Below are 279094 nucleotides of genomic sequence, written 5' to 3' on the forward strand. Positions count from 1 at the left end.
TTGCTTCCCAGTGTAACTGAAGCAATGCTGAAGGTGTCCGAAAAAGGAACGCTACAAGACTTAGAACAAAAAATGCTTGCATCTCAGAAGTGCATGGACATGGATCCGGAGGAGGATGAACGTCTTAGTCTTAGTGTCAGCCCCAGTTATTTATGGGTGTTGTTCGTTTTCACGGGAGGCACATCCTCCATGGCTCTTGCCATCTACATCTTTCGTGCTTATAATTCCATGTGACCATGTCAATGCCTGAACACAAGTGATGATGGCCTGTAATGAAACGCTGGGGGAATCAAAGGAGGCGGTTCTCAAGAAAAGTGAGTGATATTGATGAAACTACTCCTACAAATTCTCCCAATGCAACTGGCCTGCAATCCGGTTAAGTCTAGTCATTGTACATAGAGGCCATTGCCAATAAATTAAGCACAGCGGCAGTTAAGATTAGCAATTTAATACACCTTAATTATCAATTGGACTTGCTGCGCAATGTAATTTCATGATTGGAACAGTTCATTTTTGAAGTCCTAAAATCTTAATACAGGGTTTCTTTTATTACCAAATTATAATGTGTGTATATATGTAGCACAGACACTCCATCAGGCCGAATTGTTGGATTGTCGGACACGTGGACACGCCTCGGACACGGCTTGGACACGGGTCAACGGTCAACACACGTTTTGGACACGGTCAAGACACAGAAGGGACCCATTTGAAAATTTAAAATTAAAACTGGGGTCAAAACATAATTATTGAAACATTTGTGGACACATTTCAAATATTTTTAAAAATGGGCTAAAAATGTAAATTGAAAAAGTGGGCTAAACCTATGTAGGGTCATATTCAAAATGACACAAATGCCCTAAAAAGAGCGGGATTGCCCAAAATCAAAACGACGTCGTACCTTAAAGTTTATGTCGTCTCTTACGTTGAATGAGACAAGATAGCTCGGTAAGTGAAGAGATTCCAAGTAGATTTTGCGGAAAATTTTCCCAACATGCTTTCGTTATTCAAGGACGCTGTCTGATGCTTTCCTTGCCATTTAAACCAGGACGCCCTTCAATATGAAAAAACAGAAGCAAACTAGAGAGAACATAAGCAGAAATCAATCAAATACGGAGTTCCCTACGATTCCTAAAGCCTCCACATATTTGAATTTGTCCCTTGCTCCTCCTTCAAACCAAGAAACAACACGTGAAAATGTTGTGTTTCCACACTCCAATTTTCACACCAGTTCTACCTCTATGCAAGCTACAAAAATGCACAATGAAATCCCATCAACTATGAACATGCTTACGCCATATGTGACAGGATCTGCCCCGAATTTCCCGAAACCTGAGAAGAATTTTGTGGAAATTCCGACATCACCCCGATGTCGGACCCAGTCACTAAAACTAAAGCCTCATTTCCCAAAAAGAATAAGGGCACGGGACTTTCTGCCGAAATTTCGACAGAATCTCCCTTGTAAATTGAACATTCCCCAAATTTTCAACTTGCAATAAAACACAATTTAAAAAGCCAACTGCCAGCACACACAATGTAATAGCACACAGTTTACAGACAAGGCCTCCATCCTTCAAATAAATCAAGGCAGAACAACTAACAGTACTCTTAAGTCAATTAATATACTAACAATGCAATTAAGGAACTCAAATAATATTACGAGTGCCACTGCAGTCAACATGAAATAACTTCCCAAGTTTTCAATCTGCAAAGGCACAATAATACTTCCCACAAATTTCTAGCATGCATCAACTACCATCTATGAATTATCACCAATAGTCCCAGAGGCCTCGGCCCATAATACCATATAATCAAACCTAAAAACAACATTTATAACGTTTAGTCAGCGATTGCACCTAGGCACTGCCCTAAGCTACCTACGTACCCTTACTGAGGGATCAAGCCACACGTAGTTCTTTCTACTAAAACCCACTTCCAACCACATACAATACCTTTATTCATCTCTATGTTAATCACATAATGTCTATCCTCACGCCGAAAAATCCTACGCCACGTGGGACTTAAAAATCACATAATCTCCCTATACGTTGGAACATCCAACGCCACGTATGGGGTCTGTCTCGACGCCAGAAAATCCTACGCCATGTGAGACCTAACAATCATAAAATCTCCCCATACGCCGAAACATCCAAGGCCACATATGGGATCTGTCAGCATGCCGAAAAATCTTAGGACACGTGTGACCTAACAATCATATCATTTCCCCATACGCCGGAACATCCAACGTCACGTATGGGGTCTGTCTCAAAGCAGGAAAATCATACGTCATGTGAGACCTAACAATCATAAAATCTTCCTATACGCCGGAACATCCAACGCCACGTATGGGGTCTGTTAGCATGCCGAAAAATCCTACGCCACGTGTGACATAACTATCATATTATCTCCCTATACGCCGGAACATCCAACGCCAGGTATGGGGTATGTCCTCACGCCGAAAAATCCTACGGCACGTGGGACCCAACAATCACAAAATCTCCCCATACGCCGGAATATCCAACGCCACGTATGAGGTCTGTCAGCACGCTAAAAAATCCTACCTCACGTGTGACCTAACAATTATATCATCTCCCCATACGTCGGAACATCCAACGCCACGTATGGGGTCTGTCTCAAAGCCGGAAAATCCTACGCCACGTGAGACCTAACAATCATAAAATCTCTCCATACGCCGGAACATCCAACGCCACGTATGGGGTCTGTCAGCACACCGAAAAATCCTACGCCACGTATGACCTAACAATCATAGGATGGTACTTACACAGTGAAATTAAACATCTTTATATCTTTATAATATATATATATAAATTTTCAATATTGCATAAACCTCAACCACAATATAGCATCCCATAATCCCCCAATTTAAAACAATAAATTAATGTCATAATTCCACATAATCAACATAACTCAACAACGCTCAAGACCTGTCACTAGGGTCATTATAATCCTCCTAGGAAGGTAAAACTACCATGGAAGACTCACGGTCAACCAAGGGTCAAACTACCCAAAATTGGTCAAACGGGCCCACGGGGCCCACTCCCTCCAAATTCCGATCCGAAAGTTCCTCTAGGTTCCACAAGTTTTAGGATACACATCTCGCAAGTTTGATCTCGATCAAACAGTCGGATCACTTGCGATCGCACAATCAGACAGTTATTGTAAACATAAACTTTAAGTTATTAAATCGGAACATCCGGGACTCCGATTTATGATCCGTGAATTCCTACACGATTCTAGAAATGCCTAGATTAACATATTATAAATTCAAGACTATCCAACGGTTCAAACCTATCAAACCTGGATAACGCACGATAGGCGAAATCCGTTCGAGACTCAAACGGTATCCAAATTGAAATCCAAGCACACCTACGCACTCGTGAGACCAGGAGATCACTTTAGGACATAATGCCGATCCATTACCTGGCCCACGCGCCTCCGCACGTGCCGGCAGGGCGTGGGTGCCTTGAGTAATTTTCGGCGGTCGGAAAAACTTCAAACCGCCGGCGAAGCTTCCTACCCAAGGTGTAAAACCCCATTTGGAGTCACTTTTGTTCTTGGACATAACCCGAAAAATGATCGAAAGTGGCCGAAATTGGAGGCCGAAACTAGCCAAAACTTATATCGCTTAATTGACAACCAAAATGCAGAAATTGATCCTAAATAACCCAACCAGCAGCTAGATCACATTGAGAGGATGGAAAAGCATACCTGGATCGCATAATTTGGTTACCGGAAACGTCCAAAGGGGCTTTCGAAAAATCTGTCAAAAATAGCTCGGATTTCTGCAGTTTCCGGCCAGCACCGGCGGTTCCAGCGGCTGTGGTTGGTCGGAAAAGGAAGAGGAGGTGGCAGCAGTTCAAACGGGTCCGGCCTCGTGGCCGGTGGTGGTCTGTGGTGGCGACGGTGGCTCTTGGAAGCCACGGCTGGGAAGAAAAAACGGAAGGGGAGGGGGCTGCGCACGGGGGGAAAAAGAGAGAGAGAGAGAGAGAATCATATTTTTATCAAACTCTTTTCTCCAAAATTACAGTTATGACACTAAGGGTATTTTGATTGTATCTCTCTCGTTACAACTCCGATTCGAGCCCACCACGTGTCTATGAACTCATCTCGCCGTGCTCTACGCAACGGTACAGTCGAAATTCCCAAATTTCTTCTCGGTCAAAAAGTCAACTTTGAACCTAATAAAATATTTTATGGGCAAAATGGTCTTTTATCATGTTTAATTAATAATTAAACATTTATTTAGGACCGGGTCGTTACAATATGGGAACTTGGTGATGGCAAGGAGGTTTGACAAGACTGCAGTGGACGAGACCAATTTTTTCGTGCTCACTGTGCTGCTTTGATAGCAAATGTAGGATTGCATCTGCTAGCGAGGAACCAAAAGTGTGCCTTATTGACTGCTCTAGTGGCAACCTTGAAGGCTGAAGTTGCTGAATTGCATAGGCAACTTAGGCAATCAAATCGACATATAGAAGCACTAGAAAAGAAAAACTGAGACTATGCTGAACTGGTAGAGGTCTTACAAACTCATGTATCAAGAAGAAACAAATAAGGATTTTAGATGAAGAGAAAAAGTCTCCCTTTTGAAAGTCTGTATTAATAAATTCTAGTTTTATGTTTTTGGGGATGGATTTGATATTATGAACATGGAACATGTGGGATTATGACATTAAAGTATTGAGTAATGGGTGAATTAGTTTTTTAAAATATATCACTTGTAAGTATATTCGAATTTATTATTATTTTAATTGATGTGTCCTAATTTTTTGAGATTTTCCGTGTTTTCGTATCACGTTTCCATATCCTCGTGTCCGTGTCCGTGTCCTGACAGGACCCGCCCCGGAATTTCCCCAAAACCGGGGCGAATCCCGTCTTTGTTCCGACATCACCCCGATGCCGGGCCCACTTACTAGAAACCGAGACTCTCTACCAGAATTTTGGCAGAGTCTCCCCTATGAATTGAACCCAACAAAATTCAACCTGCATAAAAATACAGAATAATCCCAACCAGCAGTATGCTTTACAGCGAATAAACAGGTTACAACAAAATGGCCTCCGGCCTCACAATTCAAACCCTAACAGGGGCGATAACAGAGCATGTCTAAGAACTTCAATTTCAACAAAACAGAGTACAAAGGAAATAATAGGAAGAAAGAGTCCTACGATGACTCAAGGCTCGGAAGCTCACGATCCGGCTCTGCTGCGGAGCTCAGTCGACTACTGGCTGGGGGGCGCAAAACAGAAAATTGTGAGTGGACAAACATAAATTCAGTTCAGTGTAAACCAACGTAATATAACCCCACCGTTTAGAAAACCATGCAAGAAATCCCATGCATCTCAAAACCGTCATACTCAAGTATATATATATATGTATATATCAAAACAAATCAATACCAGATGCCAAGTCCAAAATCCATAAAGAACGCTTTACAAAACCACCATCCAAAAACTTATAAATCCCACAACCAAACTCTTGAAAGCGTACCCATTGGCACGGCCGGCAAGGAAGTATCCACACCGAGAAATAAGAATGAATGAATAGATATAAATATATAATATAAGAGATATATATATATATATAGTATAAATATAACCATCACCTAGTTGTACCGGGGAAACAATCCAACCGGGGGATTGTTTGACTAGTCACCCTGGCAGAGTCCTCGTGATGAGTCCTCAATCCACCATGTGACTAGGGAACGAGCTGTCCAACTGGGGGACCAACTCTCAGCCAGAACGTACCGTTGATAACCTCAAAACCCGTACGTCTGTTAACAGTCCTACGCGCGCAGACTACCCAATTAAGGGTCTACAGCAACATCCCGTCAAGGATGCCCCGGGTCCCGACAATTCCAAGTATCCCAAGTCTCCGTATCCAAGTTCCACATCAGGGGAGGTACATAGGGTAGTGCTTACCGCACACCAAACTGACATTCTATACTCACCACTTTCCACAATCTCATCTCAACAACCCAAGTACCTCACACATAACCAAATATATATAGAAATCCCCAAAATCCATATATTCATACTCAAGATACTCAAATACGTCAAAACCCAAAATATATTTTCAATGCCTCATAAAAATATCACTTTCAACAATTTCATAAATAATATATCCAAAATACCATTTAAAACGTCATGCATAATATTTCCCAAAATTCATAGAAAATATACTTTCAATCCCAACTATGCCAAAGCCACAATATTTTACCAAAGCGCTATAAAAACATCAAGTTCAACTCATGAATATAATGTATTCAATAAATCATTAAAAACATTATGCATAAATCTTTCATCAATAAAACCATGCATAAGATTTGAAAACAAAGTCCACTCACAAGTAGTCCCACGCTGCTTGACCCTGAGAGGGTCCCGCCTGCTGCGTATGCGTGGTCGGAGTACCTAATTCAGAATACGTATACGTGATTAATACGAAACGTTTGGAACGAGTACTTTAAATTAAATATCCTAATTTCCCAGGTCTCTAGTAAGTGTACTAGGAACGAGACGTTCTAAGGTCCGACTACTCAATTTGGACAATGGAACAACTTTGGGAGACACTCGGTCAACTGACGGTCAAACTTCTCAATTTGGGTCAACCGGGCCTACGGGACCCACGACCTCCGTTTTACAATCCGAAAGTTCCTAAAGGTTTCACAAGGTCTAAGATACCCATCTCGCAAGTTTGGTCCGAAACGGACGGTTAGATCGCTTACGATCGCACAATCGGACGGTTATTATAAAATGCAAACTTTAAGTTATTGAATCGGAACATCCGGGGTTCCGATTCACAATTCGCGAATTCCTATACGATCCTAGGAATACCTAGAACAACATATTTTAATTCGGAAAGGATCTAACGGTCAGAACCTATCGAACCCGGATAACGCACAATATGCGATAATCTATTCGATAGTCAAACGATGTCCGAATTGAGATCCGCGAATTCCTATGCGCTCGTGACGACCTAAGGATCTCATCGGGTTAAATTGCAGCTTCACCAGCCTCGTCCACGCGCCGCCACACGCGCCGGCAGCGCATGGGTGTGCAGAGTAATTCCGGTGACGGAAAAAACTCCACACCTGAGCTCACCCTTCCTACCCTAGCTTCTACTCGAGGTCAGGATCACTTCACTCAACTACGAGAAGCTCCAATTCGGCCGGCAACTGGCCGGAATTTCATTTTGAAATTCGGCCAAAAACCTAGATTTCCTAATCGGTTTTCTAGACTCGAAATCGATCAAAACCTATGCAACCATCAGCTAGAACTCGAAAAATGGATGAGAAACCACACCTCAATCACCAGGTTTGGGCGGCGGAGGCGGCGGCGCGACGGCAGAACAGCTCCGGTTTAAAACCGTCGAGCTCGCGACTGGAATCCGTAGTTTTCGACGGGGAAAACGGCCCGGCCTTGATCGGGACGACGGGACGAGTCGATCGGGACCGGTCTCGGGTCCTGCCGTGGCCGGAGCTGAGATAACCGAGGAGAGAGAGAGTTGACGTCGGGGAGAGAGAGAGACTGAGGAGAGAGAGAGAGAGAGAGAGAGAGAGAGAGAGAGAGAGAGAGAGAGAGATAGAGAAAAGTCAGATATTTTAACCCAAACTTTGAAATATTTACGATTTTGCCACTGTCGATGTTTTGCCCGTAACTTCTTCGTTACAACTCTGATTTAAGCCTACCGCGTGTCTACGAATTCGTCTCAGTACCACCTACCCAAAAATACCAATCACTGCCCCAAACACTTTCCGGGCAAGAAAATGACCAATTTACCCCTACCCTAAGGGTAAATTCGTAAATTCACTTAAATAATTTAAAATAGGAATTAAATTTGGAGTCGGGGTGTTACATGTCCCGTGTAACATATTATATATACACACTATTAGTATTGATTTTGTGATTGGCATTCCCTAGATACCAAATAGACTAGTATAGATGGTAAATTAGTTGTGATAGAAGAGAAATGGTGGTTGTCTAAATTCCAAGATATGATTTGAAGGCACATATGTCAACCAATGATCTCTTAAGTGAATTCTTCATTCAATCATGCATCATGATTGTGTTTCAAGAATTATTTCAAACTCATAATTTGATTAACATTATTATTAAGAAAACTTTTTTATTTAAAGAAAGATTGATTTAACTTATAATATGCTTTCCAATTTTGAATATTAAAAGTCTTCTTTGATTGGAAATCAATTAATCTGATTTGAAATTAATCTGTTTGATTAGGAGTTAATTGATCTTGTTTCCAGTTTTGAAAACCATTATAAAAGGAAAGCTTGGTTTCATTCTTTAGTACAACTTTCGACTACTAGAGTTTTCCTGAGTTTTCATATAAACAAAAGAAAGTTTTTGTGTTTTGATTTTCATAAGGATAAATCATCAAGAGTAAGATTATCTTGGTGATTTGTCTTCGCATTCATTTGCATAAGTTACAAGGTTCTCATACCTCCGGTGAGCTTGGATCGATCACATCAAGAATCAGATTCAACATATGGAGAGAATGAGAAATCCCGTGAGAAGTTGAGTTACGAAGAAGTTGGTACATTGTCTAGAGTGTCTAGGACAAGTTTGTATACTTCTTGTAATCATCGTTCTATAGTAGATTTGCCTTGGACTATCAGGTCTTGTGAATTTTCCCCACACAGGTGGAGTTTTACCACGTAAAATACTTTGTGTACTTTTTGCACTGTAGAGGCTTGATATCGTATCAATACCTCTGGTGTGTTTTTTTTATTACTATATTACTCTTGACTACTTAAAATACAGACTTAACTCTTTTATAGTGTTTTAAGCTATCCTATAGGTATTTTCACACGTCAGAAGATTTAACTAAAACAATTCAAGATGCATTTATATGTTATCTTACAATATTATTCTTTTTTCCCAAAAGATAACATAAACAAATGGCATATCAAATTATTAGACCCAAGGGGAAAAACAGGCACAGAAAAGAATACAACAATCAGACTCAGGCATGAGTCCATGACTACTCCTATACCGGACAAAAATCTTCTCCATGACTACTCATTCCTAGTACCCAAAAAAAACTGTTAACTCATATCAACTTCTATTTAATCATATTTAAGAAAATACATTAAGAAATTAGGAATATGGCAAAACATTTCTTCAAAGCATAATGTCAAGATTTCTCTACTTGCAAGAACTGATGACTTGGAACAATTCAAAGACCAACACGTACGTATAGACTCCTATTTTCTAAACTTTCACTTTAGACCATTATTTTGTAATGTAATCTTTTCTTCTTCATAAAGTTTCAATCCAAATAACATGAACTTGAATGCAATTGTGCCAAGGCAACGCTACTTGTTCAAACGTGAAAAAGAATAACTTCCAAAATGAACATGTCTAAGTAGGAATTATATTTTATCTACTTGACTGCTTAAATATATGTATAGATCTTACTAGGAAATTGATCACGTGGTCATTCCGGATTCCATCCTACTATGTATAATTGATGTTTACTTGCTTGGAAGTTAAGTAACCGGTTTATTGTTAATTCGCAATAATTATAACTTAAAATAGGTCCTAAGTTCGAATCCCCTCTCTCTATTGATTAAACAAAATGCTAATTCACGGTGTTACTCAAAATATGAATATTGGATAACCACCACTTGAAAGATACATTTTTTTGTTTTATTTACTTTTCGGGTTTTCAATTCAAATGGTCCTATAACTTGTGCACGAGTTGTATTTTGGTCCATTAACTAAATTATTTGTTCAAATGGTCTATTTACTCTTTATTATTCCGCAAATTGGTCTCACCGTTACATTCTGCCAATGTTGACGTCAAATTTAAGGGTAAAACCATCCAATTAAATAAAAGATTTTCAACCGTTTTACCCCCCGAACTATGACCCTAATTGAACTTAACCCCTCAAACTAAAAAGTCAGCCAATTTAATACTTGAATTCATTAAAACATGCATTTTACCCCCTACCGTTAAATTTTTTGAATTTCATCCATATTTCTGTCCAAAAAGTCACGTGACTTACTATTTGATTTTTTTGTATTATTATTAAAAACTAAAATATTTAGAAAATAGGGGGAGAAAAAAAAGGGAACCCAGCCACCCCCACGCACTATCCCCATCTCCCCTTGCTACCATCCCCACCCAACCCCAGCCGCCACCCCCTCTATTCCCTTCTTCCTCCCCAAAACTCCATTTCAGGATATAGTTTTTAATTAATTTAAAAAATAAAGAAATTTTGTATTTATTTTTTTAACCCTATTTTTTTCATTTTCTTTAGCTGTCAAAAGTCCTATTTAATCCCAAAAATATCATTTGTTGCCCACATTATTAAATTTTGACATAAAACTAGACGGTAGGATCAGTTCACCGAATAATAAAGAGTTGAGGGACCATTTGAATGAATAATTTAATTAAAGGACAAAATAAACTCGTGTACAAATTAAAGCACCATTTGAGTACTTTTCTTATTCTTTGTCTTATTCATACATGACCAGGAAAGTGAACCATAATTGCTGAACACCTACATTATGCAGAGACTAGGACCCAACAAAAGACAGGAAATACAATTCCTTGCATTGACTAGGACCCAAGAAAACGAGGGGAGTCATTTGAATACTGCTTTTAAGAATATGAGACCAATTCTATTTCTTATAAACAGGAAAACAAACACAGCCATTGGTTGCCATATTTGCACAGAATGGACAAGTTTTCAGCTTTTCTGTCCTTCTTGGCCTTCGTTTTACTACTTAAACAAATTTTGATAGTTGATGGAATTAGTGACACAACAAAGGATGATGGTTTCATGGGTATACTAGGTGCCATTGTGGATAACAGTTCTCGAATTGGCAAAGAAGAGAGCGTTGCGATGCAGATTGCGGTGGAGGATTTCTTTAACAAAAACAATCAGCGTTTGGATTTGAAGATCAGAAACTCTCAAGGGGACCCCCTGCAGGCGGCTCTTGCAGGTACATTATTGTTTTCTCCTCCCTGTTAAGCTGTGTTTTGGGCAGAAATTTGTGTATATAATATGACAACTGTCTCACAAAACATGTTTCAATGATGAAACCTTCATGTTTCTTTCTGAAACAAAAGCAGACATCTAGAACCATAACTTAAATAACAAGATCATGTAAGGACATCCATTTTTCTTGGTTGAAAATATAAAACTGAAGAGGATCACACAACATAGATTTTTTTTACACACTGTATTGTTCTATGACAAAGACAAGTCTTGGGGCATGCCAAAGTTGACAATCATCAAATTCTTTTGATCAGTTTATAAATTTAAAAAATTACAATTTTAAATAAAATATTATGGTTTGTAAATGGTATTGCATCCTAATTCAGTTTCACCACTTCTTGCACTGGCCGGGAGGACCTGTGCAACTCTCCCTGCTGCTGCATTAGCCAGAGCTTTGACAGGTGAAGCTGCTAATCCATCTAATTTATCTAAGAGAGCTTACTGTTTCTTGGTTTTCAAATTCCCCACTATCCAAATGCCATTGCACTGCTTCTGTGACACAACAAGTCTTCTGATGTACTACTATTTATTTCAGACTCAGGATATCCCGTACAACGAAAACGCATAAATTCAATTTTGACACATTTTTGTATGACATATTTGGAACTTAATGGTATCTTCTTAGTTTAACCATTCTGCTGCTAACAATCTTTACCAAGTAGCAAGAAATACTGATACTCCCCAGAGTACTATTGCTATTACCAATTCCTGGAAGTTGTGTGTGCAAAAGCAAGAAATATAAAATTTAAATGCCATTACATTGATCAAATTGCAGCCAGAAGTCTTATCAATACGGATCAAGTGCAAGCAATTCTTGGTCCACAAACATGGGAAGAGGTGTCGTTAGTCGCTGAGATTGGAAGTAAGAGTCACATTCCTATTATGTCTTTAGCTGATGCAACTCCAGTGTGGGCAACAGAACTGTGCACCTTTCTAGTTCAAGCTTCACCAAACAAGTTAAAGCAAATGGAAGCAATAGCAGCTATGGTTCAAAGGTGGGAGTGGCATCAAGTCACCATAATCTATGAAGACAAAGACTTTTCAGCCCCAGCAGTGCTAAGCCATCTATCTGATGCTCTCCAAGAAGTAGGTGCAGAAATTAGCCATTATTTAGCCATCCTGCCGTTTGCTTCTTCATCATTGTCAGAGGAACTTCAGAGGCTTAAGAGCAGCCAATTTAGAGTGTTTGTCGTCCACTTGTCATTGCCGGTTGCAGTTGAGCTATTTGAGAAGGCAAAAATAATGAACATGATGGAAAAGGATTACGTATGGATCATTATAGATCCTTTTGCAAGCCTTGTCCATTCCTTCAATGCCTCTACCATATCCTCAATGCAAGGAATTGTTGGAGTAAAGAGCTACCTCCCTGAAAATGAGTCCCATTTTCAGGATTTTCGCTATAAATTTCGCCAGCGGTTTAGCTCAGAGCATCCTGAGGAGGTCAACCATGAACCAAGCATTTTTGCAGCAGAGGCTTATGATTTAACATGGACAGTGGCCCTTGCAATAAGCAAGAAGAAGCAGGGAAGGCAGCAAATTATATCAAACATTTTGCAAAGTGATGTTGATGGCTTAAGCGGGAAGATTAATTTTACTCGTCAAACAATAGCTCCAGCACATACATTTCAGATCATCAATGTGATTGGAGAGAGCTACAGAGAACTTGGTTTCTGGTCAGATGGACGAGGTTTCTCAGAGACAATTGGTGAAAGTGATACATTGAAATCTTCCATGAACGCTTTGGGGCAAGTTTTTTGGCCAGGGGGGATTCAGGGTACGCCGAAAGGATGGAGTCCACCAACAAGTGCCAATCCACTTAAAATTGGTGTTCCAACCACAGCAACATTCAAACAATATGTAGAAGTGGAACAAGTTCACTTGGGAAATAACATCTCTTTCTCTTATAAAGGACTTGCAATTGATGTCTTTAAAGCCACTCTAGAAGAATTGCCATTTGATTTGCTATACAATTTTTTTCCCTTCAATGGCACATTTGATGCTTTAGTGGAGCAAATTCATTTAAAGGTAAGAGGTTGATTGCAGGATTATATACATTGTCCAACAACTGGTACTAATCACAACTTGTTTTTCCAATTTTCAATGGATTGATGCAGAACTTTGACGCTGCAGTTGGTAGTATATCGATACTAGCCAACCGATATCAGCATGCAGAATTCACAGCACCTTACACTGAATCCGGACTGGTAATGATAGTACCCGTTCGTTCCAGAACACGAGAGAAAGCATGGTTATTCGTAAAGCCTTTCACAAACGCCATGTGGATTTTAATAGGAGCCACAAGTATCTACAATGGCTTTGTTATATGGTTGATAGAGAGAAACCACTGCCCTGAACTCAAAGGCTCCATCTCAAATCAAGTAGGAACCTTGATTTGGTTAGCCTTCAGCACTCTTTTCTCCTTGAATGGTAAGAACAAAACTCATTTCCTTCATTCATACAATTCCTCCACAAGCTTTAACTTTGAAACTCATCTCAAAACATCAACTAATTATCTATCTTTCACTGATTGAACAAAGGGAACAAGTTGAAAAGCAATCTGTCACGGATCACAATGGTCGTGTGGCTGTTCATGGCTCTAGTTATCACGCAGACTTACACCGCTAACCTCGCCAGCTTGCTGACTCTGCCGCAGCTTGAACCGACTGTGGTTGATGTTTTTGCATTGCAAAACAGCAATGCAATGGTTGGTTGTGCCGGAGCATCATATACTTCGAAATATCTGGAGGAAGTTTTGCACTTCCGCCACAACAACATCAAGAACTTCTCCAGGGCTGATGAGTACGCTCCAGCCCTCAGAAGAAGAGAAGTTGCAGCCCTCTTTCTTGACCTTCCTTTGGCCAAAGTGTTCCTTGCAGAAAACTGCAAAAGCTTCACCATGACTGGACCTACATACAAAGTTGGGGGATTTGGATTTGTAAATTTTCTATCTAATTCTAAAGAAGATTTTCTCATTTGAGCAACTACACATTTCTGCAACAAAATGCATGGTGGGATTTATTCATTTAATCAAGTTTCTTGCTTGTTCTGCAGGCATTTGCAAGGGGATCTCAGTTGCTTCCTAGTGTAACTCAAGCAATGCTGAAGGTCTCCGAAAACGGAACGGTTCGAGACCTAGAAAAAAACATGCTTGCTTCTCAGAAGTGCATGGACATGGACCTAGAGGATGACCGTCTTAGTCTTAGTCTCAACCCCAGTTACTTCTGGGTGTTGTTCCTTTTCACGGGAGGCACATCCTCCATGGCTCTTGCCATCTACATCTTTCGTGCTTATAATTCCATGTCCATGTCTGAACACAATGTTAGCTGGAAGTTGATGATGGCTGTAATGAAACACTGGGGGAATCAAAGGGGGCGGTTCTCAAGAAAAGTGAGTGATATTGCTCAAACTACTCCTACAAATTCTCCAAATGCAACTGAGTACTGATCTTCAATCTGGTCAAATGTAGTCATTGTACATAAAGGCCATTGCCATGAAATTAATTAAGCACAGCGGGAGTTACGCGCTAATCGATTAGTAATTTAATTCGCATTGATTATCCATTGGACTTACTTCAATTTTAATTCCTTGTTCAGCTAAATACAAGTTATACAATGATGTAAGACATGAACTTCTGCATCCAAATTTAGGACACAAGCACAACAAAAGGTTGATTAGTTTCGAGTCATTTTATACGATTATTAATTCAATAAATCAAATTACAATCTAGTCTTACGACCTTAACTTAAAATAATGTTACTCGGAACAATACAAATATCACTCCATTGTCACCCACCCTTAAATACAGAATTTACTGAAAGAGTAGGTGTATGCTGGCAGATTTGGCAAACAATTCAAGATGCATTTTGAATGTTAAATAAATTTTTACATTTCCTTTCCAAAAGAATCAAATAACATAAAACAAATGGCATATCGCATTATTAGTCCAGAGGGGAAAGAAAAAGCACAGAAAAAAGATACATCAATCAGACTCACACATGGCCACTCCTACCCCAGACAAATTCTTCTCCAATGTATTTGATCCCTCCCTCCCCACCAAGGGAAAAAAAAAATCCCCACCAAAAATTTAATATTTAAAAAAAAAATTCTGAAAAACAATAATCTGAAAAATAAGAAAAGTAGAAAACCAAGCCAAGTGGCCAACCTCCTAACAAAAAGAATTGATTACTGAAAATGAAATAAAAAATGTTTTCAGCACCCTATCCAAGTAGTCCACGTGTCCATGTTAATGCCTCTAATCTCACACAACCTTGTCAGGGGTCCCACACAAGCCATACCAAGTGGAAACACATCACGTGAATGTAAGGCCAAAGTTAGCATTATATGCCACTATGCATGTTTTTTATATATAATCTCATCTCAATTCAGAATTTGCTGCTCATTGTGATCCGTACACACCATGATATCTGGGTTTGGTTGCTGCTGTTGCTGATGCTGCTGCTGCTGTGCGTTTTGGTTTCCCATCTTCTTTAGGCTTTGGTGGTGATAAACCTGCCTTAACCTCTCTATTTCATTCTTTAGTGCCTCTTGATGAGCTGAAAAAAAAAAAAAAAAACAAATCATGTTACTGCTTCGGCACATAGTTGCATTGTAATTCTGTCTTATTTATTAATAAAAACTATCGCTTATTCACCGAAAAAAAATAAAAATCTTGGGATTTGAGAAGAAATCATGTCGTAACTTCAGTTCTGTTCCACATCCAAATGATAAGCATGAGAATATAAGATTAGCTAGCAAAATAAATAAATAAATAATAAAGGACTGAATAATACTGTAGAAAACACAAATATGCCACTTTTTGTTTGAATTTGTCTGCGGGATTAAAAGGTCTAAATCAATGCTTTTCCAATTGCGGAAGGTAGACAGTGACAGGGAAGAAAGCACTTTCCCAAAAGTCCCATGAATTCTTGAATATGTTCTCGAGTGGGAAAAAGCTACACCACAAGATGAAGATCAAGGGTCTGGATGAAACTGATTAACCTAATCATGGTTTCTATATGCAATTAAATTACATAAACACATGGTTTATTAAAGTTAATTATATCAAATTAAAGAAGTAGCTCTCTCTCTCTCTCTCTCTCTCTCTCTCTCTCTCTCTCTTACTTACCGTCTTTGAAAAGCTTATCTTGAGCCAAAGCAGCAATCCTTTGCTTCAAAGCACTATTATCCACATTCAGAATCAACCTCTGGTGGTCTAGAAATGCCACCCTTGGAGACAGTGCTGATACCTCCGACTGCAATTTCGCATTCATTAAAACGCAATTTATCAATGAAATTATCCGCCAAAGCAAAGCAAATTGATCTTGCACGTACCTGTAATGTTGTAACGCTGCGTTCAAGCTCTGAAATGTATTGCAACTTTCTGACCCTAGACCGTTGAGCCGATTGCCGGTTCGCCAAAATTCTGCTATATAAATATATAGCTATGGTTATAAGTTAATGGAATTAACAACCCGAATTTCCAATCGCATTTCACGTAACAGATCTGGTTTTTAATTACCAAATTTGAAGTCATTGTGAAAATGGGTTATTGTCCAATTCATGCATGCAAAACCGTGTGCAGAAAACTTATTGAAATGCTATAAATATATATATACATATATATTTTATATTGTTGTGAAATTACCTTTTGACCCTCTTGGGATCAGCTGGGGAGGTTGGCGGTGGCGGATGAGATTGAGCATGAGGGTCTGCCTCGCATGAGCTTTCGTCCTCTCCCGGCTCGCTTTTCGGGTGCTGCTGATGCTGCTGCTCCTGATGAGCCATCAATAGCTTGTTGCTATTGTTGTTGTTATTATTCTCGTCGTTATTGCTGTTCTGGTCGGACGGCGTGGACGGGTTCGAAGACGACACGGTAGGAGGGACGGTGACGGACATGTCGTCGGAGAACATGGACATGAGCTGCTCGTCGTCCAGCCTGTCGAAGCAGAGGTTGTTGGTGGATCCATGATGCATCATGGCGGTGCTCGGGTTCCTGCATTCTTCTTCCAATGTCAACGGGGACTCCATGAAGGCTATGGAATCGCTCGCGGACCTCCGGTGGACCCCACGCCTGGCGGAGGAGAAATCGAGGAACTCGTCGATCCAGTTACATTGCGGTTGCGAAGGTGGCTGGACCGCGGCAGAAGTAGTGGTGGTGGGGATGAAATTGGCCGTGGTGGGTAGCCTTTGGTGAGGGAAGGATGCCCAATTTTGTGCCATGCTTGGTATTTTAGGTGGTAATTGAGCCATTTTCTCAAAGTGTACCCCCCTCCCAAATATAGGGCACCCCCCAAAATGTGTTTTATGTGGTAATGTGTGTGTTTGTGTTAACTTTTGAGAGAGAGAGAGAGAGAGAGAGAGAGAGAGAGAGAGAGAGAGAGATTAAATAAAAAAGGGCAACACCAACCAACCCAACAAACAACTTACAACTGCAAAATTGATCCTTTGGGCAAATCTTGGGCTCCTAGAAAACACACACACACACACACTAAAACACTAATGAGAGAGAGAGAGAGAGAGAGAGAGATGTTGAAGGGAACTGAACAAGAGTACATGGGCAGCAGCAGAAGCAAAATTAGAGGCAGATGGAGCAGAAGCAACATGCACAATAATCATCATAATGACTGGCAATTCTCTCTCTCTTAAACTTATGTTATCTCTCTCTCTCTTCGCTGTGTGTGTCTCTATGGATTTTTTGGGACATTTTTTTAAGGCCCAGAGGTTTTGGAGAGAGGGGGGGTGGGTCACATGGGGGTGGGGATTGGGGACAGCTAGCAACAGCTGGTAGGGGTAAGGAAGGGGTTGAAGGAGCATTGAGGTGGGTCTACAACTTGGGTTTCACTGGAAAGTCATCACCTCTAGCATTCTGCTTAGTTTAATAACTCGGGGAATCAGCCCTCCACGTGCCGATGTGACCCCTCTTCCTGCCCTCCTTCACCTCAATCTCATTATAATTTTATTACAATATATACATATATATATATATATGTATATCCTAATTTAATGACTTATGAATAGGATATACATCACTTCCCTGCTATATTACACATATGTACAAGTTTCTTGTGTCACATTATTGAGGTTTTGATCCTTGGATACAATAATGATGCGAAAATCTATGGCCCATATTTGTTACCTATCTCATAGCATTGATTGATCGAGATCTTGGTATTTACTATATTTCGCCATCTTGTTGAGATCGTAACACCATCATGTGATATAATTATAATTCTGTTAGACATGTGACCAGTCAATTCATTAATGTTATAACATATGTAACACTTATTAATAGTGTACCTTGAAATATATATAAACTCATTTCTCACGAATATTAAAACTACAACACGTGAATTAGTAACAAACGTTTCCCAGTCTTGTTGCTCTAATGAAAAGAATGGAACATGATCAATAATGATCAAGGAGCAATATATGTTGGCTTGCTCATCTCTACATTCAATTGGTATATTATTTATATATCATGTAAATACAAGTATTTCTTGGTGTGGTAGACTCACATAGGAGAAAGTCCCCTACTTGGGTATGTATATAAAAATATATTGGATAGTGGTGTATAGTGGGAGGATGTGGGAATTTAGAGAGGATGAGCTGTGAAAGGAAAGGGAGAGAGCTTGTAAGAATCATGTCCTCCTCCCCCCATGTGAATTGCTAGTAAGAGCCCACCAATGCTTGCTTTGTCCCCAAATCAACCTCACATGGGAGGGTTTGAGAGTTCCTTTTTGCCTCTCTCTCTCTCTCTGTGCGACAGGTTTCTTGGTATCTTCCATTATCTAATGTTGGCAGATTTGTGTTGTTTTTTAATCAAAGTACTTAGGAGACACTAATAATGATTAGGGGAAAAGTTAGAACGCATGTTAAGTATAAGACCTTGATCCAAAAGTTTGTCACACTAATGTGGACCCCATCTATACACACATGCATTAAGAATCAACCACTTGATAATGTTAATGTACATATTAAATTAAACACAATATCCTAATTTGTTCCTCTATTGGTCAATCCATAAAAAGTCAAATGTATCATTGGCTTGTAGGGTTTACATTACATCCACCCATCGCATACAGAAAGGATGCTTATTCCATGATTTAACGTATAATTATTATATCCAACGAATAAATGTTGATTAGTGGTTTGCATGTGCATTGCTCTTACTATATTCACACAACTAAAATAATATAATTTCCTAAATAAAAACTCTCTCTGTGTCTTTTTTCTTTTTTTTTAAATTTAGTTTTGTGATCCCAAAAATGTTGAAGTACCGTACAGGAAAGGGGAGAGGGGAAGGACTGTGCAAAATATGAATACAAAGGCATTATTGCACGTGGGAGGAGCAAAGAGGTCCCTGCCTGTCTTCCTTTCTTTTATTTTTTATTTTCTTTACATTTGAGAACAGCTGATATATCGTGATGATTGACCCCAAAAAAAAAAGATATCCAAAAGAACACATAATTGATAAAGAAATAAAGAAAGAAAGGGGAGTTTATTCCCACGAGAATAATATCACGGGATAGATAGAACTGTTTTGTTATCTTTAACTAATCATGTTTTATCGCGCGTAATAAGAATTCCACGTGACAGAGCGTGTTTGAATAAAAATAGTAAAATAGTGCTAGCTTAACATGCAAGTCCTTCTTACATAGCCAATGACCACTATTGTCATTGGAGTTTTGGTTCGTAAGATTAAGCATTTCATTTTATTTTACTTTTTCAGTAATTTATTTATATTTAGAGTTTATTTTCCAAATATTTATATTTAGATTCACTTATTCATTTATAGGTTATTTAGATTCACTTTAAGTCATAAAAGTAGGTCTTTTTAATCTTTCTCAGAAGAAAAGGGTCTTTTTAACTGTAAAATTGACCGGAAGTAAATAGCTTTTTTCTCAAACCCAGACCCAACCCAAATGTGGATTTGGGTTTAACTCATAACCCAAATGGTGAGCTCCAGACGGAAGAGAGAGAAGGGCCCAGGCCAAACATTTGGGTCTTTTGTCCATTGGAGAAAATAAAAAATAAAAAAAACAATTTATGGATCTTCTACACCACCACCTTTCGACCCAAATGGGATAGAAGGGAAGGGCCAATCAATTTAGGTCCTTTATCATCAAGAATCTAATTAAGCACTTGATAAGTGTTATTTTTAGTACGAAGTCTAAATTTTAGGAAAAGGGGGTTTCTCATACAAATACTATTACAACGCTATGGAATTCAGACATGAGACCATTAGTTGGGCTAGACCCCGTTGGCTTGATCAAGTTTGTCATAAGACTAAAAAAACGAAAAATAAAAATCCGTAGTGTTTGGATGAGGTAATCACCAAGGTTTTTAAAAGTTGTGGATTTTAAGAAGCATCAAAGTCCTAGGATTTGCAAGTTTTCATATTGAATTTTTTTTTTCTTCAATCAAATCAACTATGGAATTTCTATGGAATTCGAATTTTTCTTTCTAGAAATATCAATTTATAAACATGAGTGGAGATAATGGCAATGCAAGTAACGTTGGTGGTGGCAACAGTGGTAACGATGGAGGTGACGGTGGGGGTGAAAGTGTTGATGTTTGGCTCACTTAAAGATGTGGAGGAGTGAAGGAAACAAACAGTCAAAAGAGCTACAATAGTTTGACTGGGCTCTGCCACTTAAGCAGAAACTATAGGCGCTCAAGCAGCAGAGCGGTACTTCTTGGCCAGACCTAAGCACTTGAGCGCTCGCTCGAGCAGACACAGGCGCTAGAGCGGCGTGAGTGGGACAAGCGAATCCAACACATATCCCTAGCAAATCTGGAGAGATTTTCTCCTAGTTTTGAAGTCCTTTAAGTTTCCTATTCCTTCTATAATTGTACTATAGCCCTATGATATATAAATAATCACTTTAGCACTAGGTTATTGTAACATGAGAAAGCTAAGGCATCAAATTTGGTTTAAGCAAAGGGTGAGAGAAAAAAGAGCTAGGGTTTGCAAGATATCAAAGGGGGTGCTTCATTGTAACTAAAAGGGTACTTTCATACTAGTGAATTTCTCGGGAATCACCAAGGGGACGTAGGCACAACGCTGAACTTCTATAAATTTGTGTGCTCTGTGTGTGCTTACTTTTGTGGTTTCATGTGTGCTTTATCTTTGTATGGCTTGTGTGTGATAGTTATATAGTCCATCAACGACAAGGTCTTAAGACTGTTTTCGCACAATAGAAAGCAATTACAACAATAGTAGCAGTAGCAGTGGCAGTGATAAACCAAGTTTTTAGTATAGCTGGTGCTAATAAGGGGATTCAGCTACAGCCCATACACCCCACCATATGGAAGTCCCGCTCGTCCCCGTGGTAGCGGCGTCAACAACGGTAGTTCTAATGGTTATGGTGGCTTCTTTATCAAGGTTTCACTGTTTTGTGATTTCAAAATTATGCAAGTTTAGACGGCATTTTAAGGCGGAATTTCAATCTAAAATCTCAACCCAATCAATTGCCACGTTCTATTTTCCACATCTATTCACATCTCCTAAACTTGATAGAAGCCCCAATCGTATTAAAGGCTTTAATACAAAAGTTGAGACAATTAAGTATGTTATTGGTTACACTCATACTCATGTTATATTATACTATGTACAAAGTATGGTTTATGTGTTTGTTTACAGTCTTTGTATAGGCGCTTTAGTGTTTCCATCTGTCTACATTGTCCCGTCCGTCTCCACCCTAATCCTCTTTCTCCCCATTCTGGATATCTCCATCTTTAGCACTTGCCCCTTCCCGTGTGAAATGTGATCTCAGACCAATCCAACACTGGTAATAATCACGGTCGATGAAGGGAGACTCAAGAGCCCATGGGCATATTCTGGGGATCAAACAAGATTCAAACATGAAAGCCAAAGTATCACTAATTCTAGATGGTCCTGCTTCATTTCCACGTGCAATGGTAGCCTGTCAATCCAACATATATTATGGTGTTAAACAAGGACTGATCATTGAACACTTAAGGGTGTTGTCCAACTAAACAAGTGTGAAGCCAGTCCATTAGCTTAGAAAGGAACAGAAAAATAAAAAACCAGTCAACCATATCAGTTAAGTGAACATTTAGCCTTTCGTTTCATAATACTTCGAAGCATTAACCTACTGTAGAAGAAAGGTGGGAACACTTCATGAGAACACAACCAGTTATGAAATGTAATCAACCAAAATATATTGTAATTTTTGTCTCTGCATCAATCAAAAGAATATAACTATGAACCATCCATAATTTCTCATCCATGGTGGAACTGACATCTCCACTTTATGATTCAAACAATGGAGTGAGGACAGTATAACAGACTAAGCTAAGTGCTCAAAATTGAAACATGAAAAATAAATAGCATCTTTTATGTATTATTGTGTCGCATAAAAAAGGCATACCTCATATGTTTTGGTATCAGGACCATGGGGAGTCATGCAGCTATGGAGGCTTGCACCGCCTGGAAGAAACCCATCAGCTTTCGCCTGCAAAACAATAATACGTATTAACTTTTTTGTGCTGAGTCTAACATACAGATGACCCTCAAACCCTAATTCAGTTCGAAAGAAGTTCAGTAGAGCTCCTTCAAACACTTACAGTGAAATGAGCAAATTTTATATTTAAGATACTTAGTAGTCAACATTTTCATGGTATTACCTCATATCCTCCGTAAATAAGGCCCATAAATTCGCTCATACAATTACGATGGTAGTATGGAGGTCGGAATGTATGTTCGGCAACCAACCATCGCGGAGGGAAAATAACAAAATCAAGTAATGCAACACCAGGTTTATCAGTTGGTGCTGTCAAAACTGCATCATAATTGCACAAGATCAGCCACGATAACTAACAGATTTTTATTAACAATTCAAATTATTATCTTTCAAAGAAAATGTTTGGGAAAAATTAAAAACAAAAAGGAAGTGCCACATTATATATTACCTGTATTGATTGATGGATCACCATGATCAAATAAAACAGTGTTGAAAGGGCAGAATGTAGTCAGATCATACTGCAAGCAAATAACGAATTTTTTTACAAATCAGGTCCCCTGAGTCAAAAGATGATAATTAACAAAACAGAAAGAAAACGGAGCAACAACACTAAACACATGAGCAAAAAGGAAACAGTAACAATATCACCCACCTTATATGGAGCATAATTGCCATGCCAAGCAACTACATTGAAGGGAGAGAATTCTTGCTTTGCAGTAAAAAGTTCCCCACCAAATTTCTGTATAATAACGTAGCCTGGACGGTAACTATCTTCGAACCATGCTGTGGGAACAAGAAAATCCCTTGGAGCAGCAAGACCATTAGCTCCTACATGTATTCAAAATTACACTCTCACTGCCTACAGGTAATGAAAACACTCAATATAGTAGCCACGATCACATGGTTTGAGTTTTATAAACAGTTATTCTACACTTCATACATTTACTGCTGACAACTGGAACAAAAGGAGATGAAGACATAGGGTGTACCTACCTATTGGTCCAAGATCAGGGAGTTGAAAATGGGTGCCGAAAACCTCGGCCACATAGCCACGTGAAGGGCCATCAGGCAGATCAACTGCAAAACGAAATCCTTGAGGTAATACAGCAATTTCACCAGGAGAAATTTGCAATTTTCCACATTCGGTAGTGATCCAGAGCCCTGCACAACCAGAATAGAGCATAACAAAGAAAGTCTTTGATCATTACACAGCCCAAATTTAGTCTCAGAAAAATGACCATTAACTAAGACCATCAAATCAGTTTTCAAATAGAATTAACACATATTAAACTTCAAAAAAGGAAGAGAAAAAAAAAGAAGCAAATCCAACAGAAAAAATAATACATGAACAATAAAATGCACAGAACCACATCAAAGTCTAAGCACCCCAATAGTGAAAGAAATTAATTATGAATTGCAGTTTAACAATTATCATTAACCAATCACTTACTTCCAGTTTGTGGAACTATCAAGAAGTCACCATCAGCATTGCAAAATGCACAATTATCCATTGATTTGTTGGCAGTGTACCTACACATAATCAAACAAAACAAAAACAAAAAGCCTCAGTCTTCCCATCAATGATCAAAAAATGAATATAAAAAATTCCACCTTTACAAGCTTATACACATGTTCTCTACTTGGGTAGCAAAGCAAAGAGTACCAATTACATGTGAATAGCAAAACCATGGCGGAGGAACGAGCTCCCAGCACCACACACAGTGTAAAGCCCTTCAACGAAGTCTGTGGGGGTCTCGGGTATATCAACCGGCTTCCACCGGAGCTGGGTCGGCGTGGTGGAGCTGTTCGAGTCGGTGAACTCGGAGACGAGCTTCCTGTGGCTCGACTCGAGCGGCTTGAAGGGCTCGTGGGTCACTGAAGGCTTGACGCGATAAAGCCATGTCCGGTGGTTGAGCTTGCGAGGGGAAGTGAAGGAGGTGCCGGAGATTTGCTCGGCGTAGAGGCCGTACGGGCAGAGGAGAGGGCTGCTCTGGCCGTGGGGGAGAGTTCCGGGGAGAGCTTCGGAGGAGAAGTGGTTGTGGAAGCCCGACTGGTACTGGAGGTCGGAGAAGGAGGACGAGGATGAATCTGGGCCGTTGGTTTTGATGACCGGTTGCTGATGATCATCCATTGTGGAGTTTGATTTTCAGCTGGCGTTGAGATTTCTTGCAATTATATAAGAAAAGAGAAATCTCTGGATTGGGGAAAGAGGAGAAAGCTGGTGATGACGTGACATGCTCATCATCAGTTGGAGAGTCGTATTGGGAAGTGGGAAAGGATTTTTTGGAGAGCTACATTCATGGATCATTGCCAATGTTAGGACAAAATAAAAATAGTTTGTTAGAAGCTGTGGTCCCTGAACTTTGCACCTGCTTGAGTTTAGTCCCTCAGGACTTTCAAAATGGCTTCCACAGTCCCTCAACTCCACATCCGTATGTAACAGAAGTGCTTGACTAACTCCTGTTACTTTTTTCAATCAAAATGAGGGGCACATTAGTACTTTTAAGTGTCTAGTCATTTTCTTAAATGAATTTAAATTTAAAAATTAAACCATTTTTAAAAAAGAGAAAAGAAAGTAAACTCAACCTCCGACCTAAAGGACATGGTTGCGTAGTTAAGCTGAAGAAGATGGTGGAGTTGTGATTCTTGACCCGTCCGTCGCCAATGTGGACCATCTGCTCGTGCTCTTCTCCATGAACCAGCCCAAGCTCGAGCCGTTTGTGCTCACTAAGTTCTTTAAACAAGTCCAAGCTAGTTGACAAGGAGGTTTGAATCCTATTCTTCTTTATTTTATGTTATGACAATTAGTTTAGCTTCTTAATTTGCTCTAATTTAATCATCTCTATTGTTTAATTGGCTGAGCCTATTTGAGGCAAGATTCATAGTTTCATATGTATGCTATACACATGTTTGGTCAAAGCTGTTTAGTAAGTAAGTAGCCTCTACTGTGAATACCATAGCTATTAAAATGCCAAAATGAAATGGAGATCTCCCCACCATGGTGTATAGATTTGAGTTTTCAAAAGTGTTAAAAATGGAGATTTCCAGAACAGATATTTAGAGCATAGGGCTGCTATTTATCTTATTTATTTACTTTATTATGGATGATATCATAGTCATGAATTTATAATGCTTGAATATGGTTTTGTATGATGGTGCTTGTGGAAACAAATATTTAGGCAATCAATCATGAGGCGCTACGTGGACGATGGGAATATTCCTTAGGTCAACAATTGTGCTCCATTTAATTGGTCAATCGTTTAAACTTAAGATAGGAATAATACCATAAATTAGGGATTTGATCTTCATTAAATTTCTAATTAATCCAATCTCTCCATTTAAGGGAGAGAATAATTCCCTTCTATGTGGGAATTATTCTCTGAAAAACCCCAGAAGGCAAAAGCACTATAAATACATGAGGTAATTCTGAAATCCTACACAAATTTCTCTCTCTCTCTCTCTGCCCACTCTCTCTTTCACATACGACTCCAGCCACACACTTGGCTCCAGTCACCTGGTTCTCTCGTATCGTAGAGTAAACTCTGACTTTCTCTGTTATTTTCTTATCTTCCTAAAGATCACCTAACTGACCTAGGCATTGAAGGGCCTTTAGCCAACACCCCCTAGGTTTGGTCTATTTACTCCAACCTTTTTCGTAAGAATAGAGGAAGAAGAGAGAGAAGGAAGCTCGAATGGTAAAGAATCTTTTGCGAATATTCTCCCATGAGAATTTTGTTCAAACAGTGCTATAGGTGATATTTTGTGCAAGCTCTAGTTATGAAGCTCTAACATATTTCTCTTTGTAATATATTCTTATATGGTGTGGTGAAATCACCTGTCCAAATTTAACACTCAACAGAATTGGAATGCGAATTGGGATGATTTAAGTGCAATTTAGGGTGGGTTGATGGCTGGAGGTTTCTTCCTAAAAACTTAAAATGATCAATTTGCCCCTTATTTTGAGGGAGAAAAGTAACAGAATTAGTCAAGGACTTTTGTTACAAATGAAAGTGGAGTTGAGGGATTGTGGAAGCTATTTTGAAAGCTGAGGGACTAAAGCTCAAGTAGTTACAAAGTTCAGGGACCATAGCTCTTAAAAAACCAAATAAAAATTAAAGGAAATAACAAAATTAGATTTTCTTTTTCTTTTATGAAACAGGAGTGGAGGGGCAACTTCTAAATTAGGTTATTTTCAAACCAAAAATATTTATAAAAAAATTATTAATCAACTAAGAGATTGTTGGTTAGGTTCTTCTTGGATTTGTTTTGCATGTTTGGGCTTGTTGAATTTGTTCTCTTTTTGAACTTGGTAGTTTGGTTGTTTTGTCGAAAATTTGATTGTGTGGTTGAAATCAACTTCATTATAAGATTTTTACTTGGAATTAGTAATAATTTTGAAGCAATTCTATCCAAAAAGTTAGGAGCATTTTGTTGCTTCTTTTCAAAGATTATATTACTCAGCTATTTTTTTCTTTTTATGTTTTAAAAATAAATTACATCGAAAATTCTAGATAGATCTTTTATCCATGCATATCACAAGCTCCCTTACTCTTAAATGATCAAGTTTAGGTTTTTATTGAAATTCATGTTGAAAAAGTATTTTTTGAATAGTAAATATCAATGATTTTACTATTAATTTTTTTAATTATTATTTTGACTACGTTTGGTGGATAAAACTGAATTATACTACTTTTATTAAAATAAACAAGAATCATGATCAGTATTTGGTGTGCTGTAATTGAACAATAGTTACATATTGTGTCTTACAAGTATTATGTCTTACAAGTTACATCTAAAAGAGGTGAGACTCATAACAACTTTAATCAAATCCAAGTGAATTAACAAATGAGGCATTTATATAATTTTCTGTTAAAAAAGAGTACCAATATATTTGTTATAAATTATTTAATTATATTTATAAATAAAAAATAAATTAAACTCATTCAAACTAGGTTTGTAAAAAAAACCGAACTCTGTAAAAATTAAACAAAGGCAAAAATTAAGCGCCATCATATTCGGTTTGACTAAAATCAATATTCCGAATCTGAAAAACCCAAAACCCTGTCCTCAGAAAAATACTTGGGAGTTTGGCTCTCTCAATCTGCAGCTGCCCTGCCATGGCCGAACCTTACTCACCAGAAGCGGAACACGACACTCCAATCAAACCAAGCAAACAAAACAACCGCAAAAGAAAGCTCACAGACGACGAAGAAGCTCATACCGCAATACCTCCACACATTCTAAAGCTTCTCAAAAGAATCGTTTTGTCCTTGAGCAAGCCCTCCTACCTCCTCGGCGTCGGCTCCGCGAGGCCGAGAGCCGAGCATCGAACCAGACTCAACAAGCTCTTGCGCAAGCTCGTAAAACAGCACAACTGGGTCGAAGCCAGCGGGGTCCTGAGCGTGTTGTTGAAAAGTGGGCGCAAGGACAGGTCGCCAGTGAACAACAGGTTCAAGTATTGGGTAATGAGTTTAAGCCTTCTGGGTCTCAATTGGAGTTGAAATTGAACAATTTGATTGTTTTGAGGATAACCCTTTAACAATGTGATCTTTATTGTTGTTTTTGCTAATGGGTTTTAGGTTTTGATGGAGATGCTTGAGCATTTGGGAAGTGAATATTCCAAGGAATATAGGGTTAAGGATGTTTATGAAGTTTGGGAGAGCAGGAATGGCGTTGGGTCAGTTCAGTCCTTTGAGGTATGGTTTATTTTCACTATGCTCTACCTGTCTTATACACTTAATTTCTGTATATGTTTATATGATTATCCATATCCTATTTTGCTTTTGAGCAGTACACATATGCGGTTCAAGTGGAGCGCATTTTGTTGTGGCTTACACAAGGGAAACTTCATGATGCCCATCAGGATGCCCTGGGGTATGTATGATGCTTATATTTGCTCTACTTGGTAGCTTTCTGGATATGGTAGCAACTGATGTGCTATTTAATGCCTTGTACTATTGGCTGCTGTTTTGCTTGCCCATGACATATAAGTGTAACATCTTTGGAGAAATCTAGTTTTTTGCTAGTGTGTTTTTATTCTTTTGGGGGTTATCTTATCTGGGATACCATCCATCCATTTGACTTATGCTGCTCCTCTTTCCTTTGGCTAATGTGTCTGTGGGTGTCCAAATTTTAGAAATTTATCCATTGAGTTCTTTCCTTTATGAAAGAATTCCTGATCAGCTAACCGTGGCTACTTTGGTAACGCCCACTAAAAATAAATCACGTCTCTAGTTTTTTTTTTATAATCATAAATGTAGAAACTGTTAGATAAATAGGGAGCACTGGCTGTGTACATGTATAATTTGTTTCATGTCCCCACTATGTCATGTTCTGTTTCTAGAATTTTTCTGTCTCGGTGTCCATGTTCTGTCTCTTTGCATTTCACGTGTCTGCATTTCAGATAGTTTGCATGTCCTTGATATTTTCTATAGGGTAAAACTTCTCTGCCATTTTTGTTTGCCTGAGGTGAGGATAGACCCTAACTAATGAAGGACAGAATTCACTTGTTGGTTAGTGGAAATGTGTTTCAATCTTCTGTTTTAATGTCAAAATTACCCCTTTTCCTTTTTAGCCATCTCATTTAGACTGCAAATATGGCGTCTTTAAGGAGATATCATTTGCAAGACATCGTCTAAATCATTTATGCTTGCTTTTTTTCCCAGTGTCATGCAATTAAAAGAGTTTGGAAAGGACCCACTGTTAATGATGATTGTGGCATTGACATTCCAGCAGTTGTGGTATTCCACTCTCCCAAAAGAGATGCAGTGGACAGAGTCTGACCAGTTTTACAGCGCTAGGCAATCAGATGAACTACTTCCGTACTCAGAGGGGCATTATGCAGTTGACACTCACAAGGCTGGTACTGCCTTTCAATGTGGTTCAGACACATCTATCATGAAGGATAAAGTATTATCTAATGATGCTGACAGTGGCTTACATAGAGAACTCTCTGTGACGGTTGATGAGATGGAGATAGAAAACTCTCAACCGAACTTTGAGACCCAAAATTTCTATGCTGACTCTGCTGAAAATACAGAAAATGAAGCTTCTTTATGTAATGATGGTGGCCAAATGCAGTATGCTCCCATTTTCTCAGCCCTTGGTGAGTCCTGAATTTCTTGCATATTGTCATTGAAGTAATATTCTTTTATATGTTAGGCTTTTAATTATTGTATTTCTTTCTTTGTGTAAGGAAGGACACCCTTTGTTCCCTAGATCATCCATGTTCAGGATGATGAGTTTTTTAAAACAGCACTAGCCATTTTGGGGGGAACCAATAACTGTTATAATGTCATTTCAGATAATTTAAGTTTTACTTTTGCATGGTCCAATAAAGTGTATTCAATCTGTAGTGTGCTAGTCTTGACTACAACTAACGGATAAGATACCGGTTGTAGTAACTTCTCTTTGAAAATCTGTAATTTCAACAGAAAGATAACCAGAATGCATTGAGGGGACAACCAACCCAAGTCTATTGTGTGTGTATGACAGTGTCTGTAGTCTCTCCATATTTTCCTAGGTTTTTATTAGCTTCCTAAGTCTGTCGTTATTATTTTATGGACATATATAATTATACTGGATTTATCATCCATTTTTTCAGAGGGCTTGGAGTCACTGTTACTGCCCATACGATTGCCAGACGCTACAGATAATCATGAGGACTTCATGTATTTGTTTAATGACTATTATAACGTTGCAGTGAAGTACTTACGGCTTGCTCTTCACTCCACCCCTCCGGTATTGGTGGCCTTGCATCCTTTGATACAGGTGAACATTTGTTTTAGTGAAGAAAGAACATTATCTTAATCTTAGTATGATATTGTATAAATGTAGTTGCCAACTTTATGGTTACCCTGTTAGAATTTATCTAGTAAGGAGGCTTGATGCAGGGCAGCGGCTATAAGCTGCTGTCCAGCGACCCAAACATACCCAAAATACGGAGAATAGAAGGATAAAGCAGTAGAATCGAAGTTGGAACGAAGATAATTGAGTTCTAGGGTAAAATCCCAACAGAAACTCTATAGACTAACGTCTGAAATTATATTCATCAACAAAACTAAATACAAGAGTCTCTTAATAGCCTATTTATACTAGAATATAGAAAACCTAATTGACACAGGAAAGTAAAAACTTAAACAGGAAATTAAACCAAATCCTAGTAAGAATAGGAAAACAAAAGAAGTAACTAATAATTTAAAGTAAATAGAACCCTAGCCCAATTGACTGACGGGCCTAAGTAATCTTAGAGAGCTTCGTAGATGCTCCTGCATCAAGGCTTCTCTTAGAAAATATATCAAAAACAAGAGGAATTAAAAGAGCATTCACCACTACACCACCTGATATAGTTATAGCTTATGGTACCCCACCAGAACTCAAGTACTCTCTTCTTAGGCCTTTTCTTTTTGTGGCAGCTGTTGCTGATTGGAGGTCAAGTTAAAGAGGCCCTAAATGAGCTTGACTACTGTTGTAACTCAAACACAGCTCTGCATATTCGGTACTGATTCCTTTGCCAGATTTGTTCTTATGTCTGATTGTGAGAGTGAACTCAAAAGAGAAGTTAGAAAACACAATACATGAATGAAAATTAATAATAGTCTGCTTAGGAAAGAGAATGTTACTAGATCGATCCAAAAAATTATGGGGTAAAAGGTAAATGGTAGTTTCTTCATGCTTTTAAGGGAATGAAATTTTATAGGATGATCATTCCTGCTTTGTGTTTTGGGGGGAATGTGCATTCTATTCCAAGGTTCATTCCAATAAACCGAATACTTGCTTAACTTTTGTAGTTATGCTTGTGAGATAGAAATTTTGCTACTCTAGTTAATTAATGCTTACCTATCAAGTGGTAATAAAGCTGTAATGCATACGTATTCGGCAGATTAAGGGCTAGTCTTCTGGAGCAATTTGATCGTTACAACAGCGCTCTGCTTTCTACTTGTTTTGAGGATATCTTAAAGAATGATCCAACCTGTTGTGATTCATTGGCAAAGCTTGTTCTCCTGCATCAAAGTGGTACACGATTTTTCGCAATTTGATCCTATACATAATCTATGAGAGTAAATCCATCATTCTTGCAAACAGACAGATAGTTAACACTACATACTGAGAATTTCGCCTTCACGTGGTTACAATAGATATTTCTCGTTCATGTGATTACTAAAGATATGAGGAGTGATCTTATAAATTCTTTGGCTCTCTTTAATCTCAGTTAATGGAGCATTGACCAATTTCTATCTTCTAAACCTTCTGAAAGAGCCTGTTTGGCAATGCCTTGTTTAAGTTTACAAACCCCTAGTCTCTATGTGTTCGGAAATTTTGTTATCTTACTTTAAGAAATTCTATGACCCTATAGCCTTTGATTCTCTGCTTTCTACTTGTGAAATATATATATATATATATATATAATATATAAGTTTTTATTGTGGTTTCAATTGATAAAATCCTTTTGAGAACCAAATTCTAGGAAATGAAACCAAGTTTTCTATTCTGATGTGTATGACCAGAATTCCCAACGTACCAACTTCTCCATTATTGATATAATGAATGTTTCCTTGGTTGTCAGATTAAGTTTTGGTTTCTAATCATTCTTATGAGGTTTTTGTTCTTTCCAAGTTTTCAAGGTTGTAAAATCTCAGATGGAAGTGCAAAATTGGTATTTTGGTCACGGGCAGTAAACTTGGTTCTATTTCCTAAATTCCTGGGAATCTTTTGTCTCTCTATCTCTTTGGTTTTTGGGCTATGTGATTTTAATAACTTGGGCATTACACATCCCCTTCCTTTGAATATAGTCCTTTTGTTTTGTTTTGTTTTTATTTTTATTTTTAAAGTTACTAATCTCTAACTTCGTGATTAATTTCATTTTGAAACTTGCACAAACTACAATTTATGAGGAGAAACTATTAATGAAAATATTAGATTTTCAGAAATAAAATAGATGTAAAAGCAGTTATAGTTTGGAAATTCTTTTAGCTAACAAGAATTTAAACTGCAAGTTTTAATTTTTCAAGCTATAAATTCTCACTTGTTGCTCTCTTCTGATGTTTTGCAGAAGAATATAGTTCTGAGTCCCTACTGGAAATGATAGCTTTGCATTTAGATGCCACCTATGCAGACTACAACACATGGAGAGAGTTTGCTTTATGTTTCTTAAAGCTTTCTCAGTATGAAGAGGACCGAATGTCTGTGTGTCTGAATGGAAATGAAAAAGGACATAAAGACCGCTACTCCGTTTGTTTCAACAAGACCCCCAAAATGTTTATAGAGGGGAAATCTGGGGAGAGTTGGAGACTTCGCTGCAGATGGTGGTGTACACGTCATTTCAGCCATAACATACTGGCCTCGGAGATTGCAGCAGGTATCTATTTTTAATTCAATCGAGAAGCTGTCCCAGTTTCTCTACTTGTGCCATGATTTCATTTCCAAACTTGTTTGAGTTAGTAGTTTTTTTCCCCTAAATAGAAGGGTGATTTTGAAGGTTGTGGATTGGAACCTTAAACCTTACACTCTGCCCTTACTCTTCACTGGGGTGGTGGCTAGGTGATTGGATCTTGTTAATGTGCCATTTAAGGATTTAGTGTTAAATTAGAGTATACATAAGCAAAATCTGGACTTGGTTAATGTATAATTCAGACCCTGATGGACTCGTGCTTGACTTTATCTCTAGGAGCTGCATCCATCTAAATAGTCTTCTAGTTTTATTGAGTGTGTACAATTATCTCACCTAGAAGAATACAACCTTTAGCAAGAATTCTTTATTTATTTATTTATTATTATGTTAACTTCTTTGTGCAAAGGATTCTAATTATTAAAATTCCATTGAGAATACGTAGACGATGAATATCTTCAGATTTGAATGGCAGAGTTTTTATTTATATTTTTCTATTGCATTGGTTTAGCCAGAATAGCTGAAAAATATAAATCTTCTTTTTACACTTATTTTTTAAACAGGTGATTTGCAGCTCTTAGCTTACAAAGCAGCATGTGTGGTGCATATATATGGGCCAGAGTGTGATTACTTTGTGGATGCTTATGCCTGCTTAGGGAAAGAAAATGAGAGGGACTTGCTCATGTTTTTGCAGACACACGTTCAAAATTCGGTTCGAATCTATTCAAACTTTAACCAAAGAACTACATGAGTTTGTCCAATCAAATTTTGATCATATTGTTAAACCATTTTTTCTTTGTTTCCCTGCATTTCAAGCAATCAAAATTGGGTTCCGAAACATAATGTTCTAATATCTTCTGTAGGACTAGGACGATATATTTTTTTAGCTTAATATCATAAAACGTCCCTAAGGTTTACGAAACTATCAGATTGCATCCTTAATGTTTTTTTGTGTCACTTGTAGTCCTCAAGGTTATTATGTGCGATCACAAATGATCCTTGCCGTTAGGTTCCATAAAAAACTCCGTTAGTTTGTTGACATGACATATATATATATATATATATATATCACAAAACATCCATAAGGTTCACACACCTATCACAAATGGTCTCTACGAAATTTTTTAATTTTTTAATTTTTTAATTTAAAATTTTGGCTTTCTTTTTTAAATTATTTATAAATGAAAAAACCATTTATAGAAGGATTTTAATCTTGAGGACTATTTATGAACCCTAAACTCTTAGTTTTTAAATTTTATGAATTTTAAATTATTTATTTAAAACACCATTAGTTTGTTGATGTGGCGTATATATAGAGTCCACATCTACAATAATATAGTGTCACATGTATTCAAAATATAATATATATCTTTAAATAATTTAAAATTCATAAATTAAAAAAATTAAAAAACCAAAAATTTATGAATTTTAAATTAAAAAATTAAAAAAAATTGTTAGGGACCATTTGTGATAGGTGCGTGAACCTCAGGGATGTTTTGTGATATATATATATATGCCACGTCAGCAAACTAAAAGAGTTTTTTACGGAACCTAACGACATGGACCGTTTGTGATCACGCATACTAACCTTGAGGACCACGAATGACACAAAAAAAACATTAAGGATGCAATCTGATAGTCTCGTAAACCTTAGGGATGTTTTGTGATAATAAACCTATTTTTTTTCTTGCTTTATATTCTTGAAAACATTTTGTGCATACAAATAGTAAATCAAGAGGGGTGGTTGAGATGAGACAACTCCTATGAATATAGAGGGTACGTTGTTTCTCGGTGATGATAGGGAATGTACAATGCGTAATCCAATATTTGTAAAATCATATGATTCAGACTGGATAGGAGCTAGTGAATCTCATACTCGTTCATTCTCTCCAATGTGGTGATGATAGTTGTGGGTAAGAAGGCAGACTTGGGTCACAAGCTAGAAAGCACTTGAGTTTGGAGATGATGGTCCTGCAGCCTCCTGACCTAATGGACAAAACATCAATATCTGATGCAGTGTTAATGTGCCATACATGCATGGATGCACTTTTTTATTATTTGTTATTTCATTTTTTGCTTGGAAAATTAATTAATGTAGTGGTTTTGAGACGACTTTGAATTCCTAAAACTCATCTACACTATTCCTTTTTAATTTTTTAAAATAGAAGCGATAGTTTAAATTATTCTAAATTAATTTAATCTAATGAGAGAGGGATTTAAACTTGAGTGCAAGGGGCACAGATTCATTGCCCTCACCAACTGGCCATCCTACGCTATTCTTAAAGGAGGGGCTCATGGCGATTAGACATTCTTAATGTAACATTAAAATGAACATTAATTGTGGTGATGGACTTGTGGTTGGTTTTATTTCATCTCATCAACAAGCTCCATCCATCCATCCATCTAAATCTAATTGAAGTTATGAAGGCATTGGTCATCTTGGTTTACCTACATTTCAAGCAATCAAAACCAAGTTGATGCTGAAAATGCATGTGCAATATTATATCTCCTGTTGGACCGGGATGAGATTTCTTTTTGTGCTTTATATTCATGGGAAAATGTGTGCATATGGAATCTCCTAGTTTTGCCAGAAAAGCTTATAAATTACAATTTGCATGCAATATTTCTCACTTTGGTCTTCCTCACAATCAGTAGACATCGTCCAAATGGAGCTAAGTCTATGATGCTAAGTTGACAGTTAGACTCCTTATTATACAGGGAAAACTTGTTGCATAGGCTCCAAATGGCTTCGTTTACAATATCTATACAAATGGAGAGAGAGAGAGAGAGAGAGAGAGAGAGAGAGAGAGAGAGAGAGAGAGAGAGAGAGAGAGAGAGATTCTTCTAAGGATGTATTTAGCAGTGTTTTTTACAATGTTAAAAGTATTTGTAGATAACCAAAAACCTTTTACAGTGCTCGATTGAAATAAACCAAATTGTCCTTCAGACTCTTCACAAATAAAAGTTCTTCAAAACTCCACTTCATAGTTAAAAAACCCAAGCGCCATTATGAAGAAGGAAAAAAAAAAAACTCTGACTCAACCGTTAGTGCACTATGTATTAAAATAGATAACAGAAAAAGCGTTTCCTACTAGCTCTCACATACTATAAGCTTAATTATATATGTAGTAAGATTGTGAACTTTTGTTGTATTTTAATCAGTTTATGAATGTGAACCACATATTTAGCTAACACGTAATTTAATTAGTTGTCCAAATATACACACTGAACACAATTAACTTAGACTGTATGATAAAAGAACATTTCTGCTCTTCCTAATTAACATAACATAATCGAGTGAGAAATTTTTTTTTTTTCACAAGAATATTGACAAATACATATATAAATAAAGGGTGGTGATTTTCCCACTTCCCTTTTATCCACCTACACTCCCTTTTATTTTTTTAATATTTTTTATTATAAGATAAAAGGGAGTGTAAGTGAACAAAAGAGGAGTGAGAATATACAATTTTTAAAAAATAGAGTGTAAGTAGATAAAAAGGAAGTGGGAAAATCAGTATTCTAAATAAATAATTTTGACTGTGCAGGCCCAGCAGTAAAAAAAAATAATTGACTGGGCCTCAAAAATTTGAGAGCCCACATAACACAATCTGATAATTCTCTCTCACAATATCATCTGATATCTCTTTATCGCCACCAACAGAAGAAAGCTCATAAAGTCGCCGTCTTTCCCTTTTTTCACACGCTCCCTCACAAATCCTCCTTCATTCCATGTCTCCAAGTCCGAGTCGCTCTTCCAATTGATATAAATCGGCGACCCATTTCGGATCCGACCCGGCAATCAGACCGAACCCGCGAGTCGAATTTGGAGCGGAGAGGGAGGAGGCATGGCCTACAGAGCAGATGACGACTACGACTACCTGTTCAAGGTGGTGCTCATAGGCGACTCTGGTGTTGGAAAATCCAACCTTTTGTCCAGGTTCACGCGCAACGAGTTCAGCCTCGAGTCTAAGTCTACCATCGGCGTCGAGTTCGCCACTCGGAGCATACACGTTGATGAGAAGATCGTCAAGGCCCAGATTTGGGACACCGCCGGCCAAGAAAGGTATAAACTTGCAGCCTTTTTCCCATTTCAATGATTTCAGTCAATTTTTCTGTTTATTGGTTTTCGTATAGGATTTGGGTAAATTGGTTTTGCCCGTTTGGGTGCTGAGAAAATGTGGGGAAAGGGAAGGAAATGTTTATAGTTCCTGGTCGTTTAATGAATCGAGATCTATTGATAGAATTGGGTTTTTTAATTGTTGGGATGCTGAGGAAAATCTGATATTGATGTAAGAACACTGCTTTACTTTTTGGCTTGAGTAATATAACTTGCCATATTAAGAAAATGTGCATTATGGGGTTATGGCAATACATTGGTTATTGGAAGCCAACCATCTGTTTGACTTTATTTGCTTAGTAGTTGGATGCAATTTCTCTTTCTGGAGGTATATATAATCTCAAAGCATTAGGCTTGAACATAGTACTCTTTAGTTCTGCTTGGTTCATAGCAGACGGATCAACTGTTGAACCCTGTAAGTAGGTTATTGGGTGCGCCTAATTTGTCTCGTATGCGCACCAAGTGTGATCCAACAAGAGATTCTGTTGTCCCTCTATGTTCTGAACAGTTTTTTTTTTTTTTTTTGAAATAGTATCGGTACTGAGTATGTATCGGTTTCCTTCTATGAAGGAGATACAATCTTACTATGTGTTTCAGAACCTATTTGGTAGCAGACTAGCAGTACCTGAGAGATAATTAGTTGCCGAGGAATAAAAATATTTTGTTTATTTCATGTTGGTCTTGGTTGTGATGATGATTGTTTGAATTTGAAGTTTGAATAATTACTCATTTTCTTCCTGTTAAAGGTACCGTGCAATTACAAGTGCATACTACCGAGGAGCTGTTGGTGCTTTGCTTGTCTATGACGTCACCCGGCATGTTACGTTTGAGAATGTTGAAAGATGGTTAAAGGAGCTACGGGATCATACAGACTCCAATATCGTGATAATGCTCGTGGGTAACAAGGCTGACCTGCGTCACCTGCGTGCTGTTTCTGTTGAGGATGCTAAGGCCTTCGCTGAGAGAGAAAACACCTTCTTTATGGAGACATCAGCACTTGAGTCTATGAACGTTGAAAATGCATTCACTGAGGTCCTAACACAAATATACCATGTAGTTAGCCGGAAAGCACTTGAGGTTGGGGATGATCCTGCAGCACTACCTAAGGGACAAACCATAAATGTTGGAAACAAGGATGATGTTTCAGCTGTTAAGAAAGCTGGTTGCTGTTCTGCCTAATCACCAGGGCGACAGGTCAAAGCTCAAATATGTCGTCTTCTGATTTTGCTGCCCCCAAAGTATCGGGATTTCTTCCTGGCTACTCATGGAATTTCTCATGAACTTTTTACTGTATGGTCATGTCTTCCAGTGCTTGAGTTTTTCTGGGGTTGGCTTATAGTTTTGGATTCAAAAGAAATCTCACAGCTTCCATCTTATGTCAATTTCTTGATTATTTACCCCTGCTCTTCCCTCTCGTAAAATTTCTTTGTTTCCATATCTTTTGTTGTACTTGGTTGCTCTAGTTTAGGAAGAATTTTCTGGATAATTTTGTTTTTGTATCTGATTGATGATTAGTTAAATCTTAAATGTATGATGAATTAACTTCTTCCCTTTTATGGCTCGAATAAATTGCTGGTCGTGTACGGGAGAAAATTTGAAGGGCATATTTCACAAGAACGACAGATATAACTCCCAAAAACAAATCGTTTGCACCATTTCTATCTCCCAAAACCAACCAATGAAAAAGAGAAGAAATTCATAAATAAATAAAAAATATGATCCTTCACTCGTATATCAGACTCACGTTACTTGATGAAAAGAGGTTACTCTGAAAGTCACTTCTTGGCTTTTTGTTTCTGTTTCTATCTACTGCAACAAAGTACCGTGCAGTTTAATGTAGATTCTCAGATTTACAGGTTATAAGCTATCTACTACAAGTCATAGTCTGATTGATGGCGGGCTAAGATTGTCTAATTTACGAAAGAAACTTAATCATCCCCGGGTGCATATCCCTTATCTCCCTATAGCGGTCATCATGACCCCCTCTGTCCCTAGAGGGAGTGCTATCAGGAGGGGTTATGATGAGTGCTATAGAGAGTACACCCCCGTGTAAAATCCTGAACCTGCAGTTAATAGGCACCCAAAACCATGTCAAAAGAATCAGACTAGGCAAAACGATCCAAAATAATATGGACCTGAAAAAGAACCTACCAATTATGTAGCAGGGCAAGTATAGCCAAAAAGCACCCACCGCAACAGGAGTGTAAACTTTAATCAATTAATCATAATTCAGCGTTCCATCAATTTGAATCGACAAAGATGAACTATAAAAATAAATAATTAAAAAAAATTGACACAAATGAACAAGAATGTGGCATAATTACCGAGAGTTATACAGCACATGAAGACTGAATTATAAAAAAAAAATTGAAAAAAGTCTGTACAAGTTTGATAGATACAGGACCAATGTTTTTGAAAAGCCAACAAATAATTGAGCTGGGATGGTGTTACTGTTGGTCAGTATATTTATATAATATATATATATATGCTGAGTGCATATACAAAAATACATAACAAAAGAAAATTAGTAGAAGAACAAAGGAAGGAAGCCCTTTGTCATTCAACTGTCACCCCATTTCTATACATTCTTCTTCCCGGTGGTCGTCAATGCTTCAGATTTGCAGATGGGGCACACATTCTTCACAAGCAACCACTTCTTTAAACAATCCACATGATACTCATGTCCACAATGAAGAGTTCCTATCTTCTCGCGTTTCTTATAATTATCCTGTAAAATCCAAAATGCAACAATGGTGAATAGAGCAATATATTTAAATATTCAGTTGCACATGAATGTCAAGAAGAAAAAATATTTTGTGAATTACTGAGAGTTTTATCATACCTGACATATAATGCAAGAATCAGCTTCCTTATCTGAGCATCCAGCTTCTTCCAGATTAAAATTTGTAGAAGATGATAAATAAGTCCTTGTCTTTAGTTGTTTTTTAATTCTCTCCTCAGACAATCCAGTGCTTACATGGCCAATTTGCTCCCCCAATGCAAGAAGCTCCTGCAATTGAAAGTGGAGATATCAGGTTGAAACTTTGCAGAGGCAGCATAAACATGAGAATAACAGAATAACAAGTGGGTAAGAATAACAAAGAGGAACATAAAAATATTCAAGAATCTATCTAAGCACCTCTTCATCTTTTTCTTCTCTACCTGATTGAGTTATCTATCTATATGAACAAGTAGGTAGGTAAGAACCAAACTTCGTTAATTTACCTCATATGACATGTCCTCTATGTCCAAGCGCATGTCTCTGTGCTGGTCAAGAAAGCTGCTATAAAAGTTTGGAACATCTACTATGACCCCCTCCTACAAAAAAGCACCAAAACAGGTCAGCCAAAATATTCTTCCACTACACAAAATAGGCAAACGAGAGAGAGAGAGAGAGAGAGAGAGAGAGAGAGATTACATCAGCCTGAAGAACTCTCAAGTGGGGAAGGTTCTGGTGTCTTAGAGCTGTCTCAGGAGTAACTCCTTGGTGAGGCCTGTATATCCTGAAGCCATTTGGTGGAACAAGTCCTGGTTGCCGACGACCAATCTCCAAACCATTCTGAGAAGGATTCATTGTGCTGCGCGAGGAACTTGTGGGTAATCTGTATGAAGCTGTCGTGGCTCCCTGGGGAGGAAAATTAAGATTGTGGCCTCTTAATCCTTGCATGGGCGGTGCTACTACGTGCTGACTATGATGCCGGTGGTTGAGCGGAGGAGGATGCCGGAGAATGGTGGAACTTCTGTTGCTAGATGAATCATGATATCTTTGCATACCCATGTTCGCACTGTCCATGGAACCTACAGTGACATTGCCCCCTGTAAGAGAGAGAGAGAGAGAGAGAGAGAGAGAGAGAGAGAGATCCCAATCAAAAACACATTTGGGTTTCTTAATTAGGCTCCATAAGTTGTAACAGAAATATTTTCCATGGGAAATAGACATGACATTGAGAGCAAGTTCTCAAAAGGAAATATGCACATGAGCTTCATTCAAAGCAGGCCTACATTACTTTAAGAGATGGCAACTGCTTCTAGAGATCAACCTTTATTCAACCTTTCTAACATGAATGACCTAAATTGATGCAAATAGGAATCCAATTACGGGGGAAGAAAATACAAAGCAAGTACTGACCATGCATAAAAGGAATATTAGGAGCTTGATTCCAGGCTGAAGCACCTCCATCTCCATTGTTGATAGTTAAATGTTGATCCAACCAAAGAGTTCCAGCTGGCTGAAAGCGCTGACCCACATAATTTCCTTGATTCAGATGGTTATGGTCATGTGTCATGGCAGAATCAAGCCCAGTCGTAGCTGACCTATTCCTCATACTACTCTGAGGTCCTGCTTCCATAATTGGTAGATTGCCAGTTCCCACATATTGAGGCAGGGCAAAGGTTACTGCATCCATTACAGCAACCCCATCAGGATTCCTTATATTCGAAGGAGGCACTGAAGAACTAGAGGTTGCTGAGGCATTAAAATATTGGAAATTCCCTGGTAGGCCTTCAGGATTTTTCCTCTTGCATGGACCTCTGACATCATCCATGATGCGACTATTCCTGCCATACTCTTCTGCAGAAACTCCAATGACTCCATAATGGCTAGAAGATGGCAGCGGATCAGAAGCCCCATGATTTAGAGGAACAGGTAACACCCCAGAACTCGATGAGGGGGTCATGTACGAATAATAATAGTTGGAAGGAGTTGTGACGCCCAAATCAAGATTATGATGATGCTGAACACCACTGTACTGGGCCATCCCGTAGAACGCAGCATTATCATAGCGCTCAGGTAAATGTTGGGCATCGAAACTGGTCCCTGAAGCTGTTATCATTGTGTGAATATTAGGTTGATGGATATTGGTGGCGCCCCCGAAATGGATGGAGGGTGGGGGACAGAGATAACCTTCCCCTTGTTGATTCATTTCCAAATCAATCATCTGACTAGGGCATAGCATGTTTCTTTGCCCCATTGATTTCACAAGTGATACCTATTCACCAACCAAGGTTTTTATAAAAATCAGTCACATGAGTAGCAAGGAGATTATAGACCAAAGTCAACAACTAACATTTAGAGAGAGAGAGAGAGAGAGAGAGAGAGAGATAATATATTCGGGAAAAAAAATAGGGTTATATAGTCTTCCAGATTAGGAAGCTCAAGTCGTGTAACTAAGCACAACCAATGTGACTGTTAGTCACAAATGTAGCACAATAAAAAAGCACCTAACAGATTCCGTAAAATTTCATTAACTTCCCAATTAATTTTCCAAAATCAAGGTCAATTACTGAGGATATGGGTGACTGACATTTGATACTCAACAGGTAGAAAGCAGCATAGAAAGTCAAACAAAAGACTATTTCATGCAACTGTAACGACATGATCGCATTGACCACAAAATCCTTCAGGGATGGAAAGAAGCATAAAGGAAACCCTTGCACAGCAAACACTATCTTGAAAAAGAAAACAGATCCATCCATCCACCCCCTCAAGATGAATGTAAACAGTTTAGGTTGCCTTGGACACAAAACTGGAAAATCCAATTGTCCAGTATCTTTCAAAGGTGATAAGAATCAGGAATCACCAGTGAAAAATGATTAAAATAAGCATCCTTCACATAATAATTTCTGCTTCTCTTGGTTTACAACTCTCTACCACAAGTAACCTTTAAAGGTACCAACTATATCCCATATTAAAAGTAGAATGAATGACAGGTTCATTGATTAAAAACTCTTACTACAAAAATATGTAGTTACAGATATTACAGTGATAAATAAATATAGAAGCACCACTTGAAAGAATTTGATTCCAAGGGTCGAGGAACTTTAGGAGAAAATCCTCACTCTTCCAAATGTATACCAACATATATTGCCTTCATAAATCATCTCTCTTAAACCATACAAAGAAGTCCTGTCCATGACTTTGTCCAAACAAATCCTGCATGTACCTCCACTCTTTTTGCAGACTAAATCAAAACATTCCCCATTAATGATTACCCCGTCTCCAAAGAACCCCATTCCACCAAAGCACATTAAGAGCATGTTTAACACTGATTTTGGAAGGCAAAAACCGCTTTCAGATAACCAAAAATGCTTCTTAGCGTTGCCCGAAAATTTTTAAAGTGCATCTAAATTACAAAAGCGACGCACTTTTTACAGTTTTTCTGGAGCAGCCCTCTTCAGAAAGCATTTGGATTTTTAATTTAAAAAATTTGTGTTTCGAAAAAAGCAGTTCTAGCATGAGCATACTGCTTCCAATAGAAGCATTCCTAAATGGGCCCTAAATGTAGCATTGATCTCATGGTCGCAAACTACACATTCTTTTTTATTAAATGGAGATGTGAACCTAGGATCTCCACCCTCACCCCATCGCAAACTATACACTCCAAAGCAATATCCGGAACCAGATACGGAAAAAGGCATACCCGAGGAGAACTAATATTATGAGATTCTAAGGTCTATGGAAAGGGGGCAATTAAAATAATTATATATAAAAAAAAAGGTTGTATATTAATAAGCCTCATGGAGACAAAACAAAGAATACCATACAATCTAATAAAAACATAGAAAAGAACACAACAATCAAAAGTAGACGGATAAACGATAACTTCAACAAACCTGGTCCTGTATAAATTCACGTACGGTTAGAATTACACAAACTACCCAGGATTTCTGCATACCAGTTTAAAGGGGGCAATTTCTATATAACAGCATTTTTAAATTTCATTTATTTTTAATGGTTTCTTTGATTTTTTTTGGAAAACCAGATACCCAAGTCATTTTAACAAAAATAATTACAAGAGCAAACAAATTTTAAAAAATTTAAAATAAAAGAAAATTGGTACAAAATTATTTACCTAATTGTCATAAACAAAGGGATTATAATCGAAGAACGAACCGGATTTCTTCAAACAGTGCCTGCAAAAGAAAAAAAAAATCCTAATTTAATTACAAGATTACACAAACAGAAATCGTCGAAATTGTAATCGGAAAGATAAAAAAAAAACCCTAGAACTCCAATTGAACGCTAACGGCCACAAAAGCTTGAAAATTTAAAGAAAATAAAAGGTGATTGTGAAAAATATACAGAAATTGGCATAAAAAAACTCACCCAAACGAAAAACCGATCAAAGCCAACGAGATCAAAAGGGTCTCTGAGGGAGAAAGAGAGAGAAAGACAGAATTGTGTTTCAATATAACTGAGAGAGAGAGAGAGAGAGAGAGAGAGAGAGAGAGCAATTGAAATTCTATGTTCTTCTTTTATATACACAGAAAACAGAATAGAAAGGGAATATTTATTTTATGCACGGTTTTACGGCTCTGAGTTTCTAATTCTGACCGTTTGTAATTTAATTTCCGAAAATATTTTTTATTTTTTATTTTTTATTTTTTCAATTCCAGTTTTTCATTGGTCAGTGGTCACCTCTTTTCATATCCAGTTATTGAAGAAGAAAATATAGCTGATACGCTTAGGTGGTTCTGTTTTTATTAGCTAATTGGGTTTAAAATCTAATTAATTTTTTTATTTTGTGAAGAATTAATTCTTTTATTTTCAAACAACCACAAAATAAAATCTTGTTGGATTTTTTTGTAATTTTATTTTTATTCGAAATTGAACTTACCCAATAACGACCTTTTTCCTGCATCTGTTTTCTTTTTCTTGTAGGCAGCAAGTTACACACACTTGACCTGTTTATTTTCCGCCCTTTGTTTTTAAGTAAAGAAATTAAACGGTTAAAAAAAGAGACTAAAATCTCTCCATTATTTGACTTTCACTAATCAAATCCAGTATGAAACTACTTGTATTGATTTTGTGACTTCAATTAGATATATCTTGGAATTAAAGTAAACTTTGGATTAAAGTCTTTGTTTACACTTTCTTAAATAATCAAAATTTAATATAATACAATTCACCCATGTTTTTCCCATTATTATCTCTTTGTATTTTGTTCTCTCTCTTTTTTTTTCTTTTTTTTTCTGTAATAACTGCCACACATAGGGCGGATCTAGCCATTTTTCGACTAGGCGGCCGCGCGGCCAATAAATTTAAGGAAAAAAAAAAGGTACATATATACTTAACATATATAAAAGAGAATTGACTAATAATAATAATAATAATAATAATAATAATAATAATGTAGCGATACTTGAAGAATTTAAGACTTTCAAACTTCTTGTAGGGTAAAATTTTAGATTTAAATAGTGTTGTTTTGTATTGTATTGCATTTACTTATAGTTTTTATTTTTGTTAAGCTTTTATTTATGTATAAAGATACATTAGTAAGTTTCGCCCAACCGACTTTCAAATTCTAAATCTACTACTAATCGAGACAATATAAACTTTTTCATTTACAATTAAAGTTCAACTCTTACTTCTATTTTTTTTTCCCCTCTAATCAATTAAATATATATGTTGTGGATAGTTGACAGGTACCACCACCATGATGAGATTGAATTATGGTAATCATATCCACATGTCAACAAAAACAATTCACGTGGTAATGACACTTTAAAAAAAAATCAAAGAATGATATTAGTTTTATCAATGACATTGAATTAAGATGGACCTTTAGAGGGTGGCATTTGGTTAAGTCCATCTTAAACATAAATAAATTAATTAATTATCAATACTTTGGTGACCAATAAAACCCACTTCCTAGAAACTCATTTACAGTACACTCTGGTTGACCTACACATCTAAAAGCCAAACGTTTTTCTTGTGCTTCTTCTTTGTCATTCTTCACTAACAAAAGCCGCCGTTCTGGTTTTTGGGTCGGAATACCTGTTTTTGACTTTCCTCATAACAACTTATGTTATTGTCATGGTATGCAAACTGATAACAAAGAAAAAGAAAAGGGAAAAAAAGACTAAAAAGGTTCCTTCAATATGAAATTTGTTTGATTTTTGGACCAGCGGTATTTGCATCAACTTTGTTGGAGGAGGTTTTGAATTCGACTCACATGAATGATAAGGACAATATTATATATGTAATGAGTTCGATTTGTGACAGTGTAATTTTATTATTTATTAGCTTGTTGTAAGTAGTTTGTCAAGAAATAATATATATATATATATATATATAATTCATTGGAATTTAAAAAGATTTTTCTCAAATTTAGAAGTTTTTTTTTTTTGTTGTTGAGAAATTCTATGATTGCATTTATAATTCAGCTAAAAAAGCCATTAGCCTCAAAGGGCTAATACAAACTAGCCACAAAAGGGTCATTACAATAACAGAGCGGTCTAATATCAAAATTAAGACAATCTGGTGTGTCTCCAATAACGATCAGGCAGGATCGAAGAAACTCTGGCATAGGCATCCCAACTAAGATTGCAAACTTAGAATAATAAAAAAGATATAGAGTTTGAAAAAACCAAGTTATAACAATACAAATAAAACTCTCACAAAGGAGAGATGAAAAAGTCTCACAAAGGAAAGATGAAAAACTCTCACAAAAGGAGAGGTGAAAACTACACAGAGAACCCAAAGAGTCTCTGCAACTTATTCCAAACATAAAGAAATTGCAAAAAAGATGGTGGTGGAGATCTGACGCCGAAATGCAGGTGAAGATCCGACGCTAAGCCGCAACCGTCTATAATGGTTGGATGAAAATCATAACAAAACTAAGACAAATAGGGATAACCCTTTGTCTATGAAAATAGGGGAAGAGGTGAAAGGAGGAAGAGAAAAAGGGAGAGGGGGGAAGAACAATGGCTTCCTCCCCCCTCATAGTGCTCACACAAACGTTATCAATGTGCCATGGAGATTCGAAGTTGAGACCACTGGTGTGCAAATAAATGCATTTTTCCACCTAGCTAGACCGTTGGCTATCTTATTAAAGTTTTAAAAATCCTATATAGGCCTCATCATTTGGCCCGCTGGCTCATGGGCTAATGGGGGCCTGCCCGGCCCATCGAAAAAAAGCCCGGCCCAGTCCGTTATGGGCTTTGAGATTGCGGGTCGGGCTTGGGTGTCTGAAGCCCTGCCGGGCCCATAGGCCCGGCCCGATTAAGCCCAAGAAAGCCCGACCCGGCCCACCCACAAAAGCTCAGCCCGTTAGGCCGCATACATATATAATTATGTATAAATAAGAGTTTAGGTTTAGGATTATATCACTTAAATCACATATATAATTTGTTTCATTTCATTTACTTTTCTTTACTCATTCCTAGTTTATAATTGGATGATTTGCACATTAATTTGTGTTAATTATTAATTCAACAATTATATATATAAATAAGATGAACAACATATCACATCACCAAATATAATCATATCACGAAACATAATCGTACCACCAAATATAATCATGCTTTTCTTGAACACATCACCAAATATTTGCATATTTATTCATACCATCCTTTAAAAATATATATTTTTGACACTTGTTAAAATTATTTCTTAAAACGTATTACAATCTAATTATGTAATAACCTCAAAAATAATACTTGATTTTATTATTTATGTGGAAAATCTTATAAGTTGTGTGACTTTATTGGGTGTTTTATGAATTTGGTTTAATGTGAAAATATTAGAATTAAGTGAGTTTAATCTCAAATTTGGACTAACATGCCCTTATGATTAAGTTTATGACTTCTTTTTTTTTAATGAAGTAGGGCCTGTTGAGCTTAGCCCGGCCTAGCCCGATGGGCTTTCTCAAGCTCGACTCATGGGTTGGGCTTAGACTTTGAATTTTCTAAAAAAAAATTCGGCCCAACCCGATATTTTCTCTCTCTTCTTTAAAGTTCGGCCTGATCCGGCCCATTGACGAGCCCTAAATATTGTTGTATTCAATTATAACTTTCAGAAATTCTCAAAAAATCAGTAAAATTATATATCAAATAAAACCCTAATAAGAAATTATTATTTAGTACTGTATTGAAAGAAGAAAAAAGGAGGAGGAATAATTGCCATAAGAGTTAATGTCAACAATCCACATCACCCAAAAGTATAGCAAAGAGTATAAGAAAACATGAACTGACTGAAGGTTCAAAATGCCAAAAGGATATTCCTCACATTTAGAGTTGTAAATTACATTTCTTATTATTATTATAGGGATAAAGTTTTGGCTCTTGTCATGTGGTCCATTCTCTTCTCACCCAAAAAACATAGGATGGAGTTGGTGGTGGGGCAATTGAGTATTTGATCTTCTTTCGTTTCTTTCTGTATATTGCTGCTGGCGAAAGAATGATACTCATTGGTACCTTTTCCCTTTCCATTTTAATCAACTGGTGATAAATGAACCGCAAGAAAGGATAATCTTCGGGCCATCTTTTTCCTTTTTTCTTTCGACTTATTATACTCAACTAAGTTATGCCCTTTTTTTAAAAACAAAATATTTGACTACTCTAATGTATATGGACTAAGATCGAATTCATGTGTAAAAGGGTAGGTATCAGTGGCGACCTATTAAGAAGTAAGGAGGCGCACCTTCTCTCACCGAAAAAGTCATTATAAGTGCTACATATTGCACTTCTGCTCAGCATGAGAGGTGAACTCTAGGTGTTCGACGAAAAGCCTAAATGAAATGAGTCTACTGCTGCATTACACTTGTTTTTTTTCTCTTTTTAAATCCTAGTCAAAATTACACCTTCGTTAAAAAGTTCATGGATCCACTAGTGACAGATACACCGTCTTAATCAATTGAACTTATGTTTATTTTAATTTTAGTAGAGTTCTTCCAACTTCAAAACACTATAATTCCTCTGTTTTCTTTTTTTCTTTATTTTCTTTAGGATGCCGCGCAGCCCAAACCTTTCCAATTTTCAATTTTTTTGAACCAAAATTTAGGCTTACTTAAATTGCATCCATTACTTATCAAAGAGTCTAGATAAAGAAGCTGATGTTTAACTGCCCTATCGTCGTTCATGAAAAAATACATTTATACAATTAACTAAACCTAATTATTCAATTCTTACGTGCATGTTGGACCCCAACAAAATATAAATCTTTATGCGTTGATTTCTCTGGCCATGTGAGAGTTTTTTACATAGTTGAGGCAAATAATATTTGGAAAAAATAAAATAGGCCTCATCTACAATTGTATAAAGTCAGGGGGCTACGCATTGATATATGACTCTTGGATCCAAAATCATGGTGGAGTTGTCCTTTTGTCCATGGAACGTCTACACCCAAGATCAAGTCGTAACTACCACGTCGACGGCGAGCTTATTTGGTCTAATGATATTTCTCTTCTTGATGTAGGAAAATGTCCAAAGTTCGGTTCCTCCAATCCGATGAACAAACGAAAAAAGAAAACTACAAGCTTGCTTGGGTCAACAGCGTTCGGTTTAGACTACTTGTTTAGTGAGAAGGGACAACTTCTCCACAACGTGTACAGGGGTTGAATGTAATTCTCTCATGAGGCTGCTAATGATGTCTTTAAGATTGTAGATCTCACTTTATAATTTAGTGTTTCCTGTTGCATTTTCACCTTCTGTGAAAATGCCTAAAGTTGTCAAAACAAGAAGTTGATTACAGAAAACTTGAGCATGGACAAAAGCAAAGCACAAAGAACATTCCAAATTTGAGAAACATTCATGCATAAAGATAAAAAAAATTTAAAAGGTATGTGGATCATGTAGCCGCCCAGTTGATGTAAACAAACCAAATCAAGCATCAAGGTATCTTCCTTATTCTTTCTCCAGCTTGTAATTTGCTTAAACAGTGGTTTAAGACCAGATTCTTTCACTTTCTACAACCTCAAATGGAAGAACAACAGATATGCTGCCAATCGAAAACCCACCGTCCACAACTTGCTACAGTTCCATTTCCATCATATCCGAAACTTCATAGATTCTTTGTTCTTTTATCCGTTCAGAAATCGGATGTTGTTGGACCAATGCTACTTATTGGCTCAAGTGGCATTTGCTTGAGATTGAGGTAGATAAGGTGTAGAGTTCAAAGAAAAAGAGAGGAGGGCTTAGCTAAACATGGGAGAGAGATGGGTATCAAGATACCAACTTGTAGAGCTAAAAGAAGCATTGTATGTCATCGAGTCTAGTCTCGATCTAGTGATATTTGTCTCTGTTTGATTAAACGAAATTTCAAGTTTTCCGCACATAAATGGTGAGAACAATATATATATATATATATACATACATTTATTTATGATGGATCTGATACCTAGCTATGGGTAGGCCTATTATTGTGGTGTAGCTTTGATGGCATGTTGTAAAAACATCTTGTCCATATCCTTTTGTTTGTCCGAAAAAGGAAACCTTGGGTATATGAAACAGGGCATGTTTACGTATCAGTAATGGAGAAAGTAAGGAATCAGATAATTTAGGAATCGGGGAACTACTGAATCGGTATGGGAAGAATCATTCCCATTAAGCTGTTTACTAAACATACGAAATTAGTAAAGGAATGGGGTTGATTCCCATTGTTATTGTTTACTAATTTTCATGAATCAGAATCCAAATTAATTTGATTACTAAAATGCCCTACACATTTTCACCACATCACATATATAAAATTCACCCAAAACCAAAAGCTATAGGAAAAGGGGTTTTGAATTAATGAGTAAGAGGGATAGATAGATAGATGGAGTGACTTACATAGTTTCTGCTGCTCCAGGGAGGCTGTGTTGTAACGTTAAGGGTTTGAGTTGTTTGAACTCCTTCTGGCGTGTATTTTTATTTTTTTTTAAGGTTTGAGTTATTTTGGAATTATAGTAAAGTGGTAAGGGTATTTTTGGAAGTTAATAAGAGAAAGCAGGAATGGGAATCGTATCGACTAGTCCCCCCTAGTCGATCTGATACCTAGTTTTGAGGGAATGTGATTACGGATTTTGAGGTGGGGCCCACTTATTTTTTCATTCCTGATTGCAAGTAAACGCAGGGGAAGTCAGGAATGGAAATCATTCCCTTTCCTCCCATACCCATTACTGATACGTAAACATGCCCTAAGTTCGTTTGAACCGCTCACCAAAACAACTACACGGCAAATTATACAGGGAAAAGTGAGTTGAACAAGAAATGCACACAAAGCTCTGTGTATCCTCATGTCAACCTCAACCAAACCCTATATTGAGATTATTAAAACTTCTAGTTTCAATGACCAAGAGATGTTCTCCCCCACACCATGTTTTACTTGACACCGAAACAAACTGACAGTTATAAATACACTAGTCATGTCAAATAAGAAAGCAAAAACTTCGGTAACTTAAGCTAGCTTGGGATACAGATAATACATATAAGAAGGTCAAACATTAAAAATAAGCAGCCCAAGTGAATCTACTGGGCTTCGCCATAACTTATTTCACTTGCGTCCCTCGCCTTTTTTCTGGTCCCTGGCTGAGAAAATCATAGATCACTATCAGTACAGAGGGCAAAAAGAGGACCATCAAGATTTAGATAGCACTATTCCGGCCTTGAACAAAGAAAACAGGAGAGGCAGAGCAGGTGTATCACAAAGGGGAACACAGTTTGAGTTACATACCAGCCTTTTCTTCTTCTCGCTTCTTAGCGGCTTCTGCCCTTTGTTGGCGAATCAGGGCTAAGCGTTCTGCAAGAACAATTTAAATAGAAGAATGAAACAGTGAAATAGAGATGATGTTCAGAGGTGATCAAAAGAATAGTCAAGTTCCAATCCGTCAAAAGACATTTAGAACCAAGCATGGCTACATGATCAGATCCATACTCACCACCACCAAACTACACTAACTGAGCAACAAGTAGACAAAAATCCCAAACCCCTTACAAAGTTCCAATCCAAATTCTTGGTCTTGCTAAATGTCTAGCTAATAATCCAATAAATCCTCTAATACTTGTACAAGCAATATCTCACCACCTCAGTTGAAAAATTTATTCAGGAAGAACCATGGATGGCCTGGAAAAGTCTATAATTGGTCTATACAACTTGATTGCACACAATTCTACTGTATCACTGTTACAGAAATAAAGGAATGTATTCAAAAACAAGAGATGCAGACCTAATATTCTCTCCAACTAATTTTTACTCAACTTTAGGCACAACATACATCTAGTTTGTAGCCACCAATAAGTAGAGCCACATATCAGCAATGAAATATAAAGACAACAAAATATGATAGTCTTAAGCAAATATATCTGAACCCATGTTCTGTGCATACTAATTGAGAAAATTCAGTTAGCATATCATTACATGCCTAAAGTAATTTCAATAAACTGCCAAAAAATGGAGCTAGAATTTATCAGTTTCAAATATTACCTAAATCTTTTTTTGCTTGTTCCGTTTTTCCCTGTTCCTGCAACCTCATGTACCGCTCATGAGCCTTTTGCTTCTCTATCTCCTCTCTGCAAACAGATAGAATTAAGTTGACACACTAATTAAGCTTTGATCACTCAAATATTTGGCTCCAAGAACAACCAATTCGAAAATATTGATCATAAGCCTTTGCAAATCAATTATACAGAAATCATAAATTATGATTTACCCCTCTATTTGACAAATATGTATCCCACTTGCCCCATTGTCGGGAACACTCAAAACAAAGTGGCGAAATAAAGTTCAGTTGCATAAAATGCACACATGTAAGGTTACCCGAATCAATTAATAAGAACTGTTGGACAAGTGGTTCTCCTTGTTTAACAATCAGACCCTCGAATTTAGACCAATTTCAGAAGCTAAACATAGCCAAATCTTATAGCAATTCACAGCCAACTCCACCACCCATACCACCAATAGTTTCACTTATTTTTCAAAGTCTTTCCTCAAGCGTAACGTTCCAACAAATGAAAACCAAAACCATAACCAAAAGGGCAGTGAAAATAGTCTGGTATGATATGTAAATTAAAACAAGGAACTGCCAGGAACAAAAAAAGGTCATCCTATAGTATGTAGGACCTTCTGGTGCTTATAGATAGAACCAGATGCTACTATTAAAGCCTGATACTCAATCGGACAGTTTTGATTTTAGAGAATAATAACATATTTCTGGAAAAACAAAAGAAAAATAAGATACAAGCATCATCAATGAGGAAGCAGATTTTGTTTCATAGAACGCTTGCTACAGAAATTGGCCCCCAGATACTGAATGCACAAGAGGCGAGGAGCAATGCATACCTTTCACGCCTTGAGAGCTCAGAAGTTTTCTCAATCTACAAAAAGAATAACACCAAACAATTATGGTGATTGAGTTATTACCACAAGTAAATAAAAAATATGGTCACGAGCTTACATCGACATTTTTAGCCTTCACATTCTTTGGTTTTACTAGATTGGGATTCTCAATTTCGATGATTCCCTGAGTGCCTTTCCGCTTCTGTTAACATATGGCCACAATTTCAGTAAGTTGGAATCATAAGAAATGCAAATGCTACCAGATGAATAATGGAATAGCAATAAAGCACCAATGAGTATACTGACTTCAGATTCTTCTTCTTCTGATGATTCCTCTTCAGACTCTACTTCTTCCTCCGCTTCAGCTTCTTCCTGATAATATTAAATCAATATGACTTTTATATACAGAAGCACCACCAAAAACTTAAATTCATAGCAACAGAGGAGGATAAAATCAACAAAAACCACCACATAGTCTCCTCATACATTAAAAAAGATGATGTCGATGACAATAGAGTAATTTTCTGCCTTCAATAATCACGTTATTTCAGACAATATCCAACAATGATTATATTGATTTGCTTCTTTCAAAATACTATCTCATACTTGAAAACTTTATGCTCTTTAATACTTTCCTACATTCACGGCCTATCATATCATTCTTGAGGAATTAATGTGTGTTTCAGTGGATCAAAAGTCCTACTCCCCAATGCTAGCCTACAATAGAAGCAAAATCAAGAGAGCCAGTTGACTGTTGAGAGCTCGACACGAAAAGTAGGAAAACTATAACACATAAGCTACTCTTTAAGCAATTCATGTTAGGAATTCCTTTTTTTACATACAAGGGATTCATATTAGGAACATTTTTATTATGAGGTTTGGGCAGCTGGGTTGAGTCTGGGTTTTTCATGGAAGGCAAAAGCTACTCCTTGGAGTACTGCCGCATGTCCATAAACTTCCAAAAGGAGACATGCTCTATGGGGAAAACAAACCTTTGTTTCACGTAGTAACCCTCCAAATCATGTAATGCTTAGTCATCCAAGACAGATGCATTGTGGTTCGGCCATGCTTCATATGATTCCTATTAGCCAGAAAGTTTTGGTTACAGAACATCTTGGTTCTGCAACTTCTGCTAAGATCATTTCTTGTTGATACAATGAAGAATTTGAAACATGATTACATCAATATGGATGTATCCAGTGCATTAGTTCAACATGCCAACGTAATGTACCCTCTGTGTGTGTGTATTTTCAAACAAAATACTACAAGAAAATCCTATAGAAACCATCGCCTCTATATCTGACAATCATGACTGCATCATGGAAAGTGCAGTGTCTTCAATTAAAATATATGAGAAAAGTGTAAAACTGAGGAACAAAGGACAAATTATTACCCTTTTAAAACTACGTGGACGAGCAGAGGTACCAGCAACTGCAACCATTTGAAGTATAGACACAAAGGAAAATAAAGTCAGCTAATAGCAGATGAAAGTACAAAAGCATTTGAAACAAGTTTACCAATTATCAATAGTATTTGAAAATAAGAAAACTGTCTGACACTTAAGCAAAGGCAATGTTATTTAACCATCACCCAAATATACAAGATCACAAATTGTTAACTTCAGACAGTAATATAGAATACAACTGATGAACCTGTCAATAACTACTCAAGTATCATAGACAACAACCTTAAATTTATTATCATATTAACCAATAAAGCCATCCCAAGAAACCATGATGAAAAAATCAAGGAGTGGAGGGAAATATTCTTTCCTAGCCTGACATATAATGAAACCTACAATCAACAATTAAACTTCATATGCTCCTTAATACAGAGTAAATTTCAAAACATCCACACGAACATCATGGTCTTTTGCAGCAAAAGTAGTGATGAAATGCAAATTTAATTGACTGAGAATGTTTTCACAGCATAAGGGATCAAAAGGGACTCACGTACACCCTATTAGGAATTAAAGCTTAGTTAAATTGAATTCTATACTTAATAGATACAGTCCAAATTTCAATCCAATAGAATCAACCATTTTTAACAAGTTTTCCTTTTTGTGTTCTTACAGAGGGCATCCAATTTACTGGTCCAAACTTAAGGTGAATCAATACGAACAGAACCAACATGCCAACGAAACGTCAATGAAATATGCTTCAAAGAAAAAAATTTGATGACAAATTTACGAGCTTTCAGATTGACAGCTAAAATTGCAAAACCAGAAATGCCTAAAACTTGCACAAACTTATCTAGATCTAGATAAGCGCAAACAACTGAGACCCTGCGCAACGCATGCATACATACATACATATACATACATATACATATACATATATATATACATATATAAATTTGAACCAGATTTGACAAATAGAGAGAAATAGATAGAGAGAGATTACCCATCTCTTCGTGGGTGGAGAAGTGGCGGTGACCGGTGGGCTTGCCCTTGAACTTTCCTCTTCCCATTTTCGATTGAAGTTTCAAGACGAGACAAAGAGAAAGAAGAAGAAAGCTAGGGATTAGAAAGGCTTTGTCTGCGTATATGTTGCTGCAGCTAGTGCTGCTTTTGGCTTTGCCTCTTGCACTTCAAACCTACTGTGTGTGAGAGTGTACCTGGTATTTTTCAGTTTCTGTCTATTTAAGCCTCCTGGTCCATCTCATCCAAGACACTCTACTCCATAATTAGGCTCTTACTTTAGACCATATATTTAAATAAAAATAAATGACATTTTTGGTCGAAAGTATGTAACATTTGAAACATTTTTCATGTCAACAGGTTTAATTCAATGGAAAAAAGAAAAGCATTTACTTAGGCCATCTCCAGTTATAGGGCTAAATGTAGTCTAGGGCTAGCCCCCTAAAATATTAAGTTTTTATAAAATAGTGCATGGCTAAATTTTTCCATCTCCAACCATGCAGGACTATATTTTAGGATCCTTCATATTTTATTATTTTCAGAATGAGGAGTGGGGAGTGCTTTAATGATTGGTTGTTGAGAAGCACATGAATGAAGCCCATTATAAATTTGGCCTAGGGCAAAGCTGGGCTACATTTAGCTTGATTGGAGGGCTAAAGGGCCAAATGTGGCCCTTCAAATTTGGCCAAAATTTTATTTAGCTCATGGCTAGAGATGAGTTTTGCATTAATTTAGGTCTATATTTGAGATATAGCCCATGGCTGGAGATGGCCTTACTAACCAGAGATCTTATGTTCGAATCTCCATACCATTATTTATGTATATGTATGAAAAATCATTCTCCTCTCTAGTTTAGACCATCGTTTATACAAAAAAAAAAAAAAAAAAAAAAAAAACATGCTTCATCACATCTCATATTCTAAAACTTTGATATCATAATAGCAAGACTAGAGATTATGTAACCCATTTGAGTTATTAGGTTTAAGTGAGAACACTGCATAAGAAAATGAGTTGCGATTATGATAAATTATCTAAAAACTAACCAAATATTTGATGGAATGAAGCTTCTTAGAAGGATTTTTAGAAGATAGATTGATAAATAAACAAATTTATTCAGCATCCCATTTTACCCTAAAATCCTTCTAATGCAACTACACAACTACCCAAAGTGTCAACGAAGTGGCAATAGCTCCAATAACTTTTTCAAACTTGATATATTTCACATTGCATTGTATATGTTTTTTTGTCAAATCGAGCATGAGAGTAGGACTGTATGATTGATTGATTTTATTTATTTCTCTTTGAAATAACCCGATCAATTGTTTTAATTTTGGCATGAAATAAATTTATTCCATTTCTTACTATTCCTATAAAACTATATTTTGTTGTTCTAAAAGAAGAAAGAAAAAAAAATTAAATATTGTTCCCCAAAAGCATAATACTCAGTTTTATGGCAGGTTGGGTGGTGTGAGTCAAAGTACATATCATTGTCAAGAATATCATAAAATAGAGGAATATAAGGATATGAAATCTCTACTTTTCTCTTGTCCAATTGTTTAGAGAACCAGATGCTACCTTTAGAAGGATTTTTTTAAGTCGGAATATTGATTTTTTATATATATTTTAAATACAAACCAAATTGAAAAGCGAGAAATCAACGAAGAATATCGATAGCATGAGTGAATATTCTTAAATACTTAAACTATAAGCTTTTTGCATAATGATAAAGTTGAGATAGACTTAAAAGCAACAAACTTTGGATATGGTTAACTAGGGTGACAAGGGACTTGTAGTGCGTAAGAGTATTTATCCCTGCACTTGAGTTCTTAGATTCGATTCACCTCTCCCCGTATTGATTGTATAAAAAAAACAGTTAACTAGGATAAGGATTTCTAAAGTTCGTTGTTAATCATTCAGTTAGCTTATTAATGAAGTGGTAAGGGCTGGTAGAGAAATGAGTTAAAAGATTATGATAAAAGTATGATCCCTTTTAGTGTGACGAGGATAATAAAAAAGGCCACATGATACGGGCCATATTCTAACTAAATAACTAAATTCCATTTAATTGGTAATAATTTGATTTAGTGAAATTTAACATTAGGTTTGTTTATTAAATCTCATGAACGAAAATTTGTTGTGTTGTTAAATAATATTTATGAATAAAATAAAATAAAAATAGATGGAAAAAAAAGGCTATTAGAAATAAAAAAGGAAAAAGGGTTTAGTGAAAATCATCCAATATTTCACTGCCACGTACGCTATAGAAAGATATTAGACAAAGAAAGAAGACAACAAAAACGGGATGTCGTCGTTTTAATGGGCGTCGTTCAGACGTGCACAATCAGACGCCCCCGTGAGTCGTGACACCTTAGCACAGTGAATATACTCTTTTATCGCATTTGTGTTTCCCGGCAGAAGAAGAAAGAAGATGAAGAAGAACCCTAATAAGCAGTTGCAGATAAACCCCAACTGGGCTCAACTCCAACAAAAGCTGAAGAGCCATGGCCCTAAACCTCCAGCAACTATCTTAGGTAAACAGCACAGACATCTTTGTTTTTCTTCAGCCACTTGGCTTGCTTAGAATTTATATAGGTGAAAGCACCTTTCTTTTTGTTGGGTTTGAGTTTAAAAGAGCATAAAGCAAAGGTTTTTATTGAGATTTTTATTCACAGGGAAGCGGAAAGAGAGAACGGATGCAGAGTTGGATGATTCTCTATCTCACGTCAATCCTCTCACTCCTGTTAATGATGATTGCAGGTGATTTTTTGGGAGATATTGTTGTTTGTTGCTCTGTTGGGTTGATGAGGGAATGCAGGAAAAGAAAAGAAATTTCAGCTTATTTTTCTTTTTTGTTTGGTCATATGGGTTTTGTTTAAATGTGGATTTTAAGACTATTGAGCCTATTGGTTTAGTTGAGGCGAATTGTTCTTCTCTTTGGCTATGGGAACTAAACTACGAGAAAAATAAAGGGTAGGAAGAAAAGAGATTGATTGTTTCAAATTGTTCTTTCTCATGACTTAGGTGTTGGGGAACCCTGATGGCTTCAAAGTTCAAATTAATGGAGACCAAGTTTACAAGAATTTTTAGTAGTTAGGCACTTAAACTTGAGAATTCAGTAATGCAATTGTATCCGTTAGCGTAATGCTTGACCATGATATGTGTGTGAATCATGATTATTAGAATTTGTCTTCCCACTCGCCCCATTTAATTTTCTACAAGAAAATCTTCATAAAACTTCCAGAAAGACCTTGAAAGTTATGCTTTCTAGTTTTGGTATCAATCAATATCATGGTAACATGTAATGAACTCCATTTTTGTGAACATTTGTTTATTGGTAACAAAATTGTTTAAATGCACATCTTCTAAGCAATTTTCTATGTGTAAGATGTTGTGTAAGTAACTTTCCCCCTTAACAGCTTCAATTGGTCATATCACCTAACTTATAAAACATTTGACAGTGTGACAGATGAAGTAGCCATGGATTGTGAAATGGTTGGTGTCAGTCAAGGAAACAAAAGTGCCCTTGGACGTGTTACACTGGTAGTCGTTAGCTCCTTTTCTTTCATCTCTTACTCTTCTGTCATATTGTAGTTGGACAGGTTGGATCATTAAGATTTGCATTTTTGGCAAACAGTTTTGTATCTGTTATTTCCTTAGTTGATTTGTGAGTTAATGCGTTTAGGTAGATATCATCTTACACTTGGTACTTTAACTTGTTAGGATCACTGATTGCTGATGGTACAGTTTTTTGGCAGGTAAATAAATGGGGTAATGTTATATATGATGAGTTTGTTCGCCCACTAGAACATGTTGTTGATTTTCGCACTCAAATAAGTGGCATTCGTCCCCGGGACTTGAGAAAAGGTTGACTTTATCTTTATTTCTGCTGCTTTTCTAAATATATTAAATGTAGGTATGCTTCACTAGAACTTCTATATGAAATTCTTGTTCAGAAAATAATAGAAGACAAAAATGTTAGAATGAACTGCTACTAAATTGGTGGCTGTGACTTCCATGGGTCAATAGATAAAGCTGTGCTTTATGTGCAAAATCAATTTTTTTAATGTTGTATGTGCAAACTAATACAACTAACATCAATTTCTTCACTGGATGAGCTACATGATTTTTTTTTTGCCAATTATGTATTTTCTTTCTCACTTGGTGTCTGTCTTAAATAATCTTGTCCCTCTTTAGTGCCCATCTCAGTTCTGTAAACTATCTTTCCTCTTACCACATATCACCTACCTACCACTTCATCCTATCATTTTCATCATCCTTACACTCCATTTGCAACATCTTGTTTTTTTAAATGAACAATTTATCAATATGTATTTATTATAACTAGAGTTACAAGACCAATGTATGCGAAATTATGCTGACAGTGATAGAATGCCTCATGCGTCTTTGTTATCTGCAGCAAAGGATTTTCGAATTGTTCAGAAAAGAGTGGCAGAGTTGATTAAAGGACGAATTCTTGTGGGCCATGCATTGCGCAATGATCTTAAGGTAACTGGCCTTTTAATATGGTTGTGTAGAGTATAAATGAGAATCTTTAATCTAACAATTTGAGTGAAACAGGCCTTGCTTTTAAGTCATCCCAAGGAGGATTTGAGGGATACATTGGAGTATGAACCTTTTATGAGGTAATTTTTTCATTCTTTAAGAATTATTCAATAATTAAAATTTGCTGAGAGTCTTCAAGTATCATGATTTGTCCTCATGATATGTGTGGTTGGTGAAGCAGGGGGGAAGGGTCCAGAAGGGCACTTCGGCATCTTGCAGCTGAGTTTCTTGATGTTCAGATCCAAAATGGGGAGCACTGCCCAGTTAGTATTCTGATTCTTTTTCTTAGTGCAGTTTGAACAGAAAATTGTATTCTTGTTGCACTTTCTATACAACTTCTAAAACATTTAGCATTAGGATATGATTTCACAAACTCCACTGAAATGTGACAAGGCTCATCAAAAAGGACAAATTCTATGCAACCCAACTTTTTATCCCAACATTCTCTTTCCAACTTGGATGACATGCTGAAATTGGGTTTGCCACATTGTTCTTCTTTTAATGCAATGATGTGGTCCCTATCATGTGGCATGTAAGTCGGGAAAGAAAGGGTGGGATAAGTAGCATTTTCCTATTGTTACATGTTAATGTGCTAAGTGCTAGAAGGTTCCTGAAGGTCTGGAAAGTCTTAGAAGTCTTAGACTTCATGCTTTTGTCTATGTGCCCTAGAAAGTCTAAAAGTCTCTCTTAGCTGTATTTTATGTTTGAGATAAAAGAAGATATAAAAAATAAGTAACGAAAGCGCCTTGGGACTCTGCTGTATCACTCAGAACCTGAAAATAGAAAGACCATCTATTTTGTTCAGCCTTCTTTCTCTCCACAACTTCTCCTTTATTTTCTTCTTATTCCAAACACCTATCAAAAGTTTGAGTGGAGGCAGATATTTTCTTCTCGAATGAAACTTGATTTGCCTGCAAAGTTGGTGAATGCAATGCCTTGAAGAAGTTTTAATTCATTGCCCTGTTATACAATTATCATATTTAGTTCACTTCGTTGAGAAACTCATATTATTACCTGTTTGGATGTTGTGTTGGTAGTAGTTTTTGTTTATAGTTATATTGCTTTATGTCTTGAATGTTGCTGCATATTGTTAATCATGTCCGCTTCTTGTCAACAAAATCTGTTGGATGCCTTTGTTTAACTCATGACGTTGTTTCAGGTAGAAGATGCTCGCGCTGCAATGGTTCTTTATCAGAAAAACAAAAAAGCATGGGAAAAGAGAGTTAAAGATCAAATTAAACTCAAGCAGAAACAGAAGAAACGAAAGCCTAAAAAGAAGCGGAAGGAGGGAGATGATTTGAAAACTGACCTTGCAGAAACAGCATCCTAGTATTAACTTCCTGTTTACAGTTTCGGAAGCTAAGTTCAATTCACAAGGAAAAGATCCCATGTAGCCAAAAGGAAGAACAAAAAGAACGATATACCAGACAATAACAATTTCTTTCACCAAACAGAGCTACAGATAATCTCATGATGTCTTGAATTGATAAAAAAATTTAGACTCACCGCCATTCTTTCTCCATGGAGGAAATTTTCATTGGTGCCAGCTGAATTATTCTTTATATTTAATCCTTTGGTGAAAAGGTTCGTGAAGACAGGAAATTATTCTCTCTTCATGGAGGAAATTTTCATGTCTTGTAAAATGTTTGCTTGTACGCTCAATTTTGCCCCTCGAACCTAAATTATTGGTGCAGCATGTACCCACCAATTTTTAACAGGAGGAAAATGCCTGCTTTGATAGACTTGTGGTTCTGTTCTTGTTTTGCTTTTAAAAAAAATGTGTATTTTACCAGTCTTAAAGACATGTACGAAAAATAGAAGTAATATTGAAAAATACAAACGTACATGTATAATACGAGTATCAAATTGTAAAATGCTAAATTCTTTATATGGTTAATAATTCTGAAAAATGTAAAACATCAGAAAGGGATAATAGAGATTCAGGTAATGGTTTAATAGTAATGGATAATGCTCTAAATTACTTTTATCGATAAACTAAAAATAAAAAAGTATATAAAAATAAAAAAATAAAAAATCCAGTATCGCCGAACGGCTATACTATTCATTAAAAATTATTAAAATAAAGAACCGAGGTATGGCCGCGCAGCTGTACTATTAAAAAAAAAAAACCGTGACACCGGTCTAGCCGTGCGGTTATACTATTTATTAAAAAAATTTAAAAAGGGGACCCCAATATAGCCGCTCGGCTATCCTATTTATTATATTTAAAAAAAGGCCCACCTAGAGCCTAGGCGGCTTTTTTATTTTTATTTTTCGGATATAGCCGCGCGGCTATACGATTTAAAAAAATAAAACCGGTGACACTGGATACCAGGGCGGCGATAATGTTTATATATATTATATTCACAAAGTACAGCCGGGCGGCTATACTATTTATTATTTTAAAAAAGACCCGCCCAGTGTCTAGGCGGTGATTTTTTTTTGTTACGAGTATAGCCGCACGGCTATACCCTTTATTGAAAATAATTAAAAAACCTCACAGTATAGCTATTTTTAAAAAATAATTAAATACAAAAATATCACAGTATATCACACCTCCTAACCTCCCCTGCACTTTCATTTTATTTTTTTTAATATATATTATTTTTATTTAATAATATGTGAAAATTATGTGTATAATAGATGAATTTTGTGAGTATTATTAAAATTTTTGTAAAAATACATACGTACGTGTATTGTACGTTTTCCTTTCTTAGGGGAAGTACTTCAGTAACCATGTTTCATAGAATATCCATGAACATAAATTTAGTATTAAGTTATTAATTAAATGAGGATAATATGGTAAATTCACACTTTTTCATATTTAAAAAAATTAAAAGAAAAAGAAAAAGCAGATAATGGATCCTATTTTTATGGAACACAACTACCCATTATCTTTTTTAATTCTAAAATAAATTTACTTATTTTTTTTAAAAAACCTCTCACAAGCGCGGAAGCGCGTGCAGAGAGGCTAGTGTTCCATAAAAGTAGAACATATTATCTTATTTTGTTTTTAATTTTAATTTTTTTAATATTAAAAAATGTGAATTTACGATATTATCCTCATTTAATTAATAATTTCAATTCTTAATATTTGAATTAACAAAGGGCTTTTTCTGGTATTTTGAATGTTTCACCATTCTCTGCCTTTTGCTTTATATATATATATATATATATTAATCAACAATGTAGAATAACAAAAACAACCAAGGAAGTATAATAAATATAAAGTGCTTTAATACAATTGCACAGATCCCCCTTTTATTTTTCTTTTTTTGCTAGAGTAGCATTAACATTTCTTGAGCCTTATGCCCTCAGAGAAGCCGATATTTATTTTTTTCCCCTTGATTACGTGGGCAAGCCGCAAACGGATGCCTATATATAGAGACCCGCCCTTTTTAGTATTTTCTCCCGCAGAAATATAGCATTTCTAAAGCAAGCAATCATTCGATTCGGAAGTGCGTTGTCTCACTAAGGTAAGGTCTTTCTCTTTTCCCCAATCTCCTTTTAAGGGTTCGTGATCTTAGGGTTTCTCTCATTCAACTAAAACATAATTCTCAGTTTCTCCTCAGAATCCAGGGTTTCTTCATCGCTTTCTTAATTTCGCTTTCTTTGACTGTAAATTTTCTAGGGTTTCCCAACCCCCTTTTGAAGTTAATTTATTATTATTATTTTTTTTTTTTTTGGGTATGCGAATTTGGAATTCAGCAGTATGTTTTCCAGTGCAAAAGTTCTTCCTTGTTAATTAACAGCAGAAACAATTTTATTTCAATTCTGAAGGTTTTTTGTGATTATGTTATGTATATAAACACATGTTATCACAACCCTCAATCGATTTGTTGGGCTTAATATTTCCCCAAACCCCATATTCTCCTTGTATTTGTCAAATGCATTATAAATTTCACATCACAGCGATATCAATTAATTGAAAGTACACGCACACAGGGTTTATATAACTGTTAATTAAAGCGTATACTTTAAAATGATAGCAGGCATTGCACCATCTATGTATGTATGTGGGAAGCCCAGGTGATATGGTGGCTGCATTTTTTGTTTAATATCCTAAAACGAGAACTAATTGGTTGAAATATGATAACAGGACAGAAATTTGTTGAAAAATGGGCAAGAGAAAGTCCAAGGCAAAGCCTGCAGCTAAGAAGCGCATGGACAAGCTTGATACTGTTTTTTGTTGCCCCTTTTGCAACCATGGGAGCAGCGTTGAATGCCGAATGTAACTTTTTCGTTTAATCTATTTTCTCCCAACTTTTGATGTATTTTATCCTCTTAGGAATGTATCAAGTTTATTTGAGTTCTATATGTTCAATGGGGCTGCCAAGGAATGTGTTTTTGGTCAACTATGGTAGAGATGTGTGGTAATTGTCACATGTTCATTTCCATTTCTTTGTTTCATATATGAAATAGAATCTGGCTGGGTTGAGCTTACTTGCATATGTACTTGTTTCTCATTTGGTTTTGAATTGAAAGTGAATAAGTTATTTGGTTTCAGTGACATGAAGAACTTGATTGGAGAGGCTATCTGTAGCATTTGCCAAGAGAATTTCAGCACAACCATCACAGGTGTGCCAAATACTTTATTGTGGTCTTAAGTTACTATTTTTAATGTACAGCATTTCTGAGATTGTGTTGTTTCTGGATACTTGTGAGGTCCAATGTTGGGAGTGTAACAGGATGGTTTGAGAATTATATACCCAGAAGTACACATAAAGATTAGTCAAAACTACAACACCAATAATTTATTTTTGTGAGGATTTGAGTTTTGCTATTGGTTTTACAGTAATTAGGTTTTTTGTCGGGTGAAAATGAACATGTTGCTTTTCGCAGTCACCAACTTCGATGTAACAGTTAATAATGCATATGAAATGTAGGGAGATTTAAGTGAATAATTCAAAATGAAAATATGTTTCCGAACAGAATTTTGAATTGTTATGGTATGTGCACAAAACAAGGATGGTGTTGGGAGTTTTGTGGATAACCTGAGTAGAATCATAATTGAATATCTATCAACCTTGCACTGGAAACTGGATAGAGAATTCCCCTAGGTTGTAGGTAGATGTGGCAACTTTGGTTTTGGATGATTATTCTGTTTAGATGCTTCTTGTTCTCCGTATAGTGACTGCCATTTCCATGTGTGTGATAATTGCTGATCTTTCTTTTGTTTTTTTTGCAGCTTTGACTGAACCGATTGACGTGTAAGTAATTCATATACTTTGTGTAGTGAATTTTTTAATAGTTAGTTTCATATTAAGTTTGTTCTCTTTTCCTTTACTCTTTTGTATGACCATAAATTCTTTCATTACAGATACAGCGAATGGATAGATGAATGTGAGCGGGTCAACACTGTTGATGATGATGGTGCTTAGGAAAGAAGATGGGGGATGTTTCATTCAGTCTTGTTGTTGTAAAGGAAAGAGAGGGCTGGAGAGTTCTGTGCCCTTGAATCCAATAAAGTATTATCGAGCTTTATTCGTTTGGTGGCTGTAACATAGTAGAGTTTTGAACCTATGTATGTACATTTTTCAGTTTGTTTTATAAGTTGGTATATATATAGATATATATGTATTCTAACATACTCTGAATGTCCGAAGCTATGAGAATAGGCTTGCTGTATAATTTACCTATTGGTGGTGGTTCTTTCAACTAGTTTTTATGCTCTTCCCATATAGATTGATGTGGATGATTGCGTTTAGATGGAAATGGTTGTGAAGATTTTGACCAATCCGATGTCTCTACTCAGTTGAGTACGTGAGGAGCTCGGGTGAAGTCTATGTTGACAAATTTTCTCAACTATTAATCAATTTCGCTTGAACAATCCAACCAGTTCAACGGCCTGGCATCAAGTTTGCAACCATTAATTATCAAGCATTTGGAACATGTTTAAACAAGATACCCACTTATCATGTGACGATGTTGGTTTTCGAACATATGACAAATTAAGGCATCTGGTACGGGTTGTGTGTCTGCTAGTTGCCCTGAATCGAGTTCACCACCAGGACTGCGTCGGCTCCTCTGCACTGAATTTGAATTCTCCACCAAGATAATATGCCCGCTTCCTTGTAAACGGAATATAAGATTTTTGTCACCGAAAATTTAGATCAAACATGTGGCAGTAAAGTTTTCTTAATAAGGAAAATTTTATTGTCGACTAATTTTTTGATCTGAGAAGACAAAGGCCAACGATGCTTGTTATGAGTTAGATTTAGCTACAATGTGAGGTTGTGCCGTTAGTGCCCTAACTGTATAAAACAAAAATATTATTTAAAAAAAACCCAATTGACAATCGCGTCAACTTGAAATATCAAAGTTCAAACATATCAAACCTAATTTTATCAACAATAGAAAACAAGTTGGACCCAAGAATGTGAAAGTTAGGAATACCATTTGGATTGAAGAACTAAAATTTTTATTTTTGGGTATAAATCACTGAATTGGAAATTATTTTCAATTATTTTCTTTATTAATAAAATCCACATATGAATTTGGTTACTTCAGAAAATAAGGAATTTGAAATAACACTTTCCTGTTGGAATTTAGTACAAGAATTGTTAATCACATTCTCAAAAAGCTATAATATACTGCTTACAAGTCATTCTCTCATTTACTAAATTGATATAAAAAAAGTGTATGATAATTTTTTTGGAATGTTAAAAAAAAACATGACGATTTTTTTAGAGTGTAAATAAAAAAGGTGCATGATGACTTTTTTATAGCGTAAACAAAAAAAAAGAAGTGCTTAATGACTTATATACTCCTTCAGAATGTCTTTCTTTAACTTATTTTTTCTTCAAAGGTAGAGGGATCAAATTCTTGCCATAAGTGTCGGGATAAGTACTCTATCATTAGGCCAACGGGCTTACTCAATTTTTAATTAATTAAAAAAAGAATAGAAAAACCAACAACTATTGCTATTTTAAATAGAAAGATATCTAAAAATAAAAAAAATAAAAAACTTGTAAAGAGACATTGGGGTGACAGGTCGTTAGTGGACAAGACTTGAGAGAAACCCTTTCACAGGGCTTGCCCCCAATTTTGCTTTTTTGGGCTTCAAAACCTTAAGATTCAAACCCAAACCAAATCAAACACCCACCATCTCTCTCTCTCTCTCTCTCTCTCGTCTCTATAAATCTCTACCGAATTTTTTGTTTGTTTTTTTTCCTTTTCCAGATTTTCCGAGTAAAATTGTCTGTGCCTGACACTCGCAATACGTACTTTGCCAAAAACCCAACTCCTGTCTTCGTCTCTCATTCCCTTTTGCTTCTTCCAAGCAAAAAAGGAAAAAAAGTTATCTTTTGCTTCTGAGAGTCTCAGACAAAGACAGAGAGCAGCCATGGGTAGGCCTCCGAGTAACGGAGGCCCTGCCTTCCGCTTCACGCAGTCTGAGGTACCTTGTGTTCTTCTTCTTACTCTTCTATTTTGTTTTTCTTTGACGATTTTTTAACTAATTATATGTATTTGGGAACCTGCTACATTTCGGCATTAGAGTTGAAGTTATTGAAGGGTTTTCATAATTTTTTGATTCTATGTTTGCATGTCTGCTAAATTTCGAATTAGAGTTGAATTTTCTGAAAGTTGTTTTTGTAAATTTTGAATTCGCTAGTAGAAGTGCCAAATTTCGAACTAAGAGTGACGATTTTTAAATGGGTCAGTTAGATTGTGAGTTTTGTTTGCTTGATTTTCAGCTTTTATCAATTCTTTGGTTTGTGCTTGAGTCCTTTTGATATTGTTCCTGATGTTATTGCAGTTTTTTCTTTGGGTGATTTTTTACTTCTTACAATACCATGTAATTTTTTGTTCTTCTTAAAATATAATAGCTTACCTGATATCCCTAGCTTAGGTTTTGGTGGTTCCCCTTCCCAATCTTTCTTTAAATCATATCGATGGTCCTTGCTAGTCGGTTATGTAAGTAATGGTTTGTAGTTCAATTTGGCGGGTTTGTTCTATGAGAGTTCCCCTAGTCAGGAAGGCATTTTAAATACTATCCAGAAATTCTTAAAATGGAATAGGCATAGGTTCCAAAATAATGCCTCTTTAACAACTTTATTACTGTTTAACATAAAGGATAGAATGGAAACTGAATACCTTGTGTCTACTTTATATGTTATCTTCATATATATTTCATAAGCTTGTTGCCTACCTTGTGTCCATTTTGGGTTTTTGGGTTGTATAGGCATAATTAGTTGTGAATTATTACCCCAATAAGAGCTCCATATTAGTTCATTGCGTGGTTACCTAGTACAGGGAATGAGAGGGTACGTGGAATGGGTTTGGGTTCAGGGTATGCTGGTTTCTATGGTATAGGGCATGAAGGGTAGGTATAGTTTGTACGGTTTTTGGGGTAGCAATTCGTGTAACATTTTAATTTGGTACGGTATTTATTTTATAATTACTCATATATATAATATAATATATAAGAAAAAGAGACGCACTTCAATTCAATGATTGTATCAGTATGTGAATCAATAATGCGGTTAAAGTCTTAAGGATCATTCCTTTTTTTTGTTTTGTTTTTGTTTGGGGCCAATACAGAGCATTCCTTTAATACTGAATCAGTTGCCAGCAAGCACTATTGCACTAATATGTGGAGATGAAACTTGAATCGTATAGATGACCCACTTCATATGTATAACAAATACATGTAAACAAAAAGAGTTGGGGAGAGCAAATTGGGTCGCTGAAATGAGCGTTAAAATAGGTTTTTGGGACCATAACATATGCTGTGTAAATAGAGAAGTAATGAGAGAAGTAATGATTCATAAGCAATAGAGAATTCCTATGAAGAAAATCTTCACCTATTCACGCACTGTACCTGTTATACTTATAATACATATCCATATTCCATATACGTACACATATACATATCTGTAGATGATTGTTGATTTGTGAGGGCTGATTAGTTTTTCTTCAAGGTATTTTATATTTTGAACCTTAATGACACCTTCTGTAAATTGGTACATTATTAGGTTTCGGAGATGGAAGCTATTCTGCAACAGCACAATAACACAATGCCAGCACGTGAAGTTCTTGTGGCCCTTGCGGATAAGTTCAGGTATGCATTAGTTCTAAACACTTAGAATTTGAAAAGATTATGTTCTTCTTATAAGCATTAAATCTGAGATACTTGTCTTTGGTGTAGTGAATCGGCAGAGCGGAAGGGCAAGATTGCAGTACAAATGAAGCAAGTATGAAAATTTTCCGTTGTAATTTTTCGTAAGGAAATATCGTTTAAGTCTGTTTGTAATTTATAATGTGCATTATAGGTTTGAAATTGATTTGGGAAGCCATTTAATTTTGTTTGTAACTTATAATCTTCATTATTTATAGGTTTGGAATTGGTTTTAACAAATTTCTTAATTCTTTGGTTATAGGTTTGGAATTGGTTCCAAAATAGGCGATATGCTATCAGGGCAAAATCAAGTAAGGTTCTTGGGAAGTTAAATGTGTCACCTATGTCTCGGGATGATTCAAATCCAGTGAGAAATGTTCCTCAAGGCCCTCAACCTATAGCTGCTCCTATACATGCTCCTTCAGGTAGGATGGAACTTGCTTTAAATTTAGTTTAATATCCTTTATTTCTCATTTTCCGTAGTTTTAGGCTTACTCATCTGGTGGCATTATTACTCCTTTTACTTGTTTGAACTTATGTTGAGTAGCCTATATTGATGTTGTCTACTTGAATTGTTTCTTCAATCATCAATATGTGACCTTATATTTTGGGCTTCATGGGCAGCTAGTTTCTTGGTCAGTTAACATCATTGAAGTTTAATATTTTAGAGATATGTTTTCCTGTTTAGCCTAATATAGTCATCTCTTGGTTTTTGTGTATGTGGCATGCTCTATTTATAACTTACTCTAATTATTTACCTTGACATACCAATTCCGTTGTGTGCATTTATGTACATGCTTGAGTTGTTAGGGAGGGCTCTTGTAACGGAGGACTCTTATTTTAGGTATTTTTTGGCAGTGAAAGTCTCTTTTCCGTATAAACATATGCATGAATTGTGAATAGGTGTTAATAATCCCATCCTCTTATGTATGTTCATCAGACTTTGGATATTTTTGCCCTTGTTTTCATTTATTAACCAGCTCAAGGTTCCGGAAAGGGTGCTTCTGAAAATTCTATTTTTGAGTTTGAAGCTAAATCTGGGAGGGATGGTGCATGGTCAGTAACTCTTTTCCTTCTTTCTATGAATTCTAGTTTCTGTCATGTTGATGTTTCTTTACCATTCCAATTAATAAATAATAAATTATTCTTTTTGTCAAAACTGAATTCTCACGTTTTTAATAATTGGACTCATAAGTGAGTTATCATTATTTGTCTAATTTCATTGTCTGCTGTGCTCAGGTATGATGTTGCTAACTTTTTATCTCATAGATACTTGGAGACTGGTGATCCGGTAATTTTCTAATATCAGTTTTCTTGCATGTACAGCATTAAGTTGTTAAAAGGAATTCATTATAGGTCTTTCTTTATTGTTATTTTTCCTCTTTTTTCCTATTCTTTCTTATTTGTTCTGCATGTCTATTATCTTAGTATTATTCTCCTTAAACATTTGATTCAACTCAACTGCCTCGGCCTTGAATTCCAACTAAACTTATGCAATTTGTTGTAAATGAAAGATAAAATTGGTCATTATAACAAATCCCCAGATTGAATCTTGCTGGCTGTTTCAGGAAGTACTGGTTCGGTTTGCTGGGTTTGGACCAGAGGAGGATGAATGGGTCAATGTACGGAAGCATGTCAGGCAGCGCTCTCTGCCATGTGAATCATCAGAGTGTGTTGCAGTTCTCCCAGGAGATCTCATACTATGTTTTCAGGTGGCGTTCATTTGTTTCTATGTCCTTCAAAGATATATTTTGGATCAATGATTAAGATAAGTTATTTCTGATCAGATCTTCATGGAAATCTAACGGATTTAAATTTTTCAGGAAGGTAAAGAGCAGGCTTTGTACTTTGATGCCCATGTCCTTGATGCTCAAAGACGAAGACATGATGTAAGAGGATGTCGTTGTAGGTTTTTGGTGCGCTATGTTCATGATCAGTCCGAGGTATAAAACTGCCCACATGTTAAATAGCACCTTTTAAATTTATATCTTCAATTAGTGAATCTACAAATTCAGGTTTTGTTCTTAACATGCATTTCGACAGGAAATTGTTCCACTAAGGAAGGTCTGCCGTCGGCCTGAAACGGATTACAGGTTGCAACAACTTCATGCCGTGAATGAGGCGGCATCAGCAGAGCAGAAAAGTATGGATCATTTTATGGGGTCTGTTACTTCTGCGGAAATGATGCAAAAGCAGCAGAATACAGATGCAGCTTCGGCGCCCCCAGTTTTGCATGCTAATGCTTCTTTAGCTACCCAATCTACGACTCCAGAATTTAAAGGATCTGAAGTCAGCACTGTTATTAGTTCAGGGAATTCTAATTTTCCTCCAGGTAGTGCTGTAATCACAAGCGGCACTGCTACAGTTGTTGTTCCTGGTGGCTCTGTCGAGAACATGCCAAAAGGAAACTAGAAAGTTGCGTTGACAAATTTTTCAGCCATCTTGTTGTTAGCTCCTAGCTCCTCTATCCTGAAAAGGATGAGTAATATACAACCTCTTCTCAGCATTGGTTTTCATCAATGTATGAATTGAGCATGAGCTTCCCCTGTATACTAATTCTGAATGCCAATAACTAGTTCCAAAAAAGTGTGAAGTCTTACAATTTCAACTGTAACCTCAAATTGTTAAATCCAAAGCTTCCATTTCTTTTTCCATGTTGTCTTGGCCATTAAGTGAGGCAGTATTCTATTTAGTGTTAGTTGGCTTGTTTTGGCATCAAATCCTAAGTAATCTGGACTACACATTCATGCAAGAATCAACTTGATCGATGATTTAGATTCACAGATAACATAAACATCTTATATATAGTTGATTAATAGACTTGGTTGACATTTGATGAGTAATGTGAAAGATGAATATTACCTTAAATCTATTTAGGCCCTAAATTACCTTAATCTAAACCCTAACCGTGAACCAAACGGGGCTAAAGTGCATTGTGGTGGAATGGAACCAAATTTAAACGAATGAAAACGCACAAGTTAGCAGAAAATGCAAAGAAACACTAAAATGAGCCAAGGCCCAAGCAAAGGTGGCCCCCACAAAATCCAAGAAAGCAAAGCAAGCCACGACGCAATGCGCAACATAACGAACGAACCCTCTGTTTCTAAATTTCTCTGCGGACCAAAACAAGACACGTTTCTCTCTCTCTGCGCTTCCCTCTCACTTCTATATTTCCTTCTCTTTGAAACCCTAACAAACTCTCTCTATCTCTCGATCTTTCTCTGATGATCTGATGCTTTCTGTTTTATCGCAAAGTCACAATGCGAATTCTGAGGTCACGGAGCTTCAGAGCCTCAGTCTCCGACTCCAATTACCACTTCAATGTAGGGTTCAGGCGCTTCGTCACCAGCTGTAGAGCCGTGGTGTTGCCGCGCTTTGGTGGGCCTGAGGTTCTGGAGCTCCGGCCCAATGTCAGTGTCCCTGATCTCAAGCCCCATGAGGTCCTCGTTCGCACTCGTGCCGTCTCCATCAATCCCCTCGATACCAGAGTGAGTCAAATGTCATTTCTTTCGTTAATTGATTCTTCTGTTTAATTTCTAAGGTCTGTTTGGTTGCTGAGGAAACAAGGGAAATTAAGTTTTTGATTTTCAGCTCCTCTTCTCCATTTTGGTCTTTTCCAATTCCAACAATAACTTGAGCCACAAATTTTCATATTTGTGCCAATCAACAATTTTTTTTAAAACTTCTTTAATTATTCAGCTGCACCTGTACAGTAGTTATGATTCTGAGTATGTTTAACATTTGAGTGTTTGAGTGATGACATTAGGTTGGTTAGTCTAAAAGGTTAACACATGTTCGTTGAAGATGTATTTATAGTTAGTTTCTGTTGCAGTGACCATATAGAAAAATCATTTTCTAATCCAAATATCATTGGCTGTCAATTTTTTTTTTTTTTTGAAGCAAGATTTTAACATGAATGCCTGCTATTATTATTATTTTTCATGCATTTGCTCTTTCCTCCTGTGTCAAATAGCCCATAGATAACAAGAATGCCTTGATTCAAACTCTCATAAGATTATTTCATTTTATGTTTGTCGTACGGCTGAGGTTGCAGTTCACTAATACTGTAATACTTTGCAATAATGTTATCATTGTATTCAGTGTTCTGTGTTTTAATTTTAATTTTTTTTCCAGATGCGATCTGGCTATGGTCGTTCGATATTTGAACCCCTTCTACCTCTTATTTTGGGTCGTGATATTAGTGGTGAAGTTGCAGCTGTGGGAGATTCAGTTCGGGGATTGAGTATAGGACAAGAAGTTTTTGGTGCATTGCATCCTACTGCTGTCAGGGGTACTTATGCTGACTATGCAATTCTATCAGATGAGGAACTTGCACCAAAACCAGCGTCAGTTACACATGTGGTAAATATTGTTGTACTTTTTTTCGTACCTAAAGAACCGTAGAATGTTACACTTGGTGGTCATTTGCTTTTTATGATTTGGTTTGGATCTATGTGTTCTGTTATTCTTCATACCCTCGATATAATGTTAGTGGATGGTTCAATTGTAGTTGTGTTAGAGGATGGTTTAGTAGCTAGTAGAAAAGTGTTATTACCTCAAAATGTTTATTTGTGCTTGCTTTGCTGTTACTTGATCAACTATGGAAAACTAGTTTTGAAAGGTTTCTAGCTTCAAATCATGGTGAAGGGGAAAACGAAGCATCATTCAAACTTCCACCTTGCTCAGGAGAAAATAGAATGGAAGGAAACAGTTTTCTTAGCTTTAGATTGTAGATTAATTGGAGTAGAAACCACCTGATATGGAACTCAGGCCACCAATATTAAACAGCAAATGAGAAGGTGCTTTGTGAAAATTGGCAATGATTTTTATTTTGAATTCTAGGGGTGAGCATGTTTTTCTGCTTCCACTCCCATTTTTATCTTGTCTGTAGGAAATATTGAAAGTGGCTTGCATATGATAGGAGATGGGCGAAATTCAATGTAGCATGAAATATGAGCATATTATGTTTTGTAATCAATTCTCTCAGGATTCCAACATACCTTAGGAATTGATGATGATATGTATAGTTAAGTGGAGGAGAGGTTTAACATTTACGTTCTGTTTATTGCTTTCTGACTACAGAACTTGGCTTTATCTTGTTCTGTGTGATCCTAGGAAGCAAGTGTCATTCCTTTTGCTGCTCTGACTGCTTGGCGTGCTCTCAAAAGTACCGCTAGGATAGCTGAGGGGTATTTTTTTATAAAATGTCTTCTCTTGTTATTATTATTATTTTTTGAAGTTGCTAACTGTCATTAACAATTTAGCATCCTTTTGTTATTGCATCTGATCTCTACAGACAAAGGGTGTTAGTGGTGGGTGGTGGAGGAGCTGTAGGTTTGGCTGCAATTCAGATTTCAGTCGCCCAAGGCTGCTATGTTACAACTACCTGTGGAAAGCAAAGTATAGATCGAGTATTGGCAGCTGGTGCTGAGCAGGCTGTTGACTATACTGAGGTGATGATGTAATCAACTGTTACTTAGCTTTCATTTCACCTCCCTAGCTGAGCGAAACTCCTATATAGAAAATTGTTTCTATGTGCATATGGGTGTAAAAACCATGAATGATTTCACTGCTGAGTTAACATGTTTGATTCACAGGACATTGAATTGGTAATAAAGGGGAAGTTTGATGCTGTTTTGGACACCATTGGTGGGCCAGAAACCGAAAGAATAAGCATAAATTTTTTAAAAAGAGGTGGACACTACATGACACTTCAGGTAGGAGATGGAAACTTGTTAGTATTGCTTCTCTCTAAGGGACCTTTGATGTTTCCTTTCAGAATTCTGCAGCATAGGCTGATAAGGCTTTTATCCTCTTTCTGTTGTAGGGTGAGGCAGCATCTTTGACTGATAGGTATGGGATAGCTTTTGGGCTTCCAGTTGCTACAGCTGTGTTACTAAAGAAACAGAATCTGTACCGCTGTTCTCATGGAATAGGTAAAAACCAGCATTCATTTTTTGGTACATGTTTCATCATGGTGTGCACTTTAAAGTTCATTGTTTGTTTAAAGCGGGGAAATTGTGATAATATTTACACAAGTTGATTAAATGTGAGTTTGTTGATTTTTTTTGGTTTAAACCTTTTATTCCGCTTGCTTTGGTTTGTTTGCGTATGAATTTTTAAGCAGTTTTAGACTTGAATAGGATGAAGGCAATAAAAGGGAGGAGTACTAGGAAGAATATAATATTGATAAAATAATCATGTTACCCGTTTTGTCATTAGTTCGTGGTTTATTGTGTTAATTGACATAATAAGCGTGTCTAATTATATTAAATAACAAAAAACCTTCTTTCGTTTTGTCTCTTTTTTAAGATTAGGTACGTTTTTGTCTAGTAACATCTGATGCCGAAATTACATGTTCTGATATTACCTTTGCAAGCTTAGGTTGTTATTTTAACAAGTTGTATTTATTTTGTTGATGGTGTAGAGTACTGGTGGACTTACATGAGAGCTGACTCAGAAGGGTTATTTGAGATCCGAAAGCTGTCGGAAGCTGGAAAATTGAATATACCAGTGGAGAAAACATTTCCCATCACTCAAGTGATAGAGGCTCATGAGGCAAAGGAGAAGAAGCAGATCCATGGCAAAGTAGTGCTCAAATTTGATTGATGAAAATTAGAGCTTGCACTGATTTTGTCAATTTCTTGCACATTTTACCACTATATTTGCCTTTAGCATCTCTCCGTTGGTTACACTTCTCCATACAATAAGAAATGGCAGTTGTACAGGAGTTGAAAAAGTCTTTATATCCGGTTGGCAATCTGTAAATGTTTGAGAATGTTCTTGTGATAAATCTTTAAAATTGCTCTATTTTGTAAATCATTAGTCTGATACAAATCATAATTTTACAAGATGAAGGAGTTTGCTTATTAGACTCAACTCAACTCAACTGTAGGTAAGTTGGTTTTGCCGAGGCATCATTTGAGGTAATGTGACCTAACATTTGCAATTGCCAAGAACATCTGGTAGGGTAAAAGTTCTAACTGCGAGAGCCTCTTTAAACTATTTATGGTGAAAACATTTTTCACCATTTTTTCAAGTTTATTTATAATTTATTTTTTAATTTGCAATTGGAAGAACTTCACAGCCAAACTACACTAGTGGTCTCAAGTTCAAACCTCATGACACCTTGATAATGTATGTGAGAAATTCCCGTCTCTCTTAGTTTAGACTATCGCTTGTTTTAAAAATAAAAAAAATTGCACCATACAGGCAAGCTTGATCTTAAGGTTGCTAGGCCTGAACCCTAATAATCAAAGGGCGGTTGGGTTTTACAGTCTCCTAAATGGGTTTTACACTCTCCTAAACCCTAAACCCTAGGGAAAGAAAAAAAAATATAATTGAGTAGGAAGGAAAAAAGTTATTTCTTATCCTAAATTATTTGCATACTGACTTGCCAAAGAAGTAGCCACCATCTCTCCCCTGTTTGTTCTAATCTCGAGTATATCTTGTAAGTTTTCTTGCTCGACAAGAACCAAAAGCTTTTACACGACCCAATATTTTTGTACGTGCACACCATAGTACAGCTACGTATTTCAATCACAGAAAGAGAGAGAATGCTTCCATTGTTAAAGCTTGGAACACTAGCCTTACGAACTATTTCCAGGCCAATTGCTAGAAGGCTCAAAGTAGAGGCTGGATTACACCCCAGGTTTCGGGACTACATAATCAGCTTTGCCCAGGTTTACTCTCTCTCTCTCTCTCTCTCTCTCTCTAAAATTCACTTGCCGCCCCTTTTCTCTTTCTTTTAATGTAATTGTTTTATTCTGTGTAGATTTTGATTATTTATGAATGCTATTTTGTGCTAAAAGTTTGATTTTTCAATTGGGTTTTCTTGTTCTCTTTTGGCTCCTTACAAGATTGCTGAATTGCCATGGACATTCATATTTGCCAGTGTTAAGGGATTGGTTGGGAACTTTTGTCAAACACATCAAATTAATATTTTGTGAAGATCATTTGATATGGAAGAATGATCTAAAAGCAAAATAAGAAAGAGATTTTTGAGAATGGAGTGAGATGTAAACCAAGTCCTTTTCATTAAGTTGGTTGCTCTTTGAACATCCAAACTATTTGGTTTTAAGTGATGTACTATATAGTAACCCTGCTACTTGAATCAGGCAAACTATCGTTTCAGAACAAATCTACAAAGACGTCTATATGGACGGGCAACAGATGTTGTGATCCGTCCTATGGATGAAGAAAAAGCTGTTGGAGCTGCTGCAGAGCTTCTTGGGGAACTTGTTATCTTCACGGTAACCACCGGCTGCCGTATTATCTTTAACCTTGTCTCTCTAGGTTGCAGAGTGTTGCAATACTTTTGAGGAAACCCTATGCAATTGCTGGAAGTGCATGGTCTGCAGAGGAAAGTCAAATAGAAATTTTGTGGTTGACTTGACTCTCATCTTTTGCAGCATTAATATCTTTGTTGATATCCCTCCTTCCTTTGGTGATATATTATAGGCCACTTGAAGTTATAGCTGCTTTGTTTGCTTAGGTTGCAGGACTTGCTATAATCTATGAGGTGCAAAGAAGTGCTAGATCAGAAGCTAGAAAGGAGGAACAGCGCAAGCAAGAAATAGAGGCAAATTCAAGTACAAAAGATCTAGTTCAATGATTTAATACAAGTAGCTATACAGCCATGGCATTTTGGTAATTAGTATTTTTTACATTTCAAAATGTAGGCAATGAAGCAAAAAGGCACAGATTTAGAAAAAGAAGTGCAATGTCTAAAGGCCAAACTGCAAGAGATGGAGCAACTTGTCCAGAGAAGAAGCTGGCTAGATCTCATCAGGTTCTGGCAATCCCAAGCACTAGAAGAGCACAAGTCAGCAAGGTTTGAGTGAATAATGTTTTAGACTTTTTGTTACTCTCCTTCCCTGTATAAACATGCTAATAATAGGGAGAAAAACTTACCTGCAACGGGGTGTGTATCTATCTCCTCAATCCTCTAACGTTCATCACATCATGAAAAATTAACTGTTGCAATTGGTTCTAAAATCATATTACTTACTTGATTCATGTAGTTTGGACTGAATTCGACTTTGATTCTCATAGTTTTCAATACAAGTATACTTTAGCTTTTGCAATCGGGTCTAAAGTTACATTTCCATCAATATAGTTTACCAAAACTTAGAAATGTTATATGTTGGTTTTCTGTAAGTTAGTAACCACCTCAATGAAAATGTTAAATTGTGACTTTTTTCTTAATATAAACGATAATCTTAACTATAAAAGGAAGGAAGTTTCTCTTACACACACCCTCAAACAATGATCTAAAATACAAGCAATAATCTAAATAATGGAGCTAGACCCGTTTCGCGATTATGATTTATTTGTTCACCTTTTACCTCCAGAAAATTAAATATGACAGAAGTAAGGGTAATTAAAACTGTAGCATGGGTGGGTCAAATAGTAGTGAGGTAAAAAGGCATGCATGACCTATTTCCATAGGGCTGAGGCAGCCATGGACCACCTGATCTCTTATTGAAATTTGAAGGTATGTGATATGCAGATAACAGAGTAACATGCTAATTTATAATCTTTGGCCCAACATGTATTAAAAAAACACTTAGAACCAAACCTTTATGCTACATTAACAGTTGGCATCACCTGACTTCTGGGATTAATTTAAACAGCCTACAAAATTCTTCTGTATTAAAAATTAAACTAGTAATCTGCTTTTGATACTTGTTTTGTCTGCTTCTGGTGTAAATGTTGGTCAAACCAAACCCCCCCTATTTCAAGAAACCTTGACCCACTTACTATTTTCTACATCGTCTGTCATGCTTTGCTTTGCTCTGCTTTCTTTGATTGTGTGAGAGAAAAACTGCAATGGTTATTTCCGATCAATATCACAATGTCATTGTGTTATTAGCGCTTTGACAACTTGACTTAGAATTAAATTATTTGCCGAAGAAAAAAAAAAAAAAATTTGTTTGCAGCTATTGTCTGTTGAAGGCACTACTACGTTGTCATATTGATAATCATCCAAGAGGCACATGCCATGTTAACCCACAAAAGATAGAAAAAAACACTAACACAATGTTTGATGGTTTGTGTTTGTTCGGGCTTTTTTTTTATATAATTATTTTCTATTACATGAAAACAAAAACGAATAGTATTTTGGGAGAAGCAACGGTGTACAATTTTTTTTGGACCTATGTTTTCTTTAAAACCAAATCAAACTCATATTTTAAAATTGTGATTTTGAGGCCCTTTATCCTTTGTATAAGGTTAAATTGTTTGTTTATGCTACTATTACTACTACAATAATCTAAATATAAAAAAGAGATGAAAAAAAATATATTTTCAAACGTTAGTTCCTTGTATATAATCATTTTAAATTCATTCTAAATATAGTGTAACTAGCTATTTCAAATACATTTAATCATTTCTTTCAAATATTTTCATTTAAATACAGACTAATTTGGATTTAGACATTGCTTAACGAGTTATTCATGCTTATAGACCAATCACAATATGAAATATATGCAAAAATAATTCATTAAAATTATAAAAATAAAAATTTATACACACATATCAAACTATGATTTATCTGCCAATGAGGGTTGGTTTAGTTGGTAAGGTCCTTGCACTATGTGTAGCCCTACCAATGTTCGAGTCCCGCTGCCAACAGTCCTCGTTGGTGAGCGATACGTAATTTTCTAAATAAATCCATACCGGTTGTAGCTGGCAGTTGAATGCCATGCATAAGTTCTTTGGGTTCGAAGTTATGGATCTATCTTGACGCTTTTGATGAAAGTAGTCAATCTCTTCCTAAATTTTTGTTGACCAAAAAAAAACTATAATTTATCTGAAAATTGATAATGACTCCTACTTTTAAGTTTTATTGACATGGCAAGTAACTATTTGAGCTAGAAGGGTATTTACATGGGGGTACTTCCCTCACTCAATAACGCCTCTCTTATTAATCTTATCTCCCCTCACGCGCTGGTTATTTGCGGTTCTCTATGTGAAGCGTGCGACTACAGTTACATTGAACACAGAGCTGTTCAGAACCCACCCCCACTCTCCAATCCAACGAGCGTGCAGTAATTAACCCAAGTACAGACCGTACAGATACCAAACTGCTTCGCACTCCCCACCATAGCGCGTTGGTCAACAAATCTTCCAACATCATGATATGACCATGCGATCATGACCGTTGATAAGCTAATGAAGCATGATGATGATGGTAATCTAATCTAGTCGTTTTATCTCGGGGTCTGGTCACGTGCGTCCTTTGGATTCTTGTCTGTTTTTCACATCGTCCCCGTCGACCCCTCCATGTGATCTCGATGCCCGAAAAGGCCCACCTTTATGGCGTTGAATAACAAAATTGCCACTGCATCTTTGTCATTTAGCTGCTGAGGAGGGGAAGAAAACGGCTAGTGAAAATAGCGATGGTGTGAAAAAAAGTCGAGAAAGTGCTTCTCTAGACTAGAGGGATGGTGAAAATGGTGGATTTGATATTTCCAAAGACACACTCATTTGTCACTCGTCTTTTTTATTATTGTTATTGCTTTTGCTTATCATTATCTTCCCACGTTGCTTGAGGACCCATAGTTCACATCACACACACTACACCATCTCATGAAAGTAACATGTCCAAAGTCCCATTATATGCGATACCTAGTTGCAATCATGCACATTGATTATTAAGTACGTGTTTATTCTGTTTTTAGAAAGGTTAAAATCGCTTTTTAACCAATCAAAACGTTTTTGAAAGCGTTTAAAAATAAATCTCAAACTGTATTTGGAGTGCTCCCCTATTGTCAATTTATTTTGAACTGGAACATTATCTTTTTTCATGACATCAAAGAGGATTTTGAATATATATATATATATATATATAAACACAATACCATAGATCTCTTAGGCTTATAAATGGGTGTGCCTCCTCATCAAACTAATACCATAGATCTCTTAGGCTTATAAAAAGTAAATGAGTAATGTGGCTTTTCAATAAGATGCTTAGGCCATTTCCAAACTCAAAACTCATCTCCAACAAATAGGCTATATGTGTCATGTCACTAGGCCAAATCCAGCCAACGTGCCAAATATGGCCTGATTATTGGGTGAGCTAGTTGTTGCTTTTAAATTAATATTTTAATTTCTTGGGTGGGCTGTTGTTGTTTTTAAATTAATCATATCCAATCTGAAAATATTTTTCTCTTCTAAAATAAATTTTAAATAGGGTCTAAAATAATACTTTAATTAAATTATTTAATATATTTAAAGAATATATTAAAAACTAATAAAATATTAAGGGGCTATGATTTAACCCTATACTGCTAGAGATTGTAAAATATAGCCCATCACATTCCTTTCAAAACTATGTCCTGTTTGGTTTACGGAACATATTTGAGGGAAAATTACTTCCCATAGCATTTCCTTAAGGATGAGAAATGGAGATTCATTTCCCATGTTTGGTAATCAAGAAATATCATTGTATGTCATTTCACATGTTTGGTTTGTATAGGAATGTAAAATAAAGTTTGTTTAATTTTTCAATTATACCCATATGAAATCAAATAAAAAAAGAATGTAATTAATGTTATATTGTAATTCTAAATTGTTAATGAGGATAATATGGTCATGAAAAATGTGTAGTTAATAGTGGCTTATTTTCCCAAACTTTCTCATAAGGAGAAAAACAAAACCCAAAGGATGAGGAGAGCTTCACTTTTCCCCTACTTTCTCATGTGTAAAGTAATAATTTCCCATATTTTGACTTACTAAACATAAAAAAATAATTAATTTCTCATATTCGAGCGTCCTTTTTTGTGAACCAAACCGAATATAAGGGAAGTGGTTTACCACATAGCTCCTTCCTATGCAAGTGGCTTTTCAGTAACATCCATTTCCTTTTCTTCCCACCTTTCATTTCTTTGGCTGGTCTTTGGTGTACGTGTACCTTCTTTTCCTTGACTTTTAGATTTGAGAACCAAAGATTCCACACCTAAAAGGCTAAAGCTAGAAAGCAAGCAAACCATGCATGCTCACAAGTCACAATAAACTCCTCCAACCTTCGAAGTAATAATCTACAAAGACTAAGGGCATTATGGTCATGTAATTGTAACGCATGTATCACAGCAACTTAGTTTCAAGGCCTAAGTAACCAGATCCTTACACTCACTCAGTTCCATTTTGATAAAGACAAACTCCATTCTGTCACCTAGCAGTACCAATTAATCTCTCTCTCTCTCTCTCCCTCTCTCTGCAGCACAACCAACCATACAAACCAAACAAATATTCATCAATCATAGCCCCCCCATCTTGCTCTGCTTATGCTAATGGCCACCACCACAACCACAGCTCAGTCTCAGTAAAAATTATAATGAAAAACAATGGAGTCAGACAGACCCCATCGCACCAAAAGCAACAGCAGCATTAGTGGCACTACATCCACAACTACAAGCGAGCTCTTCATTTGCTTCACTACTTCTCGCCTCTCTTCTTCATCCATGAAGCTCTCCTCCAAGTCCATTCTCAGCCCAGGCCGAGCCAGAGAGCCTTCCCAAATCTCCCTCTCCTCTTCTCTCAGCCGCAGGCTCAGAACCAGTGGAAGCATCAAGGGTGGCCAAGCCTCCCCAATGTTCCCTAGCAATGGTGGTACTAGTAAAAAACGTGGGTGCGCTTTTGAAAACCCAGAACCCTCTTCCCCTAAGGTCACATGTATTGGTCAGGTCAGGGTCAAAACCAAGAAACAGGGCAAGAAAATGAGGATAATTAGTAGATCCAAGCGCAGCAGGGGAAGTGAGGCTAGTTTCAGAAAACCAGAGCAAAATCAGCAGAGCACCAACAACACAGCTAGTCAAAGTCAAGAGCTTTACAATCGAGACAACAGCAGCAACAACTTCCAAGGTTTGCACTTTCAAAGTCACCAGATCAATAATAATAATCAACAGGAATGCTTGAGGCACAGGAACCAGAGGTGGGTTCATCTTCCTTTGACGATTTGTGAAGCTTTGAGGGCTTTTGGGTCCGAGTTTAACTGCTTGATTCCGAACCGGTCTTCTTGTTTGGCTAGTGATGATAATAATAACAAGGAGAAAGAAGAAAATAAGGGAGTGAGATCAGAGAGTGGAGGGTCATCTTGTGGTGCAGTCTTTGCGAGGTGGTTTGTTGCTTTGCAAGATGGGGATGGGAAAGGAAGAGAGATTGAGTTGATGGTGGGTGAAGATCAAGAAAGAACAGAGAGAAGTACTAATAGTAGCAGTGGCCATAGCCAGAGGAGGCAAGTGTTTGAAGGTATTGAGTTCAAGGAAGAGAGATTGAATGAGAGTGTAATGGAGGAAGAAGAAGCAGGGGGAGTGAGTATTTGTGTTCCTCCAAAGAATGCTCTTTTGCTCATGAGGTGTAGATCTGATCCAGTGAAAATGGCTGCTCTTGCTAATCGATTTTGGGAGATGCCTGCTGCTCCTCAAGATGAAGAGGTTGAAGATGAAGAGGAGAAAGAGGACAAGGGTCTTACAGAAAAAGCACAAGACTTTGTAGAAGAACAAGGTACTGATGAAGTACTTGAGAAGGTGCAAAATGGGTTGGAGACAGAGGTTGCTGAAGGGGATGGTGTGTGTGAGAAATGGGTATGCGATGGTGAAGAACATGAAGACTTGGAAGAGGTAGAAAAATTGGTTTTAGAAGAAAAGGAGGATGAGAAAGAAGGTTTGGATGAGAACCCAGAAAAAAGGCAGCAACTTTATGATGAAGTAGAAGAGATTGAAGAGAAGGCTGAATGCCAACAAGAAGCAGAGTTAGAGGAACAAGAGGAACAAGAATTGGATGTAACCCAGCAAGCATTGTCAGAAGAGTGTTGTGTACTTGATGTTGTTGCAGATCCAGAAATGTTAGAATTTGAAGAAAATGAACATGAATGTGAAGCTACAGAACAAGAGCAAGAGCAACGAGAAGAAGAAAAAGAAGAGGAAGTGAGAGAAGTAAAGCTTCCAATACCTTCCAATGAGTGTGTAAAGTCAGAAGAACTAGAAGAAGAAGAAAAAACAGAGGCTGAAGTTGCAGACGAATCAACAGAGGAAGAAACAGAGACAGTAACCCAATATAGGCCCGAACCCGTATCCGAAAACCCGAAAAACCAATTGGATTCCGGGTCGAAGCGGGCGGTTCAGAACTCGGTCTTACCGGACTGCCTACTGTTAATGATGTGCGAGCCTAAATTGTCAATGGAGGTGTCCAAGGAAACTTGGGTCTGCACCACGGACTTCATCCGATGCCTGCCGGAGCGACACGTCAAGAAAGTCGACGCTCCAGATGAGGCCAAGAAGCGGGTCAACATCGACTCGAATCCTGCTGCGGCACCGGCGGCGCAGCCGGTCATTCAGCCGCCGAGGTCGTCTTGTTCGTTCCCAGTTCAGGCAGGTCCGGTTTCGATGGCCACGATGATAGGGCAGAAGCTGGTGGGGTCCACTGCTTACGAGCCGTTTGTGCTTACGCGCTGCAAGTCCGAGCCGATGAGGTCGGCGGGTAAACTCCCGGCGGCGGAGACGTGTTTTTGGAAGAATAGGAAGATGGAGCCGCATAGGCGGGCGGCGATGGGAGTCGGCGCGGCTGGGGTCGGGTTCTGACTGAGCCGAGGTAAATTAATTTGGATTGTGAAAAACCCCAAAAAAAAAAAAAAATGTAGGAAGTTGTATGATTATATATATGTATGGGGGTGAGATGACTCTAGGTTTTTCAGAGTGATATTATTGCTCTCTTTTTTTGGATTTGTACATCTTTATGTAGTGATTTTCTATAAATTCTTTTTCATGTTGCTCTTATAAATTTATTTATGATTGATTTCAATTCCCTTTTCTGTTCATATCAAAACTTGTTCACTTGGGTTAGAATGCAAGTGGATGCATCAAACGGTCAGAAATTGCAGGACAGGTTTTTGCCACTCAGGTTGGGTTCTGTAACAAAATGATGGGTTCCTCTATTTTCTACTTTTTTCCTCCTATGCTCTGAATAAATGGTGATGCAGTAAAAGTTGGTATTGGTATGGGTATGTGCAGAGCAGCAAGCACTTGTTTGGTGGGTAGACTGTAAAAAGAGCTGCTTTGCTCTCCTTTATAGGGTAAATGATGGCATTAAAGATTGCTTTTTTCTGGTGTGCACATGTAAGAAGGTGATGAAACACATGGGCTATGGGGGTATTTAGGTTTTAGAGCAGAGTGCAGGGCAGCGTGTTGTTACATGTTGGGTAGCAGAAACAAAGGCACTCTTGAGAGCCTGAGCCAAATTCAGAAACTTTGGTTGGGGAGTGGAGCTCCAGCTTTTGTTGTGCTCAGATAAATATTGTTTTTATTACTTTATTTATTTGTTAGGAATATTATTTAGGGAAGGGAGAGGGAGAAGTTTTGCATATCACAAAGTTATCACTGTTTTGTTATTTTTAACTAATCACATTCTGTCATGTGAAACATTTTTATCAATCATATTTTGTCATGTGAAACAGTTATTATGCGTGGCAGAATATGATTAGTTGAGGATAGTAAAATAGTGTTATTTCGTGATGTATAATTTTTTTTTTCTTTTTTCCAGGGAGATGAGGAGATGTGTCAATGAAGTGTTTATAAGGAAAAAAAAACAAACTTGTAACAAAGTATCATTGTTTTGCTATTCCCGTAAATAAGATCATGACATATAGAAAAATGATCTTACGCGTCATTGTGTTATTGGTCAGAGATAGCAAAAAGTGTTATCTTCATTGCATGAGAGTTTCTCCCGTTCATAAACCTTTTGGAAACTCTATGCCTGTTGGAGCATTTTCAAAGACAATTCGTGTCAACTTTAGCCTGAAATAATTTAACATCAATAGCTAGTATATGAGATTAAGATTCATCTAATATCCACAAGACTTCTTTTAATCTCATCTAATGTCAAAGTGTTTACAAGATGAGATTAAGAATCAAGGAGTAGCTCAACCTCAACCCATCCCAAGAGGCCCTTAGCTTATTTTAAAGCCATTCCCTTATCCAAATGCCAATCAGCAATCTCAATTCTCACTTCCTGGGTGTCTTTAATTCTGCTACTTATATTCTACCAACCTGTTTGACCAGTTTTCATCATTGTCAGCTGAAAGGGCTGTTTGCTAGCTAACCCTACTACCCTGTCTAGCTAAATAATCTGCTTTTTTAATATAAAATAATTTTATTTTGATATAATCACTTTATTAGTTGTGATGCACAATCAGACGTTCAAAGAAAAAGAAAACAACCGCTAAATTTAGGGGAAAAAGAAAAAAGAACAGAGAGAAATGTAGCAACCAAAACAAAAAATTAAAGTAGATTCCTTTACAGATTTCTTACCTTGATTGATTTGATGTGGCAGCATAAAATAATTGACAGCAATTCAAGAGAGTTGCAGCAACAAGCTGCCTAAGTTGTCACATTCCCCATAATGCTGCTCTGTCACAATCCCTGAGTCCTTATTATTTTTTTTGTTTCTATGTATCTGTAAGTGCTAGAAAAATGATAGGGGAAAAAGGTTCTAAAGGCATGGTTTAGTGAAAGTGAATTATTTAATATTGTTTTTTTATTATTAATTATTTTAATTATTTTATCAACTATTTCCAAAGCAGCAGCACAAGTTAGTGATTTGAAGCTTTTACAGAGATTCCATCTTTTCCTGGACAGAGATTTTCTTTCACTATGGAGGTCCTTTTTAAGGTAAGGACAAGGACTAACATATAAAAAAATGAATGCCAAAAAGAAGAGAAGTGGGGGCTCTAGCATCTACATTTGCCTTTGGAGGATCATCTACAATGTGAGACTGAAAAGAACAAGCAGGTATTGGCCTCAATAACCCTCAATATGTCTGTGATTTGCTCATCAATTGCAAAGGTTACCTGACTACACTATTCACTTGTAATTCACAAAATCCTATGCCATGGTACTGAAGATGCACAAAAGCAACCTATTATTGTAGCCCATTCAAACATCACCAACTACATATGAAGTGCAAAGAGCCCAATTTGAGTTCACTTGACAGGCAAACTTGGTTTCTACAGCTATAAAAGTCCAAGAAATATGAGCCCCAAAACATAGAAAATTATGTCATTCTCCTACTTGAGATGCATTGATTTGCTAGCTTGAGTTTAGAAAGAAACCACATTTGAGAAACTATACAACTTTCAACTTTTTCACAAACCAAAAGATTTGAATTAAGGATCCACAATCTAGTCACTTAATTTTCACTATATTGATGTTCTTAGTCACCTAATTTTCACTTCGTCAGAGAAGTTCCTGAGTTCAAATCTCATAAATGACAGTTGTTGGAACAAAAAGAAACTTAATATCACCTGAAGAGATCAAAGGGAAAATAACTACGTAGTTGGAACACAATAACTTTGGCCAACATTGTAGAATCTAAATCATTATTATTACTTCTTGCCTGAGACAAATCAGCCTCTTGAAAACCCATAGTTTTGTCATTTTTTATAATCTGCGGTGACAAAATTTGATTGATTGGTCTAATAGTACCCATTGTTGTGAAGAGTTTTGGAACTTCGAAAAGAGTACGTAAAGCTGTGAAGTGTGAACCAAACTTTGTACCTTACGAGCTCTCCTAACCATTGAAACATGTTCACAACGACTTCTATTTCCATGTGAAGTACTGTAAAAGAAGAGCTGCACTGCACTGCATGGTATTTATAAGTTGTCTTTGCTGACTCGTATGTGAAAAGTTGTGCACATCTTATTGGTCATGATCTTGATCATCTTCATCTTTTTTATTATTGATTAATTGAGAGGTCGGTCATCTTCATTCAAAAGTAAAACCAAATTGCCTCTACTTAACCCACCAAATCCACTATACAGCCAGAATATTATTAACTTATGAATCTTGACAAAAAACCAACCAAACTCAACAATTAGTTTGTTCGTCTTTGTTGAGAGAGAGAGAGAGAGAGAGAGAGAGAGAGAGAGAGAGAGAGAGAGAGAGAGAGAGAGAGAGATTAGAGAAAATGGTTTGGAAGAAAGAATACTTAGATCTAGTGTTGGTCCCAACTGGTTTGCTAATCATGTTTTGCTACCATCTCTTTCTTCTCTACAGATGCCTAAGACATCCAGAAACCACAGTCATTGGCAATGAGAACCACTGCAGAAAAGCTTGGGTTGAGAGAATGTTGCAGGTCAGCAAGACTCTAATTAATATAAATTAATAGCATGCTAATCAAGTTCAAATTTAATTGGTCTCTAATTAATTGCAGGTTGAAGCAAAGGACAGAGGCCTGTCCGTAACAGTAATCTCCTGCACCATAACAGCGGCGAATTTCTTAGCTTCAACCTCTTTAGCATTGAGCTCTCTGATTGGAGCATGGATTGGGAGCTCTTCACACAACATCTTCATGAGTAGCATTACATATGGTGACACAAGTCCTGCCATAATTTCTATCAAATATATTAGCATTCTGGCCTGCTTCCTCCTTGCTTTGGCTTCCTTTTTACATTGCATAAGAAACTTTGTCCATGCCAATTTCCTCATCAGCATGCCAGACAGTGACATTCCTTTGGCTCATGTGGAGAAGGCTGTGATAAGTGGTGGCTTGTTCTGGACTCTGGGGTTAAGAGCTATCTACTTTGCCACTACTTTGCTCCTCTGGATTTTTGGTCCAATTCCGATGTTTGTTTGTTCAGTGATTATGGTGTTGATTTTGCACAGGCTTGATTCAAATTCCACTCCATTGCATCAGTTCCAACCAGCCAAGAGTCATAATGTGCTCAGGAAAATTGGTGAAGAAAACAGCAGAATAGAAAGGGCTATTGAGCAACATCATGAAAGATCACACATGGATGGAAGCAGAGCTCAAGGTTGAAACCAACAACCAGCATCATGTAAAGTACAAACTAAGAGGCAATAAGTATAGGAGAATATCTTGGGAGTATAACACTTGAGAGAGAGAGAGAGAGAGAGAGAGAGAGAGAGAGAGAGAGAGAGAGAGAGAGGTCTGGAAAATCACTTGTTGTGTATGCTAATTCCCATCTATACATTTTTTTTAGTAGCAAACTTTGACATGATCTGATTTAATGGTGTTCATAATTTAAATCATTTTGAATTTTTAGCTTCTTACTTAAACCCTTTGAATTTTTAGCTTCTTTCTTAAACCCTCTGAATTTGTAGTTTGCTTAATTATTTCTTCAGCTAATTTCTATATAAACCCTTGGAAGATCAGTTAAATTTCAACTGGCTTTACATTAAGTTCTGCGTGGTTGGCAAAGCACAAAACCTGGGGCTACTTCTGAAGCAGAAAGCTTTCCCAATCTTTTAGCTTTTGACAAGGTCCAAGGCAACTGGATATACTTGGTCCTTGGAGTGTCACAGTTTGTTTGATCATACCCTCAATCTAGACCTGATGATAGGTAAACAAATTGACATGTTTTACCGATTTGTTATTTTCTTACTTTTTTGGGATAAGTTAACATGTTCGGTTGAAATGCAGGCAGTTAAAATGATAGTCAATTCGTTCCACAAATTTCTGTCAAAATGAATGATATAGGTATGAAGGCAAAGTATCAAAGTTCTATCCAAGACTGAAACTCCTAGATCATCTCTTGTTAGTTTATAACTTTTCTGCAAGATACACAAAAATTAAAGGCAGCTTCTGTGGACCATTGCATCTTTGACAATCATATTTAGTAATTGCATAGAGGGATTTAGTGCACATAGATTGACGAAAAGACAAAAGCCTGAAATGGCATCTATTTCATTGAAAATATAATTTTCCTAGAACGAGGTTGAACTGGAAAAACCTATTCCTCTGTGTCAATATCGGTTCTACTACTCTATTGTGTCTCATCTGAACTTTGGTCATCCTTGCCGCTGTTCACACCACTATTTGGGGGGCTCTCAACCGTTGACTGCTCTTTACCTTGACTCTCAGTTTCTGTACTTGTATCTTCCATGATGGAGTTGATGGCGAGCTGACCAGCATAAAGGACTAAACCAACAGCGTTGATGCCAAAAACAAATGTTGCAAGGTAGCACAACCCATTTATAATCGTCCTGACAACAGGAGATTAAAGGTTATCATTCTCCGGATCGAGTTAAAAGCAACGAACATCGAAAGGAAGTAGTAGTAGGAGCTACCTTATGGTTATTGTAATCTGACGAACCTGAAGAGTAGAAAAAACTACAGTGATTAGAGGTCTAGGTTGAGTAGTCAATGAAAATGAACCCACTTCACACACCAACAAGAATAGAAATGAAAAGCTGTCCATAGTACACTTTTGCTACCACCAAATTCAATAGAAATGAAAAGTACAAGCATTTGCAATACATCACCAGTCAGCTCAAATTATCTAAGAACTTAAAGATTCTGAATCCTACTGTTCTATTCAACAGTGAACTTAGAGCATAGTGGCTAAACTCAAAACAAAAGAAATGATTCAACATAAATCAAGAGGCAGTTAAAGTGCAAGAGAATTTATCTGAAAGTTTTTAGGCAAACCGGGAGAAACTACCACAGTAGCAGCAGGCTCACAAAGAATAAATGTGTTACTTCAACAAGTATAACTACAACCAATGTATCAGAAACAACTCAATTAAAAGTAAGGACATGAGGCAAATCAAGGAACAGACCGAAAAGTTATCAGAAATTGTTTGGCGGTTGAGAGATGCTTCAATTGTAGTAGTGAACTTATAAAGAATAAGTGCGATGACACCGGCTGATATTCCACCCAACAATGCCTGAACAGGTGAAGGTGGACCCTTTTCTTCAACAGAACCAGTAGACAATGCCTTCAAGCTATCCAACGCCTCCTCCTTCAACGACTTCTTCACTCCAGAAGACCTAAATTTCTAGGCACCAAAATCACTCCATCAAATCCCACGAATTGGCTCATAATTACACATAAAATAAAATACTTGGAATTAAAGTGAATGGAAAAATGTCAAGACCCAAATCCTTAAAATCCAAATTTGACCACAATGCAAATTAAATTGTAGTATCACAATTAACAGAATCCGAAAAAAAAAAAAAAATTCCCCAAACCCCAAAATGGGATAAAATCAGTTGAAATGTGGAATTATTCTATTCATGTCAGAGCACAGCTCAGCTCACAACAAATCGAATTCAAGCTTAACAATGCATAAAGAAGTGGCACTCAAATTGAAACAGCAACACCCAGTTACCCAATGTGTAATCACGAACACGCAAAAAACTTACAATTGGTAATAGAAGGGAATTCCTACCAAAACCCAGTTCCTAAAATTCCAAACTTTAGCATAATGACACACAAAAAACAGTAATTTGTACACATAAATGAAAAGAAAGCTATAATCTTTACCAGCTCTTTAGCACGCCTTGCACGACGTCGAAGAGAGCGAAACAGGAAGACAGAAATGGCTCCAGTGAGAAGAACACTGGTAGCTACTTGGATAGAAGAAGGGTCATCTGTGGTAGCAAATACTGGAGAGGAAGATGGTGGCAATTCATCGGGACCCTCTGGGGCGAATTCTAAGGGAGTGTATGGAGCTGTAGGAATACTGGTTGTGGGTTCTGGAGCTTCGGCTAGCCATTGTTCGGGTCTGGACCTAGAATGGGCTGAGACAGAGCAGAGACTTACGGGTTTGTAGAGAAAATTGAGAGGAGAAGATGAGAGACTTGGGGGAAAGAGAAAGTGGGTTTGGGGAGGAGAGAGACAGATAGGGAAATGGGAACAGAGAAGGTGTTGGGTCTGCAACATTTGAGGGTTTTTAGAGAGGGAAAGCTGAGTTGCTGAGGGTAGGGTTGGTTGTTAGTTATTGCTCTGTTTCTTGGTTTTTTTTTTCTCTCTCATCAATCAAAATTGAAGGATGAGATTTTCTTTGCACATTTTGAGATTATGGTGGGATTTGATATTTGAAAATATCTGTTATCTATTCCAGATGTATGTTTCTTATTTGTTGGTTTTTTCCTTACAATTTTCTTTTAGCAATGTTGAAAGGACTACAATTTTCAACCATGTCTATTTGATGAGCATATGTAAACCATAAAATTTGTTGGCCATCATTTCAAATAGCACCTGAATGGAAAACCATTTGGTTAATTGTAAAAAATTAAACAGAATTATTTAATGTTTTTGATAAACACAAAGATGATCATGACAATAATAAAAAGGCTAAATAGTTCATGATTTAATTGATTTTAGCTTTTTTTTTTTAAGAATGATTTTTACACGCCGACTTAAAAATTCATTTTAATACATAAATGTTTTTTTTGCAAGTAATTTGTAGCTCAAATGGTTGAAAAATAAAGTTTATGAATATCATTGTTCGAGCGCACTTCATTGTAATGTGACGATCAATTCTTCCATTTTAGGTCTCCATTGGGAAAAAGTCCTTACAAAAGAATTAGCATCACATTGTGAAGGGCATTTCCTGACCAGAGGATCAGAATAACATCCTTTGTTTTCTGTCAAGCAAGCTGTAAAAGAACCAACACTCTTTCCAAAATGTCATTAGCTTCCAAGTTCTGGTTTGAACTTGCAATGCATGAAGAAGATGGCTCAAAAGAATCATCATGAGTTCAGAATTGAACAGATGTTAATGAAGACAGTGCTGTACTTTCCATGTAAGCATTGTTTTTTAACAATTCCATAAACACTCACGGGTTGACATCCTAAAAGGCAACAGCATTTGCTTTTCCTTTTCTCATCAAATCAAGCTGTACATTTCAAATGGTATGATATAAAATAAGTATGGGTTCCATTTGATTTGGGATGAATGCCAGAGTCTCTGAAAGTAGCAAGAACTTGAAGGCTGAACCAAATAATTAAAATCTTCTAACAAAAAATATGATTGGATTAAGTTGGTTTTTGAATGGATTGGATGTTACAGTTTCAATATAATCAGACTACACAATTGGTATGTTATTCAAGTTACAAATCACAAAAATTCCCATGATGTTATATGTTATTTTCTTTAGGCACACACATTAATCCTAGCGCACATTAGAAGCCACAGCTCTAGCCCAGAACTTGATCTGTGCCTTCATGTCTTCAGCAGACCTACTTGCACCCAAGTTTGGAGGTGGAGGAGCACAGCTTTGCACCAGCCATGCTTCAGAAAGATAAGGCCTCCTAACCTTTTCTGGGTTCAAATCCTCTGTTCTCTTCTTTTCTTGCAAACCAGGAAGTATGTTAACCACACTGGGGCTCAGTTCTTTCTTGTCAAATGTGAATCCCAGGTCCTTGAACCCTTGCAGCTCTTCAATCTCAAGATCACTTAGGCTCTTTCTCGTGGTTAACTGGTTAAGGCTTCTGCGTCTCATTTCCTTGCACCCATCTGTACTAGCATTGCTTTCCCCTTCTGTGTTTTTTGGTGGTCTATATCTTGGAATGCTAGAAGTTTGTGTCATGAGCCCCTGCAATATTCAAATGTAACAACATTATAAAGCATATAGTTCTAATTCTTATTTAACCTATGATTCTTAACACAAATGTTCAAATACACCAAGTACTTTCAGATCAACCATACAAAAATTCAGCGAAACGGGAAATGAAGTAGTCATCTAATTGTAATCGAATAAATTGACAAAACGAAGATAGGGATTCTATTGCTAGTACCTTATGTCTCTGAGGAAGACTTTCTTGGTTGCTCTCTTCCCTTCCTATACATGGTGGCAAGGAGGGTGTCCTGAGCAAATTCTGGCGCACTGGCTGCCCATTCATTTTGCTTCTTCTGTTATCGCTTTCCTTATCTTGAACTCCTTCTGTCCTGCCTATACAAGCTGGTGATTTGGTTGGTGTCTGCAGCATTTTCTGATGTGATGTTTGCCTTGTCAATTTGCTCGAACTCTTATTACTACCACTTTGCTTTACTTGAACTTCTTCCTCTTGCCTCCTCCCTATATGAAGAGGCAAAGATGGTGTTCTAACCAAATTAGGACCAGCAAAGCCATTGCCTTGTGTGGCCTTACTTGTTGTCAACAAGGACTTTTGGTCATGTGAACTCTTCACTGACATTTCTTGACCAAAGTTTGATGAATTGCATTGAGGATCAGAATAACACCTCAACATCTTCTGCTTCCTGTTGAGCAAGTTGTCAAAAAACCAACACTCTTCCAAGAGATGATTTGCTTCCTCCACATTGTTCTCCTTCCTGCTTGAAGATTGCTCAACTTGGTCATCACCAATAGGCTCCATGGCTCCACACAAGTAGTAAAAAACACCCACTTTTGTGTTCTTCTATTTGTACCTATTTAAATCAAGATGCAAGAGAATTAAAAATTAGAATTGTGAGCAACAGCTAGCTGGGATGACTGGGGAAGCCATGTGTGGGGCATGGAACCATGTGCTTTGGGAATCAAGGCATATTTTAATGTTGAAATGCATTTGGACAAGGTGGTTCATGATTTGCCCTATAAAAGGGATGAGATAAAAGATTTCAGATTGAAAGCAGGGAATGTGGCATTTAAGTCAATACATACAACTAGGAAAATATGGAGAAGGATTAATTGCTTATGTCAATGACAGGGTCATGCCAGCGCACTCCCCATGTGATGGGCTTTTGTTTATAGAGAGGTGCACAATATTTTTCTCCCCATTATATGACAGGTAAGGTTCTTTTGGTGTTTTTGGTGTTGAATATATAAAAAAAGTAGTCTTCTCTCTCTATGTTCTATTTTACTTTTCCCCTTAAATATGGTTGAGGCTATTTATGTTTTTAGTGTGCTCTTAAGTGGTCTTAAGTTTAAGCCCTTATAGTATCTGTTATGTTGCACAGACACTCTACTAAGCCCAAGTGTCGGAGTGTCGGACACTTGGACACTTCTTGGACACCTATATTCACGGTTAAGACACTTCTCTTACACGGTCAAGACACTCTTCGGACGCGAGTCAACTCATACTCACGATAAACTAATGTGTTAATTTAATTATAATTCATATAAAAATAATAATACACATTTGAAAGGTTTAGAAACTTTGAATTTCACTATATATGGTATTGAAATTTGAGTATGAACATCAGTTATTTGTTTTTTTTTAAAAAGTATTATTATAATATAAAAAAATTAATTGTTGTGTCTTCGTGTCCTAATTTTTTGAGATTTGCATTTTTCCGTGTCCCTGTGTCACATATCCATGTCGCCATATCCGTGTTCGTGCAACATAAGATATCTGTGTGTGTGAGTTTCCCCATTCTCCTTCCTAACTTTAGCAAAAAAATAAAATATGGTTGAGAGGACTATGACCAACAAAAATAAAATATGGTTGAGAGCCTAACTTGCACAATTAAATGTCTTTTGGGGGCATAAGCCCAACAAACAAAAGTAACTTCCTAATTACATTTCAGCCCAGATGAAGTGTTAGGTCATATTTTGCAAGCCCATCAGCTTCTAGAGTTTATGGTCCCGTTTGGTTCACGAGAAAGGAGACTTGGAAATGAGAAATCAATTGCTTTCACATGTTTGGTAAGTCTAGGTATGGGAAATCGTTGCCTGACTCATGGGAAAGTAGGGGGAAAGTAAAGTCATCCTCCCAACTTGAGTTTTGTTTTCCTTCATTATGGGAAAGTTTGAGAAAATGAGCTAACATTAAATACATATTTTTTATGACTATTTTATCCCCTATTAACATTTTAGAATTACAATATATCATTAAATGTATTCTTTTTTTATTTGATTTAATATGGGTATAATTGAAAATTTATACAAACTTTGTTTTCCATTCCTACTCAAAACAAACAAACATGAGAAAGGAAATAAAGTGATATTTCCCGGTTACTTTTCTAGCATTATCAAACGTGAGAAATGAATCTTCCATTCCCATTCCTTGGAGAATGACATGGGAAATGATTTCCCCTCAATTTATTCTATGAACCAAACAGGGCCTATATGTAACTAATCTGTAGTCCCAATACATGGAAAGGAGAGAGAGATAATTGACACAAGTAATATTAGAAGAAATAGGGAATCCAACACATATATAGATAATCTGATTTTCCTAATCAATAATGCTACGGGCACTAACTTGTTTACCAACTTTTGAATACCAACACATGTGGCACATGACATGGCAACCCATGTCATCTGCCATCTCATCTATTTTAATTACATAATTTGTTATATAAATAAAAGAATTTCACACCGAAAAAAGGAAAAAAACTCTTCTGTCTTCCTCATTGGCTCCCCCACCCTATCCTCTCTTGAAAAAACCTTAGAAATTCAATAGTCCTCCATGATAGCCAATATATCTCTCAGTATGGGAATCAAAGCCAGGATGCCAGTCAAGGTGGATATCAGAATGGGAATCAAAGTCAGAATTCAAGCCAAAATATATGTTTGCAAGATAATCTAGGTGCAAGTGTTGTGGATGTGGGTTTTTCATATTGTAACTATAATTGGATGGACAATTCCAATCAAAGCATTCAGCTCTTTCCTTTCAACAGTCACCAGTTGAAACTTCTCAAATTCAAAGCACCAAGCCTATGTATGGGCCATCTCTCGTGAATGAGCAGTCTAATGAAATTGCTAATGTCAGTTTGGACAGTCAATTTGAAGCCTGGGTACTGAAAAACCAGTATATTCCAGCAGTAACAAATGATTCTGTGTCATCTCATCCAAGGGGTGAAAGGTACTTAAGAAATCAAGCCTGGACCATCTTCCCCTTGCTGGAAAAAATCAGAGATATTAGCAAGAGATTCCATGATGTTGAATGGAAGTGGGTGTGCATGAGTGCTAATCGTGCTCACTTAGAGTCGTTGATATAGCATATAGAGCTGTTGAACTAAATAGTTTGGCCAATAGGCTACCGCAGAGGGTGGGGGAGCCAAGGAGGAAGATGGAAGGGACCTAAATATTAAATGGGTTTCTTTTTCTTTTTTCTTTTTTCGGTGTGGAATTCTTTTATTTATATAACAAATTATGTAATTAAAATAAATGAGGTGGCAGATGACATAGGTTGCCATGTCATGTGCCACATGTGTTGGTATCCAAAAGTAGGTAAACAAGTTGGTGCCCGTAGCGTTATTGTAAAAAATAGAAGAGAGTATAAGTGGACAAAAGGAGAGTGAAAAAATCAGCACTCATATTAAACTCTCATAAAAAAAAATAAAAAGGAGTGTAAGATGACCAAACCTCGGGCACTATTGTGTTACTAGCTACGAGCACTCCGACGATCAAGCTAGTGAACTATATTAAAAATGGAATAATGAGTTGAAGTTTGTGCAAATGATGACATACATGAATTCAGAGGGTGTAGATACTTATACTTGTTGAAGAATGAGTCCCACATTGAAAATTTGATTAAATAAAATAAAATATATAATGAATGGTTCTACTATTAATATTACCGAAGTCTTTTGTGATAAAACTCCACACCTACTGGACTTTGTAGGTGGTTAAGTTAGGGACAATATCGGTGTTACTAGTAGTTGGCCGCTGACCCGTCTCTCTAAATTTAACATGGTATCAGAGCCATGTTGATTGATTGGGCCTAAATTGGGCCTTTACCTTTACCCAATATATGGTGTTCACGTATTAGGTTTGAATGTTTACCATACCCAATACGTGGTGCTCACGTGACTTGAATGTTTGACTCCGATGTGGACTTGGCTCTACGTGTGGCCTGTTATGTGGTGGTCCTACGTGAGGGGGCGTGTTGAAGAATGAGTCCCCCATCGGAAACTCAAATAAATAAAATAAAATATATAATGAATGGTTCCATTATTAATAGCACCGTGATAAAACTTCACACTTACTGGAATTTATAGGTGGTTGAGTTGGGGACAATATCGGTGTTGCTAATAGGCTGCTAACTAGTCTCTCTGTGAATTTAACAATACTATAGTTGCTTGAAGGCTAGGATTGCGAGCTTTTCCCAATTGTAATCCTTGAAAGAGGAGGGATCCAATTTTTAGCAACATTATTCCTTACTTTTTAATGATTCTAGCTAGTTTCCGTTAATAATTACTTGTCTAAATCACCAGTATTGAATGGAAGAAGTAGGGGCTTCGATCCAATGGGACTAAGGTATCGTCACCCAAGATTGGAATCTTTATTGAAGACCAGATAGTGGGTATTGAAGATGGTGCTTAACTATGCATTCTTGTATTAGTAGAAGCAAGATGACCAAATCACTCACAATCTCTCATGTGAGTTGGCTACTGAGCCTCTTGTCTGAGTTAGGAAATAGGTACAATATGTTTGGGAAATTAGCTTTTTAATCAACTTAAAGTATATCTCCTTTGTTTCTCATAAATAGTGCATGCAACTCTCCTTTGTTAATGTGGGTTACTCTCATCTCAATATGCATTTATGTTTAACACGCCCGTATTTGCGTGAGATCTTTTATGTCTAGCGTGTGAAACAATTTTGATTGATGACGTGAGTAAGTGGATGTATAACATTATAACATAGTTGTTGATATTATATTTTTTTTTTGCGCCGAAAGTTGTTGATATTATATTGGAATGTGAGTATCCAAGGAAAATATAATATTTCTTATGTGCTTAGAAGTATTATATATTTTGTGCTAAGGAAAATATTAATAACCAAACTTATTTTCTTTTTCTACTCTAAAGTATAATTAATATACAATAATTCCTTTTAGCTGGTGAATCCAAACCCTTTGGTTGCATATCTGATTAGCAACTGGGTCAAAAGTTTTTACCAACATTGTCGCAGTAAATAGTAATATATAATTGCACACAACCACCAACCAAACCCAACAAACATGCATAAATAATAGCCTCATCAGCTGAGATGTGTTGACCCAAATGAAGTAATCTCACAACCCTATCTAGAGTGCCATACTTGCCAAGAGCTGGCTAGCTAGCTCAACCCACAAAAATGTCTCAGCCTCCCAAGACGAGCTCGTCAAGCTTTCACATAGCCATGTTCCCATGGTTTGCCATTGGCCACATCACCCCTTACATTCACCTCGCCAACGAGCTCGCTTCCAGAGGCCATAGAATCACTCTCTTGGTGCCCAACAAAGCTCGCCTCCAGCTCCAACACCTCGTCCTCCATGCAGACCTCATCGTCTTCTCTCCTGTCGCCGTTCCCCACGTCCACGGCCTCCCCGAGGGGACCGAAATTGCCTCAGAAATCCCCATCCACATGACCCATCTGCTCGCTACTGCCATGGACAGAACACGCGGCGAAATCGAGCAGTTTTTAACCGTCAGCAAACTCGACTTTGTTCTATACGACACTGCGCAGTGGGTCCCGGGCATCGCGAGAAGAAACGGCATTAAAACCGTTTGTTACAATGTCGTTTGCGCCGCTGCGCTCGCGATCGCCCTTGTCCCGGCGCGTAATGTTCCCAAGGACCGGCCTATCACCGAGGAGGAGCTGCGGGAGGCGCCAGCTGGGTATCCTTCAAAGAATGTGGTGCTTTGCGGGGCCGAGGCCAAGGCCTTGACGTTCATATCGTTGCCGTATGGGGAAGGGATCACGTTTTACGAGCGGACGACGACGGCTATGAAAGAATGTGACGTGTTGTCTATTAGAACATGCAGAGAGCTGGAGGGTGATTTGTGTGATTATATGGAAGCTCAGTATAAGAAGCCGGTGATTTTAACTGGGCCTGTTCTGGGCCTGGGATCTGATAAGAAGAGTGAGAAGTTAGAGGAAAGATGGGAGAAGTGGTTTTCTGGGTTTGAGGCAGGGAGTGTAGTGTTTTGTGCATTTGGGACCCAGTGGATTCTTGAAAAGGAACAATTTCAAGAGCTTGTGCTAGGGTTTGAGTTAACTGGGTTGCCATTTTTTGTGGCTTTGAAACCACCTTCGGGTTGTGCTACAATTGAAGAGGCTTTGCCAAATGGGTTTGAAGAGAGGGTTAAAGGGAGAGGGGTGGTGTTTGGGGGCTGGGTGCAGCAGACAGCCATTTTGAGCCACAAGTCAGTTGGGTGCTTTGTGAACCATTGTGGGTTTGGGTCAATGTGGGAGTCTTTGATGACTGATAATCAGATTGTGCTTGTGCCACATTTGGGTGACCAAATCTTGAACACCAAGTTGCTAGTTAAGGAGCTCAAGGTTGCTGTGGAGGTAGAGAGAGAAGAAAATGGGTGGTTATCAAAGGACAGCTTGCGCAAAGCTATTAAAAGTGTGATGGATAAAGACAGTGAGGTGGGCGTTATGGTAAAGAAGAACCATGCAAAATGGGTGGAAACGTTATCAAGTCCTGGGTTTATGAGTGGCTATATTGATAGGTTTGTTCAAAAGCTGAAAGAAATTGTAAATTAAGTTTTATTGTTAACTGGTTTCGTTCTTACTTATTTTATTGTGTTGGAATTAATGTGAGAGAAAATGAATGGTTTTAACATGGTGGTGTTTAATTGGGGTCCTTCTCCATTACAGAGTTGAAGCATGCGAATTCATTATGGATTTGTGTTTTGAACGTCGGATCTGCAGCAATTGCCCTTTTTAAAAATATCTCTCTCTCTATTTTTTCCTGTTCTCTTTCTTTCTTTCCGTTCCTTCGCTCTCTCTTTTTTATTATTTTTACACGTCTCTCTCTCTTTCTTTATTATTTTTCCTTCTTCTCTCTTCCTCTTTTCTTTCTTCTCTCCTGGTCTGCTGAATCTCTCTCTCTTCTTTCTTCTCAGCTCTGTTGTCTCTTCCCTGCTCCCTCAAGTCCAGGTTTTTTTTTTCGCCCCCCTCTTCTAAAGGACAACACCATGACAGACATGACATTGGCATCAACCCACCCCTTCTCATACATTTCATTGAAAACATTTAAAGCCTTTTCGAACTTCCCTGTATTGCAATAAACCTGCAACACCGGAGTCAGCGTGTACTTACTGAATTCCAACCCAGGATCTCGCATTTCTTGCAATCTCATTTCAAGCAATTGAATTGAACTTAACTTAGATTTAGATATAGCCTCCAACAAACATTTATAGTTATAAGTATTTGGAACACAAGGACCCTTCACTTTAACTTGATCAAACAAAAAGTTAGCTTCTTGAACCAACTTTACACTTCCTAAACATCTTATAAAGAAACCCAAAGCTCCAGGAGTCGGAGAACAATTTGAATTCACAATTTCCATAGCCATGGCTCTCAATGGAACATTTTGTCGAATGATCCTGATAATTTGATTGGTCTGGGTTTATTTTTTGTTTTTTGGTCGAATGGGTATGGGTTTGTGGGTGGGGGGAGGAGCCAAAAAAAACTTGGACTTGAGGGAGCACAGAACTGAGAAGAAAGAAGAGAGAGAGAGATTGAGCAGAGGAGGAGAGAAGAAAGAAAAGAGGAAGAAGGAAAAAATAATAAAGAAAGAGAGAAAGACGAGGAAAAATAATAAAAAGGAGAGAGAGAGAGGAGGAAATAGAATTAAAAAAAATTAGAGAGGGTGAGATATTAAACAAACGGTAAATGGTGCAGATTTCACGGTAAAAATCTAAATCCGTAATGAATTCACATACTTTAACTCTGTAATGAAAAAAGACTCGTTTAATTAATACTTTTTAGTAAGTTGTATTTGTTGTTGGACGAATTTAAGGGACGATCCTACATTCAGGCTAACCAGGTTGTAGCGTCGGGCAGTTGATTTTTTGTAGGCTAAAATAATATGTCTGACCAATAAGTTAATAACAATAGAAATTAAAACTAACCCACACACAAATAAAATCCCATCAACAAACCTACACTACACCACATGTCTGACTAGTAAAAAATACAAACTAACCCCCACATGTGACCACTTGGGCAAAACAAGTTCATTCTCTCTTTGCTCAGTTACCCAACCCGTATTCTTCGAAAAAAAGAAGAAGAAAATCATCCCTCCCTGTCACGCAGCACGCAACAGTGCACGCCAAAGCTAATCACCCATGTCATTCTTGAAGACTTAATTAAAGGGGGTAATCTTCAATTTTTCATCTTCTTTAATTTTCTTCTCTAAATTTGTTGATGTTGAAATTTTGGAGATTTAAGGTTTATGAAGTATCAATTAGGAATTTACAATTGAGTCTTATGAATTATCAATTGGAGATTTTGTCGGTCTATATGTTTACATCTTCTATATATTATTCAATAGGTTATACTTTATAATGTCGGAACAACATCAAAATGTTAAGAGATCAAAGACACTTAAAGATTTTTTTAAGAGAAACAATGGTGAATCATCAACTAGCATGCCTTTCGGTTCTTCTCCATCTCCTTCAATTTGTGAGGAGTAACCTCCTTCTCAACCTCAAAGAATTGACTCCGAAAATGTAAGAGTGAAGCCTTGTGATCAAGAAGTTAATACCAATTCTCTTGAGCGTGATTTGGGATTACGTCCTTAAATAGACACATTTCCACCTAATCAACGTGATAGTGTTCGAAGATCTTATATTCTCTTAGGACCATGTCAACCACAATTAAAGGACTTTCCATCACATTGAGAAGGGAAACAAAATCGTTGATTTAATGGTAGTTGGTATAAGCAATACCATTGGCTTGAGTATTCTATTCATAAAGATAAATTGTTTTGCTTTCCATGCTTTCTTTTTTATATTGATCACTTACATAAGGCTCTCACTTTAGAGGGGTTTAGAAGTTGGAAAAGAGTTGTTGTGTTTTCCTTATTCATGTAGACATTATAAATTCATCACATCATTTTGCTATGCAAAAGTGGATGAATTTAAAAAATCTAACTCACCATTTTGACAAAGTAGTGCAAACCGCACAAGAAGTTGCAAAAAATCGGTTGAGGCTTACAACCACAATAGAGGCCATTAGATATCTAGCAAATCAAGGAATGGCTTTTAGAGGTGATGATGAATCTTGTGACTCCTCCAATTGAGGCAATTTCATTGAGTTGTTGAGGGCTTTTGCAAGAATGAATGTAAACATTGAAATTTTTTTGTTACAAATGCTCCCTTAAATGCCCAATATATTTCAAATAAGATACAAAAAGAGATCCTAAATATCTGTACTACGAAAGTGAGGAAGATGATATGCGATGAAATTGGGGAAGATGAGAAATTTTGTATTCTTGTTGATGAAGCACTTGACTACTCTAAGAAGGAACAAATGGCTATTATTCTAAGGTTTGTTGGTTGTGATGGACATATTTGAGAAATGTTTTTTGATATTTTGAGTGTTCATGACACTAACTCCTCAACTTTTAAAAAGTGATATTTGTAAAGTTCTTGGCAAACATAATCTTTTAGTGAGCAATATGCCTGGTCAAAGATATGATGGTGCTAGAAATATGTGTGGTGAATGGAGTGGTTTACAAGCATTATTTCTCAATGATTGTCCATATGCATATTATATACATTGCTTTGCTCATCATCTACAATTAGCTTTAAATGGTGCAGCTAAAGAAGTAGGACTCGTTTGGAGATTTTTTCAATAACATTGTGAATTTTGTTGGTGCTTCTGCTAAGCATCATTCTGAGTTAAAATTAACCTGACAAGCTGAAATTAAAGATTTACTAGCAGCTGGAAGACTTGGAACATGTAAAGGGGTTAATCAAATTCGTTGTTTGCAACGACCTAGAAGTACTCGTTGGGGCTCACATTTTAATTATATTAGGAGTTTGATTGATTTATTTGGGCAACAAAGACACTTCTAAAAGATATCAGTTAACATGGACCTACCTCACAATTTCGTGGCGAAGCAGAAGGTATTAAAATTTCTATGTTGTCTTTTGGCTTTGTTTTTGCCTTACATTTGTTGGACAAAACTATGAGATTCACTGATTTTCTTTGCCTATAACTCAAAGAAAATCTTAAGACATTGTAAGGGCTTTGAATTTGGTTGCAAGTACAAAAATGGCGCTTCATGAGTTGAGTTGAGAAATAATGATTGGAATGATTTTATACAGAGTGTGCAAACATTTTGTGAAGAACATATATTGGCCATATTGTATGAGCCATAATTCTTCATTCATTCTAGACCAAATTTCCAATTTTGGTCCAAACAAAAAGCCAGAAGGAAAAAGGAAAAACAAAAAAGACGACTTTGATGAAGTGGAGCTGTGCAAGAGGAGCTACAGGTAACAAAAGATATAATAGTTATATATTATGCATTGTTGCCATGCAAGATTGGGTGCTCAATGATTGTTATTTAACTGAAGAGTTTGAGATCAAGAATTTGGATGTTCTGCAGTATTTCCTTGGCCTGCAGTTACATACAATTCACAAGGGTTTGTTTATTACTAGACTGGGCTTTGGTTTTATAGTTAGATCTTCCCCTTATTTTTGTATTGTTACTTCCTGGCTGGTGTCTTTCGACCCTGCTTTTGTAGTCGTCCCTGGCTCCTTTTGGGTTTGCAAGGAGTTCTTTTGATTTGACCCAGAAAAGAGTATCTTTTGGCATGTCATTGTGATCCGGTGTGTTTCACAAGTGGCCAATCCAACAAAGATATGGCCCGCACGAGTACAATTATTGAAGTATCCACTGCCAACAAAGGGACAAAGGGAGGACAAGACAAAGACTCAAGAGAGTGAGTGGTGTTACTTTTTTTCCTTTTTTCCGTATAGCTCATAACCACATACTCTTTTCTCGCACTTGGGTGGTCAGATGACAATAATTGATAATCGAACCTCCCACAGAGTTTCATTCGACCTAATAAATGACAAGAATGATTTCAGTAATTTATCCAGCAACCCCCCTCCCAATTCTCCGAGATATAAAAGCATAGGGAACACACACATGCATACAAGAGCTAGCACAAAAGTTGATCAAATGGCGCAACCTAATCTCAATGAGACGAGCTCATCAAATTTTCACATAGCCATGTTCCCATGGTTTGCAATAGGACACGCCATCCCTTTCCTTCACCTCTCCAACGAGCTCGCAGCAAGAGGCCATAAAATCTCTTTCTTGCTGCCTAAAAAAGCTCAGATTCAGATTCAACATCTCAACCTCCACCCACAACTCATCGCCTTTTGTTCAGTCACTGTTCCTCACATTGAAGGCCTCCCTGAGGGCACTGAGACTGCCTCTGACATCCCAACATCTTCGACCGCCTTGCTAGCGACTGCCATGGACCGCACCCGTCAGCAAATAGAAGGCTTCCTAGTAAGTTGTGGTGCCAATGATCGTAAAATCGATATGATTTTCTATGACTTTGCTCATTGGGTACCAGAAATTACAAGAGGGCTTGGAATTAAGTGCATTAACTATGGCGTTCTTTGTGCTGCGACAACTGCGATGGCTATTGTGCCAGCACGAAATGTGCCCAAAGATAGGCCTGTGACTGAGGAAGATCTACGGGACCCACCTCCTGGGTACCCGTCATCAACTGTGGTAATGCTTCCTGGTCGCGAAGTCCAGTCTTTGATGTTCATTACGATGCCGTATGGAGATGGGATCACTTTTTATGAGCGGCTCATGACCTCTAAGAAAGGATGTGACGCGTTATCCACGTGCTCAAGTGTCACACAAAGTAAAGGAAATAGATTCTCTCCTAGACTTGGATTTACAAACAAAGAAAGTTCACAACTATTAACCAAGGTATGCAAGAATCTCACAATTTAAGCACGCATGTTGCTTTAGCCAGTCCTATATGTTAGAAATATCAAGGGACTTAACATGGGTTTATAAGAAGTTAGATTACTCTCTTATTGCTATAAAGTAAAGGGTGCGTTTTCTCTTCATCCTAATATACGTGAATAACAGGCTCTTATCCCATGAAAAAAATTAAGGTTCTAGCTCATGTGTCATGTATAACACTACCGACAATGGGGAAAGAGGTTTTTGGGGGAGGGGGACCGCGGAGGACAAGATAGAGAGTGGTGGAAGTTGATAGCTCTTAACCCCGGGGGTGGGTGTGGTGGGGTGGGGTGGGTTGGGGTGGTTGGAGGAGGACAAGATAGAGAGTGAGTGGTGGAAGTTGATAGCTCTTAACCACATTAACCACATATATTGTTCTGAGGACAAGATAGAGAGTGAGTGGTGGTAATTGATAGCTCTTAACCACATATTGTTCTGGCACACTTTTGGATGACCAGATCTTAAATGTTAAGCTACTCTTAAAAAGCTCAAGGTTGTTTTGTTAAGTAGAAACGGAAGAAACTGCATGGGCGTTGTTTTTCAAAGGAGAGCTTGGAAAAAGCTTATATTAAAGCTGTGACAGACTAAACAGTGAGATATTATTACGTTGAAGCATAAATAAATCACCTATCAAATGCTATAATTTGAGACAATATTTAGTCATATCATGTGAACATCAGAACATGTTACATGATGTTATGGTCACATAGAAAAATTTCTCCTAAGTTTATGAGTCATAATTATTTCAATTATTGCATGTATGTGTCTGAGTCATGAGAGTGAGTGTGGTAAGCCTCATAAGTTATAATTAACCTCATAGCCACATACATATTATACCTTCCATACAATCACTGTTCCCCACGTTGAAGGCCTCCTTGAGGGCACTGAGATTACCTCCGATATCCCAACATCCATGTTGCTCTCTATTGCCATGGACCTCACCCGTGACCAAATCCAAGGGTTCCTAAAAAACCAGTGTTGCACTAGAGAGAAGAAAATGGATGGTTTTCAAAGGAGAGCTTGAGCAAAGCCGTTACCATTGTTATGGATAAAGACAATGAGGTGGGTGTTACGGTGAAGAAGAACCATGCAAAGTGGAGAAAAATCCTATCTGACCCAGGGCTTAAGAGTGGCTATGTTGATAAGCTTGTCCAGGATCTGACAGAGCTCTGTAATAATGGGAAATAACTTTCGCTCCTTGCACCAAGAAAAAACTTTGTATTGTTGTTATATTTGCTACAATACAAATAAGGGAATAAAAGCTGATTTTCAGTACTGTTAATAGTGCTGATATATTAATGTTGGTACCCCTATTTTTGGGTTCTAACCATAACATTTCTAATTTTCAACTATGTAGATCCACTCTTAATCGGATCATTAGGAATTCATTAAATTGATAATGTCTCCATCACAACACCTATTTTCTATTGCAAGGGTCTTATAGCTCAAGTGGTTAAGAACACCAATTCTCTTGCTTTAATTGAGAGGTCAAATAGATTCAGATTCAAGTAATTGAAATACAATGCGAAGTGGACCCTACAAGGGTATCCCTCAAATAAACTTATTTGATGGTGGTGATTAAGTGTGGGCATTTGAACCGAGCAGTATATTCTTCAGTGAAGATTTTTGCGATATTTCATAATCTAAATTAACGACAAAAGAATATATCAGCGGTAAACTGTATCTTTATTCACAATTATGCATCTCAGAGTCATGTATTGTGGGAAATAAACATCTTAATTTTATTACATATATTATCAAAATAACAAGATGAGAGTGCATCCAAAGTTGCAAATCTTGATTCAGCCTTATGGAATCAAAGTTTGTGCGGAGAAATCCAGTAAAAACTTCCAGGACATTTTTGGATCATATGTTTGTTTGATTGGGCATATGATCAGTCTTGTCTGAGACCATTCTGAACAATATATTTATCCCCAAAACATCTTAAATACTTTATATTACATATTTTTTTAAAGAAAAACTTATTGTTAAGTGTTCGTAACAAAACCACATAATTCGCAGGTCCAACTACATAACTATGAGAAAATGAATGAAAGAATAGTGTCCAAATGTGCTAATTACAGGGAGATTAGCTCCTCAAGGAGAATCAAAACTCCAAAAGGAACTTGCAGAAGAGTTTAGACCTACCAAGCCAATAACTATTAATTTCATTTTCAACGACTCGATAAAATTTTCACATCTAAATTCCGCAACGGCACAAAACTTTGCCACGGGGTAAGCAAATCCAAGCTGCGAAATGATCAAATCAATGAAAAGGCTGCTTGCTCATTACTATCAACTCTATAAGTGAACAGAGGCACAGGGTCTCGAATTTACAGTGAAAAGAAACATCCTTGTCAGGATCCATATGAACCAGGACACCATCTCTGAAAATAAAGTTTGAATCAAACCTGAGATGAGTATTCGGGGAAGCATTTTCTTTTGTTGGGGTGCTCTCGCTGATGGTGTGGCATCTGCATTCCACTGGCAAAAGACTTTTATTTCCTGAAGTTTTGCAATGGCATGTAATTGTTTCTGGCCATTCAAACCTCTCATTATTTCCGTCTCTCATTTTATCATCCAATAAGTTGCTGGAACCTCCAGAAACATTCATTCTTCTAACCGCTGCAAGAAGATCCACAGACACTGATGCAACAATATCATGAACATCGTCTGCAGTCCATAGGCTCCTATTTGATCCCCATTTGTGAATAAGAATTTTCTGTGTCAAACTGCGGAGGGTATCTAGACATGTAGGGCAACAACGATACAAGCATAGAACCCCAGACTCGCTAGAGAGACTTGTTTTGCTCGAGATTTCAACATCCATAATATGCTTATCAGCTTCACACTTGACATCATTCTGTCCAATACCAGCATCTACTGAGGACAAACCATTACGCTCATTGCAGACGGTACTAGAACTACAGAGCTTAACGCAGCCAAATTCCTCACAGGTACAACCATCCTCAGAAATGACAACAGATTCAGCGCATTCAAATCCATTTGAATGTTTCAAGGATCCAGAATTGCCATTCCCAACTACATGGTTCTTGTCCTTTTCTGGCTCATGTGGTTTAGGGCTTGTCCCATTTTGGTCATTCAAAGTTCCGTCTGAATCAAGAAGAGATTTATCCAGAGTAGAGTTCATTACGACGATTTTCTGTCCAGACAAATCAGAAATTTCAAGTCTACCCTCAGAATTAGGATGACCCAAATCACCATATTCTTCATTTAAGTCAACACTACCAACTTTTTCATTATCAAATCCTTGGGGGTCAATTTCTGGCACTTTAAGCCCATCGGAGCATTTGCTAGTACCATTTGGCTTGGGTTCCTCACTTTGAACTTGATCGTCGGCATGGTGATCATCTGGAGGTCTCACATCAGTTAGCTTAGCATTTTCCATTTTCATTGGAGAATCCACCTCTAAACTGAAATGGGAGCAATCGTTGTTAGATAACAACCAATGAAAAGCAAAATCAAAAACAAAAAACAAAAAAATTCCACAACCACGCTAATGGCAGTATAAGCATTACCTGTGCAGCGTGTAAGCCCAGCTATTAACCATGTCTTCCAGATAGGCCACTTGCGATAAAAGGCGAACATATTGATATCTATCTTTCCCACCCTGGATCTTTGCATTGATCTGTAAAACTAGAAGCTCAAGAACCTTCCGTATCTCAAAGGAGACTTCTCTGAGTGATGTGTAGACACCTCTGTATGCCGACAAACCGACAGCAATCAGGCCTCTAACTAGAACAAAATTTTCTTTGTTTTTAAAGTTACTGGAGCTACAACCAACAGCTACCTTTTCAATTGAGTTATTAGGACGAGCTATACAAGAATTGAATGGCCAGCCCTTCCAAGGTCCACTTATGTCAGCAGAGGGACCTTCTTTGAGTTTTGAAGTAAACCAACAAAGCTCAGCAAAATGAGGATATCGCAGAATCTGATATCCAAATGAAGATATTGCTAGCAGCAAGCTTGATTTCCCTTTCACTGTTCTATTGTTAGGTGGTGGATGAGCTTTAAGAAGAGACTCATCAGGACCCTGTTTTACACTGTTGTTTGCATCAGCTGATCCATGATCTAGACTCTGATTAACCATCTCTGATTGACCACCTAATGTACCACAAGTTTTATACTCCTGGCAAGAGCTTGTATGGATGTGGGACGTTTGATGAATTAACAGAACAACCTGTTGAACTATATCTCTTAATAACTCTTCTGCAGATAGATTGATCACCAAATCATGGTTGAAATCTCCATTGACCTGCACTGAAAATCGAGGAACTGTATGCTTCACAGGAATTGACTGATGGTCATTTGATATATCACTCTTGAAGAACTGCCTTATTCTAACTGGAAGTACTGGATCTGCAACTTCCGATGTAGCCTGTTGAAAAATAAAAAGCATTACAAGCTAATATGGACATACATTCCATATATTTAATATAAAAAGAAATTAGATTGACATTTAATCTATTTATTTAATACAAAACAGAAATATCATCAAGCATTAGTTTGCACCAGTACCAATGAAGGCAATAAAGTAAGAGAAAAATAGCCAGGAGACGGACGCTTTAAGCAATGTACATTAAAATTTTCCATGCTTTTAACTTGTGACAGTAAATTGTTATTATTTTTTGGAAGACAGTTATTATAGCCTGTAACTTCTTTCACCTCTTCCCATTTCCAAAAATATCCCAGGAGGGACCATTTCATCACAGAATGCCCCCAAAATGTTTTGTTCCAATTTTCTATTATTTGAAAAAAAAAAAAAAAAAAAAAAAGAGATTGCTACTATAAAATGGTGAAAATACGGTTGACAAAAAGTTACTAAGAACTTACTATCAGGGTTAAGGAAAAAAAGAGAAGCAGAGCATTTGTCCCTGTTTCAATAGAACCATAAAAGAATGTGGTTCTTATATAGATTCGTACTCAGATGTTTCCAGGAAAAACTTGCTGTGTTTTCCCATCAGACTGACTAGTCCGCTACCACTTCATCCAAATGCCATTTTTGAGCAACAAGGGAAGCAACTCGCCAAATCAAAACTTACAGCCACATAAACTTGTCTATTTATTTATTTTGGTTATACAAGGGCAAAAGCCCAAAAGAAGAGAAAGGGAAAGCACACACATGAACACACAACGCAAAATTAAACAAGGCAAACCCTAGAACTGGAAATACTTTAACATCTTGAAAGAGCAGCTCTTAAAGGCCTGAATAGGCCTGATTATACAACTGCAACCCAGTTGGTGGTGTACATATACATTAGCCAAAAATCACAGTAGCTAGCTTCTGTACAGAAATCTCGCACTCTATCTATCAAGTCTCTTCACATAAGTAATATTTCATTTCGAATTAAAGATGAAATTCAATGCTGACCTTTTAAGCAAGACTTTTCAATTGACCATCATCAAAAGAGGACTTAAAAATACATATATAAACAGTGGAAAATTGAAACCTTGAGCTTTTAATGTGAAATAAATTATGAGAAAGATCCAAATATAAAATAGCCATAAGATTTGCAACTGTATTCTTTCGGACATAAGATATCAAAAGGATTAAGATTATTAGGATTAAAGCACGCCTTTGCCAGCAAAAAAGTGGCAGAGTCAAAACCCTGAAAGCAGCTACATGCTACATCACAACTAAAGCTGTGATTAAAAGATATTTAAGAAAAACAAACAAAAGAAAAATGGAAAAAAAAAAGCCTACCAGGATCATCAAGGATGTAGAGACACATATAGACTCCACCTGCTCCACAAATAAGTTCCAGGCATGTGAAGCGCTACACGCAACACCAGGGCACTCGCCCATGTCTTCTGATTTGCATTGTTGTGAAGTGGACCCACTTCCCTCTTCAACAGCTTGACCGTGTACAAAATACGACTTTTCATTTTCAGGAAGTTGATGGTCTGATAAATCAGAATCACTCTCCTCTGTCACTTGAAGAGGTGTCTCCACAGCCCACAAGTCAATTCTTGGCAAGAAAACTACACATGGCCCAACACTGGCACATTTCACTGCAATAGAAAATAAAAACTGCTCTTAATATTTAAAATTTAATTATATTTAACTACTGTTTAACTGTAAACTTCAACTGAATTTATATTTCTTTCTCACATATATCACCACATCATTTCCTAGTTTTTCCTATGGCTTTTACCTACACTCAACTCGAAATATTTCATCAAGATAAGAACATCTCAAATCATTGTTGTGTCGGCGACATATTCAATGAATGGGTTGCTATACCACGACTCTATTAAACAGAAAGGAAAAAAGAATATTACCAGGTTCGATGACTGTTTTGACAAGTCATGATGGTGCCTTTAGCAGTACAAATTATCTACTGCTTATATTATTAAACTCAGGAGGGGTGTTGGTAAATGTTAGAAGATATAAGGGTAAATCTATATTTTGTTATTAAAACCTAAGAGAAATCTATCCAACAAGTTGGAAATACACAGCTTGCTAATCTAGGAACCTTTATTACTGGTGGGACCAAGCTGCATCACATTTGAAAACTTTTGTCCAATGTAGCCACATAAAGTGCACGGACAGGAGCTAAGTAATGAATGGAAAAGGTATGCGGCATCATACATGAAAAGAAGCATCCATGTATGACTATGCTTTCCAGACATGGTCCTTCCCACAGGCCCACACTGAACTTCTAAATCACTTCAGCTAGACCAACACCTCAAATATTGAGGGATCTTATGATACATTAGGCCAAAAACTACCTAGCATCAAAGAATTAGTGGAAATGTTGGAAAAATTTTCTAGGACACCTAGAAATGCATATAAAAGACAGGTAGATGATCCTGGAACAGTAATCTCCCTTCCAAGGATAAAAGACAAAAAATGAATCAACTGAAAGTTCAAACCATGAACACTTCAAGTCAATTAAATATTGTCATACTATTCCAGCTTGGTAAGAGAACTCAGAGTAGCACAACTATTGAGCTTCAAGCATTATAATGCGATAAGCTACCAACGTAGCTTAAATTATCTATGCTAACAACAAAGAAACAATATAAAATACCAGATAACCGAGAGGAACATACTTAATATCTGTGTTATCCCTTGCACCATATCTCCATGCCCTTCTTGTAAAACTGTAGCCAAATCAACCTTCTGAACTTCTACATTCCCAACAAAACAGTGAAGAAGGCAAGAAGCAAGATGCCTTTGGCCAGATCTGGGACTTCCAGCAATCAATATTCGAAATCCTGATTTGTTTGTTGAGGCAACTGATATGTTTTGCAGCAAACTAGGGCGTGCACCACCATGGTGTTTAACAGAAGGAAACTTCAAAATGTTGTCATCGTCATCATCACTAAAAGCATCAGAATTAGCAAAAGTGTCATCTCCAAGTAAAATGCCAGTGTGCAGAAGCTTTCTCTCTATGTCCTTTGCAACATCTGCTTCCTGAAGTAAGATATCAATATGGGACCACCAACGATCACTGGACATCTTCTTCTTATTCAAAGCCGAAACCATCACGCTTTTAATCATTCTTGCAGCTTTTCTGAGAGGAGCCGGCAACCAGAGCCGTTCATCAAGATAAAGGGAAACAAGCATAGTAGATAATGGTTGTAGCAGACACGGACTAAGGTGTGTAGGAAGAGGAGAGCATACTACATCATTAGCAGCTATTCCTGCTTCTCTACGAGAGCAGGGAGGCGGAGAACATGTCAGAGCCTCCAACCAGTCCCTGTCCTCCACTGCAAAGGCAGGAAGGGGGAGGCGTTTATGGTCAGAAGCTTTCTTTCCAGCAGCAGACAAAACTTCTTGCAGAGGGAAATTCCTCTTCAAGGACATGATGGCTGCTTGAGTACAAAGTGCTTGCAGATCTGCACCGGCAAATCCCGCAGTTCTTCTTGCAACCAATTTGAGAATGGATCCAGCAACTGGTTTTGGCCACTTTCGAGTGTGTAGCGAAAGAATGGCAGCTCTGTCCTCAACTGACGGCAGTGGAAAATAGATTTCCCTATCAAATCTTCCAGGCCGCCTTAATGCTGGATCAACAGCATCAGGACGATTTGTAGCACCTATAACTACAACAGAACCTCGAGATTTCAGACCATCCATTAAAGCAAGCAGCGTTGACACAACCGAACTATGTGTCTGATCTTGCTGCCTTGTCCGGCAAGGTGCCAACCCATCTATCTCGTCAAAGAATATTATAGAAGGCTGACATCTCTCAGCAACCTGAAACAAGAGTCTTAGCTGGCGCTCAGCATCACCAACGTATTTTCCTAGACAATCTGCACCTTTGCGAGCAAAATATGCTATCCGTTTATCACCATGCGCACACGCACCTATTAATGCCCGGACAACAAGAGTTTTACCTGTTCCAGGATACCCATGCAAAAGAACACCTCTAGGAGGTGTGAGACCAAGATTATCAAAGAACTCTGGATATAAAAGAGGCAATATGACAACTTCCTTCATACATCGAATGACACCTTGAAGACCTGCAACAGATTCCCAACCCTGAAATAGTTTTCCACTCTCAGAGTTGGAGCCTCCAATGTACACGGGTGCAATTCTTACCAAATCCCGATGAAGCCTCTTGCTTTCACGTTTCAAAAACTCTTCATCCTCACCACAATTCTCCAACCATTTTTCTTCTGCCTCAATATCCTTCCGCCAAGCATCATTTGAAAGTTTCCTTATTTCCATCTTCATTTTCTTAGCCTTCAATTTCTTTATACGGGCTAAATATTGATTGCCCATAGGTTGGAAGAGATTCCGATGATCAGTGCAGGCGATCAGAAATTTTCGATGATCAAATACACAACCATAAGCTCGTGCACAAGGCTGCAAAACACAGAATGCCATAAGCCGTAAAATATATGTAAGTTGGAATATATATTATGTTTATGTGTGTTTGGGTTGTCTGTTGACAACAAACCAGGTATAGCACATAAATTCCTATTATAAATTGATAATTTTCTTAATATGAGAGCTAAATAACAAACCAAGTGGTAAGTTCGTGGACACCGATCAACACGGCACCCAATTGTGGCTCCTGGCCTTCCACAGCGGGTGCATTTTAATGCTCTCCCTCTGCATAAGGCAGCCCGTACATTCTTTAAGCATCCTAAACCAGCAAAATAAACCTGCAAACACATATCACATGTATGGAGATTTATTGGAACATGAGTTGACTGACATAGCTAAACACAAATGAAAAATGCAGATTCTAACTTACAGTTGCAGATCTATCAAGCAGGTTAAAGTTCAAAATACAAATAAATAAATAATTGCACATATAGACAAAAGTTGTTGATGATCAAGCAAAAAAGATTGTTGCTTACTTCCTAATTACGTGTTCCATCACAGGGCAAGACAGAGATGGTAAAATGTAGATCCCTAATAATCTGATAAAAGCACAGCATCAGTTAACATTCATGCAAAGAAAAGAATCTTCTAGATCACCAAGAGCAGAGAGCTAACAAACCCAGATTAACCAGCCACTATTTTCAACAGAATAAGTTAAGAGCAGGCTACTGCAAAACGCTACAAATCAAAGAACGTAACTTAGAGTAATAGAGTGGGGAAATTTTTTTGACTGTAATTTCAGGAAGATAATTGGGATTATCCAAATATAAACCGAGGGTCAGTGTCTTTAAAACTTTAAAATAATATTTAACTAAGGACAATCCAGTCTGTAGAGGTTACTAAAGTTAATGTAGAAGCAAATGAGTGACCATATAGCTTCCTAGTGCAGTATGCAAACTCTTCTTCAGTGGAAGACTCTCGCCTTTGATATACTTATCATGAAAATAAGGTCCAATACTTTAAGACAGATCACTCAGCTGAATACCATGTCTTAAAACTCTTTATAATCATAACTCAAAACTCATGTTGATGAGGTGTTAACTTTTCTAGCATAATCCCTCATGTGGCATTACAGATATACCATAGGTTGATGTCATTGTTGTAATACAGTAAAAAAAAAACATTAAATGCAATGGTGTTGTTATAATTAAAGCATCTGTGAAAACATAATGTTAAGATGTGACCAAGAAGAAGATAGCATGGAAAAGTGGAATTGATCTATACAGGGCCAACTTTAAAGTTTATCTTCCGTGATACCATTCAGGGACAACTTTTTGGTGGAAGGAGCACTAAAAATTTTGCAACCAAAACAATGATCTTGAATTGTTAAAAGATGAGATTATCCTGTTCGTAATCTCATTACCAACCTCAGAAGCCAACCAGTACTGATAGCAAGTGGTACCAACATGTTCATAAAGCTTGAGATCTTAAAATCTAAAATACAGATAGTACCATGATGTAAAGCACAAAATGTTTAAAAGTCAATCGAGAAACCGCACCTCTGGACTCCACACAGCACAGTGTTGATGGACCCATATTCCAGCAATACCATAACGATCATTTATAGGACCCAAGAGACGTCCAAGCCAGCCAGGTTCATCACCAAAGCCATCCCATATGTTATAGTTAGGTTCCTCAGAGGCTGAAGAGCCACTATATGCCTCATTCTCGCTCTCACCCGTCTCCTGAACTAATTTTTTTGGAGGCATACCATCAGTCCCTCCCCCGCACAAACCACACCGTCTACCCTCCTTAATGCGTGGCTTGCCAAGTGTATCGCATTTCATACCTTTCAACTTATCCACCTTCACATTGTTCACTTCAATTGCAAGATTTTCATCAAGCTTGGCCAAATCGGAATCCTTCCCTTCATGACACCCTGCAACTTCCACTTCATTTCTTGAAACTCCAACAGCTTCTGACATGGCATTACTTTGATTTTCTCCTTCAATCACGCACCCTAATTGTTCCACCTGATTACCATTATTTTCTTCTTGAACCGCACATACTGATTGCTCCACCTGTTCATCAGCATGTTCCATGGTCTCCATATTGTCCATAGTTTCCACATTCTCATTGCCAATGCACCCCTTCTCTAATTGTAAATTCTCCCCTGCCTCAATTATTTTTGTCGAATCACCCTTCACAGTTTCCCCTTGAACCCCACCATCAAGTTCGCCATCCAATTGCATAGAAACATCTTCATCCTTCCTCATCACTTCCACTTCTTCCTCCACAAGTTCATCTTTGATCACAGGCAACTCATTCTCTTTCTTTTCATGCTCTAAACTATTTGTTGCTCTAATCCTTCCTGGTCTATTCGATTTGACAATCCTAGGCCTCCCACCTTCCAATCCCCCATTCTTATCATTTGATTCAGTGCTCACCATATTCTCTTCACTTCTGCCTCCACCCGTCTCTTCAAAAAGCTTCCTTTTCCCTTTTACCGCTGAACCCGCATTTCTACCTCTTGATCTCAACCTCGATCTCCAACTTCCCGGCGTGTCGAAATCCTCCTCCTTCACACTCTTCTCAGCACTCAATATTACATTCTTCTCAATCCTCCGCCGCTTCTTTGGTGGTGCAGGAGAGACATCGAGCATAACTGGGGCCCGCCGAGCCCTGGAGCTCCGGCGCAGCTCCAGTTCACCACTCCCGGAGCTCCCTGGCCCTGGCCCCGGCCCACCATTACCCCCAATCACTTCAACATGGTTTCTCTTATACTCCTTCTCACATATAGCATCAAGCCTCTTGTGCTTCTTCCGAGGCCGAGGCCCCGACCGATTAGAAGCCTTACTTTGCTTTGACGATAATCGCATGACAAGAAGCACACAAGAATCCTATACAAATTTCTCTATGAGAGCCTATGTGTGTGCAGGTGTGATTATATGCAAAAATAACCTCAGGCTTTGGGCAAATGGGTAGTGAGGGATCGCTTTCTTTGTCCAATTGGGCGCCGGATTCAGTTCAGACTCATGAAAGAGAACCTGTATTAAAGCAGAGCTGAAGGACTCACAGGGTCATAGCTGAGTCGATCGGTTCCCCATGGAAAAACAAAAAAAGGAGAAATTCAAGAAAGAAATAGAAACCCTAGAAATGAATATGGGGAAGCATATTTAAGCTTCTTTCAGCTGTTGAGCTTTTGGGTTTGCTCCGTGAAGATTGGGTCTTCTGGGTTTGGTTTTGGAGACTCTGTCCCCTCTGAAGCTCTCTCCTTTTTCTATCCCTCTGAAATTTCTCTGTTTGCTGTTAAAGTTATAGAGAGACTAGGGCGAGAGGAGAAGAGCTCCACATTGTTTTCATTTATTTTTATTTTTTTCAAACCATATCCCAAGCGCACTCATAGCGCGTGCAATCAAACTGTGATAATCAAGATAGATGAGAGTTTTTTCTATACAAATAGTATAAACTACTCTAAATTAATTAATTTATAAAGAGGATAATTCAAACTTAAGTTCAACGGGACAAATTCACTATTTTTACAACTGACCTAACACACATTTGCGAGTCTTTTTAAATCAGTGAAGCACATGCAACACATGGTTTGATTTTGATTCGGGCATGGATTTTGGGAATTTGGTGGGATTTAAATTGGTTGGTTTTTGTGAGGTTGAGCACACGCGCGTGGGGAAGGCGTGGGGGTTTATCTGAAGATTGCAATTTGGCTATTTTGCTCCAAGTTTTATTTTGGTGCTTCTTGTTGCCGCCAAATATGTTGGTTTCTAATTTTTTTTTTTCCAAAACACAAAGGGATGGGAGGGTGGTGGGTTTTGGAATAAGCATATTGGGGTTTCAATTCAAAGAAGGGATCACAACGGCTCTTTTTTAGTGCCAAAATCTTACATGGGAGATGATGCTTTTATGTGGGGCTTTACTTTGTGTTGGCATGGCTGCACTTGTAGGAAATAGAGATTCACCATTTGTAACTTTTATTTGGTAAATAATACAAAAAAATTCGGATATGTCCTGAGCCAAAATCTTGTTCAGATAACTCAGAAAGAACACTAAAATCATGAACTTTTTTTTATATCAAAACACCAAATATATGAACTTTTCCTTGTTTTTTTAACATATGTAATATTGGGTTTGTGTCTAAATTAATGCCTCAAAAACAGCTTAGTCTGAAGATTTGGCATAATATTAGCACATAAAACATGAGGAAAGAATCCAAACTCAAGATCACCAAGACCAAATATGATCTTCTATTGATATTTTGATAATAGTGGTTTAAGCATGTGATTTTAAGATTTAGGATTAAGCATTTAAGAGTTAGGGTTTATATCACATTATGATGACATTGTTTTGACCTAAAGCAGAAAATTACCCTGGTATTTAATTCCAACATATAAAACCTGGGAAAAAAAAAACTAAAAGAAGTAAAAATTTGGGTGAGTAGAAGTGGGCTGAGGTGGCTCATTACACAACTAAACCTAAAACAAAATTAAAGCCTCAATAGGATGGAGGCAAATTCCTTGGTATAGTAACAAGAGATGTGACCGTCCTGGATGAAGTCTCCTCAGAATTTCATATCACCACAAAATCAAGCCAAAGTCTTATCTCCAAGGGTAGAGCAGTCAGCTGAGAAATAAAGAGAGAGACTACAAGGGCTACAGCAGTCAGCTGAGACTTTAGAATTAATAGCCAAAAAGGTCTCAGATATGACTTCCTGGATGATTGATACATGAGGTTTTCCATACATTTGGCATGAGAGAGAGAGAGAGAGAGAGAGAGAGAGAGAGAGTGTTTGTGCCTTGAACTGAAGAGCTGAAATATTTTGTTTTTTACAGTTAAGTTAACAATTTTTGAATAAATCCAACTAGAATCAGCTACCTTATTCTGTTCTTGAATAGAAATTCAACCTTCTCAAGAGAATCAGGATTCCTCCTTGCGGTAATTTCTATAAGTGCACCATCAGCAAGCATGTGTTGCACTACCCTTGCAATGTTCTTTGAGTCATCGAATCCAAGGTGGTGACTTCCCAACAATGGTAAATGAAGCTCCTTCATCATTGTCATCATTCCCGTTGCCTGCAATCCATAACGAAACAAATATCTTAATTTTGTGTTAGAATTTATAGTTTAGTATTTGGATCTGAAGTTTTGGTGTAAACTTGTTAATGAGAATTTTATGTTAATAAAGTCCACATGTGAATTTGGCTTGATTTCAAATACTCAAAAGGAAAAAGTGTTATTTCAAATTACTCTATAAATCACTTCAATATAGCGTTCTATTTGCAATCCAAAACAAAAAACAAAAAGCTTTCTTTTATGTTTTTTAACATTTAGCAAAAACAGTTTAGACTAGTGAAGCAAATCTGAATCCCTCATTTTAATCCACGTATCCAAATGCAATCTAAAGGAATTCAACACAGAGAAACAGCCTAATAAATCATGAAAAGTAGAGGTGCATTCTGGTCCAGCCCAAAGAATAACCTGAATTAACCTGACAAATAGTTTGTTGGATGTTTGGCATCAGGTTGTGGATCTAAGTTGATGCAAGCTTATTTGATGTATCATTTAATTTCATAGGAGTATGCTTGATCATGCTGTTAACTGAAAATACATGAATTGGTAAAGCACTGGAACTGACAGATTTGGTCAAGGCTGTATCTGACACATGGTGAAGATTACCTTGTATTTCATACCAGTTAACCATAACCATAAGGGATACCTTATATTCAAACAAATGGGAAACTTAAGATAATACGCCATACAAGGGCAAAGTGACACCAAACCAGAGTAGCAAAGTGAATACGGGCCACACCAGGGGGAGGGTTAAACAAATTTTCTCTTAACTATAAAAATCATTATATTAAAGTGTACACGGAACAGAAACAACCCAGAATGCATTTGTAGCATGCATCAATGATGAAGATGTTTAACATTGAATTGAACCTTTTGGTTCATTGAAGTTTGGAACCATTGAGTTCTACTCTGATTCTTTGAACTTTTAGGTTTATTCATATTTAACATCATCAGACCAACCGCATCCAACATCACGTCAATTGCACCAGAAGAGAGTAGATTACCAACATATTTTGGTCAAACCATTCATTCTTAGTTCCATAATTGACATATCATGAGCAAAAGGCAGGTGATGTTTTCTTAAGCATTAAAGAAGAAATAGTTTGAACTTTACCCTCCTCTTGTAAAAATTTAGATAGACATCTTTGAGATTGATCCATTCCATAAAATATGACGGAAGCTTCATCCTTGACACTTTGCATTGCTCAGGAACTTTTGTTTTCAAATCCCAGTTTCCACTGATACAAGTTTAATAATACATCAGCAAAATCCAGAAGTTGGTGATGCTTCACCTCAATTGAATATCGTAAGAGAATATTTTGTTAGCATTTTTTAAGAAGATATCACGGAGTAATTAAGCGATGACTTTTGACTAAAACTTGAAGGTATTTACACCCAGTGGTTCCACTATGAAGTTTACTGGAAAACAATAATTTATCCTGAATAGTGAGACTAGTGAAGTGTTATTAGCATCATTTACAGTTTGAAGCAAAAGCAGAAAGAGGAAAGGTTTGATATCACAGGACTAGTGAAGTGTTAGGCCAAATATTCATTCCTGAATAGTGAGACTTACCAAGTTACAAATGCTGCTCGATTAAGGCACCCACCCAACTCTTCTCCCCATAATTGATGCTGAATTAGCCAGGCTTCAAATTGTTGAAGAACATCCTTAAATGGTATAGCTGTATCATGCCAAACACTGCAAATTATATAAGTCATATTGATGTCCCACTATCAGCATAAAGAAAAAATATTACAAATGTAATTTGCTAAAATTATCACAATCTGACTTTTCTTTATTAGTATTAGAAACTAACATACGGAATAGCATTCAATCTAACACTGCAAATTATTGTTTATAGTCAACTCTCTATCACAGAACAACTCTTGTCAATTACTATCATTGTTTCTCCAGTATCAACCTGCCTCTATAAACCAAACCACTCTCTTTGAAAGTTATTCTCTTCACTACATCCTTCTTGGCTTTTCAACCCCAACACTCATCCCAAGCAATCTCTTCCAAATCAGCAGTCTCCAGATCTCGAAACTTCATCTCTTCTTGTTTAAGGCCATCTAGAACCGCAAAATTGTTCATTCTGACTAGGTCCATTTTGGTGTCTTTCCAGTAGCAGAAGTTGTCTACTAATTTACTGATACCTTTTTTTTTGGGTACCAGGTCTTTCAGTTTCACATCATTCCCTTTCTAGTTTACATCAGCTGACATCAGCTCCGTAGTTGCATCAGACCGGAACAATTTTTATTAGCTACTAACTACTGTGAACCACAAATTGAATGCATACGCTTGACATCAAAATTCTATCATAGAAAACATATGTGATATATGACAAATAAATATCTCCATGTAACCAAATTAAAACATTTTTGCCTTCATTTAGCTTTTGCTACCCTGCTTTCTAAATTTGCTTGCATAACTCGATCTATTAGGGTCTTAAATACGAATGAAATTTATTTTCTTAATCTGCCAATAATAATGGGAAACATGTTAAGCATAAGTTCTGTGTGGTCAAATCTGAATTACTGGCATACCGATCAACTCCAAATTTGCCATACTTTCCTTCAATATATTCATTTATTCTTTTCTCGCTCATCTCGGACGGCCTCACAAATCTGCAAAAGAATAATGGAAAAGTTAGACAACAAAACTAGCCAGTTCTGGATATCGTACTTAAGATGAAATCATTTTTTTTTTTATAAATTGAACACCATGAGAAGGCAGGAATAGTAATGGATGCCCCTTTAATTGTCTGAATGGTGCTCCTTTACAGGTACACCAGACAGAATCGGTGTTCCTTTGACAACATGACCGATACTGTTAATAGAAGCATGAAGAATGTACTAGAGTAGATCTTGCTAATAAAGGGGTAGAAATAAGCAATTGGTGGTTTAAATCGCAGACACTTCTGTAAAATGAATACTAATGATCGTCATCTGTTTTGCTCTGATATGGCTGTTAGTAGTTGCTTACTCTGATTAAGAGATGGTAAACAGTAATCGTGGTAAGAAAACATGAAGGCGCAAAAGTTCATTTTACTTTTTGTTTGACATTTTATGAAACTTTTGCAACAATAGAAGTGAGAAAAATTTATAACATTAATGGTGGTGCTAGCAGTAGTAGTAGTAAGCTCCAGCCTTCCAATAGAAAATAAATTATTAGCAGGAAAGGCATATTAGTAATTGCATTGCACTAAAATCCATTGAGGAGGTGCAGTAAAACCTGTGGAAAAAATCCACGACATCCATGGTATTTGCATCAATCATCAGAACAGGAAACTCAAGAATTTCAATTTTTCCCTCCAAATCAAGCACAAGAAAATAATCTAAGTTCTGAGAGCAGATGCGGTGTGACATGTAATTTGTCACTTGAAGATCTCTGGAGCAATCATGATTGAATTTCTCCAAGTGGGTAGGATCCTCCATCTTCAAAACAAAATAACTCTAATTAGATTACAAGTGTTCACACAGTAATATGAATAGGAAAGCAGGACAAAATGAATCAAGTGTGTCGGTGCAAATGTATTGGTTTGATATATACACTAACAACCATTTATATATATCTACAGAGAGATGACAACATTCAAGCGATAATTTCAGCGGGTCCCTAAACTCTGATTCAACTCACACAGAAAAAAGGTAAGAAATTCAAACAGTATCATAAATTATCACTCACTTTGTCTGAGACATTCAATCAAACAGATGGAATGCAAGACAATACGCTACTGAACACCAATGCAAACACTTTCCGAAACATCTCAACAATAAGATAACTAGACAAACTGCTGCCTACAACAAAATCATGAGTGTACTTGGATTGTGGGAAAAGATTTTAAGGCTGTAAGGCGCTGGTGGTCTGAAGCTAGACATACCATAGTGCATTTCCCTTGCGTGTAATACAAACACATGGGCTTCCATGGTTGGCTGCTCTTTCTCAGATACGACGGGACCGAAGGAGCTGATGGGTCGTGATGGGTTTGGGAAGCAGAGAGAGAGGCAAAGGGAATGAAGAGGGAACGCATTGGAGGAGGGAGGGGGTGAGGAATGTGAAGGAAGGGTTTGAGAGTTACTGAGAAGAGTGAAGGAATCATTGGCAGAGTGGTAAGTCTGGCTCTGGCAAATGCCATGCTGCTTTGTCTTTGTGTCTCCGTCGCTCTGTGTTTCGGGTTTTGCTCAACGGCCTCTTGGCGGGTAATCGTGAAATGAAATTATGTAAGGAAAGACCAGTCAGTCAAGCGTGAACCAGTCGGTTCAAATATGAACCAAATATCCGAATAAATAAATAAATAAAAGTGTTTTTTCCTTTATTGAGAATAAAAATAACTTAACTTTATAATTTTTTTAAAAAATAATTGTGTGAAAAAATGTAGAAAGTCTGTCCAAATTTCTTGCCAATAATTTATGCTCAAGTTAATTTTTATAGATGTAACTTGATTTACGCTACAACGAGCTGTTAATCTAATAATACTTCTCTTCCTAATGGTGCAAACTTAACAAGAAGATTGCTTCTTTCTTTTTCTCTGGAGTAGCCAAGCAATGGCTGTAATAATTTTTTTTATAAATTTATCTGCATATTTTCAAGATATATCTAACTTCATATATAAGAGAAAGGCAAATCGAACTCAAAATGAGAAAAATGTCGTTAACAGTGAAGTTGCCTCTCTATATTTCTTTTTTTTACCCCAATGTTAGATATGAATAGAAGGAACTTGAAGAGGGTTCGAATTCGCTACCGGAACTGCTTTCAACTACTACATATGCAAAACCATAAAACCCGGACTCTCTGTACAACACCATTCTAGGGAAGGCACATCGCAAGGAACTACAAGCATGTCAAAATAGGTAGCTCAAAGGCTGTGTGCAGACTTTCCAAATCCTGAAATCATCGATCACTCTTCATCAAGCTCAGTGAAATCCTCTATGACATCAGTCATGACAGTCTGTTCCTTCATTGCACGCAATTCATCAATTTCGACGAGTAACAACGGATCACACACCACTTTATCTGCCTGCAATAACTTAGGGCAAGCTGACAGGAGGAAAAATGCACAAGGGTGAAGCTAGTTCGTCATGTATAAGTTCATGTCATGTAAGGGAAACAAAAGATAAACATACCTGCAACAGGGCATCGTGTGTTCTTTGACCGTAAGTAATGCATGATTGACCCTTTGTCATAAACATGCTTGCATACGACACTGCATTTGGGGAAGAAATACACCCAGAAAAGATTTTAAAATTGGAAAGGTTAACGAAAGTATGTACTATCAGCAAAGATTATATAAGTAGAGATTCAAAATGGATCTGCATACTGAAAAGCCTAAACAAACATAGAATCAATAGTCAATGCTAGAACTCCTATGCCACATCAACATTCAGTGAAGACCATACATTCAAATTCTCCGAACAAAGAGAAATAAAGAATTTTGAAGTAACTCATACAGCACCTGCGAACTGGATGCTGCAGTTCAGTGATAGGCTTTCCACTTAATGGGCAAGTGACATTCAGAATATTGCACTGGTTGCTGGTCATTACAATGTCCTCCTGCTCTTCACCTGGCATAGGCTCTCCAGAATGATGAACATTCTGCAGGAAAGTATAAAGAACATCGCCATTTCAGAAAGAAAACATGAGCCTAGCAATACAACGAAAAGCTAAGCAAATTGCTTATGCTCCAAGGACAAAGGACTGTGTCAGCTTTAAGAAATGTGAGTGGGAATAGCCCGCCCACAATTCAGATTGTTGTGTGTTGGGGGAGGGGAGGGGAGGGCGCAAATTTACTGATAAAACTACACTAGACCAAAAAATATGCCCAACAAACAAAAATAATATGAAGAAATAATACTAAATTCTTTGCCTGAATTAATTTACCATTGTTTACGATTCTAATTATTTTCATATTAGCATTTACCTAGACTGCAGCAAAACCCACAAAGGTTAAGTAACCACTTACAACAGTCTAAGAACTGATGATCATTAGCTACAGGAGGACTTAATCAGAAAAATACTTGCTCAGTTTCACGAAAATGTATAACCTTTCAACTATATACATATAGAATATTAAGCATTCCCTTGAATTATAGAAATAAAATAATTATGCAAACTATTACAAGGCCAGGCAGAAAAAAGTGCTTTTAACAATTGTTGGCATCTTTTTAGCTGAATTCTCCTGTCCGAAAATAGTTGACGAAAGGTTATTACAAAAACTGAATATAAATGTAATGACATTTACTAATCCATCATGCTTGCATTAACATTGTCTCAGCATTGTCAAACGCCATTGAAACTTTTCAAAATCTTATTTTGTCCATGTAAAAATAAGGGAAGGTCATACCCAGACAGCCTCCCGGAATTGGCGCATCAAAGGATGGTTTTGTGGATCTGAAAATGAATTAGCCTTGAGCATTGCAACCTCATTCTTGAACAACTGATCAAAATCAGTAAGCTGGCTTCGAAGATAACATACACACATCAGGTTGGATGGATTACAGAAATAACAAATATATAAGTAAGTCGAGATCGGGACAAGAATAAGCAAAGTCATTGAATGAGAAACTGTGCACGAAGAAGAAAATTTCAAGCACCTCTGGCCCAGGTTGGTATTTCTCTCCAACAGATTGAATTGTGGATGAAAAATGCGAACAGTCTTCATGAGTGCCCAACAATTCAATAACAGCATTTTCAAGCTCCTTCACCTGTTCAGTATTCGGGGTTTTCATATCTTGAGAAATGATCCTTTATTGCATCTATGGTAACATTTTAATTACAGTTAATATTCCATCCTATCTACAATTACTAGCTAAAATACAGGATCCAAATGGCATTACATCAGATAGAGTATCTCAGCAGCTACAGTTTAACAAGAAAACACCCCAATTAGCTAAGGGTTAAGCAACACCTACAAAGTTCATGCTGGTAACTATCAGCCGTATTTATGAACATTTCGGCATACAAAGGTTACTACTTATAATCGAGAAAATGTTGATAGAGTGCCTAACAACAACTGCCAGGCACAAAAAATAGACTAACATGAACTAGTATACGAATCAACAATGTTCCATTTGGCTGATTCTCAAATAATCCAAAACTCCGGTGACTGTTAATGTACATTTTATTAAAAACCAAACAGAGCTTAAGACTATTTATAAAGAATTTAAATAGATAAATAAATAAATAAAATAAATTACCCTCTCAAACTGATTATCTCTCTCCAAATCAACTGCAATTTCCTTCATTGCACCCACAGCTCTACGAATATCCTGAAACCAAATAGTCTTCCATAATAACAAGAAGAAAAACCCTAGTTTCTTCTAATTGCTCTTTTTTCAACAAAAGAGAAAATGAAAATATGATAAAATGTTTGATTTATTATAAATAACGGCTTACAGAGATAAGAGACTGGTTGTCCTCGTAGAGAGTGGCTGTGGCGGTTCGGATCCGGCCTGTGGCGCCATGAGTTCGAGAAGCGGAGGTCGAGGCCATGGAGGTCTTTGGGTTCTAGGTTTTCGACAACTGGGTTTGGGCCGAACCGGTTGGCTGATTGGCGGGTTCTTCGCTGGTGAGTGATGGCAACAATTCTCTCAAAAACAGACGTATGAGGAATTTTGGAGGGAGATTGAGCGTAGAAAGAACAAAAACCCAGACGTCACCGTATAGGCTCTTCCGAAATGCGACGAGTCGTATAACACAAGGCCCAAGCAAGGCAAACTCAATTCACAGCGTAAATTAACATTGTGATCCTAGCCGTCCAATTGATGCACATGATCCAACGGTTTCAAAATATCAGATTCTCTAGACACCCAACTAAACACACACACCATCAAACCCTATCACCTATTTTTCATTTTCTAACTTTCAATCACATTACTAATTATACCATTAAACATCCACCTCTTTCTTTCACTACCTAACTTTTAAACAGCATCAAAACTACATACGTTGTGTTTTTCTAGAGACGTCGCTTAAGTGATCTCAAAATAATCCCTTGCTCAATTAATATAGGTTATTGTATTGTGTGCAAAAGGAGAAGAACATAGGTGGGGAACTCGTTTGCAAATTAAGTTTTTAGTTAGATTTGGGATTTCATATCTTAGGAGCGTTTTTCAGTGACAATGCCCCAAATAAATGGGAGCTATCTTCGGAGAACGCTCCATGTCATCATCATCGTCATCAATTCAAGTAAAAAAAGAAACTGTAAAATTAGGTTAAGATTTAGAGTGATTTAGGGAGTAGAAATTAGAAAGAGTAGATGAGAAAAATATTAGGCCAAGTCAGAGTAAGAGAGGGGGAGAACCACTTGCAGAGATGAAAGTCCACTTATACGAATATAATAGAGATGGTTAGACTTATTAAACAGTTTCCTTTTTTTCTTTTTTGGGTCAAAGAATTAGACAGTTAGGTTTTAATGCTGATAAATGAAATGCACAAAGATGATTAGAATCAGACATTTGCTACAACTATTTATCTTATTATTTCCATTAAATTAATTTACTATTCATATAATATTGATTGCTCAACAAACTGATTGTCACACCAAATAATTGAAAACGTAACAATTGAGAAGGGCATTCAGATCAAGTCAGCCTTTGACCGGTACGTGATTCTATTTCACACCACCATGGCAGAAAAAAAAAAATTTATGATCCAATTACGAGTCCCATCTGCTGATAATTATCTCAGAAGTAATTAAAATCTGAGATTTAAGATGGATATTGCTATACAAATTGTTTTTTTGTTTTTGTTTTCTATTCTCCTCTATAATAAATGTAATGTACTTTATCTTTATTCTACTCGAATAGTAGTGTGGAATATTATCACAAAAGGCCTTGGTAATATTAGTAGTAAAACCATTTATTATATATTTTATTTTATTTATTCAAGTTTTTGATATGGGACTTTATATTCTTCAATAATGGGGATGTCACTGTGGCGGTATTCCAAGTTATTAAGCATTGTTGTGCCGGAAAGTTGCATTGTCATGTCGGAAAATTAAAATACATGACAATGAATGATTGACTTGGATAGCGCCACACAGTAATATCCTTCTTATAGGTAAGTTTTCCTTGGTACTCACCCATATGCATATGAATTGAAAAAGAAATTCTAACGCCATCAAAATTAAAAACCAGAAACAGAAAAAGGAAAAAAGGGTCAGAATTATTGTCCTCCAGAATCAGAAGTATATATATATATATAACCCCAGCATATATCAATTAAACCCATCACTGCATGCCTATCAAACAAGCATAGAGCTCCTCAAGCTGTTTAACCTCATGATCACTCACTTGATCTTCATGTTGTTGCAGGCTGGAGCTCCCAACACCCTCTTCAGCAGAAGAAGAATTAAACATTGAGCAAATCACAGGATGAGCAGGCAATTCTTGTGTTTGGTTCAATACCAACACCAAGTCATGAGCCTTCTTCAGCTCCTCTCCAAGCCTCTCAACATCTTTCTCCAGCCTCCTCTTTTCAGCTAAGGCAGTCTCCAGCTTTGCTTGGATTGCATTGTAGTCAAGCTCAAGGCTCCGAGTCTTCCACCGGGCACGCTTGTTCTGGTACCAAATCGCAACCTGTCGAGGTGGGATTCCCAGCTGCTTGGCCAGCAGAAGCTTGCGCTCGGGCTCGAGCTTGTTGTTGGATGTGAAGCTTCTCTCTAGGAGATTGACTTGCTCTTGGGTTAGCCTCTTTTTGTTGTGCTGAAATGAGTGTTTATGGTTTGGGGTGTGGAAAAATTCCATGATCAAACTGAACTTTCTTGGATTTGTATGAGATTGGGAGATAATATTTAATTGAGAGATGAAAGGATATTATTGATAATTTTTTTTAGGAGTATGAGGCATGTTTTGGGTTCAAGCTATCTTATAAGGGTTTGAAAACCAGAGAGACAGAGTTCATGCCCTTGTGGTTTTCACGTGGGAAGTAGCCCTACCCCTACTTCTCTACAATTTTAAAATGTTATCTTTTATGACTATTGAGTATTAGTTTACTAATCTTTTTTTTTTTCTTCATATGTAATATAATATGCATAAATTCCCTTTCTGCAGTTTTTTTTTTTTTTTTTTTAACTTTACCATTACTAGAGCTTTTCTTGCTTGATTCTCAAGAAGGACAGCCCAAGTACTTTGCTTTTAGTATATATCTCTACTGTCACTTGAGTCAAAATTCATGTACGACGTGTTTTCTAATTAATTTGTTATGATAAATTGGCCGACAACTTAGTTACAGTAAGACTTGAATCTAAATTTTATCTGTTTCTTAATCTATGCGAATGTTACTTGAGTTTCCTAGTCAATATTAGTGTGAATTTATTTTAGCAAACAGGTTATCAGTTTAATTACAAAAGATTTTTTTTATCAAAAGAAATTCAAATTTGAGACCTCTTTAACATTGAAAAAGAAAATGATCACGAGAACAAGAATTAGTTGGTTTGTCATTACAAAAGACTTAGAACCTAAAGTCTTTCCCTTTCTCATCCTATATTGTAAAGGTAATCGAGTATTCTAAATTTAGGAAATTTCGATGATACTATAAGATACAATTATTTGTTACAGTATTTCATTTATACCAAGATTGAATAAGAATCGAGAAAACCTTATTATTAAATTTGAATTCTTTCTCTCAAAACTTTTTCTATTCAAATGGAGCCTAATATTCTTGAGTAAATAATTCATGAGCGGCATGGTTAATTGTGAGTCTATTATGGCAGATGCATGGTGGGTGGGCTACCATTATAGTTTGACCATCGAGCATTGGTCAACATATCAATGTCTTTCTTTGTTGAAGTGTAGAAATTAAAAAGTATTTAACTACAACGTGGAAAATGAAGCAAGTTGTTTGTGCTGAAAAAGGAGAAAAATGTCTTAATTACAATATTGCTTCTAATTCAAGGAAATCATATCGAGTTTGAAAGAACAAAATGGCCGTCTTTGGAACGAGCTGGATTTGACCATCAACCACAATTTGCAAATACAAGGTGAAGAAAGAAAAAGAAAGACATGAGGATGTTGAAATTTAGGAGACATGAAAATATTGTAGACAGTTGCATTAAGCCATTACACATCTGAAGAAAGAAAAGGAATTGGGCCATATTCGTTCCTTTTTTGTTTCATAATTTAATTTTCTCAATTTTTTTTTTTTTTGCCACGGTGATTTTCATGGCATTACGATCAATCTGACCCTACACATGGATAGTTTATTATAATATTATATTAGAATGCGAGCATTCAATCTAGAACAAAACAACAATAAATAAAGAGATCCAAAATCATTTAAACTACCCCAAAACTGTGGGATACTCTCAACATACACTTAACTAGTTAGTAACATAAAGATCAACTGTACCCATATAAAATATAGGGCCCTTGATAAGGAGATTTCGCTTCACTATATTTGGAGCGGGATACTCGATATGTCGTCCATATTATTGATACCATGTCGATATAGAGATCGATGTCATCATACTACCGTAGTACCACGTGGCCATATACTATTGTAGTATATTCATTCTATAATTTATATCCTCGATATGAGTTGTCAATATTGATGTCTTCTCGATATGTTGTCGAATACTCTGTTCAAAGCTGAGCCCCGTTGTACATACATAGCACGCAAAATGCAAATAAAAGACTTTAATATAGCTATTGCAAGCTGTTCGAGTTGGTGATGGCCATTGTTGTGTTGAAATCAAATGCTTAACATGTGTCTTCTAATTTTTGGTGCTTCTCCCTTATAGATTGGATAGGCATAAGTACTGTACTTAAGAGGCTCTCCACAGCTTCTGGAGTCACGTGGTTGGACTTGAATTAACCCCAAAATGTGAGACAGTTTGATGGGTTCGTCTTGAAATCTAGCGTCGTCTGTGAAAATGCCGAGACCCCTGCAACTGGATTATTGTGAGCTAATCAACTGTTTTGAGTTTTGACCAATGCATGCATGTTTGCTAATTCATTGTCCTTTGATTGGACTTGTTTGATTCATAAAATGAATTTGAGGGTAAATTATTTCTCATGTCATTTCTCAAGGAATTGGAAATGAAAGTTTTCTTTCTCATGTTTGGTAATTATGAGAAAGTAACTAGGAGAAACCATTTTATTTCCTTCCCTATGTTTGTTTTGAGTGTGAATGGAAAACAAAATTTATATAAATTTTCAATTATACCCATACTAAATTAAATAAAAAAGAATGCATTTAATAATATATTGTAATTCTAAGTTGTTAATGGGGACAAAATGGTCATGAAAAATGTGTATTTAATGTTGGCTCATTTTCCCAAACTTTCTCATGGTGAGGGAAAACAAAACTCAAGTTGAGAGGATGGCTTCACTTTCTCCCTTACTTTTCCATGGACCAAGCAACGATTTCTCATGTCTAGACTTACCAAACATATGAAAAAACAATTCATTTTCCATAAACCAAACAGAGCTATATTCTTTGAGTAGGGTCACTTTTGATTGACCCTTAAGCCCATATGGGATATTTGCAAGTAATTGATTTGAGACGTTATCATAACCTACAACATCCACTTGCAAAAGCCCCTATTGCATCAGATAAAGTCTGTCAGATAGTCTAATAAAAGAACATTTCTCTTATCATAATAAGGATAAAACTTTAAATTTATTTTTATCGATGAATTATATATAATATTAAAATTCCAAACATCCAATTCAAAACTAATCAATAATAAATAGATAAACAAACAAGTGGATTAACATCAATCGTAGATTTTAATCATGATTTATACACCAGAGCTCAAAAACTGGAGACATAAGGTTTACCACCATCATCCGATTGAAACCTAACTTCCAATCATCGATCTATGGTCAACTATACAAAGAAGTTTGACAATCTACACCAAAAGAAAAACGAGTAAAGTCTTATTTAGACCAAACTCAATGATTCAGCCAAGAGAAAAAAAAAATTATATCGCAACCAAATTAAATGCTCCCTCTTTGTATAAGTTTTATCTATGTGATTCTGTCGTTTGGAGGGTTACACAATCTTCCCCACTTATCTTAATCTATATTATTATATATGCATTTTGGTGGTTGGGAACTCTCTATGCATGCACCGGACGTAATGTGATGTTTAGCCCCGGGCCTTCTCTGATACCAGAAGATTAGGGTTTCAAGTGTCATATTTAATGGCCTGCGACTTATGTTACTCATTCAATGTCTTGAGGGTCGTTTAATTCCCTGATCATAATAAGTGCATGAACTTAGGACAGCCGTCACGCCACGCCACGCTACGCCACGACACGACAGTGTTTTGACCCACCATCGCAACCCAGCCACCAGTTTCGACTTTGTTTCTATCTTTTCTTTTGGTCCCTACTGTTTGTCTTTTTTTCCTTCTCTGTTTTGGGTGTGGAGGGCTGTTTTTAGGTAAATCTTATGTCGGATATGCGAGCGCCACATTTTGAGTCCCATTGTTGACGGTAGAAATGCTAATTCGAATTAATGTTGTGATTATTCTATCATTTGTATAAGCATGAAACCTGTTTTGCTACTTTCCTTTACTGATTTTTTGAGGTAACATACTCCTTTCGTTTTGATGATGAAGCTTCGTGTCGATTGGAAGACAGCTTGTAAATAATTAAGCAGGATATGTTTCCGCAAAACTCTGATTTTATTTTTAAAATGGAAGGCCTTGCAACATCTTAGGGAACATAAGACGTAGGTTTTGTCATTGAGCTCAGTGCCCTTATGAATCCTTAAGGTTCGCGGCGGTATTATGTTTCCGTTTTGGGACGAGATGGCATTGGAGATGAACCATCCATGACTTGATGAAAACGACAAGGAGATTGATAATTGTAATGAATTCAGGCAGCAACAATGTAGTAATGTAAAGAAGGAAAAAACCCTTTATTCAACTGTACAGCTAGTTGATATAAATCCTTTGTTCACATATTCTGACCATTAACCCTAGCAAATCTGATCCAATTGTTTTAGCTTCTAATCCAAATACTTCTGGTTTCATAATTTTTCTTCCATTATCGCAATCTAATCAAAGTTAGAAGGAATGTTTAAGTTTTAGACATTTATCGCAATCTTATCATTTTGGTATTCGTCCTTTTTCTTTGAGAGATTTCTGCTTGATTCTTTGTTTCTTTTGTGGCAACGGCATTGGCAAAGGACCCACTAGTGATTCACACAAAAAATAAATAATAAAAAATAAAAAATAAAAAAAGACCGACTAATGTAGTGGTTTGGAGCAATTGCTCTCTCAGGAAAAGTCCTGAATTCAAGTCCTAATATTCAATTAGTATGTGAGAGTTTAGTATGTCATCGCCCCTCTCAATAAGAAAGACTTCAGAAGAAAAAAAACATTGAAGACAAATAATCAAACATAGGGTGTTTGAAAGAGTGGATTCATACTTTGGTGAGGGAATACAATGACCGTTTATGGAAGAAAGAAAATATGAAGAGAATGGGTGGGATTATAATCTTGGGGTGTGAGAAGAATGTTATATATTAGCAAGTGGGCAAAATCCTATAGTTTGAGAAGTTTTCCACTTTAATCTCAAGTGCACCGAGTACATAAGAAAGTCTCTTTCACGTCTTTAGTTGGTTCAAAACATGAGACTTTGCCCACGTAAATTTGGGCTTTAGGCGAATTTGAAATGTCGTTTTCGATACGTTCTCACAAAGTTAACGCACTTGAAATGTCAAAAATACCCATGCTCAAGACAAGCTGTAGTGCTACCAGGTCAGAATTGAAATTCTGTTCAATTTTAACAGAATCATTGATTGGGACCAAAATTGCAAAACTAAGCATATTACAAGATTAAAATTGCTAAAATTGAAACAGACCAAAGTGAAAATTGCTCAAATAACACGTACCAAAACTGTAATGTAGCCTAAATAATAGTGTATGGGGAAAGATGATGATGATTTTTTCAGAATTTGATGAGGTATAGGGTGTTTGGGAAAATTGGATAGGGGCCGGTGGTAGTAGTAGAAGCACTCATGAGTAAAAAAAGAAATGTAAAAAGTAAAACGACATAAACACCATAAACAGTCGAAAATGAATGCGAATGATTATATTTGGACCCCAATTGGAACAAGAATGCTATGCACTTGAACAGAGTCAAGTGCTTCAAGCCCAAATGGATGGCTTTTGTTAAATTTTCTGACCAGCTTTCAGTCTTAGAAATTTTTTCAACAACCAACAAGTCGATCTAAGCAATTAGCACATATAATATTGCCGAAGAATTCAACAGATGGATGTAAACAAGAAAAAGAAAAAGCACAAAATAAGTATGGAATTGATGGATGCTAAAGATGAGAAGAAATATAAGAAAATTAACACTTGCTTACATTTCCACCTTTCAGTAAAGGACATAAGCTGTTCCTGCCACATCGAACAACACTCTAAGCCATGAAAATTATATTAAAACACCGAGTCTTTTCCACAAAAACATCTCCTAACCAATCCCAAACTAAACATTCCATCAATAGGATATAACCCAAGCAGCAGCAGCAACAGCATATTACTATTAATTAAGAACAAAACCAACCATCAAACCTTTTATAGATTTTGATACTTGATTCTTCTGTCAAAATATACTAACTACCAGGCGGAGCCCCTCCATCCTCCTGAACGTTCACCAGCTCATATTCAACTAAAGACAGATTGTTATCCTCCTTGACTACAAAATTTGCAGGTTCAGTAACCTCAATACGGCCCCATTTATCAACTGCTAGCCTCATAGATCCTTTGAACATGTCAATCCTTGCATTGCGGAGAATAACAGTTGTACCAGGCTTCAACAAGTCAACTGAGCAAACAACATAGAAATAAAAGATATAGTAAAGTAGAATAATCATCTTAGTAAAACACATAAATCAAAAAACTGTGAAGCTACAGTTGGTTGTATAATACCTTCCAAGCAAAATTTTGTAATAAACATAACTAGAATACTTATACATGTTGGCATCATAATCTTATAAGAGAACTTGAATAGGAGTGAAATTCATTTCCATAGCCATTTTCAACAGACAAAGCAAAACCTTATGAACATTAATACATTGGTTTCAAGAAACAACGTTAGGCGGATTAATCATAGCATCAATATAAGCTTACATTGAGGCAGATTGTTCAAAAGTTAAAACATAATGTTACATCAAGATGATCAAATGTCAGACTCTAACTCAACAGGAGCTACCTATGTGAAGTGCAACAGAAGAATTGCTCAACTAGACTTAAAGCCAAATTTCCTCGACTATCCTGATAAAGTTGAGCAACTTATGTAAGCCAATATATTGCTCATTTTCTGTAGTAAAGAGTTCTACTCAAATCATGTCCTAAGATCCAAAAATATCACATCTATATCATCCTCAATAGACTAAACATTCTACAGAGGTCCCATCCCAAACAAGCACTTATTAGATGCCAGACCATTGTAATATTTTTCATATTACAAAGTACTATTAACTAAATTTCACAAGTTTTGGATGAAGTATTAGTACTTAATTCCTATCATCTAGCTGCAAACTCAATCCAAACTTGACTCTGCCAGCCTTTTAAAGAAAGGCTTCAATGCCCCAATTCTTCCTATTTTTTCTTCTAAATTTTATACTTGCAACACGCTGCTTATTGTACCAATATATATCAAGTCCGCCATAATATCTATTGATCATAAAGCTATTTCTTTCATTTCAGATTTCTTTGCATAGTTAAAAGATTTAACAAAAACACCGCAAACAGATAGTAAAATAGTTATATATTTATATAAAAGAGATAGTACTAATAACGAAAAAGATGTCTTGATTAATCCAAGTATTGGAGACAATGGCACTCAACAGCACCAAGCCTACTACAAACAGAGTTTAAACAACAGAAAACTATACAAATCACAAAGCTTGTGGTTCCAATCAATCTCTTAAGAACTTCACCAAATACCAGCAAAAAGAATAAGTAATGTGTAACTTTTGACTTTTCTTTGATAAAACCAAAGATCTCTTAATGGCATAACTAATAAGCAGATTTTTACCAGTGGCATAGACATTTGTTCCAGGTTTTTTTGCGGCCAAGATCAACAAATTTACTGCATTGTCTCAATATTTTGAAAAGGCAAACAGAGAGAAAATACATAACAAAATGTCCATTTCAGAAACGAGACCTTATTTAGATGGCTAAATCAAGCCAAAAAAACTGGAAGAAGACCAAAACAAAAAATTTACTAAACGTGCAGTGAATACAATGCCCACAAGCCTACTAAAACCATTGTCTCTAATTCATTTGAGTTTCCCTTTCTCGTTTGAATCCTATCCATTTTGTCAGCAACCAACACAAATACAAACAAATCAGTAAAAGATAAACATAATACACATGGATTTATTATTAAACCAAATGGCCAAATAAAGTCAATTTATCACAATCCAAACACAAAAAATCCCATCATTTCCTCGATTTTCCAGGCAACCAAACAAACAGGAAAATAAGAAAAGCCAATACCTTGATCATTCCTAGCAGTGAAGAGAATAGTCCCAGTCTCGTCCCCAATGAGGCACTCAGAGATTCGGGTCTGGCGGAGGTGCTGAGAGACCGATCGGCCCTTTTGCAAGACAGGGTTGGAGGTGAGGACCTTAGCGACGAGGGTGTGTCCACTGGTCTCCGGCTTGAGGAGCTCGACCTTGGTGAAGACGGGCTTCCTGAGACCTGGCTTGGCATTGCTCTGCTGGGGTTGCTGAGACGGTGCCGTTTTGTTGGTGACCGTCGACATGGCTTCTAAGTTCAAAACCCTAAAAGCTAACCCTAAAATCGAAATCTTCGGCAAATGGATTTTCTTTCTATTCTGACTCTCCTCTCTCTCTCTCTCTCTCTCTCTCTCTCTCTACCGATTCTCGCTCGCTCGCTTTCTGTGTTAGCGTTTTTGGTGCGCTTTTATTTAGTTTAATGGACTTGACGCTACGTATATGCCATTTCATTACTACTTTAGCACCTTATTCTTCACTCAGTTGTGACTTCTACGCTACCACTTCCTTTGGGCCTCTCTAGTATTTGGAGCCCAAAGACAAGTGTGTCTCATTGCACCATGTTGATCAAGAATTGACCTCCACACCCAAACCTACATTTTAACTAAATTCATTTTTAATATTGAAAAATATATATACAAACAAGGTCCGCGGTAGTAAACCTACATTTACCTGTGCTCCTCACCAAGACGAAAGGTTCAAGCCCCATGATATCTGTGTGTGAATTTTCCTCCTTTTTTTTCCTAACTTTTACAAAAAACATACTAATAGGAGCAAAGCCGCGGTTCCTTCCAAGGTTCAGCATGCGCCTTTGAGGATTATATATGACTTAATGAGACCTTACGACCCCAAGGTGCTAGAAGTTTGTTTCTGAGAGCATGTCAATCACTAGAATCTCTCCTTCAATAACAATATGAATAACATTTTCGTGCCTAACCCATCATGAAGATTAATAAAGCAATTGACGTTTAGCTTATAGAAGGTTTTTTGTGCCTGAGATTTACGTGTTAACATGTCGATATGGGTATGAATAGAGCGAGTGAGAAATTAAAACAGGACTTTGAATGCACGAGTAAACGTTCTTAACTTCTTACGAAAAGAAAGCCAACCATTGATGAGCCCTGATTGTCCACTTAACAGACCTCAGCGTAGCTGGCCTTTTACTGGCCTGAGGAGACCAACGACCATTTTTTGAACCTTTGTTGAGGCCAAGAAGGTACTCACTCTCTCTCTCTCCCTCTCTCTCTCGGGAAGGCTAACGATGGTTTGGCCTCTCCTTATTTTTAAACTTTTTGAAGGGTTTTTGGACCTCTTTAATACAACAAAGGCAGCCCACTTATTTTTGCTGCCTACAGCTGATTTTCTCCATTTGCAGATTTGTAAGCCTCTCTTAGGAGATGTGAAAAAAAAGGAAGAGTAGCAGCTCACTCACACATTTGGAAGAGATGTGAAAAGGAGATAATTTGATTGCCTGCCACTTGATTCAAATACATCAATTTGGTTTATTTTACCAACAATGCTTGAGTTCAGGTATAAGTTTACAGACAAGCATATATCACAATTTCTTCAAATGGGAACAAACTAGTACATGGAAACATGTCTTGTTTCCCTTTTTTTTTAAAGCCAGAAGTCAATACCCAGTTCCATAGGTTTTTTTACTTCATGCCTTTAATAAAGCCTGTCTTGTGGGCAGAAAAAGGTCAACCTTGATAGCCTGTCCATTTTCTTTTGCAACAATAATTTACCAAAAGGAACACCAAATAAATATTTTAACACGAAATTAAATGAAAGAATGAAGCTATTTGGATTGATGACCAAAACAAAGAAATTTTCATATCGTATGGCCTTACCATTTCTCACCCCTAGCACAGAAGACTAAAGGGTTTAGGGCCTGCATTTCTCACCCCTACCCTAAGACGAAAGCGTCAAGAAAATGGGAAAGAAATGTAACAGGCCGTGTCATTAGATGTTTTGAGCTCTTAAAATGTGTTAGTATAAGAGATCGATTCACTTCATTGTATACAAAAAGAAAACCTTTTTGACGATTAAATTTATGATTCGTCTCACTAATGACCTAACAGTACGAATTAATAACTAGCATACAAAAAAAAATTGGTCACAAAGAATTAATTGTTCATAACTGCATACCAACAAAATCGGCAGAAGTACCTACCTGTAGTAGGGGTGGGCATCGGGACCGGAAAACCGGAACACCGAACCGAACCGGTGAAAAAAAACCGGTTGACCAAAAAAGTCAACAAACCGGACCGGAACCGGACCGAACCGGTTCCGGTTCTGGTTTTACATCTCTCCGCACCGCACCGGACCGAACCGGACCGGTCATATATTTTATATTTATAGTTTTACAAAATTTTAAAATCTAATGCCATTTTTTAACTTCTATAATCACTAATTTTCCAAGTTCAACTTCAAAAAATTTCTAAATGTATGAATTGAATTATTTGTTTATTTTTAAGCTAAAAAAATAAGTTATTTATTATAATTTTTTTATTAAAAAAATTAAAAATTTTTTTTTTAAAAAAAAAAAATTAAAAAAATAATAAATTAATAATCCGGTTCAAAACCGGAACCGGTCAGAACGGGACCGGAACCGGTTAGAACCGAACCGGCCGGTTTTTGAAATTTTTTTTGTCTAAACCGGACCGAACCGAACCGGTTAAATAATACCGGTTTCGGTTCCGGTTTGAGGTGAGAACCGGACCGCGCCCACCCCTAACCTGTAGGGCCGAGGCCATTGATTTTTCACTCTACAGCCGTAGGAGAATGGATGGGGTTGGGGATTGATACAGAAAACGTTTAAGTTGGATGATGCATGCATTTCGCATTTCCACACTCTATCTCCAACAACCACAGCCTCAAAGTTCAAACCAGTAAAAATTTTGAACAATTTCAAAATTCAAACCAAACAGACAAACGTGGGGCCGTAAGAATTGAAAAAAGGCACGTGTATCTCAGGCAGAAGGTCACAAAAGATTGGGCAGCAAATGTCATCGCTGGCAATGCGTTGATGCGCACTGCCCCACAAATAAAATAAAATAAAGAAAGAAAGCATCCTAAGATGCCGACTTCACACCGTAGTCAGTGGGCACGGCACGATAAATGTGAGAGAAAGATGCCCTTTCGTTGGCCTGCAAAGAAACTCAACTACTCTTCTATTGAAAAAAACCCCCATCTCTTGCATAGCCCCTGAACCCTCTCACAAGATCTGAAGATCTTACTTTGGGAACTTGAAGGAGGAAGAAACCTTTTTCCTTTTCTCAAGTTATGCGTGTGTTCGTGCTTGTTTGAAAGACATCTGTGGCGGATGAGATGGTGGATCTTTGGTCAGAATCTTCCTCCTCAGGTGATGAAGCATTGAAAATCCCTAGTTTAGAGGAGGAATCAGAAGTTATGGATTCATGGAAAATTTCCGAGGACAAGGCATGTGATATTGGAGTTTCAATCTTTGGAATGGGTGGCATCGGTAAAGTTACTCTTCATTGTCCAGGATGCAGAAGAGAGCTGGGAGTTGTTCTGCAACGAGGAACTCTAATAGTTTTCTTCGAGCATCAGCAGGAAATACAAGTTTTAGAAAAGATTGCTAATCTTCAGGTTAGAAGAAAATAACAAGTGCTTAGCTCAGTTTCTAATACAAGTGTTAAGTACAAATCCATAAATTATGCTTACTGTTAATAGAGTGGAAGACAAAGACAACACTGCTATTATAGTATAAATTCTTTGGTCATACAACATAAATTCTAATAGAGATGGAGACATAACATTCAACATTTGCATTTTATTGGTGTACCAGTTAATTTTCAATGGTGTATGATTTGTGGTGATATTTGTTGATTACTTTTTCCAATTTAGATCTTCAATTGTTTTGTACCACCATTTCTTCATTTTAAAGACCTTTAAGAATCTTGTACACTGGGGACGAGAGCACAAAGATTGAGTAACTCAGCATGACATGATTCAAGGCACCTTCTTGCAGATTTAGGGCTTGCAAGTGATCATCTTCTAAGGGACTGAACCACCAATTCTTGATGCAAAAACCTTTTTTTGGCTTAATTCCATAATATGAGCATTTTATATGCACCTGTTAACATTTTCATTATCTTCCTTATTGTTTCTCTGGAAACCAAATGAATTTGTTCAGTGCGATTAAGCCTAGCTCTGTGATGCATCTAGGACCACTTGGATTTATGCCATGTTTTGGCTCAGGGCTGTATCAAATGTACCTAGAATGCAAATTGTAACGAACATGGTGATTTAGCCCATGAGAAAACAGAAAATACTTTTTCCCTTTATTTTGGTATATCCACCATAACATATACTTGGTTTATGATACTGAAGCAACATAAAATGAATGTGCACTGTGAACTTAGCACACATAAGCATAATATACTTATAGCAGCTATTTTGCACCTAAGTTGCCTCCACCGTTGCGATCAATGATCACATTTGTTTATGCTAAAAGGGCATGTGAAGAGCACGATGATAAGTTCTAAACCAACCTATCGGCTTATGCCACGTGGAAATGCGAACCTTTTTTAAAGGAAAATAAGAAATTAATGCAGGCCGGTTTGGTTTGGTTAAACTGTCTGAGCCGGCCTGATTTAGTTTTACTACCGAAATTCAGAAAAAAATGAAATTGGACCAAACCGGCTTGATAGGTCCGGTTCGGCCAGTTTGACTGCTTTTTCAGTGCAAATGTCTAGATGAGAGTGATCTTAGCACTAGGAGATGTAAATGTTGGACTCATTAGGTTTAACACTTCAATTTGAAAAGTCTCTTTGTGGAATCTCCTTTGTTCCCTTGTTCCTTCCCATTTTGGTTCAAAACAGTCAAGATAAGTTAAGATGGGACTCTTTGACTATAAATCTAGGAGCCTATGAGATAGGGCTAATAGGGCAAAACAGGATAGTCATGCAGGCGAAAATTTGATTCTGCTAAATGTTGCGTTGCCTCCTCTGGAATAAAAACCAGAAGGAAACAAATGATGCATACACTGATACAGATCGGGAAGAGATTACGTAAATCCAAACCATCTCACGCGAATGACGCATGAATTGAAGCTAGCCCAGTGAACTAGAGAAAATTAATGCAGTTCATAGTTAGAATACATTGTTCCTCAGGGGTAAAAGATTTCCATTCCAAGAAAAAGCTACCTTATAGTTTTCAATATTTTGCAGTATGCACTTCTGCTAAAAGATTTCCCTTCCAACAAAGCTTTCTCAAGTATTTTATTCAATCATTTTTTTCCATCTTCACAATCAAAGAAATCAAAGCTGAAGCATGCAGAAGGCATTTGTAACACCAGGGACAATGAGCAATGAGGGAGCTAGATGCAAGAAGCCTTCCTTCAGCCTTCCTGAAATTGATTACCCCTATATGTAGGGAACAGCTATCCTCTGCGTACCAGTTGGGCCTGCTACCATATCCTCCCAAACCAGATCTGAGAGTGCCATTGTCAGTTCTCCCACCTTTCCTGTTATACAAAACCAATTAAAAAAATCAGCAATGCATTGTCTTGTAAGAAATCAAAATATCTCTGCATTGAAGATGCAAGGGAGAGGATTTTACACAGAAAATAGTAGTAAAAGTGAAGAACACTTTAAGAGAAAGCCGTTACCATCTCCGATGGGTTGTTCGTCCCATGTGATAATTGGCAAAACAGGAAGTGTGCTTCCTACAAACATCATTTCAGCTGAGCTTTTGGCTTCTTCCACAGTAAGATTTGTAGTTTTCACCCCTTTTAGCCGCCCCTGCTCAACCAGTTTTGGTGCTAGTTCAAGAAGTCTTAGCACAGTACACCCGCTAAGGATCTTATCAAAGAAGGGTACTACAAGCTCCTTGTCATGAGTTATAAAAGCAACATTCACATTTGGACCTTCTGCTATATAACCTTCCTCATCAACCCATATGGAAGCAAAGGCTCCCTTCTCTTCAGCTTCCAACTTTGAAAGGACATTTGGAAGGTAGTTTACATTCTTCATTGTTGCAAAGTCTGGTGACTTCATGGGAATAGTGGATGTAATCACTTTAACTCCCTCTTTGCACTGAGAAAAGTTCTCATCGATGACTACTGCATAGAACGCTGGTGTTGAGGACTCTGCAGGCGTGAGCAAGAAGTTTCCAGGACCTGCACTCAACCAATATCTTAGAGTTCCTTTCTTGATCTGTGATGCTGCAGCCAGTTGCACAAGAATGCTTTGAAGAGTTGATCGAGGGAAGGGAGAGGAAATCTTTGCTTTTGAAGCTGATCTGAGGAAGCGGTTTAGGTGGACGTCCAGTTCATAGATGAACCTGCAGGAATCACAATTCAAGTCAATAACTGCAATTCTGCTCCTTTATTGGATATGCAAACAAAAGTACAAAACTTAGAATCCTATAATTGCATGAAACCTTACAACAAAAACATTGCAAAGCAGAAGCCATAAAGCTTGAGATGTGCCAATGTAAATTTCAAAGAAGGAAAGAGGAAAGCATAATGCCTACCCATTTAAGATAATCGCTGTGTCAAACACACCATGGCCTCGATGAACCATGTGATCATCTATTGGAATTACCATCAAAGCTGGATCAAGAATAATTCCACCATAAGTGCTGGAATACATGGCTGGGTATGGTTGTTTTTCAACCTTGCTCCACTTCTCATGCAGCTTTTCAAGCAACTGGTTGATGAAATAGTATAAGCTTAGAAAGTTCAGAATTGGTCCAAAAGAAATAAGGAGTAGAATTTTAGATTAGGCCATAAGAAGGATATTTAAGTAACAAGCCATTGATCTCACAACAGAAAATGACATGACTGCATAAACCAGAAGTGCAAATTTAGTCACACACACACATACAGAGATCAAAATAATCTCAGTCACATGGAGGATCCTAGATTGAATATTGATTTATTATGTTCTCCTCCTTCTACTCATAGATCAAAATACCTGACACTGACAGAAAGGTATTTGCAGAACATAACTGGATGAAGAATGGAACTGTGACTTGCAGTTACAAAAACCTTGGTAGGCTGTGACCCTAAAAACTGGGGGTTTCGAGTTCTCACCTCGGATGATGATTTAAACACATGAACTTTGAAATCCTCGACATTTCCAGCATCCAATGTGTCTTCACAACAGCAGCAACATCAATAGCAAGTACATCAACAACCAAAGCACCAATTATGTTTACAGATCATCATGATCAGGTAAATTACAAAATGGGACAACCCAAAAACGAAAACTACACAAAACAAAACAAAAGCTCACCTGATTTCTGGTCAGTACAAGGGCTGTAGCTTGCCATGGATTAGCAGAAGCAGAATTTAACAGAGCTAACTACAGAGAAGCAAAAAGAGTGAGGAAGAAGACTGATGGAGGTATAATTTATAGGAGGGAAGGGCATAGCAAATGGAATGATATAGAATTGCTTTTGTTGGTATTAACTATTCTAATTAATTATAATGAAATGGAACCCCCTTCTGTTTCCACTTTCAACCCCCTGCCTTGAAAGTTTGCTGTTTGTCTTGCAGTGTATCAGGTTACTGACTTTTGTTCTTTCTGTTGTTCTCTTATTAGTGGAGAGATTCAATCACAAGATACTGTGTGATGATTGCAGCGAAGCAATACTAATTCTTCCTATATGCCAAGTTTTATATGCTAATAAGAAAATAAGATTCTAGTGAAATGAGATATGAGATAAGATTAGTTCATTGAAGTTTATAAAGTTTTCTTTGGAATTTCAAATAAATACTTTATGTTTAATTAATTAATGTTAGAATTTAACTTTGTTTAGCTAGAAACAAAATGTCTAGTCATTTATTTGGTGTAAAAAACTAAAAAATTCATGATTCTAGATTATTTTTATATAAACAAATTTTAAAAAATATGAAGGTTCTTTTTATTTGGACAGCTTACCTAAAAATCAATGATGACCAACCCGCAAAAGTTGAAAGCTTTGTTTTATGCAAAGGACCCGCTAGTTTAGTGCTTTGGAGCAATTGCTCTCTAAGGTAAGATCCTGGGTTCGAGTTTTAGTATTCGTGTAGTATGTGTGACTTTCGCTTTTCTCAATTGGAAAGATTTTTATAAAAAATAAAATTAAAAAAAGCTTTGTTTTATGATTTAAATCTGTGTTCGAATGTAATGATTTCTGCGGTTTTTGAACTGTGGGTTGACATGCAAACAACTCTCTTGGCAGACTATGGCCTCTTTCCCAAATACTGACGATATTGGCTATGTGGAACCAATTAAACAATAATCAAGGTGCAACTTTTTTAGTTATTTATTAAAAGACAAGTTTGGATGCCATCAGCATTCACCTGTCAAATCCTAATTAGCCAAAGATGAGAAATATTAGAATATCTCCCTAAGTTGTTGTGAGGGTTTTTACGGTAAAACCCTAAAACCCCACACCTCTACCAAAGCAACAAGAATGGTTAACTTTAGAACAAAACATATTGATGCAAAAAAGTTGTGCTATTGTCAGTCGCCCTTTGGCGACTGTGGTCGTGCTTGGCGACTGTGTTGGGTCTTGATCATCTGGATACTATTGCTTAATGCTTCAAAATTTGCAACAAAAAAGGCGATGTATGTCATATGATCTATTATTAGTAATTCATTACAAATAGGCAGTGGAAGAAGAGTATTTTCTTTACAAATGACCATGCCATCAGCAACAAGAATTTTCAAGCTGATTTACATATAATTAGCTATTTCTCGCTACCGGCATATATGTATGAATGTATCTATAATTTTCTGGCATGCCTTTGATAGAAACATTTTGTCCTCCTTAAAGCTTCTTCAATAGAGTTTGGATCGGCAGCAAATGTAACACGTAGCCAATTTTTCAACCCTACTGCTGTCCCTGCAAAGCAAATGTAAATTTCATTTGTTAGTCATTAAGTACCAAGGAGATGCTTATAACTTTGTAAGCCCCTACAAAAGAAATTTTGTTTAAAGAAAACCAATTATCAGTACTATGATATCCACTAGGATTGTAATTTCCATTTGTTCTTGATAATATTGTATACTGAGAGAAGAAGTACAAAATATGCTTTCTATTTGTCGATTTCTAACCTGGAAGAAAGATCACAGATTCCTCTTTAGCCAGCTTGAAACAAAACTCAATATCATCGGTAATATCTTCCAGTAGTGAAAGGTCTAGTTTCACCTGCATCACAAACAAAATAAATAAGGAAGGTGATGTAAATACATAAGAATGCAAAATTTAGTTTCATCTCCTATTTTTCTCACCATTACAGCCATAGATCCTTCTGGTTTGTTTGGACAGGTAATACAAGGAATCTCATTTATCCGTTCGCAACAAATATCTGAGGACTGCTTCAGTAAATAGATAGTTTTCTTAAAGAAAACCTCTTCAGTTTGCTCGATGATGCGCGGAACTGCTGCCTATAACTTACCAAATATGTCATCATGAAACAGAGATGAACAATAAGTTAATGCTCTGACTTGAGTAGGCTTGCATAGTCCAAATTATTTTCGGCTAAAATTTAATGTCTTCACATTTCAAACAGCAGAAGCAATATGTACCAAACTTGTTTCTCTATCTGTACAGAGTATTTGCAGAGGAAATGTAATACTGTATTGTGTTTTTCGGTTTTGACTACAATTTCTGAGGAATTGGGACTAAATTTTGAACTTTAAACGGTTTGTACTTGAAATTTCTTTTCATTATACCAATCTTGAAATAGCTTTAAGAAATAGTTCTTTTGAGGACAGAAGCTGCAAGTTGCATGATCTAAAATCAAATAATGACAGTAATCAAGAAAACAAGTATTATGGTGTTTAAGCAATTCAAAACAAGCAAATGAGATGCACACCTGAATGAAGGTTGCAGGTCCTCCCAAAATATCAAAATATTTCTTAATGCGCTCAACAACCTGAATAGGAAAAGCGATAAACAATCACTACTAGAAGTGGATGATATAACAGAAAAAAATTTCAACTATGAGATGTGAATGGGAAAAGCTAAAATGTCCAGATGCAGATGGGTGAGTTTGAAAAACCATGTGTAACAAGTCTAACTGGAAGCTTCATGCCATCGACAATGTTAAACCCATGAATCAGAAAAACAACTGAATCAAGAGACTTAATCCAATTTCTTGGCCATATGGAAAATCAATTAGACTTTTAAGATGCGCTTCAAACTGGTTAAGAGACTGTGGAGATAATTATCATGAAGTCCACTAAATGGAAGAGAGGAAGGGGCTAATTCTATTCAATAGACAATGCACTGTGATTGTTTAAAATGGTGCATAAATCAGTTTAAATGGACTTCATGATTCTGAGATTAATGAATTAAGAAGTACCAAAGATGTCTGACATACACACACGTGTGTGTGTGTGTGTGCGCAAGCGTGCACGTTAGAGAGACAGAGAGAGAACCTTGGGTTTTCTAAACATGCCACACGGATCACTTGTCACAAACCAACCAAGTCGCCATCCAGGAACTATCCATCTCTTTGACAGGGACCCAAGAGTAAGAACAGGAACAGTTGATCCAAAGACTCCCATTGGCACAAATGGTTTACCTCCAATAGCCAGATGCCCATAAACTTCATCAGCAATTACTAAAAATCTAAGCTTTTTTGCAGTTTCTGCAATCTAAGTGCAATACAAAAACAATAAGTTACAACCGAATCCAATGCCAGTGTCCAAAACGCGGTTCCTTAAAGTACAATCTTTTATTTGATGCCATACCATTGACCACTAACCTTTTCCAGATGTTGGTAACTGTATACATTCCCACAAGGATTCCCAGGGTTTATAATTACCATTGCAACTGTGTTGTGATCTGCAAGAGCTTCAACAGCATCAAGATCAACCTCCCAGGCGTTCTCTTGCAGGAGATCAAAATGTCGAACCTCAAGATGTCGAAAAGCAGAACAAAGTTCATAAATAGGGAAGCCTGGCCTTGGAAGCAAGATATTGGCACCAGGACGCGTAAGCATTGCCAATGCAACATCAATAGCTTGTGTGCAACCAGATGTGACAAAAACATCATCCGATGTTAGCTTGTATGGAAGATCACGGGACAGATATTCAGCAATTGCTCTGTCATAAAGTGAATTTTATAGCAAAATCAATGATTTATTTGCTGTCTGACATATTTAAAACAGGAAGGTCACAGTGCACTGAGTAAGCATCATGAACATGATTAGATTGAAATACCCCCTCAAGGGCATTATGTTTTCTTGCCTTACAAGCTTGCAGTGTATAATCCAACACATGCATCAAATGGACTGTCACTATTAAACATGGCCTTATCAAATTTATTTTATACAAAGAACTCTAAATTAATCTAATCTACAGGGAGAGGGACTCGAACTTGGGTACAAGGGAGCGAACTCATTGCCTTGGCAAACTAGCCTAACCCATATGACGGAAGAAAATATACTGCAATTTGTCAAAGCAGAATGATAGGTATTTGAGGTTAATGTACTGATGTAGACCGATGAGTGACTGCCTAATTGTGGGCAAAGTATTACTTATTGGCAAGACTCGGATAAAGTAGTTCCTTACCTAATAAGGTACACACATTGCTCCTGCTCCAGTTATTATTACTTTTATTTATTTATTCTGGACTGATTTCTACTTTCCCTGTTAGAATTCACTAACCTGTAAAAACTTAAAAGCCTGAGCCCGGAAACTTTAAGAAAGTGAAAGTAGAAAGACAGATTTTCAAGTGGATGAAGCATGTTCAAATTATTTAATTGAACAAATCTACAAAAGTACTTCAAAAAGAATTCAAAAGCAGATTGAAACAAAACTACATAAAAGCCAAGAACCCACAAACCCAAATTGGCAGCACTTGGATCCAAGACAAGAATTCGATCAAAACAAGAAAACCCATTAACAAAAAGTAAAAAAAGCAATTGATGCCATTAAATTAAAGCAAATCTTCCCAGAAGATAAAAGAAAAAAGAAGAAGAAGAAAACTGAAATTACCTTCTGGTTTGAGGAAGGCCAACAGTAGGAGCATAGCCATTGAACTTGTCAGATTGGATTGCATCAACAACAGCTTCTTGAGCCACTTGGGTTGTGTGGAAGCAAGAATAGGCAGTTGGGTCGCCCATCCCCAATGAAATCAGCCTTTTGTTATCATTTTCATCCACATTCTGCAACAGCAAGCTCAGGATGCCTTTTATGGTGATTGTTGCAGAAGTTGTGTCCACTGGTATTTGCTGGTTCACAGCCCCATTTTCCATGGCTGATTTGGTCACTTTTGGGTCTTGCTTTGAGCTTTGGAAACTGAAATTTTGGTTTTGAGGTCAGAGAGAAAGAGAGAGAGAGAGAGAGACAAAGACAAGAAGTGGCTCAGAGGAACTGCACGTCCAAACACCACACGTTGAAGTTCTCTGTTGCATGAAAACAAAACTTGGCAACTGCTGGTTGAAGTTTCAGTTCAAAACAAAAATGCATCACTTCAATTTTTTATATATAACAAAAATATAAAAATTGGTGTACTCGATGTACACATCATTTGATGTTTCAACGCTTGTTTTTTCAAATTTGTGAACCAAAATTCATTCTCGCTTAATGACGTGTCAGTATTTTATTCTCGCCTAATAAAAATTTGGATTTGAGTTGATCAAATAGTCCTTTTCTTTTTTTTGGGTGTTTCCTAACAGTATTTGTGTGGTTTACAAATTTGGTGTTACCAAATCTAATGGTGACGTGACTATTAGAATTGGAATAGTACTAATCTTATATAACAGTCCCGATCTCTTGGACTACAGGGGTCCAAGAGATTTGTGGTCACTCACCGTTTGATGTAAATTCAATGGTTCATTCACTTTTGCACTCCTTTTAAGAAACTTTTTTGAACTGTTGGATGTTAAATCCAACGGTAAATGACTACAGTCTCTTGGACCCTTGTAGTCCAAGAGATCGGGTCTGTCTTATACAATGTGACAAAACTGTCACATACAAATATCCTTTTAGTAGCAAATAGATTCTTTGTCAACTGGAGTTTACAACTCCAACTTCTATGATTGTAATTTCATTCAATGGGGTGAGAACACGTGTAAAAAAAAGAAGCTGACGTGGACTAACCTTATACCACACGTAATCATGTAGCTTTGAAAAAATACCAAACTTCGTGTTTGGTTGTTGGGATCTTCCTCTTCTTTTTCATGGAAAATTTGAGGAGGTTTGAGAGATGGTAACTTTAACGTGGCCTTATTGTACCCATTAGAGGAAAAGACGATCAAACATTAAAATTGTACGAAATGTTACATCGGATTTTTGTTTTTATTATGAGAAATTTGTCCAACAAAGAGCCATAAGGAGGAAATATATATAATATGCCCGCCCATACCATAAGGATTAGGGATACATATGTATAGTCCTTAACAAAACGTTAGATTGGTCGTTATAATATTCCACTTTCCCTTATCTTTATCGCAAACTAGGTGTGACTCCCAATGTTTCTCTAACAAATTCAATTAAAAAAAAATTAAGCATGTATGATAATCAACCATATTGAACGCATTAGCCAGGTTTAAAGGCACTCGAACAAGTTGGCTAGAGTGTATTAAAGTTTATAGAGATGGATTCTGTTAAATTTGCTAGAGCGAATATGCTCCCAATTATGCAACCGAGTTCGCCCCTCCCCGTAAAAAGTAGAATATCTTTTGTACAAATAAATAAACAAAATCATTGGCGCAAACATTTAAAAGATCTATGGGTAAATACTCTCTTACCATATACTTGTGCTATATTTTCAAACTATGATATCAATGGTGGAATTTTTGATATTGCTTCAGAAGTGCTTTTATTAGAAGCACGTTGAAATTTTTATAATTAACCCAAATACTTTTTTTAGTAGAAACAAGTGCTTTTTGAAGAAATACCTCTCCCAAAAAGCACTTTAAATGACCTAGAAACACTATTTTGTGTAAATGTTGTATGAAACGTTTTTGGTTGTCAAAAATGGTAGACCTTAGCCTTAGCCTGATTCTAAATCTAGGCGTTAGCCCTTGGGAGTTTCATTGTACACTAGACATGGGTTGGGCCCTTCCAGCTTCATATAATCTAAAAGGGCCCACTTTAAGTTAAGACCCAAAGTAGGTCCAAGTTGAAAGTAGCCTTACACAATCAATTGTTCGGTTGAACAACTTTTTAATGAACCCAGAACACTGGTTGGAAGATTCCCACCTCCCCCATTTGTTTTCAAAAGAGTACAGATTGATTGGAAGATGGAAGTGAGCCTTCCAATGCTGTCTCTGCCTCCCCCCCCCACCCATTCATTTCCTCTAACAAAATGCATCACTGAAGTCTCCTAATGAAGGAGATGATACCAGACACTCTTTTGTTGCATTTGGTTCATAGAACCCAGTTCACAAGTTCAACAATAACTTATAAAATAAAAATTAAATCAAAACATAAAACATAAAATGAAACTAAAGAAAATAAGAGAAAGGGTTAATTACCAGTAAATTGTAAGCAGAAATTGAGTGGATATGAAGCTCCCTTTGTGTGGACGCTTCTTGTGAGTAGTGATATTTGAAATGTCCTCCAGAAGTGTTGGGATTGTTCAACTTATATGTATAATATAATGGGGTTGCAGTCCATTTCCAATCTTTAAGATAAGCTCAATGATTCATCCATTTGTTGTGTTTGAGGAGGAGGAGGAGAAGAAGAAGAAGACTACTTTAGGACGTCTATCCAACTGGGAAGAAGTAATCAGATGGGCTCAAGCTCAGGGAAAGCTATTTGCATCTCTCTAGCTATATATATAGGTTGCATTTGTTTACTTGACAGTCAACTAATCAAATTAAGAAAAGTACCGGCTTGGATAGAGGGATTTGGATATGAGAATTAAGGATAAATTTACTTAAAAAATAAGAACCACGTTCAATTGAAGGTATTTGGAATAACTAGATGTAGGATATTTGAAATGACTACATGTATGGACGGATCTATAGTGTGGTCAATGGGATCAAACGACCCTATGGACTCTATGGAACTAAGCTTGAAGGTCATCTTGAGTTGATTGTGCGACCTCATGAAATGCTCTTCACCTGTTTGATATTTGGCTTGAAGGAAAGGCTTGTTGCTCGAGGAAGAAGAAGCGCAGTACGTTTAAAAGAAAACACACACACAGAGGCCAAAACGGCGTCATTTTGGCCCAGCATTTTTTTTTTAAACGAGCTGACCAAAACAATCTTTCTACCCGATCCCAGCCTTTCCACCCCAACCCACACACTCCACGCCCCCCCCCCCCCCCCCCCCCCCCACCCACCAAACACCAAAACTTTTAACCCCCATCTCCTACATTGTCGTCCCGCAAAAAATAAAAAATTGAACTTTTACACAATGACCCTATGAGGTAAGATTCATGGGTCTGTCACTGAGTACATGTAAGAAATTATTTGAAATTCTTTATATTCTTCCTTTATTTCTTGTCCAAACTTGCATACATGAGTTGTACTAGTCTAAACAAACAAGTTTATCTTATAATGTCACATCAGTCCATAAATTTGGAATCCTTCCATTCAAAATGAAGCCTTAAAAGAACGAATCTGGCTTTAACAGAGAAAGGAAATACAAAACATAAAAATTAATTAAAATACTCGATAAGAAAACAATGAATTTCTCACCTCCAAATGTTTTTTTTTTAATATTTCAAATGTTATTACTCTTAGAGTATCAGTAATGGTTGTTCAATAGTTCAATTATTGAACTATTTTGACATCTATTGAATTAAACTGTAGTTTTACTTGCAATTGTACAGTTTATTGGCATGTGGGTCCCATAAGGTTTATCACATAGCACTCTCTATTGCAATAAACTAAATTACACCATTGCAAATGAAATTTTACTGTTTTAATTCAATTTTATGTAATAAAATTGCATTAATTCTAACCATTGTAGATACTCTTACAAACAACACAACCCTATAATCCACTTTTACAATTTGTGTATTAATGAATTATTGTATCTAGAAGGCCAAAGTTTGAATTTGAGATTTTTATTTATTGTAAATAGTATGAGTCTAAATGCACCTCAGAGAAGCCCAAAAAAGCACAAGCCGGCACAAAAAAGGCCAAAGTTAAGACATAGCCCATAAGACCATATCCAGCCCTAAGAGTCTCAAACCTGAATTTTAGGACCGTATCAACTCCTGCCCTCTTAGTAACAGGCCTGTCTTCAGGATTCATGCAAAGAGCTATTTTTTCTTCTTTGTTAATTGTTTTTTTCAATGATTGAGACTTTAAGCATGATCACTGCGAATTCATCAATAAATCATATAATATGATTTTACAGTATGTTTGTTAGTAAGATCTGGAAAATTCTTCTCTAAAATTACTTTGTTTCTAACAAATGGAAATGGGTGACAACAAAATGATACGAGCCCATGTGATCATATCCCATCAACAAGAATTCTACAGTAAATGTCTTATATATGATTTTTAGGTGAGACTCTATCTCGTAATTATTGGATTAAAAATTAATTAATCATCGAATCAAATTAATTAATATGATCCAACGATTAAGAGATAAGAACTCCACCATAGAATGACTAATTCCATCAAAGCCAATTCTGATTGTTGTCCTTCTCATTCTTGTCTCTCTGTTTTAGGAAAAAGCCAAAAAAAAGGTCAAGCAAAAAGCAAAACAAGGGAAAATATAGAAAAAGAGAAAGCCTTTTCTCCTCCCTCTTTGAATCTTTGGTTGGTAATATGGACTGATCGATTTGTTTGCATGCATGCACTTTGACAACATAATGAGGGTTGGCTGCCCCGCACTTCCATTTCTATGTATGCCAATTCCCCCATCGGCTTTCTAAAGCTTTTTCCCTTTAAGGATATATTGAACTTTCTTGATTATCAAATCCTTCAAAAGGACAAATCCTTGAAGCTGAGCTGTGGAGTTTATTTTTTGGTCTAAAATTAGCTACCACAAGAGGAATAATGGATATTGTTGTTGAAATGGATTCTGTCAATGCCGTTAATCTTATCCTGAGTAATGATCTGAATTTTTGTCATCCTATGGCTGGTTTGGTTCACAGCTGCAAGAGACTTATGAGCCAAATTCCAAAATGTTTTCTTCACCACATCTACAGAGAGAAGAACGCTGTAGCTGACAGATTGGCTGCTTGGAGCCACGACATTGATCTGGGGTGCTGGTTCCTTGAGGATAATCCGACTTGGCTTGGGCCTCTGTTATTGGATGACTCTATAGGGGTTACTGAGACCCGTATTATTAGTTCTGTTTAGCTGTTTTTTTCCTTTTCTGGGTTTTTATATCCCCCTGTTTCACCAAAAAAAAAAAAATCCTTCAAAAGGGTGAAAATAATAGTTTGTTTCTTTGTTTGTGCTGAAATTTGTTTGTTAAAGGGTGAAAATGAGAAAGAGAGTTTGTTTGTTTGTTTGTTTTTTTTTTTGGGTCAAAAGAAAGAGAGTTCGTTTGAATGAGCGCATTTCCACTACCTCTTGGCCATGTGAGAATAAAGCAGAGGGTGCGCTTTCTCACAGTATTTATAATATAACCCGGTGGTTTTTCCTCTTAACTCCCCATGAGCACGAAGCATAGAACGCACCGTCTGTATGACAGTGAGTACCAAAAAAATAAATTTTTCTACATAGATGAGATTTTCTCGTACTCACTGTATACAGACGGTGTGTTCTTTCGCCCTACCCATAAATATTTTTTTGGTCATCAACAACAACGTACGTATAAGTAGGTTTTCTCTTTTGACAGTATGCATACAGCAATAAACTCATCTGTGTTTTTTTAAGTACGTCTACTCAACTATATGCTGATTGATGAGCACATGAATATTACCACATATTTATTATCGTTAAAAACATATTTGTTAGTGGCTGGTTTTATTTAAATTGAGTAATTGTGTGTTTTTGTGTCCATGAATGAATGGTAGTTGCTGTTTTGGTTAATTATAAACCCGGTTCGGTCTTTTGCTCAAATGAACGGAGGAAGGTATATTTGACTAACCTTCTTTGCTGGGCTTGAGACAAAGGGTTTCTTTAGCGCTCTGTGAAGTGAAGCCACATACACAGAGATTGATGACTTGTGGCTCATAGAGTTGCCCTGTACGGCCATTAGCAAAACAATGATATAGAATCACCAGAGAACGCATAGTTTCAGACATGCAAAAAATCCTCCGCTGTCTCTCTGTCCCTGTATTGATTTGTGATGAGGAGGAGGCCTTGCAAGTTCTGCAGGCTTGGTTTTAAATTAAGGCTGGAATTGGATTGGCATTAGTTGGTTGTAAATTTGTACAGTTTGTAGAGAGTGGTTAGAACTATTTAGGACGAGAGAGGGATGCTTGTGACTTTCGCTTTCAATGATGTCACACTTTGATCAGTCTATGAAGCACAAAAGATTTAAGAAAATATAACAAGAGTCTGAAGATATCAAGAGTCTGAAAATACTTCTGGTATGATTTCAAATCATCACCGGCATTTAGAGGAAAATTCTTTGTGAGGGATCTATATCATTCTGATCAGTCAAACTTCCACAGCGCTGGGTTGCTTGTAACATTAATCTTCTATGTTTTCTACCTTCCCATTTGTTTTCTTCTAACATGGAAGTTACATCAGAGAATCCTTCCAAATGCATATTGTTTGACCTCATATGGAATGTGAAATAAGTCATAGTGGAATGTGAAACTTGTTGGCGTGACTTGTGGATATTGACTTACTTTCCTTACACACCAAAAATTCCTATTATAATTGTAATTGATTTACTTTAATTCCTGATTTCCTACTGCAAATAGATTTAGGAATTTATTATTTACTTGCCCATTCAGGTTTCGTTGTATTATAAATATAACCTCCTACAAGGAGAAGAATACACAGAAAATTCCCACAAACAAATATTCTCTCATAGTTTTCATATTTTAGCATGGTATCAGAGCGGCAATCTTGGCATTGCTGACTCTAATTTCAAACCCCCGCCGCTGCTATGGGGGTTGATGATTTTTTCAACCCTCATGGAGGTAGCACCACCGACTCCTTCTCTCATTCTCCACAAACCATCGTTGAGTTGAGTGCCCAGATGGCTCCGCTCCTACAGATGCAGACTTTGACCCCGAACCCGATCCAGAATCAAGATCCTCTTTTGACGACCCCGGCCTCGACCCCGACCCCGACTCCGAAGACGACCCCGACCCCGACCCCGACTCCGAAGACGACCTCGACCCCGAATTTGTCTCTGATTCAGACCCTGATCCCGATTTCGACTCCGACTCCGGCTCCGACTCAGGCTCAGATTCCGATCCCAATTCCTACTCAACTTGTATCCTATGCATCTTCCGCTGCACAGATTATGACTTCTAGACTAACGACCCCGACACAAGGACCAGATTGCGCATATTGTGGTGATCCGAGACACACTTGTGAGACTTGTTTTAAATCGCATGGCTACCCCAATTGGTGGGCTACTCTTACAGATCGAGGACAATGCAATTTGACCAGTAATGGTACTGGTTATGGATTCCATACTTCCGATAAGATTGATTCCAGGAGCTGGATAATTGATTCCGGTGCAACTGATCATATGACGTTTAATCTTGATGATTTCCTGAATACTACACAACCTCGACGAACCTGTATTGCAAATGCCAATGGTGTTACTTATCCTGTGACAGGGGCTGGCACTGTTGCACTCTCATCCTCTCTCACACTTGTCCTCAAACACCACAATAAAATGGTGTTGCTGAACGAAAGAATCGACATCTTCTTGAAACCGCCCGAGCACTTCTGATTGGCACTCATGTTCCTCGCCATCACTGGGATGATGCTATTGTCACCGCAGTTCATCTGATCAACCGCATGCCTTATGGTGTACTGACTTTTAAAACTCCCTTACAGGTGCTTGCACAACACAGACCTCTGCCTTCTGTTTTGGTACTCACACCCCGAATCTTTGGATGTGTGGCTTTCGTTCATCTCCACAAAAATCAACGTAGCAAACTTGATCCATGTGCGCTTCGTTGTGTTTTTGTGGGTTATGCCACTCATCAGAAAGGCTACCGCTGTTATCACCCTCCTACCCAACGAACCTATGTCACTTTGGATGTGACCTTTCTGGAATATGAGCTGTTCTTCCATGACCCATCATCCAATTCTACACTTCAAGGGGAGATACGAAGTGAAGAGCAGAATTGGAGTGACTTGGAAAATAAAGAAATTCTCCTTTGTACAGAAATGATTGATCATTCTGAGTCTGGAGCACGAGATTACTCTCTGTCGAAAAGCGACCAATCGCCCATTCATAGTGATCAATTGCCTGACCCACTTGATCCATGCGAAGATATTTCTGATTCGAGTCTCACACATACAGACAATACAGAACAACAAGATGAAGACCCCCCTCTAACTCAACAGTACCAACAGACCAATCTCCTGAGAATATCTTTGAGATAACTACTCCTACTAGACTTATGCATTTAGATGATAAAACTATTGGATATCAATTACCTTTCAGGAAAAATCATGGGAAGCCACCAAACCGTTATTCACCTGATATTGGCAAGACATCCAAGTATCCAATTGCAAATCATGTATCCACTGAGAAGCTGTCTGAACCACTCAAGGCTTTTGTGCATCAGTTGTCTGCTATCCATATTCCAACCAAGGTCTCTGAAGCATTGAAAGATCCTAAGTAGGTCCAAGCTATAAAAGAGGAGATGAAAGCCCTTGAGAAAAATCAGACTTAGACATTGGAGACTATACCCCGAGGAAAAAAGACTATGGGATGTAGATGGGTGTTTACTATAAAACACAATGCAGATGGATCTATCGAGCGATACAAGGCAAGACTTGTGGCAAAAGGGTACACACAGACCTATGGTATAGACTATGAAGAAACCTTTGCTCCAGTTGCAAAGTTAAACACCGTCAAAGTCTTATTGTCCCTTGCAACTAATTTGGATTGGCCTCTATACCAGTTTGATGTAAAGAATGCTTTTCTACATGGCGAACTCACGGAGGAGGTGTACATGGACATTCCTCCTGGATATAATACTACTCAGACTGGAACAGTTTGCGTTACGAAAAGCATTGTATGGATTGAAACAGTCACCACGTGCATGGTTTGGACGGTTCACCATGGCAATGAAGAACAATGGTTTCAAACAGTGCAACTCAGATCATACTCTGTTCTTGAAACATCGAAAAGGGAAGGTAACATCATTAATAATCTATGTTGATGATATGATTATTACTGGGAATGATAAACAGGAAAAATCACAGCTACAAGACTATCTGGCTACGGAGTTTGAGATGAAGGATCTAGGTGGACTCAAGTATTTCTTGGGAATTGAGGTGGCTCGATTGCAGCAAGGCATATTTCTCTCTCAAAGGAAATATGTCTTAGACTTGTTGACAGACACATGAATGCTAGATTGTAAACCTGCAGACACTCCTATTGTTCAGAATCATCATCTTGGAGAATATCCGGATCAAGTTCTAACTAACAAAGAAAGATACCAAAGGTTAGTGGGAAGATTGATCTATTTGTCACATACTCGACCAGACATTGCTTATGCGGTGAGCGTTGTCAGTCAATTTATGCACTCTCCAAGTGAAGACCATATGAATGCAGTTCTTCGGATACTTAGATATTTGAAGTCTGCACCTGGAAAAAGACTTATGTTCTCAAAGCATGGTCATCTAAATATTGATGGTTATTCAGATGCAGATTGGGCAGGTAATGTAACAGATAGAAAATCCACATCGGGTTACTTCACATTCGTGGGAGGTAATTTGGTGACATGGAGAAGCAAGAAACAGAATGTAGTAGCTTTATCCAGTGCAGAAGCCGAGTTCAGAGGTATGACTAAAGGGATTTGTGAACTTCTTTGGTTAAGAAAGTTGCTTACTGAACTTGGGTATAAACCTACATCCACAATGAATCTCTTTTGTGACAACAAGGCTGCTATAGCCATTGCACAGAATCCGGTTCAGCATGATCGTACTAAACATGTTGAGGTGGATCGACACTTCATCAAACAAAAGATTGAGGCTAAAGTGTTTCAGTTTCCTTTTGTGAAATCCGAGGATCAGTTGGCGGATATTTTGACAAATGCGATTTCCAGTAAAGCATTCCACAATTCACTAGATCAGTTGGGCATTGGCGACATCTATGTACCAACGTGAGGTGGAGTGTTGGCGTGACTTGTGGAAATTGACTTACTTTCCTTACACACCAATAATTCCTATTATAATTGTAATTGATTTACTTTAATTCCTGATTTCCTAGTGCAAATAGCTTTAGGAATTTATTATTTACTTGCCCATTCAGGTTTCGTTGTATTATAAATATGACCTCTTACAAGGAGAAGAATACACAGAAAATTCCCACAAACAAATATTCTCTCATAGTTTTCATATAATAGCAAAACTCACAAACGAATGAGTTGGATTCGGGTGTGATCGCAATTGAATTTATCCATGGGACCATTTGCGCCCCTACATAACATAACGACACAAATTTTCTTTTTTGTTGAACGACACATCTTGAAACTACAAAAAGTCTTATTTGATTGTGTACGATAATGACTTGATTATTAGAAGAAAAACCATATTCCCATTTTGACTAGACCAAAACAACATTTCAGTTTCAAACACTCTTATCGATCTTATATTGCATTTGTAGAGTAATTTTTTCCCGAGACGAGACCAAATGTAACTAATATATCCATAATACGTGTATATTTATTGATATTATAAATAAATTAGAAGGAAATTTCTGTAATTTATCACTGAAGTCTCCCCAATCTCTATTGACTCGGAGTCAACCCAACAAATTAATTTTCTTATTCGATTTAATCAATTCACAGCTAACTTAATGCTCATTTGGTATTGCTTATTTGGGATAATAAGTGATTTTTAAAAAAATTTGAAAAGCCCAACCCGTTTGGTAAACTGTGAGAAAATCACTTATTGTTAAAAATTGTTGTGAGAGAAAGCTATAAAGGAAAGCAGCTAATGAGGTGCTTTCATTTTCTGATTATGCAGGAATCAGTTTCGAAGAGGCGCTGAGTTTAATGATTATGCATCAATCATTTTCTGATTATGCATAAAATCAATACCAACAACACTTTTAACAAAAATTTTACCAAACGCCAAACTGCTTTCTCTCACAGCAAATCTGACAGCGATTATTTTCACAGCACATCAATTGCAAACTGGCCCCAGTTTGGCATTGTTTATTTGGGGTGATAAGTGATTTTTTTTAAATTTTGGGAAGCCCAGCCTGTTTGATAAACTATGAGAAAATCACTTATTGTTAAAACTTGCTGTGAGAGAAAGCTATAAGAGAAAGCAGCTAATGAGGTGCTTTCATTTTTTGATTATGCGTGAATCAATTTCGAAGAGGCACTGGGTTTAATGATTATACGGCAATCATTTTCTGATTATGCGGGAATAACACTTTTAACAAAAAGTTTACCAAACGCCAAATTACTTTCTCTCACAGCTGATTTCTTTCACAGCAAATCTGACAGTGATTATTTTTACAGCACAGCAGGCCAGTTTGGCATTGCTTGTTTGGGGTGATAAGTGATTTTTCAAAAATTTTGGGAAGCCCAGCCCGTTTGGTAAACTATGAGAAAATCACTTATTGTTAAAAATTGCTATGAGAGAAAGCTATAAGGGAAAGCAGCTAATAAGGTGTTTTCATTTTCTGATTAGGTAGAAATCAGTTTCGAATTGGCGCTGAGTTTAATGATTATGCGGCAATCATTTTCTGATTATGTAGGAATCAATACCAACAACACTTTTAACAAAAAGTTTACCAAACGCCAAACTGCTTTATCTCACAGCAAATTTGGCAGCGATTATTTTCACAGCACAGCAATGCCAAACTGGCCCTTAGCCTACTCTGGTCTGTGTCTAATAATTTTTCAGCCACAAAATGACCGTGGCTTATGTATTTGATGCCATAGATGCACAGTAATTGTGACTATTAAACCAGTAGTGAGTCGTTACATGTCTCATTCATAAATCAAGTTGGATTCATTCATTCATGTCTCTACGTAATGTCATGTTTTTTCTCTTCTTCTGGTTCATGCATAAATACATTGAGAAACTACTAAGAATAGTCTTCTTCAATCTATTCCCATTTGCAAGCAAAGGAAAATCAAGCAGAACACCAGCTTACTAAAAAAGAAAAGAAAAGTTGAAAGCTACTGAAGTCTTGAAAGAAGTAGGTCCATGTTGAATGAAAGTGATACTTGTGGAATTCTATTATGATCCTTTGCATTCTTTTTCTTCAAAGAAACATGGGCGTAGCTCGCTGCTTCCAGTCTTGGAAAAGTGCTTCATGGACTCAACAAATCTCAAGTCTTTCATTCAGCAACCAAAATTTTTCGATTTCAATTCCAAAAACGTGCTTCACATGTTATATAAACGTTAGAAAATTTCATAAAAACCCGCCACATCACTCGCATCACAATGAAGGTTCGATTTCAATTCCAAAACTAATTATCTCTATATTTTAGATGACAAACATTTGTGCACGTTAATTATTAGTACCGTAATCTCTCTTCTCTCTTCTCTTTTCTCTTCCAAAATGGTCGCAAAGTACTCAACAAAGCTTCACTTTCTTCTTCTTCTTCTTCTTCTGTTAACCCGTTCTGCAACTCCATTAAACTTCAGTTTCTCCAGCTTCAGTGGCAGTTATTACCCCACCATATCCACAAAAGGGGATGCTTTTTTCGAGGGCGGATTCCTCCGCCTCACCAAAAGCGGGGAAGACCAGCTAAAGAACGGCAGCGCCGGCCGAGCCACCTACAGCCAACCCTTCCTCCTCCACGAAAAGGCCACCGGAAAACTCGCGGACTTCACCACTAGTTTCAACTTCGCCCTTGACTCGCTCAAAGAATCCACCTACGGCGACGGCCTCGCCTTCTTCGTAGCCCCAAGCGGGTCCTTCCTCCTCAACGACACAGAACCAGCAGGTGGTAACAATCTCGGCCTCCCCGTCAACTTCGCATCTCCAAACGACACCGCTTTCGTGGCGGTGGAGTTTGACATCTACGCGTATTCAACGACCGACCCCCCGTACGATCACGTGGGCATCGACGTCAACTCTCTCAACTCTACCATTTTCAGACCTTGGAAAGGAGGTATTATGGAAGGAAAAACAAATAATGCTACCATTAGTTACAATTCCACTTCAAAAAACCTGAGTGTTGCCTTCACTACTTTTGCACCTGATTCGAATGTTACACAAGAGATGGCACATTTTTCTGACATTATGGATCTGAAACAGTACTTGCCCGACTTGGTCGTTGTCGGGTTCTCTGCTTCAACCGGTAACTATATTTCTCTGAATAAGATCATCTCATGGAATTTCAGTTCAACTTCACTAGGTGATCGTGATACTAATTCTAACCGCAAGTCAGGAAATAAGAGTATAGGACTAGCAGTTGGGTTGGGGATTGGTGGCTGTGCTGTGTTGGTCGGTGGGTTGGGTTGGTTCATCATGTGGAAGAAGAGGGAAAGAGCTGGGGAAAGTAGTGATGAAGATCATCCTATGGTTCATGAATTGATTGATGACGAATTTGAAAAGGGGGCTGGCCCGAGGAAGTTTTCGTATAGCGAATTGGCTCGGGCCACGAGTAATTTTGAGGAGGGAGAAAAGCTTGGGGAGGGAGGATTCGGTGGGGTTTATAAAGGTTTTATACCAGACTTGAACTCATATGTTGCTGTTAAGAGAATCTCGAGTAGTTCTAAACAAGGACCGAAGGAGTATGCATCCGAAGTAAAGATCATCAGTCGACTTAGGCATCGCAATCTTGTGCAACTGATTGGCTGGTGCCACGAAAGAAAATTCTTACTTGTGTACGAGTTCATGCCGAATGGGAGCTTAGATTCTCATTTGTTTAAAGAACAAAGCTTGTTAACTTGGGAGGCAAGATACAAAATTGCTCAAGGTTTGGCCTCTGGGTTGTTCTATCTACATGAAGAGTGGGAGCAATGTGTGCTGCATAGGGATATTAAATCGAGCAATGTTATGTTAGATTCAAATTTCAACGCAAAACTTGGGGATTTTGGGTTAGCTAGACTTGTGGACCACGGAAAACAGTCGCAAACCACAATCTTGGCTGGAACCATGGGTTACATGGCTCCGGATTATCTCAACACCGGAAAGGCTAGCAAAGAATCAGATGTCTACAGCTTCGGAGTTGTTGCTTTGGAAATAGCATGCGGGAGAAAACCCATCGATCCAAAGTTTGGAAGTATTCAAAGCAATATGGTTGAGTGGGTTTGGGAGCTTTACGGAGAAGATAGAGTCAATGAAGCAGCTGACCCAAAACTAAGTGGGGATTTTGATAAGAAACAAATGGAGTGCTTGATGATTGTTGGGTTGTGGTGTGCTCATCCAGACTACAACATGAGGCCTTCAATACAACAAGCAATTCAAGTGCTTAACTTCGAGGTACCGTTGCCGAATCTCCCATCAAAGATGCCGGTGGCCACCTATTTTGCTCCTCCGAAATCGGTCTCAATGTTGTTTAGAGATATTAGTGATTCTCAAGGAGGCCAAACTGAGTTGTCTTCAGGCCAAACTAACTCCTCACAGTTCAGCGCACCTTCTTCTACCACAAATTCTCATCCAAAAATTTCACTTGGGTAAGAAAGAAGCCTAACTAAATAATTTTGATTCTAAACTTTTAGAATTTTTGTAATTCCACTGTTTTGTCTTCTACAAGATTATGCATTTCACTCTTTGTTTTGATAATATACAAATTCAATGTAATGTTGTATCAATTTAGTTACACACTAAGAAATGATATATATATATATATATATCTATACACGTTTATATTTTAAAACCATCATATAAAGCAGTCCTACCCTGTATGTCTTTCTTAAAGACCGGACGCGCTGAAAAACCTCACCTACTCAACTTTCTTCACATTTGATTCACATCTATTGATATGATGTGTACAATCATCATCGTACCTTTATGAACGAATGCTTTAAGCAAAATCGTCAAAACTTTTTACGATATTAATAATTCTCGGATTTGCGGGGGTCTTTGTGTGTTGACATGTCTCTCTTGCTCTGTTTGCTCGTGACTTATTAGGAAACGAGACATTAGGACCCTCGTTTCATTTTCACAAATCCCACTCATCCAACTGCCAATTACGTTTTGTCATAAAAAAAGAAAAGGAAAAAAATCAATAAACACAAAACGTGTGGGCTTCATTTGGTGTGGGCTTCACTAGTTAATCACTTCAAATTTAGGTTGGCCACTATATAATATATACCCTAAATAATTAACAATATCAATAAATAGGATCAAATTTGAAGACAACTGAGTGGAAGTGAAATATTCACAAACGCATCATGTTAGATGCCATACATAGAGAAGTCGCACAGTCCGCACATTAGTTTTTACTTTTTAGATTTCTTCCTCTGTGAGGCTCTGTGAAGTCGCACAGTCTGCACATCCTCGGCATTGAATATTTTGTTAGTCATATATAGCTACAAACTTGTAGTATTGATGGGTCTAATCCCATTTTTTTATTTTTATTTTTTTTAGTATAAGTGATAGTCTAAAAATTACAAGGTAGGGGGATTTCTCTCACACACACACATAACTATAATGCCCTGAAGATTCGAACTGGAAACCTCTAGTTTGCAAGTTGATGCATTTCCACTGAGCTAGACCTCTATTCCAATTTTCTTAGTTGATATTCTTTGAGTTTGACCAGATCATATTTTGGCATTTTTGTGTGAGGAAAGACATCTTGATATGAACATATGACCATGCCAACGGGATCTAGCCGAGTGAAAAAGTGCTTTGACTTGTAGACCAAAGGTCTCACGTTCGAATCCTCACGACATCATAATTGGGTGTATGTGTGAGAAATCCTCCCTCCCCTCTTGTTTAGACTATCACTTATAAAAAAAGAAAAAGAAAAAGAAAAAGAATAGATGACAATAGATTTAAGAACCAAAAAGAAAAAAAAATATGAGTTGCTACTTTACATGCACTACTATTATTAGGCATAGCACATTTCTTAAGTTAAGTGTTTCATTTAATGTACACTATCACTTTTCTTGTTTAATTTCTTGTGATTGTGTTTAAATTAAGCGTTCTTAACATATTCAAACTAGATTTGCTTATAAACTATCAAGTTCTCATGAGAACAACCTCGTATTTACAAATCTATACTCTAATAGATTCGTACTCTTGCGAGTATTTTTAATTGGATATAGTTGGCGTATTAATTTACACCGGTTATCAATGCAACATTGCTACTTTACATCCACTACTATTATTAGGCAAACCTAGCACATTTCTTAACTAGTACCCTATGAATTGTAAAGAAACTTGTAGCTCAAATAGTTAAAAGTTCTAAAAACGCTTTTTAACAACTGAAAACGTTTGGTAGAAAATCTTGTAAGTATTTTTAGGTGATGGAATTTGATATCTATAATGATATAAAGAGTCATACATTGGGGACCCTACTTTCCAACATGTGGTATTGACATCTGAAATTGGTACTTAGGTGACGAGGGGTAAATTTAAAGGATATTCAATCAAGAACACAACAACCTTCACACACTCTAGACCTTGACCAAATACTCTTATGATTAGTCAACTGTTAGATATGAATTATATCAAACAATAACATACACAGAGCATACCAAGATGTACCTGCAGGCCTAGAGAATTAGTAGTGACAACCTAGGCACTCAGAAGGACCCATCAATCTAGGCATCCCCTGTGCTAGCAACAACTATGGTGAAAGTGTGTGAAGACAACATAATCAAGCAAACACCAAACAGCAGAAAAAGATGACTAGTCAACCGCACAAATTCAGATGACTAGTCAACTATCAAGAACACAAATCCAGAAAATTTACAGAGATGGAAACCAGAAACTGTTCACCCAGAAACCCACCATTGGAAAAAACTGGGGGTCATCAACCGACCAGGCAATCCACTAAGCAAAAAAGATTCTTACAAAGAACACTAGCAAGCTCAAGAAATTCCTAGGTCTATTTAGGAAGATGAGCTATACCTCCTTTGTGCAATCTTCTTCTCCAACTTAGCAAAGCTTGAAGCTCAGTTCTTCATGGCAATGGCAGCTCCTTCTCCAGCTCGTTCATCCCATGGCACTAGCTTACAAGCTCCAACTCAAACCGAAACCAGAATTTGGATTCAAAGGAGAATGAACAATTTCTTCAAGAAACCATACTCTTGAAGAAATCAATCTTGAATCTGACCTAGATATATATGAGAGTGTTTGATCTAGCAAGATGAGGTTTTCATATTTCAAATGCAGTTTTCAAAAGGAAATATTTTGGAAAACTCAAAGATGAAAAATATGAAGGTTACACTTGAGGAAGAAGAGAAAGTTTACAAAGAAACTTAGTAATTATTATAATCTGGATCCTAACAACATCATATATATATACAGCAGTCTTGTCCTACGCAAGATGTCTTGTCTTTCCTAAGACTTGACGCATTGAAAAAGCCTCAGTTCTACTCAATTTTCTTCAAACATTTATTAATGTAATCGTGGTTGTTTCACTAGTTTATTTTATTTTATTCAAAAAATTTCTTGGAAATTACTTGATTCTTTGAAAAAATCAAGTAATTTCGAACAACTTCTTGGAAAAAGAAAATAACTAAAGGATTGAACGCGATCAGAGTCAACCAAGCCCAAGTGTTACTGCTGAAAATTTTGATTTTAATTAGAAGATGTTGTATACAGTGCAGTTTATGCTGGATTTTAGATGGCAAATATTTCTCCCAACAAGAAAAATGGTTGCCAATTATAACTCCGCCACCGCCATCCTCAAACTCCAGTTCCGCACCCAAGCCCTAGTTCTAAATTCAAGGCAAGAAAATGCAGGAAACCACTAGCTGTTGTGTTCGGTAGTAGTATTAGTGGTCTTATCTTGGTTTGTTTCTTAGGTTTGGGTTTGTACAACTCGTGCAAGAAAAAGGCAACAAGAACAACTGATGGAAATCCTAATGACTTGATTCACGAATTCGAAGGGAACTCCCTGAAGAGGTTTCCATACAATAGGAGTTGGTATTGGCGACAAGAAATTTTTCTTAGGGAGGATCTGGTGTGGTTTACAAAGGCTACATCACATACTTGAACTCATATGTTGCTGTCAAGAAGATATCAAGGGGACCTAAATATGGGCCGATTGATACATACGCACCACAACTACAGACAATCAGTCGATGTAAGCATCGGAATCTGGTGCAACTCATTGGTTGGTGCCATGAAAAAGGTGAACTCCTACTTGTCTACGAGTTCGTGCCCAACGGCAGCTTAGATTCTCATTTGTTCAAACCAAAAAGCTTGTTATCTTGGGAGTCAAGTTACAAAATTGTTCAAGGCTTGGCTTCGGGGTTGCTCTATCTACATGAAATTTTGCAGCAACCTCTGTTGCACACCAATATCAAATCGAGCAATGTTACGGTGGATTCTGATTTCAACGCAAAACTTGGGGATTTCGGGTTCGGCAACAGAAAAGAGCCACAGATGATAACCACAAGCTACATGGCTCCTAAATATATTGACACTAGAAGTTAAGCAAGAAATCAGACGTTTTCAGCTTTGGAGATTTCCTGCGGAAGAAAGCTCATCGATCCAAATTAGTTGCACAAGATTATTGGGTTGTGGTGTGCTCATCCAAATTACAATTCAGACCTTCAATACTGCAAGTGATTCAAACGCTTGACTTTGAAGTTGCAGTGCCCATTCTCCCATCAAAGATGCGAACTACTTCTTCTCCTCGTACAATATCAGTTCAGGTTCGTCTTCTAGTATTGGTTCTGAAGGAGGGCAAGTTGATGACTCTGGCCCTGATTATATCACCAATTGCTCAATGATCACTGAATCTCTCCAACAAATTCTCCTCCATCAGCTCGGGTTAAGAAATTAGCTTGGCTTGTGATAATCTCGAATGCTCGTTGATGAAAGCCATGATTATACACGTAGGTTATTAATTGTAAAAATTGATCTAGAAGAAGCATAGGGTTTTTTTTTTTTTTTTTTTTTTGGGTCAACAAGAAGCATTAGGTTGGTGCTAATGGTTTTGGCTCTCTGCATTTCACCGATTGCCATATTTTTTTTTTTTCTGTAAGTCAGATCCTCTGTTTCTTCCTCACACACGAATGTCTTCTCATGCCACCACCATACGAATAATAAGCTTCAGTTCTGTTTTTTTTCAATCATTAAAATTATGAAACCCTTGTGTATATATGTTGTGTGAAGCACTGGTGAAATTTGATTTGATCATTTCGTAAGCAAATTTCCAAGTAGTGAGCCAAAAAGACACAAATTAATTTAGTTCTACAACAGGATTCAAGCAGCAGAACAAACAGCACAAACTTTGACAAACTTCTTACACAAAAAAAGAAATTCCAAAATCTAAGACCAAAAACCTGCACTCAAGTGGCAGAGTCAGGAGCAGCATCCTGAGTGAGCCCTCCTTTTTGTTTCTTGCGCAAGACAAACACATCAGCCTCTTCGTACGCATAATCCTGGTGCAAATCCTGGTGCGGAACTTTCTCTATCACAAAAACCCTCTCACACATTTCCCAGAACAGTTGGTGTGCTTCCGGAGACCTCAGCTGGTAGCCGAGCAAAACGACGCCGTCGTCCTTCACCAGCGCCTCCATGGTGGACACGAGCGGGCCCACAGTCTCCTCTATGTAAACGACGTCCGTCGCCACAACGACGTCGTACGGAGGGCTCAGGGACTTGGCCTGATCCGCCGCCTTGTTCCAGTGCACGATGGCGTGCTTGAGCGTCTTCCCCAGGACGGACTTGTTGCGCTTGAGGTTGTGCTTCAGTGCGGGCATGACCGCGGGAATATCGGTGAGGACGAGGTCTGTCAAACCAAGCAGATAGAGGCCCATGCCGGCGGCTCCGCAGCCGGCGCCGAGCTCCACGGCTCGCTTGCCGTGGAAGTCGAGGAGGTTGGCGTAGGGGTTTTGGGCAGCGGGGCTGGGTGGGGCCCAGCGCTCGGCGAATTTGACGAGAACCAGTGAACAGGGCCAGACGGAGGTGCCGACGTGGAGGGAGCCGTTGTCCTGTTGGAGGGAAAGGACGGCGGTTCGAACCGGGAGCTCTATCACGGGTGAGTCGGTGAACTTCATGCCTCCCAATTATCTGGTCCGTAATTGTTACTATTTTTTGTGTTTTTCTTGTTTCTACGTGCTTGTATTTTGCTTTTATTAATGTTAGGCTTATTATCACAAAACGTCTTTAAGGTTTATAAAACTATCAGATTGCATCATTAATTTTTTTTTTTTTGTCACTCGTAGTCCTCGAGGTTAATATATGCTATCATAAATGGTCTCTGCCGTTAGGTTCTGTCAAAAACTCCGTTAATTTGCTGACGTGACATATATATATATCACAAAACATCTATGAGGTTCACACACCTATCACAAATAGTCCCTGCGAAATTTTTAAAATTTTCTTATTTAAAATTCATAAAATTTTGATTTTCTTTTATAAATTATTTATAAATGAAAAAACCATTTATATAAGGATTTTCTTCAAGACCATTTATGAACCCTTAATCCTTAGTTTTTTCATTTTTAAATTTTATGAATTTTAAATCAATTTTATGAATTTTAAATTATTTAAAAAAAACTCCATTAGTTTGTTGATGTGGCATATATATGGAGCCCACATCTGCAATAATATACTGTCACATATATTTAAAATTCATAAAATTTTAAAAGGAAAACCAACATTTCATGAATTTTAAATGAAAAAATTAAAAAAATCGCAGAGACCATTTGTGATAGGTGCATGAACCTGAGGGATGTTTTGTAATATAAATATATGCCACATCAGCAAACTAAAAGAGTTTTGACGAAACCTAATGGCAGAGACCATTTGTGATGACACATACTAACCTTGAGGACTACGAATGACACAAAAACACATTAAGGATGCAATCTGATAGTTTCGTAAACCTTAGGGACGTTTTGTGATAAAATTACATTTTTTTTTTCTATTTTTAAGGAAAATAAAACAACATTAACAAATATAAATTGGCATGGAAAATTTTAATATTTGATTCTAATATATAAGTTATTAATTGGCTGGTCAATTTCTTTTTATATGAATCTCTTGTGAAAGGCTAAACTATTAAAATTCTGCGATTATATGTAGTAAAATTTGTTTATTCGTCAAGTAGTTATTAATTTAGTGTTATTTCTCTTCTCCAGAGAGATTCTAAGTTTGAATTTACAAACTTTTATTATTACCAAGTTGCAGGCGGCGCTCGCACTTTCCATCCCAAGTGTGAAATTAACCTTTGTTGTAGCCCTACATGACCCGTCTATTCAAGTCAACCACGCAAAAGAAATATTTGATCTGAATTCCTTATTTATGCCATCCCATCCCATGCCATCATTACCAGCACTCTCTATCAATCTTCAATTCCAAGGAAAATTATTTTGATTTGAATTGGTAAGCAACTGCTGATTAAAGCACTTTTCAAAAATTATTTTGATCTGTAACCTTACCAGCGAATTAGAAATGGTCGTCCTTCTTCTTCTCTTGTTTCTATTAGCCCCTTGTGCAACCTCATTAGACTTCAGTTTCCCCACCTTCCCAAGTGGCATCAACACCCTCTCTCTCGAGGGAGATGCTTCGCTCGATGGTTTCCTCCGACTCACCAAAAGCGCTGTTGACGACCAAAAAAACTTTAGCGTCGGCCGAGCCACCTACAGCAAACCATTCCTCCTTCGCGACGACGCCACGGGAAAGCTCGCGGACTTCACCACAACTTTCACATTCGCCATCGACTCAGAAGGCAAAACAATCTATGGAGACGGGCTCGCCTTCTTTTTGGCGCCAAACGGGTCTGCACTCAACACAACAATAGGCAAAGGCGGCTCTCTTGGCCTCCCAACCACAACCCCGGTAGGAAACGAGTCCACGAATCTGTACCCGTTTGTGGCAGTGGAGTTTGACATCTTCCATAATTTAAGGACGTCTATCGAGGATCCCGCCGGCGATCATGTTGGTATTGATGTCAACTCTGTCAAGTCTAAAGTTACCAGGCCGTGGAATGGTAGCATTACAGAGGGACAAGTCAATAATGCTTCGATTCGTTTCGATTCTGCATCGAAAAATCTTAACGTTACCTTCACTACTTATCAAAATGGTGTCTGGGTTGAGAGGGATCTTGCTTACATGGTTGATCTGAATGAGATTTTGCAGGGTTGGGTGATTGTTGGGTTCTCTGCTGCAACAGGTTCTAGGACTGCTCTGCACAAGATCATATCATGGAGTTTCAATTCGACATCGCTGATTGATGAGAATGCAAAGAACAACACATCAGGAAATGGAAACAACACATCAGGAAATGGCATCAACATTGGACTTGTGGTTGGGCTGGTTGTTGGTGGGTGTGTTCTTTTGGTTGGAGGGTTTTGTTTGGTTTGGTTCATTTTTTGGAAGAAGGGGGGAACAGGGGAAAGTAGCGACAATGATGAAGATCCGATTGATGAGGAATTCGAAAAGGGGACAGGCCCGAAGAAGTTTTCGTACAAGATATTGGCTCAATCGACAAATGATTTCGACGAGGGAGAGAAGCTTGGAGAGGGAGGGTTTGGTGGGGTTTACAGAGGCTTCGTAAAAGATTTGAACTCATATGTTGCTGTTAAGAGGGTATCAAGTGGGTCTAGACAGGGGCTGAAGGAGTACGCAGCAGAAGTAAGGATCATCAGTCGACTTAGGCATCGAAATCTGGTGCAACTCATTGGTTGGTGCCATGAAAAGAGAGAACTCCTACTTGTTTACGAGTTCATGTCCAATGGAAGCTTAGATTCCCATTTGTTCAAAGGAAAAAGCTTGTTAGGTTGGGAGGCAAGGTACAAAATTGCTCAAGGCTTGGTGTCCGGATTGTTCTATCTACACGAAGAATGGGAACAATGTGTGTTGCACAGAGATATCAAATCCAGCAACATTATGTTGGATTCGAATTTCAACGCCAAACTGGGAGATTTCGGGTTGGCTCGACTTGTTGACCACGGGAAACAATCACACACCACTGTTCTGGCTGGAACCATGGGCTACATGGCTCCTGAATGTGTCACCACAGGAACGGCTAGCAAGGAAACAGATGTTTACAGTTTTGGAGTTGTTGCTTTGGAGATAGCTTGTGGGAGAAAACCCGTTGATCCCAAGTTGGGAACAAGTAAAATCAACATGGTAGAGTGGGTTTGGGAGCTTTATGGACAAGGGAAAGTCATTGAAGCAGCTGACCCAAAATTGTGTAGGGATTTTGATGAGAAACAAATAGAGTGCTTGTTGATTGTTGGGTTGTGGTGTGCTCATCCAGATTACAAGATCAGGCCTTCGACACAACAAATAATTCAAGTGCTTAGCTTAGAAGTTGCGCCGCCTATTCTTCCATCAAAGATGCCAGTAGCCAGCTACATTTCTCCTACGGTGTCATTTTCAATCTTGGCCGGTGATGTTACTAGTTCTAAAAGAGGTCAAACAGAGCCTTTAAGTTACGGTTACAACACCAATTCATCACAGTTCACCTCATCTTCCGCTTCCAATTCTTCTCCATCAGCTTCACTTTTGTACACAATTTAAATTTATACTCGATAACTGTGTTGAACCAATATTTTTTAAAAAAAAATTGTAATTGTAATTTATATTTGAATTCTTTAAGTTCTCCCTACAAAACAATATTTTTAAAAAAAAATTGTAATTTATACTCAAGATGGTACAATATTTAAAAAAAAGTTGTGGTTTGAATTGGTAAACAAGGGCGGCTGCACTTCTATGTTAAATGACAATTTGATCTGTGAAGCTTACCTACTCTCTCGGAAATATTCTCTCTCCCAAAAGAAATTAGAAATGCCAAAAATCAAAAACTAAAATGGTCCAAGCCAAAATTTATTTTATTTTTTGTTTTTCCAGCTCGGTTTTCATAATAAATTTTAAAAAACCGTAGTATAGCGCACGGCTATACTATTTATTCATAATAGTATGGCCTGGCGGTTATACTCTTTAAGTATATCATATTTTAAAAGTCGTATAGCCAAAAAATAATTTATAAAAAAAAGGACCCTAGTAGTTGCATTATTTTTTACTTTATAGATATTAATTTGCTAGTTTCGATATATATACTTTAAATATTTAAATTGTTTATATATTTTTTTATTCAATAATATGCGAAAATTATGTGTATAATATGTGAATTTTGTGTGTATTATTGAAAATTTTGTAATAAATCAAGCGTATTAAACATGAAAAATACGTACGTATGTGTACAATATGAGTATTAAACGTAAAAATGCTAAATTCTTGATACGGGTAATAACTCTGGAAAAGTAAACACTCAAAAGGGGAAAAATAATTGGGGAAAAACGATTAAAAAATTGGGGAAAAACAATTATAAAAACAAAAATACACTATCTATGAAAAGAGTATAGCCATGAAAGAAATTGACGAAATTCGTGACTTGTCCTTGAATTGCTACAATTATGAAACTATAAGGGCACAATTGATCAAATTAAAACTACAAGGATGAAAAGTAAAAAATAGATAAACTTCAGAGACCAAAATATTTGGGTGACTCATCATTACAATATAAGAAGTAAAAGAGCTTAGCCAAAAAGACAAGATTGACCAAGAAAAGAAGACCTGGAATACTCATAAATAAATAAAAAAAAAAATTGTTAGAATTGTGTTGTACCTATATTAAAAAAAAAATTGGTAATTTATATTTATATTTGAATTCTTTAAGTTCTCCATGAAAAGTTGTGGTTTGAGTTGGTAAACAAGGGCTGCTGCACTACTATTTTAAATGACAATTTCTGTAAAGCTTACCTACTCTCTCGGAAATATTCTCTCTCCCAAAAGAAATTAGAAATGCCAAAAATAAAAAACTAAAATGGTCCAAGCCAAAATTGATTTTTTCTGTTTTTCCAGCTCGGTTTTCATAATAAATTTATAAAAAAAACGGTAGTCTAGCGCACAGCTATACTATTTTTTCATAATAGTATGGCCTCGCGGCTACACTCTTTAAGTATATCATATTTTAAAAGTCGTATAGTCGAAAAATAATTTATAAAAAAAGGACCCTTCTAATTGCATTATTTTTTACTTTATAGATATTAATTTGCTAGTTTCGATATATATACTTTATAGATTTCAAGTGTTTATATATTATTTTTATTCAATAATATGCGAAAATTATGTGTATAATATGTGAATTTTGTGTGTACTATTGAAAATTTTGTAAAAAATTAACTGTGTTAAACATGAAAAATACGTACGTATGTGTACAATATGAGTATTAAATGTAAAAATGTTAAATTCTTTATACGGGAAATAACTCTGGAAAAGTAAACACTCAAAAGGGGAAAAATGATTAAAAAATTTGGGAAAAACAATTATAAAAACAAAAACACACTATCTATGAAAAGAGTATAACCGTGAAAGAAATTGACGGAATTCGTGACTTGTCCTTGAATTGCTACAATTATGAAACTACAGAGGCACAATTGACTAAATTAAAACTACATGAACAAAAAATGAAACAAATAAACTAACCAAAAGTGACTTCTAGCCATGAAACATACCCTAAAATATTTGGGTGACTCATCATTGCAAGATAGAGAAGTAAAAGAACTTAGCCAAAAAGACAAGATTGACCAAGAAAAGAAGACCTGGAATACTCATAAAAAACTAATTTGTTACAAACAATAAAATTATCTATTGCAATACAGTCATCATAAAAAAGACAACGTTAGAACTTGACAGTTCTAGCTGCTGGAAGCACAGAGAAGAAGACATGCTATCACCATATCATGCCAAATTGTCACCATTGCAACGAAGGGATACCCCAAGTTCATCACGCTAAGCTATATCTTGATTCAACTCAACCATTAGATTATCCACATAGCAAGTCCAAACTAATCATACGAAGCCAAGTCATGTTTTTCCAGCACATATTCCATGCCAAACAAAACATCTTTCCAACGCCTGACCTATTTCAAATATCCTTCCAGCACCTGCCCTGCTTCAAACATTCTTCTAGCACATGCCCTATTTCAAATATCATTCCAGCACCTGTCCTATTTCAAGCATCCTTCCAGCACATGCCATGTTTCAAATATCCTTCCAACACATGCCCCTATTTCAAATACCAAGCATACAAGCCAAAATCAAGCATACACGCAAATGCCAAACATCAAGCTAAAATCAAGCATACATGCCAATGCCAAGCATCAAGCCAAAATCAAGCGTACACGCCAATGCCAAGCATCCAAGCGTGCAAGCCAAAATCATAAGTACATGCCAATGCCAAGCATCCAAGCCAAATACCAAGAATACATGCCAACATCAAGCATACATGCTAATACCAAATATAAAAATCAAAATCAAGCCTCTCAAGTCACTCAAGCAAATAAACCATGCAAGCTAAGTTATTTTGAGCTAATCCATCAAGCATTTTCTTCTCCGTCATGCCACAAAATAGGTCAACTCTTGGTAACTCTAGTAAGTGACCTCCAAAATTACAGTTTCTAGGAAAGTTCTTCAAGGCAACATCCTCGGTGTTTAAGAATGATTGAGTTTTAAGCGGGACCATTGCGACCCCTCCAACCTTCCCGAAAAAAAACCTGGCTATAATTTTAGAGACACTTAACTAGTCATCCTTGAGTTGTTCCTAAACCCATGCCATGCCATGCCATGCCATGCCACTGCCATTATTTTGGACTGGAAATTGATTATTTGGACCATTTCAATACACATTCATGGCCCCAATAATCGAGGGGGCTAATGTTGAGGCCCAAAAAAATCCATGGTTATGCCCAAATGAATTCCCGGTCCAGCGCAATGCCTTATTAAGAAAAGACCCAATTTGGAGCACGCAAAAGTTCGTTATTCAAGTTCGCACGAGTCATGATCCACGTGCCATGCCAAATAAATATGCAATTCGTCATGCTAAAAATTGAAATGAGCCTATAAAAGGCATTGGCTCTACAAGCCCATGCTAAATTGAATGTCATGTCCCTCTTCAGGGACGATAAAATTAAAGCATGCCAAGCGACATGCCATGTCAAGCAGGAAATCATTATTTCACACCCAACCACGCTACAAGCCTAAGTGGGCCCAAGCCACTCAAATGCCCAGAGCTTGCTTGAGTGGGTTGTGGTATGGATGGTAATGAATTGTCATGAGGCCCATTGATGGGAAATGGAAGTCCCGAGTTGCTTAGGAGCCCCGGAACTCAAGCCCATTTCTTAGGCCCAAACATGTGGGTGAGCATAAAAGAGAAAGTAGTCCATCATTTCAACCAAAGTAGCACATCATTTCAACCGAAATAGCCCAACAATTGATGAAGTTAGCCCATTTACTTGATAAACCAACTTATTGTCCAAGAAGGCCCAAGCAACCCAAGAAAATATCTGCAAATCTCTAGCACCTAGCTGAAAACAAAAGCCACGATGAAAGCCAAAATAGCCAAAATATTCATATGTGTAGGGAGGCTCCAGCACATGGGGGAACGAATCCCAACGTAAGCCATCAGAAAAAACCAAGGGATACTTGAGCAAAACACCCTTCAAACCAGTGTGCATACCCATTTCTTTCCCTCATCAGACCTGGCCATGGAAGAAGAAAGGAAAGAAAGGAAGGAGATAGCTGGGAATAGGAGTTCTCCACTTAGGCAGCTGCAGGAAGAGCATTGAGCTCCCAAAATCCTTGTTTTTTTGCAATTAGGCAGAGAGAATTTCACCAAATAGGATAAGTCAAAGGAAGGGAGGAGAAAGGAAGGAAAAAGCTTGCCTAAATTGAATAGAAACCGTTAGAGTTTCTTGGAAAAGAGTAGCTTCCAGTGCCTATATGATCAGTTCACAATTGTATATCATTTTGTACCCTTCTAGCTTATGATTTGGTTATGTTATTGAGTCAAACGTGTGCTTTTAATCCCTTTTCTGTTTATCATTCAGTTCATTGGGCCTTAGGTAGCAATGGTGTCTTTGGATAAGAAAAGATGCAAAATGGTGCAAAAACGAGCAGACTGGGTTAGCAACTCATTTCGGCCTTAACATCTTTCTCCGAACTTGGATTGGCCCAAATAATATGTAGTTGGAAAGATGAGAGTCTGAACTTCAAGATGGACTACTCAAATGCATCAGATAATGAAGTTGAGCCCAATTTGTGAGCCCATATACACACCAGGCTCAGGATTGTAGTTTCCAGTTGTTGAGCTTTGGATACTTTCTTTGAGCCATGTGACTCACCACAGCTTTCCTTGACTTTAGACCTGACATGTTGAGCAATTAAGGGAGGTGTGTCAGCCACTCAAGGGCAAAGGAGTCACTCCATTCACCAATAATTCACTCCAGCCATCCTATATCACTTCATTCAACCCAAAATCATGAAGGACAACTCCAACAAGCCTTCCTTCCATTTCCTACGAATTTGTTCTTTCTCTGCCATCACCAACCACCCAAACTCATCCCAAATCACCTCTTTAGTTGCCATACTCTAGACATGAGAAAGTTCTTGGAGTAGCATTAGACGTGGAGAAGCACCTGGAGAAGCCTTGGAAACCACAAGCAACTTCAGAATTGGGTTTCTCTACTCTTATTGCATTCAATATGTTTTCTCATTTTTGCTTAAGTTTCATTTCCATTATGAGTAGCTAAATTCATAACTAGGGCTATGATGTAACCTAACATGAATATTCTGGGTTTATAAGTTGAAGTTTTGAGTTTCAAGTTTGATTCATGATTCATATTCCTATTCTTTATGCTTATCAGTTAATATGCTTGTTTGGATGATTGATCACCATTAGAACTTGTATATTAGCTACCTTGGTTTGAATCAAGAGTAGACACCATGCTTTGATTTGAATTGAACTATGAATAAGAAAAGTATGTATGGACATTCGACAACAGGGATTAGATACATGCTTGGTTGTTTAAATTGTTCTTCTATGCTTAATGGGTTCCTAATGCTTAATTGAGATTAGACAACAAATGATCAAGTTAGGGAATTAGGAGCACAAGGTTAGGACCAGACACCATGGCCTAATCATACTTTAGCTAGAATCAATCTTTGAATCCGAATGAGACTTGTCACTTGACTCCTTATAACCCAGAATTGAATTGTTATGGTGAATCGAATGCCCTAGTCTCCCAATCTGTTTTCCAGCCTACAAAAGTACTCTTTGTTACATTTGTTCACTTTGCTTTTGTTTGAAATTTCGTTTTGCCTCATTTGTTCAACAATTACAATCACTCTTGCTTTAAATTCTATTTTAGACTTAACCTCCTACTTTCTTGAATTTGGTAATCTAAGTACATAACTAATTTTAACTTCTCAGTCCTCGTGGGTACGACCTCGTACTTGTCTTGCTATACTACTAATTGGCCCGTACAATTGCGAGTTAACATTTTAACAACACTATAAAAAGAGGCATTTCCTACCCATCATCTCAACCCACATCTAAAGAGCAAGCTTCATCTCTCATCCCTGAAACTCTACAATTTCGAGCCCCATCCTTCCATCTCTCCCTATTTTCCCTTTTGGTAAACTTTTCCAAAGTTTGACAGAGTTTTCATCGAGCTGCCGGAAACTACCCAGCACACCCACTACTTCATCACTAGCTAAAACAACCATATCCAGAGAGCAAGCTTCCTCTCTCACCTGCAAAACCCATCAAATTCGTGTTTTATTCATCCTTTTCCCTCATTTTCCCTCTTCTGGCAGACTATTCTAACATTTGACAGAGCCTCTGTCAAGCTGCCGGAAAAACACTTAAGCCACTCATTCTTCTCTCTTTCCCTCATTCTCAGCCAAACCTTCCTGCAAACCCTTTCTCTCCTACCTTAATACCCCCTATTTTTCCCCAAGAATGCATAACTTTCTCTTCAGTGCTAAACTCATGTCAATTTCGCTTCCATGCCACAAGTCTCTCATGCTAAGCTAGAAAATCTATCTGTAAGTTGCTGTTATTTTTGTTAGTGATGGTAACCAAGGTGTTTCCTAAGGCATCTCTGTCCTTTGGAAGCATTTTTGGGGCTTGATCTTCGAACTCAGACACAGGGGATAATTTCATCCATCTGCTTTTTACGGCAACCCAGCCCATTTACAGCTCCCGGAAGAAAAAGCCCATACAAGAGGCAATCAAGGCTCCTCTCTTGTAGTCCTCCATGCTTGGGTATAAAACCCATGAACCAAATTCTATGGATGATGAATCCGTTTTGGGATCAAACCCACAAATCAAATTCAATGGGTGAGTAACCCCGAAAAATCATTGGATACGAAATCCATTATTGGGTGTAAGGATTGTAATTGTTGCTTTGTTTGGTTCTTCTCTTTTTTGGAACAAAACCATGGTAATCTCCTTAGATATTTGAGATAGCCTCTAGGTTAGATTAAGTGGTTGCTGGTTTCCAAAGATCTCTTTGGTGAATAACAGGTAAGAACCTTGTGCATACTTCACATGGATTGATACACTAGGATTGATACAACTTTTAAAATCATTTTATGTTTTCATTATGTATCAATCCTCTCTTGTCTTTTTTAAATCCATCCGTTACTTTGCATACATTTGCAGAGGTTGTTATACAGGGATTGATACACACTTTAAAATATGTTTTATGTTTCATTCTGTATCAATCCATCATATATCTGTTTTAATCCATCCATTGCATAAATCAATTAATAGTTTATTACAAATATCTTTCCTGCACTTGATTTTTGAAAAGATAAAATAGGATTATCCTCTGCATCTTACGCTCTTATCAAGTCAATCTTTTTTGAAACCAAGTTCCTTACTGAACCTGTTTTTTATATTGATATCCTCTTTATTGAAACTTACCGTTAAGTTCTCTATAAATACTGAACTTAGTTTTACGAAGAGGCAAGCATGTTAAGCATTTTTGTATCACTTTAAATCTCAGCCTTTACTATGCTTCTAAGTTCATGTTTTTGAAAGATCATCATATCAGTTATTAAACATTCAAAAACTTACTTCAGTCATCTTGAATTCTTGAGAGTTATGAGTATAATTGCATACACATAGAACTTACTCCAAGTTTATTCTCACTTTGATTAAAATGACTGCTTTGGTTTCATTACTGTATTTATGATTAAAACCTTGTTTCAAAGTTCAAACATCTTTTGGTTTTAATTCATAACTGTACATGGTTTCTTTTATCTAGTTCAATCATTTGTATGATTGAGATAGATGAATTTTATGGGACCACAACTCACTTCATAACATCATATCGGGAGAAACTTATGCTTGGTGCTATTGCGAGGTCGAGAAAATAATCTGTTGCTGTGAAGTAAAGAAATGGTGCTTTGCTAGAAGGTTTGATTGTTAGCTGCCTATTGTGTGTAGTTGAGCTAATATCCCTATATTTCTTGTACTTTACAATTGAGTGGATTGAATCTTTTCCTGGCTTGGTCCCCCAGTTTTTCCCTTACGGGTTTCTGGGTTAACAAATACTGTGTCATTTACATTATTGCATTTACCTTGGTTACTTGATCACCACGAACAGTATTTGTGTTTCATGTCATTTGTCACTAAGTAATAATTTTAAATTGGTGAGCTTTTATCCTAAAGCCTACTTCACCACCCCCACCCCTCCCCCCGGCGTAGGTTTTATAAGAGCTAAGCTCCTGTTTTACATTGGGTGAGAAACCTGAAATTTATTTGGGATGAGGAATCTATGGGTGAGAAAACCCGAAATTATTTGGATGCAAATCCATGGGTAAGTAACCCCAAAAAATCATTGGATACGAAATCCATTATTGGGTGAGAAACCTTGAAATTTATTTGGGATGAGAAATCCATGGGTGAGAAACCCCGAAATTATTTGGATGCAAACTCATGGGTGAGGAACCTCGAAAAATCATTGGATACGAAATATTATTGGGTGAGAAACCCTGAAATTTATTTGGATGAGAAATCTTATGAATGAGAAACCTTGTATTTGATAGAAATTCTCAAAACAAGCATTAAAAATGCCTTGAGATTTCTATTTGAATAATTGACCGCTAAAGAGGTCAGCATACTGATTTGTGCAAAGACCAAATTCTCATACCAAAGCTTGAAGGGTCCAACTTGTTCAATTTAATGTTGCTGCCAACAACAAGGATAAAATGGTGCTCGTCACTTTGCTGCAGGATTGGCATATTTACCAAATATCTTTAAATGGTTTTCAAGTATCATGACAATTTGAAAAACCCAAGGAGATTTGGTCCACGTCAGATGGCAAACCAAATGGTCAAGCCTTATGGAATGAACGCATCCCACATGAATCAGTGGAAAGGGGTAATCAACAATTAGCAGGCTGATAAAAACTGTGGACACTTAGTTTCAAACTTTGACCAAATAAATTGTCAAGAATTGTTTTCTCCTCATGGCAAGTAAATGGTTATTAATTAGCACTTGTTCCTAAATCAAAGGCATGATAACAAAGCCTCGCCGTCAAACGAAATAAGGTCTTGGACTTGGCGGTGTTCTTTATTAAGCTTTCAAGCTGCTGATTTAACTTAGAAAGCCAAGATGGCAAAGAGGAACAATTCACACTCTCAGGTTTGCAAGATAAGTCACCATGGCAGAAGCAAAATTCCATTGTCAATGACAACTGAGAAGTGGTGAAAAGTATCATCAAAGGTTCACGAGAACTAAAACAATGGACAGTCAAGGAGGCTCAATAAAATGCTTATGGCATTCGGGTCTATCTACCTCAATTCTCAAATGCAAGATGACTACCGAACATGCCCACAAAATCCCAACAAGAAATATGGGAATCAATCACTGTGGCAAAGAAGCTATTTAGAAAGGAGTGTCAAGCGACTCAACCATGTTGTGATGGTGACTCCAATCCAAATAAATTATTGGTCATGCCCTGAGCATCAAGCTCAATTTCAGAAGATACTAAAGGAGCATCAATATGGATTAACGAGTTTATCAATCACAAAAGCCCATTAATCTCAAATCCTCCAAATCAAGCATGTATACAAATGCATGTGTCAATGATCAAATTAAATTAGTGGGTTCATCAAAATTGCCTATTAGTTTTCTTTAATATTGACAATGAAAAAATGATACAAAACCATTCCAAATTTTCTCATTGGTCATCTACCCTTGCAAATTTCAATGAGATCACATTCAAATCTCTCAACACACAAATTCTAAATTATTGGGCCACACTTACCCATTAATTTCCAAATTTTGGAACTACATCGGTTTGATCCCATCAAGGGTACGTAGGCAGTCTAGATCCCAATAGACGCAACCACAACCAAATTTGAATCCTTGGTTTATTCTAACCAAATTCGCCAAAACACTATTCCAAGTGCAAATGTCAATTTTAGAAAATTAGTGGGTTAATCAAAATTGCTCATTATTTTTCTTGGACATTGACAATAAGAAAAATAGTACAAAACCATCCAATTTTTCTCATGGGTCATCTACCCATGCAAATTTCAATGAGATTAAATTCAAATCTCTCAAATACAAATTCTCAATTAGTGGGCCACACTTACCCATTAATTTCCAATTTTCCCATGAGTCATCTACCTATGAAAATTTCAACATCTCCAAATTGTCTCAAAGACACAAATTTTTAATTAGTGGGACACACTTACCCATTAATTTCCAAATCAATTCCGAACTACGTTGGTTTGATCCCTTCAAAAGGGTACACAAGCAATCTAGAGACTCAATCTAGATGTAACTACCCAAATCTTAAATCCAAACAGAATCCGTGGTTTATTCTTAACCAAATTTGCCCCAAACACAATTCAAAATCGAATCCCTTGTTTATTTAGCTACATTCACTCAATACAACTCAAATCAAATTTTCCTTGCAATGAGTCATTTATTCATTGCAATCCTTTGAACTACGAGTGGCTTGATTCCCATAAGGGATACGTAGGCACCCTGAGGTTCGACTTAGGAGCAGCCGCAAAATCAAACACACACATTTTGTTTCTTTATGATGGAATCAAAGGGTGTTCTCTTAAAGCAAGGGATTGTAATTAAGAGACACCGCATCTCGAATGGGTCGAACCTAAAATAATAAAACCCTATTATTTAAATTAATGGTGGTAAAATTATGTTGGGAGGTTCACATTTTTCTTCAACATGTTATAAACAATAAAATTATCTGTTGCATAATGCAAGGAAAGAGCAACAGAAAAAACCCAAAACTTTCCAAATAATTCTGCAGCAATATCCAAACCAGTTTCTTCTTTGTTGCAGTCCTCCTTCCATCCCAAGTCTGGAATGAACCTTTGTTGTAGTCCTACATGACCCGTCTATTCATCAACTTCACCCCGTCAACCAAGCAAAAGAAATATTTGAGCAAAGAATATATAGATACAAGAAATTCAGATAGTCACCGTCACCGTGGTCTCCACGCCCATCCCATGCCAACACCACCACCACTCTCTTGAATCTTCAATTACTTATTTATGTCCGTTGCTCAAGTGATATATTCTTGAAAAATGAAGATAAGACCGTTAAATTATTAGATTGCGAATTTTAGACCGTTGATCAAGTTGATTTTTGCATGAATATTTAGTCGATATTCACAATTTGACATTAAAATATATAAATAAAAATACACAATGTGCAAGTCAAAAAAAATTTGCCAACGTTCTGTTCTCAAGACTTGGACTCAACGATACGTCTCAAGTCCTCCGAGGAAAATTATATTTTGATTTGAATTGGTAAACACTGGCTGCTTATATAAAAGCACCTTGGAAAGTTATAACTCTGCATGCAGTCTCTCAGCTAGCAAAGCTTTTTACTAAACTCACTGCCAAAAATTAGAAATGCTTGTCAATTACTCTGGCTATTGGATCATCACACACCATTCACAAAACCTTGACCAAATCCTTTTTCTTCTGTTCTGTTTAATAACCCCTTCAGTAACTCCATTAAGCTTTTATTTCCCCATCTTTAGTCCTACTGATATCAACACTATATCTCTGGAGGGAGACGCTAATCTCGACAGACAATTCCTCCGCCTCACCAAAAGTTGTTCTCTCGATCAACAGGAGCAAAGCGTCGGTCGAGCCACTTACCACAAACCCTTCCTCCTCCGGGAAACTACTACCGGAAAACTCGCTGATTTCAGCACACATTTCACATTCATCATCCATTCACAAAAGAGTTCCGAATATGGAAATGGACTCACCTTTTTCCTAGCGCCAGATGGGTCCTTACTCAACCGCAAGCTAGGAAAAGGTAGCAATCTTGGCCTCCCTGTCGAACACCTCCCGGGACACATGTCAACGAATCAGTACCCATTCGTGGCGGTGGAGTTTGATATCTCGCAAAATGGAATCCCAACCATCCAAGATCCCATCTACGATCATGTAGGTGTCGATGTTAACTCTCTCAAGTCATCTAAGACCGCGCCTTGGAATGGTAGGGTTTCGGATGGCCGAAAAAATGAAGCTTGGATTAATTACAATTCTAGCTCGAAAATACTTACTGTTGCCTTCACGAGTTTCGTTAACGGTACAAATGGTACCCAACTGCAGAGAACCATCAACTATCTCGATCACATAATTGATCTGAATCAGCACTTGCCGGATAGGGTTATTGTTGGCTTCTCAGCTTCAACGGGGACTCCGGTTGCTCTACATGGGATCAATTCTTGGAGTTTTAATTCAACTTCATTGCTTGATGAGAGTGCAAATGACAACATTAATATTGGTCTAGCAGTTGGGTTGGGTGTTGGTGGATGTCTTATATTGTTTGCGGGGTTGGTTTTGTTTTGGAAGAAAGGGGGACTCAGGAAAAGTGAGGAAGAGGCTATAGTTGTTGATGATGAGTTCGATAAGGGGACCGGCCCAACGAAGTTTCCATACAATGAGTTGGCTCTAGCCACCAGTGATTTTAAAGAGGAACAGAAGCTTGGAGAAGGAGGGTTTGGTGGGGTTTATAAAGGCTTTATAAAATATTTGAACTCATATGTTGCTGTTAAGAGGATATCCAAGGGGTCGAAACAAGGGCAGAAGGAGTATACGTCAGAAGTAAGGATCATCAGTCGACTTAGGCATCGAAATTTAGTGCAACTCATTGGTTGGTGCCACGAAAAAGGAGAACTCCTGCTTGTTTATGAGTTCATGCCCAACGGCAGCTTAGATTCACATTTGTTCAAAGCAAAAAATATGTTAGTTTGGGAGGCAAGATACAGAATTGCTCAAGGCTTGGCCTCCGGGTTGCTCTATTTACATGAAGAATGGGAGCAATGTGTGGTGCACAGGGATATCAAATCCAGCAACATTTTGTTGGATTCAAATTTCAACGCAAAACTTGGGGATTTCGGGTTGGCTCGCCTTGTGGATCATGGAGAACAATCACAAACAACGGTTTTGGCTGGAACTATGGGTTACATGGCTCCGGAATGTCTTACCAATGGAAAGGCTAGCAAGGAATCCGATGTTTATAGTTTCGGAGTTGTTGCACTAGAGATAGCCTGTGGGAGAAAACCCATCGATCTTCACTTGGAAAGGAATCAAATCAATATGGTAGAATGGGTTTGGGAGCTTTATGGAAAAGGGAAACTCCTCGAAGCGACTGATCAAAAACTGTGCGAAGATTTTGATGAGAAACAAATGGAATGCTTGATGATAGTTGGGTTGTGGTGTGCTCACCCGGATTACAATATGAGGCCTTCAATACAACGAGCAATTCAAGTGCTTAACTTTGAAGCTGCATTGCCCGTTCTCCCGCCAAAGAAGCCAGTGGCCACCTATTCTACTCCTCCACCATCACTCCCATTGTTAATGTCTTCTTGTAGCACTACTGGTTTTGAAATATGTGAAATTGAGTCTTCAGGGTATGCTTATAGCACTAATTCCTCATAAGTTAAACGCATTTTGTACAACAATTAATTCTTAACTATTACAACACTATCCACATTTCCTTTCTTATTGCATTGTTTTCTTAGTGATACAATGGAGCCTTCACGTTACAACTTATAGCACCATTATGATCTCAATCCAATGTATCGCGCCGACATTTTTCGTTATTGACTTTTATTCTTGAATTTATTTAAATGGATATGCTTGACGACATTGTTGTATTTAGTTGTAAATATATACTTCTTTTTCGCTTTCAAGACTTGAACCCAGCTAGCTAAGACCTCATCTTTTACCAACACTTTTGTGTTTGGGTATTGGATATGTGGATCGAATATACTTCCACATCCTCCTACCTATCAAGCCAACTCGCTCTAACTCTTGTACTTTCATTCTTTTAGGTGTACCTAACGCTCATTTGTTTTTTTTTTCTTTCTTTAATTAAATTTTTTTTTTATGATCAAATGATATTTATTGTCTCATTGTTCTTTCTGATTTTCACATCTTGTTATTATAATTTTGGTAATTTAGGGCCGTACGTAGTTTACTTGAAATCCAATCTTTGTTAAATTTGTCAAAGGGTGTACGGCTTTCTGGCCCAATATGAAATCCACTCTTTACGTTCCTACGTTTAACAAATTTAACTGGTTGGAGTTGATTGCAAGCTTAAATAAGTTGCTATTGTCTTTGATCACAAAAACTGAAACTACATAAACAAATAAAGTAAAAACTCGATCGCGAAAACCGCTTTCTCCTTTGGAGTCTTTGTTCTAGTGCGATGCCCTTATCTAACTTCATCTTGTAGATGACACTCGCATATGATGGATATACTCTTTCATTTATCAATTCATCCAAGTTGGACGCTTGCCTCTCGTGTTCAGTCTATATAAAAGGTATTTCTGGAAGGTTTTGAGTTGGCTTATTAGCAGAGAAACTCTCAAATCTGAATTCTGACCACTTCCAAGCCTTATCAATCCACCAGGACAAAACTTATACTAGTCTCTCAAGTCCCCACACCACATCACTCGCTCGCCTACTCTTTATAGCAGTACAAGCTTCCCGCCGACCAATACCACACAAAACATACAAAGCAATAAATTCACAAGCAAATTTAGACCATGTCACCAAGCTCCCTCTTGAATGTTGGTGCACTATTATAATAAATTGAAAATGACTAAATAATTTGAGAGAGAAAAAGAAGAAGAAGAAGAAGAAGAAATACAAGAGTAAGCGTCGAATAGGTCTCATCAAGTCCTCCTCAAACTAGATTTTTCTTGATTTGAATCGGTAAGCAAAGGACTTCTGATCAAAGCACTTTGAAAAATTAAACTCTACAGCCTCTGCTCTATATTAGATCACAATTTGATCTGTAAGCTCACCCAAAAACAAAAAACAAATTAGAAATGGCTTTCCTTCGGCTGCTTTTGTTTCAGTTAGCCCTTGTGTGACATCATTAGACTTCAATTTCTCCACCTTCCCAAATGGAAAAAACACCATATCTCTGGAGGGAGATGCTCGCATCGATGGAGAATTCCTCCTACTCACAAAAAGTGCTGTTGACGACGTAAAGGAACAAAGCGTGGGCAGAGCCACCTACAGTCAACCCTTCCTCCTCCACGACAACGCCACAGGAAAGCTTGCAGACTTCACCACAAATTTCACATTCGTCATCGACTCCCAAGGCAAAACGCCATATGCTGACGGACTGGCGTTCTTCATAGTGCCAAACGGGTCCTTACTCAATGGCACATTTGGCAGAGGAGGTAGTCTAGGCCTTGCTGTGGAAAACCCGCAAAACAACATATCAAAAAATACCCCTTTGTAGCAGTAGAGTTTGACATCTATCAGAATGAAGTCACCTCTATCCAAGATCCTGCAGGAGATCATGTCGGGGTTGACATCAACACTGTCAAGTCTAAGATGACCGAAACCTTGGAATGGAAGTATTGCAGAGGGTCGAGTGAATAGTGCTGGCATTAGTTACGATTCTACATCAAATGGTCTTAATGTGGTTTTCACTAGTTATGTGAATGGTGTCCAAGGGATGAGTTATATTGATTGCATGGTTGATCTGAATAAGATTTTGCAAGGTTGGGTGATTGCTGGGTTCTCTGCTGCAACAGATGCTACTACCGCTCTGCACAAGATCAACTCATGGAGCTTCCATTCAACTCAACTGTTTGATGAAAAACCAAAGAACACCACACCAAAGTCTGGAAATGGCATCAATATTGGACTAGTGCTTGGGTTGGGTATTGGTGGACTTATTGTCTTGGGTGGTGGGTTGGGTTTGGTTTGGTTCATCTGTTGGAAGAAGAGAGGGGAAAGTAGTGAAGAAGATGTTACGGTGAATGACTCGATTGATGAGGAATTCGAAAACGGGATAGGCCCCAAAAAGTTCCCGTACAGAAAATTGGCTCAATCAACGCGCAATTTTTATGAGGGACAGAAGCTTGGAGAGGGAGGATTTGGTGGAGTTTACAGAGGCTACATAACAGACCTGAACTTAAATGTTGCGGTGAAGAGGATATCAAGTGGGTCGAGACAGGGGTTGAAGGAGTATGCAGCTGAAGTAAGGATCATTAGTAGACTTAGACATCGGAATCTTGTGCAACTGATTGGTTGGTGCCACGAAAGAAAACAACTCCTACTTGTTTATGAGTTCATGTCCAACGGCAGCTTAGATTCCCATTTGTTCAAAGCAAAGAACTTGTTAGCTTGGGACGCAAGATACAGAATTGCTCAAGGCTTGGCATCCGGGTTGTTCTATCTCCATGTGGAATGGGAACAATGTGTGCTGCACAGGGATGCCAAATCCAGCAATATCATGTTAGATTCAAATTTCAACGCAAAACTTGGGGACTTTGGATTAGCTCGACTCGTGGACCACGGAAAACAATCACAAACTACTGTTCTTGCTGGAACCATGGGCCACATGGCTCCCGAATGTATGACCACCGGAAAGACTAGCAAGGAAACAGATGTTTACAGTTTTGGAGTTGTTGCTTTGGAGATAGCTTGTGGGAGAAAACCCATTGATCCCGAGTACAGGAGCAGTCAAATCACTATGGTGGAGTGGGTTTGGGAGCTTTATGGTGAAGGGAGAGTCATTGAAGCAGCTGACCCAAAACTCCGTGGAGATTTTGGGAAGAGGCAAATGGAGTGCTTGTTGATTGTTGGGCTGTGGTGTGCTCATCCAGATTACAAGATCAGGCCTGCGATACAACAAACAATTCAAGTGCTTAACTTCAAAGTTCCATTGCCTATTCTCCCGTCAAAGATGCCGGTGGCTAGCTACTTTTCTCCTCCGCTATCATTTTCAATCTTGTCTGGTAGTACTGATTTAGGAGAGGAGGTCCAGGTTATGGCTACAACACCAATTCCTCACAGTTCACCACATCTTCTGCATCAAATTCTTCTCCATCAACATCACTTTTGTACTCGAAATAAATTTAATTTTAATTGTTGTTTTATAATAATGTACAAACTTTTTTGTAATTTAATTTTATATTTGAATAATACATACAATTGGGTAGGCTAGAAGATGTTCAGAGTTGGCTATAGCTTTCAGTTCTGAATTCTAAATCCATTTACATCCCCAAGCACTTCAATGAGTTCAATCCATCTTTCCATCCAAACTTTATCAAACTAGCTATTAACTCACAAAATTTCTATCTAACATGCAATAATTGTCAGACTTATTGGCTTTGGCCCGTCGACCTCACAAACAGGACTAAGCAATAAATATAAGATAAGAAATTAAATGTAGTTAGTCAATCTGTGGAGAAAGGCTTCCACTAAATGGAGAAATTATAGAATAGTACAGTATCACCACGTCCGCTGGTAGTACTTCTATTCAAAATTTGCCATTTGAATTAGAGTTAATGACCTAAATGGTCCCCCAACTATTGCTCCATTATCATTTTGGTCCACCAACTAAAATTTTCAATTCAAACATCCTTAAACTTTTTATTTTGTACCAAGATGGTCCATCCGTCAAAATTTGTGTATTATTCCGTGAAATCGAGGGACAAAACCGTATTTTTAGGTGAGTATCCTCCTCTAAAATGGTTATTGATCCCAATGATCCCCCAACTATTGCTCCAGTATCATTTTAGTCCACTAACTAAAATTTTCATTTGAACCGCCCTTCAACTCTTTTTTTTTTTGTATCAAGGAAACTATTATAAAACTTAAAAAATTTTAAAAAATTGAATCTCACTAGCCACATGCCTTTTTATTATTATTTTTTTTGTGAGACTTACCTAACAATTAACAATAAAAAATTCTCTATTGTTTAAATTTCACATATATCTATAAAATAACAAATTTTTTTAAAGAGCAAACAATAATTAAAAATTAAATGAAACTATTATAGGAACTTGTACCTAATTTTAAAATTGAAAAAATTGAATCTCACCACCAACATGGCTTTTTTTTTTTTTTAATGACATAGACCTAAAAAGTAATATTTTTTTCTCTATTGTTCAAATTAATTAAAAATTTTAAAATAAGATAAATACAAAATTAAATAACAATAAAATTGACGGACTTTGACAGTAGGACCATCTTGATACCCAAAAAAAAAAAAGTGGAAGGACGGTTCAAATGAAAATTTTAGTTGGTGGACCAAAATGATACTGGAGGAATAGTTGAGGGATCATTTTAGTCATACCCTTCGATAGAACTTCTCAAAAAGTCGCATATACCCTTCAAAACTTAGTCACGTGGCCATCGCATGATCAGAAGTAACAGAATCTGTCACGGAAGGACCATCTTTGTACAAAATAAAAAGTTTAAGGACGTTTGAATTGAAAATTTTAGTTGGTGCACCAAAATGATAATGGAGCAATAGTTGGGGGACCATTTAAGTCATTAACCCTTTGAATTATTTTTATAAGAAATTAAACTATTGTTCCAATTAGATTTGGATTTGAAACTCCAATTTTACTCTTCACAACAAAATTTTAAAAATTGTTAGAAAACAAAGAAAATGAAAACAACCCGTCATCGCATTGACACCATCATCCGACGGCTCTTCCTCTCTGTCTTTCCATTACTCGATGTGCATTCAAATGTCTCAGTAAATTAGTATTTCAATTTGATAATGATTAAAGCCTCTTTGTTTGAATATGGACCCATTTGCAATGATTAGAGATCTTGCAGGTGCTTCCATGGGTTCAAGAGAAGTTGCAGTTTCAGGGAGAGAGACAAAGGGCCGGCGGAGTGACCAAATTCGTAATAATATCTTCATGTCTAACACATACAACGTGATCGAAAGACTTGCTACTATGGGTTTGATGCTTGCAGGATTGGGCAAATTGCTATGCACCTGATTAACAAATTGAAATTGGATTTGGGTCTTCTTCACGGTATTGTTTGTTGAGGAAAGGAGCTTGCTTGGCACAAATGGGGTGAAGGGCAATGATGGGATGTGATCTGATTGCAAAAAAACAGAAACAGAGGAATGACGGCAGCCATGGGAGGCAGAGCGACGGCACGACAGTGAGATTGAGGGCGAGCGATCGTTGCTGGAACATTTTCTCTTTTATTTCTTTTAATTTTTTTTAATTTAAAAGGTAAAATTGGAGTTTCAAATACAGCTGGAACAAAAAGTTTAATTTCTTATAAAAATAATACACATGGTAAATTTTGAATGGAAGAATCATCAACCTGATGTGATAATATCGTATTATTCTACAATTTCTCTATTAAACGGGAATAATACTATTTTGCTATCTTGATAAACAACGTTATGACACACATAATAACACTTCCACGTAATATAACACTATTGATCTGGAATAATAAATCAATAATATCATGTCGCAACTAAGTTTTTCTCCATTATTTCACTCTCAAGACACCGTGGTCTCTTCTCCCATCCCGTACCATTCTATTGAATCTTGATCCACTATTTTATTCTGACGATGACAATAAATAAATGGGAAGTCCCTTTGTAAATTCAAACAATGAATAGCATGTTGAATGAATCAAGAAAATAAAAATACCACACAAGGTAAAGCTCCAAATAAAAATATATAAGATGATATGTCAAATTTTAAAAAGTCAATAAAAGAAGATTTGGCATCCCATCACAACGAATTGTCTCAAAAACCAACAACAAATGGAATACTAGTCAGTACCAACATCATCTACAACTTCTGAATCGGGTCGGGTCATTAATCATGACCAATGCAAACGACTATGAATTTGCTGAAAACCCGAACTTTGAACTTTGAAATCTGAAATCTAACTTTTTCGTCCCCACAGAACGTGTGTCAGACCCAATACCACAAAAAAGGCACAAGGCAATAAGAAAAAAGAAAAATTAGACCATGATCTTTCTTTAATTTTGAATTGGTAAGCAAACAATTGCTGATTAAAGCACTTACAAATACTGAATCTTATTACCAGCAACAATTTGATTTGTAACCTCACCAGTGAATTAGATATGGTTGTCCTCCTTTTTCAAATTAGAAATGGTTGTCCTTCTTCTTCTTCTCTTTTTAATCCCCCAGGACAAAGACTTTTTAATTCCCACAAAACATACTATTTCGGGAGTTAAGAGTCTGACACATGTTTCGTGGGAACTAAAAAGTCTTTGTCCCGGTGGATTACCAAATACCACACAAAAGGCACAAAGCAATAAACAAGAAAATTTAGACCATGATCTTTCTTTAATCTTTATGCACTGAAAACATAGAAGTTTTTTTTTTTTTTTTTTTTTTTTCTGGGAGAGAGCAAACACACAAGATTAATTTGTAGGAACAGAATAGATGCTTGTAGTAACTATAGCAGTGTCTGCCTATTTTGCCCAAGTGAAAACAACTAATTGGCTTGAAGTTGGATCACGATAAACTTTATATACCAGGACCGCAATCCTGCATCAGCTCAAAGAAATAAGTAATTAAATAAATACATGTGAAGCTAGAAAGTCAATTGCTAATTTTCCCTTGGCGTCATCAAAGTCCAAGTGAAATTATTTTGATTTGAATTGGTAAGCAAACAACTGCTGATTAAAGCATTTTCAAATATTAAAGTCTCTGCTCTATTTTAGACTCAACAATTTGATCTGTAACCTTACCAGCAAATTAGAAATGGTTGTCCTCCTTCTTCTTCTCTTGTTTCACTTAGCCCCTTGTGCAACCTCATTAAACTTCAATTTCTCCACCTTCCCAAATGGCATCAACAACCTATCTTTCGAGGGAGATGCTTTCGTCGACGGTGCTTTCCTCCGACTCACCAAAAGCGCTGCTGACGACGTGCAAGACCAAAGTGTCGGTCGAGCCACCTACAGCCAACCCTTCCTCCTCCGCGACAACGCCACCGGAAAACTCGCGGACTTCACCACAAATTTCACATTCACCATCAACTCGCTGGACAAAACACCCTATGCAGATGGCCTCGCCTTCTTTTTGGCGCCAAACGGGTCTGCACTCAACAGAACAATAGGCAGAGGCGGCTCTCTTGGCCTCCCAACCATAAACCCAGAAAAAAACGAGTCCACGAATCTGTACCCGTTTGTGGCAGTGGAGTTTGACATTTTTCAGAACGCCGTGACGTCTGTCCAAGATCCCGCCGGCGATCATGTTGGTATTGATGTCAACTCTGTCAAGTCTAAGGTTACAAGGGCGTGGAATGGTAGTATTACACAGGGACGAGACAATAATGCTTGGATTCGTTACGATTCTGGATCCAAAAATCTTAGCGTTACATTTACTACTTATGAAAATGGTGTCTGGGTTAGAAGGTATTTTGATTACATGGTTGATGTGAATGAGATTTTGCAGGGTTGGGTGATTGTTGGGTTCTCTGCTGCAACAGGTGCTATGACTGCTCTGCACAAGATCAACTCATGGAGTTTCAATTCGACATCGCTGATTGATGAGAATGCGAAAAACAACACACCAGTAGCTCCTGAGCCGACCCCCATTGTTGAACCCGAGTCAGGAAATGGCATCAACATTGGACTTGTGGTTGGGCTGGTTGTTGGTGGGTGTGTTCTTTTGGTTGGTGGGTTTTGTTTGGTTTGGTTCATTTTTTGGAAGAAGGGGGGAACAGGGGAAAGTAGCGACAATGATGAAGATCCTATGGTCAACGATCCGATTGATGACGAATTCGAAAAGGGGACAGGCCCAAAGAAGTTTTCGTACAAGATATTGGCTCAATCGACAAATGATTTTGACGAGGGAGAGAAGCTTGGAGAGGGAGGGTTTGGTGGGGTTTACAGAGGCTTCGTAAAAGATTTGAACTCATATGTTGCTGTTAAGAGGGTATCAAGTGGGTCTAGACAGGGGCTGAAGGAGTACGCAGCAGAAGTAAGGATCATCAGTCGACTTAGGCATCGAAATCTGGTGCAACTCATTGGTTGGTGCCACGAAAAGAGAGAACTCCTACTTGTTTACGAGTTCATGTCCAATGGAAGCTTAGATTCCCATTTGTTCAAAGGAAAAAGCTTGTTAGGTTGGGAGGCAAGGTACAGAATTGCTCAAGGCTTGGCGTCCGGATTGTTCTATCTACACGAAGAATGGGAACAATGTGTGTTGCACAGAGATATCAAATCCAGCAACATTATGTTGGATTCGAATTTCAACGCCAAACTGGGAGATTTTGGGTTGGCTCGACTTGTTGACCACGGGAAACAATCACAAACTACTGTTCTGGCTGGAACCATGGGCTACATGGCTCCTGAATGTGTCACCACAGGAAAGGCTAGCAAGGAAACAGATGTTTACAGTTTTGGAGTTGTTGCTTTGGAGATAGCTTGTGGGAGAAAACCCATTGATCCCAAGTTGGGAACAAGTAAAATCAACATGGTAGAGTGGGTTTGGGAGCTTTATGGACAAGGGAAAGTCATTGAAGCAGCTGACCCAAAATTGTGTGGAGATTTTGATGAGAAACAAATAGAGTGCTTGTTGATTGTTGGGTTGTGGTGTGCTCATCCAGATTACAAGATCAGGCCTTCGACGCAACAAATAATTCAAGTGCTTAGCTTAGAAGTTGCGCCGCCTATTCTTCCATCAAAGATGCCAATAGCCAGCTACTTTTCTCCTCCAGTATCATTTTCAATCTTGTCCGGTGATGTTACTGGTTCTGAAAGAGGTCAAACAGAGTCTTTAAGTTATGGTTACAACACCAATTCATCACAGTTCACCTCATCTTCCGCTTCCAATTCTTCTCCATCAGCTTCACTTTTGTACACAAATTAAATTTATACTTAATAATTGTGTTATTCAAATTTATTTTTTTATTTATATTTGTGTTTGAATTCTTTAAGTAGATATGCACATAATTTATCAATTATATATAGTATAATGAAGAGACGATTTGCTCCTTTTTATCAAGCCATATATTTCAGGTTGGATGCATATCTGTTTCTACTCTTGAGGTCTATAATTTATCAATTATATATAAGGGGACTTCCAGATTAGTTTACAATTCCAACCCTTCTCAATGATGCTCTTTTCATTGCACTTTTCTGAAGGGTATGTCAGATCATGAAAGTCCTCTCCATGAAAAGTTGTGGTTTGAATTGGTAAACAAGGGCTGCTGCGCTTCTATTTTAGATCACAATTTGATCTGTAAAGCTTACCTACTCTCTCGGAAATATTCTCTCTCCCAAAAGAAATTAGAAATGGCAGAAATCAAGAACTAAAACGATCCAAGCCAAAATCGATTTTTGCCGTTTTTCCAGCTCGGTTAGATTCACCAATTTACCGGTTTAAAAGCCCACTCCTAACTTAGGTGTTCCAAGCCCAACTTGATGGATCATCATCATTCAAGGTAGGTACAAAAGCTCAATCTAGCCAAAAGTAAGAAAAACTAGCGGGCAAAGCATTTCTTAACTAATATAACTGACCCTCTAGATTCACCGAGGTCCACGTGGATTTGGCTTAACCCGCATTTGGAAACAAAAAAATAAATCTTAATTAAATTGGAAGAGAACATGAGCTTCCTGTTAAAATATGAATGTGATTTGAATACTTTAGGTTAAGTTGTATTCTTCTTCATAAGGAGGTATATATAAGGGTTTACATGAGTGTTTTACATGGAAATGAATTTAGTAATCAATTATGATAGTATCTCCTAATTATACAATGATTCGTCAACTATATAAAATAAGAAAGTAAATCCATTAATTAATCTTAGAAATAAATCTCATTGATTAATTAGGAAGGCTCGCGTCAACATTTCCCGTAAAAATGAGTGTTTTTTTTAGTGAGCCTCTCAAAACTACATTATGCACTTATCGTTTGCTTATATTGGATGGCGTTATGTTCGCATAGAAAAATTTCTTGTAAAGATGCTACAAATCTTGACTTCACATATCATCACGCCTTCCACTTGAGTTTTTTTTTTTTTTTTTTTAATGTGAAATATACGGTTGTATAAATTTGTCTATATTTCAACAAACTGTCTTTTGATGGTTCCCTATGGATATGGTTTTACCTCTTTTAGCCATTCAAGGCAATGTGTCTTTTTGGGGGGTCGCTCTCTCGTTAGCAAGGGGAGCCTTGCTCTCTCTAAGTTTTTCTAATTCCACGTCCAGCCACAGTCGTCCCTCATCGTCTTCACTCTGTCTGTCGCTGGCGTAATTTGTCGTCGCCCTATTGCACCTGCTCGGCTTTACTGTTTTGACATATGGCACCTAGCTCTAAGTGGGTCCTTTTTTTAATATATAAATAGTATAGCCGTGAAGCGATATCCCTTTTTAAAAAAAAAAAAATAGTTCAGCCAAAAGGCTATACTCATTTTTAGAATTTTTTTAAAAAAATAGTATAGCCGCACGGCTTTACTGCGGCTATACTCATTATTTGAGGCAATTTCTCACAATTAGCATCGAAATAAAGTTAAGGATCTATTTGGCTGCCGAGAAAGTTGTAGTTCTGAACATTATTAGATTTTAAAACAACAATTTGGTATTACTGAGATGGGTGTTTTACATTTTTCATAAAGTAAAAAAAATCATAAATCAAAGGGCACAAAACTGCACTTTGTTTTGTTTAATTGGGGATTAGTTTTCTTCCATTTTCGCATCAACCAGGCATAGCTGGTTTTGATATACAAAATAATCACAAATCACAAATAGTTGGAGTATTTTGGTACAGATGAGTTACCAAATGGGGAACTCGATTACTCTGCATATTTTCTCGAGGTGGGCTACAAACTTCATTTTCTTTTTCTAGTTTGCTTTTCAAGTTTTCCTGGAAAGGGGGACGATGGGTTTCGAGAGGGAAAAGGTTACGAGGACCAAATTTGCCCTCAAATTAGGTTACACGTGTGCCTCATGTCTGATTTTTAACAGCAATTTGGATTAAATTGACTTAAATCTTACGGTTGGTCTAAAATTCACAATATAAATTAGTTCGGGTGCTAAGAGCATTTCCACCCATTTGCCATGGCAAAAGGTAAAGGGAGGCAAGGGTTGGTACTATTCACCCATTTTTCTAAATGACTTATAAGGACTTCTAAGGACCAAAATATTAATACAAAAGTAGCTAGGCTAAGTTTCCCTACCCATTCAAGAAGATAAATCTTCTCAGGATCCAAGTTGTTGTCAGAATTTGGTCTCCCGCTGAGATCTCCAAAGCAACAACCCCGAAACCAAAAAACATCAGCCTTTTCTGTCAGATGTCCGCGCATTGCATTCTCCGGCGCCAAATAGCCTCTACAAGATTATCAAATGCTTACTAAAAATGCTGCTTGGATTACACAATGTATAACTTAAATGAGGGCTTACATTGTGCCTGCAACCCGGGTGATCATGTGTGTTTTCTCGTCATCATAAAGCTTTGCCCATCCAAAATCTGATATTTTTGGGGAGAGTTCTGCATCCAGCAAAATACTACTTGCTTTGACATCTCGACGTATAATTCTGGGCATTGACTCCTCATGAAGGTAAGCAAGTCCTCTTGCTGTTCCCAACAATATATTGAAGCATGTAGGCCAGTTAAGGTGCAAGTCATTTCTTCCTGAAACATTACATGGAAAACAACCAATGAATGTTAACAACTAATAACAAGTAGAAGAGAAAAAGAAAAAGAAATTGGATGTAACCTTAGAGTACTTTAAACTGCAGAGTATTCTGTTTTTAAGCAAAATAGAAGGCAAAGTAGCAAAAGAATGTGCAGGTTTTTTATTTCATATGACTCGAATGTTACTCTTTTGGTTTCTTTAATCTTCACTCCTCAGCAGAGAAAAATTATAACAAAATGGTTGTGTAAAAAACTTGGATGAACTTTTAGAGTCCTTGATACTGCAGAGTATTCTGTTTCTATAAAACCTACCAAAAAGTGCCTGATCAAGGCTCTTGTTTTCAAGATACTCATAAATCAAAATGCGGCGGCTTCCTTCAATGCAGCATCCATACAATTTCACTAGATTGCGATATTGGACTGCGGATATCATTGCAATCTCGGTAACAAATTGACTCTTCCCTTGGTGAGATGCTACTGAAAGTTGCTTCACAGCCGCTACCCTCCCATCAGAAAGTGTACCCTATAAACAGAAATACAATTCAGTGACATGAAAGGGAAGTAGAAAGAATCTATTTTGATTCTCTCTCAATTTCTTTTTGTAAGAAGTCAAAGTCATGACTTTAAAGTAGCAGATATTGATGTAAAATAGATTTCACCTTATAAACAGGTCCATATCCTCCCTCTCCTAGCTTATTTGAAGGATTAAATCTTCTGTTGCAGCTCTCAACTCAGCATTACTGAAAGTATTTGGTCGGGGACCTAATCCTAGAAGATCTGCATATTCAAAAGAGAGTATGACATAGGTTTAAATTTCGACACAACACATCGGAAGTATTTTCTCTCAAATATGCTTATCAACACTAGAAAGAACCTAGAACCGCATGCAGAATCAACCCTTAATAATATGCTCATTGCTCTTTTACCTTCATCGTCATCTTTTTCTGATGTTTTTCTCCGCATATATAAAACTGATAATAATAGCAAGATCACTACTCCGACAGGGACTGCAATACCAACTATCAACCCATCCTGCTCTTCTTTCCTGGAGTAGTTGGTGTAAGATCTGAGAAATGAAACAGAATAATTGTTCAGTGTGTCAATCAATTGACAGCAGATAAATACATTTAAACCATTCATAGGAAATATTCATAACTTGACATTATATTATATAACTGAAGCAGCGTGGACAGCCGATATTAGCGGGCCGTAATCACCTTGTTCATGTATGCAACATGTTCCCTTACCAGCTCAGAACAGATGAATATCTAGGTAATTCTCTGTCACATTAACCTTGAAGGGTCTCGGAACTGCTCTGTTAACCCCACCTACCTCCTTCGATATGTCGAAGTCCTTCCTTCTGAGGTTCCCCTAGGAAGCAAATGAAGAGATAGTTAAATAATTCTGCCTAATAAGGTTGCCCTTACTTTAAATAGCTTAAGTTTTTTTTTTCTTTATTAGCAGCCTTACTTGAATATAGATATCAAATACACGCCTTCCTAGACTTTTGTGAAGTTTGTGTATCGCGGCTAGCAAAAACCGTTTCTGCAAATTGCAATGTTACAGTATAAGGTCCATTCTGAAGACCCAGGCCATAGTATCTCAGTGAACCTGGGGACACTCTTGAAGTCTCGAAAAGCTCTGGTGTCAAATCTGCACCGAAGACTTGCGTAAGGGTGGTTTCCACAAATGATTGATTCAAATTATCAGAAAAACCCGCATTGCTAACAGCCCATTTCTGTGTACTGGTTACATTAAATGTTGCTGGGCCAAGAGCTGAGTCTTCAGCCTCCTACAATATGCCATCATTTCCTCTCATTTGTGGTCCTCCACACTTGATTGAGAAGTTTGTATCTGTACAATTCAATGTAATAGCACAAGATATGATTAGAGACAAAACTTCAAACTGATGTAATAGCACAAGATATGCTTACTAGATTTATCAAGACATTCCTACAATATGTATACATAATGAGATAAGCAATGCCTATTGCTGTAACATGATCTTGCATTAAAGAAATAAATGCTAGTGAAATATAGAAGAAGATTACATCGTGGGGTATTTCGATTGCATGGAAAATTCCTCTGGAGGCAATTCAATCTAGGAAGACTGTAAACACAGAGAACAATTATTATTTATAATAATTAAACTGTAGTGGAAGAATCCATTAAACTGCGAAAGCGTAATAGCAATCACTTTATGTTTGAACTATCCGTCTAAAAAAAGGGTATTTCGATAACTCATGTTATGTTTGAACTGTCAAATGTGAAGTTGTTGATCACTAAAGTCCTGCATAAAATCATTAATCAATCCACATGTGAAGATGAAAATTTCGTGTTCAAGATCTCGACATATCAGTACTTTAAATCCATCCCTTCTAATTTATTGAATTTCATTCATGTGGTATTATATATGCACAATGAAGGTGATTTGGACCATAAAAATGAGGGTGAAAGATAAAAAGGAGACATACAGTTGCAATATTGTGGTTACCCATGGGGGAAAGCTTCCTGAGAAATAGTTGTAAGACAAATCTCTGCACATAACAATACAGAATGAGAAGGCACAAAAATGCATGAAAGTTCAAAGGAATTTAAGTAAGAAAAAGGCTGCCAGAATGTGCGTGCACACACACAGAGTACTGGTTTCATTGCCAGTACATATAGCATACTTTTATGACATTAGGACTTGCATAGTCTGAAGCTGATTGCTCTTTTGGCTTGGAAGAGGTCCAGACAGACTATTGTTTCCAAGAAATCTAGCCATATCAATTATATGAGGCACCCAGGAAAAAAAACAAAAAACAAAAAACAAAGAACCAAAGAAACAAGAAAAAGGTCAGACGAACGACTAAGTTTCTGAGCAGGAAAGTCAATGGCATAAGTACAGAAAAGGGAAATAATGAAGGCAGGCCTTATTACAAATATGTAAGAGAACTCATGTTGAACAAAGAACTTGGTAGTTCGCCTGTTTAATTGTTGAAGCCCAGATCCCTGCAACATGAGTGATAAGTTAGAGGAACAATTAGAATAATAAGAAAATTAATTGGTATATTTGGGATTCAAGCTTATATATCTGCTGGAACGTACAGTATCTGTAAACATTGATATTCTCCAAAATCAGTAGGGATGCTACCATTGATTAATGTATTCCGTAGAACTCTGTTACACCTCCAAAAAAAAATTAGTGGACAAGTAAATGGAGTAAGATTTTCAATTTGAAAAGGAAAACGAAGTTTGATCACAGCGCGTGAATGAATGAGGTGTAAACTTACAAATCAGTTATGAAATCAAGAGACGAGCTCACATAATATATATCACTGCTTCTCCTTCATTATCATACACAAACATAAATTATGCCCAGTAAATGGAGGAGAGAGGGAGAGAGAGTTTAAAATGTATTAAGCATTTACCCTTACAGAGATTCCAATGAAGTCAGTTGAGAAAAACTGGTTGGTATTGGGCCTTCAAAAGAGTTCCCTTGAGATCTCCTACAAAAACATTTGAGATGCTGTAAATAAAAGACCCATCTCAGCCATGCAGATCTGCTTTCATAAACTGCAGAAGGTTAAAAGTTTGCCATACTTACAAAGAAGTCAGTTTTCTCCAATTCCCAATGAAAGAAGGTATCTTTCCTGAGAAAGGATTGTCTGATGCATAGCTAAAATTCAAAAAGTTGACTCATAGTAAGCTCATCCCAGAGTAGAAATCTCAAAGTACTGAATAAACAAAAAACTTAAAGGATTTTCACGTTGATGAGCTTAGCAAATGTTGAAGGAATTTCTCCACCGAGTCCACAGCTGTCCATGTAACTGTGAAAATAATAAACTGATTGCTACCAATTTCATACGATAAACGCATTTCTTGCTCATGGATAATGAATTAACAAATAAACCGCTCCTTTAAGAGAAAATAATTACACATTAATTGCAACATGTGATTCAAATTCGATGAGTTAAATGAAGCACTCACAATAGCCGAAGATTGACTAAGTTACCAAGTTCTGGAGGGAGTGTTCCGGAGAAATTATTTGATCCAAAGGACCTGCAACAAGTCATGTTGAAGAGGTATAGAATTAAATGATAGGGGGTTCTATATTTAACATGTCCCAATAGAGCATTTCTCAGTTGTCTTTGCTTACAGCATAGTTAGCTCCTTAAGGTTTCCAAGCTCCTTGGGGATGGGCAATTGACCTGAATGGAAATATCAATTAAAGATATTAGCACCCGTTTATATTTCATGATAAAAACAGAGTAATTTTATGTATAGTATTATGTGCTTCTTTGGCCATATGGTATAACTCACTTGGGAGTCTATGTTTCACTACTTACAATACTGTCAACGCAGACATATTGCCGATGAATGCTGGTAGGGGACCGATGAAATAGTTCAGATCAAGTTTCCTACAAGAATTGAAACAAAATGCAATGACCAGCTACTAATCTCTGAGTATAAAAAATATTCGTGACAATTTTGAACGGTAAGAAACCTGTGTCTTTTATATGAAAATGTTAACTGCGATAAACCAAACAACGGAGAAGGGGGTTGGAAAAACTTCATACAAAACGGCCAGATATCTTAAAGCCTCAAATTCTTTTGGAAACACCCCTCGTTTGTTCAGAGCATGAACTCGACTGGAAAGAAACAAGTGATGGCTGGATTATTCTCTGGCTTTTCAAACTCGCTTCCATTGATGGCAAATCCAATGCATTGCTCTCCTCCACTGACAGGCAGGGCTTGCATGTCCCATTGCTTGAATATTGAGATCAACGCCGCCACTGCATTCTCAATTCAATCATTGCGTACACATCACATAACGTATTTATGCTATACCTGAAAGATGGCTAGTACCTTCAGATGGATCGGCAGTAGCATTTTGAGCCATGGACACATGAAACCAGAAGCAGCTGAGAAAGCATAGACTGCAAAAGAAGCCAAAGGACGCTGAAAGAGGCCATTGTTGTTTCAGACTTTCAGTCAATAGCAAGTATTCTAAAAATCGGCCTAGGCGGGCGGCTTGGTGACTAGGCGGTCGCTAGGCGGGCTCGAGGCTGCTAGGCTGTCCCTAGGAAGGCGCGAGGTGGCTAGGCGGTTGCTAGCCGGGCTCGAGGCGGCTAGGCGGTTGCTGGGCGCGCGAGGATGCTAGGTGGTCGCTGGGCGGGCGCTAGGCGGCTAGGCGGTAGCTAGACGGGCGCCTAGGCGGGTTGGGTCTTTTTTCGTTGCCGAACCCGAAGGACGAAGCAGCCGAAACCAAAGAAAACAAATCGAAGCTTGAGTTGATAGAGAAGCAAAATGGCTTGACTGCGAGTGCAAGTTCCGTACTCTGCGAGTGCAAGCTTGGTGTTCATCTCGGATATATTTCAAGAGTATAGCCGGTCGGCTATACTGTTAAAATATTCCAATCGCAATAAAGAAACAAGGCCTTATTGGATATTTTGGACGACAAAATGTCAAATTGTCAAGGATGATCAATTGCCAAGCAGTTTGATGATGTGGAAACTAAGCCCTACTAACGTCATCATAGAATCGATTTTTTTAACAAAAATATTCTTTTACTTGACACAAGCTTTCAACCATTAGATTAGAGTACAATGAATGGCTAAAATTAAACAAACTAATTTTTTATATTTTTTTAATATAATTTTATGTTGTAATTAATTTTTTATTGACTTCCCATTCCTTTTTCTCTCTCTGTATTAATATTTGGCTTATTTTTTTCATATACCCCTTGAAAATGTATTTGAGTCTCATTTTGCCCCCTGAATAAAAACGGATCCATGTACAGGCTAGGCTGGGCCCTAGTACGATGTAAAATTTTTAAAATACTAAACTTAGTACAAATTTTATAAGCTAATCCTACTCCAAAAAATATTTGCCCACAATCTCTGTCTCCTGGCCTGTGATTGTTTTTTGTTTAATATTAGCTCACCTCTTTTGACCAAAAAAAACATATTTATGACTGCTTTTTGGAACAAATAACGTGGTAGTAATAATAAATTACTATCAAAACAAATATGGGAAATATTAATGTCTGCCAACATGAAAATTTAATAATTTCTTCATGCTCTATGTTCCCTAGTAGTCGTAAACCCCCTTTCCTTTTTTTGCCAAAATAAACTGTAAACCCCTCTTCTTTGGCTCTATTTTAAATATTTTTACAAGTATCAACTAATTAAGGTGGTTTTGAAGTTGAAACTCCAAGTCCATATATACTTCTTTTTCCAAATCTCCATGTAAGAATGCATTTTTGACATCAAACTGATGTAGTGGCCCATCGAGATTTGCTGCTAGAGACAGTAAGACTCTAATAATATTAATCTTGGCTGCTGGGGCAAAGGTCTCCTGGTAGTCTATCTCATATTTCTGTGTATACCCCTTCGCCACCAATCTAGCTTTATATCTTTCAATGGATCCATCTGCTTTGAGTTTCACAGTATAAATCCACATGCATCATCTTCTTTCCATGAGGTAACGGTACGAGTTCCCATGTGACATTCTTTTGGAGAGCTCGCATTTCTTCATTCATGGCTTATTTTCATTTTGGGTCTTTTAGTGCTTCAGTTACACTGTTGGGGACAGATATGTCAATCAACTACTTCACAAAGTGTATACGTGACTTTGATAATCTGTTGAGCGATATATAATTATTGATGAGGTATTTCCCTTTAGCTTTAAGATCTGCTTCGTATTGTACTTGAGGTTTAATACAGTTCTTTCTTTCTAAAAGCTGATATGTAGGCTATGTGCCTTCTGAAATCAAATTATCCTGGGATATTTCATTAGTATTATCAGTTTTAGGGAAAGATGATACCTGAATGACTCCTCGATAGGTGATTAGTGTGGTACTAGAGCTGAAGGATTCTCTGGAGCAGGCAAAATCTCATAAAACAGTTTAACTTCCTCCTCTTGATTTTGACAGCGTGGAGACGACCGGTTGCTGTCTTCTAACGAAAGGTCGTTTTCAAGCAGGTTCTCCATGTTCGAAAAACTAAGGGAGGCGACGGGTCACGTTCCACTGGTGACTGGTCATTTTGAAGTAAGTTCTCTGTGTTCGAAGAACTAAGGAGGGTGACCGGTCACTTTTCACTGGTGATCGATCATTTTGAAGCAGAGTTGCATCTTGGGGGAAAAAATCAAGAATTTTGGGAGTGGTTGATTCTCGATTCTCCTCCTGTGATGCTGAGAAATATATGTTGTGTTCCCGGAACACAACACCCATAGAGGTATAGACCTTCTGACTAGGAGGATGATTACACCGAAATCCTTTCTAATGAGGTGTATAACCAATGAAAACACACTTTTTGGCTTGAGAATCCAATTTGCTTCGTTTGTGATCATGTATAAGTGAACAAATACAACACAGCTGAAAATTCGGGGTTCCAGGTTTGGGGTGAGAGGTATTTGGATATGATAGTGAAGTGTTTGAAGTGGTGTTTTACAATACTGGAGGGAATCCGATTGATAAGGTATGCTGCAGAGAGGACGGCTTCTCCCCAAAAAGACCGAGGCATATTAGCATCAAACAGAAAGGCATAAACTACTTCTAATAAATGTCTATTCTTTCTTTCAACCACTCCATTTTGTTAGGGAGTGTAGGGGCATGAGTGTTGATAGACGATGCCATGATCTTGTAAGAACTGGTTAAAATCATGGTTGTAAAATTCTCCGCCATTTTCAGAATGAATAACCTGAAATCTGGCATGAAACTGAATCTCCACAATTTGATGGAATTGTTGAAACTTAGAACTGACTTCCCTTTTAGTTTTGAGAAGGGAAACCCAAGTCATGCGTGTGCAATCATCTATAAACGTAACAAACCATCAAGCTCCCCTCGGAGTGGTCATTTTAGCAGAACCCTAAACATCATAATGAACAAGAGAAAACAGAACCAACAGAACCAAACTTTTATTTGAACTTAAGGGAAAAGGAACACGATGGCTCTTAGCTAGTTCACAAATGTCACACTTAAAACTAGAAATATCAAAACTGGTAAATAAGGATGGAAATAACTTCTATAAATATCCAAACAAAGCATGTCCAAGAAGCCTATGCCATAACCATACTTCAGCAGTTTTCTTCTCAACACTAGCACCCCCAATCTTGAAAGCTTGACCGACTTTGGCTTTACTGTCAGGTGCCAAGTTTGCCCCTCCCAGTACCATTACCAATCCTCTTGATACTGAGAATGTCCCGAAAAACACAAAGAGTAGGCCAAAATTTTACAATACAATTCAAAGCCGTAGTAATTTGGGTAACAGACAAAATATTATGATGAAATGACGGAACAATCAAAACAGAATCCAAATTAAGGGAGTCAGAGAGAGAGTGAACCCGAACCCTCCATAATCACAGGGGAGGAGGTACCATTAGCATTAGACACCACCGATTGAGGAGACGGTGTATGAGAAGCAATTTATCTAGGATCAAATGTCATATGATCAGTGGCTCCAGTGTCAATGATCCATGTGTGTTTCTTTGATGAAGTATTTAAAACATAACCTTGGGTACCTTTTATGGCTACAGAGGCAGATGCTAGAGCCAATGTAGTCAAAACAATAAGACTTACAAGATCTTATTCAGAAGATGTGTTTAGTGATTTGCTCATATTCTTACGGGGAGCTTTGAAGTGGTCCCACCAATCAGGGTATCCAATCAATTTGTAACAGCCAGCATAGGTATGTTTGTTTCTACCACAATTGGTGCATTTCTGCTCTGGACAAGATCATGTGGCCTTAATCTCAGAAGAGCCATCGGTAGATATCTGAAAGCCCCTTTGATGTTGAGTGACCATGACAGCGGTTTCCGGCTCACTAGTCATGGTCAGTCGTTGTTGAGCTTCGTGACAAATATAGGCAAAGGTTTGGTCAAGGTCTAATTTAGGATTTTTTTCGTAGGATTTCCCCCTGGAATTGATCAGACTCAGGGTCAAGACCGGCAAGAAAAAGGTGAACATGAAGACGATCCAATTTCGTCTGGCACTCAGTCACATCGGCATTGCAGTGCATGCGAATAAGACTACGATGGTCAATTTCCTGAAAGATGCTCTGCAGTTGGCAGAAGTATTTGTGAACGAATGCATCATTCTGTTTAATTGTGAATGCCCGTTTGTTTAAATCAAAAAGATAAGTTTCATCCCCACCATCATAGTAGGTCTTCTTGACGGTAGCCTAGATGTCTTTGGTTGTACTTAATCGGATGAAGCGACTCATCAAGTCGGGACACATGGAGTCAATGAGCCACCCCTTGACCAAAAGTTCTCAATACACCATTTATTGTAGGTGGACGAGAGCTGAGAAGGCTGTGGAGTGTTGGCAGCAATACACATCTCCATGACTTGAGACCATAAGGCATAATTAGTCTTAGTCAAGGTGACGCCGGTAGGGAATGGGGAATTGTCACTGTGAATAGGGTCAATTTGGGGAATGGAGGTGGAGTCGTCAGTGTGGGGAAACGAGACGACATTCATGGCAGCGGAACGATTTGAGGGTAAGATAAAGATATGTATTTAGGGATTTTGATAGGAGGAATTGAGGAATTTAGATTTGAGGGATTTGGATTTGAGGAATCGAAATATGAGGAATTCGAAATATGAGGAATTTGATTTAGGGTTTGTATTTGAATATGAGAAATTTGATATGAGGGTTTAGAGACCACTTAGGATCGATTGCTCTGATACCATGCTAAAATATGAATATAGTTTGAATACTTTATGTTAAGTTGTATTTTTCTCCATAAAGAGGTATATATAGGAGTTTACATGAGTGCTTTACAAGGAAATAGATACAATAATCAATTAGGATAGTATCTCCTAATTATACAATGATTTGTCAACTATATAAAATAAGAAAGTAAATCCCTTAATTAATCAAGGAAATAAATCTCCTTGATTAATTAGGAAGGCTCACATCAACATTTCCCGTAAAAATGATGGATGTTCATGAGTAAGCCTCTCAAAACTAAATTATGCACTTATCGTTTGCTTATATTGTAATAGGTGCATTAATAACACCATATGATGGCGTTATGTTCGCATAGAAAAATTTCTTGTAAAGATGCTACAATTCTTGACTTCACACATCATCACGCCTTCTACTTGAGTTTTTCTTTTTTTCCCTATGGATATGGTTTTACCTCTTTTAGCCATTCAAGGCAATGTGTCTTTTTTCGGGGGTCGCTCTCTCACTAGCGAGGAGAGCCTTGCTCTCTCTAAGTTTTTCTACTTCCACGTCCAGTCGCCGTCGTCCCTCATCGTCTTCACTCTATCTGTCACTGGCGTAATTTGTCGTCGCCCTATCATAGCCTGTGTTGGTTCACTCTTGTCTCTCTTTCAGTCCTAGATCAGTTTTTTTCTCAGTCCGTTGTTGTGCTCTTTTTGTTCTTGTTATGGGACTGGTTCGTTGGCGTTGCTTGGGGCTTGCACTACGAGCTTTATGCCCTAATGTCGGACTCGCGTATAGTACCTTCTCGGAGTCAGCTGTTGGTGTTCTCGTTTCCTTTTGGCTACTGGTCTGTGTAGTGGTGTCGCCATCTGTGCGAGGCAATCACAAGGGTTTTGGTTCCAATCTGGTTCTGGTCTTCTCCTTTCCTCTGTCGTTGATTCAGGTAATGGTGATTTTGGACAGTATGGCCTTTGTGCGTTCTAGGATCTTCAGTGTTGGGCATGATTTTAGGCGGCTAGGGTTGTTAGTTGTGCTCTATGTTCCTCTCTCTCGAGGTTCTGTTGTGCTAGGGCTTTGGGATACGGGTGGGGATCGAGATTTTACTATTGTTGAACAATTTATCTGCATAGACGAGTTTGCTGCTAATGTGATGAAGGCCAACCTCAAGGGGTCTCCTATTTCTCCCTGATGTGCTCGCCGGAATGTTTGTGGGCTTGGCATCTAATAAACGTTCTCATTATGATGTTCTTCTGTTGGAAGTTTGTCAAGCTAAGAAGTCAACCTTGTTGGGGTCTTGTTTGTGGGTTTTTAGTTTATATTTTGCTGTCTTTTTCCTTGTTTTGTTGATTTCGTGCAGCACTTCTCTACTCTACGCTGACTGAAGAACTATGTTTGGTCATAGGAGGTTTTCTTTGATAGGTTATAAGTTGAAGTGAGGTACTTCTTAGGGTTCCTTTTCACTATTGTTCTGTGTTTCCTTCTCCGTGTTCTCTCCTAACTTCTTCTATTGGTATGACTTGCAGTTTGTGTAGGTGTCAAAGGACTATGAGTTTGCTCATAGATAGCTTCTTTTAACAGTTGGGATGTTCTACGGTCCTCTCTTGTGAGTCTACTGTTGCAGTTCTCATTAGAGGTCTTTATGTAAGTTTTCGCTTTTTATTTGTTCTTCATTGTACCTGAATCGGACTCTCTTGTTAGTCCATGACATGCGTGGTACTCTTTCCTCCCCTAGGGTTTGTCCCGTGAGATTTTCCTACGAAGGTTTTAAAGAGGTCACTATACCGTGTCTCTCTTTGTATGCCTTTAGTTTTATGAACGAAATCTCTTTCTATAACAAAGAAAATAGCAATGTCTGGATTTTGATTAAGAAGAAACAAAGTTGATCACTGTACTCCTAAAACTTCCGACGACGGTTTCCAAGTCTTCTCAATGTCAATGCTGCCGTCCATTCATTAATTTACGAACGAAACAAAGCGCAATCCAAATAAATATAGACAAGAAATTTGGACCGTCAACAATATTATATTTTAACTTTAAGAAAAGTCCACTTGCAAACAATAAAAATCTAAAATAAAACAAGATACAAGAACTCAAACAGAGAGTCTCTCTGCCATTGCCCAACTGAAAATTGATTAACTTCAAATGGAATCGTTTCGTTTGCATATGTACAAGGACCGCGTGCCAGCAACCAAACATAAACAAATACCATGTCAAACTGAAAGGTCAATTGTTTGCTTTCGAACACTCCCATAAAGAATGAACTATAAGACTCGGGTCGTCCAAGGATATTTGTTCTGATATGAATTGCTAAAACAAAGAAAGATTATAAATATTAAAAAAAAACAAGAACAGCACCTTTGGTAGCTTTAACTCTGCAGTGATCTGCATTCTGCACTAAATAATATGGTTTTCAATAATTATGGAAAGGGATCATCCCACTACACTCACCACCAAAGCTTATGTTCCTGCTGTCTCTTCTTTCTGTTCAACCCTTCTGCAACTCCTTTAATCTTCAACTTCCCAAGCTTTTCCAATGTCACCACCAACATATCCCTCGAGGATGTTGCTGATATTGATAGCAACCTCATCAGACTCACCAGAAACCCTGGAGAAAGTGAGGGTAGAGCATCTACCACGTGTTGGAAAAAATAACAATCAATGACTAATAAAAAATGATTATATATCAACAAAATATTAACACCAACGAAATTGAATTTATAACAAACTGTAATTTGAAATACAGTAAATAATAAATAAATGAACTAACTTGGATTCGAGATAGAGGCTTGCAGATTTGATGCAATGTCCTAAAGATAGTAATTTCACCTCTTCTCGGTGCTTGAAGTTCTATAAGTGACTGCCTCCCAGGATTCAACTATCTGTATTCTAAGCCCTAGCACTAAGGCTTAGAAAACTTTGATTGTTTTCCTCTCAAACAATATGAATGTGCTTGTAAAATGCTTTTTTTTTTGTATTTGACGAATGAGGCTTTGTTTGATTTAAATAAACTTCTGAAACTTTATCATAAGAGTCACAACTATTAGAAAACAATTAAAAAAACTAATCCAAATTAATAAAAAAATATTAATTCGAAACTAAAAAATATTATCAAGACATTCAAGTTCGAAGTTTCTCTCCTTTGTATATAATTTTTTTTAACCATAAACAAAGGTACATCTAGAACTTCTGAATCGGGTCGGGTCATTAATCATGACCAATGACTATGCATTTGCTGAAAACCCGAACTCTCAAATCTGAATTCTAACAATTTCCAATCCAAGCCTTCTTAATCCACCGACAAACCTTTTAGTTCCCACAAAACATGTGTCAGACTCTCAGCCCACGCCAACCAATAGAACTCCACACAAAAGACACAAAGTAATAAACAAGAAAATTTAGACCATGATCTTTCTTTAATCTTAATGCACTGAAAACAGACAATGATTAGCACAAATAAATAAGTGGCTTGAAATTGGATCACTTAAACTTAATATATTCTACCAGGACGGCAATCCTGCATCAGCACAAATAAATAAGTAATTAAATAAGTGCATGTCAAGCGTGATCAAGTTCAAGCAAAATTATTTTTGATTTGAATTGGTAAGAAATGATTAAAGCACTTTCAAATATTACACTCTCTGTTCTATTTTAGACGCAACAATTTGATCTGTAACCTTACCAGCAAATTAGAAATGGTTGTCATTCTTCTTCTCTTGTTTCTATTAGCTCCTTGTGGAACTTCATTAAACTTCAGTTTCTCCACCTTCCCAAATGGCATCAACAACCTATTTCTCGAGGGAAATGCTTCCGTAGACGGGGAATCCCTCCGACTCACCGAAAGCGCTGCTGACCAGGTGCTAGACCAAAGCGTCGGCCGAGCCACCTACAGCCAACCCTTCCTCCTCCGCGACAACTCCACGGGAAAACTCGCGGACTTCACCACAACTTTCACATTCGCCATCGACTCGCGAGGCAACGCAACCTATGCAGACGGGCTCGCCTTCTTTTTGGCGCCAAACGGGTCTGCACTCAACACAACAATAGGCAGAGGCGGCTCTCTTGGCCTCCCAACCATAAACCCAGAAAAAAACGAGTCCACGAATCTGTACCCGTTTGTGGCAGTGGAGTTTGACATCTTTCAGAATGCAGTGACGTCTGTCCAAGATCCCGCCGGCGATCATGTTGGTATTGATGTCAACTCTGTCAAGTCTAAAGTTACCAGGGCGTGGAATGGTAGCATTACAGAGGGACAAGTCAATAATGCTTCGATTCGTTTCGATTCTGGATCGAAAAATCTTAGCGTTACCTTCACTACTTATCAAAATGGTGTCTGGGTTGAGAGGGATCTTGCTTACATGGTTGATCTGAATGAGATTTTGCAGGGTTGGGTGATTGTTGGGTTCTCTGCTGCAACAGGTGCTATGACTGCTCTCCACAAGATCAACTCATGGAGTTTCAATTCGACATCACTGATTGATGAGAATGCAAAGAACAACACACCAGTAGCTCCTGAGCCGACCCCCATTGTTGAACCCAAGTCAGGAAATGGCATCAACATTGGACTTGTGGTTGGGCTGGTTATTGGTGGGTGTGTTCTTTTGGTTGGTGGGTTTTGTTTGGTTTGGTTCATTTTTTGGAAGAAGGGGGGAACAGGGGAAAGTAGCGACAATGATGAAGATCCTATGGTCAACGATCCGATTGATGAGGAATTCGAAAAGGGGACAGGCCCCCCGAAGAAGTTTTCGTACAACTCAAGCGCCGAAGGAGTACGCAGCAGAAGTAAGGATCATCAGTCGACTTAGGCATCGAAATCTGGTGCAACTCATTGGTTGGTGCCACGAAAAGAGAGAACTCCTACTGGTTTACGAGTTCATGTCCAATGGAAGCTTAGATTCCCATTTGTTCAAAGGAAAAAGCTTGTTAGCTTGGGAGGCAAGGTACAGAATTGCTCAAGGCTTGGCGTTCGGATTGTTCTATCTACATGAAGAATGGGAACAATGTGTGTTGCACAGAGATATCAAATCCAGCAACATCATGTTGGATTCGAATTTCAACGCCAAACTGGGAGATTTCGGGTTGGCTCGACTTGTTGACCACGGGAAACAATCACAAACCACTGTTCTGTCTGGAACCATGGGCTACATGGCTCCTGAATGCGTCCCCACAGGAAAGGCTAGCAAGGAAACAGATGTTTACAGTTTTGGAGTTGTTGCTTTGGAGATAGCTTGTGGGAGAAAACCCATTGATCCCAAGTTGGGAACAAGTAAAATCAACATGGCAGAGTGGGTTTGGGAGCTTTATGGACAAGGGAAAGTCATTGAAGCAGCTGACCCAAAATTGTGTGGGGATTTTGATGAGAAACAAAAAGAGTGCTTGTTGATTGTTGGGTTGTGGTGTGCTCATCCAGATTACAAGATCAGGCCTTCAACGCAACAAATAATTCAAGTGCTTAGCTTAGAAGTTGCGCCGCCTATTCTTCCATCAAAGATGCCCGTAGCCAGCTACTTTTCTCCTCCGGTATCATTTTCAATCTTGTCCGGTGATGTTACTGGTTCTGAAAGGGGTCAAAGAGAGTCTTTAAGTTATGGTTACAACACCAATTCATCACAGTTCACCTCATCTTCTGCTTCTAATTCTTCTCCATCAGCTTCACTTTTGTACACAAATTAAATTTACATGAATAATTGTGCTGCGCCAATATTCAAATTTGTTTTGTAATTTATATTTATATTTGAATTCTTTAAGTTCTCCATGAAAAGTTGTGGTTTGAATTGGTAAACAAGGGCTGCTGCACTACTATTTTAAATGACAATTTCATCTGTAAAGCTTACCTACTCTCTCGGAAATATTCTCTCTCCCAAAAGAAATTAGAAATGGCAAAAATCAAGAACTAAAACGGTCCAAGCCAAAATCAATTTTTACGGTTTTTCCAAGTCGGTTTGATTCACCAATTTTTCGGTTCAAATGTCCACCCCTAATTTAGGTGTTCGAAACCCAACTTAATGGATCATCACTCAAGGTAGGTGCAGAACCCCAATCAAGCCCAAAGTAGGAAAAACTAGCATTGGCGGGCAAAGCATTTCTTAACTAAAACTGATCTTCTAGATTCACAAAGGTACACGTGTATTTGGCTTAACCCGCATTTGAAAACAAAAAAATCAATCCTAATTAAATTGGAAGGGAACATGAGTTTCCAGTAAAAATCAGGGTTGTTCTTAAGTAAGCCTCTCAAAACTCTCTTTCACTGCCTCGTACTTTAACTTACGTACTTATCGTTTGCTTATATTATAATAAGTGAATTAAGAACACCATATGATGGCATTAGGTTCGCTTAGAAAAATTTCTTGTAAGCTACAAATCTTGACTTCACACATCATCACGCCTTCTACAGGAGTTTTTTTTATTTTTTCAATGTGAAATATACGGTTGAATAAATTTGTCTATATATCAGCAAACTATCTTTTGTTGTTTCCCTATGGATATGGTTTTACCTCTTTTAGCCATTCAAGGCAATGTCTGGATTTTTTATTTTTATTTTTTGGAGATAAAGAAGGGGCAAAGCCCTCAAGAAACAGACTACACACACTCCTCCACACAAACTAGTCTAGAACGAACAATTCCAAGCAAATCATCAAGAAGATAAGCACTTATCCAACTAGGGCCTGCTCAAACACACACAGCCCAAGATCCAGTTGATAACTCCAATTAGCCAATTAGTCAGCAACATCATTCTTCTCTCTAAAAACATGTTGAAGGGCACAACTGGGAAACTACTGCATAAGGTCACAACAGGTCCTAACTAAAGCAACTAAGAGCATCCACAAGGGACTCTCTAAATTATCTCTTTAAACAAATTTTAGGGAGGATTTGGAAAAATACAACTCCAACCATGCCCCTACCTCCTAAAATAGGGAGATCTCTAGGAGCTCCTAAATCTGAGGAGAGAAATGACTTCTAGTGACTCCCTATAATTTAATACTACTTTATTTAATGAGTATTTCAAACCTTTAATTAATGTTAATTATTTTTTATATGATTTTTTAATAAAGATGGACCAATTAAAAAAGAGTTATAGCATTTATGACCCCCTAAATTGGAGTTTAAATTTTATAGAGAGCTCCTAAAATAACTCGTATGTGTTTTTAGCTAAAATTTAACTAAAAAATAGAGAGGATGATTGTGGATGCCCTAAGAGATGCAAAGCAAGCATAGAAGAATTCTCACAAAGATTGACTGCAGTAGCTGAGTCAATTTCGATAATGAAACTACCGATACCATTCTCAATGGCTAACTTCAAACCAAAGAAGAGGCCCCATATCTCAGCCTCAAGAAGAAACAAAGTTGATCACTATACTTCTAAAACTTCCAACGTTGATTTCAAGTCTTCTCAATGTCAATGCTGCCGTCCATTCACTAATTTACGAACGAAACAAAGCACAATCCAAATACGTATAGACAAGAAATTTGGACCGTCAACTGGTCTTGGGGTGGAAGTTGGGCTACTCCCCCCCACCCCAATTGGTTTTAGGGTTGAACTTTAACTTCCTTTACAGCAAGCAAAGAAAGATTTTAAAAAAAAAGAAACAAGAACAGCACCTTTGTAGCTTTAACTCTGCAGTGATCTACATTCTGCACTATATAATAAGATATGATTATTCTGCAAACAGTCTCCACAAAAAGTTAGACATGGTTTTCAATAATTATGGGAAAGGGATCATCCCACTACACTCACCAAAGCTTATGTTCCTGCTTCTTCTCTTTTTTGTGTTCAACCTTTCTGCAACTCCTTTAACCTTCAACTTCCCAAGCTTTTCCAATGTCACCACCAACATATCCCTCGAGGGTGTTGCTGATATTGATAGCAACCTCATCAGACTCACCAGAAACCCCGAAGAAACTGGGAACGTAGGTAGAGCCACCTACCACGAACCCTTCCTCCTCCGAGAAAATGCAACCAGAAAACTTGCGGACTTCACCACAAATTTCACATTCAAGATTGATTATGGTCATGCCGATGGGATGCTGATGGGATGGTGTTCTTCGTAGAGCCAACTGGATCCTTACTCAACAGCGCAGCGGGAGGTGGTGGCAAGCTTGGCCTGCCTGTCGACGACCTGTCGGGAGACACCACAAGCCGAGTATCCGTTTGTGGCTGTGGAGTTTGATATCTTCAAGAACACAGTGCCAACCATCAGGGATCCAAACGGCGACCATGTGGGGATCGACATCAACTTTCTCAAGTCAAATATTACCATGCCTTGGATTAGTTACAACTCTAGCTCAAAAAATCTTAATGTTGCCTTCACGAGTTTTCTAAATGGTACAAACGGTATCCAAGTGGAGATAACCAGTTATCTTTCTTACATTGTTGATCTAAAACAATACTTGCCGGATTGGGTCATTTTTAGGTTCTCTGCTGCAACCGGTAACGAGCTTGCTGTGCATAAGATTCTCTCTGGAATTTTACTTCAACTGCTCTGGTTGATGAGGGCAACAAACCAGTATTTCCTGTGTCAATCCCCACTGTTAAACCTAAGTTATCAGGAAGTGCCAATATCAGACTCCTGATTGGGTTGGGTGGCGGTGGTTTTCTAATCTTGGTTGGTGGCTTGTGTTTGGCTTGGTTCACCTTTTGGAAGAGAATGAGAGCAGCAGGGGAACGTGATGGAGAACCCTTTTGTTAATAAACTGATTCATGAGGAACTTGAAAAGGGGACTGGCCCTAGGAAGTTTTCATACCGTGAGTTGGTTCGAGCAACGAGTAATTTTGAGGAGGGAGAGAATCTGGGAGAGGGAGGATTTGGTGGGGTTTATAGAGGCTTCATAAAAGACTTAAACGCATATGTTGCGGTTAAGAGAATATCCAGCGGATCTAAGCAAGGTTTGAAGGAGTATGCATCAGAAGTGAGGATCATCAGTAGACTAATTAGGCATCGAAATTTGGTGCAACTCACTGGTTGGTGCCATGAAAAAAGAGAGCTACTGCTCGTCTATTAGATCATGCCCAATGGTAGTTTAGATTCCCATCTTTTCAAAGAAAAAAGCTTGTTAACTTGGTAGGTAAGATACAATATTGCTCAAGGTTTGGCCTCTGCCTTATTTTATCTACATGAAGAATGGGAACAGTGAGCTGCACGGTGATATTAAGTCTAGCAATGTTATGTTGGATTCAAATTTCAATGTGAAACTCCAGGATTTCGGGTTAGCTCGACTCGTGGACCATGGAGAACAGTCACAAACAACAATTATAGCTGGAACCAGAGGCTACATGGCTCTAGAATATGTTACTACAGGAAAAGCTAGCAAGGAATCAAATGTCTACAGCTTCAGAGTTCTTGCATTGGAAATAGCCTGCAGGAGAAAACCGATCGATTTCAACTTAGAAAGTAGCCAAATCGAACTGGTGAAGTGGGTTTGGGAGCTTTATGGAGAAGGCAAAGTTATTCAAGCAGCCGATCCAAAACTCAATGGAGAGTTTGATGAGAAATCAATGGAGTGCGTGCTGATTGTTGGATTGTGGTGTGCACACCCGGATTATAAATTCAGACCTTCAATACCACAAGCGATTCAAGTGCTTAACTTGGAAGTTCCATTGCCCATTCTCCCATCAAAGATGCCGGTAGCCACATATTTTGCTCCTCCTAGATTACTTTCAACATTGCTCAGTGAAACTATTAGTTCTGAAAGAGGTCAAACCGAGTCCTCAGGAAATCACCAAGTCCTCTCAATCACCCCATCTTCTACAACAACATTTGTGACCATCAACAATACTTCAGTGCGCACAGCAGACCTAAGTTAATTTTTGTGATAATGCTGCTTCTTCTTTTTTTTTCAAGAGATTCTTGTATTGTATTGTGATATTGTCGCATTGCCGATTAAGGAAATAATAGGGTTGCTGTCCAAATTAACTGACTTAACTAACATAACGAACCCCCTACAAGGTCCATGTCAGCTAATTAAAATTTCAATAGTGTTGATCCGTTTCCTTTCATTTTTGTTTAGTTTAAAGTTTAACCCACACCTAAAGCAGAATTAGTCAAATGAAAATTAGGAAAACCCACATTAACACTCAAACCTAAAATAAGATGGAGAGGAAAGGACCATGAAATTCACTTAAAAATACCACAAATCTTGATTACATCACATTATCACTTCTAGAAAGGAGTAAGAAAAACACCATGCCATATGATAAAAAAATTGTGAGCTACGCGGTGGTATAAATTTGTCCATACTTCAGCAAACTCTGTCTTGTCTAGTTGTTAGTGCATATAATTTTTATTTATTTTTAATTCTTATTAGATCAAATATATTTCATGTGTGAAGGGATCCAACATTAGGGCCAACCCTTAAACGTCTTTTTCTTAATATCTTGACACGGACATATGATGAGTATCAAGCCATTTAAGTTAGACGCTACGGTCGCGCACGAAATTTCTCTTTCAGCATATCTCTTTTATCCATTTAAACAAACTTGGTTAAGTTTATGTCTGTCCCAAAATCAAGAATTTTGATCAACTAATAGGGGTAATATAATTCTCATTCCCTTTCTTTTTATTCTCATTTCTTATATGTAAACATGTTATAAAAATGTAAATGCCCTAGTACCCATATAATCCTACGCGATCTTAATGGACAAAAATCACTTGATTCCCAAAGATGTCAAATTATGGATGAATTTAGTATTAAATGGCATGATTATTTATTAGTAATAGGTTTGGAATCATTCCAATTCATTCTTCCTCTATGTTGGGTATTGGAATGATTCCAATTCCTTACTTCCACTGCATATACGTAATAATGAATTACGGGAGTTACATGGTAAAATCCGTAATCATTCAAAACTAGGAATCATATCAACTAAGAGGAGTAGTTGATCTTATTCCAATTCCCTATTCCCAAATTCTTAAGTTTCCTAGTTCATGACTCTCCTCAATCCTTGAAAGAAGAGGTGATTTCAATTCAATTTAAGCGTCGAAAGCAAGAATAGCACTCTCCTAGGCCCAAATTGTATGGTAGATGGAGTCCAAATGGCTAATGACTAGATTAATTAGTCGGTGATTGTAGAATAATTCCACATTATACAAAATATTCAAACCATCAAAGTACTACTAAGGTACTGATTGGGAAGACCCACATTAAAAAGGCCATATAAAAATCAAAATTAAAATAAAATGGAAGAGATTTTTTGCAAACTTAATTATCCAAGTAAACCAGCACACCATTAATAAAAAATGGTAAAAGTATACAGTTGTACAGCATTTGCCCATATAATTTTAGTTACTTGTTCAGTTCTATAATTTGTTATATAAACCTAGAGGTACATGTAGAAACATTTGAATCGGGTGATTAGCCATCATCAGCAAGATATTGCGACTCTCAAATCTGAATTTTAATCATTTCCAAGAGCCTTCTCAATGTCAACGCATCTGCACCCAAAATAATAAAAATAAAGGCACCCACACCAAATGAGCCTATAGGAACAGTGAGTGCACCAAGGTCTGCCATTACCCAAGTGGAAATTAATTGACTTGAAATTGAACCATTTACATATATAAGAGGATGCTTCCCGGCAACTGAACATAGATAAATATATACCATATCTCAGACTAAAAAGACAATGGCTGCTGGTTCTGGTTTGAATTGGTAAACAGCACCACTGTTTTAAGCGCCTAGGAAACCTTGCATACGATCTGCACAACCATTAGATGACAATTCTGCACGTACAAAAAGTTTGAAATGGTTGCTAATAACTTCGGGGACGGGATCATCCAACTCCACTCGCCAAAGCTTCTATCCTTCCTTCTGCTCTTGTTTCTGTTAAACCCTTCTGCAACTCCTTTAACCTTCAACTTCCCCAGCTTTTCCAATGGCACCACCAACATATCCCTAGAAGGAGATGCATATATTGATGGCAAATTCATCAAACTCACCAAAAAACCCGAAGAGCTTAAAGTGGCTGAGAATATCGGTCGAGCAACCTACCACAAACCGTTCCTTCTCCAGGAAAAAGCCACCGGAAAACTGGCCGATTTCACCACACATTTTACTTTCATCATTGATTCCGGCCACGGTGATGGGATGGTGTTCTTCCTAGCCCCAAATGGATCTTTAGTCAACATTGCAATAGGGGGTGGTGGCACACTTGGGCTCCCCGTTGAAGACTTGCCAGGAGGCATGTCTAGAACTCAGTATCCATTTGTGGCAGTGGAGTTTGATATCTTCCAGAATACACAGCCAAGCATCCAGGATCCCCCGAGCGATCATGTAGCAATCGACATCAACTCTCTCAAGTCTAATATTACCACGACTTGGAATGGTGGTATTGACAAAGCAAAACTAAACACCGCTTGGGTTAGTTATAACTCTAGCTCAAAAAATCTCAGTGTTGCCTTTACCAGTTTTCTAAATGGTACAAATGGCACCCAACTGGAGATAATCAGATATCTTTCTTACATGGTTGATCTGAAACAATACTTGCCGGATTGGGTCATTGTTGGATTCTCTACTGCAACGGGCAATGACATTGCTGTGCATAGGATCGTCTCGTGGAATTTCACATCAACAGCTCTGGTTGATGAGACTACAATGAACAACACACAAGTATTTCCTCCGCCAAGCCCTAGTGCTAATCCCAAGTCAGGAACTTCCAACATACGACTCCCCATTGGGTTGGGTGTTGGTGGATGTATTATCTTGGCTGGTGGATTGGCTTTGGTTTGGTTCATGTTCATTTTTCGGAAGAGAAAGGCAGTTGGGGAAAGTGATGAGAATCCTGTTGTCAACTGTTTAATTGACGATGAATTTGAAAAGGGAACTGGCCCGAGGAAGTTTTCATACAGGGACTTAGCTCGAGCAACGAATAATTTTCATGAGGGGGAGAAGCTGGGAGAGGGAGGATTTGGAGGGGTTTACATAGCCTTTATAAAAAACTTGAACTCATATGTTGCAATTAAGAGGATATCCAATGGATCTAAGCAAGGTTTGAAGGAGTATGCATCAGAAGTAAGAATTATCAGTAGACTTAGGCATCGGAATTTGGTGCAACTCATTGGTTGGTGCCATGAAAAAAGAGAACTACTACTCGTCTACGAGTTCATGCCCAACAGCAGTTTAGATTCCCACCTATTCAAAATAAATAGCTTGTTAAGTTGGCAAATCAGATACAAAATAGCTCGAGGTTTGGCCTCCGGCTTATTCTATCTACACGAAGAATGGGAACAATGTGTGCTGCACAGGGATATCAAATCCAGCAACGTTATGTTGGATTCAAATTTCAATGTGAAACTTGGTGATTTTGGATTAGCTCGACTTGTGGACCATGGAAAACAGTCACCAACAACAATTGTGGCTGGAACTAGAGGCTACATGGCTCTGGAATATGTTACTACAGGAAAGGCTAGCAAGGAATCAGATGTCTACAGCTTTGGAGTGGTTGCTTTGGAAATAGCTTGTGGGAGAAAACCGATCGATCTCAATTTAGAAAGTAGTGAAATCGAAATGGTGGAGTGGGTTTGGGAGCTTTATGGAGAAGGGAAAGTTATTCAAGCAGCCGATCCAAAACTCTATGGACAATTTGATGAGAATCAAATGGAGAGCTTGATGACTGTTGGGTTGTGGTGTGCTCACCCAGATTATAGATTCAGACCTTCAATACAACAAGCGATTCAAGTGCTTAACTGGGAAGTTCCATTGCCTATTCTCCCATCAAAGATGCCAGTTGCCACCTATTTTGCACCTCCAACATCACTTTCAATGTTGTCCAATCAAACTACTACTTCTGAAAGAGGTCAAACTGAGTCAGGCTGCTATAGGTATAGCACCAATTCTTTCCAAATCACCCCATATTCTACACCGCAATTCTTGTCAACCGAGACTGAAGCCCAAATTTTGTCAGGATACAGTTATAGCACCAATTCCTCACAACTCACTGCATCTCCTACAACGCAGTTCTTGTCCATCGACACTGAAGCACAGTTCTTGTCCACGGACACTGAAGAACAGTTCTTGTCCATGGACACTGAAGAACAGTTCTTGTCCATCGACACTGAAGAACAGTTCTTGTCCATAGACATGTATATATTCAAAGTCTTTTGTAATTTACTTTGTATTTCATCATTAAACTTAGGTACTTGACAGCATATTGCTGTAATTATGTTGTAATTATTTTATTTGTTTACAACTTAGTGTTTTGAGATATATCTTTAGGCAGATTTTTTTTTTCTTTGGACGAAATCTTTAGGCAGATATACTAACACAGAAAGAGTGCAGAAAGACTAATCCTGAAAGAGTGCAGAAAGACTAATGCTGAAATAGTGCAGGATAACAAACAGGGAGTCAGAGTAGTGTATATATATATATATATATATATCAAACAGGGAGTCAGAGTAGTATATATATATATATATATATGTAGAGTAATACATATGTACGGATTATACATAAAATCTGGTTCTTCATTAACATAGTGATGGATGTCTGTTAAATTATCCACATTGACATTCATTCTCTGCTGTTTGTTTGTTGGAAAAAATAAAAGTGTAGGAAAAGCTTTCTTACTTTTTCTGTTGTCTTCTCTACACCAGGCAATGATGTGTGAAAAGAGGGGTTGGGGGAGAGAAAGGGTGAGAGAGGGGTTGTTAAGGCTGAGAGGAATTTCTTTTTATTTTTCAGTTTTAAAAAAAAAATTAAGAATTTTTATTTTATTTTTTCACACATTAGCATAAAGTGGCACTCCACTTGCCACGTCGCCAATTTAACAAAAATTAAAATTGTGAAGTTGACGGAATGTGTAATTTGGTTAAATTTAAAAAGGTTGAGTTTCATATTGATGAAATTGAAACCTCGTGACCCATTTTAATAATGACCCCAAACCTGTGAGGGTAAAATGTCGTTAATCCATTTCATATCTTTTACTTTTAATATCAAGCCATTCAAGTTGGAATGTTATGGTCGTGCATGAAAATTTCTATCTCAACTTATCTCTTTCATCCATGTTGACCAAAACAAAACGAGGTGATGAAACTCAAATCTGACTCGAGCCTTTTCAATGTCAAATGTCACTGAATTTGGACAAAAAAATTTCACCTGCCACACCATATGAGCTGGCCATTCTTTAAATTAGACAAAGAAATTTTAGACCGTCACCATGGTCATTGGTCTCCTGCCATCACCACTCTCTTAAATATTGACCAACCACTACTTGAATATGACAATGAATTAAGAAAAGTCACCTTTGCAAACAACAAAACCTATGACACAACAAAATACAAGATTCAAAGAGTCTAAATTTCATGTGTATATTTTTATTGCATACCACGTCAAACTGAAAACTCAATGCAACTAAACATACATAAATACCATGTCAAGCTAAAAACTCAATTGCTTGTTTGCTAAAGTCTCTGCAAAAGGTTAGATATGGCACTCCAATCACTAAACCTTCTTCTATCCCTCCTCTTCTTTCTGTTCAGCCCTCTTGCAACTCCTTTAACCTTCAATTTCCCAAGCTTTTCCAATGCCACCACCAACATATCCCTCGAGGGTGTTGCTGATATTGATAGCAACCTCATCAGACTCACCAAAAACCCCGGAGAAAATGGGAACGTCGGTCGAGCCACCTATCATGAGCCCTTCCTCCTCCGGGAAAATGCCACTGGAAAACTAGCTGATTTTACCACAACTTTCGCATTCATAATAGATTCAGGCCACGCAGATGGGATGGTGTTCTTTGTTGCGCCAAACGGATCCTTACTCAACAGCGCAGTAGGAAGTGGTAGCAAGCTCGGCCTCCCTGTCGAAGACCTCCCCGGCGACATCTCAAGGACTCAGTATCCATTTGTGGCAGTGGAGTTTGATATCTTCAAGAATCCAGTGCCAACCATCAATGATCCTGACGGCGATCATGTTGGTATCAATGTCAACTCTCTCAAGTCTAATATTACCATGCCTTGGAATGGTGGTATTGAGGAAGGAAAACAAAACAGTGCTCGGATTAGTTATAACTCTAGCTCAAAAAATCTCAGTGTTGCCTTCACAAGTTTCCAAAATGGTACAAATGGTACCCAAGTTGAGGTAATCAATTATCTTTCTTACATGGTTGATCTGAAACAATACTTGCCGGATTGGGTCATCATTGGGTTCTCTGCTGCAACAGGTAATGAGGTTGCTGTGCATAAGATTGTCTCATGGAATTTTACTTCAACTGCTCTGGTTGATGAACCCAAGTCAGGAAATGCGAATGCCAATATAGGACTCCCAATTGGTTTGGGTGTTGGTGGGTGCCTAATCTTGGTTGCTGGGTTGGGTTTGGTTTGGCTCATTTTTTGGAAGAAGGGGAAAGCAGCAGGGGAACATGATGAGAATCCTTTCACTAATAGCTTTATTCATGAGGAACTTGAAAAGGGCATTGGCCCAAGGAAGTTTTCCTACCGCGAGTTGGCTCGAGCAACGAAAAATTTTGAAGAGGGAGAGAAACTCGGAGAGGGAGGATTTGGAGGTGTGTATAAAGGCTTCATAAAAGACTTAAACTCACATGTTGCTGTTAAGAGGATATCCAGCGGATCTAAACAAGGATTGAAAGAGTATGCATCAGAAGTGAGGATCATTAGTAGACTAAGGCATCGGAATTTGGTGCAACTCATTGGTTGGTGCCATGAAAAAAAAGAACTCATGCTTGTCTATGAGTTCATGCCCAATGGCAGTTTAGATTCTCATCTTTTCAAAGAAAAAGGCTTGTTAACTTGGCAGATAAGATACAGTATTGCTCAAGGTTTGGCCTCTGGGTTATTTTATCTACATGAAGAATGGGAACAGTGTGTGCTCCACAGGGATATTAAGTCCAGCAACATTATGTTGGATTCAAATTTCAATGTGAAACTTGGGGATTTTGGGTTAGCTCGACTTGTGGACCATGGAAAACAGTCACAAACAACAAATGTTGCTGGAACCAGGGGTTATATGGCTCTGGAATACGTTACCACAGGAAAGGCTAGCATGGAGTCCGATATCTACAGCTTTGGAGTCGTTGCTTTGGAAATTGCTTGCGGGAGGAAACCCATTGATCTCAGTTTAGAAAATAGCCAAATCGAAATGGTGGAGTGGGTGTGGGAGCTTTATGGAGAAGGCACACTTATTCAAGCAGCCGATCCAAAACTTTGTGGACATTTTGATGAGAAACAAATGGAGTGCTTGATGATTGTTGGGTTGTGGTGTGCTCATCCGGATTATAAATTCAGACCTTCAATACAACAAGTGATCCAAGTGCTTAACTTTGAGGTTCCATTGCCCATTCTCCCATCCAAGATGCCGGTGGCCACCTATTTTGCTCCTCCAACATCACTCTCAACGGTGACCACTGACACTACTAGTTCTGAAAGAGGTCAAACAGAGTCTCACAACGCGGTTATAACACCGATTCCTCACAATTTACCCCATCTTCTACAACAAAATTCGTCTCCATCAAAAACATTTCAGTCTCCACGATAATTCTTAAGTTAATAATTGTGATAAACTGTATTAAAATATTTTGGAATTTATCTTTCAATTGTATTCATTTAATAGTTGACAGCATTATTGTGTTCATGTTGTAAATACTTTATGAAGTTTTAACTATTTTCTTTGGAAAGGCTTCTTTCACTGTATACTGCTTTCTGTTTGTTTTCTCCTCTTTAACCATGTTATGTATGACTGCTTCAGGACCACAACACTCAACGTTCATGTCTTTTATATGAGTATTAATGCTGTTGTGAATTTTTCGATGAGGCCTTTCTTGGTGTTGGTGTGAAGGTATCTCTATTATTTTGGGAATTGGCACTTTCTTTTTAATCTTTATATTATACATCATCGTAATGTCGTTTAAAATTGTCCAAAGATTGATCTTAGTGATCATCTGTGAACTAAGATACAGAAAATATAATAAGTTTTGTGCAACTGTGTCTCACTCATAAACTTTCACTCAAAGAAAATGTCAAAATACAGCGCATGCTCTTGCCTAGCTCATTACAATTTCAATCTTTTTTATTTATAAGCTTAGTCCATGCACAAAGCAGAACATTCAAAATTCAAACTCAGAAATTATTGAGAGAGACAATAAAAAAAAATGACCAACAAACAAGCTAAAAATCAAACTGAAATAAGATGGGAAGAGAAAATGGGGTTGAAGTAAAAATACCAGAAATGTTGATGGCTGCATTAAGCTCCTAACGATTAGCCACCATTTTTATAATCTGAAAGTTCCTGGTGCAGAGTGATGAGCTTGACTCGGCCAATAACATGCTCCTGACTCCTGAGGACGTAAAAAACAAACATCATCCAACAACATAAGGACCAATTAAACACTGAAAGTGAGTAGAACCGATGGTTCCAATCAACACCCACATACAATTTTCACCAAAGATTTCATTTTTATGAAATTGGAATTTGGGTTCGCTCTGCTGGTTCTTCTTCTGCAAGCAAATAACAAAGTTCATCTGTATTTAATTTTGCATAACTAAAAGACGGTATTTCTTTAGGGAGATGACACGCTAGAATGGCTTTCGCTAGAATAGAAACGAACACGTAGCTCAAAAAAGAGAGAAGCCTCACAAGGAACAGAGCGGAGCCCGCACCAGGATCAGGAGGCCAAGTCTAGCCCAAAATATTAAAAGATACACGAAACAGAGAAAACCCACGAAGGCATCAACCCCCTCATGGGACAAGCGATGTTCTTCCATTCTAGCCTGATACAAAAGCCCAAAGAAGAGTGTGCCTGCGCAAAGCAACCCGCTTAACTAAGGGCATCCTAGAGTTACGGAGGTCCGCATGGATTGTTCAACGGCCATGTTACTAATTTACATGGTATATTGTTGATATTTCATGGGCTTATAAGTATATTATTAATAAATATATCATGTGTTATGATATAAGTGGATTGGCAACATTATGTCGTGGTATCCCGAAAACACTAAAAAAACTTCTCAATAGAACCAGTGCATCGAAACCTTCTATCTAAATGTGAAAACCACTCTTCCGCCAAGGTATGAACCATTCCTCCATCGAATTCCTCAAACACAATTTCCTTACAAATAAGGAATCAAAAATTATGTGGATTTCATGTTAACATCCATAATCAAATACCGTTACAATCATAAATATAATCAATTAGGAGAGTAGTTAATCTGATTCTAATTCTTTAATTACCATGTCTAAGTTCCTCTTCCATGCTAATTAAACATGCCATGAGGGGATCCAAATCTATAAGCTCAAAGCTCAATATGCTGGATATCGAACCCAAGCCTGCATTCACAGGGCCATAATGGAATAACAATACCAGCCCCGACATTCCCTTGATGTGATTTAAATTTAAATTTACATAAACCAAAAAAAAAAAAAAAAAAACGAATGGACACGTCATGTGATCCCAAAAACAAAACAAACAGTCATGAATCTCATGATGGCCTCCAATCAAGTGGATCAAATCAAAACACAATGCCATATCAAATCGATTTAAAATCAAACATCACCTCCATGTAGCATTCAACCCTATCTTGATACATTTCAATGGCCCCACAAAGCATCACACTTGTTTAGTGCTGGTGTCATCTGAACCATCCATCATGCATCTTTTTTATGCATCATGATTCCACTCGTGTTAACCTCTAGGCGTTGACAAATGCTAAGCTTTTTAGTTTTGAGGACAACCGGATTGATTGAAAATTGATTTGATATTTTGATCTTATTCATGCATGCAACGTCAAGTTTTAATCAATTACCAAACAACAAAAAAAGAAAAAGTAGTTTAATCAGTTTCCAAAGAATTTGGCTGAAAATTTTGCATTTTCCATAAGAACTCAACCAAAGTTTCATGAAATAAAAGTCAAATCATCATGATGAATATGTACCGCCCTAAGAAAAAAATGGAAGTCCTTTTTTTAAACGGAAACAACGTAGGTACGCAAGTTCGAAAATATCAAAATAAGACATGAGGTAACAATTCAAGGACAACTCATGCTCCTATAACTTGGACGGTGAAAGCCCGTACATAAAAATGAAAGTTGCAAAATATAAATATTTTTGGTGTGAGTCTTTGTTTCCCACGGGAATAGAAATTACAAAAAAATTTAGGAAAAAAAAAACATTAGGGGAAGTTTTGGTGTATGATATGAGCAAGGATCACGAGCACCACTAGGGTTACGACAATTTTGGGACCTCATGTGACAAAATGGTATTTCTCCTGCTATAGAAAGCGACCCAAAGTAGAATTACTTGTGGGCAGGGTAGATTGATGGAATAATGCATCATGCATGCATTTTCAATCACTTTCTTGCTAAGAATCATAGAGAGATTGGTATGATATTCAACCCAAACCTTAAAAGTGCCTCAAACCGCCTGCATATGGATATACCACTCTCATTGGAAATCCTGATGCTTTTTTTTTCATTTAAAGTCTTGTTTGGACTCAAGGAAAACGAAAAGGACTTTGTAAAAGACTACTGATGTGAGTCACAACCCATCTAAAAAGATATGCAAAATTTTGTTTCAATCATCCTTCCCTTTTGGGGCTTTTCATCCCAGGTTTTTACCCTTTTTTTTTCTTTTTTGGATCCAGAAGAATCTCCCATTTCATAGAGCGTTATTTGAAACTTATCTTACTGTTTGTAATCAACAAAATGCAAAATACAGAAACACAAATCCATTCACTATAGAAAACATATAAAACAATGAAATTTCTTTCCTATATGCGTAAAACAAAGAAACTGAGGCCAAAATAGGAGTCACGGACAACCGAATATCCCACACAGAAGAAAAATTCATGAATTCACCACTATTACGGTTGTTACTTGAGGCGTTGTTGCTCATTTGTTGTTAAAGCCATTTGTGGGGTACCTTGGAATAAATATTTCCTACAATTAGATAGAAGACAATCAGAATACATCAATTTACAATTTTAATGCTTCATGAATTCCTTTTTGTTAACGATATGCCTAAGCCTGAGAAGTTGTACGAGCAAGCAACTGTGTGGTGTTGTAATTTGCAAGGGGTACAAAATTAAATTTTGGTCGTGTCCCCAAAGCCAATATCATTTAAATCAGGCGGCCGAGGACACAATACACCCATCAGCAATGATAAATAATGGAATAGAGCGCACATCCACGAAAGAACCCAACCTCACGGGAGGACACGTACGGTGGACCCACACGCTGATGTTGACGTGTCAAAATCAGAGGCGTAGGAAATATAGGGTAGCATTATTGAGACGAGACGACTGACACACGCGATTATTGTAATCAGGGCATTTCGGGGCGAGGTGGGGTTCGGGGGAAAATGGTTGCGTACAGTGCGCACCACAGTACCACCAGTGCTGCTGGGGCCGGCGAGCGGGACCCACAGACCCAGATGGAGCGAAGAAATTTAAAAGCGTTAAGCGCCGTTGGTGGAGGGCGGCGGGGTGATTTCACGTTGTCGTCACGCGCGATCCGCAAGCACAAACGTGATCGCTCTCGATCTACGCGCCTTGTTTTTTATGCCAACCCCACAGCAAGACGTGGCTTTTTTTTTCTCTTTTTTTTTGAAGCTCCCAAAATATAAGTCTTTGGTTGTGGTTGGATTCAAACGGGGGTTCGGTAACCATGTCCTTTTTTTTTTTTTTTTTTTTTTTTGGTTGGGGTGTTTTAGTCTTTTCGTTGTGTTCATGTGAAAAACATAAAGAGTGTTATATCCAAAATATAAAAATAAATTCTTCTATAGTTCGTGGATGGACATTATTATCCTTCACTTTTTTTTTCTCTCTTTTTTACTCTAAATTGGAAGGGAATATATACAACCTAATCCCAAGACTTTTGGTAACTGAATTTTAATCATGCGATAAGATTAAACAATTATTTAACACTGGTGTGAAATTGATTTCATCCATTTGATTGAATAGCAATATCCACATCATCATAATATTACAGGGTTAATCGTTTTATTAGTCTCTAAATTTAGATCCGATTTGCATTTGAGTATCTCAATTTTCAAAATGGTTCCCGTAGTCCGTTAACTTCAGTTTCGTTAGGATAAATGGTCCTACCGTCAATTTTGTTAACTTTTCTGTTAAATGCAGGGGCAAAATGGTATTTTTGTATCAAAATTGATTAAAATATGAATAAAAATTAAAAATAAACTATCACTCTCCCCTTCTATCCCGATTTCTACTCCCCAAAACTTGATTTATCCTTTTTTTTTTTGGTTTTTTATTTGATAGTCTTTTGTTATTATTTTAAAGATATGATTTTTTATTCATTTTTTTTGTTTTAACATAAAAATACCATTTTGCCCCTGCATTTAACAGAAAAAGTTAACAAAATTGACGGCATGACCATTTGTTCTAACGAAAGTGAAGTTAAAGGACCACGAAGACCATTTTGGAAATTGAGATATTAAAATGCAAATCGGGTCTAAGCTCAATGACTAATAAAACGATTAACCCTAATATTACAACTCATATTGTGTTGCTGTTTAATCTTTTACAGGTATTTTTGTTCCCAAAATACGCATGTACTGTAATATTTGGTATTTGGTATCTTCCACATTTTTAAGAGCTTATATTGGATTAATTTATGTTTTTTTTAATCATTCGCTAGGGAGGGAGATGGTGGAGAATTAAATTTGGTTGCCTCAAGATTGTCTTTTACATGAATCGACCTCTTAATGAACCTGAAAATGAATCTAAAAAACAAAGGTTAGTGACATATTCAAAAAGAAATGTGAAGATAAATTTTTATTTATTATAAAGAGCGATAATATTATATTGATAAGAACAAAAATAAGCACAAAGTCATTATGGTGTCAAATATGGATAAATTTTCTCCAGTGACCAAACACAACAAGAAGTTGAATTGATATGGAGAGAATCACGCACAACCCACAAACTGATTAAATTTTATGATTCAACAACCAAAAGCAGGCCTACTCAAACGTACAATGCAAATCCAATATGCAATAGTCGAAACGGCAGGTTCGTATTGAAAACCAAAAACTAAAAAGAAATAAAACTAACAAACGACAACAAACTCCTAAAGAGTTCTCCACATCCTCTTGGATAAGGGGTGGGGATGGGTTGGGTTGGGTTGGGTTGGTTTTAATCTCAACTCGTAATCCAACCCGATATGTAGCGATTTATAATTTCTTCAACCCAAGACTTGCTCATTGTTAGGCTAACCCAACTCAACCCAAACTTTTTGTGATCGAGTTGGGTAGTTCAGTTAAGTTAACTCAAAATTAAGCATACTTTTAAGTTTTGGTACCTAAAACCCAATCTATACATAACGGTTTATGATTTTTTTTAAACCCAAGACCCGCTCATTTTTAAGGCAACCTACTCCACTATGATTAGGTTAGGGAGTTCAGTCGAGTTGACCTGAAATTGTGCTCATCCCTACTTCCAAGTGACTTCAAGAGAGCCATTCTGGCTAAACCCTAACCCAATGCAACTAGACATCTTCCAGTCATTGCAGCTCCAAACCCATGTTGAAGACTGACAATTGGAGCTAAGTCCTTGTGTATGTAGGGCAAATGTTAGCAACTGTCATAATGACGACATCGTTTCACAGTGACTACTTCTACACCACAAAATAAATAACAAAGTAAAATAAAAGGGATGAGGGAGAGAATGACATAATAGGGGAAGGGAAGAGAGGAAGACGGCCAACCCCCAAAAAGGGCCGCGCCTAGGGTTTCTTTTCTTAGGGTTTTCTCATAAATGTTTTTTCTTGAGAAAGGTTCATGTGAATTTGAACATGTAAAGCCGAAATTATTAATTATTAAGATTGAGACAATTCCATATCATCTTGCATACAATATAGAATATACCAAACAAGTATAATATACCTAAAGCATACTACCTAGTTGAACATATACCAAATATGTAGGGTTAGGCATTTCAAACTGTAAATTGAACCAAATCGGCCGGCTCAGTTCACAACTAATGCATAATGCATTTAAGAGATACACCTCACCACTGTATTGGCAAGCCTTCTTGTGCTGTAATTGTACAATCAATATATATATATATATATATATACAGAGGGCTTCTATTGACTTATTTGAGGGACACTCCTTGTAGGGCTCACTCTGGATTGTATTTCACTAATCCAAACTGTCTATTTTGTAGATATTCATTCAAAGATCATCTCTACAAAAAATCACTTGAATCCGACATTTGACCATTCAATTGAGTTATTGAAATTTTAGTACTTTCTTGAAGCACCTTGTTCATTGATTTTGTAGGACACAATTGGATGTCGAAACGGTTTCTGATTTGTCTAATTTTTTGTAAGGATAATCCATGAATGAAGACCTAAAAAATATATATAGTTTGGATCATTAGAAAAAAAAAATTGTAAAGTACCCTAAAGGGCGTCCCTCAAATAAAATTATTTGAGGGATCCCTCAATAAAAGGGGACTGATATATATATATATATATGAGAGTTTCCTGCTCCAATAAAATTAATGAGAGAGAGAGAATTAGGGTGAGAAACCCTAAATCATATTTTCACTTTCTAATGCTTTCACAATTCTCTTATGTCTCCCTAACACTGTCTAATCGAAATCGAGTACCGAATCATTGTTCGAAGAACCAATATCATTATTTTTCCAAGATGGTGGTTTGGCGTTGGTGGCGAGACTTCCTCTACCGAAGTTAGTATAAAGCAAGTTTGAAATTATTTTACGACAAGGATTTGCTTAACGTAGAATAATTCATAAGTAATATACCTATCGCATAGTGCCTATACATATATCTAGTGAGTATATATTGTACCTACAAGTCATAGTACCTTATCAAACCCTATATCCATATATTATATCTAATAAAATACAACTACCTTATCAAATTACCTATACCATATAATAGAGTTATATCCATAAACAATATATTCCTAAATCATAGAACCTAAAAGAACCACCAAGCAAGAACTTGGTAAGCAGTCCCACAAGCCAAAGGAGAACAAATGTGATCGAAGAATTAGAACAAACATTCAGGACATGACATACTTTTTTACGGCCCCTTATAAAAAAAGTGCAAAAGTTCATACAAAGTAAATAAATGTGAGGGTGACACATTGGGTGTTCATAATACATGAAACGTGTGGCATTAAATTATACACTAATCTGTCAATTTCCATAAAAATTTCCACCTGTTCCCAAATCCCAAACATGATGTAATGGTCACAATGGCCGAAGAAAGCGTCTGAGCCAATCTGCTGCTTGGCCGTCCATTTGACATTTCGAATGGGGAAGAAGAAAGAAAGAGCAACAGAAGAGAAGCCGTGAATCCCAAGCCATAAAGCAAAAAAGTCACAGAGGATGCCAAAATAAGGAGAAGATCGTGGGGGATTTTTTTTACCTTTTTCTGTTAACCCTACTGTTATGAAGCGCCTTGACAACTAGAAAAAAAATGCAAAATGGAAGCAAATCTAAGCAGCTGCAAATTGAAATATTGTCCGTTCTCCAATGTCAAAAATAAATAAAAAAATGTGTGCGTGTGAATTGAGAGACCCAAGCATGCAGATTGAAGAGATGATTTGATGTAAAGCCTGTGTAGGGTGGGGTTGTTTCTCAAAATCCGAGCATGATGTGTCAAAATCCCATTGCATCAATCTCTTCTCTCCCACCTCCCCCCACCACCTTCTCTCTTTTGAAATCTCTGATTGTGATGGATTGAATGGATGGATGGATGGATGGGATTGCTGAGTCGATCCATGCATGCTTAATTTAATCATTTCGTCTGTTGAATTTTGAACCTCCCCATTTATTTATTTATTTTTTAGGTGTAAAATCAATAAATCAACTTCACCAACCATTCCTGCTCCTTTTCACTTTTTTTTTTTTTTTTTTGCCTTTCAGTTTTTACCTTCCTTCCCCTTCCCTCTTTTCTGATGAGAAAAAAATGTCCAATTTCTACTTCCAGTAAGATTTGTTTTTCCTACACTGTAAAGCATTCATCGTAAATATGGCATAAAAGATGAGGTCAGGGCTCTCAGAAACTCAAGAGCTTTGTGTGATTACATTGCAACCCTTTTGAGATTTTTAACCAATTTTTTTTTATTGGGTTACATTTGGAGGAAAGAAACTCTAGGGTTTCAATCCTGGGTGCCAAGCAGGGAGAAAGGAGGAGGGACACAACCACTGTGCTAACCTCACTCGTCTTTAACCTGTCTTTTATTATAACAATAAATAAATAAATAAATAAAATATTGAGGTTATAAATTTACTGAATCCTGCTTCCACTGCAGACAGCAAAATTTTGCCATTTTCTTCAGCTTGGTATCAGAAATTGAGTACGATTGTTTAAGTGATGATCAAATTAATTACAAGGGTAATAATAAAGTGGCAAGTTTTTTTTGGGTTGAAATTACTAAGTTTGGAGTTGGAGGACAAATCTGCAGGATTTAGAGGGTAAAAACCTACTATATCTACAAGCCTTGGTTTTTAGCTACTTCCCTTACCGAGTGTAATATTTTTGTCTTATGGGCCAAACGGTGGTTGTACTTCAATTAGCATGAAATTGTGATGTGTGTCAACCAGTAAAGGTGACTCTCAAACAGTTTTAAAAGTCAGTGTGCACCAAAACCCTCTCTCTCTCTCTCTCTCTCCCTCTCTCTCTCACTTCCAAAGCTCCAGTTCTTTACCTAAACTTCAAAATATTAAAGGAAGAAAAAAGTGAATTGCAATACAGATAATGGGTTTGCAGAAATGCCAGAAGCCTCGCATTCTATAGTTTTTTTTGGTATACTTGGAGACTATGATCATCAAATTTGGCAGGGATAAATAATATAATAATTAACAGAGATAGATGGTGTGTATTTAATTACCATGCCCTCTGTATCTATGGGATTATTTATTGTATGTACTGTGCTGACAGGGGAGATATGCAACAGCTTTATCGATACATGGTGAAAATCTCTACCTCTCCTTTTTTTTTTTTTTCTATTTACAAAATAAAAGATTGAAAAAAAATGAAAGTTTTGCGCTTGTTTGTTTCTCTCTCTCAAAACTCAAAAGGACCCTCTCATAAAACTACTTTCTGTTCCCTCCGTTTCATTTTCTTCACTGACAGAGGAATACCTGCACACTTTCTCACGCACGCACGCATACTCAAAACAGAGTACCCTAGCAGCAGCAGCAGCAGAGCCCACTCCCTCAGACACATACATCACTTTCTCTCTCTCTCTCTCTCTCTCTCACAATATCTCTCTTTCTCTCTCCCCATAGAGAGAAAAAGAGATTAAGAAAGAGAGAGAGATAATGGATATGATAAGAGCCATGGCAGAGAGTGATCAGAGAGAGAACAGAAGAGGACAGACCAGAGCAAACACAGAGATTTTTCCAGCCATATCATACCTTACCTTATTATATCGCCTTTTCCCTCTGCCACTCAGATTCATCAACTCCCTATGAAAAGCCCATCTCACACTCTTCCTCCTCCCCCTTCTCAATTTCTCAACCCAAACCCAACCTTTGCATCTACAAAACAAACAAACTCTTTCCCCCTCCCACTTCACCCTTTCAAAAACCTACATCAACATTCCTCAACAACTACTCTCTTTAACAGTTAGACCCTAAATTATCTTCTGGGTTTTCTTTAGAACAGCTCTTTGGTCTTTCTTCCTTCACTTCAAGCTAGCTTCTTGCTTGTTTTGTTTCCATGGACATCATGAGCTTCACTGGTCATTTTGATCACGGCAGTGACACCCATTTGCCACCAGGCTTTCGCTTCCACCCAACTGATGAGGAACTCATCACCTACTATCTCCTCAAGAAGGTCCTTGACAGCAGCTTCACTGGCCGAGCCATTGCTGAAGTCGACCTCAACAAGTGTGAGCCATGGGAGCTCCCTGGTAAATAATTCTCATGTTCATTACAATATTTCTTTTCAATTGAATTAATTACTTAATTGGTTTCTGAATGTTGGGTTTTGATTAATTTTTGCAGACAAGGCAAAGATGGGGGAGAAAGAGTGGTACTTTTTCAGCCTCCGCGACCGGAAATACCCAACTGGGCTTAGAACCAACAGAGCTACCGAAGCTGGGTACTGGAAAGCTACTGGAAAAGACAGAGAGATTTACAGCTCCAAGACTTGTGCTCTTGTTGGGATGAAGAAGACCTTGGTTTTCTACCGTGGCAGAGCTCCAAAGGGTGAGAAAAGCAACTGGGTCATGCATGAGTACCGCCTTGAAGGCAAATTCGCCTACCACTATCTCTCCAGGAGCTCCAAGGTCCTCTCTCTCTCTCTCATGCACACAGATTAATCTACTGTTTTTCTTTAAAAAAAGTTTTGAACTTTAGTGATCTCATGCTACTCTCAACGTGCATTTCCACATGTAAGTCTTAGATCTTTAATTAATATCATTTGTGGTTAGGGTTAGGTAAAGTAGTTGATGAAGATTGTCGGTACACTATATCTCATAACGAAATATCTACTAATGGCCGTTAGATTTCATCTCTTCTATGGTATAGGCTCTGTACCTTCATAGCATCAATCAAACACATGCATAACAGAAATGCGTCCTCTCCTTTATACTTTTGAAACACATTGCATTTTCATTATGATAATGCTTCTTCTGAGACCTACATTTCGAATTAATACGTGCATTATTTGTCTGCCGCATTAAAAATTAAATCAAGTACATCTTCTGTTGCCTATTTATCAAATCCTACATAAAATCTTCTGCTAATCTGCTACTGGCATTACTAATAATTTGCGTTAAAAAGCTGACTTGTTTCACAATGTTCTCTGCTTGGCATTGATTCGAACACGTGCAGGACGAGTGGGTCATTTCCCGGGTTTTTCAGAAGAGCAGCGGGTCGACGACTAACGGACCCGGATCCAAGAAGACCCGAATGAGCAACGGCTCCACCAGCAGTATCAGTCTCTACCCAGAACCCAGCTCGCCCTCCTCCGTCTCCCTCCCTCCGCTCCTCGACTCTTCCCCATATCAAAATATGAACACCGCCGGCCTCACCGACCGTGACAGCTGCTCTTACGACAGTCCAATCCCGAAGGAGCACGTGTCCTGTTTCTCCACCAACCCCAACAGTGGCTTCAACCTCTCTTCCTCGTGCTTTGACTTAGCTCACGCCCAGCCTCCGCCGCAGCCAAGCTTCGGTGGCGTCTCGGCTTTCCCGAGCCTCAGGTCTCTGCAGGAGAATCTCCAGCTGCCCTTCTTCTTCTCCCCAATGTCGGGTCATCAGCCTGTCCACGTCGGCAGTTCTGGCGGTGGCGGCGGCTCAACGATCGACCTGGGTGGCTTAAGCTCTGCCGGCAGCTGGCCGACTCCACCTCCTCACCAGGAGGAGCCCAGGACCGTGGGCCCCACCGAGCTGGATTGCATGTGGACGTACTACAAGACTGAATGCCTTTGAATTTTGAGGGTCGTTTAGACTTTTCGAGGAAAATGACCGGTGAAAGCAATTAGTATTAGGGGCAGTTTGGGTATTTCAGTGCACGTTTTCAATTAGTTTCTATTTGTTTTATTTACTGTGTATGATTATGCTGACGACTCTATGACTCTGTGGGTGTACCGTGATGATGCTTTTTTAACTTAATTGGAAGGTAAAATTAGTAAGTGCTTATTTACTGTGGGAAATGCCGGGTGGTGTTATGGTATATTTGTTTTTATGGTAATTGATTGGGGTAAGTGTTGTGACCGGCTGGTGAGTCTGAAGATCTGATGCACCTGCAGGTGCAGCTGCATCGTCATCATCATCATATCAGATGTTAATTATGTATATATCAGTGGCTTTTTCTGATATTAATAATGTGCGTTGCTTTGCCTTAAATGGTGTTTTGCAATATGCTTTTTCTGATGCTTTAAAGCGACTTTAGACGTATATTTATGTACTGTTTAATGTTTATGATCAATGTGGACCTCGGTGAATTGGGATTTGGTTTCTGCATATTAGGTTTGCCCCATTTAATATAACAGCAGATGTACAGATTTGAGTGCTTTCCGTTGCATTATCCAAATTGGTAGATGACAAAGTAGATGCGTATGGAATACAGGATTACGGGTTATAGTCGTCCGTGTATACGTGAGTGACTTCCATAGTTACATTGACATGTTGTGTCTCTCTTTAACTTTAGATGCATTGAGCGATTGTCAACCAAACTCTCTAAGTATGAAATGGACCCGAAAAAACACCATCAAAATGATACATTTTTGTTTAGATTGTAGATCTTAGCTTAAAATATGAAGAGTCTGGTATTCAACACCTTACCGACAAGATCATCAGTTTACACAATCATACATCAAGAACATAAGCCTTTAACATAAACCAATTGCTATTTGTTATATGTTATTGTGATGTGTAGCAATCGGTTCTGCAGGATATTATGGTTGAATTTTGCATTATCCAACAATTCATTAATGGTTGGTTGAATTTTGGTGGACATAGATAGCTACCTTTCACGAGTGGAACATACCCTCTATCTCTAGGGTTAAGGGGAACTTGAGGACACCGGTTGGTGCTCTAGCAGAAGGGACACATTTAGTACTCTCTGTTACATTTGTGCTCTTTTTAGCTTATAGCTTAGGTCAGGGACCATCTAAAACCCTAGCCAAACACATTATGCAACCCAGCATTTAATTTTTCCTCACTATTTGGACGGCTGCCAAACACCCTTTTTCATTTTCATTTATTTTTTCTGCACGAAAATAAAAGATAGAAAAAAGATAGAGAAATAAAATGGGGTATGCTAGCTGCTTTGCAGAATTGCTGTCATCACAATGGGGGCTAAATTTGGATCTGGGTTTCGTTTTCTTAGAGCCATTATTTAAGTTGTGGAAGAAAATGCAGAGAGGTGCAGCAGCAGAAACCTCAGAGAGACTCAGAGGCTTGAAAAAACAAAAAACATGTAACAAAAAATATTGAGTGTATCAAATGCAATCATGCCAGAAGTTGATCTCCTGCCAGGTGGAGGGCAGGCATTGGGGGAGGGCCATGATGAACGGTGATGATGAAGGTGGATGTGGTCAGCAGTTTTGGTACATTAAGGTTGAAATTGAGGGTTTGATGTGTGTATGTTTGGCTAGGCAATGAGTACTGCGACATATTTGGAAATAGGGTGCCTGGGGGTACGTGGGACCATTTGGGGTTTTGTTCATGGAAATAGGCATAGCACGCGGGGTACTCTGTTTGGTTTGAGTTTTCAGACTTTCTTGTAATGAATTTTTCTGATGGTGAAGTATGGGTTTGAAGCCAAACAGAAAACAACCAAACAACAAACAGCCAAACACCAAAAGCTGGGGTTTGGAATTTATGAATGAGAGATGTTGTTAGTTCATGTATATATATCCAGGTTTCTCTTGTGCGTATGATTGCATATTGCATCAAGCTGTCAAGCTTATAATTGAGATTATGTTGATCTGCCTTAGGGTTGGTGATAAAGATAATGAATTTTATCTTTTGGGATGAGGAGAAATCACAACAAGATTCCTTTCCATCGTGACTTGATTGCGATGTATCAACAAGTTCAGCTCAAGTGGTCAAGCTATATCCTAGAATAGGGTAAGTGTTTGGGGAGCTATATGGTATGTTAGGAAGCCCTAGGGATGACAATTTTGAGTTAAAACTATTACAGTCATTACAAATGGTATCATTTTGAGTCGTTACGAATGACATTGCCTTGAGTCTATTCATTGCCTATGTGTGATTCATGGCCATGATTACTACGAATCACGCCCAATAAAAGATAAGGGCACGACGAAGTTGGCACTTTGGAAGGAGACTTGGTGTTGTTCTTGTTATGAGGTGATTCAATTTAGAACCCAACAATTAGTCACTGTATGTTATTTTCTTTTGGGTAGAAGACTATAAGGTGCACTTTTGGTTAACAGATTGAGGCAAGATTTAGATATAAAATTGGAGGACGCATATATATGTATGAAAATGAAATTTGTTGATAAATTACACTACTAGAATATCTGGTTTTGAGCACAATTATTATTCGTGCTCTTTAATGCAAAATGCACAATTATTCGTGCTCTATATTGATGGTCACAATAGCTACTTTAAAATAGTCAGTTTCCTATATAAGAGTTTTCATTGTTTTTAAGGCACGATTTTACTTTTTCATGTCTTAAACTTAAGACTTTTGGGCGGGTATATATCTGACAATATCGACTGACACTTTTTATTTGACTTTTGTACATGCATACAAACCATTCATTTGTGCCCAATGTATTTACTTTTTAACAAATATTAGGGTTGCCAAAAAAATCAACACGCCACTCTCTCCACCACCTACACACCACCGCCACCTCTTACATCCGTCCACCACCCAAATCAACGACACTTCACCACTCTCTCTCTCTCTCTCTCTCTCTCTCTCTCTCTCTCTCTCTCTCTCTCTCTCTCTCTCTCTCTCTCTCTCTCTCTCTCTCTCTCTCTCTCTCTCTCAAGTAATGCAAACACAATAAGCTCACTAAAATTAAATTTTCAACCAAACTTGCACAAATACATACATAATTAGATTTTAAAACTGAGTATTAATGAAAATTATGCAAATACACAATTTGCTCACTCAAATTAAAACATTCAACATCTTTCAATATAGTCAAAGCAAAATCGCTTTGTCTTGCAATTGGAATAGTGGACAACTCCAAACTTGTTAGGCTTGTCCTACAAAACACAAACTTTTCATTGTCGGTCATTTCACAAAGAATGTATTCGACAATCCATAAGAATTTATAGCAGCACCCGAGAGAGAGAGAGAGAGAGAGAGAGTGAGTGATTCAAATTTTTGATATTTCACCTCTTTCAATTTACAATTGTTCATGGGATTCTCAAAATATGTATTCGTCTAATCGATCTCTCTAAATTTTCTTATTCTTGGTCGTATTATTCAGCTGCTCCAAGTGCTTTCACGGTAGGGATGTTGTGGTTGGGGAGGATTGGGAAGATAGGGAGAAGGTAGGCATTAGTAAAAAAAATCGAACGAGGAGAATAAATGAGGCTCATTTTGGGTTTCTAGAGATAGAGTTATGGTCTTCGGGAAAAACAATGGGTGGAGGAGGAGTACCGATGAGGAAGGCAAAAATATATAAACCTTTCAATGCTGTGGGGAGTTATGGTATTGGGGAAAGCCACGGTGGAGGAGGAATGTCTTTCAATGAAGAAGATGTATAACGAGGAGTTGATAAATTGAATAAATTATCATTTTTAAAAGTATATAAAACCTAAATGCAAAAAAAAAAGGTTTTTCGTGCCCTATAAAGAGCACAATTAATCATATTTTAAAACTATAATAATATTCTAACTAACATTGAGGTGACAAATTATAAGCTGATATTAGTATTCGACACAAGTTCAAGCCCAAATTTTAATGGACACAAAAAAATTCAAAAAAATTTAAAATGGACACACATTTACTATGTATATTGTGTAAAAGGCACGTTTAAGTACTTTTTGTGCTAATGATATTGAAAAAGTCATGGACCCTTCTTCTGTGCTCTTTGAAATGTTCCTTTAGAGCAATTTCCTAGTAGTGTTAGTAAAATGAAGTTATCAAAAATGAAAATAAATGAATATCGTTGTTTCTCGAACGATGAAGATTGAAGAATAAAAAATGCTCTAGCAGAAATTTATAAATAAATAAAAAAATTTTTTTTAAAAAAAACACTTAAAAACGTGAGCCCAACACTCTATTATAGATGAATACATTTGGGCCCAAGGGCTATTAATTTGGCCCAATCCATAGTCGGTAGAACACGTGTAAATTTCAGGTTCCGTGAAGTCCATTGCTTGCCACGGTGCCCCTCTTTCTCTTTTATTCCTCTCTGAGACACACAGAGTTTCACTGCGACTGCTTGTGCTTTAAGCTATGGAGGAGTTCTCGGTGGACGACCCAACTCAGCTACTACAAGCTGCTTCAGATTTCGCAAATTACCCTGGTTAGTGGTAACCATTTACAATCGCTTTGTATTGCAGTTTTTGTCAACCTTTTGAACTGAATATCATTGTATTTGCAGGTCTTCAGAACGACGCTTCAGCTAAGGACTTTCTGGATCGCTTCCCCCTTCCTGTCATTCTTAAGTAACCTTTTTGGGTTTTACCCTTAACTTATTCTCCAAGTTTTTGTGCTCTATTTCTTTGGATTTCAATCTTGTTGCATTTTCATTTCAGGTTTTGTTTCTGGGTACATGAACAAGTGTGCATTTGTTGTTTTGTTTTGTTTTTGTTTTTGTGTGTGTGTGTATGTGTGAGAGTATGTAACTGTTGTGTGATGGAAGCTGTCACCGAAATTGTTCATGAAACTAATAGCTCTTTCTGAGTTGATTATCTTTCTCTATGGCAGTGCTTTACAAACCAAAGCCGATGTACCTGGTCTAGAAAGTACATTGATTGCTGCTTTGGAAAGGGTATTCCAGACAAAATATGGTGCTTCTCTCATACCCCACTATATGGTATGGCTTCATTTCTGTAGCTAACTGATTTCCTGTCACTAATGATTCACGTTCTTGTGAAAAATGAAAGAGGGATTGTCATGAATTTGATTAGGATTCAACTACTCCTTTAATGAAATTTCAAAGCTTTGTCTGCTCTTGCATCAGCTTATTATGATGTATAAGAATGCTTATAGGGGATGCTCTGTTGATGACAATGTTGCTCTGGTTCAATGCAATAAAGGAAATTAAACCATACATGCCTTTTGTTCTACTCTTTTTATTTCTAAAGTCTAGTAATCTTCAGAAATAAAGAAGCTTTTTTTGTTTTGTTTTTGTTTTTGCGTATTATATGTCTTCTGGGATCTAGATTCTTAAATATTTCTCTTTGTTCTCCCTTCAGCCTTTCATACAAGTTGGCCTGACAGCAGAGTCTCATGAAGTCAAATCTTTAGCATGTAAAACGGTATGTACACAAATTTCTTATATAGTACTCTCTGCTTTATTTTGAGATTGTTGAATGCTGTTGTTCCTAATTAGAGAATATTGTTGTTTTCTTTGGCATATTTTATACTTGCTGTCCATTTGTTCCTTGTGCCGTTTTATTGAAATTTTTGGGGAGTTGAAACTTATCTAAGTACCAGACAATGTAATTAATTAATTTAACAACCGTCTTCAGGTTACTTACCTTCTGGAGAATTTGAATGAAGGTGCTATTTCTGCAGTACGTCTTATAGTTGAGCACAATATATATCCTCTTTTGCTTGATTGCCTCATTAATGGGTAAGGTCTAAATATTAAGTTTATGTTTGATACTTGGTGGTTTTATGATTTGGTAATTATCATCTTTTTTAGGGCAAACTGTTTCTACTTTTTATTTATTTCTTTGCCTTTATCTTTGAATAAACTCATGACAATGTGTCTCTTTCTGGTATGCAGCAATGAAAGAGTTGCAACTCTTTCAACGGATGCAATAGGGAAGATGGCTAGTTCTCCAGCAGGCATGGTATGGTTTTAGCATTTACTCTCTGAGTTAAATCTACTTAAATGTTGTTTTGATGAATACCTGCACCGTCATAACGTATCAAAATTTCTTGCTGTCATTATGTAGGATGTTGTTTTCCCAGCTAATACCAATGAAGCTACCCATCTTGGAGCTTTAGCAGCCCAGTGTTCATCACTGGTAGGGTGGTTGGAAATTTTGCTATTAATAGTCATATAGTTAATCTTTTATGAAAATTTAGCCCTACTTTTATGGAAGAACTGTAAAATACAAGTAGTCATCAGCTACGCTGGCTTCTGTTCTTTTCCTGTTTAACAACTTTATAGTGGTATTTGCCCTGAATTTTGTTGTTGACATATGCAGCAGAGATGTCACCAAAGTCGTTGTAACAAGTTGGGGATAATTTTTTATCAGTATATGTGGATGTACTGTTGTTAGAGTCACTTAAATTAAAAGTTGTGCATTTATGATCTCTGTATAAACTTCCACAATCTTCTTCCAAAAAAATAATTCCATGATCTATTTTGATATTAGTCATGTACTCTCTTATTTTAATTTATTTTATGGTATTCTGTTTGCTTATTTTTTCTGCTTGCTTTTAAAAGTTAAATGTTAATAATGAATGTTTGCAGGGACGGGTCCGGGTTTTGGCTTTGATAGTGAAGCTATTCTCTATCTCCAGTTATGTGGCATCAGCAATTCACAGGTCAAATCTGCTCAGACTTTTTGAGGCAGAAATCAACAACACAAATGATACCCTTGCAACCTTGAGCGTTTTGGAGATTATGTATGAGGTTGGCCATTGATTACCCATTCTCTCTCTCTCTCTCTCTCTCTCTCTCTCTCTCTCTCTCTCTCTCTCTCTCTCTACAAAACTGCCTGTTTTGAAAGCTCTAACTCTTCATCTTAGCTTCTGTGATGCTCCATTTCATGCTATATAATGATTGTGGCTTACTACAAGCTCTTTATTTAAACTCAGCATTCTGATATCCGGAATAACTGAAATACATTAAATATATGGGGACGAAAAAGAGAAGCTCCACAGCTTTGTTCTAGGACTAATGTTTAGGACAAATTGTTGAAGTGTAGTTGCCCTTGATTTGCATGTGATTATTTCTAATTGAAAGATATCTATCTGACGTTCTCTCATCTTTTCTTTTAGAGTCAATAGAGGATTCCCAAATTTTCTGGTATCGTTTTCCTTTAATAATCTCTTTTCCTTGATTAAATACCTTATATTGAAATGTTCTTGTTATATGTGCTCAATTGATAAAGTTGTCCGAGGTCGAGCATGGTAGAGAGTTTTTGTCAACAAGCACCCTTCTGCAACTGCTTAGTTCTATAATCAGGTGCTTAGTTGAGAGAATATTTTCTTAGTATCAGTTTCATGTTGCATCCTTTAACTGTTTAGGAGCTCTTGTAGACACACAACATAATATCGTCTTATGAATTTTGTAGCAATAAATCAATGGAATCAGTTTTAAGATCAAGAGCAATGATGATCAGTGGAAGACTTCTGTCCAAGGGGAATTACATGTTTGCTGATGAACTTAGTAAGGCTTACATTCAACTTCTGCTGTTCCAGATGCTTGTGAAATTTATAATATGAATAATTTCTACTTGCATCATTCCAGAGAATTGAGTTCCTCATCAAAATATCACAGGACTTTTGTTTTTCATTTCATCCTGAATATAAGATGCCCTGCAGTTCAGTGCCTTCATTATTTGTGGTGGCTCATTGGTAGCTTGTGTACCAGTTCTTCCAAGACGGACATTATGCCTACTTTTAGGGCTGCACCGTTGAGGCATGTGCCATCCCATTTTCTGACCTAGAGAAAAGGAAGAAAAAAGTCTTCATTAGTGGGCACCCTTAATTTCTTTTTTATGTTTTGGCCAGCTTTCTTTGTTTGAATTTTATCCAAACGACCCAAAGCTGCCTCTAAATTGCCAGTAGCAGTTGACCCCTTGTCCCTATTAGGTTGGAAAGAGAACACTAGTTTTCAGGGTATAACATTCTGGGTTGGATAAAAATGATTTTAACATTTTGAGATTTGTTACTTCTGAAAAATATATAATTGCTTTCTCTAAGACTGTAAAATGTGGTCCTTAATTGATTTCGGTACTAATCTTGATTTTGCAGGTGTAAAAACTGTAGTATCAGCCATAGATAGGATACTTAGTTCATCAGAAACTCAAGATGCAGATGAGTGTGAATCTGCTCTTGAAGCACTGGGTGAAATAGGGTCATGTAAGTATGCCCGCAGCTGTTCTAGGCTTGGGCATCGGATTACATAAGTGAAACATTTCTACATATCCTCATTAAGAAGTCAATAATTATAGCTGTTGTTTTGGAATGATCTTAGCAATTCAAGGGGCGCAATTTCTACTTTCAAGCTCACCACCAGCTGCAAGACATGTTATTTATGCTGCCTTTGATAGGCAAGGACGTGGTAAACAACTGGTGAGTGAATCTAGTCCTTTCACTTTATGTTTTTAAGTTCTTCCATCCCCTTATTTATATGTTCTTATCATGTTTTATTTTGCCAATAGATTGAGTTAGGAAAGGTTCACCTCAGTCAACTATCTTAAATCTTACAATGTTTTAGTGGTACCTCATCTGACAACTATCTTAAATCTTATGGATCCCACAACAAGTTTATTCTTTGATTGCATCCACTGACATATTGGGTTTGCCAATAAAATGATGAATTGGCTTATACACATGGGATATGTGATGTTTCCTAATAATTGACTGAACTGTTTCTGTGATGTGTCCAAGTATTCGGTGATGATTAGAAAGATAGTATCTGTTGTACTTTACATTTTCTATTATACTTTAATTGTTCTTTGATGGCAAGGGCAGGCTGCTTTACATGCCCTTGGAAACATCTTTGGAGAAACTCGGTCTGAAAACAGCATGATACTGACTAGTGATGCAGAGGAAAGCCTCAGACGCTTAATTTATGAAACTGCATCTAAGAGCTCAAAGTTGACACCATCTGTGAGCAGTTTTTCCCTCCCTTATTTTTTTACCTCCTAAACATTGTTTCATAAACCTCCAAATTTTTTGCACTTGGGTGCAGGTCATTTTCATTCCTTTGCATGAATCCACCAATTTTATTTATCAAATCAATTGGAGTTCATAACTTTCATATGGATTCACATTTTTTTTATTATAAAGCGTCCTTGTCATTCTTCATTAAAGTCTTGAAATGTGCAGAAGTTTTACTCAGTTGTTGATGCAATTGGCAGGGTATTTTCCTCTCTGTTCTCAAACAGGATTCAGAAACTCGTTTGGCGGTGAGACTTCTAAAATCACGAATTGTGGATATTTTTATTAGTGTGACAGTTGTATACTTTTATGAACATGAAAGTAATTGAACATCTGGAGCTCAATTTAACATGATAGTTTTTCTCGCTGTTTTCTCCTGAGCTCTACATATGTCTTATTTTTATTTTGTGCTATGTGGCAGTGCCCTTTAATTCTGTTATATTTTTTCATATGGAAATGGAAGTATGATATTTAGATAGACTGAATCTTTCATATTGTTGTGGTGTTTGTTGTTGTAAGTACTACTGACTCTTTGGAACACACTACTTTTTATATTTGGGTCACCTTTGGAAAGGTTCGTCGGTTACCAAAGCATAATTATGTTGAGAAGAACAATGAGCGATGTAAATTTGAAATTGAAAGTTTTGATGATGCTTCATTGGATACATAGTGATGCTTCATGTGGCGATGTAGAAAGAACAAAAATATAAAATAAGATGATATACAAATTTATCTTATTACTACATCTGTTGCTTATATTTGAAATTTAATTTATTTTGGTATTTGTGGTGGTTTTTAAATGCATTTTCAGGGTTATAGAATGCTGACTGGGTTGGTGGCTCGCCCATGGTGCCTCATGGAAATTTGCTCGAAGCAAGAGATAATAAATATAGTGACCGATGCAACTACTGAAACCACAAAATTAGGTCTCTTTCATTTTCTTTATATACTGGTTCAATTTATTACCTTGCAATACTACATGAAATTGGCTTCTATTTTTTTAGCAATTAATAACAGAGATTCTTTCCTGTGTCAATGTAAAGGGACTCCTTTCCAAAATAAGTACCTTCCCCTGAAATATTATAACTACATAATACGTTACTTTTCAGTGCTCAATCTAGGTGATGGCACATTTGGCAGACCCTTACCTTAATATCGTTTCGTTTTTCTTCTGGTTTTCTTTTGCATTTGGACTAAAGAACTGCTCTCATTTATTATTTTAGGTTCCGAATCTAAACCTATTTCATGTAAATGAAAAATATTGTTCAGGTATGGAAGCCAGATATAATTGCTGCAAGGCAATCCAGAAGGCTTTTATCATGTCAAGTAAAGTTAGCAGTGATCCAGCTCTTGCTGGGCTTGCTGAAAAGGTTAGTTCTATTTCTGCAATACACAACCTTCTTCACTTTTTTCAAAGAGTGGGGGAGGAGGTTTTGGTGGATCCCTGAGCACATCAGGGAATTTTATTCAAATTGTCAGAACTAAACAATTTCATGACAATTTTGTTTGACCTTAAAATCGTAGTCGATAGTACTCAGTTGCCTTCACATGTTTCTGTGTGACTTATTGGGTGAGTTGCTAACCATTGAAAACAAATAATAGAACAGAAGAAAAAAAAATATATGATCAACAGAAAAATTAGGTCGTCTTCACTTTTTTCTTTTGTTTTCTCAAACAACCAATTAATTGAAAATGAGGCTCATGTTGTGTATCTTCTCTTGTCCCTTCCTTTTTGTGTGCAGTTGTATGATGCTGTTAGAAAGGGTCCCTATCTTGCTAAACGGCTTGAAGCTCAGCCTACAGTGGTGACAGATGACAGATTCTAGACACCGGCAGGCATCAGCAACTGTGTGCAGCCAATGAATTTACTGTTAACACATGTTGCATACAAAAGTTTGTTTAAACTGCGGAAACATGTTAAGCTGTGAATTCTCCTGAATGTTAAGCTGTGAATTTAAAAAGAATTATTACCTGTTCAGAACTGAAACATGTTAAGCTAGCGAGGAATGTGGAATTGTGGAATTCCATATTTGCCAGTTCAAAGAAAGTTGTCGAGTTTCTCAGAGTACAATTTTCCCAGTTAAGGTAGAGAGGAATATGGATTCGTTGACCAATTCTTTTTCCCTTTTATACAGAAAATGAGACCCATTAGCTCTCAATCGGCAGGTATATTTCTTCCCAATCGAATTCTTCTTCTCCGTAGATGAAAAACCAGAAGAAAAGCATCACTCGGTAAAGCATCCATTAAACATTTAATCGCAAAAGGAATTAAATAAGACTCTACTCTTCCAATTAAAACAATTCAATGTTTCTTTAAGTAAATGTTTTTCACTATGGGTATGTTCATATTAGAAGGGTGAATTAACCACATGTCGGATGCAGAAATAAATAATATTTTCTATTATTATTTCATCCATTTTGAGTTTCAATTTGCAAAAATATTTTATATTAACAATATGAATAACAATAACAAATATACCAATACAATAATATATTATTCCGCCATCAGGGAGAGAAGAGTAATTCCACCAGCAGGGAGAGAAGGGGAATTTCATATCCAGTGGATAAAATTCTGAGGAAGAAACACTCTGTATTACAATTTTTGAGGGAGAGAGAGATGGCAGCTGCTGTTCATTGCCTATCTTCGTGCTTGGCCCTTCCTTCCAAACTCAGCAACCTTTCCCTCAATGGCCCTTCTACTTCTTCTGCAACTCATTCCACCTCAACCCACTTCACTTCTCTCAGTTTCTCCGCTAGCCTTTCTCACAATTTCTTCTCCAAAGGTAATCAAAACTCTCGCTTTCTTGCAATTATTGCATTCCTCTTTATCTGTCTTCTTCTTCGACACTCACACCACAAAACATGAACAATTAAGCACAATGGGGTGGAAAATTTTACCATTTCTGGTCTAAAGTTTTGGTTTTTGCGTATCATATCACCCATTTATGAGAAACCAGACAGAGGATGATATTAATTCAAAAGAGAATTTTTTATATCTAGTTTCTTTTCTTTTGTTTTCAGGGTATTTTTCATTGAGCCCAGTTCAGAGGCCAACTCGTCGTTCGGTAGTCTGTGAGGTTGCCACAACGAAGAAGCCTGATTCTGCTGAAAAGAGAGCTCGGCAGGCTGAGAAAAGGCGCATTTACCACAAATCCCGGAAATCTGAAATCAAAACCCGGATGAAGAAGGTACTTTTCTTTTCGTAACTGATGGGTTTTGCTTCTTTTGGCTTACATTGTCTGCAAATTTAAGTTCATTCTGATTATTTCCGATGAATATGCGACGATGCTATGACTAGTTACTATGAGTTATGAGTGTGATGAATTCATATAATTACTTCTGTTTTACTTATTCAGTGTTAAGAGTTTGGTGTTTACAGGAGACTGCTTTCTTAATCAATGTGTTGTGTATTTTCAGGGCACATAGTAATTTATCCACTGCTTGGTGTATAAATGTAAATAGAATTAGAGAAAAACCTCATTGTATATTTAGTACTTTGTAGTACATATGAGCGCACTGCGCTGGTGCTTGTGCATGCCTAAATTCAAATGCCTCATTGAACCTTTAATGTTCAGAGATGCTTTCTGAAGTCAGTTGGAGATTTACTTGCTACTACAACATAAAGCGTATTCTATATTTCTGCTATTTTTATGTTTTCTTGGAGTTATGGAGTTTTTAAATCTCGGCCATGTCTGTTAAGTTCTATGAGCTTTTGCTGGGTTTCAAGCATAGTAGTGATATCTCTAAAGCATGCTGTATTTTGTTGTCAGTAATACAATGAATCTATTTATATTGGAGAAAGAAAATTACGGTTCACTCAAAGATCTTAGCACACTCCTTTCTCCTACAGAATGGCTATCCTGCATGAGTTAATAAATGGGAATAACCTGTGCACTTTTCAATACTTTAATATCCCCTGATACATGACTTAGGCCAAACATTTATTTGTGTGTATGTGTGTGGGTATGCATATGTTTTAGCACAGTAGTATTCTTAAGTATAGCTTCTATAGCCATGCCATGCCCCAGTGTACAGCTCTTGACTTGTCACCATGTTTGCTGCCTTGGTTTCTCATTTGCAAAGAGCGACCATATAACTGTCTAATCAAGGTTAATGACCAATTTCTACTTGGTCTCATTACTTGGTTGAGTAAATTATACTGGTATTAGTTAAGAGCATTTCTATGGAGAAGCGGATAGTTCATGGATTATACTGGTATATTAACAATATGCTTTTACTTCCTAATCTATATATTTTTCTTTGATATCTTTCTAAGTGATTCGAAAGGCAATTATACCAAAGATAAAGTGTTGGATTGGAATTAAGTGTAATGGAAGTCGAGGTAATACTTTATCTTGATCTCTATCCTTAGGGGTCAAGATATATATAGGAATGAAGTTGTGCTGAGAGATCATTTTGCATTATTTGGAGCATCATCTTTGGAAAAGAAAAAAAGAGGAATTTCAGAGAAAATTGGACATTAATTAAGGAGAAGTTGTCAGGATGATAAAAATGTTACCTGTGTGTTTATTTGCTGTAAGGATGATATAAAAAATTGTTCATAGATTGTGTTAGAAGTCATGAACGTGTATAGCTTATCCAGTGGCGTGATGCCTGTTTGATTTAAACAGGTTCTAAAGATGATCTCTGTCTCTGTTACTCTGTGTGTGTGTGTGTGTGAGTGTGTGCTGTTTTCCTTCTGTTTTTTATTTTCTATTTTCTTTTGGCTCTCATGTGTTTGCATGCTCAGCTGTACAGAATTTGTATTTATTAATGTTAGAAAGGGCATGGATCTGAATACATGGTTATCAATTACTCTTAAATTAAAAGTGCAACTGAATAGGAACCTTTTTATGTCCTCGTACTTTAGTCATACTTGCCAAAACAATTCATTGTATTTCCACTTTGAAAATATGTGGAGAAATGAAAAGTTGAAAGACCCCTTTAAAATTTTTCCCTGCTAGGAAAGAAATGCATTAGCATTGCTGAAATTCATGTTCATCAATTTTGGGCTGCCGTTTATTGTTTCTTGGCTACCTTTTTCTAGGTTTTGGAAGCTTTAGATGTGCTCAGGAAGAAACCAGATGCTACGCCTGAAGAGGTGCTTTCAATTGAGAAGCTCATTGGAGAGGCATACTCCATCATTGACAAAGCAGTGAAAGTGGGAACCTTGCACAGGAATACTGGAGCACGCAGAAAGTCTCGACTGGCCAGAAGAAAGAAGGCTGTAGAGATCCACCACGGCTGGTACACCCCAAATCCTGAAGTTAGTGCTTGATAAAACCCCTTTGTTGGGTTATATATTCTTTTGTTTCCTAGAACTGTGTTCGTAGGTTGTAATTGTATTATTATTCCCATTAACTTTTGTGTTGAAAATGTGGTTGTGCCAAATATAGTCTATTGACTGAGTGAATCACAAAACTCTTGACATGGCACCAGAGCAAAATGCTGGTTATTGAAGAGATGCGCTAGAAAAAGATGGGTTTGGAGAATGTGATGTGTGGTAATTTTCCTAATGCACGCTTGTTTTAACCATGTTAATTATTAGTAGAGGGCAGCCATGTTCCACTTCCTTTGTAGGGTTTAAATGAGACACTCATGTTGATTTCGTATAGTGAGTGAATGAAGGAGAGATATTTGATGTTGGGTTTTAGGATAAAGCATTCTAGGGTACACAATTTCGGTTTTTTTTCGTGCAACAAGATTTGAACTGTTTGATTTATTCTCATTTCTCACCCATTCCATGCCATTTAAGCTATAACTCATTTGGGTATGATGTCCTCACAAAAAATGACAATGGATATTCCCAAGTAAGTACAGGATCTGTTTAAACCTGGAAAAGGCAGTTGCTGTTAGTAGTATAATGTTATGGTATTTAGTGGAACATGAAGAAAGTTTTACATGAGAGAGAGCCTAGTTTTGAAGTGAACCATTAGAAAGCTGAGTTGCTCAAATATCCAAAAAGCAAAAATGCATTGAATTTCAAAGTTGAATCCCCCTAAAATTAATTAATCAAAGGGTGGAAGAGGCATTTAATTGATTAAATTATATGATTTTTTTATTTTAAAAAAGAACGATAATAATTTATTGATAAGATAAACAAAAACAAGTACAAAGCAACTAAGGTGCTGAATATGGATACAACTTATCCAGTGACCAAACGCAACAATAAGTTGAATTGATCTTGGGAGAGTAGGCACAACTCAAAAAATGATTAAAATCCCCGAATCAGAAACTAGAAGCACATGCACTCAAACATGCAATGAAGATTTATCGCGCAACGATAGAAACGACAAATCTGTATTGAAAGCCAAAAGGAAATAACATATCCTAAACAAAAAATGAACCACATTAAACTCCTAAGTATGCATAGAATCCATGTTTCCATAAACAGAGTGAAAATCACTACATTGATGACGTTGAACATAAAAAAGAAACACTCCAATATAGTAACACTAAGTAGACAAACATGTAATACTAGCTTCCTTAGGTTGCGGTTGCAGTTGCAGTTGCAGAAGATCCTGAAGAGCTCTCACTGCTTTTCTCAGTAGACGTTGTAGTTTTGCCAGTAGCTAGCGTAGACTTTATAAAACCATCATTTTCAGACTGATCCATAATCTTTGTGGCACTCTTCTCTCTTGCAGCCATGATCCAACATATGCTCCATAACGGACACAGCAGCAGCACTACTACGTCCAGCAACATCTTTCCAATCATGGTGATTCCCTGTATACCAAATAAATGAGAACCAATCCATAATACCACTCATGAGATGTCTGACAAGAGACGCAATTTTCAATCATCGGAATCATATATATTTTATGTTTTTTTTTCAAGATTAGTTCAACCCTGCAATAACTAAGCCAGATTCAAGAATTGAGAGATTCCCATTGTATTTCAATTATTCGAACCGCCTATTTTTTAGGTAATCTTTCAAAGATATCTATACCAAAAAAAAGAAAAAAAAAACACTTTAATCTAAAATCATTTAACCATTCAAAGATTATCATTTTAATGTTTTCTTGAAAGTTTATTTTGTTATAAATGTCTTAGTGGTTTTCAATTTATCTAGTTTTTTGCAAGAATGATCTATGAATGAAACTTGACAAATAGACGGTTCAGATCGTTGAAGCAAAATTTGTAGTGATACCCACAATGTGATAAGATTATTTAAGGGATCTACCAAGGGAATTATATAGGTGCAGGTGGTTCCTAGGAAGGCTAGCTATGAAAGCATTTTTGAAATCCCTAGCAAATCAATTGTTTCCACGGGTGTTGAATTAGAAAACACACTTCACATGATAACTATGAGTAGAAATCAATACATTCAGACGCAACGTAATAACTTAAGCAATAACTAAGTAGACAGACATGTAATTCTTCCGTGTTCCAAAAACAGCAATGAGCTCACTATACATTGATGAAGCTGAACATGAAAATAAAATAATATGCCTTTTTTGGCTCTGGCTGACTGAAATTGTTGCGGGCTTTGGTTGGCTGTGCCTGTGGAATCATAAATCACTAGCTAGGAGAGAGTATGATCATGAAGAGCTCTGATTCTTTGTAGACTTGGTAGTTTTGCTAGTAGCTATCGCAGACTTTACACTCCAATAAATTCCCTCATTCACAAAGCCTTCATCTTCTAAGGTTTTATAAGGCGAGGGATAAAGGTGAGGCGTTTTTAGTCTGCCATGCGAGGCCCGAGGTCTACTAGAACTACCACACAAATGCTGTTTCTCTGCATTTGAGCTGTTGGTTGTAGTTTTGCCAGTAGCTACCGTACACTTTACACTCCCATAAATTCCCTCGTTCATAAAGCCTTCATCTTCTAAGGTGAGGACAGTGGGTGGGGGGGGTAGTTTTAGCCTTCCTTTGAGTCTTGATCCCACACCTCGGACGCACTAGGTACTGCAACTTGTTTCCAAACATGGTGATTTCCTGTATACGAATAGATGAGAACCAATCCATAATACTACAAATGAGATGGCTGAGAAGAAGACCAATATTGATATGACAATTATGTGAATCAAATGGTCAAACGTTTTCTGATTTTTTTTTGTTTTTGTTTTTTTTTGTTTTGTTTTGGGTGTGAATCCTTGAAGAAGAACCTACAAATTTTAATTGGTAGTTTCAATCATTGGACTGCATATGCCAAAGACCAGGTGTTAAATGCGAACATCCTCAGTTTGCAAGGTTCCCATTTAGGAATTATCCTATATAAAAAACTTCAGAAAATCGAAAAATAATTTGAACATTTTAGTATCCTCGTGAACAATATAATTACGTAGTTTCTCATTTGGTTGATTTTATGTAAGAATATGATTCCACGAACAACTACTAAATAGACGGTTTGTATTATATGATTGATGAGGATTGAAACCCATATACGATCCAATCATTTTCTTCTTATCAAAAGGAATCCATCTTAATAAGTTATATATATATATATATATATATATCACCTGATGTTAACGATCCAAATTACTTATTTTTTTATGTGAACAACACAACAAACGAAAACGGTGTTAAAGAGAACACTAAAATGACTATCATTTAATTGAGTGATTTAATGATTTTGAATTCTAGTGATTTTTGCAGATAAGATATTTAAAATTAATAGAAAGTTCGAATTATTGAAATATAATACAGAACGGACCAAAAATGTCCCTCATATAACCTTATTTGAGGAATCCATAAAGTTAAATAATATATAAGTATGAGTATGACAGCATCTAGCTAGCTTACGTACTCTGAGAACCTGGGTATAAGGAGGAGGAATGGAGGTTAGGGTTGCAGAGGAAGAGCCTCCTGCAGTTCTCTCCTTCTTCTTTTTCCTTGGACACTGGATTTCGGTGACAGGTCATCTGAGTTGATTTTCGTTTCGTTGGAGTTGGAGGCGGGGTTCATACTGGCTGCACTACTCTTATTATCCAAACTCCTTATCAGCGACATGGCCTCCCTCACCATCTGCAGAGCCTTAGTTGTATGTTGTCCGTGGGCATTGGGTATATATAGACGTCTGGTTGTATAAGTCAATATGAGAACAATACCAGGTATTTTGTAGGTAATTAATTAAATTAACATGGGGTCTCTCTTCTAGAAAGGCTCCACATATATATATATACAAGTCCAAGCTATGGAAGCATTTTTATTTATTGTTTCCATAGTTTTCTAGCATTTATATATATATATATATATATATATATACTATTATGGTTGTTAATGGGGTCATACCATTGTGGAAAAGTATGTTTCGCCTAGGACCAATATCTCATTAGCGAAACCCTTAGGTAGTAGTGTGAGTGAGTAAATCCCCCTCTCTTTTCCTACCTTCGACCCAAAATATGAATATGATTCAAGTCGCTGGTATCCACAATTAATGGTAGCAAATAACTGGTGTAATTTTTACTTTAAAAAAAATATTTGAATACAATTATAATAGGTTTAGGATCATGGCACAAAGAATTCCATAAGGATTTTAAGCCTTCATATCTTATAAATAAATACAAAAATATAACGAGGTCCCAACGAAATAATTAGAAAGATGAAAAAATTTAATCATGGTTGCTCAGCGCTCAAATATGTCTGCGGCAACTATGGCTTTGATGAGGTTGAAAATCAGGGGAACGTCTCTAAATTATCTCAATCTGGATTTCAACATTTACAGCCTTGACGGCATCTTGATGGCTCAACAACATTTACGTATAATTGTTATACAGTACAGATATTGAACTAGATTTTCTCCTTATAACTGTGCCGGGATCAGGACTCTGCCACGTACCAAAAAAACCTTCTTAGACCAGAACTTTGCCGGCGGCTGGTAAAGATCACCAAGTTGTCACATCTCGGCCACAGTAGCAGCAGCACGACAGACAGTAGAAGCAGCAGCACGACAGACAGTAGAAGCAGCAGCACGATGGGCAACAGTAGCAGCACCTCGTATTGCGACTTCTTTAGAACCATGGTGATTATCTAACAAGTACCAACCGTCAGTGAGTAGTTTCTACTTAAACACAGTAAGATTAACTATCGATACTCATTTATTCACAATAAAAATACCAAGAATAAGAGGAAGCTGAAAAAGGAAAACAAATAAACAAATAATACATCTGCAGATGATGCATCAAAACTCCTATCAAGAGACATTGCCTCCGCCAGCACTACTGTCTGTGTGAGTAGCTTGAAGCTTTGATTGGTATATTATATATGGAGTAGGCTTTCTTTAATTTGTTGGAAACTTCAAACTAATTAACCTCCCTCTGGAAAAGGTTATTTAAACCAAGTCAATAGTCGACACTAGGTGTCTGGCAAATTTTGGCAACATGGACTAAATTTTCTGTGGAAATTTATCTGTGTTTGCAACTTCAGACGTGGTAAAGCAACCTGTGAATGCTAAAGAGTGCCACCAACAATGCAGATAGAAACTCATTTGCATTGTTAAGAATTGTTCCGCAAGGACAATAATTTCAAGTTTTCAACATATAACGAAAATGAGAATGTACTTGGATAACTGTATTCCTTGTTCCAAAAGAGGACATTTTGCAGTTCAAGTAAACCTAAAACTTAAAGAAAGCTTTACCTTCTGTACTCAAATCTCCTGTCAAACTGTCACTTCCCTTTGCTAGCTTTTTCTGCTTGTCCGCCATCCCTCTTTCCACTTGATGTTCATAGAATTCACCAATATTTCTGTCCTTGGCTCTGGTATCATTCCCTTTGACGTCATTTCACGAAAATATCGCAAAAAATCCTTTATCCTTCCCTTGTCATGGAACCCATGAATCATAATGGTATAAGATCGCTGGTCAGGTCCCAACCCATTTCTCTCCATCTCTTCCCACGTGTATCTAAGTCTTTCCTCACAATCCCACTCCATATACAACTTCAACAGCAAATTGTATGTGTCACTAGTCATCTTGCATCTACTTTTTTCCATCCTCTCCAATAGGCCAGGAACTTCCTCTGGCTTCTTCAAGGACTTGAGTAAACAATTGAAAGTTACTTCATTGGGCAAGCAACTTCCACCCTTCTGCTCCATTTCATCCAAAAGTTCATAAACCTTCTCCATGCGCCGTATTTTGCATAGGTGCTTGATCAGTGAATTATATGTTGCAGCATTCGGGAGACATCCTCGGACATTCATTTCCTGAAAGACTTCCAAAGCTTGAGGAATTCTCTTCTTGAAACAAAGCGCATCGATCATGCAGCTGCATGTCACCACATTTGGGTTGCAACCCTGATCCCACATAGCTCGAAATAACTTGAGTGCTGTTCCTAATTTCCCCTTCTTGGTCAGAGAATTTATAAAAATCCCATATGTAAACTGATCCGGCTTGCATTTAGATGCAATTATATCTTTCCAAAACCTTTTTGCCTCACGTACATTTGCTCGTACACACCATCCATTAAGAATGATATTCCACGTCTTTATATCTTGTTCAAACTCTTTCCCCTTCTCGTTAAACAAAGTTTCCGCAACTTCTACATGCTTATACCGGCATAGCCACATCAAAAGCTTCTGAAACGCAACCAAATCAAGCTCGAGACCAAACTCTTTCCTCTTATAAAACGTAAAAATTGCTTCCTCCACCCTATGTGCAGCCGCATATCTATTGAGCAAAATCCCATATGTTCCTTCATTGATAAGCCCCTCTCTCTTTGACATTTCGTCGAGCACTTGGGAAACCTCATCAAAAGCCCGCATTCTGCCAAGAATGTCAAGAATCTCGTTGAAACAATCAGACCCAGGCAAACACCCAGTTCCTCCTCCACCTTTACAAGCCCAAGTGAAGAATACATAAGCTAGTTTCCAATCAGACCTGTGCCTCCTGAGCACATTCAAAACCAAATCCTCTGTCAGCACAAACCCACATCGGTCAAGAGCTCGCTCAATCTCCTCAGCCGACTTGTCCCTTCGAAACTTGAGGATGTTTTGGATGAAAATAGCCGTTTGGTCATCTTGGTCTTCCCCAAACCGAGCCTTTTCGTCAGAATTTGCAACTGAGTGTACAAAACAGGTCGTCTTATTCCTACCCAGAAAGTAAAATTGGGATATCTTACTGAAAGTTTCAGACTTTGGGTTCGTTGGGCTCTGAAATTTGTGAACTTTAGCAAGGTAAGAGAGGGGTTTGTGTGCAATTGGGTGGTGAGAATGATGGGTTCTGGGTTGGGTTTGGAATTCTAATTTGAAATTTTGTTGGATGTTCTTTTCCCGGGAAAGAGTTCTCAAGGTTTTGAATTTGAATCCCATGTTTGGTTTTTTCTTCTATTGGGCGTGTTTGGGCTGGAAGAAAATCATTTCCTAGATATGTTATATGTGTGTTTATGCATACAATACTTCCAGACAAATGCAAAAAATATTTATCTTGTTTTGTTATATATAAACCCATAGATTGTTGACCTTCATTTCATTCCTTTTCATCTGAACCATAAAACATTAAAATGAGCATAAATTAAGAAAAAAAAAGTGGTCCAAAAATAATCTAGTCAGAAATGAAGAGCATTAGCACCTTTTATTTTCTTTTGACCAAATGTGATAGGAATGTATTCATTGCAAGTTAAAACTCCAAAACTTGCTCTTATTAATTAAAGATAGGTCAATAGACTTAGAGATGATTGAAATATCTAGGGATAGGCCCAGTTAGTTATGGTGCATTTGAATTTCACATGATCAATACGAAAGTATGAAAATACTACACTTGTTAGGTTATCATGACTCATTAAGTGGTATCATGACTCATTAAGTGGTGTAATACTACTTCGAGAGTCAAGTCACCTGTACTATTAGATAAGCTAAGATGACTCAACGAGTGTGGTATTTTTTATGTGTTCATACCAAATACGTTAATGTAAAGGTATGAATTATCTAAGTACGGAAATTGATATTTATAACCCTCTGTGATGAAAAAGTCTCACCAAATTTATCTCAACCAATATAACTTTTAGCCGTTTAAGGTTAAGGTTATCCTCATTTACCCCAAGTTTGGTTGTTAATCTGCAAGCTTTTTCAATTCAATAGAACCCAACCTAACAATTTATTGGGGCTATCCTATTCCCTTTAGACACACTAGGTTGATGGGTGAGCTACTACCGTTAAGATTGAAATTACTAGTAGACAAACCATCAAAAGGTTGGTTAGAATGGTTGTGTCTCTGGGTTCATTTTTAATCCAAATTAATCCCACTTACTTAAAGTTTCCTTTTTTCTTTGTTAGTGTCAAATCTAGTAGTTCTTTCAAAGTTGAAAACAAAGATGGCTAAAGGAAAGTAGTTTTGATCGAATAGCCAAATTACTTTATTTAAATCATAACAAAGTTCCAACACAAACATCTCAAATTGGCCACAAATCAGTAGGAAAGTTGCTATATCCAAAGGATTTAACAAAAAGTGCACACTCTCATTCATTTCTTTGTCGTACTTCGTTTTTATGTCTCTTTGAAAATGACTAAAAGTTGTAGCTAGCTAATGTGAGTAAGTTGAGTGGTGGAATCAATTGACCGCCTTTTGCTCTTTTAACATGTTCATGTTTTACTCGTACTCGTCTTACTTTGAACTTATGTCATGTCATGTTATGTAATGTCATATTGTTCTGAAATAATTGGGACCTAACCTTAGTAATAACATTTTCTTTTAATTTTCTCTTTCAAAATTTAAATTATCTAAAATTTGTTTTCTCAAAATTTATCAAATGTTAGGATCATTTTGTTTGAAGAATTAAAAAGGAAGAAAAAAGGGAATATCGATCAACCTTTGAGATGCAAGTTATACTTTTTAAAAAATAAATGAGCATTTTTTCTAACAAAATTATAAAAAAAATTAAAATTAAAACATAAAACCCCGAATATATAAATTAAAAAAATGGTCGCACATACACAAATGCACTACAAATTTATCTTTTTGCTTGCTGGGTAATAGTACTTTTTCATATTTTAGAAAACAAATTCAACTAAAAAAATATTTGCAGAACTTTTGTCTAACAGTGGTGCTGTGTACAATGTGATCATCCGTTCGGTGATAATTACCACTACACGTGTATAACCCACGTGGCAGCATCCCTACAAACGAAAGGCTACAGCCGTTGGATCAGATGGGACCAGTTCAAAGGCGAAGGACAGAGCATTTTCAAAGAGACTGCCCACATCAGAGAGAGAGAGAGAGAGAGAGAGAGAGAGAGAGAGAGCGATCTACTCACGCGGCGAAGAGGCGGACCCGTGCCGACAATTTTTATGGCAAAACCCAAAAAGTCCAACAACCCCAAAAAGAAGCACCACACAAAGAAAGTTTTGATAAAAATGGAACTAAACGCCGCCACAAACTTTCCGTTTATCGGCCCAACACAAAAGAAGAGGCAGCAGATAACGCGACGACAGCGCCGTCATAACCGCCGTTAGGAAAAGCCGCCCTTGGATCTCCAGCGTGCCGCGTGTTCTCACCAAAAACGCGCCAGCGTGGATCGCCGCGCTATTTTTTCCTACGTGGCCCCCACGAACCGAAGCAAAAAGGAAACGAGCGGGCGGGAGAGTCAGTGAGTTGTGGGTGGGTCAAACTCCTCGTTGACCGAGCGAATATTTTCTTTTCTTTTAGCTCTCGGTGTTGTTGTTGTTGGCATATTGGGCGCACCGGCACGTGTGGCGCGTGACGTTGACGCTCCACGCGGGCTCTCCTTAATCATTTTCAGCAAAACCCCGGGTTGAGATTTTCATTTTCAAAATTTTCTATTTTTCTAATTTATCAATTGTAAATTAACAAGTAGTGAAAATTTGTGGCGTGAGATAGCAGCCACAAATTGTTATGTCAGCTTGCTTATTATGTTGGGGCTGATGTTGCTCATCAAATCAAGCATTCAAAAGTTTTTTAAAAAAGGAAAATACTCGAGTATATCATGCGGGTGTTATTAATTCGTATATTACAATATGAATGAATAACATTTTTATATTTTACGATATAATACTAATAAATAATGTATCATAATATAGGTAGATTGTACACGACGAGGTGGGGATTGTCAAGAATGTTTATATGCTCTTACATCTTCATGTGGTCCAACAATATTATTACAAATCTTTTTTATTTTGATCAAATTTATTGACAATGCAACCAAATGAATTACATCAAAAGAAAAGAAAAGAAAAGAAAACGAATTACATCATAAAAGAAAATTTTGCTAATTTCAGTAACAATATTTTCATATTCTGCTAAAAACCAAAAATAAGTGCTTTCTACAGGATTCTTGATCTAACTACCGTTTCTCTTTTTTATTTTTTAAGTATGTGCATTTTGCTTACATCATCTATGTTTTGAACTATTAAAGTAATTTTTTTTTAAAAAAAAAACCTTAAAACATATAATAAGTTAATTCACTGTTGAAATTTTTTTTTGATACATAGCATACTAAAAACACCCCCCACAATGTCCTTTAGTAATGATACACCCATCATATTATTTTTATTACAACACAAGAAGCCTTTTTTTATTTAAAAAAAAAGCCACAAATTGTGAACGCTTTCTTCCAACCAATGGGAGGTTTCTATAAAACTCCCGAAACATAGATATTTTTCACACTAAGTAGTATATTATATAGTGGACAAAATGCAAACTTTTGGAACTCCTTTTTGTGTGACAATAATTTACATGCCTCAATCTTGTTGTTGAATGAATGCTTTCCGATTGGGACTCATGGGCAAATGATTCTATATCATTGATCAAATTTGGCCTATTTCCCTTTTCGTACACACTCAAAAGATAGAGATATATATTTCAATGGACAATTTCTTCAAGAATATTCGTGAGCTAACAAGGAAACAAACCCATTTCAAGAATAATGTGATCTTAAATGCCATGGAAATTTTGATTACTATAGTTTCAATGAGTTAGATGACAGATCATATTCAACCAACCTTACAAAAGCAGTGGACAAATTTGACATAATTATATATTGTTACTCTACTAACTAGAAAAAACAAATGAAATATTAGCCTACCATGGTCTTAATAACCTATGTTTAGCTCTCTCGCACTGCTTGAGCTAACTCAAGACAAACAATAACTAACGGGCCACAAAGTCAACATAACTACATTGTCATAATCTAACATGGTGAAATAAAGGTGTAGACAACAATTATCATATTTTAGTGAGTGAATACGTCAAAGTAGACCGTTATGCTGAAGATGCAGACATAAGATAAGCCCAGATCCATGAAGTATCGCAAAATCTTTTGCCCAACAAAACGAACTCTGTTACGACACGACACCAACACAAGCAACCAATACTGATCGCATTTTGATTCTTGAAACTAATGACCAATCACGTTAATAGGAAACAAGTTAGCCGAAAAAAAACACTGAAAAAGCTAAATTATGTCCTATCATGGGGCAAAGGTATGCAATAAAATTGGTAACATGAAATACGAGATGAAATTGCAATTTCAAGCTCATTATGAGATCAAATTATGAAGATAGAAGTTAAACAAGTTGTTCTCCTATCAAAATCGTTAAAACTGATCTTAACATCGATCCATAGTAAAGATCTCCATTATTTTTTTAAATTTTTTTATATCAAATATGAAAATCGGTTCAAGCATATTGAAGATATATATCAACAATAACTAAAATGGCAAGAAATTTCTTCCTAAATTTTACTTACCAAACAAAGAGAAGAACAACATCCTTGTGTAGACAAAGATATGTACCACACCAAAGCATTAAATTTTTAGAGGTAGGGGGTGGTTAAAAATCTGAAAAAGAAAAAGAAACATGAAGGGACAATAAATACGTGTCATGAGGTGAGAGGCAGTCAGAAGTAACCGAGGTGGTTCGTGCAAGAGAAGCCACATTAGGCTAACATTGTGCACTTGAACATAACACACAAGCGCCCAAAAAGGAGCGTAGCTTTAACACTCTCTCTCCCCTCCCTATAAAATCACACCTTCACTCCCTCTCTCTCCCAACAAGCCTCCTTCCTCTCTCTCTCTCTCTCTCTCTCTCTCTCTCTCTCTCTCTCCCTCTAAGTCTCACATCAATCTTCCCAAGCACAAAAACCATGGCTCCGACGTCGCCCAAGTCTCCAACCAAATCCGGCTCCGAAATCCCGAGCCCAAACTCCAAAGAGATCCGGTACCGCGGTGTCCGTAAGAGGCCCTGGGGCCGCTACGCCGCCGAGATCAGAGATCCCGGGAAGAAGACGCGCGTCTGGCTCGGGACCTTCGACACTGCCGAGGAGGCAGCGCGTGCCTATGACAAAGCGGCGCGTGAGTTCCGCGGGGCCAAGGCGAAGACTAACTTCCCCACCCCCGCTGAGCTCCAGCTCGAGGCCGCTGCCAACATCAACAGCCACAACAACAACGTGCCGAAGGCTGCCGCGGCAAACAACAGCCCCAGCCAGAGCAGCACCGTTGAGTCCTCGTCCCCGCCGCCGCCTCCGCTGGACCTCGCTCTAGCGCCCCATTTCGCTGCCGGCGGCGGCTACTTCACCGCCGCGAGTGGCTTCCGCGCGGTCCCCGTGGCGCGTCCCGTGCTCTTCTTCGACGCCTTCGCACGTGCGGAGAACGCCGCCGCCCTCCAGCGCGCTCGCGAAATGTGCAGGTTCGAGCGTGCGGTTGTAGCTCCCTCCTCCGGCGGGGCCCACAGCGACTCGTCCTCGTCCTCGGTGGTGGATTTCGATCGCAGCCTTCCCAACGGACGGCTCGATCTCGACCTCAACCTCCCTCCACCATCGGAAGTCGCCTGAGGCCGCCCCCTCCAACCAAGATCGCGTCTTTTTTTTATCCGGTCTAAATTTGTTCTTTCTTTTTTAGCTTAAAAAAAACCCACCTAGGCTGTTTAGAGAGCGAGAAAGCAAGCGAAGCTCGAAGCTGACATGTATTTTGAATTAGCCCTACATGCAGTTGTTAACTGCTCTACATGTTGTATATACCGAAAGAGAAAAAAACCCAAGCCTTTTCCTTTCCCCCTTTTTCTTTTTCCATCTGAGAGAGAGATCTTAGTTTTCTCTCTGTGTTGTCTAGTAGCAGTACATGTTATCAAATCTGCAAATGAAATGAACCATTTCATTCTGTATCATTCGGTTGTTTACTGTTTGTTTGCCCAGAAACCGCAAGAAAATGAAGGAGGAAAAAAAAGGGATCGATCGAAACAACGAATTTTACCAAACCCAACTTTTTCTTTCTTTTTTTAAAATTTTATTAAATCGTGAATTTTACCCAAGATTTGTTTGTGGATAATATATGACGACGACCCAACAGACATGTCGCCGGCATTGCTTCCCGATTGATGAGCCTTGTCCTGAGGTGTGGTTCTGAATTCGTGTGACACCTCTAACGTGCGCAGCCGACTGGTTTCTTTTCATCAGTTCCAGGTGGGCGCACGTTAGAGAAAAATCCCCTTTGCTTGCGTCAGTCACTGGGTGGGCCCCGCCTGCTCGAGTATGGAAGACCACACTACCCGTTTTATTTCAGCAGCAGTTTAAATAAATAAAAATATAAAAAAAGCTGTAAGACACGGAGCGGCGTTATGATTAGAAAGCATGGGGGACTCTTACTCTCTCTCTCTCTCTCTCTCTCTGTGTCCATACCCGGGCGTGTCTCGTGATCTGCTGACCTTTCAGGACGGATCTGGAGCGTGATCTTGATCGGACGGTTCGAATTTGGGGGACGAGGGGTGGGTCCGTAAGGACTCGTTTAGGGTAGCGCCTCTTGGTTTATTAATTTTTCCTTTGGTTTTTATTAGAGACGGCACCGACGGCGAAACCGCTGCGTATTTTAAGAGGACCGAATCAGAAGCCGGTGGGTCTACAGGTGGGCCCCAGCGGACCGTGTTGACGAGGTACATGTCGGGATTCGGGTTGTCGTCACGTGCACCCTACTCTCACTCACCGTCCAGTAATTACTAATTCTGTTTCACATTTTAAGTTTTCTCACTTGCGCCCTTCATTTTTCTTCTCATATAAATTTGGCCCCATCATTCTCAAATATTTTCCGTTCAAGAAGTAACAATCATTTTTCTTTTAGCTATTCTATTGTCTTACTATCCATGGTAACATCATGAGTTGTTGAGTTGTGTATGGAACATCATATACATATAAAGCAACAATAAATGGACTCAAAATATTATTATAAAGCAACAATAAATGGACTCAAAATAGAAAATCATGTTACTAGGTTGTGATTTCTTGTCTATTTAACAAAAGTTGGATTGAAGTAGTCTCTTTCTTTGGATTTTCACAAACAAAAACTCTAACATGTAAATTGTTTTGTCTTCAATCAAACTCCCATGCTAATGTAATTTTTTTTGCACAAACTCTTATATTTGATCTTTAGAGATTGGTCAGTCGACAACAAACTACAATAATTTTTGTGATAGGAAGATGATATTAAAATGTTATTATTTCTTTTTGTATGTTTAACAAAATTCAGATTTAATGCATTTTTATTTTGTTCTAAATCGTCATAATTGAGCATAATTTTGTAACTGATTGTATCTACGGTCATACTCCAGTTCATTTTAATGATGTGTCTTACGCACACATTTTTGTCTTCGAGTTCTAATGATTGACGAGTCGACAACAATAGACAACAAATTATCTTATAGAGAATCATATAAAAGGTTATGATTTCTTTTTGTCGATTTTAACAAAATTTGAATTTAGTGCAGTTCTTTCTTTGTCTGGTTCGTCATAACTGAATATTATGACTTGTAACTGACGTTTCGGTTGAACTCTAGCTCATCATGCTGAGATGTCTTATGTACGAACACTTGCCTTTGAGCTTTAACGGGTAGCAAGCCAACAAGAAAGGCAATATATCCTCTGACATAAAATCATATTATCGGGACTTGTTTTCTTGTTCTTCATTCAAGAAAAGGTGGATTTAGTGTATCTGTGACATTTCTATTTTTATATTGTCCATCATAACTAAAAACCCTAATTCTTAACTGACTATACCTTTTACCAAATTCCAGGTCATCATGTTGATGCGTTATTTGTGCGGACTTAGCTCTCGAGTTTGGTGAACCGACAAATAGGACAATGGTAAAAAGTTATATTAAGGAGTCATGATCTTTTCTTTCCTTTCAAAAGGGTCCAGTTTAGTGTAGTTATGACAATTTTTTTTTTAAAAATATGATCTAGGATTTAGGGATTTCTTTATCTGGTTTAGGGTTTGCATTTGAGATATGGAGGTTGGGGAATCGACAATATATGAAAGTAAAACTATAGATATTAACATGTTATGATCTCTTCTCGTCCTTTAAAGAATAGTTCAATTAACTATGTGTACAACATTTCAATCTTCGTCTGTTTTATCGTAAAGAGACAAATGAATACATAATTTCTAATTGAATCTAACATCTATCAAACTCTGGCTCATCAGATGCATCTTCTATGCTAACATGCATATATGGCTTTGGAAGTTGGTGAATTGAAAACACGAGACAATATATTCTATCATAAAAAGTTTCTTTCTTCTTGTATGTTGCACAAAGGGAGATCAAGTGAATTTTGTGAAATTTCCATCTTTGTTTTGCCTGACAAATGTTTGTGCCTTCAAATTGATTGGAGCAAAGAGTCATAGAGCAAATAATTTTCTCATATTAGTTTCACTTTTGGTACAAGATTGCTATGTTTTAGTAGAGTGGATTGACTGACAGGTTGAGCTAAAACGATTAAAATAATGCTACTCTTACTACATCCCTATACCATCTTATGCAGCAATTAAGGTAGACAATCACATCAATTAAAATTATTTAATATTTTCTTTTATTTTATAATTTATTTCAGTATTTATTTTTCTAATTATTTTAATTAAAATAATTTTTTTTTATTTAATTAATGTGACATATAATATAGACATGCCACATTATGTAATATATTTATAACATTACAGCATTATAACTAAAGATTTCACCGGTGGTATGCTAAATTTTCTTCCCAAAAGTTTTCCACAAGTTTGGCAGCAATTGAAATTGCAGCCCCCCCTTACCCTCTCAAATAGTTAATTAATATAGTAATCCGCCGGCTGAAAGCCGCCGTCTTAAGTCCTAGATATTATATTTGTTTAAAAAACTTGATTCGTATCTTTAGGTGTTTTAAAAACAAATCACAATTGTTATTAAAATGAGAAAAATATTATAAACAGGTGGGCAAAAGTGCAAGAACGGAAAACTCTTGGGGGGTGATGTTGAAAGTAGAGACTAAAAGTGGTGGCCAATTATAATTTCCACCCTCTCTAGCATAATTATTATAAATGTTTTAGGAAGCAAATTAAAGGGGTCCACGTGTGAAACAGTGTCTTAGGTGGAGGCGCGGCGGCCGCTTTGCGTCTGGCCCACACGTCGATCGTGTCGTCTGGAAGCCACGAACAAGTCCGCAAGATTTCGCTTCCCATGCAGTTGTGCATGACGCTGACACGTAGCGAATGACGCACCGCCACGGAAGGCGTCTTCACGTGGGCGCTAAGTACGGACGTTCGCAGCACTGCGACGGGTGTGGTGGTGACGTGTCCGAAAGTGACATCAGCAGCTCGAGCCGGGCGCGTTGTCGGCGGGAGTTGCGTGGTGAGGGGAACCCGGTGGTGGGGCCCGCGCATGATGTAACGTAGAGAGGTAGGTCATGCAAGGAGAGTGGGCGGATGCGCGCCACGTGGTGGGTAGTCTAGAGAAACGGTTCTGCGCTAACCGCCGAAATTTAATTAATGAAATATAAAAATATTATCAGACCCAAAAGAAAAAAAGAAAGAAATATAAAAAGATTGAGAGAGATGGATGGGATGGTTTTGGGTTTGGGGCGGCAGGGTGGTCCTTTGTTGGGCTGTCAGGTGAAGCAGTACGGATATTGGGCTGTGTTTGGCTGTTGGGGAAATTAAAAATAAATAAATAAATTAAAACGAGTTTCTAAAAAGTGCTGCTTGGACCACTATGCTTCTGCTCTCCCAACCTTGGAATATTTGTTTAATATTTTTGTATTTCATTTAAGTGGATTTAATTTTAGGAAGTATCAAATGGCATTGCAGAGAAAATCTGTAACCAAAAAGAATATTGTGGGAAGAAATTAATATGGGGAACAATTTTGCTTTCTCATTGAACCGATGAATTGCCAATCACTTTGACGGATATGTTAGGGGAAGTATTATTGTTTTAGCCCAACAAGGGAGAAAATTTATAGCGTAGCTTTAGCCCATTTTGATCGTCAAAACTCCTCACCTAAATTACTTGACTATTTCGCATTGTATTTAGGTCATATTTGGTGAATGAGATTTGATTGGATTTATGAAGTAGAATTATAATGCATTGGATTACATTGAATTGAAGAGAGTAACACTAATCTTATGATATGGTTGGTGATACGTATGATTAAGATGTTGGACTAATTGTGATATGTTATTACATAGCCATCCAACTTAATTGCAACCTTTTGATGAGATTCATAATCCTATTGCATCTTACCTATAAGGCCTCGTTTGGTTCATGAGAAATGAGGCTTGGGGATGGGAAATTTAATACGGACATGAAAAATGGTTGCTTAGCACATGAGAAAGTAGGGAAGAAAATGAAGCCCTCCTCTTAACTTGGGTTTTGTTTTCCCTCATCATAGGAAAGTTTGTGAAAATGAGTCAACATTCAATACACATTTTTCATGACCATTTTGTCCCCATGAACAATTTATAATTACAATGTATCATTAAATGCATTCTTTTTTTATTTGATTTAATATGGGTATAATTAGAAAATTATACAAACTTTGTCTTTCATTCTTACTCAAAACAAATATGGGAAAGGAAACAAAGTGAAATCTCTTGGTTATTTTCCCGACATTATCAAACGTGGGAAAAGAATCTTCCATTTCTTATCATTTGAAAAATAACATGGGAAGTGATTTCCCCTCAAATTCGTTCCGTGAACCAAACGGAGCCTAAAAGATTATATATTATATATAATGAAATTCGTGTAATTTTCCGGCCACAAAACATTTGACTAGAATTATGAATCCTAATCCATAGTATTCTCATCATGACTAAATTGGTGTAACTTCTAAAGATGCATAGGTGACTTGTGCATGATCAATTAAAACAATCTATTGAAAATAAATAAATAAAGAACTACAAATATTGACCATAGTACAACCCAATTGTTAATGCAGTCCATGGCCCAAGTTCTGTGTTGCTAAGCCAGAAGCCCAACCCACATGATTAAAATAAATAAAAATAGAAAAGTCAAAAATGCAAATAAAGAGGAGCAATATTATATCAAACAAGGATGTTACTCAAGTTACAATATCCCTTATTATACCAGACATTTCTGATATGCTTATCCAAAATGACATCAGTTCGGATCATTGACAGATTAACTTTTGTAGTTTCTAGGAGTATTATTTTAATGGTTTTTTTATTTTGCTAAGTTGGTAATTTATAATTATTACCTAATTAGTTTTAGGTATCTTTTCCAGTCGAAGTACCATTTTTCAAAGATAGTCTCATAGTTGATTGGTCTTGTTAGATTAATATTTTAATATCTCTATTTTCAGAGGACAAATATAATAACTTTTTTTTCTTTGAAATCAACAATACAATTCTTTCTATTCTGCATATATTCATTTTTATAAAATTTATACTTCTTTTAATATAAGCGATAGTCTAAACTATAAAGAATGAAATTTCTCACACAAACAAAACTAATGTTATGAGAATTCGAACATGAGATTTCTGATATGTAAGTTAAGGTTCTTTTCCACTAGGTTAGACCTGTTTGCATAAAATTTATAATTTAAGCAGCCTTGTTCCATACTCTAAAATCTTCAAAGAATCTGAATATGTGTCATCTATTAGTCCAATTATGCTAAGCATCTTTTAGCAGAAAAAATAAAATAAAATAAAATAAATCACAAAAAAGGGGATATATACTATACTATGATACTGTATTTGCTAAGTATTTTGGGTGTTGGGAGAACTGCCATTCTATATTAGGGGACAGCACAGCACTGTGGCACTGTGTCAAATTCTCCTCTCTCTCATTCTCATATATCTGACTTTGGCTTTGGCATTTTGCATAGGTGGGTTGTAAATCTCAGAGATCATATATATTGGTAGTGAATCTTATTACTATAAAGAAAGCTGAGGAAAAGATGGGAAGGATATTTGTGGTAGAGCTGGAGGGAAGGTGTTACAAATGCAAGTTCTGCAAGACCCATTTGGCCCTCGTCTCCGACTGTGTCTCTCGGGTACTTTATCTCACTCTCTCTCTCTTCTTCCTCCCACTTTCTGCTCAAAGATTGTTTCTTTCACTATAAGAACCATTACCCATCATAAACCATTGCTAAAGTTTATCTCTTTGGTCCTCTTTATAGTAGTTTTATGACACATACATCTAATTTGTATTTTTGAAGCTTTTTTTCGTATTTTTTTCCTTTTTCAGTGTGCTTTTCATGTTTCAGAGTTATCTTTTGTTTTTTGGTTAATTTGCTACCATAGGAGAGGGATGAAAGAAAACTATATAGCTATGCTATTTTTTGAGCCACTATGTTTTGAATTTCTTGTGTTTGATGCACAAATTGTGTAAAGTAAGAAAGAATCTGGTGCCATAGAACTACAAGGAGTTTCCACTTTCAGGACTACGCAATCTGGTCTGTTGGTCACAAGGTCGTATGATGGCCACTCGTGCGCCATGGCGACAGTTGAATCACTCATTTTCTTTCCTTGATACATTTTCGAGTTACTAGTTTTTCTCGTTTGTTTGTCATGCACCAGCAGCATATGTATTTGAACTGTTCTGTTGGCATTTTAAACTCTTTCAGGTCTCATTTTTTTCCTTGTGATTTGTTCAGTCTTTTCATTGCCGCCGGGGAAAAGCATACCTCTTCAATAATGCGTGAGTTCTTCACCTTTTGTGTATATCTGATTTTAGAAATATGCTTTATATTTGTCAAGCGTTCAATTTGTTTCAATTTATGGGTTTGGTATTTATCAACCTGCATTCTATGTAAGTAGAACTGCTTAAATTGTTAGTTCTTCAAGTTATTCTTTGTTATTCTTGATTCTTAGAAGCACAGCTCTTTGAAATTGTACAAGGATTCATAATTATAAGAGTGTGGCTTTCACTTTGGGAAGATGCAAATGAAGCTAGCTATATGATCTTTAGTTTAGGTGAACAAGAACATGCAATTTTAACCTGAAGCAGCATTCTTATACTCAGTTATTCCATCTTTTAGTTTTTGAATATTTTTTTGTATTTCCAATATTTAGAAATTAAGAGTATGTTTATAATTTTCATTACGAAGTATGTTGCAGGAGAAATAGTTCATGCTGTTTTCAGCATATGGTTTGCTGATAATATCACCTAAATTTATTATGGTTGAAAGGTTTATTGACATGAGATTTCTGCTAAATATTGATATGATATTACAATTCAGGTCTCCATGACTATGCTGGCTCTTCTGTGTGGCTAGTAAAAGAAATTGTGTTTGGACTTCTAAAAAGTAGTAATTCATTTAGGATTACTTAAATGGAGAAGTTTGATATAAAAGCTTTGAGGAAATAAAAGAGTACCCTTGAGGATTTGGCTAAGTTCATGCATGTTCTGAAATATTGCCCTGTTAAGAGGGTTTCAGCTGCTGAGAAAGATATATTTGAGTTTCACTAGATCTTGAGATTAGCAGTCATGTTCTTTGGGGGGCCCATTTGATTTATTTTAATAAGAAATCCTAATTATAAGAGGTGGGTTCCTTAGTGATGACTGTAATATGGGTGGTGTTCTGTTGATCGCTCTGGTGGATGGGCAGTACTGCAGTGGTCTCTACTTGTAACATGTTGTCTGCAGAGTCATTCCTGGTAAAGTTAAGACCATCAATCCTGGGATGCTAGATGAGAACAAGGGATAAAGAAGAGTAGCATTAGACATTATTTTGGAGTGCCTATGCTTTTAGTTGGAGAAATTTCTGTCGACCCTCCTCCTAAATAGAAATTTCTATTATTAGGATCTGGGAGTCAATCTTATGCATGCTAATGGAGAGGGAATTGGTGCTGCTGATTGTTTAGTGAAGTTAGGGCTCTTCTAATTTGTTCTCTCTTCGTCAAGCTGTTTCACTACTTAGATTAATGAAACGGACTTATCTTTATAGGATGGCTCCACAGTGTCTTTGTCTAGGACAGTGTCCCCATGTGGATAGCTAGATGTTCAACTTTTACTCTGCCATTCAACCAACCTGGCTTGCAAATACATTGGTGTTCTCATCAAAGGTTAAACTCACATTGGTGAAAACAGTTCAGTATTTGACTGCTACCAGAGATTTTCCTCAACTCAACATTCAGTTTGTGGGGTTGATTACATACATTGATGAGAACTCAAATGTTTCTGCTTTATGTGCCTCATACTGTCTGAGTAGCACGTTTGTCCCTGTTTTTTAGGTTTATAGGAATTCCTAGCCATATTAAATTATTAATGCTCCTTTGATAATGCAAGCAGTCATATCTTTATTGTTGTTAGTCAATAAGTTATTTAGTTTTCTCTTTCTGAGTTTGAATATCTTGGGTTTTTGCTTTGGTGCCATGGGTTCTGCTGCTTGAATATTCTTCGTTATATCTGTTTATAAAACTGTTAGCGCATGCTATCAAATCATTATCTGTTTTTTTTTTTTGGAGAAATCAAATCATTATCTGCTTAATTTTCCTATAATGTGCATATGAAACTCCAGATCCCTTATAAGCAATGACTTTCTCGTACTCTTGGCACCCCAACACAATGAAATGACTTTATCATTTTGCAATAAAAGAGGCAAGCCAAGATCAAACAAAAATAGATTGGTAATGACTCAACAATGGACACCCCAGAGAGATTGGCTTGTCAGGAGAGGAGGCGGAGCCACAGCAAGGCCTGCCATGGCCCTGGCCCCCCATTTAATTTTTAATCTTTTGTAATATATTATAAAATATAGGATATAGCAATACAATTACTGCAATTAGATTAGTGATGGCCCTCCCAGTTGAAGATGAAAAACCTATGTGGAAGTGATTTTGAAATTTTGGCCCCTCCATGCTAAGAATCCTAGCTTTGCAACCCATAGGGAAGTGGCTTCATATTAGATTCAGTTTCTGGAGTTCAAGAGAATAGGAACATTGTTTCTCCCCCGCAATGTTCAACTCGAAAAACTGGAGCTAGACCATTTAGATGCTTGACAATTGTAGTACTCTTGACACCCCAGTAGGTCTTTCCTATTTAGACTAGAAGGAGCAAGCCAAGATCAACCGGAAAAGAGTTTCGGTAAATAGACAAGCTAAAGAAAACCAAGTCGGAAATAGGAGAAACTTCCAATTATATATTACTGCTCTATTAACCCTTCAGAAAATTGGTTTTGTATCTATAGGATTGGCTTTTGATATAAGGTAAATAATTTCCCCCTTTGACGATAAGGTAAGCCATACTTTCAACTTGATAACTTAATGATCCATAGAGAATGTAGGAAGTTTTAGCTTCTCAGATTTTAGGAGAGAAAGCTGTGGATTGAGATAAAAACCATGGTCTCATATTCCATCCATGATATAGGAAAAAAAAAGGTCATGCTATTGGCATTTCAATTATCCCTTTGGGAAACTTATATTGGATTGCAATCTGATAGATACTGATATATGCCTTGGAGTTTGTATTCCAGGGTGAATACCACTATTGGAGCATTAGAGGAGAGGTTGATGCTCTCAGGTCTCCATACTGTTGCGGATATATTTTGCTGCTGTTGTGGACAAATCGTTGGCTGGAAATATGTACTCTCTCTCTCTCTCTCTCTCTCTCTCTCTCTCTCTCTCACACACACACACACACACACACACACGCACACACACACACACACACACACACACACACACACACACAAGAGTCTTATACTGCATAATTTTTGCGACTTCATGCCCCTTAAACCATTTTTTGATTCCATATGCAGGAATCGGCACATGAGAAGAGCCAGAAATACAAAGAGGGGAAGTTCGTCCTTGAGAGGTATAAGCCTTCCCTCCACTTTTTGGTGTAAGCATGATATGCTTAACTTTCATTCTTATTTTGCCTTCATAATAATGCAGAGGGAGGATCGTCGATGAAGTAGATTTTTCGACAGAGTTCTTTGTTGATTCTCGTCCTAGCATGAGTAGTGATGCTGATGATGTTTAGGATCTGAATTTCGTTCCCTGAGTAGTTCGTACCAGACACTAGGCAAGGCAATACATGCAGAACAGCTGCACTGTTTTTCTGTACTTGTAATAGTATTCGAATAAATGACTTAATAAAAAGGATATTTGAATGACTCAGATGTGAAGTGTTTGAGGTAAAAGTTATGCCTTCCTTTTCAGTTTTCAGTGATTTGCATGGAACCCCACTCCTGGACGTAATTAGCATCTTCACAATATTGATAAAGAAGAGTCATGTTTCCCAAATATCAAGCTAAGAAAAAAGAACTCAAGTATGATCAAATCATTCAAATTACCTGGTGTGTGGGATCTGAAGGAACCAACCACATTTGTAATTGCTTATAAGGGTTTCTAGATCATGGTTAGAAGTAAATATGTGACGTATTTGTCCAACTTCAAATTTCAAAACACAACTACTTCAAATTTTTATTTATTAATACAAGCGATAGTTTAGAGTACTATAGATTAATACTTCATTTTTTCAATATACAATCTATGGTTTATTAATTAAATTAATCTAATATAAGGGAAGAGGCATCCGAACTTGGGTGCAAGAGGACAAACTCATTGCCCTAGCTAACTGGCCTAATTCCATAATTTTTTAATTTGAGTTTTTAATTATTTATGCGAATTTTGTCGGATTTAGTTTTCTCTTTTGTGTTATTTTTCCCTGGATCTTCTGTTTTTGTACACTTCTTTGACATTACTGAAGTTTTTTTTTTATAATCAATATCGTTTTTTGACACAATTAAAAGAAAAACAATTTTCTATAAAATAACATAAATACAGGAAAAGGAAAATATAATGCAAAGTTTCTAGAGCGATCCCGGTCCAAAAAGAAAAAGGAATCATCGTATTTATTATATATATAGGTGCAGCGGGGGCCAAACAAAGCAGATGGAAAGAATTTAGGCCAGAGAGCCTAACAAACGAAATCCTTAAACAAACAGAGAACTAACCTCAAATCTCCAATTCCTCAACTTCTCAATCAATAAGAATAACCCTTTCTCCCTTCTCTTTTCCTTGTAATCTTAATTTGCTTTTAATAATTTTGATTGTTGCAGGTTTAACCTAATGGGCAAGTCTTCTTCTTCTCATCGAAAGAAACGCGCCAAGATTTCTTCTCAGGTCTCTCTTTCTCTCTCCCTGTTGTCGTGTTTTAGGGTTCTCGTTTTTGGTTTTCATAGTCCTCTTTAAATGGGTTTTCTTTCCTTGCTTAAAAGATTAGATCTTTTTGCTGGTTAGCCTTCGGAAAACTCCGTTTGGATATTGACAAATATATAGACAAGGAAGAAAAGAAAACGAAAAAAGGAAACAAAAACGAAAATATTTTAGGCAGCATTATAAGTTCAAGCTGCTGTGCTAATAAAATAGTTGAAAAACTAAGCGTTAACTTCATCTGGTTTATTGGTTTTCCATGCCCTTTTGCTTATATGGTCATACCAACACGATTGTATGTTATATTAGGATTTTATAGTTTGATTCATGTCAATGCCCAATGCTAATTTGTATATTTATGTTCATGTATATGGCTTTCTTTAGGCAGGAACAAGGAAGAGCAGTAAGAGTAAGCCTAAAAGTAGGAAATATAGATCCAAGAAGCTTCGCCGCCGTGACGATTCTCCTTCTCATTCTGATGACGGTGATTCGAGAAGTTTAGAATCTGTTTCGTCTTTTAGTTCAGATGATGATTCTAGAAGTAGACGGGCTCGGTCCCGCACTAGGAGGGATCTGAAAGGTAGCAAGAAAAGGGCTCGCAGACGCTCCCATATCCATGACAGTAGCGAGGACTCTCCCCGTGGAAAGAAGAGGAAATCGGCAAAGAATAAGAATGATTATGAGGCGAGGAAGAAATCCCGTTCGAGGAAGAAGCCTAGGAGAAATGCTAGCATTAGTTCCAGGAGTAGTGCTTCTTTTAGTTGCTCAACTTGTCCTAGTGGAAGTATTTGTGGTGATGAGATTGAATCTAAAAGGCACAGGGGCAGACCTGGAAAACGAAACAGAGATGAAAGTGATATTAACAAGGTTGAAAGTGGGACTAAGAGGGCTAGATATAGGTCAAAGAGCTGTTCTTCTCACAGTCAGTGTAGCGGGCGTGGTGGTGATAGTCAGAGTGAGGAAAAAGTGACATTTGAAAACAAATTGAGGAGGTTGAGATCAGTTATTACTGTCACAGAAGAAGACAAGCATGGCAGATGGATGGATAAGGATGGGCACAAAGAAGAGATGGCATATGATGATGATTACCCTTCTTGTAGAAGTAATGATAGTAATGATGGAGGGTGCAAGAGGGAGTTGGATAATCATTTACATGTTGTTGAGAAGAGAATAGGAGTGGAGAGTGGGAAAGAGGAAAAAGCTCTTATTTCTAATGTTCCAATCGAAGATCTCACAGATAGTGGTAACATTTTTGAAAAGCATTATGGTGGCCAAGATGATGGAATTAACTCTAGCCGTGATGGAATAGGAATTGCTGGTCCTGTTAATGAAAATACGAAAGAGGTTTCTGGGGCAATTAGTCATCTGCCAGGTGAAGATCTGGAGTCAATTTTAAGACAAAGGGCTTTGGAAAATCTAAAAAGGTTCAAAGGAACTACTAGTGAGGAAAACAAGAGCAATAATGATTTGAAACAGCCATCCACTGTAAAGGCTGATTTTGTTCAAATAGAATCCCCAAAGGAGAGTGGTGCTAGAGCGGTTGTTGCAAAGTCCTCCAAGGAGGGTGCTACTGAAATGGTTGTTGCAAAGTCCTCCAAGGAGGATGCTGCTGAAATGGTTGATACAACCCAATTACTAGAAAATGCCAATGGGCCTCCGGTGAGAGATCCCATTGTTTCTTCCAAAAATCTTAAAAAGGAACTGGATAGGACTAGTGGTAGCAATGAATTGCAAGATGTTGCTTGCCCAACATATCAGGTGGCTCTTGGAAATTCCGATAAAAAGGTTGACACAATTGCAGTGCTTAATAAACCGAACTTGGCTTCACCAAAATTGAGGTGCCACTCAGCAAAAGCTCATTCCACGTGGAAACAAGCAGCTCGTTCGCAGGAACCTCCCCATGAAAGATTATTGGTGATTGAGAATAGTGTAGATAAGAGTACTTCTGAGACTGCCCAAACTGTGCCCCAAACCCAAAGTACCTATAGTAATGGTGATGATATCAATGACGACCGTGGTTGTACTGCTCCTGAACCTTCGGGAGAGAATAGGTCTGATAAACAGCAAGGTGAGGGTAAGGATGGCTCACAGTTTGAGCAGAAAACCATGTCTGTCATGCGAGGTAGTGAAATGGTACAGGTGGGTGATTTGATCTATTACAGATTTTTATACTTCTTTTTACCCGGCAACTTAATAAAAACACTTAGTTAGCCGGGGGTGGGGGTGGTGGTGGGGAACCAACTTTAGGATACCCCTGGGTCACTCCCAGGACAAGCCTTTGAAAGTTAGGTTGGTTTACGACTGGCTGTACCCTTAGGGCACACGATCACCACTTTAGCTTTTAAGTTTAATAGTCTATTTTCAGACCTTAAAATAAAATTTGATAGTCAATTTTTTACTGTTTGCTTTAATGTTTTAATAATTTTTGCAGGTGAGTTACAAGGTTTACATCCCTAAGAAAGCTCCTGGTCTGGCGAGGAGGCAACTCAGGCGGTGATGTCTCATCATCATTCTGGTGCACAAGTTGCTCTTGATGAAAGCTCTAAACACATTTAGATGGATCTTCCAATAAGCTTCAAACAATTTTCCTTTAAAAAGGGATGTGTGCTTTTGGAAAAGTGATGCTTGATTGGCCTTTTGTGCAGGCATTCTCATCCTCATGAACAATAGAAATCTGTGGTTTAGTAGCTGTTTTTGGTAGTTATATCATCTGTCATGCACTTGGTCACCAGTGTTATTCAATAGTTCCTGTTGTATCATCAACGTTCTCAAAAATTTATTTTCTTTCTTTCTTTCTCTTGTTTCTAATTGTGTCCAGTTTATGTAACCTGTTCACAATATAAAATAAATAATAAATTAATAATCTGTTCAGAATAATATATTGCGTGCAATGAATTTTTTTTCTACTGTTAAATAACTGAAATCTCTTTGGTTCGCTGTCATTTGTGCCAATTCTCTCAGTATAAAGGATCCACAAAGGGCTGTGAAGGGTTTGTAGTGGTTTAAGAGCATATACCCGCATCCGAAACTAAAGTCTTGTATTTGATCCTCCCACCCCTTATTTTGTATAATATATTGAGCATTTGTGAAAGGAGCTTGTTAGGTCAAGGAACATTCACTATAGTTCCCATCTAACATTATAGATTACTGCTTTACCCAATGGCAACCAGCAAAGGCACACACACATGATATGCGGCCAGGATACTGCTCCTGAAGTTGCTTGCAAATTTGTAATCTAAATCGAAATTATTGACACAATCTAAACGTTGAGCCAACTAAACATCGAGTAATGACCATGCTAGCAAGGATACTATCTAAGTGAGGAAGATAATTTTATTTTGATTTCTCTAACAAATCAACATCAGCCATCGTTCCTCTGCCAAGAGAAATCTGATTATACAGGATCAGCTGACCTACTTTATCATGCAAATAATATGATGGAACTGAGATGAACGTCTCTACAAGGAAACAAAATAAAATATAAAAAAGACAGATGAATGAGCAAGATCTGCCTCCTATTTCATTTTGAACACTGTTCAAGCAGTCAGCTCAAAACAAGTTGTCATGGGTGGCTGCTGCTTCAGACAGACTAATCCCAAGTGCGTGTGTAGAAATTAGAAAAACTAATCTCAGTGGTGTCCACTGCTACATGAATTTCTGCATGCGATTGCAGTAGTTTTGAGTCAATCCTACAGGATAGCAATAAGCAGCTGGTGATTTTCCTCTTGAGAAAAACGCAGGTGCCTTGTTTCATGTTTTTTTTTTTTGGCCAGAGCCCTGTTTCATGTTGAATGACCCAAATAATATCAGCAAATGTCCCTGTTCCGGGTTGGAATTGTTAATGCCAGCTTTCATGATGTAAAA

The 279094-nt window shown here is 37.4% G+C and overlaps 41 protein-coding genes and 5 pseudogenes across 50 annotated transcripts in view; 29 read left to right on the plus strand and 17 right to left on the minus strand.

Moving 5' to 3' along the window:
* Nucleotides 1-467, plus strand: part of LOC18780207 (glutamate receptor 2.8) — a 6964-nt gene extending 6497 nt beyond the window's left edge. Inside the window, exon 5 of the mRNA XM_020561427.1 lies at nt 1-467. This exon is cut by the window's left edge and continues 21 nt beyond it. Coding sequence (XP_020417016.1) covers nt 1-234 — 234 coding nt within the window. The 3' untranslated portion in view covers nt 235-467.
* Nucleotides 10688-14658, plus strand: LOC18780378 (glutamate receptor 2.8). Its single transcript, XM_007214153.2, has 5 exons — nt 10688-10983; nt 11815-13064; nt 13154-13466; nt 13577-13974; nt 14091-14658. Exons 1-5 carry the CDS (start codon nt 10716-10718, stop codon nt 14481-14483), a joined length of 2622 nt encoding a protein of 873 aa, XP_007214215.2. The 5' UTR covers nt 10688-10715; the 3' UTR covers nt 14484-14658.
* On the minus strand, nt 14798-17992 carry LOC18780946 (basic leucine zipper 34). Of its 2 annotated transcripts, none has more exons than XM_020561197.1 (4): nt 16684-17992; nt 16371-16464; nt 16165-16291; nt 14798-15592 (listed from the first exon to the last, which is right to left on the minus strand). In XM_020561197.1, the coding sequence occupies exons 1-4, from the start codon at nt 17286-17288 to the stop codon at nt 15417-15419; spliced, it is 1002 nt and encodes a 333-aa protein (XP_020416786.1). In that variant the 5' UTR covers nt 17289-17992; the 3' UTR covers nt 14798-15416. The 2 variants fall into 2 exon arrangements, with proteins under 2 accessions (XP_020416786.1, XP_007213497.1); XM_007213435.2 differs by having other exon boundaries at nt 14800-15592; nt 16371-16461; nt 16684-17984.
* Nucleotides 21482-24846, minus strand: LOC18780245 (homogentisate 1,2-dioxygenase). Its single transcript, XM_007213811.2, has 8 exons — nt 24196-24846; nt 23976-24055; nt 23519-23686; nt 23178-23353; nt 22974-23043; nt 22689-22843; nt 22433-22516; nt 21482-21964 (listed from the first exon to the last, which is right to left on the minus strand). The coding sequence occupies exons 1-8, from the start codon at nt 24654-24656 to the stop codon at nt 21740-21742; spliced, it is 1419 nt and encodes a 472-aa protein (XP_007213873.1). The 5' UTR covers nt 24657-24846; the 3' UTR covers nt 21482-21739.
* Nucleotides 27499-33750, plus strand: LOC18780609. Its single transcript, XM_020561205.1, has 9 exons — nt 27499-27987; nt 28105-28221; nt 28317-28399; nt 29191-29630; nt 30129-30295; nt 30940-31022; nt 31407-31540; nt 32577-32882; nt 33476-33750. Exons 1-9 carry the CDS (start codon nt 27643-27645, stop codon nt 33661-33663), a joined length of 1863 nt encoding a protein of 620 aa, XP_020416794.1. The 5' UTR covers nt 27499-27642; the 3' UTR covers nt 33664-33750.
* Nucleotides 36529-38583, plus strand: LOC18781003 (ras-related protein RABA1f). The gene is made up of 2 exons (XM_007211976.2): nt 36529-36978; nt 37779-38583. Exons 1-2 carry the CDS (start codon nt 36761-36763, stop codon nt 38209-38211), a joined length of 651 nt encoding a protein of 216 aa, XP_007212038.1. The 5' UTR covers nt 36529-36760; the 3' UTR covers nt 38212-38583.
* Nucleotides 39212-44474, minus strand: LOC18778808 (probable E3 ubiquitin-protein ligase HIP1). Of its 2 annotated transcripts, none has more exons than XM_007212318.2 (7): nt 44138-44474; nt 43884-43944; nt 41162-42020; nt 40451-40848; nt 40258-40350; nt 39875-40042; nt 39212-39760 (listed from the first exon to the last, which is right to left on the minus strand). In XM_007212318.2, the coding sequence occupies exons 3-7, from the start codon at nt 42000-42002 to the stop codon at nt 39611-39613; spliced, it is 1650 nt and encodes a 549-aa protein (XP_007212380.1). In that variant the 5' UTR covers nt 42003-42020; nt 43884-43944; nt 44138-44474; the 3' UTR covers nt 39212-39610. The 2 variants fall into 2 exon arrangements, with proteins under 2 accessions (XP_007212380.1, XP_020417071.1); XM_020561482.1 differs by having other exon boundaries at nt 40451-40830; nt 44138-44473.
* Nucleotides 50966-55763, minus strand: LOC18779130 (28 kDa heat- and acid-stable phosphoprotein). The gene is made up of 8 exons (XM_007213785.2): nt 55474-55763; nt 54465-54502; nt 53378-53443; nt 53190-53273; nt 53075-53109; nt 52220-52305; nt 51470-51535; nt 50966-51324 (listed from the first exon to the last, which is right to left on the minus strand). Exons 1-8 carry the CDS (start codon nt 55538-55540, stop codon nt 51290-51292), a joined length of 477 nt encoding a protein of 158 aa, XP_007213847.1. The 5' UTR covers nt 55541-55763; the 3' UTR covers nt 50966-51289.
* LOC18780583 (RNA exonuclease 4) lies at nt 57813-61797 on the plus strand. Its single transcript, XM_007211814.2, has 8 exons — nt 57813-58021; nt 58163-58247; nt 58949-59030; nt 59246-59354; nt 59908-59996; nt 60069-60133; nt 60235-60316; nt 61213-61797. Exons 1-8 carry the CDS (start codon nt 57919-57921, stop codon nt 61381-61383), a joined length of 786 nt encoding a protein of 261 aa, XP_007211876.1. The 5' UTR covers nt 57813-57918; the 3' UTR covers nt 61384-61797.
* Nucleotides 63439-65714, plus strand: LOC18778658 (transcription elongation factor 1 homolog). Of its 2 annotated transcripts, none has more exons than XM_007212256.2 (5): nt 63439-63529; nt 64153-64284; nt 64561-64631; nt 65242-65263; nt 65374-65714. In XM_007212256.2, the coding sequence occupies exons 2-5, from the start codon at nt 64172-64174 to the stop codon at nt 65432-65434; spliced, it is 267 nt and encodes an 88-aa protein (XP_007212318.1). In that variant the 5' UTR covers nt 63439-63529; nt 64153-64171; the 3' UTR covers nt 65435-65714. The 2 variants fall into 2 exon arrangements, with proteins under 2 accessions (XP_007212318.1, XP_007212319.1); XM_007212257.2 differs by having other exon boundaries at nt 63471-63534.
* LOC18779069 (protein SAWADEE HOMEODOMAIN HOMOLOG 2) lies at nt 66941-71828 on the plus strand. The gene is made up of 9 exons (XM_007211398.2): nt 66941-67452; nt 69032-69117; nt 69205-69250; nt 69437-69599; nt 70155-70230; nt 70414-70465; nt 70743-70886; nt 70998-71117; nt 71218-71828. The coding sequence occupies exons 1-9, from the start codon at nt 67399-67401 to the stop codon at nt 71584-71586; spliced, it is 1110 nt and encodes a 369-aa protein (XP_007211460.1). The 5' UTR covers nt 66941-67398; the 3' UTR covers nt 71587-71828.
* On the plus strand, nt 72273-76025 carry LOC18778262 (reticulon-4-interacting protein 1, mitochondrial). The gene is made up of 7 exons (XM_007211407.2): nt 72273-72662; nt 73309-73536; nt 74290-74363; nt 74471-74627; nt 74772-74891; nt 75002-75110; nt 75602-76025. Exons 1-7 carry the CDS (start codon nt 72435-72437, stop codon nt 75781-75783), a joined length of 1098 nt encoding a protein of 365 aa, XP_007211469.1. The 5' UTR covers nt 72273-72434; the 3' UTR covers nt 75784-76025.
* On the plus strand, nt 76145-78227 carry LOC18778271 (OPA3-like protein). 2 transcript variants are annotated; one of them, XM_020562852.1, is made up of 4 exons: nt 76145-76856; nt 77292-77426; nt 77669-77765; nt 77856-78227. In XM_020562852.1, the coding sequence occupies exons 1-4, from the start codon at nt 76731-76733 to the stop codon at nt 78011-78013; spliced, it is 516 nt and encodes a 171-aa protein (XP_020418441.1). In that variant the 5' UTR covers nt 76145-76730; the 3' UTR covers nt 78014-78227. The 2 variants fall into 2 exon arrangements, with proteins under 2 accessions (XP_020418441.1, XP_007212778.1); XM_007212716.2 differs by having other exon boundaries at nt 77669-77755.
* On the plus strand, nt 82197-85735 carry LOC18779528 (golgin subfamily A member 6-like protein 22). 2 transcript variants are annotated; one of them, XM_007211294.2, is made up of 2 exons: nt 82197-84768; nt 85717-85735. In XM_007211294.2, exon 1 carries the CDS (start codon nt 82524-82526, stop codon nt 84756-84758), a length of 2235 nt encoding a protein of 744 aa, XP_007211356.1. In that variant the 5' UTR covers nt 82197-82523; the 3' UTR covers nt 84759-84768; nt 85717-85735. The 2 variants fall into 2 exon arrangements, with proteins under 2 accessions (XP_007211356.1, XP_020417738.1); XM_020562149.1 differs by lacking the exon at nt 85717-85735 and adding an exon at nt 85021-85688.
* LOC18778160 lies at nt 88110-89195 on the plus strand. Of its 2 annotated transcripts, XM_020562744.1 has the most exons (3): nt 88110-88306; nt 88385-88737; nt 88837-89195. In XM_020562744.1, exons 1-3 carry the CDS (start codon nt 88139-88141, stop codon nt 88988-88990), a joined length of 675 nt encoding a protein of 224 aa, XP_020418333.1. In that variant the 5' UTR covers nt 88110-88138; the 3' UTR covers nt 88991-89195. The 2 variants fall into 2 exon arrangements, with proteins under 2 accessions (XP_020418333.1, XP_007213024.1); XM_007212962.2 differs by having other exon boundaries at nt 88385-89195.
* On the minus strand, nt 89764-92050 carry LOC18779774. Its single transcript, XM_007211979.2, has 4 exons — nt 91461-92050; nt 90754-90972; nt 90262-90287; nt 89764-90177 (listed from the first exon to the last, which is right to left on the minus strand). Exons 1-4 carry the CDS (start codon nt 91857-91859, stop codon nt 89958-89960), a joined length of 864 nt encoding a protein of 287 aa, XP_007212041.2. The 5' UTR covers nt 91860-92050; the 3' UTR covers nt 89764-89957.
* On the minus strand, nt 92927-94314 carry LOC18778811. The gene is made up of 2 exons (XM_007213517.2): nt 93720-94314; nt 92927-93517 (listed from the first exon to the last, which is right to left on the minus strand). Exons 1-2 carry the CDS (start codon nt 94296-94298, stop codon nt 93095-93097), a joined length of 1002 nt encoding a protein of 333 aa, XP_007213579.1. The 5' UTR covers nt 94299-94314; the 3' UTR covers nt 92927-93094.
* Nucleotides 98888-100421, plus strand: LOC18780327 (UDP-glycosyltransferase 79B6). The gene has a single exon (XM_020562583.1). The coding sequence runs from the start codon at nt 98945-98947 to the stop codon at nt 100340-100342; it is 1398 nt and encodes a 465-aa protein (XP_020418172.1). The 5' UTR covers nt 98888-98944; the 3' UTR covers nt 100343-100421.
* Nucleotides 104505-107006, plus strand: LOC18780646 (UDP-glycosyltransferase 79B3). Its single transcript, XM_020562263.1, has 2 exons — nt 104505-105572; nt 106578-107006. The coding sequence occupies exons 1-2, from the start codon at nt 104616-104618 to the stop codon at nt 106776-106778; spliced, it is 1158 nt and encodes a 385-aa protein (XP_020417852.1). The 5' UTR covers nt 104505-104615; the 3' UTR covers nt 106779-107006.
* Nucleotides 107603-117902, minus strand: LOC18779147. The gene is made up of 6 exons (XM_007214652.2): nt 115950-117902; nt 114588-114728; nt 112668-114426; nt 111316-111623; nt 109130-109989; nt 107603-109024 (listed from the first exon to the last, which is right to left on the minus strand). The coding sequence occupies exons 1-6, from the start codon at nt 117267-117269 to the stop codon at nt 107857-107859; spliced, it is 5556 nt and encodes a 1851-aa protein (XP_007214714.1). The 5' UTR covers nt 117270-117902; the 3' UTR covers nt 107603-107856.
* On the minus strand, nt 118944-123760 carry LOC18781441 (uncharacterized exonuclease domain-containing protein At3g15140). Its single transcript, XM_007211584.2, has 6 exons — nt 123359-123760; nt 122710-122912; nt 122022-122102; nt 121048-121173; nt 120589-120712; nt 118944-119477 (listed from the first exon to the last, which is right to left on the minus strand). The coding sequence occupies exons 1-6, from the start codon at nt 123611-123613 to the stop codon at nt 119277-119279; spliced, it is 990 nt and encodes a 329-aa protein (XP_007211646.2). The 5' UTR covers nt 123614-123760; the 3' UTR covers nt 118944-119276.
* On the minus strand, nt 124088-127153 carry LOC18778435 (E3 SUMO-protein ligase MMS21). Its single transcript, XM_007211850.2, has 7 exons — nt 126871-127153; nt 126672-126743; nt 126069-126179; nt 125819-125929; nt 124931-125070; nt 124602-124681; nt 124088-124515 (listed from the first exon to the last, which is right to left on the minus strand). Exons 1-7 carry the CDS (start codon nt 126964-126966, stop codon nt 124376-124378), a joined length of 750 nt encoding a protein of 249 aa, XP_007211912.1. The 5' UTR covers nt 126967-127153; the 3' UTR covers nt 124088-124375.
* Nucleotides 128404-129605, minus strand: LOC18778694 (homeobox-leucine zipper protein ATHB-52). Its single transcript, XM_007212442.2, has one exon. It carries the CDS (start codon nt 129219-129221, stop codon nt 128706-128708), a length of 516 nt encoding a protein of 171 aa, XP_007212504.1. The 5' UTR covers nt 129222-129605; the 3' UTR covers nt 128404-128705.
* LOC18779254 (uncharacterized protein At4g28440) lies at nt 134727-137386 on the minus strand. The gene is made up of 2 exons (XM_007212119.2): nt 136939-137386; nt 134727-135259 (listed from the first exon to the last, which is right to left on the minus strand). The coding sequence occupies exons 1-2, from the start codon at nt 137204-137206 to the stop codon at nt 135048-135050; spliced, it is 480 nt and encodes a 159-aa protein (XP_007212181.1). The 5' UTR covers nt 137207-137386; the 3' UTR covers nt 134727-135047.
* On the minus strand, nt 141996-144598 carry LOC18778942 (D-amino-acid transaminase, chloroplastic). Its single transcript, XM_020561542.1, has 5 exons — nt 144224-144598; nt 144022-144083; nt 143460-143635; nt 142594-143267; nt 141996-142449 (listed from the first exon to the last, which is right to left on the minus strand). Exons 1-5 carry the CDS (start codon nt 144258-144260, stop codon nt 142349-142351), a joined length of 1050 nt encoding a protein of 349 aa, XP_020417131.1. The 5' UTR covers nt 144261-144598; the 3' UTR covers nt 141996-142348.
* On the minus strand, nt 145524-151591 carry LOC18780545 (probable aminotransferase TAT2). 2 transcript variants are annotated; one of them, XM_007211732.2, is made up of 8 exons: nt 151411-151591; nt 148925-149227; nt 147691-148030; nt 147362-147580; nt 146797-146856; nt 146210-146365; nt 146033-146126; nt 145524-145820 (listed from the first exon to the last, which is right to left on the minus strand). In XM_007211732.2, the coding sequence occupies exons 2-8, from the start codon at nt 149182-149184 to the stop codon at nt 145702-145704; spliced, it is 1248 nt and encodes a 415-aa protein (XP_007211794.1). In that variant the 5' UTR covers nt 149185-149227; nt 151411-151591; the 3' UTR covers nt 145524-145701. The 2 variants fall into 2 exon arrangements, with proteins under 2 accessions (XP_007211794.1, XP_007211793.1); XM_007211731.2 differs by having other exon boundaries at nt 148925-149334.
* On the plus strand, nt 160865-163755 carry LOC18778577 (L-type lectin-domain containing receptor kinase IX.1). Its single transcript, XM_007214129.2, has 2 exons — nt 160865-160902; nt 161482-163755. Exons 1-2 carry the CDS (start codon nt 160865-160867, stop codon nt 163589-163591), a joined length of 2148 nt encoding a protein of 715 aa, XP_007214191.2. The 3' UTR covers nt 163592-163755.
* LOC18780922 lies at nt 166738-167823 on the plus strand (annotated as a pseudogene).
* LOC18781493 (protein N-lysine methyltransferase METTL21A) lies at nt 168199-169426 on the minus strand. The gene has a single exon (XM_020561367.1). It carries the CDS (start codon nt 169093-169095, stop codon nt 168385-168387), a length of 711 nt encoding a protein of 236 aa, XP_020416956.1. The 5' UTR covers nt 169096-169426; the 3' UTR covers nt 168199-168384.
* Nucleotides 170082-172604, plus strand: LOC18778778 (L-type lectin-domain containing receptor kinase IX.1). The gene has a single exon (XM_007212771.2). It carries the CDS (start codon nt 170495-170497, stop codon nt 172565-172567), a length of 2073 nt encoding a protein of 690 aa, XP_007212833.1. The 5' UTR covers nt 170082-170494; the 3' UTR covers nt 172568-172604.
* Nucleotides 183794-186544, plus strand: LOC18779583 (L-type lectin-domain containing receptor kinase IX.1). Its single transcript, XM_007214101.2, has 2 exons — nt 183794-185835; nt 186165-186544. The coding sequence occupies exons 1-2, from the start codon at nt 183794-183796 to the stop codon at nt 186232-186234; spliced, it is 2112 nt and encodes a 703-aa protein (XP_007214163.2). The 3' UTR covers nt 186235-186544.
* On the plus strand, nt 186639-189349 carry LOC18780894 (annotated as a pseudogene). The gene is made up of 2 exons (XR_002271244.1): nt 186639-186739; nt 187208-189349. The product of XR_002271244.1 is annotated as an L-type lectin-domain containing receptor kinase IX.1 (transcript).
* Nucleotides 192384-195271, plus strand: LOC18780831 (L-type lectin-domain containing receptor kinase IX.1). The gene has a single exon (XM_007213503.2). It carries the CDS (start codon nt 192934-192936, stop codon nt 195043-195045), a length of 2112 nt encoding a protein of 703 aa, XP_007213565.1. The 5' UTR covers nt 192384-192933; the 3' UTR covers nt 195046-195271.
* LOC18780313 lies at nt 196851-205973 on the minus strand (annotated as a pseudogene).
* Nucleotides 211123-213172, plus strand: LOC18779539 (annotated as a pseudogene).
* LOC18781235 lies at nt 215157-217269 on the plus strand (annotated as a pseudogene).
* Nucleotides 218674-221603, plus strand: LOC18780593 (L-type lectin-domain containing receptor kinase IX.1). Its single transcript, XM_020562265.1, has one exon. The coding sequence runs from the start codon at nt 219207-219209 to the stop codon at nt 221601-221603; it is 2397 nt and encodes a 798-aa protein (XP_020417854.1). The 5' UTR covers nt 218674-219206.
* Nucleotides 222493-225037, plus strand: LOC18779332 (L-type lectin-domain containing receptor kinase IX.1). Its single transcript, XM_007212353.2, has one exon. It carries the CDS (start codon nt 222885-222887, stop codon nt 224949-224951), a length of 2067 nt encoding a protein of 688 aa, XP_007212415.2. The 5' UTR covers nt 222493-222884; the 3' UTR covers nt 224952-225037.
* On the plus strand, nt 234731-237307 carry LOC18779165 (protein CUP-SHAPED COTYLEDON 2). The gene is made up of 3 exons (XM_007213304.2): nt 234731-235322; nt 235417-235700; nt 236248-237307. The coding sequence occupies exons 1-3, from the start codon at nt 235130-235132 to the stop codon at nt 236845-236847; spliced, it is 1077 nt and encodes a 358-aa protein (XP_007213366.1). The 5' UTR covers nt 234731-235129; the 3' UTR covers nt 236848-237307.
* Nucleotides 240179-251458, plus strand: LOC18778526 (30S ribosomal protein S20, chloroplastic). 2 transcript variants are annotated; one of them, XM_020561753.1, is made up of 4 exons: nt 240179-240210; nt 248533-248706; nt 248945-249111; nt 250971-251458. In XM_020561753.1, the coding sequence occupies exons 2-4, from the start codon at nt 248541-248543 to the stop codon at nt 251199-251201; spliced, it is 564 nt and encodes a 187-aa protein (XP_020417342.1). In that variant the 5' UTR covers nt 240179-240210; nt 248533-248540; the 3' UTR covers nt 251202-251458. The 2 variants fall into 2 exon arrangements, with proteins under 2 accessions (XP_020417342.1, XP_007212118.1); XM_007212056.2 differs by having other exon boundaries at nt 240192-240201; nt 248532-248706.
* LOC18780114 lies at nt 241242-248037 on the plus strand. The gene is made up of 17 exons (XM_007211680.2): nt 241242-241376; nt 241455-241518; nt 241781-241889; nt 242272-242334; nt 242548-242651; nt 242808-242874; nt 242980-243051; nt 243504-243665; nt 244147-244220; nt 244330-244424; nt 245012-245119; nt 245235-245332; nt 245735-245872; nt 246124-246171; nt 246735-246849; nt 247193-247293; nt 247666-248037. Exons 1-17 carry the CDS (start codon nt 241307-241309, stop codon nt 247747-247749), a joined length of 1572 nt encoding a protein of 523 aa, XP_007211742.2. The 5' UTR covers nt 241242-241306; the 3' UTR covers nt 247750-248037.
* On the minus strand, nt 255330-258272 carry LOC18778882 (putative pentatricopeptide repeat-containing protein At3g15200). Its single transcript, XM_007211427.2, has 2 exons — nt 256503-258272; nt 255330-255895 (listed from the first exon to the last, which is right to left on the minus strand). Exon 1 carries the CDS (start codon nt 258168-258170, stop codon nt 256545-256547), a length of 1626 nt encoding a protein of 541 aa, XP_007211489.2. The 5' UTR covers nt 258171-258272; the 3' UTR covers nt 255330-255895; nt 256503-256544.
* LOC18778290 (ethylene-responsive transcription factor 4) lies at nt 262850-264008 on the plus strand. The gene has a single exon (XM_007211927.2). It carries the CDS (start codon nt 262957-262959, stop codon nt 263641-263643), a length of 687 nt encoding a protein of 228 aa, XP_007211989.1. The 5' UTR covers nt 262850-262956; the 3' UTR covers nt 263644-264008.
* Nucleotides 269836-274210, plus strand: LOC18778765 (protein yippee-like At5g53940). Its single transcript, XM_007212158.2, has 5 exons — nt 269836-270123; nt 270727-270770; nt 273547-273655; nt 273832-273887; nt 273968-274210. The coding sequence occupies exons 1-5, from the start codon at nt 270028-270030 to the stop codon at nt 274053-274055; spliced, it is 393 nt and encodes a 130-aa protein (XP_007212220.1). The 5' UTR covers nt 269836-270027; the 3' UTR covers nt 274056-274210.
* On the plus strand, nt 274946-278107 carry LOC18778979 (G patch domain-containing protein 8). Its single transcript, XM_020562807.1, has 3 exons — nt 274946-275200; nt 275615-277369; nt 277662-278107. Exons 1-3 carry the CDS (start codon nt 275147-275149, stop codon nt 277725-277727), a joined length of 1875 nt encoding a protein of 624 aa, XP_020418396.1. The 5' UTR covers nt 274946-275146; the 3' UTR covers nt 277728-278107.
* The window catches only part of LOC18780675 (ribosomal protein L11 methyltransferase), a 4328-nt gene continuing 3787 nt past the window's right edge, over nt 278554-279094 (minus strand). The window contains exon 7 of the mRNA XM_007214391.2: nt 278554-279094. This exon is cut by the window's right edge and continues 225 nt beyond it. The gene's annotated coding sequence lies outside the window, so the exon portion shown is untranslated.

Source organism: Prunus persica, chromosome G4, assembly GCF_000346465.2.
Source record: "Prunus persica cultivar Lovell chromosome G4, Prunus_persica_NCBIv2, whole genome shotgun sequence".
NCBI classification, from domain to species: Eukaryota; Viridiplantae; Streptophyta; class Magnoliopsida; order Rosales; family Rosaceae; genus Prunus; species Prunus persica.

Coding starts and splice junctions, on each gene's coding strand:
- LOC18778271 (XM_020562852.1), top strand. CDS start 76,731: ATGCTTCCATTGTTAAAGCTTGGAACACTAGCCTTACGAACTATTTCC. Junction 77,427..77,668: donor GGGAACTTGTTATCTTCACG/GTAACCACCGGC, acceptor TTGTTTGCTTAG/GTTGCAGGACTTGCTATAAT. Junction 77,766..77,855: donor AGAAATAGAGGCAAATTCAA/GTACAAAAGATC, acceptor TTCAAAATGTAG/GCAATGAAGCAAAAAGGCAC.
- LOC18778262 (XM_007211407.2), top strand. CDS start 72,435: ATGCGAATTCTGAGGTCACGGAGCTTCAGAGCCTCAGTCTCCGACTCC. Junction 72,663..73,308: donor TCAATCCCCTCGATACCAGA/GTGAGTCAAATG, acceptor TTTTTTTTCCAG/ATGCGATCTGGCTATGGTCG. Junction 74,364..74,470: donor ACCGCTAGGATAGCTGAGGG/GTATTTTTTTAT, acceptor TGATCTCTACAG/ACAAAGGGTGTTAGTGGTGG.
- LOC18779165 (XM_007213304.2), top strand. CDS start 235,130: ATGGACATCATGAGCTTCACTGGTCATTTTGATCACGGCAGTGACACC. Junction 235,323..235,416: donor TGAGCCATGGGAGCTCCCTG/GTAAATAATTCT, acceptor TAATTTTTGCAG/ACAAGGCAAAGATGGGGGAG. Junction 235,701..236,247: donor ATCTCTCCAGGAGCTCCAAG/GTCCTCTCTCTC, acceptor GAACACGTGCAG/GACGAGTGGGTCATTTCCCG.
- LOC18778811 (XM_007213517.2), bottom strand. CDS start 94,298: ATGGAGCCTATTGGTGATGACCAAGTTGAGCAATCTTCAAGCAGGAAG. Junction 93,518..93,719: donor GTCTTCCTCAGAGACATAAG/GTACTAGCAATA, acceptor TGAATATTGCAG/GGGCTCATGACACAAACTTC.
- LOC18778694 (XM_007212442.2), bottom strand. CDS start 129,221: ATGGAATTTTTCCACACCCCAAACCATAAACACTCATTTCAGCACAAC.
- LOC18780245 (XM_007213811.2), bottom strand. CDS start 24,656: ATGGATGATCATCAGCAACCGGTCATCAAAACCAACGGCCCAGATTCA. Junction 23,687..23,975: donor GATAGTTCCACAAACTGGAA/GTAAGTGATTGG, acceptor CTGGTTGTGCAG/GGCTCTGGATCACTACCGAA. Junction 22,517..22,688: donor TTATTTACGGAGGATATGAG/GTAATACCATGA, acceptor ATTGTTTTGCAG/GCGAAAGCTGATGGGTTTCT.
- LOC18780378 (XM_007214153.2), top strand. CDS start 10,716: ATGGACAAGTTTTCAGCTTTTCTGTCCTTCTTGGCCTTCGTTTTACTA. Junction 10,984..11,814: donor CCTGCAGGCGGCTCTTGCAG/GTACATTATTGT, acceptor ATCAAATTGCAG/CCAGAAGTCTTATCAATACG. Junction 13,975..14,090: donor AAGTTGGGGGATTTGGATTT/GTAAATTTTCTA, acceptor CTTGTTCTGCAG/GCATTTGCAAGGGGATCTCA.
- LOC18778942 (XM_020561542.1), bottom strand. CDS start 144,260: ATGGCAAGCTACAGCCCTTGTACTGACCAGAAATCAG. Junction 143,268..143,459: donor ACAGCGATTATCTTAAATGG/GTAGGCATTATG, acceptor TGATTCCTGCAG/GTTCATCTATGAACTGGACG. Junction 142,450..142,593: donor CGAACAACCCATCGGAGATG/GTAACGGCTTTC, acceptor TTTGTATAACAG/GAAAGGTGGGAGAACTGACA.
- LOC18779130 (XM_007213785.2), bottom strand. CDS start 55,540: ATGGGAAGAGGAAAGTTCAAGGGCAAGCCCACCGGTCACCGCCACTTC. Junction 53,274..53,377: donor CAGAAGAAGAAGAATCTGAA/GTCAGTATACTC, acceptor ATATGTTAACAG/AAGCGGAAAGGCACTCAGGG. Junction 51,536..52,219: donor ACAAGCAAAAAAAGATTTAG/GTAATATTTGAA, acceptor TTGTTCTTGCAG/AACGCTTAGCCCTGATTCGC.
- LOC18778526 (XM_020561753.1), top strand. CDS start 248,541: ATGGCAGCTGCTGTTCATTGCCTATCTTCGTGCTTGGCCCTTCCTTCC. Junction 248,707..248,944: donor TCACAATTTCTTCTCCAAAG/GTAATCAAAACT, acceptor TTTTGTTTTCAG/GGTATTTTTCATTGAGCCCA. Junction 249,112..250,970: donor TCAAAACCCGGATGAAGAAG/GTACTTTTCTTT, acceptor ACCTTTTTCTAG/GTTTTGGAAGCTTTAGATGT.
- LOC18778882 (XM_007211427.2), bottom strand. CDS start 258,170: ATGGGATTCAAATTCAAAACCTTGAGAACTCTTTCCCGGGAAAAGAAC.
- LOC18778778 (XM_007212771.2), top strand. CDS start 170,495: ATGGTCGTCCTTCTTCTTCTCTTGTTTCTATTAGCCCCTTGTGCAACC.
- LOC18778577 (XM_007214129.2), top strand. CDS start 160,865: ATGACCGTGGCTTATGTATTTGATGCCATAGATGCACA. Junction 160,903..161,481: donor TTTGATGCCATAGATGCACA/GTAATTGTGACT, acceptor GTTAATTATTAG/TACCGTAATCTCTCTTCTCT.
- LOC18780583 (XM_007211814.2), top strand. CDS start 57,919: ATGAAGAAGAACCCTAATAAGCAGTTGCAGATAAACCCCAACTGGGCT. Junction 59,355..59,907: donor TCCCCGGGACTTGAGAAAAG/GTTGACTTTATC, acceptor TGTTATCTGCAG/CAAAGGATTTTCGAATTGTT. Junction 60,317..61,212: donor AAAATGGGGAGCACTGCCCA/GTTAGTATTCTG, acceptor ACGTTGTTTCAG/GTAGAAGATGCTCGCGCTGC.
- LOC18781493 (XM_020561367.1), bottom strand. CDS start 169,095: ATGAAGTTCACCGACTCACCCGTGATAGAGCTCCCGGTTCGAACCGCC.
- LOC18779528 (XM_007211294.2), top strand. CDS start 82,524: ATGGAGTCAGACAGACCCCATCGCACCAAAAGCAACAGCAGCATTAGT.
- LOC18781441 (XM_007211584.2), bottom strand. CDS start 123,613: ATGGCATTTGCCAGAGCCAGACTTACCACTCTGCCAATGATTCCTTCA. Junction 122,913..123,358: donor CGCAAGGGAAATGCACTATG/GTATGTCTAGCT, acceptor TTTGTTTTGAAG/ATGGAGGATCCTACCCACTT. Junction 120,713..121,047: donor CGAGCAGCATTTGTAACTTG/GTAAGTCTCACT, acceptor AACTTGTATCAG/TGGAAACTGGGATTTGAAAA.
- LOC18778658 (XM_007212256.2), top strand. CDS start 64,172: ATGGGCAAGAGAAAGTCCAAGGCAAAGCCTGCAGCTAAGAAGCGCATG. Junction 64,285..64,560: donor AGCAGCGTTGAATGCCGAAT/GTAACTTTTTCG, acceptor ATTTGGTTTCAG/TGACATGAAGAACTTGATTG. Junction 65,264..65,373: donor TTGACTGAACCGATTGACGT/GTAAGTAATTCA, acceptor CTTTCATTACAG/ATACAGCGAATGGATAGATG.
- LOC18780946 (XM_020561197.1), bottom strand. CDS start 17,288: ATGGCTCAATTACCACCTAAAATACCAAGCATGGCACAAAATTGGGCA. Junction 16,465..16,683: donor GATCCCAAGAGGGTCAAAAG/GTAATTTCACAA, acceptor ATATTTATATAG/CAGAATTTTGGCGAACCGGC. Junction 16,292..16,370: donor GCAGCGTTACAACATTACAG/GTACGTGCAAGA, acceptor GCGAAATTGCAG/TCGGAGGTATCAGCACTGTC.
- LOC18780609 (XM_020561205.1), top strand. CDS start 27,643: ATGGCCGAACCTTACTCACCAGAAGCGGAACACGACACTCCAATCAAA. Junction 27,988..28,104: donor ACAACAGGTTCAAGTATTGG/GTAATGAGTTTA, acceptor AATGGGTTTTAG/GTTTTGATGGAGATGCTTGA. Junction 28,222..28,316: donor GGTCAGTTCAGTCCTTTGAG/GTATGGTTTATT, acceptor GCTTTTGAGCAG/TACACATATGCGGTTCAAGT.
- LOC18779069 (XM_007211398.2), top strand. CDS start 67,399: ATGGGTAGGCCTCCGAGTAACGGAGGCCCTGCCTTCCGCTTCACGCAG. Junction 69,118..69,204: donor GCCCTTGCGGATAAGTTCAG/GTATGCATTAGT, acceptor TCTTTGGTGTAG/TGAATCGGCAGAGCGGAAGG. Junction 70,231..70,413: donor TCTGGGAGGGATGGTGCATG/GTCAGTAACTCT, acceptor TGCTGTGCTCAG/GTATGATGTTGCTAACTTTT.
- LOC18780831 (XM_007213503.2), top strand. CDS start 192,934: ATGGTTGTCCTCCTTCTTCTTCTCTTGTTTCACTTAGCCCCTTGTGCA.
- LOC18778808 (XM_007212318.2), bottom strand. CDS start 42,002: ATGGGGCAAAGAAACATGCTATGCCCTAGTCAGATGATTGATTTGGAA. Junction 40,849..41,161: donor TAATATTCCTTTTATGCATG/GTCAGTACTTGC, acceptor TCTCTCTTACAG/GGGGCAATGTCACTGTAGGT. Junction 40,043..40,257: donor TAGAGGACATGTCATATGAG/GTAAATTAACGA, acceptor TTTCAATTGCAG/GAGCTTCTTGCATTGGGGGA.
- LOC18778160 (XM_007212962.2), top strand. CDS start 88,139: ATGGTTTGGAAGAAAGAATACTTAGATCTAGTGTTGGTCCCAACTGGT. Junction 88,307..88,384: donor GGGTTGAGAGAATGTTGCAG/GTCAGCAAGACT, acceptor AATTAATTGCAG/GTTGAAGCAAAGGACAGAGG.
- LOC18781003 (XM_007211976.2), top strand. CDS start 36,761: ATGGCCTACAGAGCAGATGACGACTACGACTACCTGTTCAAGGTGGTG. Junction 36,979..37,778: donor GACACCGCCGGCCAAGAAAG/GTATAAACTTGC, acceptor TTCCTGTTAAAG/GTACCGTGCAATTACAAGTG.
- LOC18780327 (XM_020562583.1), top strand. CDS start 98,945: ATGTCTCAGCCTCCCAAGACGAGCTCGTCAAGCTTTCACATAGCCATG.
- LOC18779774 (XM_007211979.2), bottom strand. CDS start 91,859: ATGTTGCAGACCCAACACCTTCTCTGTTCCCATTTCCCTATCTGTCTC. Junction 90,973..91,460: donor CAAGGCGTGCTAAAGAGCTG/GTAAAGATTATA, acceptor TTTGGTGCCTAG/AAATTTAGGTCTTCTGGAGT. Junction 90,288..90,753: donor CAATTTCTGATAACTTTTCG/GTCTGTTCCTTG, acceptor TCTACTCTTCAG/GTTCGTCAGATTACAATAAC.
- LOC18780646 (XM_020562263.1), top strand. CDS start 104,616: ATGACAATAATTGATAATCGAACCTCCCACAGAGTTTCATTCGACCTA. Junction 105,573..106,577: donor TATGCAAGAATCTCACAATT/TAAGCACGCATG, acceptor GTGTTGCACTAG/AGAGAAGAAAATGGATGGTT.
- LOC18779332 (XM_007212353.2), top strand. CDS start 222,885: ATGGCACTCCAATCACTAAACCTTCTTCTATCCCTCCTCTTCTTTCTG.
- LOC18779583 (XM_007214101.2), top strand. CDS start 183,794: ATGCTTGTCAATTACTCTGGCTATTGGATCATCACACACCATTCACAA. Junction 185,836..186,164: donor GCTTATAGCACTAATTCCTC/ATAAGTTAAACG, acceptor GGATATGTGGAT/CGAATATACTTCCACATCCT.
- LOC18780593 (XM_020562265.1), top strand. CDS start 219,207: ATGGTTGCTAATAACTTCGGGGACGGGATCATCCAACTCCACTCGCCA.
- LOC18778979 (XM_020562807.1), top strand. CDS start 275,147: ATGGGCAAGTCTTCTTCTTCTCATCGAAAGAAACGCGCCAAGATTTCT. Junction 275,201..275,614: donor GCGCCAAGATTTCTTCTCAG/GTCTCTCTTTCT, acceptor GGCTTTCTTTAG/GCAGGAACAAGGAAGAGCAG. Junction 277,370..277,661: donor GAGGTAGTGAAATGGTACAG/GTGGGTGATTTG, acceptor TAATTTTTGCAG/GTGAGTTACAAGGTTTACAT.
- LOC18779254 (XM_007212119.2), bottom strand. CDS start 137,206: ATGTCGACGGTCACCAACAAAACGGCACCGTCTCAGCAACCCCAGCAG. Junction 135,260..136,938: donor CACTGCTAGGAATGATCAAG/GTATTGGCTTTT, acceptor TTGTTTGCTCAG/TTGACTTGTTGAAGCCTGGT.
- LOC18780545 (XM_007211732.2), bottom strand. CDS start 149,184: ATGGAAAATGGGGCTGTGAACCAGCAAATACCAGTGGACACAACTTCT. Junction 146,127..146,209: donor AAGGATCTATGGCTGTAATG/GTGAGAAAAATA, acceptor TTTGTGATGCAG/GTGAAACTAGACCTTTCACT. Junction 145,821..146,032: donor ATCTGTGATCTTTCTTCCAG/GTTAGAAATCGA, acceptor TTTGCTTTGCAG/GGACAGCAGTAGGGTTGAAA.
- LOC18779147 (XM_007214652.2), bottom strand. CDS start 117,269: ATGCGATTATCGTCAAAGCAAAGTAAGGCTTCTAATCGGTCGGGGCCT. Junction 111,624..112,667: donor AGGGATAACACAGATATTAA/GTATGTTCCTCT, acceptor TTTCTATTGCAG/TGAAATGTGCCAGTGTTGGG. Junction 109,025..109,129: donor TGGGCTTACACGCTGCACAG/GTAATGCTTATA, acceptor CTCCCATTTCAG/TTTAGAGGTGGATTCTCCAA.
- LOC18780114 (XM_007211680.2), top strand. CDS start 241,307: ATGGAGGAGTTCTCGGTGGACGACCCAACTCAGCTACTACAAGCTGCT. Junction 243,666..244,146: donor TTTTGGAGATTATGTATGAG/GTTGGCCATTGA, acceptor CAATTGATAAAG/TTGTCCGAGGTCGAGCATGG. Junction 245,873..246,123: donor GCTCAAAGTTGACACCATCT/GTGAGCAGTTTT, acceptor TGCAATTGGCAG/GGTATTTTCCTCTCTGTTCT.
- LOC18778435 (XM_007211850.2), bottom strand. CDS start 126,966: ATGGCCTCGACCTCCGCTTCTCGAACTCATGGCGCCACAGGCCGGATC. Junction 126,744..126,870: donor ACAACCAGTCTCTTATCTCT/GTAAGCCGTTAT, acceptor ATTTGGTTTCAG/GATATTCGTAGAGCTGTGGG. Junction 126,180..126,671: donor GAGATAATCAGTTTGAGAGG/GTAATTTATTTT, acceptor AATACTGAACAG/GTGAAGGAGCTTGAAAATGC.
- LOC18778765 (XM_007212158.2), top strand. CDS start 270,028: ATGGGAAGGATATTTGTGGTAGAGCTGGAGGGAAGGTGTTACAAATGC. Junction 270,771..273,546: donor GCATACCTCTTCAATAATGC/GTGAGTTCTTCA, acceptor TTTGTATTCCAG/GGTGAATACCACTATTGGAG. Junction 273,888..273,967: donor GGGAAGTTCGTCCTTGAGAG/GTATAAGCCTTC, acceptor ATAATAATGCAG/AGGGAGGATCGTCGATGAAG.
- LOC18778290 (XM_007211927.2), top strand. CDS start 262,957: ATGGCTCCGACGTCGCCCAAGTCTCCAACCAAATCCGGCTCCGAAATC.